Source organism: Polypterus senegalus, chromosome 18 (genome assembly GCF_016835505.1).
Source record: "Polypterus senegalus isolate Bchr_013 chromosome 18, ASM1683550v1, whole genome shotgun sequence".
Taxonomy (NCBI): Eukaryota; Metazoa; Chordata; class Cladistia; order Polypteriformes; family Polypteridae; genus Polypterus; species Polypterus senegalus.
Window position 1 is genome coordinate 52,512,946 of NC_053171.1, and position 283,177 is coordinate 52,796,122.

Genomic DNA, 283,177 nt, shown 5'->3' on the forward strand with positions numbered 1-283,177 from the left:
TCACTTAAGAAACATAGCTAAAGTTAGACCTCTTATATCACTGAAAGATGCTGAGAAATTAGTTCACGCGTTTGTTTTCAGTCGACTAGATTACTGTAACGCACTCCTCTCAGGACTACCCAAAAAAGACATAAATCGTTTGCAACGAGTGCAGAATGCAACTAGGAAAAGAAAATCTGAGCACATTTCTCCAGTTTTGATGTCGCTACACTGGTTACCTGTGTCATTCAGGATTGACTTTAACATTCTGCTTATGGTTTATAAAGCCTTAAATAATCTCGCCCCATCTTATATATCGGAATGTCTGACACCTTATATTCCAAATCGTAACCTCAGATCCTCAAATGAGTGTCTCCTTAGAATTCCAAGAACAAAACTTAAAAGTGGTGAGGCGGCCTTCTGCTGTTATGCACTTAAAATCTGGAATAGCCTGCCAATAGGAAATCGCCAGGCTAATACAGTGGAGCACTTTAAAACACTGCTGAAAACACATTACTTTAACATGGCTTTCTCATAATTTCACTGTAATCAAAATCCTGATACTCTATATCTCCAACTCATTATAATAACTATTCATGGTGGCTCTAAAATCTGTACTAACCCCTACTCTCGCTTCTGTTTCCTTTTCCGGTATCCTTTTGGTGGTGGCGCAAGCTCAAAGCACTGTGATGTTCCAACAATGATGGATAGATTAAAAGCCAGAAGTCTGTATGACTATCAACATCAAGTGATTCCAGAGGGGATTGGAAGGTCTTGTGGCCTGGAACCCCTGCAGGTTTTTTGTTTTTTTTTCTCCAACTGTCTGGAGTTTTTTTTCTGTTTTTTCTGTCCACCCTGGCCATCGGACCTTACTCCTTTTCTATGTTAACTAATGTTGTCTTATTTTAATTTCTTATTTTGTCTTTTATTTTTCTTTTCTTCAGTATGTAAAGCACTTTGAGCTACTTTTTGTATGAAAATGTGCTATATAAATAAATGTTGTTGTTGTTAGTAGGTGAACAGGAGCAGAGTGATTTAGAAGGTCACTGATGTAGTCCGGTGCAAGGCCATTTAAAGCTTTGCAGGTTATTAATAGAATTTTATACTCAATTCTGTAAGACACAGGGAGCCAGTGAAGGCGAAGCAGGATGGGTGTGATGTGCTCGCTGCTGCTGGTCCATGTAAGGACTCTTGCAGCCGAGTTTTGAATAAGCTGGAGCTGTGATATAAGATTAGAAGGGGCACCTGCCAGTAGGGAATTACAACAATTGATGCGGGATGTGATAAAAGCATGGACAAGTTTCTCAACATTAGAAAAGGAGAGGAACAAGCGAACACGAAATATGTTGCGGAGGTGAAAGTAAGAAAGTTTTTTAATGTGGTTTGTGTGTGCGGAATAAGAAAGGGAGGAATCAAAATGACACCAAGATTCCATGCATCAGAAGAATGTCTGATGAGATCACAGTCAAAAGTGACTGAAAAGGAGCTCATTTTCTTAAGTAGCTCTTTAGTGCTAATTTGCAGGAGTTCAGTTTTGTTGCAATTTAATTTTAAAGAGCTCTGCTCCATCCAGGTTTTCATTTCACTGAGGCAAGTTGTGAGCTGAGAAGACTCTAATGAAGTTGCACTTTTGACATTAAAGTACAGTTGAGTATTGTCTACACAAAAATGATAACCCAGTCCAAAGCTACGAATAATATGGCCAAGGAGAAGCATATAAATACAGAAGAGAAGAAGGCTGAGGACAGAGCCTTGAGGAAATCCTTGTGTGACTGGCGCTGAGCTGGATCTGATGTTGCCAAGACTAACAAACTCTTGACTATCAGTCATATAGGACTTGAACCACTGGAGGGCAGTGCCAAAGATACCCAGCATGTCCTCCATTCTGGACAGTAGAATGTCAAGTCTGACAGTGTCAAATGCTGCATTGAGGTCAAACAGAATTAATCCGCTGGTCTGTCCAGAGTCTGCTGCCATAAGCAAATCATTGGTTACCCGAAGAAGAGTAGTTTCACAGCTGTGCTGCACCCTGAAACCAGACTGAAAAGGTTACATCAAATTATTAGAAGTAATTGGTAAGCTGGGAGGCTATAACACGCTCAAGAACTTTTGACAGAAAAGGTAGGTGGGAAATAGACCGAAAATTGTTACGATCGTTACCATCAAGACTAGACTTTTTTAACATCAGGGTTACAAAAGCGATTTTAAAAGTGGATGGCATACGCCCAGTGTCGAGGGATGTATTGATTATTGTGGTAACTATTGGGATTATGGCATGATGGCAGGATTTAAGAAGTGTGGTGGGGATGGAGTCCAGTACACAAGTAGTTGGCCTCATCTTATAAAGCAGATCATTAACAAATACCAATGTGACTGGTGAAAATTTAGAAAAGGCACTGGATGGAGTGGGAAGACAAGGAAGGATATAAATGGAGAGGGATTTATGTTAGTTGAATTATTTAGATCTTTAATGTTATTGTGGAAAAAGTGGAGGAATTTGTCACAGACTTCAATGGAAGAGGTAATTGGGTCAGATGCAGGTTGAAGTAATTTATTAACTACACAGTACAAAACCCTTGGGTTTTCATGGCCACTTTCTATTATTCTGCCAAAATGTGTGATCTTGGCTGCAGTTAGTGCATCCCTGTAAACCCTTTGATGGTCAGAAAAAGCCTGGATGTGAACAGTGAGGCCAGTCTTACGTGACATTCTCTCAAGGTGTCGGCTAGTTGCTTTCATAGATCGTAGCTCTGAATTATACCATGGAGCTGAATGCTTAAAAAAAGGAAACGACCTTATGTTTTAAAGGAGCTCTTTTATCTAATGCTGAATGAAGTGCTGTGTTATGGTGGTCACCAAGACTATCTAGTGTTGATGGAATAGGTGAAGACAGAAAAAGATCAGAAATGAATCCAGCAAGAACAGAGGGGCAGATATTTTAAAGGTTTCAGAAAGAAATTTGACGTTTACATGTAAGAGGAGGGAGAGGTAATGAGACAGTAAAAACACTGCTTTATGGTCAGAGAGTCCGAAATCACTGCTATAAGTGTTTCCGACAGATGATCCAGATGTACAGATCAGGTCCAGTATATGACCACCAGAGTGGGTGGGAAAATCAACATGCTGCACCAAGTCAAAAAACAGTCCAGTAAGGATAGGAATTAATTTCTCAGTTTACATGTAGTAATGTTAATATGGATGTTGAAATTGCCAAGAAGAATGACTCTCTGGGAAAGTGAACTTAAGTGGGTTAATAATTTAGTCAGATCAGATACAAAAGATGCATTGTATTTCGTGGGAAGATAAACAACAATAAGTGAGACAGGACCAGATTTTGTTATTAGCTTAACTGCCAGAAACTCAAAAGACAATGGACCGTCAATGGGGATTCTGTTGATGTTTAACTTCGATCTAGCAATTACTGCGACTCCTCCGCCTTGTCTTGGGCTGCCAAGCTCCATGAAGTCAATGTATCTGGGTGCAGTCACCACCGTGACAGATGTAAAGTCATTTGGTTTTTGCCAAGTTTCTGTTAAGCAAGTCAAGGTTTGAGTCTGTAATGAATTCTGATAGCACCAGTGCTTTGCCATTAACACAAGAATTACCAGAGTCTACGAGAAAACTCATAAATCCGACCCACCTTAAATCCGTTTGCACTTCTCCGGCAGTGACCTTTGTCCTGTAAATGTGCTTATAAAGACGAGCAGCAAGCAGCCGGCTATTCCATCCCACACCGTCGCGGAATTTTCACTAAGTTTTCCAAGCTCATGCCTTGTTTGATTATCTGGGAGTGAGTGAACTGCTGGAGTTTTAGAGTGGAAGTAATAGATTGTTGCTTGGAACACATGCATTTCATGTGTGTTCCATTTCTACAGTAATCTGTGTAAACACATTGTTAAAACAGAAACTTTTTCATATTTTAGTAATAAATGTTACAAAATGTAGGCATAAACTATAGAATGTGTGAAGCCTGATTTCCAAAGATCAAATAAACACTTTCACAAAAAGTTCAAGAATGATACAACAGATTCCGTGGAATAGCAGTAAGTTTTGTTGTTTCAGAGCGCCTGCTGTGCCTCAGAGACCCGAGTTCAATTCCCCACTGGGGGAAAAGTGTTATTTTTTTTTTTTTCTTTTTAACCTCAAACGGACATAAAATTTATAAATTGGTATGCACTGTCAGTTAATGAGATCGTTATATTTTCATGTGGGATGCTACTTTTAAAATATTTTTTAACAATTAAGACAGAAATTAACATGAACAAGTGTCCTTATAGCTGTTATTTTTAAGATCTGTAACACACAGACAAACGGAGCACTGCGTAATAGACAGACAGACAGACAGGCAAAGAAGTCACTAGATATATAAATAAACAGGGAAGGCACAGTATAATAGATATATAAAAAAACAGCTAAGGGGATAGATATATAGATAAGAAGGAAAGGCACTCATAGGCAGTCAGGCAGAAGCTGCTATATAATAATAACATTACAGTAATCCCTCCTCGATCACGGAGGTTGCGTTCCAGAACATCCCCGATAGGTGAAAATCCGCGAAGTAGAAACCATATGTTTGTATGGTTAAGTTTATATATTTTAAGCCCACACTATTTATAAATATTCCCTGCACAGTTATACAGCATAATCCCTTTGTATTCTCTTAGATATTAGGTAAGACTCATTGAAATTATGTATGTAAAACACACTGTTTATATACAGTAAAACCTAAATATTATTTTAAAGATATCGAGTGTCTCCGATATCACATGTTACAGCCATTACGATAGACAGGCCACCAGCAATAAATACGTACAATGCAAGAAAAATTGTATACAGTAAATGTGTGTATAGTGACACTAAACGTACGTACATGTACTAAGTACTGTAAGAAGAAAGTTAATTATGGTTACTCACCAACAATGACACGATGACTTGTCCGATAACAATGAGTTTAATTTTACTGCACAACAAAGGAAAGCGTTACAACTCTTTTAAAGGAGCCTCTTCAGGCGACTGTGTAGCACCGCTGTTGTTGTTCTTCCGGCAGTCTTCAATCCAGACCCCTAAAGCAGATTCCATCCAGACTACTGCCTTATTACATCCACTTACATCTCGTTTTGCACCCTGGTTAAAAGGACACTGCGGCCATAGATCTTACATTCCTTTCCTACTTTTTAAATAAAAAGAATCGTAGCCTCATTGATGCTGTAATGGCGTCCTACAGTGGTGTAGCTTTTCCCTTCCTTCAGCAAATCCAAAACGTTTACCTTTTTGGCAATCGTTAACATCTTCCGTTGGCACTTGGGCACGGCCCCTGAAGCAGTAGCAGGAGCAGATCGTTTTGGAGCCTTAATGAAGGGCTTGACTATGCACAAAAATAAAACACAAAAGAGCACAAAAGTTAACTCTTTACACAGCGAAAAACGTTGATGCTGAATAAGCGAGACGAGACTTCCTGGTTAACACCGCATTCAGCACACAGGAACTTAACTGCATGCTCTGATTGGTTAGCTTCTCAGTCATCCGCCAATAGCATCCCTTGTATGAAATCAACTGGGCAAACCAACTGAGGAAGCATGTACAGGAAGTAAAAAGACCCATTGTCTGCAGAACTTGCGAAGCAGTGAAAAATCCGTGTTATATATTTAGTTATGCTTACATATAAAATCCGCGATAGAGTGAAGCCGCGAAAGTCGATATAGCGAGGGATTACTGTACTGTTATTACTATATAGATAGACAGGGAGTTCACTGTATAAAAGACAGACAGAGAAAGCACTACTAAATGAAAAACGGTAGAGCCTTTTTATTAATCAACAGATACTTTAGGAAGGTGTTGTGATGTGAGATTTTGTCTTTATTTGTAATTTAGTGTTACTTTGGTGAGAGGCATTTGTGTTTGCCCCCCTTTACAACTGAGTCTCTTTGAATTTTACGACAGAGTTGGGGGAAGGGGGTGCTTGACACAAGTGTTTCTCTGCTAGAGTCTTTCAAGCCCCCGCAAGGAAACCAGGTTGCCTAACTGGCAAACTTTAGCTCAACAAATGGTTTTGGGGGAGGGCAGGTATTAAGATGTTCTATTTCCCCATTGGTCTGAGGCTGTTTGGAATTGGCTTGTCTCAGAGGCCTTTAAGTACTTTGACACCCTATTAGCTCTAGGGAATGGACAGAACATCTATAAATTTACTTGCTTAACCTCACACTATCTCTCTCTCTTACTAACCTCTGATGATGGAGCATCTATCTTACCAAACTCTGATGAAGAAGACAACACAATGAAAAGCACAGCTCGGCAGCCATATTGAACAGGCTTGCGGCCTTTTCTGAAGAAAGCTAAGCACCAATGATGCCTTAACTAGAGACATTTTAAATAACTAAAAAGTCTGTGTGCCGCCTGAACTACACATGACCATTTAATCAGGTTGTATGGTTGCCAGTATTCAAATGTACTTTGTATATTGTTATTATTTATGAATATTATCAATAATAGATTATTTTACGTGTAACTTAACTCCTGCTTGTCTTTTTACTACACCTAATTGCCTGAGGTTAGAGATATAGAAGGGAAGGTGGGGATAAGTTATATACAGTGATCCCTTGCTGTATCGCGCTTTGACTTTCGCGGTTTTGCTCTATCGCGGATTTTATATGTAAGCATATGTAAATGTATATTGCGGATTTTTAAGCTGATTCGCTGGATTTCTACGGACAATGGGTCTTTAATTTATGGTACACGCTTCCTCAGTTTGTTTGCCCAGTTGATTTCATACAAGGGACGCTATTGGCGGATGGCTTAGAAGCTACCCAATCAGAGCACGTATTACATATTAACTAAAACTCCTCAATGCTATAAGATATGCCTCCTGCGCGGTGCTGCTCGATTGTTTGCTTCTCTCTGCCTCTATCTCACCCTCTTTGACATTCTCTGCGCCTGACGGAGGGGCTGTGAGCAGAGGTGCTGTTTGCACAGAAGCTGTTTGCCTAGTGGATACGGACGATCCTCTAAGAAATGCCGCTTTATCGAGGTGCGTCCAAAAGCACACTTATTGATTTTTTGCTTTAATCTCGCTCTCTCTCTCTCTGACGTTCTCTGCGCTTGACAGAGGAGATGTGAGCAGAGGGGCTTTTTGCACAGAGGCTGTTTGCTTAAAAGATACAGACGCTCCTGTAAAAAATGCTGAAAGGCTACCTTCGCATTGATCCCTTCATTGCCGCTGCTTTATCGCGGTGCTTGCATACTTAAAAGCGCAACAGCCCTATTGATTTTTCATTGTTTACTTTACTCTCTCTCTGACATTCTCCGCTCCTTACGCGCACTTTGAAGAGGAAGATATGTTTGCATTCTTTTAATTGTGAGAAAGAACTGTCATCTCTGTCTTGTCATGGAGCACAGTTTAAACTTTTGACTAAAGGGTGTTACTTCATGTCTAGAGGGCTCTAATAATGTTAAAAAACGTATTTAGAAGGTCGTAAACAGGTTTTCTATGCTCTAACTGCGAAAATATTAGATTTATAAATAAAGAATCCTACTTCGTGGAAATTCATTTATCTGTCTGGAGCGGATTAGCCGCGATAAACAAGGGTTTACTGTATAACTGTGCGGAGAATATTTATAAACAGTGTGGGAGAGTTTCTAAGGGCTTAAAATATATAAAAATAATCATACAAACATATGGTTTCTACTTCGCGGATTTTCACCTATCGCGGGGGGTTCTGGAACGCAACCCCCGCGATCGAGGAGGGATTACTGTACTACAATACCTTATAAACAGAAGCAAGTCTGTGAGATTAGGCATTCTGACAAAGGCTACTTATTAATAATACAAAAGGGGAAAGTAGAGCAATATATTACTCTACCAAGATAAAACAGAAGGCAAGCAGATAGTGAGAGTACATGAAGATGTGAAAATCACTAGGCAGACAGACAGATACGGAAGGCATTGTATAACAGATACAAAACTGTCAGAAAAAAAGGGCATACAGTAAATAATATACAGGCAGAGAAGACACTAGATAGGTAGATAAATAGACAGATATGAAAGGCATTATATAAGACAGATAGGAAAGGCACGATATACTAGTCAGAAAGGGGAACCAAAAAGTAATAATACTATTATTACTACAAAGACAGATAGACAGGGAATTCACTGTAAAATAGGCAGACAGCGAAGGCACTATACCAAAACGGACAGAGAACACACTAGACAGATAGATCTCAGCATTAGCAATATATTAGTTTTATTATATATATATATATATATTTTTTTTTTAAGTTCTGTAAGACACACACTGTCAGACAGATCACTGAATAATGCACAGACAGAAGATAGATGTGAAAGGCACTATATGACAGGTGCTGCAGAAAGGCAAGCAGACAGTGAGAGTACATTCACAAGTGAAAGGCACTAGATAAATGGATAGATAGGGAAGGCACTTATATAATAGGCAGACAGAGAAGGATAGAGACAGATACATAACAGTATTAGCTATATAGTAGTTTCATTTTATATACTGTATAATGTATATGTATTTTACAACTCTGAGAATTGTCGAAAAGAAATACATTAAATCACATATCAATCAACACATGCTGCATGCAGGCAAGCGGGCAGTGAGAGTGGAGATAGATATGAAAGACGTTAGATAGATTGTATACAACAGGCAAAAAATAGTGACTATTTGATAACAGTATTAGCTATAATCAATGAAAGCATGAATTAATCAACAGAAATAACCGCGATCGACATTTTAAACTTAATGATTTACTTAAGAGAAAAAAAAAAAAAAGAAAAACGCCCCAGCACGTCTATGAAAGCAGACGCTTGCAGGCAGGCAGGCAGAGCGGTGAAGGTTAAAAAGAGAAAAAAAAATCATCACTTTCTCCCCAGTGGGGAATCGAACTCTGGTCTCTGAGGCACGGCAGGCTTGCTGCACTCTGAGTCAGCAAATCTTACTGCTATGCCATGGAAGCTGTTGTATCGTTCTTGAACCTTTTGTGAAAGTGTTTATTTGATCTTTGGACTTCAGGCCTCACACATTCTATAGTTTATGCCTACATTTTGTAACATTTATTACTAAAATATGAAAAAGTTTCTGTTTTAACAATGTGTTTACACAGATTACTGTAGAAACAGAACACACATGAAATGAGTGTGTTCCAAATAATGATCTGTTATTTCCACTCTAAAACTCCACTTCACTCCCAGATAATCAATCAAGGCATGAGCTGGGAGAAGTTCATGCACGTTCTAAGTCGGTGGGGGTATGAAATAGCCGGCCGCTCGCAGCTTGTCTTTATCAGAACATTTAGAGGACAAAATACGCTGGCAGAGAGGTGCGAACGGTTTTAAGGTGGGCCGGATCTACGAGTTTTTTCGTAGACTCTGGTAATTCTAGTGTTAAGAGATCTTGAGTTAAACAATGCAACATTAGGCAATGTGGGTTCGTTGTGCACAGATCCATGACCAGAGTTTATTTTAACATATTGCAGATTTGGCACAGTGACACTCCTATTTCCAAAGGCATGAGTAGGACGGCACATTCCTAAGCAAATGCTGCCGGTGAACTTTTCATTCGTAGCTCGGCTGTGGTGGTGACCTGACCCGCGATGTAAATATTTCGGGCGCCACACAATACCATTGTATTTCAGGACATTCCAGTCTGACCATTTGCTCTGGACAAATGGTTTAATATGAAGGAGTTTGTCTGAACAGTATTTTAGCATAGTAGAGAGCGATACTTATCTGATAGTAGCAGAAAAGCAGCACAGCATAGCGGAGAAGGTGAGACGGGAGGATGGGGTGGCGTAGATGAGCGGCAAGCAGCAGAAAAAGCATAGTAGGAGATATTATAAAATGCACATGAAGATACCAAAATTTGGAGGTTCCAACATATAGCCACACACATATAACGTTTGGTATTACTGGCGGGATCGCCCAGAGCCACATCCAGCTGGGTGTAAATCTCAGATCATTTCTTAGTCATTAAGCACGTAAAGAAGTACAGTAATCGAGAGCAATTCAGTGTATAAATTATAATCAAGAAGACAGACCATCCCCGGCTCATATATCGTCATGGTGCAAAGAAATGTCCATAAGGCTCGTCCAGTGTGCTACAGAAAGATTTGGTTGTCCCCAAGTCTGCAAACCCAGTCAAGGCAAAGTCCATAAAAGTAAATCCAAATCAACACAGTTCAAGTCAGTTGCATCCATGAACTATACATACAATAAAATAAATAAAAATAAAAAATACAATACAACAAAAAATGTTGATAACAGGGAAGAGCGGCAGCAACATGCGTGCGCCAGCATCCCCTCCACAGTTGCATTCACTCACAGGGCAGCCAATTGGCTTCAAAAGTCAAATAATTAGTTTAATGGTGATCACCTGATTGTAGTATGAATCTGGAAAGTCTAGCTCATGGTATATCAATATCAAGGCCTAACCTTCACAATGAAGGCAAAAGAACACTCCAGGAAACTCCATGTCAAACACAAGGCAGGGGAGGGAGACATGGAAATATCCAAGTCATTGAATATCCCTTGGAGTCCCGTGAAATCACTCATTAAGAAATATAAAGAGTGAGGGACAGCTGTAAATCTGCCTAGAGCAGGCCATCCACAAAAACGCGGAAGATGATGAGTGAGGAAGGCTACCAGGACACCTCTGAGAACTCTGAAATAGAGACAAGCTACAGTGAATGAAACTGAACAGACTGTGAAGACGACAACTGCGTCCAGGTACTTCACCCATCACAGCCTTATGGTATAGTAGCATATGGCATCTCTCCTAGAGTTCATAAACACCCTTTGAGAAGGTTCAATGGTCTGATGAAACCAAAATGTAGCTTTTTGGCCATTAGACTAAATGGCACGTTACACTGAATATAATCACAAACCCACCAGTCCCATCGTGAATCATGAAGCATGGTGGTGGCATCATCAGGCTGTGGGGATGCTCTCTGCAGAAAGCCCTGCAAGCCTGGTGAGGGCAGAGAAGGAATGAATGCAAGAAAATCCACTAAAATCCAGGAGGACACTCATAACTTGAGAAAAACTGTATTTTCCAGCATCACAGCCATAAAGAGAAAGGAACAAAGTAATGGCTTTAAAACAAATAATAACAATTCTTCACTACTCAAAACACTTTTCATAATTAGCTTGGAGCCACTTCTGCCACCACTAATGGGTAACATCCACCTGGATGATGCAAAGGGAGACATTTTTGCGCCAGTACCCTCACTACACATAAGGGTGAAGTATTCAGAGGAAGACAGCCAATTAGAGACAGGGGATGACTAGGGGACCAGAATGACTTGGCCATAGAGAGTCAGGACCTCTGTTTTACGTGTCTCATCTGAAGGACGGCACCATATTTACAGTACAGTGTCCCTTCACTTCATTAGGGCATTGAAGATCTTAAGGATGCTAATGACGCCGCTCTTACCTAGATACGGCAGTGGCGTGATAAGATATGATCATGAATAGGGCAATGAGATCTACATTCAAAACACAGAGTAAGTGCCCCCTGCTGGCCTCACCAACACCTCTTCCAGCAGCATCCTAAGTTTAACCTGGGTGGTCTCCAATACAAGTACTGGCCGGGACTGAGGAGGCTTAGCTGCAGGTAAATTACCTCTTCTGAAGAGCAGGTAGCATGGCTGCTGGCTAACAACAATGTTAATATTCTGGAATGGTCGAGTCAGAGTCCAAAGCTCAATTTAATTTAGCATTTGTGGCTAAATTTAAACACAGGATGTTGACCCACAATCCCCATGCAACCTGACAATGCCTGAGCAGTTTAGCAAAGGGGAAAAAGTGCAGTGTTCAGATGTACAAAGCTGAGAGAGAGACTGTCAAAGATGCTGTCAATTAATTTGCATTTTATATTTATAGATCACTTTGTAGAGATCTGTTTTTACTTTGAGATTAAAGAATCTTAGTCTGTTGATCAGTGTCAAAAAAGACGAATTACATCCACTGGGATTCAATGCTGTATAAGAATAAAATGTGAAATCTTTCTATCGGGGCAAGCACTTTCTACAGACACTGCATCTGTATTTTGCTATCCTTTCTACTATTATAAAACTTTCATGAAATTTTAGAACTAATCTACTTTATTATTTGGAATGTTTTCTATTACTGTTTGTAGTATGAAATCATACAAGATCCCTTCCTATATATCATCTTGACTAAAATTCAACCCACAAGAAACACAAACTGAACACTTTTTAATATACAAAGTGCTGCACGAGAAGCATATTACAAGACACAGCAGCAGCCCAGCATCTAATGGAGCAAAGAAGAGGTAAACTGTATTTGTTCCCATTGTATCAGCATTTAAGAGGGGGTTTCGGAGGAGCAACAGCATCTTCTAGGGGTGCGTTCAGCCTCCTCTTCACAATATATACAGACTAGGAGGCTCTGCCCCCTTCTCACTTCGCTTGCAAACCCCTGGGTGAGTGCTATGCGCCAGACACTTTGCGTCTCTATCACTCTCGTTTGTGGATTTCACTTTCACCAAACAAAAACTATTTTAATTCTCGTTAATACGCTTCATCATTGGGAAAAAAACACTACTTTTCCTTGATGGCAACACGAATTAAACGATCTACAAGTCTCCAACTTATAAAGTTTAAAGCCAAACATACTTCTGTCATATCACCTATGTCCATATATTCAATCTCTTTTCACCAAGTAATAATTTCTATTTGTTAGCGCTAATGCGATCTTTACTCAGTTTTTTGAGACTGTCGAATTTTACTACTTTCATTATCTCTAACCTGCTCTGCATGTGTATCGCACCATTTTTGAACCACTTTACGATGTTCTACTTTGTCTTCTACTCTTTGTCTTTTATTTCTGACCCCCCTTGGAACTGAGAGTGCAGGAACTGTGTCTGACAATAGTATTCACACGAATGAGAAGCATTTGGACTATGGGCATGGTTGTAAATGTCTGAGAGGAGGCTTTGATCTACGGTCTCTAACAGGTTATTCTATGCTACCAGATTTCAAGGCAAAACTGTAATTTTGAAGGCCTGTGTAACCCGAAACTTTGCTCTTTCTCGAACGGCAAACATCTTATAAACATTTTAAGTCTTTATTGCCCCCCTGTTAGCTGTTATATGTAAGCGCTATAGAGACATGAAATTATTCTGTCACCCTAACCTTCCAGAATGAGAAAATCAAGCTAAATTTCCTAGGAATAAATAACCTAACCTTCTTTAATTAAGCATCTATGTGTTCAATTACATATTTTCCAGGTAGAAATCTTACCCTCCTTCACTCTCTCCATCATACATGCTATTCGTTCCCACACTAGCCGTGAAGTAAATCGAGCTGGAGCTCATAGAATCCGTGCGCTCTCTCATAACTAGATGTCTCCTTTTCCGTGCTGCCTTCTGGTTATTCTCTATGGTAGACCTATGACAAAGCAATCCAAAATTAAAATATTACAGACCCTTTCCACATACAAAGCTAAAAAGCTTTACATTTGTAAATGATTCTTAATAAGAACACCTGTTCTGTATCGAGTGGAATAAAGCAAACAACATAAAAATTGGTTCATCTCATTAAATCCTGGAAAAGCTTAATTCAGTCAAAAAAATGCAGGACACTCTAAAGGAATGAACTGATCTTTTGTATAGGATAGTGACTAAGGTCACTGAGCATAATATGAAGTACAGTGCCATAGAAAAAAACAGCTCATTTTAGTTGCCAATGTGAGCTGCAGTTTTTCTGTAGCAGTGCAAAAACAAATGTATTAATTAAATGATTACCCCACTTGACAAGAGGAAATCACAGCCATGCATACAGATACTGTAACAAGTTTTTTTTAGTGCAAGAAAATAAAGATAAGTGAATATAAATCAAGGTACGTTGTGCTCAGACTATATAATGCACTAGTGAGACCACATCTGGAGTACTGTGTGCACTTCTGGTCACCGTAGTACAAGAAAGACAGAAAAGCATTTGAAGCTGTGCAGAGGAGAGCAACCAAGTGCATCATGGGACTGAAGGACATGTCCTACTGTGACCGACTCCGAGAATTAAACCTGTTTAGTATCGAGCAGGGGACATCATGTAGGGACCTCATCTGGGTATGTTAAATCCTCAAAGGCATTAATAAAGTAAATCCAACAGAATTCTTTCAGCTTAAGGGTGAATCACATACTCAAGGAAATCGGGGGAAATTAGGGGGAAATGCATTTAAAACTGAAGCCAGGAAGTTCTTCTTTACACAAAAAGAGTTGTGGGACCCTGAAACAAACTTCTGAGACATGAAATTGGAGCAGAAACGTCAACACCCTCGAAGAAAAATCGGGATGAGATGTTGGGACAGTTTAGCTATTAACTAAACAAACGGGCTTGATGGACTGAAGGGCCTCCTCTAGTTTGTCAAATTTCATATGTTTCTATCTCTGTAATTTCTCTCTACTGTCTTCATCTTTAACATTAGAAAGTCTACTGAGAGACAAGTTTGTGAGAATCTGTAACAAGCTACTAAGACAAGGAGCTGAAGCAGAAGACTAGAGTACATTTAAGAAAGATCTACATGACATCGTGGGACAGCTTAGCCATGAGCTAAACAAATGGGCAACAAATGGACTGAATGGCTACTTCTCGTTTGTCAAATTTCCCAAGCTCTTAACAGTGAACACATACTCGAGGACACCAGTGGAAACTAAGAGGAGGAGCATTCAGGATTAACGCCAGGAATCACTTCTTCACTCAGAGTTGTGGGAACCTGGAACAAACTACCAAGTCATGGAGATGAACCAGAAACCTTGAGAACCTTTAAGAAGAATCTGAATGAGACCACTTAGCTAAGAGATAAACAAATGAGCAACAAATGGACTGAGTGGTCTCGTTTGGTTTGTCAAATCTTGTTATGTTCTTATGAAAATAGAAAAATTAATTATGAAAACAGGGAGAGTTGTGTGCAACAGGAAAGGATGTTACAGTTACATTTATGGAATGCACAGCTTCAGTTTTGAGGAGCTGGAGACAATAACCGTTACATTAGGTAAACTTCACTTACAGTATAATCAAGAAACCACTGCAGTTATTTAAGGAACGTACAACAGTAAAAGTAAAATATAATAAAAAAGGTAAAATTGTTAAATCTGTGTAATGCGGTGTGTTTGTGCTTCTTAGTACTTCACTGATCCTTCCCGATATACGTAAGAAATATCTGTAAAATTACTAAAATACTCTTTCCAGGTTCAGCTATACACAGTTTATTATAATACTAAATAACTTCTAAGTTAAGCTTTTTGTTTTCTCTAAATGGTACAAAAAAAACGGTTCTTTTACCTCACTTCTTTGATGATCTGAGAGACAACTTCTTGGAGGTTCCTCCTTATGTCGGCTACTTCCTCCCGTAGTTCAGAAACGCACTGCAGGATCAGATCAAGGCGACACCACAGCTCCTCTTGCTCAGCAGGAGCCAACATTCGGCTGTCGACATCTCTAAGTTCATACCTCACCTGAGAGGCTGGAAAACAGAGCCACAAAAGTTCACTCTTTGAAATGCTGAAAAGTTTAACAATACTATAAAAAAAGAGAGCTCAATCATGTAGTCTGGCATTACCAGCTTCTGTGGCACCCAAACATGCTAAACCGATGGACAAGACTCAAGAAAAATGACACAAAATACGGAAAACCTGCCACTACCATCTAAACAACCTATGATTTTCTTGTTTTATTGTGCGCTTACTTGACAAACACTTTTATCGAAAGGACACTTGCAGCACGTGAGATACGATTGGTTACATTTCTTGTTGTTTTTTTTCTAAATGAAGCACAAGCAAGTGAAGTGATTTGGTCATCATCGCACAGTGCCAGTGGCGGAGTCTGAACCAACAACTTCAGGGCCTGAAGTCAAAAGCCTTAACCACTTTGTCACACTACTTGCCAATACTATTAGCACACAATAAGGTCTGAAGTCCAAAACCTGAGCCATCACCCCATGATACCTGCCTAATAAAGTATGAAAATATGAAATAAAATATTCATTTACATACACTTTCAGCTATGTTATGGAGCCATTAATGATAAGCTCAAATGAAGAAATGACTTTGATCGATCGATAGATAGATACCTTTTGGGACAAATAAAGTAGTAGGTAGTATATTTGAGTGTTACAGTTTTGCAGTATAATTTAGCAGGACTGAGTTGGTGTCTACAATGAGCAAAAGGTGGAAAAGAAATGAGAGATTTTGCTCTGCTGAAAATATAAAAGGTTCCCTGCAAGGTGTAATCATTGGCAGGTACAACACTATCCATTGTTACTTACTGTTGAAGGTCCTATATGTAGTGAGGATTGGCCGATACACATTACATTCTCAAACATGGAGGAACAACTAATGCAGCCAGCAAGAAACCCACATTTTGGAGAAGAAAACAAGGCCGAGCATAAAGCCAACGAGACACAGGAATGGCTTCAGCACAACAATGTGAATGTCCTACAGTGGATGGGTCAATTCAAATCAATCGAGTATCTGGGTACAGAATTGACAAAGGGTGTCTCACAACATCTGACAGAGCTTGATCACTTTAGCGAAGATGAATGGGGAGAATGGCAGAGCTGACAGAGAGAGACCTGTGCACTCAGACTCAAGGCTGTAATGGCATGACATCCACTAGACACTAACTAGAAGGTGATGAATACTTAGTTCTGCTATTTTGTGTTTTATACTTGTAATTATCTAGAAGAAGTGAAGAATTTGTTACACTGTTATAAGGAAGATATTGTAGGTTTTGTGAGAAAACAGCAGGGGCATTACAAGCCCCTCAGTAATAAAAGCACTAAGGTGGAGAGGATGGACAGTTTAAGATATTTCGGTGTCCACATTACAGAGACCCTGACCTGGCCCGAGCACACCGACACCATGGTGAAAAGCAATGTCATTAATATCTCAGACGCCACCCAGTGAGTAAAAAACTTCTACACACCCACCATCAGAAGTATCCTGATGGTTTCAAAACCGTAAGGCTCAGCTGAAGGTGTTGTGGTGGGCTGATTGTATCACTGGGTGAGCATTTCCTAACCTCAAATTACACAATATATATTAAACATATAAAAATATATATACACAACATTAACATATATATACAAACATAATTATATAACATATATTCATTATTATGCATAGTTCGTAAATGACAAATAAAATACAATTTAATCTGAATTTGATTAATTTAGGCCACTTGGTCACCTTGACATTAAAGAATCACTTTTAACTGATCAGTGTCAAATTCTACTGTACTCAATTCTCAGGCCTATCTAATGCAATTCAGGCGACCTGACCTGATCCTGGCAGCAGTGGGCACTGAGCGCCAGTCTACTGCACAGACCATCCAGGGAGTTGAAGCACAAACCTTGACATCTTTTCAGAAGGATCTGAATGAGATATTTGGACATCTTAACAAGCGAGCGACAGATGGACTGAAAGATATTTTCTTATGTAACGAGGCTGATTTGGAAGGATCAATCAACCAGATAAGCACGTCTTTTAAGAAGTGGAACACACACATCTGCACACACTTAATCAGCAAGCCCTCGATGCTAACGGAGTTAAACACGCAGGCAAACGTCACACAGACCACCAGTCACAGCATTCCAAAACATTGTCGCATATGCCACCGTGCTGGCATACTGAACTCCACTCACCTTGGCACGCAGGTGCCCCTCCGTCCGTACTCGCGCTGGGCCCCGTGGTCTTGTCATTGACGACTCGGCGCTGAGGTGAAGGGCTGCTGCTTCTTGTCTGCTGACGTCCCGTCGTCCTTCTCCGTGTAGAGTATATGTAGTAAACGAGAAGACCCGCACCTGCCGCCGTAATGCCCACCGTTAAACCGATGACGCTACTCAGCCGGTCGCTAGGCATTTTTTTGCCAACTGACTACCTCGGGCACACGTGCGTAGCAACCCTCGGGTTTACGTCTTCCACCAAAAGCAAGATTCACGTCAGTGGCATAGAAAGGTGAGTTTCAGAATGAGTCAGCTTTACATATCAGGAGATTACACGAGCATACAGTCCTCTCACATAGCAAACGCACCTGCTGCTTCAACGTTATTCCTGCCGAAATTCTAAAGGAACCGCTACACAGACCGTCGCCTGAGTATCGTTGTGTCGCACTTTGATGACATCACGAGCGTGCGTCTGTCCGCTTAAGTCCACTATGAGACCGCGGCTACCTTTCCCCATAGTTCGTGTTTGCTTTAAGTAAAAAATATTATTTTTAATTTAACACATGGAGATATAACGTGACATATTAAAGGTATTATATTAAGAAGAATAGAAACATCATTTTTACACTGGTGTTTTTTTACAATATATTGCATTATTCAAAAAGTCATCATTTTAAAATGCATTGCTACACATACACAAAACAACTGCATTAACAATTATTTTTGGAAAACATTTCTTCTATCAGCGTTAAATTTAGATAATACTACTTTTACTAAATATGTTTTGAGAATAACTTTGTAAGATGAGTACTTCATCTGATTTATTATGAAATACCCATATAAAATCTTCCAGAAGTACATCATCGTCATTTATATCCACATAATTAAATTGCAGGATTGTTTAAATTAGATTAAACCATTTAACTGCAAGAAAAGCATTATTAGAAGCTATTCATACAGATGTGCAGGTTTGGTGGATTGGCTCCAGTGTGAATGGGTGGGTTGTGAGTGCGCCCTGAGATAGGCTGCCATCCTGTCCAGGGATTCTTCCTGCCTTACACCTGATGCTTGCTGGAATAGGCTCAGGATTCGCCATGACCCTGCTCGCGACAAAGTGGATCTACAAGATGGATGAGCATACACTTGCAAACTCATTTCACCCAAGTCAAAGTCATGAGAGAGCTGGAGTGTAAACCCTCCCTCACCCCCAGCAATGAGGGGCAGGAAGGAAACACTGAGGTGTGAGAACCGATCTAAGACACACACACACACACACACTCACTTACTTATACAGATTCCAGTGCCAATCAGCTTAACCTATGTATTCACGGACAATAGGGGGAAGAGAAGTTACTGTTAGTGTCAGTGGAACTGCCTATCTCACCCAAGCCAGGCGTGCATGCATGACTATAAATTTACAAACTCCACAAAGAGCCATAGCAAGGTTTGTGGCAACCACTTGTATATTTGGTTTCCTGGTTGCAAATTGCAAGTAAATGACAGCACTGATGTGCACAAAACTGAGTCCAAGACAGAACTGAGGCCATAAGGAAAAGGTGGCGGCTTTTAAAGGAAAAGACAGGAAGTGAAGTCAGATGGGTCGGGCTCAGAAGAGTCTTCAGCCATAGGCTAGAGCCCGGACGTGACATCAAAGGGGCCGGAGCTGACAAGGTCTTCCTTCATAGGATCAGACCTGGAACTGACGTCAACAGGGCCAGGTGGAATCTCCCGTGGATGGTCTGCAGGAAAGTGAGAAAAAGAATCAGTGCACTCTGCCACATCCCAGTCTGACTCGGAATTGCCCTTACTCAAGCCCTTTAGCTTCCTCCCATGCGCACGTGTGTGACTATATATATATATCTATACTAATAAAAGGCAAAGCCTTCACTGACTGACTGACTCACTGACTCATCACTAATTCTCCAACTTCCCGTGTAGGTAGAAGGCTGAAATTTGGCAGGTTTATTCCTTACAGCTTACTTACAAAAGTTAAGCAGGTTTCATTTCGAAATTCTACGCGTAACGGTCATAACAGTTGACAAAGTCCGCCATGTTGAACTTTCTTATTTATGGCCATAACTTCACGAAATTTGGTAGGCGGCTTCCCTGTGATAACCAAACCTAATTTACATACTTATTTCGGTGGTATGACGCCACTGTTGGCCGCCATATTGAACTTTTCAATGGTCTTTCTTACTTATGGGCCCATCTTCAAGAAATTTGGTACGCAGGTTCCCAACACTAACTGAATCCTACTTATGTACATATATACGTCCATAGCCTGCAGCTCAGTCACCATGTGAGGCGGGGGACCCAACGCCTCCCACGTTGTTGGCTGCCTGCCTATATAAGGCCGTCCGTCGCTCCGGTCTCTACATTCCCTTCCTTGCTTCGCCACGGGATTCACATCTCCCTGCTGATAACTACAGCCTTTTTATTTAATCCACGGCTTCTCCGCTGTTTTATTGTTTGTTTATTACAATTATAGTTATTGTATAGGTATTTTACACTTACTTTACATTGTTCAGGTGCCCATTTCCTTTATCATTCCAACCGTACCCGCATTAACATGTCTATCAAGGTGATCACCATCGATCAGAGAACTGTCACTTACCGAGTGGTTTCCATGCCCGGAGATGTCACCTACCTTTTCCATTCTCTGTGTTACATATTGCACGGCCATATCAGGCTCACTCTTGATACCTGGAGGAACATTGTGTCTTATGTATTGAATGACTGGGACAGGTTCAAGGTGTGGACTGATGACGGTGCAGGAGATAATTATTCTACACAGGAGCACTAGAAGAGTGAAATGCTTAAGCCCTTCACCTATGGTTCTGCATGTGAGTTGATGGCTGCCGCTGAATTGTTCGGTTGTTGCTTTCAAGTGTACTGAAATGGCCAAATATTTTACACCTTTCGACAACCGCCAATGCCTCTTAAACATCTTAGATTCACAGGTGACGATTTCAGTAGTGGACACTTTGATGTTTATGAATGTTTAAACTCTCAAAAGCTGGATGTGAAGTTATCGATGAAACCGGTTGTATGCTTACAATGCTTGACAGATGGCGAATGTCACTTCAACACAAGTCCTGCAAATACTGTCGTAATTGAAACAAACCATGAAACTCAAACCGATTATGACAGCAGCAATCCAAGCTGTGAGATTTGAAACAAGATTACTGTTCACATGGCCAACTGTAAGTTGCATGCTCAAGAGTAAGCTCAGCGCACAGCTTGGTCATATTACAACTGGAAGGCCGTACTGACAATGTGGTATACAAAGAGATCCTTAACAAATAATTATTGGTATATTTTCCCTCAGTTTAAAAAGGTTTAATTTTCTTCTTAATAAAAATTTTAAGGCAGTACTTCGCCGGTATTTTGATAGTCTATACTAATAAAAGGCAAAGCCCTCACTGACTGACTCACTCACTCACTGACTCATCACTAATTCTCCAACTTCCCGTGTAGGCAGAAGGCTGAAATTTGGTAGGCTCATTCCTTACAGCTTACTTACAAAAGTTAGGCAGGTTTCATTTTGAAATTCTACGCATAACAGTCATAACTGGAACCTACTTATGTACATATATACCGGCCATAGCCTGCAGCTCGGTCGCCATGTGAGGCAGAGTTGCGTCCCTCATCGTCACACCTCCCATGTAATTGAGTGCCTGCCCATATAAGGCTGTCCGTCAGCAACAATCCAATAGAAACACTCTGCTGCTAAATATTCACGGGTGAAGGACTGTGCCTATGCAGACGAAGATGAGATGGTCAGGGTGGTGTTTGGCACAAACTCAGCGAAACTGCGAGAGAAACTTTTAAGTGCTGGGTCTTAGCTAACATTAAATAAAGCCGTGGACATCGCACGAGATAGCACAAGCACAGCTGAGAACCTTCAATGCATGTATTCCGAGCGGCTCACGTGAACTGATTGTGAACGCAGTACGCAGACAAAAAGCAACAGCTCCAAAGAGCACTGAACAAAAACACATTACACAATTGAGAAGGTAGCAAAAGAATATGAAGCAAGTTACGCATACAAGCATATTCATAAGTGCAGCTACTGCGAAACAAGGCACACAGTGGAAAAAGGCAATGTCCAGCTAAAGGAAGACAGTGTAAAAAAACCCGTGCATGCAGTGTGTGATGTCTCAAATAAAGAGGAAAACGAGCTGTTTATTGATGCAGTAAGAAAGGAATCAATGAATGAAACCTGTTATCTTTACAGCGGTTGACAAACATGGAATGTAACTTGAACACAACACATCCTACAAATACGAACCTGATTGAAAAAAATAATGATAATCAAATCCTTGATGACAGCAAAACTCATAACAGTCACAAAACAATTACATTGACAATCATGTTACGTTATTTTTAAAATGTTCCCTTTTCTTTTTCATAACTTCTTTAACACACTACTTTTCCGCTGCAAAGCGCAGGTATTTTGCTATACAGTATATATATCTATACTAATAAAAGGCAAAGCCCTCACTCACTGACTCACTGACTCACTGACTCATCACTAATTCTCCAAGTTCCCGTGTAGGTAGAAGGCTGAAATTTGACAGGCTCATTCCTTACAGCTTCCTTACAAAAGTTGGGCAAGTTTCATTTTGAAATTCTACGCGTAATGGTCATAACTGGAAGCTATTTTTCTCCATTTACTGTAATGGAGTTGAGCTCGAAAGCCATGGGGGGCGGAGTTTCGTGTGACATCATCACTCCTCCCACGTAATCACGTGAACTGACTGTCAACGCAGCGTGTAGAAAACCAGGAAGACCTCCAAAAAGCGCTGAAGAAAACATGCATTATATAATTGAGAAGGCAGCGAAACAATAAGAAGCGAGCGAGTGACATATACAACCATATTCATGAGTGCTGCTACTTCGGAAACAAAGCACGGTGTAAACCTAAAGTTTAAATTAAGTTCAAAGACAGGCTGCCGCTGGCGTTTGTCATGCGTTTGTAATGCGGGATACAAGTTTAATGAGAGGACGCAGGATATAAACGAGAATTTTGATCACTTTGTAACTAAGTTAAAATTGCAGGTGAAGGGCTGTGCTTATGCAAATTCCGAGAGACTGTGTTTGAGGGGGATTGACAGTTAAGGCGGGTGGGGAGTCACGTCATCATCTCCCCTCCCATTCACCTCATTTCGCTCTGAGCTGAGCTCCGCAGCTAACGCACGCAGTGTTACGGAAGCGACTTTGTGACGCTGCCACCAAATACTCACAGAAAAATCCACAAGTTAATACACACTCTGTCTCTACAGTTTCTCCATACTGAATCCTCCAGGCACTACTTACAAAAGGTTACATTGACAATCGTGTTATGTTATTTTTAAAATGTTTCCTTTTCTTAGCACAAGCACAGCTGAGAAGCTTCGATGCATGTGCTCCATAACGCATTTAAAAATCACGCATTTAATCACACTTTGCAATACAAGCAAAGGGGAGCTTTTGTCAATGTATGATTTCCTGGTACACCGATTACATTGATCAGCGCATCCCGATTCATTTTACCCTTGCACCACCTTGGTTTGAGAAGAAGTATGAAAAAATATGAGGTTAACACAGAAAAACAGATCACCAATTGAAGCTTTATGAATAATCGATTCGCCATCAATAATTGTTTTGGTAAAGCCATACTCAGTGTAATCCTCCTTCCATTTTATAATTTTTCCGCCACTAGCCATGATTAAATGAACGGTAAAAAAGTAAGAGCGAAGCGAGGGTGATTTATTCAGGCAGGCAGGCGACAGCTCAATAGCTCAAATTTGGATATAAGTAGCTTCTATTTCTAAATATCTTTGTTAGGAATGGAAGTTGAATTTAGTCTTTAAATTTCTATGGTAAAGAAAAAGTTATGCAATGATGACTACATTTAACTATATAAAGTCAAAACTTGATTATATAAAGTCACTGTCGGAATATATAAAGTCAAAACCTGAGTATATAAAGACAGCGTTGGAATATTTGAATATATAAAGTAAGCTAGAATATATAAAGTCAAAACTTAAATATATAAAGTCAGCGTTGGAATATATAAAGTCAGCGCTGGAATATATAAGCGCGGGTATTTTGCTATATATATATATATAGATATAGATATAGATATAGAGAGAGATAGAAATAGAGATATATATATATATATATAGATATAGATAGATTTATAGATATATATAGATATAGATATATAGATATACATATAGATATATATATATATTGTCAGGGATGCCAGGGGCAACGACCCAGCCGGGACGCCGTGAGGGACCGGAAGAGGGTCAGAGCCCACCCTGGATCACATGGGGGCCGCCTTCCTGGTTGCTCTGGGGGCCACGGGTACAAGGCATGGAAACTCCACCCTGTAGGGGCCCGTGGTCACCGCCAGGAGGCGCCCCAATGCCTTGGGGACCTGTTACCCCAGCACTTCCACCACACCAGGAAGTGCTGGGGGGAAGACTTAGGACGGCACCCGGAAAGCTGCCGGGAGGACAGCCGGCACTTCCGCCACGCTGGGGCGTGGCCAAGGGAGGAATGCCGGGAACACCTGGGGCTTATCCGGGGACTGTATAAAAGGGGTCGTCTCCATTCATTCAGCGCTGGAGTCGGGAGGCGGAAGGACGAAGCACAGGAGAGGTGTGGAGGCGGCCCGAAGAAAGGCATTTGTGGCCAGGACTGAGAGTGTTTGGGGTTTTGTGCACTAATAGACTGAGTCTGAGTGACCATATCTGTAAATAGTTTGTGTAAATAAAACATGTGGTGGTGAAAAACAACATGTCCGCCTGTCTGTGTCCGGGTTGGCTCCACAATATATAAATATATATATATATATATATATATATATACATAGATATGAGAACAGCACTCATATAAATGACAAAACAATTACATTAACAATCATGTTCCATTATTTTTAAAATTTTTCCTTTTCTTTTTCATAACTTCTTTAACACACTACTTCTCTGTTGCGAAGCACGGGTATTTTGCTAGTGTATATATATATATATATATATATACACTGCTCACAAAAATTAAAGGAACACTTTAAAGAAACACATTAGATACATCAGATCTCAATATGAAGTTGGATATCTATACAAATAACAACAGGGCAATGTCTTAGGAACAAAAGGATGCCAAGTCTTTTAATGGAAATAAAAGTTTTCTGCCTACAGAGGGCTCAATTGTGTAGACACCCTAAAATCAGAGTGAAATGAAGATGTGGCAGGCTAGTCCATTTTTTCAAAAACTTAATTTCTGCTACTCAAAATGCTTTTCAGTATCTTGTGTGGCCCCCACGAGCTTGTATGCATGCTTGACAACATCGGGCATGCTCCTAATGAGACGACGGATGGTGTCTTGGGGCATTTCCTCCCAGATCTGTATGAGGGCATCCCTGAGCTGTTGTACAGTCTGAGGAGCAACCTGGCGGCGCCTAATGGACCGAAACATAATGTCCCACAGATGTTCTATTGGGTTTAAGTCAGGGGATCGTGAAGGCCATTCAATTGTTTTAATTCCTTCATCCTCCAGGTACTGCCTGCATACTCTTGCCACATGAGGCCGGGCATTGTCGTGCATTAGGAGGAAACCAGGACCTACTGCACCAGCGTAGGGTCTGACAATGGGTCCAAGGATTTCATCCTGATATCTAATGGCAGTCAAGATGCCATTGTCTAGCCTGTAGAGGTCTGTGAGTCACTCCATGGATATGCCTCCAAGATCATCACTGACCCACCACCAAACCAGTCATGCTAAACGATGTTACAGGCAGCATAATATTCTCCACGGCTTCTCCTGACCCTTTCACGTCTTTCACATATACTCATGGTGAACCTGCTCTCATCTGTGAAAAGCACAGGACGCCAGTGGTGGACCTGCCAATTCTGGTATTCTATGGCAAATGCCAATTGAGCTCCCGGTGCTGTGCAGTGAGCACAGGGCGCAGTAGACATTTGGGCCCTCAGGCAACCCTAATGAAGTCTGTTTCTGATTGTTTGGTCAGAGACATTCACACCAGTGGCCTGCTGGAGGTCATTTTGTAGGGCTCTGGCAGTGCTCATCTTGTTCCTCCTTGCCCAAAGGAGCAGATACTGGTTCTGCTGATGGGTTATGGACCTTCTATGGCCCTCTCCAGCTCTCCTAGAGTAACTGCTTGTCTCCTAGAATCTCCTCCATGCCCTTGAGACTGTGCAGGGAGACACAGCAAACCTTCTGGCAATGACACATATTGATGTGCCATCCTGGAGAAGTTGGACTACCTGTGCAACCTCTGTAGGGTCCAGGTATCGCCTCATGCTACCAGTAGTGACACTGACTGTAGCCAAATGCAAAACTAGTGAAGAAACAGTCAGAAAAGATGAGGAGGAAAAAATGTCAGTGGCCTCCACCTGTTAAACCATTCCTGTTTTGGGGGTCATCTCATTGTTGCCCCTCTAGTGCATCTGTTGTTAATTTCATTAACACCACAGCAGCTGAAACTGATTAACAACCCCCTCTGCTACTTAACTGACCAGATTAATATCCCATAAGTTTCATTGACTTTATGCTATACTCTGATTAAAAAGTGTTCCTTTAATTCTTTTGAGCAGTATATATATATATAGTCATGCACGCGCGAGTAGGGGACCGCGGACGGATTCGAACGCACCTGGGGACACATTTGCCGGCAGGGAATGGCGGGGTACTAACTTTCTCCCTCTGCTTCCTCATAGGAGAAAAGACCTTTCTCCACCAAAAGCCGGGTTTTGACCGCAGTACGGTACTTCCGCCCTTCCTCCGCCATCTTGTCCTGATGTCATCAATCCCATCCTCCCTCACGGTCCTTCCCAGCATTCCTCCACTTCCGGCTCCTCCCTAATAAAATGGCCGCCGACGCCATGATACGGCGTCGCGCATATGAACTGTTTAGTTTATATTTTGAACTGCTTTCTTTTGATTTATTGTGGATTGTCTACAATATACGGGGCCGGAAAACCCCAAACCTTTATGCTGTGTGCTTCTACATCTTTTACAATATACATATATATACAGTATATATATATATATATATATATATACTCTATACAGTATCTGCCACATAATGCAAAGAGTATATATATTGTAGGAGGAGAACGGGCATCCCGATGAGGAGGATGATGGCTTTATACTAGGATGGGAGGCCGGAGTGGAATATCAGATGGATTGGCTGGTGAGACAGAAAAAGAACTTTGGGCCCAGCAGGTATGATATAGTGGATGGACAAGCAGAAGTCAAGAGTCAGAAGTATTTCCATCCCCCAAACGCCAGGTGGCAGTGGTCCTAGTATGGCAGCCCAATCTATCTATTTATATATAATAGTTTATATATATAGTTTACGTATTTGTAGCTAGAGATCCACTAAGGGAGAAAACGAGTCATGTATCTTAAAATAGTTTTGTTATTCCTAAGCTTTTGACCACCTACCAGGCGTCATCATCAGAGGAGAAATAATTAGACATAAAGACTTTATGATCAATACCTTCAGAACCCCTAGACTACAAATGATGCTACATGTCCTCTCCATGAAACACAAGTATTGAGGACTTTCAGGCAAATACATTATTCAGCAGAAGTGTGTGAAGAAACACGACTGGGGTTACTTCATACCAACAGAAATACGTCTACACAATGTCTCAATGAGATGGGGACTGGGTCTGCTCTTTTATTTTTTGTCAAGTTTTTTTCTTCTTTTTTATTATTCTGTGTGTTTGAGAAGAATGCTGAGGCATAACGTAATATTCCATGAACTTCAATCAATCTATCTATAGTTCCCCAAACTCCCATCACAAAGGCTCAGGCACAAGTTCCAAAGTGAACAACAAGGTTTTACTATGTGAAATCCATACAGGGAAGCATTTCCCACACCACAACCACAACTCTCAGCAACACTGTTGTCTCTCCTCTGCTCCTCCAGGAAGCTTCGACTTCCTCCTCTCAACTCTGGCTCCCAGTACTGAGGTGGGCAGCTCCTTTATGCAAGCCCGGGAGTACTTCCAGTGTCCTTAAATTGTGGCTCAGGAGTACTTCCAGGTTAGGCTGGATCTAGACAAAGTAGCGTTCGCTAGTCCCTTCATCACCACCTGGCGAAACCCGCGGAACCCGACAGGGCTGAGCCAACAAACTACAGTTCCCACTGTGCCCTTTGGAAATCCGTAGTGGTGCCTTAACACTGGGAGGCTGCCATCTAGACCTTCATTGGCACCATGGCCAGGTAAGGATCCTAGCAGAGCTCCAGCCAGGATGCCAGTCCCCATGTGGCATCTTTCACACTATCTATCTATCTATCATCTCAATTCTTTGATATCTCAGTTTTTGAGTTTAAACCTGTTTTTTGTTTAATTTTATCTCCCAATTCTTTAACTAAATTCTCCTCTGTTTTATTCTCCTGTAATTTGTTCTTGCTCTTACCCTTTGGTTTTGCTTGTTTCAATCCACTGACTTGCAGGTTTGGACATTGCCTCATTCCTGGTTCTCTCTCAGCTTATTCATCTTCAGCAGGTTCTAACGTCTTGCTCACAATAATCATTGTACGCCTTCTTAACATTATGGGGGTGTGTGTCTAAAGTATAATACATTTTTGTTTGGGACTTACTATGTACCATGTTTTACCGTCATGTTGTGATTTCATTTTGTGCAACAACTGGCTGTTTCATTTAAATATATATTCCTTCTGCCATGTTGTCACCCATTTTTACTTTCTCGTATACAAAGTATTGGGAAAGTATTGTAATTGCCCAAAGTTTCAATGTCAAGATTTTAATGAATCTCAGCATTTTAGACTTCCTGGAGTACGAAAATACCATTTTTGGAATTATCTGTGTGTGTGTGTGTGTGTGTAACACACGGTAACTTGAGTACGCTTTCACGTAGGTCAAATTTTGCATACAAGTATTTGGTACAAAACGTAGATTTCTATCAACTTTTCAGCTATTTCTGCTAACCTGAAGTGGTACTTTACCTTTTATTCATGCAGCTGCGGAGTCTGATTTATTCAACTTTACTTTTATAATAATTGTTCAATATATTATTAATTTGATTTGATTTGTTGTTGATGATTCTTTAATGTACATAATATAAAAATATAATGATTGTCTTGTGGTTTACTCTTTAAATATCCATCCCCATATCTGAGTATACAAGAAAGTCTACTGGAGACCACTCTTGATTTTTTCTAGTGGTTGTCCAAACACTTTTTCCCTGTTACCAGACCCAGATCAATAATTATATTAAGCTTGTACGCTTCTAAATGCAGCAGGAGACACTGAAAGTCCAAATTAGAAATTAAGACATCAGTTAGCTCCCCATAATGAGCAGGACATGGGGCCAAAACACAAACTGGAGTCAGTCTTGACAATTAAAACAAAAAAGTGGCAAGCAGGGGTCTAGGGGTTCAGTCAGAAAGTAAGACTCAAATGTGTGCTTTAGAGTCTGAGGCAGGGTGTGCACTGTGGAGTGTGAAATATGAAAAATGGAAAGTCACCATGTTTCTTACTTACAGTGGATTCAGAAAGTCTTCAGACCCCTTCACTCTTATGCTGCAGCACTTCTGCTCAAATAATTTCAGTTCACTTTTTTCCCCAAAATCTGCAAAAACCAATACCTCAGAATGACAAAGTGGAAACAGAGTTTTAGAAATTTGTGCAAATCTCTCTATTATAAAAAAAATTTAAGATGTGACGAGACTAATGCCAAGAGATTTTTTCAAGTCCCACCCTCCCCTAAAACACTTCAGATTAACAGCCCACACCCACGATCCTTTCACCTCTCATTCGTGTAAATACTTTTGTCACTCACAGTTCCTGCACTCTCAGGTATTATAAATTTTTACGTTTTCCTCACTTTAAGTTCCCAATTAAAGAAGACTTATTATGTCCAAATCTTAATGAAGAATTTCATCCTGAAGGGTTATCAACAGAAGAAATGAGTACACGGGCAATCCTAGCACCGAGAAACGACAAGGTCAAACGTATTTACGCGAAAATTTGTCGATTGGTTACACGGCAAATTGGTTAAATGCGTATCAATAGACTATGCTGAAACAGTTGGTGGTGATGATGTGGAAGATGAAAACATCAACTTACAATATCCTGTAGAATATTTACAACCGTTAACACCGTCCAGTCTTCCACCAGCCGAATTACTGTTGAAAGAAGGATGTATTGTAATGTTATTACGTAATTTATGTCTAAGCGATGGGCTATGCAATAGGACAAGATTAGTTGCACTGAAAATTGGTCGAACAATTCTGACATGTAAAATTTTAACAGGCGACAAGAAAGGTAATGTAGTACATCTTCCGTGGATAACAGACACCAAAGGAGATCTTGATATGCCATTCATATTAAAACGTTTACAGTTTCCTGTTAGAACAGCTTTTGTTATGACAATTAACAAATCACAGGGACAAACATATCGAAAAAGTCAGTTTATTTATTAGAGAGAAAGAAACGATATTCACTCACGGGCATTTATACGTTGTATTGTCACAATTTAAGTCCAAACACGGAATTAAAATTCAAAGCGATATTGATGAAAAGTTAATTCCAAATATTGTTTTTACTGAAGTTTTACAGTAAAAGTGTAAAAAGTATTTGCACATTAATTTCAAAGCCAAACAGATTGAAAACGTATAATGCAACGAATACCTCTAACGCAACATGAAACATCATTTTCTTTCAATTTATTACAGTTTACTATTTTTTATTATGGCTAATTACTTGCTGTAATGTAAAATACTTAGGTCTATTATGCATATGTAACAATTCCCATGAAAATAACAGTCTGCTTAAATTGTACATCCGCATCCCATACGTGAGCAGCAGAGCCATGAAGTGGCTAGTGCGTAGCGCCCGCATGGGAGTTGGCGAGCGAAGGAAGCAGGGCGCAGAGCCCCCTAGTTTATTAAAAATTAAAATTGAAATATCCCACTGAGCTAGGTATTCAGACCTTTGTGCTTTGGCTCCAGTGCATTTCATTGTATTCACCATCATTGTAATGTTTGGAGTCCACCTGTGGTCAATTCAGCTGACTGGACACATCGACCTATAGAACCTCCCACAGGTGGGAAGAAAACAACCTGTGAGGTCAAAGGAAATGCCAGCAGAGCAATTCAAAGTCAGCACACATTTGGGGAAGGCAACAAAAAACTTCCTATAGCATTGAAGTTTCCCAAGAGCATAGTTGCCTCTGGAATTCTGAAATGGAAAAGGTTTGGAACAATCAAGACTATTTCTAGAGTTGGCCAAAATGAGCAATTCTGGGAGAAGAACCTTGGTAAGGGAAATGACTAAGCACATGATGGTCACTCTGTTTGAGAGCCACAGAACCTGTGTGGGAATGGGAGAAACTTCCAGAACACCAATCATCACTACACCACTTTATGACATAGTGGCTTTGACAGAAGCCTCTGCTAAGTTAAAGACATGTGAAAACCCACTTGCAGTTTGCAAAAAAAAAAACATCTAAAGGAATCTCAGACTGTGAGAAATGAGATTCTTTGGTCTGATGAAACCGAGATTAGTGTCACATCTGGAGGAAACCTGGCACTGCTCATTCATGCATTCATCCATTCACTTTTCAAGCAATATGCACAAAGTACTTTACAATGACAAAGCAAAAAGGAATAAAAAAGTATAATAAAAGTAAGATAAAAAATTGCAATATTTCATATAAAATTGGATCACACAAAAATGAATAAAATTAGCGAACCATTTTAGCTAAAAACAAATAAATAGTTAAAAAATATTCCGTATATACTCGCGGATAAGTTCTCCCACTTTTACAGTATAATTGCAGAAAACTCCCGCTATTGGTACTAGGGATTATGAAATGTTAAAGCCCACCTGAGAGAGTAACCATGGAGCACACGGCATTTTTTTTCTATGTGAGTGTGGCAATGTGCTGTATCAGCGTGTGCTCCTATCATTTCTCTCTCTGTCTCTCTCTCTCTATGGTGCCTACGTGACCACACAGTGATACCCAAACTATTCCAAAGCAATGTTTGCACTGTTTTGTGTTTTTTGTATCTCACACCCTCATACACCTTTATTGTAACAGCATCCCTTATCTACGTTGGAGCGTTCGATCAAAAGAAAATATGAAACTCGTATTAAATTAAAAGTCATTGAAGTGGTGAAAGAAATTGGTAACTGCACTGCTGGAACAAAATTCGAAGCGTCTGAGAAACTGATGGGAGATTGGAGTAGGCAAGAAGATGTTAAAAAAAAAAAATTCTCATTTTTGAACGGGCATATAAGTCGGGGTCTGATTTTATGATCGATTTTTTGGGTTTCAACACCCGAATTATACATGAGTATAATATATGGTAATAGAAAGATCTAAAAACAACCTAACAAGATATAAATGCCTGTCTTAACTAATATTTTCTAATTGATATTTAAATGTAATTACAGAATTAGATGTTCTAAATCAAAGGGGAAAGAGTTCCAGAGATTGGGGGCCATAACAGAGAAGACTCTATACACATTTGCGCTTAATATAGTGCGGGGAATAACATGTAAGTACTGGTCAGATAACCTCAGAGGTCCACCAGCATGTCTTCAGCGTAAGATGGAGCTTTAGAGGTTAAAAGTAGGATCTTAAACTGGATCCTACAACTAACTGGCAGCCAATGTAATGAGGCTAAGGGAGGGGTGACACGAGCAGGGGATGGAGACCTGGCGAGGAGTCCTGAAGCAGCACTTTGCACCAGTTGCAGCCCAGACAGACTGGTTTTGCTAAGAGCTGAGAGCAAGGAGTTACAAGAATCCAGATGTGAAGTGATAAAAGCATGAATTTTTTTCTCAGTGTCCCCGAAGCCCAGAATGGGTCTGACTTTACATGATGTATCCTTACATGGTGAAAGCAAGACTGAACCAGTTTTTTAACATGAATCTCAAAGGTTAAGCCAAAGTCATAATTAGCACTTCTCTTTTATCTGAATTTAGTTGAAGGAAATTAAAAGACATCCAGTTCTTTATGTCATCACCTGTGCAATACCACTTCAATGGTGAAGATGGTGGTAGCAGCATCATGCTGTGTGTTTGCTTTTCAGTGGTAGGGACTGGACCTCACAATGGGACAAATGTTCCTCTACAGACAGGACAATGACCCTAGGCAGAAAGCAAAGACAACACAGGAGTGGCTGAGGGACAACTCTGGAAATGCCCTTGAGGTGCCCAGACAGAACCCAGACTCGGGTCTAACTGAGCATCTCTGGAGACCCCTGAAAAGAGCTGTTCATTGATGGCTTTCATCCAACTTGACAGAGCTACAGAAAAAAAAGTCATAAAAATCCCCAGATCCAAGTGTGTGTAGCTTGGCATGTCAGGCCCAAGCAGACTCCAGGCTACCTAAGAGGCTTCAACTAAGTACTTAGTCAAAGGTCTGAATACTTCTGTCAATGTTTTTTTTATTTGCAAAAGCATCTAAAATCTGGTTTCCAGTTTGTCTTTCTGAGGTATTGAGTGTTGTCAAAAAGAAGGCCCTATTAAAGCCCATTGAAGCATTCATCGAGTGATGTTGGATCAGGTCAGGTCAGGATGGGGAGCATGCACTGGCACAGTGCATTTCTGCTCCCAGCACACGACAAAACAGCTCGGGATCCTGGTGGTCAACCCACCAGGCAGACGCATAGTCCAGTCCCACTCTCTGGAAAAGACCGTCTATCTGCCACTGACAGGTGTTATGTGGGGATCCCTTTGGCCTGGTACTGACGTCGGGTCCACAGAAATGAGGGTCCAATGAGCCAGATCACCTTCAGGTAATCGCAATACATGGCCGTAGTGCCGTAACTGATGCTCCCTCGCAATGCAGGTAATGGGTCTCATTCGGGACTCCGTGAACAACACAAAGTCACACCCGCGGTACCCAAGGATTCTCCAAAGAGACATAGTACTGAAGGAGTCAAGTCTTCATCTCAGGTCACTGGACAGTGTCCATGTCTCACAACCATTTAGCAAGACAGGAAGCATCAGGACTCTAAAGACTTGGACCTTCGTCTTTTTACAGAAGATATCGGGAGTGCCACACAGTTGCTTTATGTGGGTAAAAAAATCAATGCAAGTAATTCTGGTCTGAAACATAGAAAAGTCAGAAAGTCAGAATATTTCCAAAGGCACTGAAAGTATTACAAATGCACACGTGTTTTTAGAATGGCACAGCATGATGGACATGTCCGTTCATTCAACCATCCATTTTATTTTCCCAGTTTTTCCAGTGTGGAGTTGTAGCCTCTCACAGGAGCTGGAATGAATGCTGGCCAGGACACCCCCGCCGTCTAAAGCAATGCATTTCAGATGTCAGTATCACGTTACTCATTGTGTAATTAAACTGCATGCAATGATAATGTATGCACAATCACAAAAACCTTTTTGCACTGTTACTCATTTCAGGTAAAGATGCTCTGTGGAGCAGAATATTATTAAAGATCATATCACAGAGGCATGCCTTTTTTCAGCGGATATTAAAATGATGTTATATAGTCACTTTAATAAATAATATCTGAAAATAAATCAGTGTATAACAAAACCAGTACCATTCTCTGTCATACCACTGCAGCCTGGGGAAAACAAATGTTCAAAATAAGCAGGTTCTACTAGTTGGAAAATTACAAAACCCTTTCCACTTCCAACTTGCACAGGAAAATGTGGCCACTGTAAAGAACCACCCATTGTTCCACTTCATTTGAACTACATTGGTGCTGAGGTGTCGCCCACTGCACGGCTGAACTTGCGCCCCGATTTGGGTTACTGAGGTGGGTCGTTATGTGCTGGGCGTGGCAACGTGCTGTATCAGGGCAGGCTACCAGCTTCTTTCCACTTTCAGTGCTAACACTGCCTCATAATGGACAGTACATACGTATAGGCCATCGAAACCAGCTATTCCAATCTTTCTTTTTGTTTGCCAACTTGCCATCTACCAACAAAACATCAGCATCATTTATTTCTAGAACACATTTTCATATACAGGATGGAAAAAGTCTGGACACCCCCAGAAATGTTCACGTTTTTAGTAGAAATTGATACTTTTTTGTTAGCCATTATGGATGTAATAAGAAGTCAGGCAAAATGTCACCTTTAATTGGCTCACTAAGGAGATTACAATATGCAAGGCAACTCAGGCCCCTTCTTCAGGCAAGGTGTATTAGCCAATAAAAGGTGTCATTTTGCTTGACTTCTCACTACATCCAGATACCATTCAATTGATTTAAAAACACAGCCAAGACATTCCTAGAGCTGCCGAAGGCGATTACTGCCTGAAATGACTAAAAGCCCCTTTTTCAGCAGCTATTCTTTCAGTGCCCAAATGGTTAACTCTCTTAGCTTTTCTTTAGTTAGTCATGTTTACATGCTAATTGGTTATTAGAGAAACCTTTCTGCTGCTCACTTGGGTTACAAGGTACCGGCATTCCTAAAGTTCAGCTCTGGGTTCAAAAAAATGACCAAAATGAAAAAGCTGTCTCAAGAAACATGTCAGTCTATTGTGTGTTTTGCAGTATGACAATTATACCATGTCACAGATTGTCAAGAAATGAAGCATTTCATGCAAAGGTGTCTATTACTGTCTTGAGAAAAGAGGGCAAACAGGGATAGGCAAAGAACAGGAAGGCCCAAATTGGCAACTGCATAAGTGAAGACGGATATCAGAGTGTGCAATTTGAGAAGTAAAGGCCTTTCAGGCCCTATGTTGGCTTCTTCTTGAAATAGCCATCAAATACCAGTGTCACATAAAAGACTCTATGCATAATAGTCTATGAAGAGTAAAAAAAAAAGGGCTTTTAGAAGTTGTTGTTCTCCCTTGTTTTGGAATCCCAGAGTACTTTGGTGCCTGACATAAAAGCCAGAATAAAAACTGCACTGCTGTCTCCAAATCCTTTTGACTGCCGGTTTTATTCTAATTACTTATCATTGGCATTCGTCCTGAATACAGGTGGATGACATCCTCTTCATTATCATAACAGAACAAAACACAAACAGTAAGGTACAGTCCAGACATAAAAACAACCAGTAAAGTACAGTAGCACCTTTAAACGTTACGCTCAGTCCCCTTGAGTACATTCCCTTTATTCACACCTTCTACTGATTATCGAAGCACTATAGCCTTTTATAAATGGCTAACTACCTCTTCCAGTTGGACACTAAACCCTCAGGAGCTGATTTGTGTATTGATGATCCCAAACCAACTTTATATAATGCTACTCTACAGTGGCTGTGTAACAAAGAACAAAAGGCTGCCCGTGCGTACAGCGGAAACACAAAGAGGCCGGTAGTGGGCTCTGACTCAGCAGCCTTGTGCTTTCCAGCCTAGTGCCTTAACAGGGCCTGTGTGACATTACAATGGTATCGGACGGAGGTACACAGGGCAGAACACTGAGGGAAGGTGGTGAATTGCCAAGAACTGAGATGTGAGAGAAGTGAACATGGAAGAGCACCAATCATCTTCACCTTCACTCATGTTCTACCCAACGGTACGCTCAAAGTGTCTTCCATTGACCTCTTGGTCCAGGATGCATTGCTTGATCTTGGCATATGAATTCCTTCCTTTTACAGAACTGTGCTTCCTAAAAGCTGTTATGTTGTTGTCCTCCTCTGTGGATAACTGACAGGTAGGAGGACTAGACACAGTAGAGGAGCCATACCCGGACTACAGTTATGGCCAAAAGTTTTGAGAATGACACAAATATTCATTTTCATAGAGTTTGCTGCTTCAGTGTTTTTAGATCTTTCTGTCAGATATTTCTATGGTATACTGAAGTTGAATTACAAGCATTACAAGACTTTTATTGACAATACCATTAAGTTTATGCAAAGAGTTAATATTTGCAGCGTTTGCCCTTCTTTCTTTTTCAAGACCTCTGCAATTCGCCCTGGCATGATGTCAGTCCATCAACTTCTGGGCCCAATCCTGACTGATGGCAGCCCATTCTTGCATAATCAATGCTTGGAGTTTGTCAGAAATTGTGGGTTTTTGTTTGTCCACCTGCCTCTTGAGGATTGACCACAAGTTCTCGGTGGGATTAAAGGTCTGGGGAGTAACTGGCCATGACACTTGACATTAACGTCAAGATGAGTATCTACTAGTATTTTCATGCACAGCTCTAGGCTTTATAGAGAATGGTCCGAAAAAGGGAAAATATCCAGTGAGTGGCAGCTGCTTGTTGATGCCAGAGGTCAGAGGAGAATGGCCAGTCTGGTTTGAGCTAACAGAAAGGCAACAGTAACTCAAATCAGCACTTGTTACAACCGAGCTAGGCAGAAGAGCATCTCTGAACACACAACACATCGAGACCTCAGCAGGTGCCAGTCCTGTCAGCTAAAAACAGGCAACTGAGGTTGCAATTCACACGGCTCGCCAAAATTGGCCAAGAGAAGATTGGAAATACGTTGCCTGGTCTGATGACTCACTTTTTATGTTGTGAGATTAGGACGGCAGGTCAGAATTTGGCATCAACAACATGAATCCATCCTGCCTTGTACCAATGGTTCATACTGGTGCTGTACTGGTGGGTGATATTCATTTTCTTGACACACGTTGGGTCCCTTAGTACCAACTGAGCATTGTTTAAATGCAACAGCCTACCTGAGTATTGTTGCTGACCACATCCATCCCTTTATGACCGCACTGTACCCATCTGTTGATGGCTCCTTCCAACAGGATAACGCGTCATGTCTCAAAGCTCAGATCATCTCAACCTGATTTCTTGAACAAGACAATGAGTTCCCTGGACTCCAATGGCCTCCACAGTCTCCAGATCTCAATCCAATAGAGCACCTTTGTGATGTGGTGGAATGGGAGATTTGCATCATGGATGTGCAGCTGACAAATCTGCAGCAACTGCGGGATGCTATCATGTCACTCTAGACCAAAATATCCCTGAGGAATGTTTGCAGCACCTTGTTGAATCTACGCCACAAAGAATTACTGCAGTTCTGAAGGCAAAAGGGAGTCCAACCTGGTTCTAGCAAAGTGTACCTAATAAAGTGCTGGTGAGTTAATATGATCATACAGTCACACTTTCATATGTTCATAAATATGTGTATAAAACAGTCAAAAAACTGCATGCCATTGTTCTATGGCTTCTAGCAGAGAAGCTCTGTTCCCAAACGAGTCATTAACATTCTGTTAATGCTGAGAAAGTTCTACTACATGTTAGCTCAGAGGGGGTAAAAGATAATACCAGTATATAGATAACTATGTGCAACTCATACTCAATTCAAATTAAGCAAACACATGTCAATTTTAATAATGATACATTTATATAGCGCCTTTACTTTAACATTAACTTTCTAAGACGGGCTCTCACAACTAAGGCTAAGTGCATACAATGGAAACGCAAATATATTATAAGTACAGGAGCTGTAAAATAGTAATGGTTGCTACTTGCGCAGTTTCTTTGAGGTACAGCTATTCAAGAAATCTGAATCATTTTAAAAATAAAACAAAATTGTGTCCTTTACTAATATTTCATGTTGTCATGAGAAAATGTACCAGGCTTTGGACTTTGTATAGAAAACATGTATATACATGCTGATATTCACTCTTTAAGGTGTTTTTAGAACATATCAAGAAATAATGAATACCTCAGTTCAGATGAAAATATTCACCTTGAATAAAGGTATCTGCTAAATAACTAAATAAAAAAATGCATTTTAAAAAAAAAATTATTAATTTATAAAATAAAAAAACACATTAATAATCATATATATATTGCCCAGCCCTACAACTGGGTACTTCTGGGAGTAATGCGATAAACACAGACCTTCTGGCATTAAGTGTTGCTGGCTAAATTATTTATTGTAGAAACTGCAATATCATCGTTCTTTTTTAAATGTTATGGGACCCAAGAGATAAGAGGAATCAACTCTGGCCTTCACACTCATGGCCTTGCTGCAGTCTGAACCAGCTAAATGAAAATGATTCTCGTGCAGTTGCAGCTTCTAAAACTGAACTGTGTTACAATATGACCACAGGAAACGTTGTAGACTCAAGTACAAGTGTTATATATACACGGTGATTTGTTTTCAATGTCTAATATTGGGGGTCTTTTACTCTTTATGATCCTGAAATGATTTAGCAACAATGATTTAGCAACAATAAACCTGAACCCTGTGAACTCAGCCTCATTTTGTCCACTTCATGCTACTTCGATTTGACTGGTGTCGGAGACGGCTGGGGAGGCGACCCGGCCAGGATGCCCAGAAGGACCAGAGGAGAGCTTGCGCCTTCCTCAGACCATGTGGGGGCGACCTCCCTGGTACCTTTGGGGGCCACCCTGTAGGGGCCCATGGTCACCACCAGGGGGCGCCCCTATGCCTTTGGAGTCCTGGACCTCAGCACTTCCGCCACACCCAGAAGTGCTGGGGGGGAAGAAGACTGGGGACACCTGGAGTGCACGGGAGTGTCAGGAAGCACCTTTGAGCTCATCCGGGCTTACATGAAAGGGGCCGCCTCCCTCCATTCGATGGCTGGAGTTGGGTGGAAGAGGACAGAGCATCTCAGATGGGACTCTCTGCCTGGTTCAAGGCAGGGACCCCTTAAAAATTATTTTGTGGGCAGTCCGGAACAGCAGGTAAGCCCACACATGCGCCGCAGGAGCGGCACATGCACAACCCTGCAAGAGCGTTTCGCCTCAAGGACTGAAACTGGTCCGCAGGAGGGCCGGTTCCCCCTGTTGCGGGTTGACAACGGGCATTGCAGGAGTGCAGCGGGCTCCTACAGGCACGCCGTCGCTTGAGGCGCCCTGAACGGTATTGTGTCTAGTGAGGCTACGCTGAGGATGTCTCCTCGGTTAGACGGGACCTGGGAGGTACCGGAACCTGTGGGGCCCGGGCGTGTTTTGTCTTTTGCAGGCAGGGGGTGCTCGGATCCGCGTCAGTGGCAGACGCATGCTGGTCTGCGGGGCAAGATGGCCACGCACTGGAAGTCCCTCCCCATGACAGGCACACAGTTGGACAGTGTGTCTTGCGTGCCCGCCGATGATTGGTTGGAGGCAGGACCAAGGAATGTCTGTCTCGTGCCGAGGAAGGACCCAATTGAGCCGGAGGAAAGGCCCCTCAGAGGGTAGCTGGCGGATGTGCCTGACTGCCAGGTAAGGCAACCGTCGACTGACCCTTTGTGCTTGCCAGCAGCTGTCTGTGAGTCGCTATTACAGGTGATACGCATCCTCCGTAAAGAATTGAAGGAGCTGGAGGTGAAAGCGGTCGTATCCGTGATAACACTGTGACAGTGGGCGGATCGGCGTGACACTGGAGTCTTCAGCCAGATTGATGCGGTGGGGAAGGTAAGTGAAGCCATCCCCGTAAAGAATAAAGGAGGTCCCACCGAAAAGGCCCAAGAACCTTGTGAATGGAACCAAGTAGGGGGATCTCTGACAGTGGACGCAACGCTGAGTGCTGTGCACATCGCGACGGGAGAGACGGCGAGGGGGTTGGCAGGACGTGGGCAGATGTGTGCCCCAGGTCCTAGCGCCCTCCGCCCCGAGCCAGCTGCAGCCTCGCGTCGTTCTACAGGGATGCAAATGAATCAGGGGCTGTGCTTTTGCCATGGGCAGACCCAGACCGTCACGGCGTCCCAGAGTAAAAGGAGGAACCGAAGGAGGAAGGATAAGGGAGAACGAGAGGCAGCCGACTCACGTCCAGTAAATGGTCGCCCCGGAGTCGGCTGAGTCTACAGGGGTGCAAGTGGCCCCATCAAGAGGGGCATGGAACCCACAGAGTGTGTGCCAAAGAGGCAAGTTGTGGGGTGCCGATTGGAGGGGGGAGTGCTGCCTGTGCGTGGCATGGGAGGACGACTGGTGGTGGTGTCCAGCACCTGTTTTTCTGTGTGATGCAGGAATGGACCCTGGACACACAGTAGGACCCGCTTTGTTGGAGACCTGCCCTTGCTTGGACGTGCTGCTCTGCCTGATGGGTCTTTGCTGGCAATGGGGCACTGTCAGAGACTGCCAGGATGCCCAGGAGGACCGGAGGAGGCTTTGTGCCTTCCCCAGACCATGTGGGGGCGGCCACCCTGGTACCTTTGGGGGCCACTGGTACAGAGCTTTGAAGCTCCACCCTGTAGGGGCCCATGGTCACCGCCAGGGGGCGCCCCAATGCCTTTGGAGTCCTGGACCTCAGCACTTCCGCCACACACGGAAGTACTGGGGGGAAGAAGACTGGGGAAACCCGGAGTGCTTGTGGGTGCACATCCGCCACTTCTGCTACACAGGGGAGTGTCCACGCGGGAGTGTCGGGAAGCACCTGGAGCCCATCCAGGCTTGAATAAAAGGGGCCGCCTCCCTCCATTCTATGGTTGGAGTCGGGTGGAAGAGGACAGAGCTCGGAGGAGAGGAGTGGAGGTGGACCAGAGAAGAGAAAGGCATTGTGAAAGGCCAGGACTTGAGGGGTGACTGGTGCTGTGCCACTGGGATTGTGCACTTTATTATACTGTACATACTGTAAATAAATGTGTGTTGGGTCAAAACATCATGTCTGTGTCCGGGCTGTGCCCCACACTGGCTGTAACATCATTATCCTTCACTCAAAATTCATGTCCTACACCTCAACGGCAGACATTTCTTTTTTAGAAAATTTACACCTGGAGATTCAGTCATATTGCACACATATGTTGCAGCAGAATACATTGCAAAACTCAGTATGCTTTTACCAAAAAATGCACTTTGAACTTCCAAACACTATAAAAGTGTAAATGAATGTTTCAGGAACAACCAGAAAAAATTGCTATTAAAATTTACAAGTAATATTTCCAGTTTTTCTTTTTTGAAGTACTGCAGGGTTCTTTTTTCTGCTTTTACTACTTTCAAGTATCCAAAGCATATGAATCCATTATTGAAGACTCGTGACCTACTGTTATGGTGTATAAAATCTGCACATTTTGGTTTAATTTTCTATTATATTTTGGTCAAGATAAGACAACAGGTGAACTACATTCATAACAAATCAAAGCATGTCATCTTCCCTTACACCTCACTTTTATAACAGTTCTTCACAGCATAGTGTTAAAATGGTATTACAGCCTGGGAAAGGAAGACTGAGCCATGCCTCAGGCTATTGATTACTTTATGGATAGACATCTGGGACAACAATTTGGTTTACAGCATGGGAAAGGAGAACATGAGGCAATATCAAAGAACTTTATTATCTGGGAAGAGTTTGAGCAAAATTCATCCATCATATTGACAGCCAGCAAAACAGGTGCATATGTTGTGAATCCACGGCATGACATTTCATAATAAATATGCCTCATTTTGAAAGCAACGTTGGAAGAAGAAAATAAGGACGTAAGGAAGGAGGGAGGAAGAAGAACGGACGAAGAGGTCACTAGTCATCAGAAAAGCATCATGAACATTGATTGCTAAAAATCAAACGCCTTCCTGGGACATTCATCCTTGTCATCTCTACCTTTCTCGTAAGCTTTTCCTAAAGACTACATATATACAGACTTTCCTATCAGTACCTATTTTCTATTAGTCTTTGTTCCAGTGGTATTATTATTCTTGTAATAAATACTATGCTGCTTTTAACTTTCTATGCTTTGTCTTAATGTCTATAGAGTGATTGAAGTAATAAGTTAGATTTCTTTGAGCACCTGGTGCAGCCGGATTTTTACCATTATTTCTGTGCTGCGAGGTTTATTTTGGCTGTGAGTGAGGAGCTCAACTCAATAGTTGGAACAGCACAATAAAGAAGGTATTCTTGGCTGATAAATGGCCTATAGTCGAGTGCTGAGTCTTTGTATGTTTAAATGTATTCTTGTACACCAAGAGTAATATTTAGGTCTGAGATATCACTAAAACATCGTATGTTGTTCATGCCGATAATAAGTAAGTCTCTTAAAGTGCTGAGTGACAGGCTGTGCTATACCTAAAGCACTCGTGTGGTTTAAAGTGCTAAAGCAGTGCTTCCCAAACTCGGTCCTGGGGACCCACTGTGGCTGCAGGTTTTTGTTCCAACCAGCTTCTGTTTTTAATTGGACTCCTGGGCTAATTAAGTGAGCTGTTATTTCCGAAGTTCTGTGTTTTGGGAACAATATAACTTTGGTAATATATATATATATATATATATATATATATATATAAAAATGTACGGTACTTGTGTACTAAACGGCACGGACGGCAGTTCCAACCCATTCTAGTTGCTTAATTTTTGGAGTTTAAATTACTATACTGACCTACACCAACCACAAATACTAACCTTAAAGTTAGTGGGGGTGGAGAATAGTTGCTTATAGGTCCCTAATGTTAATGTCCCCTTTGGGTGCCTAATGTTAATGAAAATCCGATTTGCGTCACGATAATAGAAAAGGGTGCTAGCCGTCCGTTTAGTACACAAGTACCAAATGTGCCAAGCAGTAATATGGGAATAATGTATTTTTTTTTATTATTCACAATATTTTCATCTTGATTTTCATTCTACTTTTCCAGATGTTCTAATTGTTTAATCCATTGTTTACTAATTAGTGGGCCTGACACTAAAATAGTTTTCAGCCTTTGATTATTCAGTGTTGTTTCCCTGGATGTCTGCTCTGCTCATTTTTAATTGTCATTAATAAGATACAATGAAGGGGGAAAACTGCACAGAGAAAGGGCAAAATATAATGAAATTGACAAAAGGGTTAAGCATTTAAATCTTTAGCAAAAGCAGAAATATTTCTACATGTCTTATAAATGTAAAGATCATGCTGCTGTGCTTTTCTGAATGTAGAATGAGAGAAAACAATACCAGCTAATTAAATGAGATCAGTGCTATCAGGTGTTGTCACTAATTAGGAATCTGGTTGGAACAAAAACCTGCAGCCACAGGGGGTCCCAGGACCAAGTCTGGGAAGCACTGTTCTAGAGCGGGTGGGGGGGTTCTGAAACTCAGTCCTGAGGGACCCCGTGGCTGCAGGTTTTTAATCTCATTTAATTAGCTGGTTTTATTTATCTTTTATTCTACATTCAGAAAAGCACTGCAGCATGATTTTTACATTTATAAGAAATATTTCTCATAAATATTTCTGTTTTTGCTATGGATGTAAATGCTTAACTCTCTTTTTAAAATATTTCACCCCTTCTCTGTGCAGTTTGCTCCCTTCTTTGAATCTTAATAATGACAATTAAAAACAAGCAGAGCAGAAACCCAAGCAAACAACACTCAATCACAAGGTAGTAAATAACAGATTATACAATTAGAACAACTAGAAAAGTAGAATGACAATCAAGATGAAAAAAATGTTAAAAAGAAAAAATACATATAACTGCTTAGTACATTTTACTACTTTTTTTTTACCAAAGTTAATTTTCTAATTTGTATAATTTTCCCAAAACAGGGAATCTGGGAAACAACAGTTCACTTAATTAGCACACGAGTCCAATTAGGAAACAGGCTGGTTGGAACAAAAACCTGCAGCCACAGTGGGCCCCCAGGACCGAGTTTCAGAACCCCAATGCTAAAGTGTAATCAGTGTGTGTGTGTGTGTGTGTGTGTGTGTGTGTGTGTGTGTGTGTGTGTGTGTGTGTGGCATTCATGGGGCACTGTTGCGGTTAGGGTCTGTGAGACTGTGTGTATTCGTATAGCTGTGTATGTGTGTGTTCATCTTAAAATGCAACAGTAGACCAACCCGATAATGAACTTGACAAGAACACTTACCCTTGAGAAAACAGGTAAAGGGTAAGTAGAGGAAAATACTACGGTAATACACCTACCAATCATTGTGAATGGCAGATTATATACTTGGTAAAGAATTTATACTGTGTGTCCAAAATGCCAGTAGTTGCAGGGTTCAAAAACAAATTTGCAAACAAAAAACTGAAATACAGAAAGTGGAAAATATAGAAAGGAGAATGTGGTGTCAGCTGAAAGTTGAAACACCTCATTAATTTTGTAGGAGTAGTCTGTCTGTCAAATTGTAACAACTGAATCAGGACGCTCACAAAAGCCAATGGAGGTGCGATTTGGGGGCAGGTGTTGCTGTGATATGGTAATTCTACCATCATTGAGGAAAAAAGAGAAAAACATCGTAAGGTGTTATTGGGGTACGTAATACAGCATTATAGCTGCAAAACATCGTTCTTTCATTATAGCAATGAGCACATGAATGATTTTAAGCAGTTTTTAAAAATCTTGCAATATTGTTCAGTCCCACCAGCAGATCCAAAACAATGGGGAAGTTTAAACAGTTAGGAATAATTAGAGTTTGCACATATTTGTTGTTAATTTTCGCCGCTTGCTATGGTTTCTTCTCACAGTTCAAAGACAAGCAGGTTAGGTGCAGCTCCTTTTAAACATAACACAAAGCATCATAATATATGTTAATGACGGAAATGGTTTCCATTAAATAATGCAAAGGAAACAAACAATCACGGCATTTAAGATAAGCACCACTATTTTGCCTTTGATATGAAATAAACCAACTATGACTTTAACCACATTTAATAAAAACAACAGCATCACCTATTCTAGCACAACAGCACACAACGTGTTCTTCCTGTTTATTAAGTCTCACGGATGGGTCTGTTCGAACCAATGGTGAGCTTACTGATGATTGGTCACCTGCGAGAGGCGTGACTACATATTTGCCAATACTGGTGAGTTTTGCAATGTTTCTTGTTTTGATTGGACAAGAGGAGTGGGGGGTATCGTCCAGGAGCTTTTCCAGCAGATGTCATTGGTCGTTGGGCAGTTTTTTTTTTTTTTCCTCTTTCTCTCTTGGGTGTCACAGGGCGAAAGGCCGCTCGCCGCGTCTTAAGTCTGGAGATTTCGCATCTCCCTTGGAGACAACCGGAGCCACTAGCAAATTCCAAAGCGGAGCTGCGATGCCTTACGTTCTTATCAGCACACAGATACGCCTGGTTCGTTGCAACTCCTTCTTGTTAATGTCTCTTTTGGTCGTTTGTGTTTCCGCGATTGTGGGAAAGGAAACATTATTTATCAGGGATTTGGCAGCTGTCATTACTGTCTTGTCAGGACCTTTTTTTGGTTCAGACGTCCAGCTCTTCTTGTGCGCCGAAGGTTTATATTCGTAGTTCAAGTTCTATTTAAGTAGTTCACCTAAAAATGTTATGAACTGGCATTAGCTGCCCTAATTCGCCGCGTTCGTAAGAAAAGTAATGATTTAACTCACGAACATAATAAACAAAACAATTGCGTCACATATTTGAAATGCAGCTGAAATGTTCCAAGTCTAAATATGCTCGGTTGTAATAGAATTTTGCAGTTTTTCACCTTCTCGTTGAGATCTTTACAGGGCTAGATAGATCCCTAGACTTTTAAAAAATGTATACTGTACTTGTTTTACATGCAGGTTTAGTTGATGACAAGCTAAGGTGATGCAGAACGCATTTGCTGGTATACAGTTTACATCTTTTAATTGTTTTACCTTTTTTTATTACAGTGTTGCATATAGCAGGTATAAGACATGGACAGTATCACAATTCCATCTCAGGGCAATTACACATATCCAGTCCTAGACAGACGTATATGAGGATAATTCAGAAGTGTCCATTCAACAAACGTGAAAGAGTTTCCAGTATGGGATCAAGCTGGTGCAGACACTGGGGGCAGTGCGTACACCATGGACTCGCTTGGTTTCTGGGAGCTGTGAGGCAGCAGCGTTAACCACTGTGCAACCCTATTCATCATGAAATAAACGAATTAAAATCTTGATAAAGTAATCCATAACTAAATCATAATATAGATCAAGGGTGGGCAAAGTCAGTCCTGGAGGGCCGCAGTGGCTGCAGGTTTTTGTTCCAACCTAATTGTTTAATTTGAAAACAATTGCTGCCAATAATTTAATTCCATGGCTTGTTAGTGTTTTAACCCTGCTATGTCAGGTCATTCTCATCCTCCAGATTTTTTTTTTTCCTTTCTAAGGATATCATCCAAATGATTTTAAGTCTAAAGCAGATGAGTAATTCTCAGTCCTTTTTTCTCTTCCTTTTCCTTCCAAGTATTTAATTAAACCCAATAGTGCACAGTAAATACTCGCAGGTGTAAATGGAAACAAGCTAAATGGAGAAGTGCTGGTTTCTTTTGTCATTTGCATCTTAATGCTAATAAGGAGCAATTAAAAACCGAGACTACAGCTGTTTAAGACTAAAATAGGCATTAAGGGTTCAAAATCTTAATGAGTGAGACAATGAAAATGAAGCAGGAGTGTTACTCGGGTAATAAGTGCTTCTTATGAAGCAATTGGGTTGGAACAAAAACCTGCAGCCCTCCAGGAACGACTTTGTCCACCCCGATATAGACATAGCACTTTTTTCCTGGGGGAAGTTAGCTTTTTACAGAAGCTCAATAGAATCTGTCTGTCTGTCTGTATTAAGTGCAAAGTTGACTGACTCGCGCACTCCACAACAAAACCCCTTTTTTCTCTATTTAGTTAAAAAGCTGAAATTTGCCAGCTTCCATCAACAGTATGGAAGTAGGAATCCACCAAGAACAGACATTTTGATAAATTAATATTTAGACTTGAAGCCTTCCCCTCACAGTAGAATAAATACCCCAAAATCTAAAAAGATGCTTTGATAGATTTGCAATTTGGTGACATTATAGAAAAAAAGAAGTGTAGGGCTTTCATTTAGATAGACTGGAAAAAATCCTAGTGTCAGTGAGTCCAGTGGTGTCCTACACAATCCAAAGGCCATTGGAAACTGGAAGAAACTCTAACAAGAGATCTGGCAGAGCCAATCAGATCATTAGTTTCTGAGGGTCACTAGCTTGCATGATCACAGGTGCCTCACAGCACAAGAGCTTCAAGCACTGCTTAAAAAAAAAAAACAAGTGTCAATTTGTACTGTGAAGAAGAGACTTTGTGCTGCAGGTCTGACACGCCGAATGGCAGGAAGAAAGCCATTCATTGAAGGACAACACAGGGCCTTGAAATACCAGCTGTGGACGACTGCAGACTGGAAGAAAGTCTTATGGGTCGATGAATCCAAATTTGAAATCTCGTCGCACAGGGTGTTGAGTTGGTGACAGGATGGTCCCTCAGTGTGTGACACCAACTGTCAGTCATAGAGAAGGCAGTGTGACAGTCTGGGGGTCTTTTGCAGAGGTAGAGTTGGGAGCTTGCACAGAGTGACTGGCATTCTGAATCAAAAGGGGTACCACAGTTTGAGAGATATAGCACCAAAAGGTGCAGGCTAGTCTGATGAATCAAAAATTGGAATAACATTTTGTACAATTAATGATTCTTTCGCTAATTTTTTTACTTGCTACTCTATTTGTTCTATGCCTTGATTTCATGAAACATTAAGACATTAAACTGTGTGTATTTCCATAAAAATGGAGGTGTTCTAAAACTTTTGACCAGTAGTGTATTTTTCATCGCAGTTGTTTATATGGTAAATGTCATTAATGTTTTGTGATGAATTGTTTATTAAAAGGTAGAACAACCAAATACAAAGTTTAAACAGAAGAGAGTGAACAAATATATTGTACAGTGAATTTGCCACATTGCTTGGCACTCGCCTGCCATCACACTTAGCAGTATCACTTTCTGTGTATTTCTATAACTGTTTGTTTTCATGTGAACCTCTCCTGACTCTTCCTTAGGAAACTGGTCCCACAACAGTTGGGGATGAATATTCAGATCCAGGACTCATGAGCTATTTGGGAGCCAGAAAAACGACAATGCTAGGAAACAATTTGTAAGTAGAAAGTTGTCATTGTTTAATGTCAGCCAGCTGTTGCAGCTCAAAATCTTCAAAGGAAGATAAAATAATATTTGTTCAGCTGCTTGTTAAACCAGAATAAGGAAAAATAATTTTAAGCTTCCAAATATCATAGTTGGTTTTTCTCACTGTATTACTCTTCTGGTAAAGGAAAATCAACAACGTATTTAACCAGTAATTTACAATTAAATCTTTGGTTAGCTGTGTGACAAAAAGCTTTGTCCTGAAACCTGACTGTGTAGTGGGATGTAGAGTTTATCATTGCATTGTTACACAGAGCTAGACTGGGTTCCTGGGCATCACTCATGTACACCTATATTCACATACGCAAGTGAAGTGTTAACTTCACATGGTTATCATGTGCATACTTAGATCTGTTTATTATCTAAACTTGTTTTAGTGTTGCTGGCGCTAATATATCACACATGGTGGTACTTGGCCAGTTCAGAGTCATGAATTACCTTAATAAGCTAACCTGGGTGTAAATAAGGCATGGTAATCAAAGAAACGTCCTGACAAATAGTGAGTGTCCCACCTAGAGCTGTGAGGAGGCAATGCATACCATACCTTCAGTTTACCACAGTTTTATCAAGGGGAAAAAATAATCTAAGAATTTTAAACATAGCTACCCTGATGTACCAAAGAGTAAATTTGGTTTTCCTTCCTCACAAATTTAATATTCAGGTAATTTGTCTCCGTTAAAGTGACACTGTCTTATTCTACAGAGCACTCAAGAGTGCTTACAGCTCAAATTAGTTGTATTTTAGGTGACATTCAGTTCCATTTTTTTCCAATTTACATTTTATCTATTTAGTTTTTTATTCTTAAACAGAATACCAGTGTTGATCCATATTATGTGTCTCTATTTACCACAAACATGATCAACTTTTTAATATTATAAAAGAAAAGATTTTAATTGGCATGTGGCTTATATTTTATTATGCACTGTTTTACTCTCAAATTGTATTAAAGCCACCAGTAATAAACACAGAAAAGTAGTCTATAGGCTGCTGTCCAAACTGATGCTCCACATACCAAATGTAATGGATTAGAGGGAATTCTTTCATGAGACCTCATATAAAAAGTAACCCAGGTATGAACTGTATCATTCTGTCCTTCAGTTTTTTTTTTGTTTGTTTGCTTAGAGCTAATGTGACCCAAAATCTCGTCCATCTGGTCCTTAAATGCTTACAGAAAGTTCATGTCAGCTCCATGACTTAGTAGTGAATTAAGATTGGAATGAATAGCTGCTTCCTGGTCCTTTCTTGAATGTGCTTGAAGATGATGAATTATGCCACTGTTTTAGAAGTAAAAATATCGTAAAACTTCAGAGTAAACAAATTAGTGCCTAGGCTACAGTGTTAACTGATTTGGAACATATGTTGCACAAAAAATCAGGATATAGGAGTGAACATTAAGACTATAAATTATTGAAGTTGCAGTTTGCTCAGTCTGACCCACTCCAAGTATATTGTGGTCACAGTGCATACTGCATACAAATATTATGACACTAACAACTGACACAGGAAACCTGAAATATTCCAGCTAGAAGGCAACATGAATAAAGGCTTTGTTGTAGCATAGCACTGCTTAAAATACATTAGTCAGCTTCCATATCTGCCCCTACACTCCAAAAGAAAATAAAGAAACAAATGTTGTTTGTTCTAAGACTGTACATTTAATATGTTGGTACTTCATTTTCAGCAGGTGATAGATGGGTAATATATTACTGTACCAAAATGTGAAAAAAGCAGCTTTGAGCCACTTCAGGATTTCTTGATTCTCTGCATGTTTATGACATTGAATCTTATTGGAACATCATCCAAATTCCGTTAATAGATAATAGCCCTCAGAGCGAACAAATAACAGTTTATTTTGTACCCATTTTTTCAGACATAGTCATTCAACTTTCTGATTGCCTTTGAAAAAGTAATTTTCCCTCCAGCTCCATTTAGTTTTATTAAAAGGGTATTTCTTGCCAAATATACGCGTACTGACTTTGGCCAGCTCAACTAGTTACTTATCCAACAACCTGAATCATATCACGGTGAAGCTCTTACTGCACAGATTCTGGTGGCATGCCATGTGGAATCAGAAGATTTTGTTTTGAAGACCTTTACCGAAAGTCGCTTATGCCTCTAGCACTCTGAAAATACTCCTAAAATGGAAGGGCTTTTCAACAAACATAAATCTCATGAAAGTGGACGTTCTGCCAGAATTGCTCAGGAATGAAACATAAAATTATTCAAAGAATGGACAATATCCAGAAATCTGGAGGCCTCTCTTACTTTGGCTGAAATCAGTGTTTATAACTAAACTATCACAAAAAACAATGTGTTGATGGCATTTATGGCAGCATAAGAAAGTGGATAAGATTACTCAGTAAGAGACATCAATGTGTGTCTCTTTTTTGATGCGTTGCATTATAACATTTTTTTGAACTTTTGGTTCTATTGGATCCTGTTTGATCTACTTCAATACATACTGTGCATTTCACACCAATAATGTCATTCAAATTAGTATGTATAGTGGAGTGTTTCAGTGTGGGAATGCCCTCCTTCTTTAGGATACGTATTTCTAAAATTGACTTCAGTTTAAACAGTTTCAAAAAGGTGAAGAATTCTGTCTCAGCAGCGAGAGAGAGACTGATCTACAGTTACAACAACTGCTGGGATATTGTGATGGATGGCAGGCATGGGCTGGCATTGTGACCGGGTTAGTACATGATTCATCACCTGGCTGGGACGCCGCCATATTGAATGGCCAAGAAAAAAAGCACGTTATTTCCTGCCTTTGCCTGGAAGTTGGCAGGAGGTGGCAACCTCTGATTGAATATGCTGGTGTCCCGGCAGGGATGCATCAAAGTTTCTCACCTAGCCAGGAGGCCAGTGTAATTGAGGGATGGGGGAGATACGATGTATTCAGATCAGTGGCTCCCCCACTGATGAGGGGATTTTAAATTTGTAACACTGGTAATGTTTAGAATAGATGTTTACAATGGATTAACGTAAAAGTGTAAGAATTTACCGGTCCCCCATTACTAATGGTAAAGTAACTCCTGGCGCTAGAAAATAAGTGGCTGGCTTGCCATTCAAAGGACAGACTTGCCTTTAGTGTCTATTTGCCAATACTTAAATACAGGGTGGGCCGAAATGAAGTACCACATTTCTCAAGGTCATTGAGTGAGGTAGAGGCAGCTGAGTGGGTGGGGGTCCTTTGATAGGCGATCCCTTGTAGTTTTCAGTTGGCAACATGCCTTGGTCCAGTGCACACCCTGCTTTCGCTGTCCAAGAGGTTTTGAAAAACAATGAATCCATCATCACTATGCAAGGCCTTCCAAATGCACTTCAGCATTCCTCCTAATGGTGATGTCCCAAATCGGAATACAGTTCTTCAGGTAGTGTCTAAATTTATACAGACGGTGCAACATTGAACAGAAAATCTACAAGCTGTACAAATCTCCTCGGACTGTACGAACACCTGAAAACATCCAAGTTGTAAGGGCATTCATTTTGCAGTCTCCTACATGTGCTTCTGCTTTAGGAATTTCCAACACGTCTTTGAGGAGGATTGTGCTTGAGGAAGTTTAATTTCCATCCATACAAAATGATGGTAGTGCAGGAACTCGCTGAGAGAGACTGGCAGAGCTGTAGAGAGTTGTGCGCCAACATTCTGCAAACCATTCATAAAGATGCCATCGTCATGTGCAGCGATGAAGCACATTTCCATTTGAATGCTGGCATAAATAAGCAAAACTTTTGTTCTTGGGCTGAAACCAAACCTTGTGGACTTCATCAGAGACCCCAGTACAGTTAGTGTGTTACAGTTTAGTGCGCCATTGCAGAATTTACCATTGTAGGCCCTTACTTTTTGGAGGAGTGGGGAGCAACGGAAACCGTCACTTCAGACTTTTACTTACTGAAACGCTAGAGAAGTGGAAGAAATGGATGTGGTGGATGCCTAGTGTCAACAGGGTGGAGCAACAGCTCATACGGTGCGGAGAGCCATGCAAGTTTTGAGGGGAAGCTGATCTCCCTGCACGGCGATATCGGGTGGCCTTCACGTTCGCCTGATCTCGCTCCGTGCAATTTCTTCTCAAGTTGAAGGTCTACACACACCAATCTCAAAACCTTGAATCCTTCAAAGACGCTATTTGCCACAAAATTGCTGCTATTCCACTTGAAATGGCCGAATGAGTCATAAAAGCAGAGAGATGTTGTGTAGTTCTGTTTTATGTGCTCTGGTAAAAAGATGATGTCAGGAGCCAGAGGACATTGTGATACATGTATATAACCTAAGACTAAAGGTTGGGATGATAAAGCAATGAAGGTCAAATTTACTAGACTACAAGAATACAGAAACAGGGGAATCGAATATGCAAATCCAAAATAAAATGTAATAGATTCCCACCAACAAGGTTGCCACATGTGCAGTTTTCATGCCAAATTCTGCAATTTTTCAAAGCACTGTATGTTCAAAATAATTGATTTGGCTGTGTATAGGTTTTTGGGCTGCATTTAAAGTTAATGTGTGGCTGCCCAAACAGCAAAACTGCACCCTTCCCACCACTTACCTTGTTGATATTTGCAAAACTTTGAAGTGGAAAGGTGTTGACAGCCCAAACACTTCCCTTGGTCTTCAGCAGTGCCATTAGGTGGGTTTTCAGCTGTCACTGGACTGGAAATATTTTCAGGATCTGGCAACCCTGCCCACAAGGAGAAACAAAATAAGGCAGGAACACATGGGTTTCTGAGAAAACAAAATATTATTACAAAACATAAAAAGAAAAAAAACTGTCCTTTACACATCCACTATTCTGATCAGGTGACATTCTAATATACTAGTAGCAGGCAGTGTGGCATCATGGTTAATGCTTTAGACTTCAAATCCTGAGGCTGAGGGTTCAAATCTTGCTATTGACCCTGTGTGACCACAAGCAAGTCACCGCACCTGCTTGTACTCAAACTAGAAAAAACTAAAGAGATGTGACCTGCGGTGTCTCAAATGCTGTACATCACCTTGGATGAAAGGTTCCAGCCAAGCAATCACAATAGTACCTGAAGGACGGAGTGCATGGTTAGCAGCTGCCAGGGTCTAGACTGTGAACTCTGCATTTACTTGTAATTTACATATATACATATACTTTACATTTAATTTGCCTTCAAGAGATGCACATCGATATTTCTCAAGGCTGTGTGTGTTGTAAAAAGTGGGGCACTAGTCCAATGCAGTTGAAAAACTGTCCGAGACCGTAAACCGTAGTTTATTTTAAATTTCAGATGAAAGTGTGAAATGAGAGGACTCTGCTTTTTAGGCACACAGAGGCTAAGTGTCATACTGCACATATAAAAGTATCGGAAGGTATCTGTGTGGAGGGAGTTTGGGACATCTCTGAAGAAGGCCTCTCTAAACAGATTAGATAATAATACTGGTCATTAACACGTTTGGCCAGCTGACAATTCTGTTATATTTTTCTTCTAACAGACTCATTTTTGCACATGTGCTACACATGTGCTTTTGGGCAACATAGTATGGGCTATATTGGTACCATGCCCAGTGCTGACTAGTTCAAAAAACGTAATAGATTGTTATTTTAAAAGTTCGGTTAAAACAAAACCCGAGGACTGGGTTTGAGAGGTACTGTTGTAGGATTATATTCTTTTTTTACCTTAACACCTGTTTTACTGAACAGGCTGGTCTTTGGTTATTAATTAAAAGCGAGTCAAGAATAAAGATAACTTAGCACTGTGACTCTCCGATGACTGAGGTTGGTATCACTGGTGGGTGGTGGTCTGATACCACTTGGACCCCTAACTTTGATTGTCAGAGTAGATTCAGAAACTAATGGACAGATATGATGCTGCGTTTTAACAAATATTTTAAGCATTAAAAAGTCTTTGTACCTTGCAGATTGTTTGTCAAATTTTGCTCATTTATAAGTAGGTCTTGCTGTAAATTAATATTTTTTTGTTATGACTTTCTGCATTTACTAGTTCTCTGTATTTATTGATTGTTCTTTTCTTTTTTAGCTCGGAGTACAATGTGGACGAACCTCCTCGAATTATTCTGGATAAACTTGAGAAGATTGGTTTTAGAGTTGTGAACATGACAGGAGTGGGTCAGACTCTGGTTTGGTGTCTCCATAAAGAAGACTTCATGCCTGCGTAGTGGTTAGTGATGCGAGACTGGCATTAGTGACATGCAGTAGGTTGAAGATATCATGCGAACAATTAAGACTATACAATAAGAAGTACACATGTACAGTATATTGTGATGTGTTAGAGTAGACTCGATCATTCATTTCTACACCTTTAAACACTCTGTCATGGTCAAAGTAATTGGGGAGAGTGCTGAATGGGTACAAAGAAGGTGAAATCAGTCAGTCTAGTATACCATTTTCAGAACATTTTACAGCAGTTAAAGAAAGCAGGAGACATGATTTTGAGTAGACAGACAGCATTAAAAGACATAATTTAATTAGAGTAACTGAATACAAGATACCAACAGCACAAGTTCAGCATTTCTTGCCAAGAATAGTCAATGGTTTAACACTTGTGTTGAAATTTGGGACATTCCATACAGTTCAGCTCAAGACTGCAAATCTTCATTGTGCCAGATGTTGACTGTGTCTGAAGCCCAGAATATTGTGTTTTGTTTTTGTTTTTAATCCTAGTCTGTTGGTGTTGATTGTACTGTGCTGTCAGTTCTTACTATCAATAAACTGTTTGTGTGTTCATTGTTTTTATTGAGGGTATTTCCTGGCTTTCCCCTTGAGTTTGAGTCATTATGTGTTGATTCATATTATGCTGTCTAATTTACTGAATTCTTGAGAAGTTGTCGTAATGGTGCTTGTTGTGAAAGGCACTCTGTAAAATAAAGATTTATTTCTAACAGTAATAATGTAAAACTTGAATATGATTTATATCACCATTTTTAAGGCTGAATTAGGAACAAAATATATTTGAAATAAGTTGTGAATGTTAATATTTATGCTGTGCGTAAAGCAAAGGGAAATGAGTTATTGGGATTAATTGACACCTCTCCAATAATGTTTCATTATAAACATCAAAAACAAGTTTTAGTGTATAGTTCTAGCACTGTAAATAATCTAACTTTTTTCACCATTGGTAAATGACCCAGAATATTTTTTATGTTACTTAACCCATAGAGTTTGTAGTGATAGCAGAACAAATATTTTATTCCTACATTTTCATGCAGAAATGTGATAACACAGTTTCTGATATAATAGAGGTCTGTGGTGACCAATGGTGGCCAACAGCAATCAATATCAAAAATGACCAGCCTGCTACTCCACATCAAATCATCCAGTTATATGTCCACAACCTCCACCACACCAACTCTTTGGCTAACATTCCACTTCATGTGACATTGAGTGCACAGAGAGACGAGTACATCTACATTTTTAACAGCTAAGAAAAGCGAATGAAAACTCTACCAAGAAGAGAATTTGCCTCAAACTTGTGGTTCTCTGAGATGCTTCATCAAGCAGGAGGTCAGTTCACCTGTGCGATTTCACAAGGTACTCCTGTTGTGGATATGAATATAAAAGTAACTGAAGGAGGCACATCTTTAGTTCAAATGCTCGCTCACGTCTGAGTGCGTTCCATTTTCATTTGTGAGAGGGTCTTCCTGGGGTAGTCTATTAACAATAATTTAGTAAACTGTGTACATGTTTGAAATGTTGAGAGTATGCGACTGGATGACTTGCCGCATGGATTGTGTGTCACCAGTTATGTTAGACATCTTAATGGGCGTTTTGATCATTTGTTTGCTGTTGGTCCCCAAAGACACCATTCTGTCAGAAGCTCTGTTAGCTCTGTTTTATACGGAAATTAGATTTTTTTTTTTCTCTCAGCCAACACTAGAAACTACATTGGGTAAGGAACCTGTAAAAAAAAAAAAAATCATTTTCGGTGGAATGTTTCTTTAAAATAGACAGACAAGACAAAGAGTGTTCTGAATTATTTACTGGGTGAACCCAACAGCTCAAACATTTATAGAAAACTCCTAACCTGTTTTTGTTCTAGCATTTGTATTGTAAAGCGATTACAGGAGTGGACAGTTTAGCGGGAATAGAGATTCCTGTTGAGAAAGTGTAGGATTCATCTGACAAAACCATCACAGTACCTTATTTATTCACTACAGAAGAAACAGAGAGATGGAAAGGTTGCTTGGAGAAAGTGCAGTGTGGTAAGTAAGCCCAGTGAGCAATTGTAGTCTTGTGCAATTCCCACTAATGTAATTTTCATTTGTATTTTACATGTGTTTACTACAACTATACTGGTTTTGCACATAATACAGTTATGTCATTATATTGCATCCTAACTTGAAAGGCTTGGAGTAAAAATGTAGAGTATAAAACAAAATTCTATGTGCAGCTCTTTGCTGCGCCTTACCTCTAGCAACATATCCAGCTGTAATCTCCATTGTGTATCCCCTTCATCCATCTATTTTCTAACCAGGGAATACATTAATTGATTTATAATGTCTTCTGAGGTTACGTCCATACTATTGCGTTTTAAATTTAAAAAAAAATTGTATTTTAAAACAAGCGCTATCTGTGTCAACACTGGCATTTTCAAGACATTTACAAAAGTCTCCTCCATTCATAACTAAAATGACTGAAGACGCATATGAATATAGCTGTACACTTACACTGGAAATGTATGCTTCAGTGGAAAAACCCCTGAAGGGATGGAAACGTCACTGGTCTTGAAATTTGTTGCAAAACTGTAGTGACTGATAAATTATTTGTCATTTGTGCGTGCCAGCAGCATTCATATTGTACAAAGTGCAAATCAGATGCATACAGGTGAGCAACACAACAAGCGCCTTGGAAAACAACTTATCAATGTCCAAAATGTTGAAATATGGTTTTCTTCCATGAGGGGTGAACAGTCAGGAAATAAGACATTGTAATGTTCAGGGTCCAATCAGGGAAGGGCTATGTAATAAGCAGAAAGCAATCAGAGCACGAATAGAGTCTGCAATTTTTAAAACTCTCACCCATCAACACTGCAACGCCAAGCTGCCATTTTCAGTATACGGCTCTGCAGAGAATTCTTAAAGGTTCCCTTTTGGTGGAGTTTAAAAACACAGTGGGCAAAAGACAAAGACAAAAAATGAAAATTAAACATGATAATGTAGTTGTGTGGATGTAGCCTTATCCAAGCTATCATCGTTCAGTTCAAAGTTTTATTGTCACGTGCACAGTAAGGAAACATGTTTCCCTGTACAATGAAATTTTTTCTTTGCTGTGCACATCAAATGCCAATGGTTAACAAACCAACGTATAAATATAAACACAAATAATAAGTAGCAAATAAATAATAAGTAACAAAGGCAGTATAAAGTATAAAAACAGAAGTATAAAGTGTAATTGTGCAGGTAAGTGTGTGATGAACAAGTCAAACACAAACAACAACAACATTTATTTATATAGCACATTTTCATACAAACAGTAGCTCAAAGTGCTTTACATATTAAAGAATAGAAAAATGAAAGACATAATTATAAAAAATAAATCAACATTAACATCGAATAAGAGTAAGGTTCAATGGCCAGGGGGGACAGAAAAAACAAAAAACTCCAGACGGCTGGAGAAAAAATAAAATCTGTAGGGATTCCAGACCATGATACCGCCCAGTCCCCTCTGGGCATTCTACCTAACATAAATGAAACAGTTCTCTTTGGATTTAGGGTTCTCACGGAAGGGCTTGATGATGATGACGGTCACGTAGACTTCTTCCTTTTAATCCGTCCATCATTGTTGGAGCATCATGAAGCTTTGAGTAGGTGGAGGTGGCGCAGGCCACCACCACAAAGAAACTGGAAAAAGAAACAGAAAAGAGAGTAGGGGTCAGTACCGATTTTAGAGCCACCATGAATAGTTGTTATGATGAATTGAACATACAGAGTATCAGGATTAAGTTAAATTACGATTAAAATGAAGTTATAAAAAGGCCATGTTAAAGTAATGTGTTTTCAGCAGTGTTTTAAAGTGCTCTACTGTATCAGCCTGGCGAATTCCTATTGGCAGGCTATTCCAGATTTTAGGTGCATAGCAGCAGAAGGCCGCCTCACCACTTCTTTTAAGTTTTGTTCTTGGAATTCTAAGGAGATACTCATTTGAGGATCTGAGGTTACGATTTGGAATATAAGGTGTCAGACATTCCGATATATAAGATGGAGCAAGATTATTTAAGGCTTTATAAACCATAAGCAGAATTTTAAAGTCAATTCTGAATGACACAGGTAACCAGTGTAGTGACATTAAAACTGGAGAAATGTGTTCGGATTTTCTTTTCCTAGTTAGGATTCTAGCAGCTGCATTCTGCACTAGTTGCAAACGATTTATATATTTTTTGGGTAGTCCTGAGAGGAGTGCGTTACAGTAATCTAGTCGACTGAAAACAAATGCGTGAACTAATTTCTCAGCATCTTTCAGTGATAAAAGAGGTCTAACTTTACTTATGTTTCTTAAGTGAAAAAATGCTGTCCTAATGATCTGATTAATATGTGATTTAAAATTCAGATTACAGTCAACAATCACCCCTAAGCTTTTTACCTCCGTCTTGACTTTTAATCCTAATGTATCCAGTTTATTTCTAATAGCCTCATTGGAAAAAAAAAAAAATTCTTTTTCCGGTTTCTTTGTGGTGGCGGCCTGCGCCACCACCACCTACTCAAAGCATCATGATGCTCCAACAATGATGGACTGAAAGCCAGAAGTCTACGTGACCATCATCATCAGGTCCTTCCATGAAAATATGATGATTTATGTTAGGTAGAATGCCCAGAGGGGACTGGGCGGTCTCTTGGTCTGGAACCCCTACAGATTTTATTTTTTCTCCAGCTTTTGGAGTTTTTTTTTTTTCTGTCCACCCTGGCCATCGGACCTTACTCTTATTCTATGTTAATTAATGTTGACTTATGTTTATTTTTTATTGTGTCTTCTATTTTTCTATTCATTTTGTAAAGCACTTTGAGCTACATTTTTTTGTATGAATATGTGCTATATAAATAAATGTTGATTGATTGATTGATTGATTGTATCCATTATTGCTGATCACTAAAATTTCAGTTTTCTCTTTATTTAACTTGAGAAAATTACTATTCATCCATTCTAAAATACTAGTCAGACATTGTGTTAGTGAATCAATAGAATCGGGGTCATCAGGTGCTATTGATAAGTACAGCTGTGTGTCATCAGCATAGCTGTGGTAGCTCACGTTGTGCCCTGAGATAATCTGACCTAATGGAAGCATGTAGATTGAGAATAACAGCGGACCCAGGATAGAGCCTTGTGGAACACCATATAGAATATCATGTGTCTTCGAGTTGTAATTCCCACAACCAACAAAATATTTTCTCCCTGTCAGGTAGGATTCAAACCAATTTAAGACACTGCCAGAGAGGCCCACCCATTGACTAAGGCGATTTCTAAGAATATTGTGATCAATGGTGTCAAATGCGGCACTCAGATCTAAGAGGATGAGAACAGATAAATGGCCTCTGTCTGCATTCACCCAAGTCATTTACTACTTTAACGAGTGCAGTTTCTGTGCTGTGATTTGTTCTAAAACCTGACTGAAATTTATCAAGAATAGCAGGTTTATTTAGGTGGTCATTTAACTGCATAATGACTGCCTTCTCTAGAACTTTACTTAAGAAGGGCAAGTTAGAGATGGGTCTAAAATTTTCAAGAGCCGAGGGGTCAAGATTATGTTTATTAAGTAGGGGTTTAACTACAGCAGTCTTAAGACAGTCTGGGAAGACCCCAGTATCTAGTGACGAATTTACTATGTCAAGAACATTATCAATTAGCACGCCTGATACTTCTTTGAAAAACCTTGTTGGTATCGGGTCAAGGGCGCAGGTGGAAGGTTTTAATTGAGAGATTATTTTTTGTAAATCAGGTAAATCTATCCTAGTGAAAGAGTTTAATTTGTTTATAACAGGATGTTGGGGTTTAGGGGGATCCTTAGTGTTGGGGAGATATACTATGTTATTTCTAATATCATTAATTTTTTGATTGAAGAATACAGCGACAGCCTCACAGGTTTCACTGGAAGCACTTAGGAGGCATTCCTTTGAGCTACCTGGGTTTAGTAGGTGATCAATTGTTGAAAATAAGACTCTAGGATTATTAGCATTGTTATTTATAATCTTGGAGAAATAGCAGCGTCTCTCAGGACGGACAGTGTGATTGTATTCTGTTATTTTGACTTTTAATATTTCGTGGTGGATAGTAAGTTTAGTCTTCCTCCATTGACGCTCAGCTCTACGGCATGTTCTCTTTAAATCAGACACTCTTTGGGTCTTCCATGGTATACCAATGCTAGAAGATTTTTTCACTGTCTTTTCAGGTGCAACTATGTCAACAACAGCTCACACAGTTGTGTGAGGTAGATACAGTGCATCTAGAAAGTATTCACATCACTTTTTCCACATTTTGTTATGTTACAGCCTTATTCCAAAATGGATTGAATTCATTTTTTTCCCTCAGAATTCTACACACAACACCCCATAATGACAACGTGAAAAAAGTTTACTTGAGGTTTTTGCAAATGTATTAAAAATAAAAAAACTGAGAAATCACATGTACATAGGTATTCACAGCCTTAGTGATCTTGACCCTCCTCAGTTTGCATTTTGAGCAAATAGATCTATGGACGATGTCATCAACATTGGCCTTCACTTTGTGCTGGAGCATCTGGACTATAAAGGAACTTATGCCAGAATCCTGTTTGTAGACTTCAGCTTAGCTTTTAACACCATTGTCCCTGAGCTGTTGTTAACTAAACTTCTACAGACTGAACTGAATCCTTCCATCTGTAAATGGATTTACAGTTTTCTGACAAACTGGAAACAAAACATTTATGTGGGCTGACACCTCTCAGGCTGTCTCCATATTAGTACAGGTGCCCCTCAAGGCTATGTTCTTTCTCCACTACTTTATTCCTTGTACACCATTGACAGGAGGTCCACTGATCCTTCAGTAGAAATTAAGTTCACTGACACCACCATTATTGGTCTAATTACTAATGGCAACAAAACACATTATAGAAAAGAGGGTCTTGTGCTTTGTGTGCTACAGATAACCTAGTCGTCAATACCACCAAGACAGTGGAAATGGTCATTGACTTTTGCAAACAGTAGTTGCAACATTTCACATTAGAAATTAATGATTCTGCACTCAATACGGTGGAATCCTTCAAATATTTGGGCATAACTATCACAAACACTCTCATCTGGGGCATTAATACTACATCCATTACTAAGAAGGCTCAACTGCAGTTGTACTTTTTACCAACTAGAGAAATTAAAAATTTCCCAGCCAATCCTAGTTCAATTTTACAAAGTCATAATTAAAAGTGTAATCACATTCTCCATTGTTGTCTAGTTTAGTTCAGCAACAGCACTCTCCAAAAATAAATGACAGCATGTGGTGAGAAGATAATTGGCTGTGCTCTTCCATTTGTTGCAGACGTATATACATCTCATGTCACTAACCGTGTCATAAGGATCACCCCAGACTCATCTCACCGTGCTCATCACTTATTCCATAAACTCCCCTCTACACTTCTGGTCAAGTCAAACTAAAACTAACAGACCAACAGTTTCTTTCACAGAGCCATAGCCCTCTCAAACCAGTAACTTTGCCTGACTTCTGTGTATATTACTTGTGTGTACAGGATATATACATGCACTGTAGAATGAGGTGGCCCATGGTTATAAACTCCAGTCAGTTTTTTAGGAGTCTAATGGCCTTGGGGAAGAAAGAGTTTTTGAGCCTGGAAGTCCTGCCTGAGGGTAGAAGTGTGAACAGTTCGTGTTGGGGGTGGGTGGGGTCCCTGAGGATCGTTCTGAGTTCTGCGGACTCTGCAGTTGTAGATGCTCTGCAGAGAGGACAGTGGAGTGGAGATGATCTTGGCAGTCCACCACTTTCTGCAGGTGTTTGCGGTCCATAGTAGTAGTATTGCCGTACCACACGGCTGTTTTGTGTTTTTCTTCCCCATCTACTTCTCTAAATCAAAAGGTGCCACAGATGGCATACCACAATCTCTAACCAAAGCCTGTGAAAGTCGAAACAATGAGATTCACAGTTTGCTGCATATAAACCTCAGTGACAAACAGCTCTTGTGCAAATCACTGATTTGGAGAGTTTCATCATGGTAGTGGCTCAGTCAAAAGTTGGGAGTTTGCACCACGAAACTTTGGTGCTCAGAAGTAGTCAGTCAATGTTTTGTGTGGCAAGCTAAGGACTTTTTTTTGCATTTGAGTGTTTAATTTTATATATCTTGGAGCTTTACCTCTTTTGCATATGTATTAAGCCCGTTATTAAAAATCAGAGTTTCTGGCTGAAAAGGTCACAAATCAAATCTTGAAAGGAAAGACTGAGAAGAAATGGAGAACTTTTGCACGTTTTGAATTAATTGTTGCCACTGTCTTCTAGTTGAACTTTGTGATCTATCCTGCAGAAAGGGTTTTCTTTTTGAATATTGTACATGTTTAAATGAATTAGACCCCATTGTTGAACTTGGCGAGGCTTACATCCCAAAGGAGCCAGAATGTTCAGGGAGTTACAGTTAGAAAACGTTAAGAAACATGCAATCAGATGAAAATATGGAATGTGGTTCTTTTTTGTGCCAGTCCTCATGTTTACCACAGTGGCAAATGTGACAACCCAGGGTAACAAATTTTAAAAGAGTGTTCAGTTTCAAACAGTTCCATGAAACCTTTGTCCATCTGTCCATTAATCTAGTGTAAGACCACAAAGAGCCAGTGGATCCTATCAAGGAAAGAAGTAAATATGAATGAGGCACCAGGTCATAGCCAGGGCACATGCACTATCACCACCCAGCATGTCCCCAGAACCAGAAAAGCCACTGTGCAGTCCTTAAAATCCTTTCTTTTGCTGCAAATTGAAAACTATGCAAAGAGATGACATTTTGTGTCTTTTCCTGAGAAGTGCATCTTTTTGTTCAAGCGTTCACCATACAAAATACAGCTTACATTTTCTGCATGTTTCTCTAAGTTCTCTGCGGCTTCTTCTTGGGCATGTGACAGGAGGGTTACTTAGCTTTGTCATACAGCCAGGCAGTGTGTCTCTGCCAGCAGTCTACTCCTGCCAAAATCTTACATTTAAGCGCTGCCATTCATCACACACAGCATGAATGATATTGTGAGAGTGCCAATTGGAAGACTCGGCGATGTAGCTTTAGCCACACTTGGATCACTTGGATTTGTTGTTTTCTGCTCACAGCTCTAACTTAGTGCAAACACCATCCTCCTTAGTCATCTAGCCTGAGGCCTCAATAGCCGACTCTTACTAAGTAATTGACTTCTTTCTGTAGCTGATTTTGATTCATCAGTCCATAAGACTTTCTTCCAGTCTGCAGTCACCTACAGCTGGTATTGCAAGGCCCTGTGTTGTCCTTCAATGAATGGCTTTCTTCCTGCCACTCGCCCTGTCAGACCTGCAGCACAAAGTCTCCTCTTCACAGTAGACACTGACACTTGGTGTTTTCATGACCTGCACTGCTAAGCTGTACTTTAAGCTGTTGTGCTGTGAGGCACCTGTGATCACACAAGCTTGTGACCCTGAGAAACTTGTCTTCTGATTGGCTGGTGACTTTGGCTCTGCCAGATCTCTTCCTATCAGAGTTTCTTCTAAGGGTAATAATGCTCTGTCTCATTACATTTGTTAATTGCAGTTTTATGGCCATTATCACTGTAATGTTGTCCAAGTCGTACTTCAGAGATTGTAGTAACACAGTCCTTTTTATGACATACTGAAGGTTTTTAAGTAATCGACAGAAGTTGGGACACATGTGCAAATTGTTTGTTTCAACTTGCTAGGCTCCATTTACTTTAATTATTGCTGAACATCTGTAGGTTGTAACCTATTAGTTGTTTCTTGAAGAAAGCCCATTTGTAATATTCTTCTTAGAGAGTCGAGGCTGGGGGGCTGTCAAAAGGTGGCGGCACTTCTGTGATTTTGGGCTATACAAAAATAAATTGTATTGTACTGTATTCTGGCATTTCCTTTTTTTCAGTTTTTGCTAACCTAAAACCTCTCTAGGTTACTGCTTACCTTTTCACCATTTTAGGTCATTCATTGCATTTCATCTCATCTGATTATATTTGAAGAAAAACTGGAAAAACTTTTGAGCAGTAGTATACATGCTTTAAATATATAAAATGTGTGCTGTTGTCATAATATATTCGTTTTTTTACGTATGTTTTTAAATTTTTCCAGGGACTGGGTGCAGTAGGAAGCAAGTTTTGGTGACTGTCCTGTTTTCTTTGGTCACATGACCATGATAGCTGAAATCATTATAATACTAAAACTGATGGTTATAAATATGACTGCATGGACATTGTTTCTTCTTCCTCAGTGGATAAATGTTTTGCTAGCCTCTCTTTGTAGACAGATTATTTTCAGTTAAGTACAGCAGGCCTAGAACTAGTTATGATCGTTTTTTTTGGTTTGTGACTAATGTTAGTTTTTGACTCACATATTTTGGTACTAAGCCCATGGATTCCTCCCTACCTGTTTTGACTTTGGTTTTCAACTCCTGTGCTGCGTTTCTCAGCGCCTGGTTCTCTTGTTCTCACACTAATCCTTGGATACCTCAGATGGTCCATAAGAACTGTACATTCAGCTTTACATGAATGTGACACTTTCTTGAGGATGTCCTACTGCAAGTACTCTAATTAACAGTTTATAATAGTGTATAAACCCTCCATAATTTTCATGGCTTTGAACTTCACAGATTAATTTTGTACCATTATTTTGTTGATGTTACTTGTCTACAAATTAGTTTTTATATTGCTGTTTATTGCAATTCCATTTTATTTTGTTTTAGGACTCCTGCGTCACAATACTGGAAGTAACATGTTGTGTTATCACTGACAACATCTATGTAGTATCATCCAAAATTGGGGATACACTAAACATTAAGTTACGTTCACGCGCTATTGGGGTATTTGGAGCAGTGACACTTCACCTTCCCAATTTAGTGCGTTCAGATGACTTCCTGATCGCTTTTGATTTATTACTTGGTCTTAAGATAAAATGACATTTTCTCCATAAAAACAAATACCAAACTGAACATGTTAAATGAGCATCACTTTGCTTCAAATGCAGTTTGACCACAAACACTGCATTTCTGCCTTGCCAGGATGTCCAAAACACACGTTTATTTCTGTAATAGCATCACAATGGCTTATCCCAACAACTCTTCTTTCTCTCTCTCTCTCTCTCTCTCTCTCTCTCTCTCTCTTGGACCTCCACTGCCCTCCTCACAAGCTCTGTCTCCTTCCTCCCAACTCCAGCCCGTCTACTGGAGGGAGGCGGCCCCTTTTATAATGACCCGGAAGGGCTCCAGGTCCTCCGTCTGACGACACTTCCTGGTGTGGCAGAAGTGTCAGGAGAGCACCTGGAAGCACTCTGGGTGCCCCGGGATTTCTTCCGGCAGCAGTTCCTGGTGTGTTGAAAGTGCTGCCATCCAGGGTTCCATAACCGTCCAGGCACCCCCTGGCAGTGGCCACGTCCTCCCATAGGGATAAGCTTCCCAGCTTCGTTCCAGTGGCCCCCAAGCAGACTCAGGCGGCTGCCCTCTTGTGGCCCAGGGGAGGTATCATCCCTCTTTTGGACCGTCCAGGTGTCCTGGCTGGGTAGGGTCCCCAGCTGTCTTGCACACTGTCCCATCACCAGCTGAAGCCTGTACAGCAAAGTGGCCCTTTCCCGCGAGGGCTGGGTGTCTCTCACAGCGGGGTGCCGATATACCATTGTCCACGGTCCGGTCCTGTAAAATAAGACACATAAGGCGCAGAGACGCCTACTGGCATCTTCCATCATAGCATACAGACGTTGTCTCCATAGATGACCAGCCCCATGGCACTTGAAACATCGACAGACCCCCTGCCTTTCCGGTGCCCTCTGGACCTTAAAACAGGACGGGAACGCCCATGCCTGTGTCTCCTCAGCCAGGTTTGGGGCTGCTCTCCATCTCCGTTTCCTTCTATCCGGGCCCCACGCTCCCTCCACCCTATTAGAGGACTCGATCGGGGAAGAGTCTTCCAGGTGGTTTCCACCCTGCGACCCGTCTACGGTCAGTAGCGACTCCTCATTTTCTCCCGTTGTCGTCTCGCCATCACTCCATGGGTCGGCGTGCTTCGGCCACAGACGTGGATTCGGGCAGTCCCCTGCTAAAAAGTAAGACCGGGGACAGCAGTGTAAGCCTCGCCAAGTGTATCGCCATCATTCACGAGACTTACCTCCCGGATCCAGTCTTCTCGAGCGTGCTGTGGCCGGGTGGCCTTTTCCGCTGCTCCGTCGACCCGTGCGTCCGCAAAGACGATGCTTGGTGCAGGCATCGCTACCTTCAGGGCACGTTTGCCCTTCTTCTTCCCCATGGAGCTGACTGTCCGTTAGGCGTGGACCTCGGTGAGCGTCTTATCGAGGTGTTGGCTCAGGTAAGCGTGCTGCGGTGGATGTGCTCCTTTGTCAGCTGTGCGGTCTGCCTCCACAAAATTATTTTTAACACGGGTTCCCCACCTTTAAGCAGGTAGAGAGTCCCATCTGGAATGCCATTGTGGAAAGACAGCTCCCAGAATGTCCAAAACACACGTTTATTTCCGTTATAGCACCATAATGCCTTATCCCAACAGCTCTTCTTTCTCTCTTTCTCTTCCTCCTCGGACCTCCACTCCCCTCCTCACAAGCTCTGTTTCCTTCCTCCCAGCTCCAGCCCATCTACTGGAGGGAGGTGGCCCCTTTTATAATGACCCGGATGGACTCCAGGTGCTCCGTTTGACGACACTTCCTGGTGTGACGGAAGTGCTGCCATCCAGGGTTCCATAACCGTCTGGGCGCCCCATGGCGGTGGTCACGTCCTCCCATAGGGATGAGCTTCCCAGCTTCGTTCCAGTGGCCCCCAAAGAGACCCGGGCGGGTGCCCTCTCATGGCTCAGGGGAGGTATTGTCCCTCTCGTGGACTGTCCAGACGTCCCGGCTGTATAAGTGTTTGTATCGTGCATACAGAAGCAGGTGTAGGGTGCTTTGCGGACACTCTTTTTCTGTGAAGGAGCTCTTGGCCCAGAATCCTTTATAAAATAAAGAGCAGTTCAGTATGCAGTTGAAGTCAGATGTTTCCATACACCTCGGGTCAATTCTTTAAAACTCACCTTTATAAGCCCTCCACAGATTTTATATGAACAAGCTATAAATTTAAATTAAATTTAAAGCTAAAAATATCACTTAAGACATTTACTTTGTGCAGGATAAAAGTACTTTCTTCCAACAACATTCACAGACAGATTACTTCACTTTTAATCGTACTATATCACAATTCCAGTGGGTGACAAGTTGACAGTACATACACTTTGTTAACTGTGCCTTTAAATAGGTTGGAAAATTCCAGAAAATGATGTCAAGCCTGTAGGCAATTAAACAGTTAGCTTCTGATAGCTAAGTAGCCTAACTGAAGTCAACATGTGGATGGATGTTAAGGCCTACCATCAAACTCACTGCCTCTTTGCTTGGCATGGTGGGAAAAATCAAAAGAATTTAGCCAAGAGCCCAGAAAAAAAATGGTGGACCTCCACAAATCTGGTTAATCCTTGGGAACAATTTCCTACATCTGAAGGACTCATGTTCATCTGTACAAGCAATAACACACAAATATAAACACCAGGGAAGCAGACAGTCGCCATACCGCTCCAGAAGGAGACGCATTGCGTCTCCTAGAGAAGAATGTACTTTGGCACAAAAAGTGCAGATCAGTCCCAGAACAGCAACAAAGGCCCCTGTGAAGATGGTGGAGGAAACGGGTAGACAAGTCTCTAAATCCACAGTAAAACGAGTCCGGTATTGACATAACCTGAAAGGCTATTCAGAAAGGAAGGCGGCACTGCTCCAAAGCCACCATAAAAAAACTCAGACTGTGGATTGGAATGACACACAAGAACAAAGATCTGACCTTCTAGAGCTTCTGGAGAAATTTCCTCTGGTCTAATGAATGCAAGATTGAACTTTTTGGCCATAATGACCATGGTTATATTAGAAAGAAAAAGGGTGGGGCTTGCAAGCCAAAGAATAATATCCCAACAGTCAAGCATGGGGATGGGAGCATCATGTGGAGGTGCTTTGATGCAGGAGGGAATGTTGCCCTTCACACAATAGATGGCATCATGAGGAAGGACCATGATGTAGATACCATGAACATGATCTATGGCAGCAAAGTCACAAAAGCTCAGCTAGGAAGTTGAAGCTCAGTCGCAAATGGGTCTTCCAAATTGACAAGGACCCCAGGCAGACCTCCTAAGTGGTGGCAAAATGGCTTAAGGACAAGGTCATGGTATTGGGGTGGCCATCACAAAGCTCTGACCTCAATCCAATTGAAAATTTCTGTGCAGAACTGTAAAAGCGTGTGTGAGCAAGGAGACCTACAGACCTGTCCCAGTTAAACCAGTTCTGTCAGCAAGAATGGGCCAAAATTCCGGCAAGTTATTGTGAGAAGCTTGTTGTAGGCGACCCAAAAACGTTTGGCTTAAGTTAAATAATTTTAAAAGCAATGCAGCCAAATAACAACAAAGTGTACAGTGGTATGAAAAACTATTTGCCCCCTTCCTGATTTCTTATTCTTTTGCATGTTTGTCACACAAAATGTTTCTGATTATCAAACACATTTAACCATTAGTCAAATATAACACAAGTAAACACAAAATGCAGTTTTTAAATGATGGTTTTTATTATTTAGGGAGAAAAAAAAATCTAAACCTACATGGCCCTGTGTGAAAAAGTAATTGCCCCCTGAACCTAATAACTGGTTGGGCCACCCTTGCCAGCAATAAATGCAATCAAGCGTTTGCGATAACTTGCAATGAGTCTTTTACAGCGCTCTGGAGGAATTTTGGCCCACTCATCTTTGCGGAATTGTTGTAATTCAGCTTTATTTGAGGGTTTTCTAGCATGAACCGCCTTTTTAAGGTCATGCCATAGCATCTCAATTGGATTCAGGTCAGGACTTTGACTAGACCACTCCAAAGTCTTCATTTTGTTTTTCTTCAGCCATTCAGAGGTGGATTTGCTGGTGTGTTTTGGGTCATTGTCCTGTTGCAGCAGCCAAGATCGCTTCAGCTTGAGTTGACGAACAGATGGCCGGACATTCTCCTTCAGGATTTTTGGTAGACAGTAGAATTCATGGTTCCATCTATCACAGCAAGCCTTCCAGGTCCTGAAGCAGCAAAACAACCCCAGACCATCACACTACCACCACCATATTTTACTGTTGGTATGATGTTCTTTTCTGAAATGCTGTGTTCCTTTTACGCCAGATGTAACGGGACATTTGCCTTCCAAAAGGTTCAACTTTTGTCTCATCAGTCCACAAGGTATTTTCCCAAAAGTCTTGGAAATCATTGAGATGTTTCTTAGCAAAATTGAGACGAGCCCTAATGTTCTTTTTGCTTAACAGTGGTTTGCGTCTTGGAAATCTGCCATGCAGGCCGTTTTTGCCCAGTCTCTTTCTTATGGTGGAGTCGTGAACACTGACCTTAATTGAGGCAAGTGAAGCCTGCAGTTCTTTAGATAATTCTTTTGTGACCTCTCGGATGAGTCGTCTCTGCGCTCTTGGGGTAATTTTGGTCGGCCGGCCACTCCTGGGAAGGTTCATCACTGTTCCATGTTTTTGCCATTTGTGGATAATGGCTCTCACTGTGGTTCACTGGAGTCCCAAAGCTTTAGAAATGGCTTTATAACCTTTACCAGACTGATAGATCTCAATTACTTCTGTTCTCATTTGTTCCTAAATTTCTTTGGATCTTGGCATGATGTCTAGCTTTTGAGGTGCTTTTGGTCTACTTCTCTGTGTCAGGCAGCTCCTATTTAAGTGATTTCTTGATTGAAACAGGTGTGGCAGTAATCAGGCCTGGGGGTGGCTACGGAAATTGAACTCAGGTATGATACACCACAGTTAGGTTATTTTTTAACAAGGGGGCAATTACTTTTCACACAGGGCCATGTAGGTTTGGATTTTTTCTCCTAAATAATAAAAACCATCATTTAAAAACTGCATTTTGTGTTTACTTGTGTTATATTTGACTAATGGTTAAATGTGTTTGATGATCAGAAACATTTTGTGTGACAAATATGCAAAAGAATAAGAAATCAGGAAGGGGGCAAATAGTTTTTCACACCACTGTAGGTAAACTTGTGACCTACTGGAATTGTGATATGGTTAATTAAAAGGGAATTACTCCTAGGTCTGTGACATTGTGGGAAAAAATTACTTTTGCCCATCACAAAGTAGATATTTTAAACGATAGACCAAATTGAGTACAAAATTTGTGGGGGGCTTATAAAGTGAGTTTGGAAGAATCCACCCTAAGTGGATGTAGACTTCTGACTTCAACTGCATACTGAACTGCTCTTTATTTTATGAAAGACGCTGAGCCCAGAGCTCCTTAACAATATGCATTACAGACTTTGATCTGAATGGATGCACTGTTTGATTTCCATTATGATGATAATTGCCATTCATTGCCTGCCTAATACAATTTGGGATCACCAAAACTGGAACCTGTCCTGGCTTCACATTGATACTATGAAACAGTGCGTAAGGTGCTGTATATTGAAGAACATTGCTACGACGTGCTCTGTATGCCATCCGCCGCGAAACACATTTACTGTGTAAATTAGAGCGCAGGGTAATCAGTTATAGTCATTGCCAGCATTTCTGAATCAACTTCTTTCATTACAAGACCTTACGAGGGAACGGGACTGTGTGGAGAGCAGTAGGAGCACAGCATTAATAAACCTTAGATGGGACATCTCAGGCTGTTACAGAGCCCACTTGGCGACTAGAGGAACACACAGCTTTGAGATTATTGGATTGTGCTGCCTTGTCATATTGTCTGCTTTGAAAGGTGCTATATAGAATAAAACTTCACTGAAAAAGGTGATTCCTTTAAGTGTTTCTTATCAGTGCCTTGTGCTTGTTTTGCACTGTTGTAGGAAAATGTGGTTGGTGATTAAAAAAAAATATCATGTAAAGTAAAACAAATTCTGTTATATACATTGCATAATCTAAAGGCTGAGCCACACTTAGTCAATAATTTAGCAAAAGAAGACAAGGAAAGGAATTGATCCTCAAATAAAAAAAAAAAGTCCACTGTCTAACCAAGCTCAACCGTCTGCAACACGGGCAGAAGCACAAACTTCTCAAATGTGCATAGCAATCGTGGCGCCACATTCATCAAAATAGAGGAATATTGAAAATCCCTGAGGACAGCCTCAGAGATGTCATTCCAAAATTTCAAATGGTGCGAGGAGAAAGCAACGCTGCTGGCTTTTGGTGTCTTATCCTCTAGTGCATCACATCTGCTTGCTGAGCCAGCCAGCTGGAAAACGTACAAAAGGAGCAGTCTGGGAATAGTTCATGTGGAAAGAGCTGGGTTTAACAAAAAAAAAAAAAAAAGAAAGAAATGAAAATATAGTGCATTTGCTTTTGGAATATACTGTACCATTTTGCCAAAGCCCAGTGGATAGAAATGAGTTGGTATAGCAAAATGATGAGAGATCTGATCAGATGCAAATACAAAGTGATTGGGATTGAAGCGGCCGAGTGACGAGGTCCATAAAACGACACAAACTGCTCGCATGTGGCATGCTGTTCTGTCTCTTGGTCTGGCCACTTACTCCTCTTCTGATTTGTGAGGGTGCCAGTTAGAAAGTCTTCCACGATACATTGTTGTGGTTCAATTGCTTGGGTGAGCCTTCAGTGTATGCTGTTTCCTGCCATTTGTGCCACTTTCAGTGACGGTACTTCTAGATGATCTCGGCTTGATGCACATGTGCCTCAGTATCAGCTAGCTGATGTCTAATGTGCACACTTTCCTGGTATTTGTGACTGATTTGGCAAACACAGGCATTAAGAGCAAACAAGGGGGGGAAAAAGTGAGGACACACAAAAGGCAATCATTGTTTTTTACTGAGACAAGAAGTATAAACTAGGAACCACAATCTGAACGTCTTATTTTCAAGTGACAACTCTAAAGACCACCTCTGTAATCACATCAGACTGTGGACGAAAGGCAAAAAAGGAGACAATGTCTGTATTTTTAAAAGTTGCATTCATTACCATATTTTCACTTTTAAATGACGTCAATCTCTGTCCACATTAGCATTTTCACATTGTCTCTGAAAGTAACTCCGGCTACACTAAAATGACCAAAAACACGTGATGGATTTCTTTTTCTATACTTCACATGAGTGCAATGGCAAAAAAACAGGAGGAAGAAGAAGTGTCCTCCATGCTAGACATTTATTAGCAGTGTGATTTTACAAATGGATAACAGCAATAGCAAATATGAAAAACAGACTGTGCTGTTTGGGCCGACAGTGAGGTGAAATTGTTATGGAATATAACACATGAGTATAAGGCACGCAAAAGAACTGAGAAAATGTAATAAATAGGAACTAGTCAGGGATGGGCATGTAATAAGCATGAACCAATCAGAATGAGATTAGAGCCTGCATTTACAAACATCTCTGTTTTCACCCATTCACACTGACTGTGTTCAGAAATACACAGCTTTGGCAATCGTTTCTAAAAGTCTCTATTTTCATTTTTATCTGTATAGGTCAAATACCAAAGCAACTACATTTTCAAAATAATGCATACTTCTTGTTGGCCCAAATAAACATTCATACAACATCAATCATATTTAACAGATTTCGTTTTAACAAAATGTAAATTTCAGTATAACGAATTTTCTTTGACCAAAAATGGCCACTGAAGATAATAGTGCACTGCAAAAAAATATTTAATGCCACACATATACTTTTGCTGAGTCGTCTCTCTCTTGTTAGACCAAAAGAAACTGACAGTCTGCTTAGAAATATCTGGTGTCAGGCAGTCTCAGTGAGGATCAACGGCATCATACATAGAGCTGAATTCTGAGTCAGTGCTCCACTGAGCATCAGCGGGTAGTTGAGTCGTCTGTGGATACTGCACTGTTCCAGATTCATATCCCTTCTCAAAGTTTTCTTTGCAATGAACAAAAAAAAAAGTGAGAAACGGCATCTGTTTATGCTGAAAACAAATGCTACATCTAATGTCTCATTTTCAAATAAAATATTTTTTGAGTTTAAGAAGCACTTTTTTTACACAGGTATTGTCAAGCTTGGTGACAAAGGTTTCCAATGAAAATACAGGTACTTTATTACTGTATAGAGAAGGCAGGTACAGCCTCAAGACTTCATTCAAAATTAGAGCCATTACTTCAGCACGAAGCACAAGAGACCTGAGGGCAATTGTCCTGCTTTAGCTTTCACCTTCAGATTAGAAGAACATCAGCGGCTCAGAATCATCTCTGTGTCTGACCAGGAGAGCGTGAAGAAGAGCAGGTCAAAGCCCAGTTGTAAGAGCCAATCTTAGAAAGTTAAAGTTTTGAGTTAAACTCATATTAGTGTTTGCTTAATTTGAACAGAATATAAATTTCTTTGTATGGTCATAACTTATGGCATTGTCCTTTCCCCCTAGAAGTTAGTAAGAGATAGAACCTTCTTACTATAACTGAGAAACCGTGTATTAATAAGCTTAGTTGTGGTAAGAACAGGTCCCAGTAAAGAGGGACTTGAAAGACCCATTCTCTACTCAGAGATGGGATAAGCATACAGTTTTCTGACCGTTTTGAAATGGTTCAGAAATGTTAAGTAAATAGTAACGATTTGAGATGTAACAAGATTTAAGCTTTGAACTGAACTTTTCTTAACAGTAATTTTTTCTTTTTTTTGCTATTTTAATTTTCTCTTTTATGTGAACTGTTTTACTTTGAAACTTAACTAATATGATATTTTGTCTGCGTGTCAAGGCTTTTGTTGAATCCCATTTTTTGAGTTGAAGCCGCTGAACTTTGGTAATTTTGGGAAAACGCAGCTACACCAGTGTTAAATGTTCTAAACATCGTGCGACAAGCACGGTATGCGATAAGCTTGATACTGCAGAGGACAACCAATTACTTGGTTTACTGTGCACCAGATGTAGAAGAGCAACTACGGAGCTGTCCTTACACCTTAGCCGTTGGAGATGGTGAATCGCCAGTCACAATAGTTTATGTATTTTCCCCATATTCGTTATAGAGAAATAATTAAATGAATTTTGGTATAATGGGATTCTAAGCAAATGTATTAGTTTGGACATAGCCTTAAATAACAGAGTATGTGTTCACTTGACAATGTGCTACACAAGCTGCCCTGCACTGGTCTTTGCTCTTTCAGTTGTCTTTGTTTGTCTCCCATGCCCCTTTCCACTGGTCTTTTCATCAGCACATTTGCCACCTTAGTGCCTTTGAAATCTGGACACCTCATTGATGACCAAAAGTAAATGTTGATAATCATAAAACAGTTTAAACACAACTTTTGACGATATAGGCCATGTTTGTTCTTGTTTTTAGTAACTATAGAAACTCCAGCATTTTAATGCTTCTTCAATTTTGTGTTGATCCAACATATCATTTACTAAATCTATGAATGCAGCCACGCAGGTGTGTGACGTCTATTTGAATCTACTGTTTCCCAGCTGCTGGTCTGCGAGAATCAGACAAGGCATACAAATGATCAATAATTATTGCAGTCATACCTACTGCTGGTTGTCTGTGTTCTCCACTATATTGTTAGTGAATCTGGACACTCAAAATTTACAGGGCTGGCTGCTCTCTGATGTAGTTCTGATCTAGTGGGAATTATTCTAGCCGCTCAAAACTCCAATGGATCCCCCCAATATGCGATTCTCCCAACATTGTTTATGAATAATTTCTCATACTTCAACCAGTTTGAAAACCACTGATGTGATAAAATCCATGATTTATTTGATGAAAGAATGGTCCAAAACTCAAAACACAGAAACCAGAATCCTTAAAACAGTAGCAGAAATCACAAAAACCAATAAATACAATTGTAATGCTTGTTTTAATATAGTTTGCCCCTCTGGTCGCCATTAAAGCCATTTGTTTATGTAAACTTAATTATCTCCTTGATCCAAGAAAAAATAATTATTTTCTTGGTGATGTCCTTAAAGTAATAGGGGATAAGTAACAGATTTAAAAATGAATGTCTTTGGGTGGAGTATTCCTTTAAATACACAGGCCACTGTGACACATTAAATACAGACTGAGCTTCAGTGGATTAGATTTTGTGCATTTCCTTTCAGATACTTCTCCTCCCTTTCTTAGATGAAGTCTGAAAGTAATATTCCAACCCAAAATAATAATTTTTTCTTATATTTTACTTACCCAATGTTCTTTGTAGAGGCAGCCAAGAAGAAATTGGGAATTGCTTTCCTGCAGAATGGAGTAGCGTTGTTTGATATACTGGTACTGGAAAACTACCAAAAAACACAAATTTTAAAATGGTGCAGTACCAGCATTTTGGGTTTTTTTGGTACAAGAACTAATTGTCAACTCTTCTTTAATTCCCCCAACCTTTCCCCATTCCCTTCCCTCTCAACACTCAACATATAAATGTCCGTCTCGTACATCACATCAAATGAAACAACATGCTTCAGCATGATCGGGGCTTCACAGGGGACTGTCCTGCCTTCTCCATATTGCTTTGTTGGTTTGACGCAATTTTGACTTTGGGACATCAGACGAGCAATTGTGTGGTGGTATGGCAGATGTTTGTTGGTTATCTGTTATTTGCTTTGAATCTATTTTGGTACCAGTATTGAGGTGTGAGAGCTGGTATTAAATTTAAAATTGTAGTACCAATCCATCACCAGAAGGGAGAGAAAAAATGTTAATGACACAATAGAAGCCAAAAAGTATCCATTGCTGAACAATGACCAATAATGTAATGAACATCCATAGGGGGAAAAAAATGTCACATCACTTGTGTTGCATAATCCACATCACTTCTTCAGTAGTCTGCACAAAATGGGTAAAACGCATGCTTTTTTGATTAAATATTCTAAATGTTTGGTCACTACTGAATTCTATTATATCATAAACTTTTTTTTAATCTTTGTTCTTCATGAAAACATAGGATTAAAATGTTTCTTGGCCACCACTACATACTAGGGGTAAATTATATGCTCTTTAAAAAAAAAAACAGACTGTTTTTAGGTGGAATATTTCTTTAACTTTCTAAAAAAATCACAATTGTGAGTTTCCCTATTATTTCTTTAATAATGGTTCGTGTTCATGTAATGAAGTGTTTATTTGTTTTTGATGGTGGTGGTGGTGAGACGACACCCTCAATTCCATCCCTTGGCCGAGGGGCTGTGACTGGGTGAGAGCAGGTCACAGGAAGGCCATGCAGCTGGTAAGTTTCAGCTAAACAAATGGGATCTTGTACTTGAGGGCAGGTGTGAAAAGGCATTGTGTGCACCCATTGGTCTGAAATATGGCTGTTTGGGATTGGTTTTGAATCAGAGACCAGTCTGTACCACGACACCCTATTGGCCTAAGGATTTGGACAAAGAATGTATAAAGTTGGTCGCTTAGCCCCTCCATCTCTGTCTCACACCATGGCCATGAAGAGAAAACAATGAGGAGCACAACTCAGCAGCCATACTGAGACAGGCATGTGGCCTGTCCTGAAGAAAGCTGACTAGAAATGATGACTTGACCAGAGACATTTGAGTAAGCACAAGTCTGTGCGTTACACACCGAAACTACACATTTAGCGTTTATCAGGTTTTATGTTTGCCAATATTCACATGTACTTTGCTTATTATTAGTATTTTATGAGTATTATCAATAATACACTATTTAAAGATGTCACTTAACTCCTGCTTGTCTTTTACTCTATGTAATTGTCTGAGGTTACAGATGTAGAAGGGAAGGTGGGGAGAAGTGCTAAAGTACAATGCCTTATAAACAGGCAAGTCTGTCAGATTTGAAGTCAATACAATAAAGAGATGGATATGTAAAGACACCTGACCGGGTGTTCTCACTGCCTGAATGAGTGTTGATGCATCGCAAGCCACAACCACCAAAGTATACGCAGTAGGGCACGGACTATAAAGTCTCCAGAAGTTTGCACTCATAAACACATTGGAGGCTTTGCTAACCCCAAAGCTATGTCATACATCAGTGCTTTCTTTTCAGTCTGGAACAGCACGTTCTACAATTTATTGGGGGACTGCACATCAGGTCCAGATTTGTATTCTTGTAAACAAATTTCCAAATGACTGCTTAACATCGACTTGGAACGGTGATTTGGATTGGAGTCTGCCCTAGAGGATCAGTAAGATGCGAGCAGAAATAAAAAATTTCAATTGTCTGATTTTTACAGAAATCCTTCATTACTATGCCGCTCCAGTGTGCACATTAGCAACTCTCTGGGTGCTTACTCTGATAAGACTGGCTGGAACAGAGCCCACCCCACCAGCCCCCCTCTTAAACAGATATTAGGTTTTCACACACCACTTGGTACCAGTTGTGCACAGAGAGCTCTTTTTGGCCAATTTTACTCCTAGTAATGAGGAACTTGCAGATGGGCATTTCTACAAATCTGCCATGTGTCCATCTAAGCTGTCTTGGCATCAACAACTGGCGCAGCACGTACAGCAAGCAAAGGGAGGTGTTTGCTTCTCACTAAATTGTACTAGATTGAAGCGTATTTATTGTACTTTTTGGTTGTCCACATTGCAGGCTCATATTCAAAATCTCCCAACTCACGTCCCCTCCTGTCTTTACTCACATTCCATTTTCCATTTCCCTCATAACTTTCTAAATACCTATAAGCCTGGACCGTCTGTGTTGTGAAGTAAAGAGTTCCTAAGCAAAAGACTCCCAGAAATACTCAAAAAAATTTGGGGCGACACTGCCAAACCTCAGCTAGTCACACAACGGGCCAACACAGAATGTTTATAAAAAAAAAAAATGTACTTAAACAAAACTGCTCTGCAATAAAGAATAATAATCTCAGAGGAGCACAGAAGCAAACAAAAGCCCCAGTTCACTAACAAAGCATGGGCGAAAAAAAATGGAGCGCAAAAATCCAGTAATCACAATTAATTGAAAAGAGCAATAAACACAACACGTGCATTCACAATGAACCACAAAAGACTGGGGATGTCCCTGCCTTTATAGGACCGAGGACAGTCCCTTGACGGTCATTTGGAGGTCTTGGGGGACCACCTTCAAAACACCAGGTACATAAAAGGGAAGGTAGACGTAAAGGAATAATCAACCAATTTAAAGTAAAAAGCAGATATAAAAGAAACATCTGAACCCCAGCCTCTAGGGTGGGCAGAACTGTGGCTGAAATCTGATCAACCACAACACTAACCAGTGCCTAAATACTGTATGATGACTGGGTAGACAGGGAAAACTCTGTACAATTGATTAATTAATTAATTTAATGATCAACAGATATATAGGCAGATATGAAACACGATAGATAGATAGATAGATAGATAGATAGATCTACAAAGAAAGAAAACCTCAGAATTGACAGTCCTGGTCACAGTGAGGCACTATACAGGTGTATTGCCATTGATGTAAAGGACCCCCATTCGCTGAATAATTCAATGGCTGAAAGGCCTCATTTTACAGAGAAGATGTGCAGCATTGTTCATAATGGCACTCAGTTTTGTCTTCTTTTTCTCCTTTGCTATGACCTCCAAGGGGTCCAGAGTGCATCCCATAACTGAGCCTGCCCTTTTAAGTCAGCACTTTGATTTGATGGGCCTTTCTTGAAGTGATGTCACTGGCCCAGCACACCATACTGGTTATCACGGAGTTGTAGAAGATTTAAAGGATGTCACTTCCAACCTTAGAGTATCCCAAGAAAAAATGCCTGCTCTGCCCTTTCTTCTCTAGTTGCTTTGTGTTATGAGCCCAGTCCAACCTGTCATTGATGCGGACCCCTCAAATACCTGCAGTATTTCACCTCCTGCACATCAGGGAGTGAACATGGAGTCTCAAGTAACCAGTTTCTTGATTTTGTTGATGTTAAGATGCAGACAATTGTCTTTTCACTAAGAAATAAAGTTCTCCACTTCTCTCCTCTGTCTCATCCCTTTTTATCAACACACCCAATAAGGGCAGAATCATTGGACAGTTTCTGCAAATGACATGTCCTGCTGTTATATCTATAGTCTGAGGTGGACAGAGAGAATGAGATAGGCCTGTTCATTGTGGTGCTCCATTGTTGCTCACACAGTCCTTGAGACTCGCACACTGAAGTCTGCCCCACAGATGATCCAATTTACATTCATCCGCCTGCATATCTCTGAGTTTACCCCTTAACAGGGATGGCTGGATTATATTGAAGGCACTGGAGAAATCAAAAAACATCTTCACCACAGTACTGCCAGCTTAGCCTAGCCTTGTGGAGCAGGTAAATAATTGCATCCTCCACTCTACTAATCGAGGGGGTCCAAGTGGTCTTTTCACAATAGGACTCGCATATTAAAGGACCAGCCTCTCTCAAATATCCTCATGACGTGAGACATGAGAGCCAGTGCTTTGTAGCCATGAGATGAACAGTCGCCTGCCTTCTTTGGAAGTGGACTACGACTGTACGATTTAACCTTTGTAAAAAGCATGAAAACTCTGCAAACAGAAAACTGGCCATAGGATCAATAACTTGGAATTTTGTTAGTGACACAGGAGAGCTGCACAATGGTTATCACTGCCAGCTGAGAGCACACAAGACCAGAGTTGGGTTTTTAGACCTGCCACTATCTTTGCATGTTCCCACCATATTCATTAGGGCTTCTTTAGCCTCTTCAGTTCCAATCAGACAAGTCTTGTATTAACTGGTGACTCGAATTGTGCTCACTGTAAATGTATGTTGCCAGTGTCCTACAATGGTCTAACACCCCGTGCAGTGCTCTCCCCTGTCTCATGCCATTAAGATATGGTTAGCCACCTTGCAAACCTTATGTTGGGCCAAGACAATCACTGGATCATTCATTTTCTTATAAACTTTTACTTGATGCCTTATTAAACATTTTCCTAGTACAGCTAATTTATAGACCCATATGATGGCTGGTCTGTAAGGAGAAAACACAAGTTTCTAATTGTCCATCGTGTAATAAGTTGCTATAATAGAAAGAAAGAGAGGCTGAAAATGAGTCTTTTATATTTTATCCAGAACCATAAATGTGCCAAAACCTTCAACAATGAATACCACAGAAACCAAATGCTGAAATGTTTAACAGGGCTTTTGGCCCAAACTGCAACCCTGTTCATAAATTATTTCAGTGCAAAATGTAAACAGCCAGAATAAAATAAAATGCATGGTAAGTTTGATAGCACAGTTGGGAATTAGACTTTACACACATCACAACACTTGGAAGGACATGATTCATGTAAGGAAGCAGATGACACTTTGGCATTATCATCGGTAACAGCCAATGCTAGCTTCATAAAGTAACTCTGGACATTTCATAGGCCTATCTAAGATGTGTGCATGAAGCATCACAACCATACGACACATTCTGTATTTATGTGAATCTGACTCTAAATCAGGCCTTAAAGAGGGACAGTGAGCGCGCCCTGGGATGGACTTGTGTTCTTGTCCATGGTTGGCTTTTAGGCCAGTGCCTCTTTGCTAGGATAGGCTCAAGCAGGTACAGAAAACAGAGGAGTGATTAATTAATTTAACTCCAACATGTTCATATTCTGATCTAACCTGCACAGCACTCCATCAGAAATGTGGTGCATCCTCTACTAACTGTATGCTGTTTAGCAGGTGTGACAGATAGGGGGCACCACCAAGCCCCAAACACTGGACACAATCAACACAAATACAGTCACAGATTTTTATTATCAAACTACCTCACAGAGGTTTCCTCTAAGGTTGCAGAAGTTCAATTGCAATCCAATTCTTCTTCCTTCCTTCTCTTTCCTCTCCGTCCACCTCCCTCCCGACTTTGACTCCCCTAGAGGATGCTGGACAGCTTCCTTTAATGTTGGACCCGGGAGTGCTTCATAGCCCAATGGAAGCACTTTTAGATGAAGCGGAAGGTCCAAAAAACGGGGATCATGAATCTCCCCAGCAACCCCTGGCAGCACCCACTGGACCCAGCAGGACTGACTCATGGCACTACAACTCCCATCATGCTCTGCAGGTGTCCACATGGTTACTGAGGTCCTGGGGTGCTGCCATCTAGCAGATGAGGGATAAACATATTCCCAATTTGGAGCATCCGCTACTGCTCCTTTGCTTTGTCATTCCCATTTTAGATAATCCTGCCCAGTAGTTACACTGGCTATTAATGTATGCATTGATGATTGTTATTTTATTTGTTTAAGACACAATTGTCACACCACTTAACCAACAATGGTGTTGATCTCTTAATCTGATTCCAACTTTTTATTAATATTTGAAGACCCCTTTAACTGCAAGTTCTGAGTCAATTCTAAGTTACTGTAATATTTGAGTTCACACTGACTTACAAGTTATATAGCCTTGGAATGAAACTCAAAAGTGGCTGACTTATCTGTAACCAAAGAGATTAAGCGCCATTGAACTAGCATGTGCGTTATAATGGAACCTCAGGGGCTAAGTAGCTTTCTTAGCGTGGGTTACATGAATAACAGTTCACATACAACTTCAGAAGCTGTGTGCTACACCTTAGTGTGTGTCTCAGAATAAATAAAAATAAAAAAAAAATAAAAAATTCAGAGACTAGGTGGCTTAATGCAAGGTGTGTCACATTTAATTCAGAGTTTATCCATAAAATGAATACTCGCCAAATAGGAATATTCAATCTGTGCACCTCCGAGGCTGGGTCTCCTGCGTATGCTCACAGGAAAAACGGGTTATACCTTTTGAGCGTTAATACTCTTGATGGCAGAGACACAGACCAGACATGGTTTACAGTAATTAAAAATATTAACCAGCAAACTCAAATTTATATACAGTAACAAAAGTAATATAATTACAAAAATACAGTATGTGGTGACTAATGGCTGGGAACATAGACTTGTGTTTTGGGAGACTTCCCAAGAATCAAAAATTGAAGTTGCCCTCGGGTCCCAGCCTTCCTGTATTTTGTGCAGGCTAAGGCAAGTCACCACTGAAAACATTGCGATACAATCACGTAAACCTTTGCCGTTCAATAGTTATTAGACGGAATGAGGCAAGACTCTCCGACTTCCATTAAGAGTAGCCGACAGTAATAATGTGAAGTCTGACGTCAGATTGTTGTGCAATCAGACAATTGTTGTCCCCGAGGGAAGGCCAAAGGCTAGAGTGAAATTTGGCTTATCTTGCAAGAAAAAGCTTGCTCTCTTAAGAGACTTTCAGGGGATGATTACTTAATCATCCAGACCCCATGCTGGTTGATCTTAAGCTTTACGCAGTTGGTTTTTCCATCAGATGGAAACCAATTCTCTTACTTTTTGATGCAAAGACATTTAGTAATTATGCTTCATTTTTCCAGCGTGATGATGCATAAGATGTGCAACACACAGAGCCATCTTAACATTATCATAGACCCCCAGGCAAAATGTTACACTGGGTCCCCTTGTTTTGATAGCAGAACCATACACAGGCATTAGAAACATTGTGGGCCCCTATGCTCCTGGGGTCCCTGGCCAGTGCCCATACATTAAGAGAGCCCTAGTTACACATCTGGCTTAAGAGTTTTTCACTAACACAGAAACCCAATTCAACTCCTGTGGATACTCCATGATTTACTGATGGTGGAAGATCTCTCCCAGGTTTAATCATTCAATTCTTTCCTTGTGCCCACTGGTTAGCCTTCTTCATTGGACTCCCTAAGGATTCCAATGACTCTGCGTGTCCACAGTGTATTAGGCCTTGGGAAGACCCTTGACTCAGCTGTACCATTTCTGACTGAAACTCCAACGTGCCTGAACCTTAAATCTTTATGTAGTTCACGGCTCCTTTGATATACACAAATGCATCAATCAGCCCAGTGTGCACCTGCACGTTGTGGTTCTTTTATTATTCATAAATGGTCTCCTAGCCTAATTAACCATTTCTACCTGGGGGGCATCGCCATATTTCACAGCTGTTTGCATGTGTACACATAAAAGCTAATCACAAGCACTAATGGTGTTTTTACATACCCCTGGGTGTCTTCTTGCCCTCTCTCTTTTATTACTAAGACATATGATTTGCAAGCGTATGCCCCGAGTTGAGCAGCGCATCACAACTGAGTGAATCTGCTTTTATCAAAGATGCCACCTACGTCGAGCCACATACAGTGAAATACTTACTACCATTGGATAGCAGAGGTTCAGTCCATTGTATTGATGTGTAGTTGTCTGTGATTGGTCATTCATATTACGTCACAGCTGTGCATAGAAGACAGGAAATAAATGGCCTCTGCGACAGCTCATCCTTATGCATCGTTACGCCCAAAGTTTGAGTCAGATTCTGATCACAGTTTTGACTCTACTGACGACGACATGTTTGATGAAGGACTCGAGGCTACGCTTCATTAGTGCATTCTGCTTTTACTGTAACTTTGAGGTGTCGTAGCATGCAGTTTACAGTTCAAGCATCATACCTGGAAGCTGTCGGATTGACGTTCTCTCTATGTGACTGTTCTGAGCAGTGCTCTTCCGGTTTCATCTTATTGCTTACCCGCTCAATGTTTTTTCACGTGTGTGAATATTAAAGTGTGTAGAGCAGCTCAGTTAAGTAATTGAGTAGTTAATGTGGTAACTTTCATTCACGCAGTGGAAGCATAAGGAGTCCCCGTCCCCAAGAAAATTTGTGTGCAGTGGTCTGCCGGAAGATTTGCTAGGTTAAGCTTTGTAAAGTGTAAAGATGAGCGGTCACAGAAGCGATTTGTCTCCTGTCTTTTACACACAGCTGTGACACGTGATATGAATGACTAAGCTGCAAACATGGAGTGAGTCGCTAACATGGAGTGAGTTGCTGGGCATGTCACATTACATTGGGAGACCTGCTGCCACAGGGGGGACCCGAGGACCAAGTGCAACAAGCACTGCTGAGCCTGCCCAATGCAAATTGAGAGCTTTAAGAAGATGGAGCTGCTCCAACTGTAATTAGACACAAGATAGGAAGCAATCCTGTAAGAGGTACCTGCCCATCTTGTCAAAACACAATTCTTACTTGTGATCCTCCTCTAGAGGGAACTGCAACTGTGACCCGCCATCTTTACAGACGTACACTGGGCCATGACATGAGCCGACTCTGTCTTGCTTGTTTTTTTTTTTTACACGCATTATGTTGGACTACAATGCCAGGTGTCCCAGGTCAAAGATGCAGTAGAAAAGAAAAAGTATGGAACTGGTCGACAGAATATTCTGGAATTTGGATTTTTTATTGCAAATATTTTTTTTTTCCTAACAAATTCCATCATACAGTACATGCATACTACAGTCATGGCCAAAATTACTATTCCTGCACGCCTCCCAGAAAATTGTTGCAATTTCTGATGCTTTGGTCTTCACCTGTTTATTTGTTTTGTTTGCACATTGCTTAGATTATTCAGTGGTTGCTCCCCATCCATCTCTCATATTGTATTTCTACTGTAAATCATATTCCTTTTGCCCACATGTAAACCTTTTCACTTTTCTACATTAAACTGTATTTTCCAAGTACTGATCCTGTTCTGAAGCTTGTTCAGGTCTTTCTGCATTCTTCTAAAGCTTTAAATGGCCACTGCCCTGATTCCTTATCTGAACCTACTACTACCTGTAGATGAGGGCATGCATCATCATCTCCAGATACTGATCATTTAAAGAGGTACTCCATCCAAAAATGTTATTTATTTTTTATCTGTTACTAATCTCATGTGTTTTGTAGTTACAAACAAGAAAAAGATTTTAATCTCAAGTTTTCATGGAAAACAAAGATAAAAAAAGTTTATGCTGTTGAACTACTAGCCAAATGTGACCAATGCTCTGCAACAGTAAACAATATGAAAAACACTTATAATGCAAAAAAATAAATAAATCTCACACTTTTTTGTATTGCATAGTCCAAGTGTCAGTTATCCAGTTAACAGCTCCCAACAGATAAATCACATGAATTTTCAGCTAGACTATTGTTAAAGAAATATTGCAGGAAAAATCAGCACACATAAACAGGAAACGCAAGTTCACATGGGATTGAGTTTTTGAATTGAAGATAGGACCCCTGACCAACAAATGAGGGGGAGAGACGAATCTTCAATTCAAAAACTCACTGTAATGGTAATACGTTTTCCTGTTTATGACGTGTGCTTATTTTTCTGGAAGTATGAGGAGTGCTCAGTAATTTCTGTACTTGATTATGAAAAAAAATCTGACTCACCTCGTTAGTTTTCAATGTAACCCCTCTTGACTTCGACACATTTGGTCCACTTTGCCTCCGGTTATTCAATCCCATCAGTAATAGAAGGATTTATGTCTTGTTCCTCCAGCCAACACCCTGTGACCAGGTCATAATTATCAGGAAATCGCCATCCACTTGGGAGTTTTTTCAGGTTTCGAAAGAGAAAATAATCACTGGGGGCCCTTTCTGGACTGTGCGGTGGATGGTTATGCTCAATGAAGCCGCATTTCTTGATAGCAGCCTTCAGTTTTTGGGATTTGTGGAATGGTGCTTTGCTGTGAAGCAGCAACACACCCGATGACAGTTTCTGACTAATTCTGTTTAATGGCCACATGTAATGACTTCATTGTGGAAACGTAGGTTTCTCAAGTGTTTCACTGCTGTGGCATAATTTCCAACTGCAGAGCACCATGTGTACCCCAGAAAACTGTAGCCATGACTTTTCTTGCTGACAGCTGAAGACAAAATTTCTTGGGGTTCACAGACTCCTTATGATTCTACTCAAGGACTCTTGTTTCATTTCTGGGGTCAGGGTGGTGAACCCACATTCCATCTTCCATAACAAACCATGAGAAAAAGTCAGTGGGATTTTCTTTAAGGTGGCCCAAGTTCTTTTGACTGAATTCCTGGTGACACGCTTCCTGATCCAGTGTCAGCATTCAGTGAGGTTATGAGGTTATCAGAAATAAACTTGATGCATTAGGATTAAAAGTCAAGACGGAAGTAAAAAACTTAGGGGTAACTGTTGACTAACCTGAATTTTATATCGCATATTCATTAGACCACTAGGACAGCATTTTTTTCACTTAAGAAATATAGCAAAAGTTAGACCTCTTATATCATTGAAAGATGCTGAGAATTTAGTTCACGCGTTTGTTTTCAGTCGACTAGATTACTGTAACGCACTCCTCTCAGGACTACCCAAAAAAGACATAAATCGTTTGCAACAAGTGCAGAATGCAGCTGCTAGAATTCTAACTAGGAAAAGAAAATCCGAACACATTTCTCCAGTTTTGATGTCACTACACTGGTTACCTGTGTTATTCAGAATTAAATTCTGCTTATGGTTTATAAAGCCTTAAATAATCTCACTCCATCTTATATATCGGAATGTCTGACGCCCTATATTCCAAATCGTAACCTTAGATCCTCAAATGAGTGTCTCCTTAGAATTCCAAAAGCGAAACTTAAAAGTATTGGTGAGGCGGCCTTCTGCTGTTATGCACCTAAAATTTGGAATAGCCTGCCAATAGGAATTCGCCAGGCTAATACAGTGGAGCACTTTAAAACACTGCTGAAAACATATTACTTTAATATGGCCTTCTCATAACTTCACTTTAATTTAATCCTAATACTCTGTATGTTCAATTCATTATAATAACTATTCATGGTGGCTCTAAAATCCATACTAACCCCACTCTCTCTTCTGTTTCTTTTTCCGGTTTCTTTATGGTGGCGGCCTGCGCCACCACCATCTACTCAAAGCATCATGATGCTCCAACATTGATGGACTAAAAGCCAGAAGTCTACATGACCATCATCATCAAGTCCTTCTGTGAGAACCCTAAATACAAAGAGGACTGTTTCATTTATGTGAGGTAGAATGCCCAGAGGGGACTGGGCGATCTCATGGTCTGGAATCCCTGCAGATTATTTTTTTCTCCAGCCGTCTGGAGTTTTTTTGTTTTTTCTGTCCTCCCTGGCCATCGGACCTTACTCTTATTCTACGTTAATTAATGTTGACTTATTTTATTTTCTTACTGTGTCTTCTATTTTTCTATTCTTCATTATGTAAAGCACTTTGCGCTACATTTTTTGTATCAAAATGTGCTATATAAATAAATGTTGTTGTTGTTGTTCAGGGAACTGACCTTTGACATCCCCAAATGGGTATGGGTGACTCTGCCAGCTGAAATACTTAGTTCATGGACTATAACATTAACTTTATCAAGACAATCTTCCATAATCATGGCCTCTGCCTTTTTGGCACATTACCTGTGAAGATTCTTCCACAGTATGTTCCGTGTGGGGTGTCATCTTCAGTGGACTCCTGACCCCATTTAAACAGCTTGGTCCAAAATATCATCTTTATAGCATGAAGGTACATCATCACCATACACAACATTCAACCTCTCCTGGACTGCTGATGACTTCTTCTCTTCCTTTGAAAGGAGTTTAATGATGGAGCAATGCTCCCAGTCTGTTGTGACTCTCAAGTAGATGCGTCTGCCATCCTCTCTATCTTGGAGTGCTTGATGTAAAATGATCTCAATCCTCACGTGTGGAATGCCAAGAGATCTCTAGTGACAAGTTCAGATCTCTCACAAAAATACACGATACTATGCTAGATAAATTACTTAACACCCCTTGTTATCTATTTAACAATATTTTAGCAAAAAATGCATGTGCCAGGAAAGCAGTAGGTCCAGATGGAATATTGCCACGACTGCTGAAGGCCTGTGCACTGGAGCTGGGGAGTCCTTTACAGCGCATCTTCAACCTGAGCCTGGAACAGGGGAGAGTCCCAAGACTTTGGAAAACATCTTGCATCACCCCAGTCCCAAAGGTATCATATCCCAGTGAGCTGAATGACTTCCGGCCTGTCGCCCTGACGTCACATGTGATGAAGACCATGGAGCGGCTGCTGCTTCACCACCTGAGGCCACAGGTCTGCCATGCCCTCAGCAGTTCACATACCAGGAGAAGGTGGGAGCGGAGGATGTCATCATCTACATGCTACTCCGATCCCTCTCCCACTTGGACAGAGGCAGTGGTGTTGTAAGAATTATGTTTCTGGACTTCTCTAGCGCCTTCAACACCATCCAACCTCTGCTCCTTAGGGACAAGCTGACAGAGACGGGTGTAGATTCATACCTGGTAGCATGGATCGTGGACTGTCTTACAGACAGACCTCAGATGTGAGTCTCGGGAACTGCAGGTCTGACATTGTGGTCAGCAACACAGGAGCGCCGCAGGGGACTGTACTTTCTTTGGTCCTGTTCAGTCTATATACATCGAACTTCCAATACAACACGGAGTCCTGCCATGTGCAAAAGTTCGTTGACGACACTGCTATCGTGGGCTGCAACAGGCATGGGCAGGATGAGGAGTATAGGAACCTAATCAAGGACTTTGTTAAATGGTGCAACTCAAACCACTTAAACCTGAACACCAGCAAAACCGAGGAGCTGGTGGTGGATTTTAGGAGACCCAGACCCCTCCTGGACCCTGTGATCATCAGAGGAGACTGTGTGCAGAGGGTACAGACCTATAAATACTTGGGAGTGCAGCTGGATGATAAATTGGACTGGACTGCCAATACTGATGCTTGTGCAAGAGAGGACAGAGCCGACTATACTTCCTTAGAAGACTGGCGTCCTTCAACATCTGCAATAAGATGCTGCAGATGTTCTATCAGACGGTTGTGGTGAGTGCCCTCTTCTACGTGGTGGTGTGCTGAGGAGGCAGCATAAAGAAGGACGTCTCACGCCTGGACAAACTTGTTAAGAAGGTAGGGTCTGTTGTAGGAATAAAGCTGGACAGTTTAACATCTGTAGTAGAGCGACGGGAACTAAGCAAACTCCTGTCAATCATGTAGAATCCACTGCATCCACTAAACAGTATCGTCTCCAGACAGAGGAGCAGCCTCTGCGACAGACTGCTGTCACTTTCCTGCTCCACTGACAGACTGAGGAGATCGTTCTTCCCCCACACTATGCGACTCATCAATTCCACCCCAGGAGGTGGTCAGCTGGGGTTTGGAGGGTAAACGTTAACATTATACAAAGTTATTGTCTGTTTTAACCAGCATTTTTATGACTCTTTAATTTACTATTGTTTCTTATCAGTATGCTGCTACTGGAGTATGTGAATTTCCACCTTGGGATTAATAAAGTATCTATCTATCTTGCATGTTGTCAGCAAAGACTGGATAACAGACATGTGAATTATGTGACACAAGTAAGGTACAATTAAAAATGGACTTTCTTTTATATCATTTGTTGTTGTGGATTATGAGACACAAGCAATGTGCGACTTTTTCCTCCTCACGGACAGGTTTTATATTATTAGCATTGGTTAGCATTCAGGGATAGTGCTACTATCTGCCCATGGATGGATGGATTATTCATTTAAGGGTTACAAGGAGTCGCTTAACAATAGTGGGAGATCAAGCTCCTAGCTACAGTGCCCTAAAGCTGCATAAGAGAGCCTTTCTTAGGTATGAGCTTTGACTTCCAGGCTGAAGTCTCATAATGTTACCTTACCATAGCCTGATTGCAGGTGCTGATTAGCCTGTCACATTGCATTTGTTTTTTTTTAAAGTGACAAATCTCCATGAATGGTTACTTACCTGTCTGGTTTATCTTCTCTGTATACCGCTGTGGCATTTCGTACCACTGCTTTATTGACAAGCTTTTACTAGCATTCATGGGAAAAGGCAACAGAGAAACTGGGAGTACTGGAATTCAAGGATGAAAGGATTTCATTTTCTTATTAGACTGCCCAGCACTAACTCATACAATGTTATAAATTCACATGGGGCAGTGAGAAGCCATTCATCCTACAGAAGGCCATTAGTACTGCAATTTTGTCTGCAATAACTGACCCTGGACACTACATGGTTTTCTTGTCTTTTATTGTTAATAGGTTATTTCACAACTGTGATGTTAATGATCATGTGCTGTAATGATTGCTCCATGTTTAACCTAATTTGTAGGTTATGTTTGTAAATGATGACCTTTGCACTACAGCTGTAAACAAGTTACAGCACTCAGAGCCTGTACTTAGTGAAGAGGTCAATACAAAAATGAATTACATTTAATCAACGACGGTGTCATTTTCTATTGAAAACTGCCTGGCATGGTGGTACAGAGAAACCTCTCTGGCCTCGTGTTGGTGGCTCCTTTGCTTGTCTCCTCTGTGGTATATGTTTATGCTGCTTTATTGTAGGGACTGACCAATGCTGATCAGCGACTCTAACTTAGTCTGATGTAAATAACTATGCCATCTATTACTCATTTTGTTAACACAGAAGCAGGCTCCAGTTCTCCAATTTGGAGAATATAAACTCCGGCTACATGGCAAAGAACAAGTAAAGTCGCATTTAACAGAAACCTAATTAATAATGTATAAAATTCTTAATGAAATATGTAACTTTGGCAAGTCATGCTAAGCCTAGTCTATCTGTTGTATGAACACAATGCTTTGGCTGCAAGGCAGGTGCCAAGTTATGGCACTGGGCACTCCTGCACACTCCACATCACAACAAGGCAACTGCCAGTTGGTAATCAACATGTCCTACACATCTTTGGGTTGGGGAAAACCTTGAGTACTTACTTAAAAAGAATCCACACACAAACACAATTAGGATATGAACACAGGATTGTAAACCAGCAAATGTTCGGCACAGTGCTATTACTTAAATAAGCATCTGAATGTGGTCATAAAATGTAAGGTTATACTAGGAAAAAACAAACCAAAGGTCATTCTCCTCCAACTCTCTAACATACTCATGAGAATAAGGTGTGAAATTCTGGAAGAAAGCCTAAAAAAAAAAAAAAAAAAAAAAGAGGAAAAAGACACAGCAACACAACACAATGTCACGTGTGTGTGCACATGAGACTCAGCTGAAGGGCTCTAGTTATGATAGCTACTTACCAAACCAGGGGCTATAATGCCTTCTTCTCTTCTTACCCCTGGGGAACTTCAGTTTGATAGCCTTACTGCCATGGATGTCAATTCCATTATCCACCCTCCTGCGCTCATCTTTTCCTGCCTGGCCATTTTGATTAAATTAGTTCTATACTAAGTTTTTGGGTTAAAAGACGCATTCGCAAATTGTTGTGTGTATTTCGTATTTCTAAATACCCTTAATCATACGAGGTCACCTCTTTACAGGAAAAAAACTATCAAGTATAATCTCCAGACTCTGGCTACATCTGCACTTCTACGCTTTTGTTTAAAAATGCAGACATTAGTGTCAGTTTTTGCCCTTTTGTCCACACTACCCCAGCATTTTTAATCCTTGAAAACAGAGACTTTTTAAAGTGCTCTCCAGAACCATACATTTCTGAAAACGTCGGCACAGCATTGCATTGTGGAGGGGTTAAGCGGACATTTTTGAATCATGCTGTAGTTGTTTTGTAAAACGTCACTGTAAAACGTCACTGTACTTGCTGACTTGACTCCTAGTCTATAATCTCAGCCAATTTGCTTGCCTTATACTCATATGTTACTCTCAATAACAATTCCAAAAACAAAACAATCATTTTTTGTTTGGTTTTCATATTCGCCACTGCTGCTCTCTGTCTGTAAATCCAAGCTGTAAATGACGGCCTAGTGTGGAGGCCACTTCCTCTTTAATTTCTACCAATGCATGAATGCCCAGTATATATGAATATCTATGTCGTATGTGTTTTCAGTAGTTTTAGTATGGGCTGGAATACTTTCATTAAAACAATATGAAAAACACTAGTGTTGACAGAGATCGTTTTAAGTTAAACATGACATTTATAAATGAGAACACAGTTGTGTAGATGTGACCTGAAAGTCATGCCCTGCTCTCAATGATTGAAGCAGCTGATCCTCTTTTCTGTTGAAAAGAGAAGACATCCAGTTATCCATTAATCCAATTTAGCAGAATTCATCAGTCTAAACAATGAATAAATGTACTCAGGTACAGTTGGTGGGTAAAAACCAGGAAACATTTCTTTAACCTTCATCCTACCAACATATTTTACATACAAATCTTACCAACTGGGGTCCGAACGGACCCCATGAGATTTCTGTGATTGTTGATGAAAGTTATCGTCACTGAACCGATGTTAATGCGTGAGACGTACTGTTTATTGTTTAGAAAACAAAACTGAACTTAACAGAATATTTTTTTAAGCATTTTTACTCAAGAATTATAAAGAAATCCAACAAATGTACCTTCGCAACGACATTATGTCCAGTGTTCGTGTTACATATGAGCTAGAGATACTGTGTACGTAAAAAGCTAATGGTAGACAATGTTTGCAATGAGTTTCAAAATTCCGACACTGGAAGAAATGCACTCATTTAGTTTTTTGTGCATTCATCACAAAAGATCTCTTGTCTACTATGGCTGAGACATACAGGTCTTCTACAACTTCCACATGCCTGACGAACTTTCTTGTCAACATCTCTTGGACAAAAAGCACACCTCTTTCTTTTCCCTTCAACAATGTCCCTTTTGTTCAATTTTCGAGCATGAGGTTCGACTCCCATCATCTTCATGGCTATCCGGATTGGGGCCTGAAGCGTTGCATTTGATCTACGCTCGATTAGAGGCATAACGAGTTGCTGTCCGAGTTCTAAAAGAAATATTCTTCGCTTTCGCTTGTCTTCAGATAATTTCCAATCACCAACATCAACACAATTGCCAAAGAGTACAACAGGCCAACGATTCACTTTTCTTCTTGATGTGAACATTGTACACAAGTGGTCAAGATTATCGACGCCACTTTTAGTTGCATTGTAATGGAGGATGACTTGTGGTTTTTTCTTCTCACCCTCTACAGTTGAATCATGATGCATGCTTGACAACACGATAATTGATTTGTTTTGCTTCGGTACATATGATACTAGGGTCAGCTGATCCTTGAAACCAAAGAGTGAACTGTGATCCTCCCTGTTCTTTGCTGCTTTCATTTCATTTGGAATATCGGGTTTATTGGATCGAATTGTACCAACGAACGTCAAACCATCCTTCAAAAGTTCTTCTACTAGATGAACAGAGGTAAAGAAGTTGTCAGCAGTTACATTCCTGCCACTTCCACACCATGGTGCAACTAACTCTTTCACAACACGAGCACTTTGTCCTACATCGCGTTGTTGATCTGGTTGGCGTCCCAGATATACTTCACCCTTCAAAGGATAGCTGGTTTCTGCATCACAGCGCCACCAAATCTTGATCCCATATTTGGCTGGTTTAGAAGGAATGTACTGACGAAATGAACATCTGCCCCGGAAACCAACTAATTGTTCATCCACACATAGGTCTGTTCCAGGGATGTAGAATTTCGGCAGCTGTGCCTGAAACAACAACGGAATCACGAAATGGTGCCAATTTGTCGGTGGCTACTCTGTCTGCACGAGATGCTCTGTCATCAAATCGAATATATTTCAGGATGTCAGTGAATCTGTTTCTAGACATTGTTGCAGTGAAGACAGCTCTTCCTTCCTTTTCTGACCAGAGAGATGCAACAGGCTCATGGCGAGATTTATCCACTCCTGCTAGCAGACAAAGACCCACAAACGCTTTCATCTCCAGTCTGTCAACCTTTCTCCACTCTTTTGCCTGATCAGGATTGGTGTGGTTCCAGTCTGCGATCTTACGTCTAGCTTCCCGATTTGTTTCCAGAACTATAAGATCGAACATTTCAGGTGTAATGACAGACATAAAAGCTTCTTCAAGTGAAGAACAGGTGACAGCACTAGTTATTCCAGGCTGCTGTCTGAGTATGTCCTGAACCCTGCGTCTCCCTATATTTGGTGCATCTTTCCGCCAGACTGTACCATTTCTTCCAATTAGCACATCTGGTGCAGGGCCTGGCTCGCCTTGATCCATTCCACGTTTGATGCCGCGTGACCTTGCCGCGTTCCCGTCCATGTACTCGGCCACGGCCACGTGCACCACAAGTTCCACTCGCCTGTAAAGGACTTTCTCCTGATATAGGGATATCACTGGTTAGAACCTCGGTAGTTGGTTGACAAGATTCTGTGTCACTATGATCGGACTGTTCAGAGATGTGGTCATTTTCAAGACTAGAGTTCTCCGAATATTCCAAATCTGAGTCATCGTCATCATTGAAAATTGCCTTCAGGACATCTGCAGCACTGTATTTAGCATATATCCCACGGTTTGACATTGTAACACCTAAAATGCAGAAAAACTAGCAGTTATACAATCAGTGACTAATCCCAGAAAATGCCAAATATTTTGGGGTCCGTTCGGACCCCAGCAACAAAATAATTGCGGGCGACCCAGTAATATTCACAATATTAAAATAATATTTGATTTCGACTTACCGTTGGCGAAGCAACAAATTCCTAAAATGGCGGCTCTCAATAACGCTCCGTGTTTTTATAGCGCTAGCACAATCATGCTCGGGGTCCAATCGAACCCCAGTCGGTAGGATTAGGGTTAAACTCCTAGGTGTTAACCACAAGTGTGAATCAGACTCTAGATTCTATGCAGTCACGGTTACACCTGAGACGTGTGTTAAGTCCGAATAACACTACGGACAGTATTCTGCTGCCATCTGGTGGATGAATTAACATCATACTGCAAAAAAAAAATAAATATCATGAATATTTCTATGATTTCTGCCACTTTAAGGTAACTCATCAATATTCATGAGTGGGTGGGGCCTCCAATGAAAAACAAAGTGGCAAATTAAAAGCTGCAAAATCAGTTTTAGAGTCATCCAAAACTGAACCACTGCTCAAATCGAATGATAGTGATGGCGAGGTGAAACTGGTCATCAGACATTGGCATGGAACATATGACAAAACCTCTATGATATGCCTGGTCATATGAAGTTTCACTGTGGTGGCAAAAGGACAAAATGAATGCAGTCAAGTGCAAGGCCAAGCAAGACGTTAGCCCCCTAAGCACTGCTCACAATACGGCAACCGTCAATGGGGATTGTTACCACATTAGAGGAGAAGAGAAAGGCACAAAAAAATGAAATTCTGAGATAGGTACATTTGGACTGACAGAGCCAAACGCCTACTCTCTTTTTGCTGAGTATTTCTGATTCTTGAAAAAGCAGAATGCATGCATTTCCCGTTCAAGTGTTTTAAGAGTGTAAAAGAAGGAAAGAAAAAAAAAACCAAAAAAAAAAAAAACAGCCCAATAAATAGAAAACAAAGCATTTATTCCAAAGCTAAAACCAACTCTAGTGAGGTGACTTGCTGCAGGCTAAGTGTCAGGCTCATCTTCATCTTCCTTCTGCATCTGCTCAATAAGCTTCTTTCTCTCTTCAGCCTGTCGCATTTTCATCATCACCACACTCTCGTAATCCCGTTCACTGTACAACGAGCCCTACAAAGAACAGAGACAACAAAAATATTTACAAAATAGGCTGAAAGAATCCAGACAAAAAGAGCACGTCCATCTATACAAATAGACGGCTGAGGCTTCCAGTGTAGGTACAGGGCAGAAGACACTGGGTATGAAACTGTCTATTTACTTCCTCTTGTGGGGAAACAAAAAGGACAAAGATAGAGTTGGGGATCCTCCTCAGAGAAAACCCTTTTAATAACGTAAAACAAAAAGAAAATAAGAATATGTAACTCAAGTCACAATCAGATGGTGTCAGTAATTGTCAAGACATCGGTCTGAGCAAGAGGTCTCCATCAGTTGTGGGTGGACATCCACTTTGATCTTTGGCAGTGTTATATAATGACTATCTCAAGGGGTGAAGCTTAGCATGCTCAGAAGGAAGTGATGGTAGTGAGCTTCCTGGTGGTCTTTAAGACTGCAGGTAAACTAGAGGAGGAGTTACCGACCATGCCTTCTCTTGGAGTTAGCTTTGTTGATGTCCTGAAGGCCACCCTCATAAGTGCTTGTGTCTGACTCTTTATTCTGGGTTTCTTTTTCCCATTCATCAGTGAACATGGTGAACTTAGCACTTCTATAATTGTCCCTGCATATTTATGTTTATTGAAGTGAAAAATGAAGTGAACTGGAAACTTAGTCTTCAAGTTCTCAGGTTTGTTCTTCTCTCTCCATCCAATTAGTTTTTTGGCCCTTCTCTTTCCTTTACGCCTTTGATCTACTAAGATTCTGTTTATATCATTACTGACTATCATCTACATTTCCAAAGATAATTATTTGTGTTGAAGCACAAGGCTGTGGCTCAACCTGCAGTCTAGCATGGAAGTTGAACAGGAATGTCGAGATCTAGTGTGCAGAATTTCAACAGCCTGAAATGCAGGCAGATGGCCGGCAGTAAAACGATGTCAAGGAGATTGATTCCAGTGTACTTCATTGAAGCCTACTGTCGTGAGAATTCTGCGTTTTTATTTTTGTAACTGCATGGATAAATAGTACAAATACAGTACAATGTCAAAACTTGACCTTTTTCTGTAAAAGCTGGCAGACTTTCCCTGACATGTCTTCTGTACAAATTCCCAAAAGCTATAAAAGACTAAGATATTCACCAGAAGGAACGAGTCACTTCACACGTTTGAGTCTGTAAAGAAAAGGAAGCAATTTATTTTGTATTTCCTTTTAAGAAAAGAAAGGGATAAGCTTGCAAAGAGCTGCAATGTCAAATGGAAAAAAAAAATTCAAGGAGATACAAAATCCAGAGCTTCACTAGTTGCTGATAATTTTCATCTTTCCATAATGTGATGCCTAATTGTAGACAGAAATAGGCTTTTTTTCTTTTATTTTAAACAATATAATGACAAGCTTACAATTTTACTAAAATGAAGTACTCATCACCTGTGTGAGCAGTACAAGAGAGCAGCAAAATGCCATTCATCAACATTCATGATTGAGGAGGAGCCTCCAACAAAAAACACAATGATAAACAAAAAGCCATTAAGGCAGAACAAAAAGAAACTCAACCACTGCTCAAACTGAATGATAGTAATGACGGTGTGATCAGACATTGACATGGAAAGTGAAGCTGATGCATACAGCATTGTATGACAGAACCACCATGACATGACCGGTGAATTCTGTCATAGGAAAGAATAAGCCAGACAACTAGCCCCCTAAGCTCTGAATAAATACTGGGGTAAGAGCTTTTGTTTTGTTTTTCTCACTCCATCTTTATTTCTCTTTTTTGTTTTTTTCCTTCATTCTCTCAATAAGAATTGTTTTAACTCCGGATTGCATTTTGCTGCTGTTATTTTGTGTATCATACACTTTTCCCCTTAAATATTTACACTTGCAAACTAGGAGTTTGGGTACATCTGCTTCTCTTGTGCCTTTTTTATTATATCCTCAGTCCTGGTTGGCCCCGAATTTCTAGTAGGCCTTCAAAAAGGATCAAAAATCAAAAACAACATATTCATAATCACTGACCTTGAGTTGGTCTAAAACAATACCCCCACTTGCTTATGATTTCATTTGTCATTTTTAACTTCCTGTGGGTGGCTCTTAGAGGGCTAGGATCATCAGTAAAAAATCAAATGTGAAAAATACGATCATATTTGTGATCAGCAGCCTTAAAATAGCATAAAACGATACTCCTCATGACTATATTACAGATCCTCATTTTTTTAAAGTTTCATGAAACAGAGCTACTTTGTCCCCTCATGTTCCATTAGGTAATGATGTGGCAGACAACTTCACATCGTTCTAATCGTGTTTGCTGAAGACCTATGTTTACAGTATGGATGTTATTTAGTGCACAAACTCTGGTCAAAAAATAGCCTAAAATGTAGTGTATGTTTGGGTTTAGTGGGCCAAAAAAATATGTGTGTGTGTAGGTAGGGGATAGAACCCCAAAAAAAGCCATATCTTGCATAACTAGACATCAAGACAAGTTAAATGGTTTATCACATTTGGGGGCTTTGCATCATCATGCTCCCACAATCTCCTGGATCATGTACTACCTGACCAACATACAGCAGTTTGTAAAGCTGACGAACTGTGCATCAGAAATGGTGGTGTGTAACACTGGAGCACCTCGGGGAATTGTCCTGTCTCCCTTCCTATTTACCATTCTACACAATGAACTGCCTACACAATAGCAGCACTTGCCATCTACAGACTATTTTCAGATGACTTCTCTACCATAGACTGCATTAATAATGGAGAGGAGTCAGAGTACAGCAAAGTCATGGAGGACTTCATCTTGTGGTGCTGGGACAAGAACCTGCAACTCACCATCAGCAAGGCAAAAAAGGTGGTGGTGGTGGACATTCAGCTTGTTAAGAAGCCTCTAACACCAGCCACCATCCATGGGTAGGATGTGAAAGTAGTGCAGAACTACAAGGACCTGGGGGTTCACATAAAAAACAAACTGGACTAATCTGACAACACAGTGGCGCTGGACAAGCAGGGCCAGAGCACAGTGGACTTTCTAAGGAGACTTATGTCTTTTGATGTGTGCAGCAAACCTCTGGTCCATAGTAGCCAGTGTGGTGTTCTATGCTGCAGTTTCCCTGGGAAGCAACTGGAGCACCAAGGAAGCACAATGCCTGAACAAACTTACCAGGAAAGTTTGCTCCATCAGAGGGCAAACCTTGGGCACACCAGAAGATGCTGTGGAAAGGAGAACAGTAGCAACATTGGATGTCATCATGGAAAATACCCTCCAAGGGCACTCTCCTGAAGCACTTTTAACAACATGTTTCATTCCACCATAGTGAGCTAACAAGCACTGCTTGAAGTCGTTTCTGTATACTGCTATCAGGAAATTCAGTCTCTCCAACCAATGTACTCATTAAGTTCATTTTGAAATATCTCCTAGTATACATTTATTGATTGGCTGCATTATTTGCTCTGCAAGCCTGTTTCCTTTTTTTAAATTTCTGCTAATGTATTGCTTGGCTATGCATGCTTTTGTTGATAACTGCTACCATAATGCATGTATCATTTCAAAAATTTTTTCAAGTTATATAGAGAGTCTTTGCCGTTGGTTCCCACTTATGATGTCAAAAGTAAGAGATAAAGCAGCCGCTTTTAGAAGTTTTATGAACTTTGGATAATGGAATGGCACAAGAGTGCTTCTTACAGGCCCAGTTACTAGTTACACAAAAATGCTTTACATAGTCTCATCACTCTAATGGCAGAAGTATTTGAGCACTAAAAGCATTTTTGGAGACAAGAAATTAAAAAAAAACCAAACAGTTGTCATGTAGACAGGTGGTCCATACCATACAACCCCAATACCAAAAAAAGTTGGGACGCTGTGTAAAATGTAAATAAAAACAGAATGCAGTGATTTGCAAATCTCATAAACCCATATTTTAGTTACAATAGCAAACAGAAAACACATCAAATGTTGAAATTTGACTATCCTTCTATATAAAAGCGGTCGGGATTGTCCTTCCGTCCCGTGAGTGCTACGCAGGCGCGGAGTTTCACACGCCCGTCCATTTTGCAATGCACGATGGGATTTGTAGTTTCGTTTTTCCAGGTAAAAGATGATTTTCTACTTCAGACTGTGCAATATCTTCTTCTTCTTTCTTACTATATAAAAGCGGTCGGGATTGTCCTTCCGGCCCGCGAGTGGAAAGCGTAGCGGTATTCCGCTTATCACAGACTTACTACTTGCAGCTTGCGGTATGAAGTGACATGATGTGAGCAGAGTTCTGATGCTCACATTGTTCCCTTGCTTTTGTGCGCGATGCGCTGGAAAAATAGACAAAATTATGTCTCTGGAAATAATTAATGTTGATGGAGTACAAATGCCTCACCGCGTAGTAAATATCAGGGGGGTTCAAAAGGGCGACCTTAATATAGAAAAAAAGTTTAAATTTCATCACAAAAATAAACGAGTATTAAAGTAATACCACTCAAATGCAATATAACTAAATTAATGAGTTTGTATAAAATATCAAATTGATCTACACATTGAATTACCTTTAGAAGTGGTCAACTTAAAAGTCGGTCGCCTTAAAAGGCAGGTCAGTCTAGTTTCATGATAAATATGAGCTCATTTTGAATTTGATGGCAATAACTATGTCTAAAGAAAAGTTGGGACAGGAGCAACATGATGCTGAAAAAGTAAGTGCTACTAAAAAAAAAAGAGCTGGAGTAACATTTTGGTTAGGCTAATTTAATTAGTTTAATTGGCAAAAGGTCAGTAACATGACTGGGTATAAAATGAGCATTTTAGTGAGGCAGAGTCTCTCAGAAGTAAAGATGGGCAGAGGTTCACCGATCTACAAAATACTACATCTTCAAATTGTGGAACCATTTCAGAATAATATTCCACAATGTAAAATTGGGAAGACTTTGAATATCTCATCATCTACAGTACATATCATCATCAAAAAATTTGAGAATCTGGAGAAATCTCTGTGTGCATAGGACAAGACTGAGCATAGATATTGGATGCCGGATATTTTCAGGCCCTCAGGCAGCACTACACTGAAAACAGGCCTGATTCTGTCACTGAAGTCACAGCCTGGGCTCAGCAACACTTTCAAAAATCACTGTCTGTGAACACAGTTGGCCGTGCTATCCACAAATGCAGGTTAATCCTCCACACTAAAGAGGAGAGGGACCATCCAGCTTGTTATTAGCATTCAGTTCAAAAGTCTGCATCTCTGATGGTATGGGGGAGCATTACTGCCTATGGAATGGGCAGCTTGCACATCTGGAAAGGCACCATCAGGGCTGATAGGTTTTAGAGCAACATATGCTCCCATCCAGACAACATCTTTTTCAGGGAAGGTCTTTCATATTTCAGCAAGATAATGCTAAACTGCATACTGCATCTGTTACGACAGCATGGCTTTGTAGAAGAGGAGTTCGGGTGCTGAACTGGTCTGCCTGTAGTCCAGACCTTTCACCAGTTGAAAACATGAAACAGACAATATGACAAAGAAGAACCAGAACTGTTGAGCAACTAGAATCCTATATTGGACAAGAACGGGACAAGATTCCTCTCCCCAAATTCCAGCAGATGGTCTCCGCAATTCCCATATGTTTATGGACTGTTGCTAAAAGAAGAGGGGTTGCTAAACAGTGGTAAAAATGGTCCTGTCCCAACTTTATTGAGATGTGTTGCTGCCATCAAATTCAAAATGGCCTCACTCCTTTCTTTTATTTTTATTTCCTCACGTTCAACATTTGGTATGTTTTAGATATTCTGTTGTGAATAAAATATGGGTTTACAAGTTTTGCAAATCATGGCACTCAGTGTTTATTTACATTTTACACAGCATCCCAACTTTTTTGGAATTGGGGTAGTACTTACCTAAGCTTTAAAGACCAGTAAAAATGCTGATCAGTGGGAGGAAAGGAAGTGCGAAAGGTCATATCAGGAATCCTCTAACTTGATGTTGACACTGGCAAGCATTTACATTTTACATATTTTATCCACGGTGACTTACAACATTTATGATACAATATGTTATATTTCTTTTGTTTTTCCAATGGAGTACAGGCAGGTCAAGTGACTTGCTAGTGGTTGCACAGTGTCAGCAGCGGGATTTGAACCCACAACCTCTGTGTTGGAAGCCCTAAGTCTTAACCACTACACCACACTGCCTTCCAAGCAATGCAATAAATGAGTCATCCGGAAAGACTAAACATTTAGCAGTACCAAGTTGTTTTGGTGTTTACTGCCACGTTAGTGACATTTTCTGTACTTTCTATTTCAATAGTGATTAAGGATGTATTAAGATGTATTAAGGCCAGCTTTTCAGCCTTCATGTTTGCTTGATTATACCACCAAGGACAAATATTCAAGTCCATTTTAGTTAGCTCAATCAGGGTTAGGGACAGTAAACACTCCAAGAGAAGTCTGAAGGACCTACTGACAGAAGGTAGTGGACTGTAGTCCTGGGTGCAAGTGCACTGCAACTGTGGCCTATATATCCCCAAAGGCTGGACAAATGAGAGGTGAAATAGAGGAGTGGGTCATATAACTGTGGGTCCACATTAAAAAGAATCTGTACATTTAAAAAGGGGTTTATATGTTTTAGGAAGGGATGTTCCTAAAAACCTTTCCAAGATAAAACAACTGCTTAACGTTGTGTAGATTTTATTCAATATATACAAGTGCAGAGCCAAAGCTGTTTTGAAAGCCAGTTCGTTTGAAGCATTTTTATTCTTTTTTTTCTTTTTAAACTCTAGTGCCATTTCCTCAAAAGTCCAGTTTGTTTAAGTAGATGTAAACATGGTAATTGTACTCTGGCGTGGACCAAAACAATCATACTGAGACCCTTTTAAAAAGTGGTCTCAGTGTGGTACCATGTGAACCCTGGAGTGGTTCACATGAGGTCTGGATGTGATCCAACAAAGGACTGATCTAATTACAGGAAATACTGAGCATTAGGGGTGAAATTGTGCGTGCTCTGGCAGTCACGCAGAGTGTCTGCTGCTGGTAATTAAGGAATCTCATTCATAGCATGAGTCGAGGGTTAACATGAAGTATTACAAACAATAAAAAGGTAAAATAAATACACAAATATGTACAAATGTAACACAATCCCCATAAAATAACTCACACAACTACTAGTCAATCAGAACAAGCCTCTTGATTCAGGCTCACATCCTCTCATGTACATGATCAGACAGTAGTTGATAGAATGAAAAAAAAAAAAAAGTGCAAATTCACTTGTGAGATGTCCAGAAATGAATAGCATGTGAGTGCATGTGAGACCGATGATCAAACTCCCTAAATTTACACCATGTAAGTGACGTATGCTAGTGGGGTGTCCTGTTACTGCAATCGTAGATACTAAGCCACTAACTCTGACATATGTAGTAAATGTTAATCAAACATTCCCAAATAAACGTCATTAAGATATTTTTTCAAGAGTTAAGATAGTAGATTTAAGACTAACTAAACTAAATTGAGGTAACATTCATATTGGCTACTGGAGAGTAAATATGCAACTAGCCAAACACATCTACTGTCATTAAAGCTGAAACACATCAGTCAGTGTAGGCCCTCAACAGGGCTTGACTTCTTTTGTACACTTATCTATTTAAATGGGATGTTTTGCTCATATTTCTGTGTTTGGTATAAAAAAAAATTATGGAAAATGTGATGGTATGCAAACACAGCTGTTACTGACCATTCATGAAAAACAATGTTTCTACACAATGAAGCAAGTCCATGACATGTTCATGGGATGTTTGACATATTTGGTTTGCTTTGATCCACTAAATGGATGAACCTGCACTCCAAGATTCTGAGAGAATACTTGAACATCATGTCTTTATAACTGATGGCATATGGGGTGGGTACAGAGCTATCTAAATGACTAAAGTGGAATCGCATGAAAATGGTAATACTTCTTAATGACCACTGTCACACAAGTGAACATGGGAGACAGCTTGAGGGATTTTGTGATGGTAATTACCTGCCGGACCAGGCTGGCACCGTGTACGAATGCCTTCTCTTCTCCTTCCTTTCCAGCCACCCCATCCCTGATGTCACTTCTGTGTTTGTCCCCCTTTGACCTGCCTCTTCCTGCCACTTGAAATCAGCCACCTTATTTTAGTTCCTGTTTAGAATTCCAGCCTATTCCACATTTGCTGTGTGTTTTTGTTGTTTTGGCAAACCCAGTTACACAGGGTCACAAGGTGGTGTCCCAATTCTGTATCTTTGTTTGTGTTCTATTTTACACTGTTTAAACATTTAATGGTAGTACATACCTTTCCAAAAATGCTAATTTTGAGTCACTTTTAAATTGGCAGCATAGAAACCAAAGAGTCAACTACTTAATTACAGAGCCTGTTATGGTTTATTTGTAAAGTTCTCTTTAGCTATTGAGACACAGTTAACAAGTATCAGATACTGGGATAATGGAAGTGATTTTCCATCAACCTTAATATAGAAGACAGACAGGCCTATTTTCGTCTTATGGGCCCACAGTTTTAGTATAAATGTGATTTAGGCTCCACTGGCAGAACAAACTGCAAATCGGGGTACAATAACCAAAAAACATAAACACTTACAATCTCATTATTAGAAATAGTGTTGATGCACCCTCCTTGTTTTCAGGATTTTTCTTAGGTTGTGTCAAGTTACCTGATAAGGGGTAAACTTTGGGATGTGCAGGTGAATGAACCTGTGGTGTCCTGGGTAATGGACTGTTGGGCAGACTGCAATTTATTAGACTTGATGACTGAGTGAGCAACACTGGAGCACCACAAGGTACAGTCCAGACTGCTTTTCTCTTCACAGTTTACCTCCAACTATAAATATAACACCAGGCCATGTCACCTGCAGAAACTCTTCGATGAGTCAGCACTAATAGGGTGTATTCAGTGGCGGTTTTAGGCATGGGCGAATGGGGCGCCGGGCGCATTTTTCATGACACGTGGGGGGCGGCACACGAACTTGGAGGGAAAAAAAAAATCATCTGTGCCGCCAAGCGGTTTTCTATTATCTATGATACCTGCGCCGCCCCTGCTGCTGAAGGAGCCGCACAGAAGCTGAGCGAGCGGAGAGGAGAGGGGATGAGGTGCGGTGGGGGGTTGGGGGGGAGGAGGCGCAGAGTACAGTTCACCTCTCCCAAATGAAGCGGACAAGGAGGGGCTAAACTATGTCAGTGACACCTGACTTTCTTACAAATAACGCACATTTCATTCAAAATATTTTAAACACAGACCAATAATTGGCACATTTTTATTTATTTATTTAATGGTGTGAAATGGCTAATAAAAATAGGTAATGAAAAACGATTATGATGTGGAGGTGAATTGGCTTAGTCTTGACTTCTGGTCGTGAGTGACAGCGTTGGGGGATGATGGGAAATCTGTTGATTGCCGATTACTTAGTAAACACAGCGATGGAGAGAAAAGGCCAAAGCTGTCAGGTGCCCAATTTAGGAAAAAAAGAAAAGATGATGAGGAGAAACGGGTAAAAGATAAAGGTATGCAACAATATTCTCTCTGTATGATTAAGGTATTCATGTCATTGTGTTAATTAGTGGTATAACGTTAACTCTTACTTTGTTAGCCTTCTTGCTTATGATGCATGCTATGCTTACCTTGCTAAAAAAAAAACCACAGTAAAAGCCTAATATACAAACCATCACAGAAATTCTAATGGTTTCTATTAAATACCATTGTGAACCATTAATTTTTATCCAGTGAAACTATTACAAAATTCCTTATTGTAGTGTGTTTTGGGCACTTTTCCAATAGGATTTACCATCCCACCCATAGAATCCATCATATACCAGCAGACACTGTTATACTTACCATTAAAACCAATACAATTCCCATTATAACCATTAAATCCATTACATTTTCTGTTATTTTTGGGCAGGGTTCTATTGTTTTTTCAGCAGTGTATACAACATGAGATCTAATTAAATTTAACCACAAAATTATGCTTTGCAACAAAACTGTTGCAAGTACAGTTATTATTTATTTCCATTGTTTGTGTTGGCTACTGTAAATAGCCAGTGTAATTTACATATGTGTAGATAGTGTAAAAGACAAACATTTTCTATTTGCTATAACTCTGTTATGTGACAAAGCATATAATTTGAGGCAGTAAATTAACCAAGGAGCTAATTATTCCTCCCTTAGATTAGATTATATTGTATACATGTTAGGGCATGTTTATTTAAATTTGCAATTTTAAGAGTAATATTGTAGCCAACAGTCTTTTGATGTCAATTTCAACTGCGTCCTGTTTTAGGGGCACTTCTAAAATATTTTGGAGCATCCTCTGCCACTTGTCAGGATGAGCCACCTACTAATGAATGTGGAAGCTGTTTTGAAACAAAAAAGGCTGAGGTCCACAAAGCGCCACTTCTCATATGAATCACATGATGAGCCTTTCAGTGATGCCCTTAGGAAGTTGGAGATTGGATTCTTCAATGTTGTTCTTGATGCAGCCCTGTAAGCCATCGCGGAGAGATTTACCACATTGGAAAATGTGGAAAACAAATTTGGGGTTTTGACAAATTTCCCTAGTCTTGCAGATGAGGAGCTGGCAGAGCAGTGCAATGCACTAGGTACCACACTGCACTTCGAAGGGCATTCTGATTTGGACAGTAGAGAGCTTTTCCAGGAAATCAAGAACTTCCCTTACCTGCCATCAAAAACCATGAGCCTCCTTGAGCATATCACTTTCATGCACGATAAGGATCTATCTGAGATCTACCCCAACTTTTGGACTGCTCTCAGGATTGCACTTACCCTGCCAGTGAATGTGGCTCAAGCAGAGAGGAGCTTTTCCAAACTGAAGTTAATCAAGACATACCTGAGGTCAACCATGTCTCAGGAACGGCTCACTGGCCTTGCTGTCATAAGCATTAATCATTCAGTAGGGGAGCATATCTCATATGATGCCATTATTGATGACTTTGCATCTAGAAAGGCCAGAAATGTCAGATTTTAGTTTCAGTTTGTGTTTTCTCTTCTGCAGTGAAATAATTAAATTTTCTTTAGTGTGATTTATTCTATATTTTATTTGTATATTATTCTTAATTTAAAATATTTTTTCTTAAATAATATTGGTTTGTACAGAGTATAATTAAGTCATGAGCAGTTTATTTATTTATTTTTGCAAAAATTGGTCTGTTACGGAATGACGGAATTACTACAATAAAATGTGTGGTGTGTACAAAATGTGTAGTTTTGTCATGTTATTTTTTTGGGGGGGAATGGGGGGGCGCCGGGAGGGATTCTCGCCTGGGGAGCAATTTAATGTAGAACCGCCACTGGGTGTATTGATAAGGGGATGACACAGAGGAAAGGAGTCAGGTGGAGAACTTTGAGAACTGTCTGCAACTCACCATCCGCAAAACCAAGGAACTGCTGCACCAAAAAGACTCTATGCCTGGTCACTATTCAGGGAGTGGATGAAGAGGTGGTGCACTCCTACAGGTACTTCGGGGTCCACACCAAGGACAGATTGGACTGGTCTCAGAACTCAAAGGAACTACAGAAGAAAGGGCAGAGTAGGCTCTGTTTTCTTTGGAGACTGCAGTCCTTTAATGTGGGAAGTGCCACCCTTCACATCTTCTACAGCTCCGCGTTGGCCATTGTGGTGTGCTGGGCTAGTAACATCACTTCAAGAGAGGCCCACCGAATTAGCAAGCTAATTAAAAGGCACACTTATGTGTAGTAGTGGATAAAAGTGAAGACCAAACTGAGTGTCATTAGTAACAATGCTGCATATCCTCTCTCTGACACACTAACACAAAGGACTTTCGGCAATGAATCATTCAGCAAACGCGTGTCAAGAAACGTGACAGGGGCTCCTTTATACCAACAGGAATACTCCTCTATAATGCCTCACTGGGAGTGCGACTGCTACAGTTTTCTTTAACTCAGTCAGAAATTTTCTTTCTTTCTATATTTACTCTTTTTATTCATTCTGGTGTGTATATGAGAGGAGGTTTGTTGAATTTTACTATATATTATATTTATAAAAAAAAGTCAAAGTAAGTAAACTGATTGTTCATTCTTTCTAATCAAATTGAAAGAGTGATACCTAAACAGAATAATGACAAAAATAATGTACGAAGGTTTTTTCTGCTTATCTGACCTCAAGTACTATGGCTGTGCCAAATTTCGTATCTGTAGCCTGTCTCTGAAGTTACTACATATACAGAAGATGGATGTGACAAGGATATAGCAGGTGCTAAAAATGTGAAGCGAAGCAGCTTTTCTGAAATGTTATTACAACAACTGCATGTAATTACTCACTGCTAAAACTGTCAAAATAATGAAAAGCCCACCAAGCAAAAGTTATTGTTTTTTTTTTGTAGGAAACAAAACAACTACCTGCTTAACTAGCACATCGGAGCTGTACTCAAAAACAAAGGTCAGCAAATGGCTAATATCCTGTAACTGAAAAGGAGCAATTCCAATTCAAAGACCATGCACTCTAATAAATCTTTTCAACAGATGCATATCATGACTAGTGAGGCTAAAATCCAATTGAAGATTACACAACTGTTCCACTATCAATTTTACATAACCATGAGATTTTCACTTCTGCTAAAGTCTCTTTTTGTTTTCAGTGGGCCTCAAATACGAGGTGTGTGCGCAGTTTCCAGCATTTGTAACAGTGCTAGATTAAGGAGCTCAAACATGTTCAGACTCAAGGCCAATGTAATCTCCCGCTGAAGCTCCCTCATGGGTAATAAAAACAAACTACTGCCACATACAAAGTAATCATTCACATCTTTAAATGATTACAGCAGGAGGACAGAAAGGGTTTAACTTTACAACTAAGTGAGCTGCTTAGTGTCTAGACCTGAAAGTATATTTATAAGCACAAATCCATGCACTGATTTTCTTGAAGCTAATTGCAACAGGTTTAGGGTTTAGCCACAAAAAAAGTGGTACAATGCTGGATGCCACATGTATTATCCTAATTTCTATATTATTACTCACAGTCTCTGACAAATATGCATTAGAATTAAAAAAAAGAAGAAGTATTGCACCTAAATGGCCCAATTTAACTTTCAGCAAACATATATGCACAGACAATTACATAAAGTTTTTTCTCTCTGGGAGTTTACACATTGCCTTACTATCACCAAAGTATAAAGACCATAAAGATCTGAATCTAAACAATACGCATACAGGTGTGATTGTCCTAGGATGTGGTGTGCTAGAATACAGGTTGAGTCAAAATCATGTTAACATTTGAATGGCAAAAACAACTTATTCATAAAACATACTTCATATGTGCAAGATGATTTACAGGAATGTCTCAATCTGTTCGCCATCATGTTCAACACACAAAAAACAACCATTTCGCGGGGAATAGAGGATACCACAGTCCATATTCTGTCCTTCTAGACATTGATATCACAAACTTTCCTGCTATACATGTGCTCCTTGACATTACTCCATAACCAAAAATCACAGGGTGTCAAATCCGGGTAGTATGGAGGCTATGGCAATAAAAATAATCCATTAGTGTTAACATAATTTGGACTCACCCTGTACTCGATTTTCAAATGACAATTGCTTCACAAATATTCAAAACGGACAGTACGTTTCATATGAATTTCTGCAGCCATGCTACCTTTTAGTGTTTGCCATCGATGTTCTTGCGCAAAGTGTTCTCAGGTTATTTCCATTCTCACAAGACAGAGTTTGACATGCCATCTGAAATATTCGAGAAGCAATGCATTTATTTATTGAAATACCAAAATATATAAAGAAAATACCTGGATAATTGTCTTTGGTGTATGTTTGATACAACACAAAAATAATGGATGAGTGTATTTCCTCCCCTCAGTCGCAACCTACGGCTCAAATACTACAGGCAATAATGCATTAGACTTTTTTTCTGTCAAACATTCAACTTCTAAATACACAAATCAAAAATTAAAATTCATGGCAATGAGTGAATATATTTTGTTAGATCAGGGGTGGGCAATGTCGGTCCTGGAGAGCCACAGTGGTTGCAGGTTTTTGTTCCAACCCAGTTTCTTAATGAGAAGTCAATTATTGCTGATGGGACACTTATTGAACAAGTGACATTTTGATGCTTCATTTTAATGGTCTCACTTGTTAAGGTTCCCCACCCTTAATTGCTTATTTCAGTCTTAAACAGCTGCATTCATTGTTTTGATGGCTCCATTTTAGCAATAAGATATAAAAGACAAAGTAGCCAGCAGTTCTCAATCTAGCTTGTTTCCATTTACATTGTGTGTTCACAGTGTGTGTACACTGTGTGATTTAATAAAACACGTAATAGAAAATGTGACAGACTGAAAATGATCTGTTTTAGGCTTCAAATCTTTTGGGTGATATTCTTGGAAAGGAAAAAAATCTACAATACAAGAACCTTACATTGCAGACTAACAAGCCGTAAAATTACATAAGGTCAGGGATTGGCAAGGATTGGTTTCTAATTAAGCAATTGATTTGGAATGAAAACTTGTAGCCACTGTGGCTTTCCAGGACTGACATTGCCTACCTCTGTGTTAGACAATGCTCAAAGATTCCATTGTTAGATGGAAAAGAAATGTACCAGGTCTCCTACCCAAAAGTGGAGCAGTAAAACTGATTCGACCACAGTTGTCAAGTACTATTCTGGACAGTTTGTTTGATGACCTAGCATACAAAATCAGTTTCACAACGGGATATGCAGTATGTGTGCTTTACTTTAAAGTAACATGGCTAAAACCAAGCTTCACCGATGCAGCGATTCAGTCAACTGCTGCATCCTTTTTTTTAAATCATTAAAATCTAGCCTTAAATATCCAGAGGTATGTTAACCTTACTATCCAACAAAGAAAGTCAATCTTCAAAGAGTTAACAACACTGCCTTTCAAATCACACATCCATTTTTTTTAATCTGCTTATTCTTCTTAGGTTCTATAAAGTTTACTGTTAAGTGGTAACTCAAGGGATGTGGCAGGTGGGTGAGCCTATGGTGTCCTGCATAGTGAAATATCTGGTCGGGCAGACCACAGTTTGTGAGACTCAAGGACTGTGTGGTCAACACTGGCAATACAGGGCTTTTAGGGTGCTACAGCCTGAAAGCATCTGTTGCAAGATTTTAACCAACCTTGGACAAAAGGGTGGTCCATCAAAGTGCCCATTCGTACACACCCATGCACCTTTAATTATACTGTGGTGAATCAGAAACTACTCTTTTGAGAATTTATATGAATTCAGAGTACCTGAACACATTCAATCACAGTGAAAATGTGCAGACTCCACATTAAACAGGACACTGGCCAGGAATTAAAACCCAAGTACCCAAAACTGTAAGGCAGCCACAAGTTAGTCATGCTAGTTACGGTTATGTGAGGTCTGGGACATTCATGAATCCAGTTTCATATTTGGATTACTTTTTTTAGAATTTATAAAGGGTGAGTTTCACAATACATGAATACTGTTTAAAAAAGAGGTACACTATTATAAATTAGCAGCAGGATATGTGTGACAGTAACAATTTTCTTAAGACAATATTTACCCTGTGCTTTACAAAACATAAAACCATGAACAAAAGTAATACAATACATTTCAAAATTCAAAATAAATGAGGAATACATTAACGCAGTAGGTCAAGCCTACAATATAAAACTGAACCTCTGTCCGTCTGTTACTGCATCACGTGAAAACCCCATATCAATTTCTATAAAACTTTGCAGTTATTTCTGGTGCAGTCAAACTTAAAATGCAAGCTAATAAAAATGTAGATAAATACTTAGAAAAAATAAAAACTAAGACAAACTCACAGGAGGGTGTCATCAGATGAAATAATACAAAATGAATAGCATTTAAGTGTGTTGAAAAAGAATATGAGTTTTACATTTGCCTCTCAATAACAGTTCAGCACATCAAAAATCCAGTTACTCTTTTCTGAGTGGTCATTTCATAATAAACACAAATTGTCCTTTCCAGTTTTTGTCTAAGGCAAAAAATAATGCCAGAAATTGACCTATTTGTGATGAGAGAGATATACAGTATAGATGATGCACTGCCACAAGTACTTGGGGATCCACATTAATAACAGATTGGACTGGTTTTACACAGAAACTATATAAGAAAGGGCATTGCAGGTTTTTTTTCTTTTTTCTTAGGAGACTACGTTCTTTCAATGTAGGTAGTTACATCCTTCACATCTTTTACAACTCTCTTGGCCAGTGTGGTGTGTCTTTCCGCTGCTCCAGTTAGGGGTCGCCACAGCGGATCATCTTCTTCCATATCTTTCTGTCCTCTGCATCTTGTTCTGTTACACCCATCACATGCATGTCCCCTCTCACCACATCCATAAACCTTCTCTTAGGCCTTCCTCTGTTCCTCTTGCCTGGTAGCTCTATCCTTAGCACGCTTTTCCCATATACCAAGCATCTCTCTTCTGCACATGTCCAAACCAACGCAATCTCACTTCTCTGACTTTGTTTCCCAACCGTCTAACCTGAGCTGACCCTCTAATGCAAGGATTTTAAACCTGTGAGGCGTGGACATATGTCAAATAGGGCACAAAGTTTGATTGAAAATTCAGTGTGAAATCTTATTTATCTTTCAAAGTCACTAATTCATTATTCGACTTCAAGGGGGCAAATTCACAACAATAACCGTATCTGTTTTGCGATCTCTGGTGACCATTTGTTTGTGCGTACTGCTTCTAGCAAAGGACAAATCTGAAGAAGGCTAACAAGTTCATGGTTGAAAATGAAACAGTGGCTGACCACAATAAAAAGTAGGCAATGGAAATACTACTAATGTAACTGCAGCAACAAATATGTCAGGGTAGTGGCAACCGAATCCATCAATGAACTTGATGATGATGAGCCATCAGCATCACATGTAGCGCTAGCATAAGAACAGAGAAAGCACGCTGTCAAAAGTGCAAGCAAGCGAAGGTACATAAAACATGGATTTGCTTGTATCATAGTAACATTGTGGACGAGGTACTTGTAAATGTCAGTCTGAAACCCGTTAAATTAACATGACACTTGACAACAAAGCACCCAAACCTCAAAGATAAACCCGCTGACTTTTTTCGCTGTAAAGAATCAGGGTTGGCACGCCAAAAACAAACTATGCTCAGCCAAACCACCACACCAGTTAAAGCACAGATGGCTGCATTTGAAGTAGCATATTTGATCGCTAAAGCGAAAAAGCCATATATGATTGCAGGGACTCTAATTTGTCCAGCAGCAATGGAAATTTCTAGAACTTTGCACAAAGATAAGTTTGCCAAGTGATACTGAAAAAATTCTACTATCCGATAACACAATTAGACATTTTCTATCCTATCGTACATCAAAAGCAAGTACTGATCACGTTTACTAACAGTGGAGGACAATTTAAGACTAGCTGTGTCCAGCAAGGAACACCAAATTCATAAGATGTTGTGTCAGAAACAAGCCCAACCATACCACTGAATAAAGCAAGTGATTGGCTTAAATCACATGATAAATGTAAAGAACCTGCATTATAACGTGTATGTAGTGGATAGCCTATATTATTATGATGTGTGCATGCTGATGCATTTTTTGTGTGGTTGAGGAGACGTGGGGCTTGAGTCCAAAGTATGCATGGAGGGGGCGCATTTTCAAAAATGTTGAAAACCCCTGCTCTAATGTCTGCATTTCTAATCCTGTCCATCCTCGTCACACCCAATGCAAATCTTAGCATCTTTAACTCTTCCCCCTCCAACTCAGTCTCCAGCTTTCTGGTCAGTGCCACCATCTCCAACCCATACAAAATAGCTGGTCTCAATACCGTCCTGTCCCTTTCACTCTTGCTGATAACCGTCTGTCACAACTTACTCTCACCCTGCCTGTACTCTCTTTTTCACCTCTCTTCCACAACCCCTGTTACTCTATACTGTTGATCCCAACGATTTAAACTCATCCATCTACACCAGCTCTACTCCCTGCATCCTAACCATTTCACTGACCTCCCTCTCTTTAACTATTTGTACACATGGCCCACTGAATTAACAAGCTCATTAAAAGGGCACGCTCAGCTACGGGATACAATCTGGGCACACTGGTGGTAGTAGTGGAGGAAAGAATGAAGACAAAACTGAGTACCATTATAAACAATGCTGCAAGACCTCTCTCTGACACACTAACACTGAGGACTTTCATCTAACGAATCATTCATCAGAACAACAAGAATTTATTTCTTGTTTAGCCCAAAATCACAAAAAGAGTGCCGCAATGGGAAAGGAAATTCAGAGAGAGACCCCTTTGCCGGTTGTTTGGCTGTGCAATGGGTGTAAAAAATGGGGTAAATACAACACACAAAACAGAACACAAGTAAACCTCTTCACAGAGCTAAATCTATCATTGCCACCTCAGAAATACAATACAAAAGAACAAACTACAAAATAAAATGCAAGAATAGATTATATAATTTACAGCTGAAGTGTGTCAAGAAATGCTCTACAGGGGCTCCTTTATACCAAAAGTAATAAGAATGTATAATGCCTCACTGGGACTGCCATGTCAAAAGTCTTCTTTCTTTTGGTTTTCTGCCTTTTAAGTCACTCTGGTGTGTGTTCAGACTATAATGTGTATATGGGGATATAAATGTATTTATTTAAAGATAAAAAGATTTTCAAGGCAAAGATATTTCTTGCCACACAAAATTATGTTCTAAAGTTAGCATTTTTCTATACATTTTTAAAAATACATAGCCAGTCTGGGCATTTCATAAAGGAAGCAATGAGGCATGTGATACTTGGAAAACAAAAGCCTAAAAACTATGAGAATGCATATTTTCAAACCAAGAAAGTAATGGAGCACACTCTCGACTTGTTAGAAGTAGTAGTGGAGATTTAAAACAAAACTTGGGTGCCATTATGCACAATGCTGCATGTCCTCTCTGTGACACAATAACACTGAGGACTTTCAACCAATGAATTATTCAAAAGAAGCGTGTGAAGAAATGTGACTGGGGCTCCTTCATACTCACAGCAATAAGCCTTTATCATGCCTCGTTTTCTAGCTTCTTTTATGCAGTTTGAACTACTGGAGACTGAAGCCATTTCTAGCAGCACTGAGTGTAATGTAGGATGCAAACCTGGAGAGACATCAGACCATCGTAGTACAAAAATATGCAACAGACAAATTCTGAACGGAAATCCGCAGAGTAGTACCCAGTGTTCTCAATTTAGTGGGCCACCTAAAATGAGAAAGGTGGTCAGAGTAGGTCAACAGAGTAAGCTTATATTTAGAACTGTGCTTTTTGTAATCATGTGAAAACCATAATGAGATCATTTCAAGAGTCTAACAGTTTTAGAATGGAGTAAGCTGTGATGGCAAGTTTTTTCACAGAGGAAGTGACATTTAAAGTACTTTAAGTGAGTAATCACAGCTCAGGAGTTTTGTGGGTCTTGCAGCATTTCACAAACATCATGCAGTTAAACTATATATGTGTAATTGTAATTGTGAAGGATTTACAACTGAAAAGCTTCTAAAGGTGCTAAATAAGTTGTTTTATTACAGCAAAAAATGTAGGAAAGGAATAAAATCTAATCAACAAGAGAAAGCTGTAGCAAGCTAAGCAGCCTATATGACCCCATGACTGAACATCTGGATTGCATTTAGTGGCTGTGGTATAAGCACTCGGGATGGAACTCACCCACAGAAAGATAAAGAAAGTACTCTGCTTTGTAGCTTCAGAAGGCATGAGGTCATGGGTCTAGACGCAACTACAGCACACTGTTTGAACTGCTTATGGCTTTGGTCCAAATCCTGTACTTAGTAACAAGATAAAAGGAAGAGCATGCATTCTTATTTTGTTAAAGCATAAACTTCAGCACTATCTGTGTATTTGCTATTGTGATGCATAAATATACAGAAGTATATTAAATTACGATTCCTAAGTGATGGCTCGAAAACGAACAAGGGTTTGTTTTTTAAAATATGAAATTGCTTAACCTTTCGCTAAACAATTTACAGTTAAGAGTTTTGGTTTTAAATGCTGAATATGGCCTTTTAATTGATGCCTCCTTCAGCTTAGGGGGCACAGTTTTAGGACACGAAGTTTGGATCCTGGCCTGGTCACTGTCTACTGTAGGTAATTTTTGCACATTTCTCTTTACCCGTTTAGAATTTAACGTACTCCGGTGTTCTGACACCCAAACAGATGTAGGTTAAATTTACTGGTCATTCTAAACTGTCTCAGTGCGAATCAGTGTGGATGTCCAAACAAACGTGCCATTTAATGGACTATAGTCCTCTATAGAAGAGAGGGCTGTGTTGTGCCTGAATACTGACAGGATAATCTCTGGCTCCTGTAACTGAGTACAGGAATGACTTGATTAGGAAAATGGGCAGATAGGGTTTTGAGGTACTGTCAAATTTTATATCATCTGAAAAAGCTAAAGTTATAATAATTCATTGATTTTTCCTTACCCAGTTTTTATTTTTGAAGCTTCTGGGAAGAATGCTACAAGGCAGAAATCAGTGTTGGATGGAATGTTATTGACCCACGTAAACACGCCAAGTGACAGAACAGGAGCTGTGTGTACTTGGGAGAGTAAAGCCAAGCAACTACACAGAAAGAATACCCAATTCCACACACTCTAATGAGGGTAAGTGCCCAATATTTTTTACTGCCCATATTTATCTATTGTGTTCTTAAGAATTACTTGAATGCTTTAAAATTACCTCAGTTAACTTTTCCTTTGCCTCCTGACTCACCAGTTAAGAGAAAACCCCCAGATACAATATACCATTCATCTAACTTTGAAGTCTAACTATGCAAGACAACAAGCTTTTTGGGGTTCCCAGCTATATTTGACTTTCTAGACACAAAGATCACCATTTTTAGGCCACTTTAAAACTGTAAATAGTATGGAAGAAATGACACCTATATAATAAAGAGTAAAGCAATAGGAAAATTTAAAAAGAAAATGATCAGAAGGACTTGAAATTGTGTTAGCGACATCAACTGACCCCAGGGGTTCCCCCCTTATATGTATGGTCACAAAACTTTGAAAAAAATGTGAATATGTTATATAGACATATGGAGTGTTGTTCTGTGCTATTTTGTGCTTGCAGATCACAAATATGACAATATTTTTAATATTTGATTTTTTTATTTACCGGCACTTCTAGCTCTCTAAAAGCCAATCCACAATTTCAAAAACAAATCCTTATTGCATCTATTTTCCAAGTTTTACAGTAATTTATTTAATTTGTTTACACAAAGCATTACTTGAGAAAGGTCACATGTTGTCTTGCTGTTGGAACATCCTGTAAAGAGAAGCAGCCTTCCAGACTTTAGGGGAAAGTGAAGAGCAGAATATTGGCTTTTACATTAAAGGAAGTGGAGTCATAAATGAAGAATAGGCTACCTGAGGAGTTGTCTTGTGCATAGAGAGAATTGGTAGATGTATACATTGTCCAGATGGATTTATTATATTAATTATTATTACATTTATTGATATTGAAAGCATTACAACAAAATTAGTGTGTCTCTTCGAAGCAGTCTCACAAAGCCCAAGAACACTAAAGATTAAAAAGGCAGCTTCCTTGGAAAAGCAAGGAAAAAGGATGGCTTTATATGTCGTTCGTTTATAAAACAGTGGAGAAGCTGTGTAAAGGCTGCTTCACAAAAAAACAGCGGAGCACCTTATATGAGCAGGCAGTCAGCTAAAGAAGGGAATCAATAAATATCTATAATCGTAATAAACAAACAAAAAATAGCGTACAAGCCGCGGATTAAATAAAGGAAATGGGTACCTGAACAGTAAAGTAAGTCTTGAATAGCTACACAATAACTATAAGAATCGTAATAAACGAACAATAAAACAGTATAGAACCGTGAAGCAAGGAGAAACGACGGCCTTGTATGGCGTTCGTTTATAAAGCGGAGAAGCTGTGTGAAGGCAGCTACACAAAAAACCAGCAGAGCGCCACACTCTGAATGTATTCCTCGCATCACCGTTATACCCTCTGATCTCCCATTTTAATTCAAATGCCTCAAATTTCCAGTAAGGCTCTGCTTCGTGATGACAATTAATAAGTCTCAGGAACACACCCTACAAAACGTTGCCATTGATTTGGGGCAACATTACTTTCCTCCTGGACAAAACTATACGTTGCATTCTCAAAAGCAATCTCAGTGCACAGCTTTGTCATATTACAACCGGACTGCTGAACTGACAATGTGGTATACAAAGAGATCCTTAACAGATAGTTATTGGTATATTTTCCCTCAGTTTAAAAAGGTTTTCTTTTCTTCTTAATAAAAATTTAAAAGCAGTTCTTCGTCGCTGCAAAGCACAGGGATTTTGCTATATACAGTGTATATATATATATGTGTGTGTGTATGTATGTATGTATGTATGTATGTATGTATGTATGTATGTATGTATGTATGTATGTATGTGTATATATATATGTATATATATATATATATGTGTATATATATATATATAGATAGATATGTATACTGCTCAAAAGAATTAAAGGAACACTTTTTAATCAGAGTATAGCATAAAGTCAATGAAACTTATGGGATATTAATCTGGTCAGTTAAGTAGCAGAGGGGTTGTTAATCAGTTTCAGCTGCTGTGGTGTTAATGAAATTAACAACAGATGCACTAGAGGGGCAACAATGAAATGACCCCCAAAACAGGAATGGTTTAACAGGTGGAGGCCACTGACATTTTTCCCTCCTCATCTTTTCTGACTGTTTCTTCACTAGTTTTGCATTTGGCTACAGTCAGTGTCACTACTGGTAGCATGAGGCGATACCTGGACCCTACAGAGGTTGCACAGGTAGTCCAACTTCTCCAGGATGGCACATCAATACGTGTCATTGCCAGAAGGTTTGCTGCGTCTCCTGCACAGTCTCAAGGGCATGGAGGAGATTCTAGGAGACAAGCAGTTACTCTAGGAGAGCTGGAGAGGGCCATAGAAGGTCCATAACCCATCAGCAGGACCAGTATCTGCTCCTTTGGGCAAGGAGGAACAGGATGAGCACTGCCAGAGCCCTACAAAATGACCTCCAGCAGGCCACTGGTGTGAATGTCTCTGACCAAACAACCAGAAAGACTTCATGAGGGTGACCCAAGGGCCCCATGTCCTCTAATGGGCCCTGAGCTCACTGCCCAGCCGCATGCAGCTCGATTAGCATTAGCCATAGAATACCAGAATTGGCAGATGCACCACTGGTGCCCTGTGCTTTTTACAGATGAGAGCAGGTTCACCCTGAGCACGTGACAGAAGTGAAAGGGTCTGGAGAAGCCAGGGAGAACATTTTGCTGCCTGTAACATCATTCAGCATGAGCAGTTTGGTGGTGGGTTAATGATTGTCTGGGGAGGCATATCCATGGAGGGAGTATGCAAGCAGTTCCTGGAGGATGAAGGAATTGATACCATTGACTGGCCACCACACTTTCCTGACCTAAATCCAATAGAACACCTCTGGGACATTATGTTTTGGTCCATCCAATGCCACCAGGTTGCACCTCAGACTGTCCAGGAGCTCAGTGATGCCCTGGTCCAGATCTGGGAGGAGATCCCCCACAACACCATCTGTCATCTCATTAGAAGCATGCACCGATGTTGTCAGGCATGTATACAAGAACACAGGGGCCATACAAAGTGCTGCGTACAATTTTGAGTTGCTGCAATTAAATTTTGGCAAAATGGACTAGCCTGCCACATAATTTTTTCACTCTGATTTTTGGGGCGTCTTTGAATTCAGGGCTCCGTAGGTTGATCATTTTCATTTCCATCAAACGATGTGGCATCCTTTCGTTCCTAACACATTACCCAGTCTATATCAGTATAGATATCCAGGAGGATTTCTTTTTTCCCATTGAGATCTGATGTGTTTTCAAAGTGTTCCTTTAATTTTTTTGAGCAGTTTATATACAGTATATGTGGATATGTATATATATATATATGTGTGTGTGTATATATATATATATATGTGTGTGTGTGTGTGTGTGTGTGTATGTATGTATGTATGTGCATATATAGTGGGTACGGAAAGTATTCAGACCCCCTTCAATTTTTCACTCTTTGTTATATTGCAGCCATTTGCTAAAATCATTTAAATTATTTTTTTTTCCTCATTAATGTACACACAACACCCCATATTGACAGACAAAAAAAATAATTTTTGCAATTGTTGCAGATTTATTAAAAAAGAAAAACTGAAATATCACATGGTCCTGAGTATTCAGACCCTTTGCTCAGTATTTAGTAGAAGCACCCTTTTGAGCTAATACAGCCATGAGTCTTCTTAGGAAAGATGCAACAAGTTTTTCACACCTGGATTTGGGGATCCTCTGCCATTCCTCCTCGCAGATCCTCTCCAGTTCTGTCAGGTTGGATGGTAAACGTTGGTGGACAGCCATTTTTAGGTCTGTCCAGAGATGCTCAATTGGGTTTAAGTCAGGGCTCTGGCTGGGCCATTCAAGAACAGTCACAGAGTTGTTGTGAAGCCACTCCTTCGTTATTTTAGCTGTGTGCTTAGGGTCATTGTCTTGTTGGAAGGTAAACCTTTGGCCCAGTCGGAGGTCTTTAGCACTCTGGAGAAGGTTTTTGTCCAGGATATCCCTGTACTTGGCCGCATTCATCTTTCCCTCGATTGCAACCAGTTGTCCTGTCTCTGCAGCTGAAAAACACCCCCACAGCATGATGCTGCCACCGCCATGCTTCACTGTGGAGACTGTATTGGACAAGTGATGAGCAGTGCCTGGTTATACACACACACATATATATATATATATATACACACACACACACACATATATATCTATATATATAATTCACTAAGGCAAGACAACCATGAAAAGCACGCCGGAAGGGGCGTGGATTCACTAAGCCACCGACAAGTGAGACACCTATGACGCACTCTGGAAGGAGCCACGCCCACCAACTCCAAGACCATTGGATACGACGACAACTCGCAGGGCCATGTCCACCAACTCGGACGCGAGGACACAGAAAAAATGCCGTCATTTATATTCGTCTGTCGTAGAGGCCACATGTAGTGCAGGTCAGGTTAATGTCATGTGCATGTCATGCACCTCCGAGCTACGTTGACTGTTCATAGAGGCATGTTTCTCGCGGAGGTGAATCACCATATGCAGCGTGTGAAACGGTTTGAGAGGGGTATCCCATGAGATCCTTAAAACAATCCTTTACAACTGAGGTTAAAGCACAATGAAGTAAGCAGTCTTTAAAAGCCGACTTTTCGGTTACGACGCACGACCACGTGCACCATAGCAAACTGTTTTACACGCTACATACAGCAATTCGCATCCGTGACAAACATGCGTCTTCTTAGATGCTCCTGCACTTTGTACACACCCCCCTCCCACCTCGCTACTACCGCGGTCGGGTGTCTTGGTGGATTATATATAGAAAGGCAGCCAAAACCGCACAGAGCAATGAAAAGTCTAGAGTTCCATCTTTTCATTCACTTTCTGTTGTATCCTCAAACCGTCCCTTTTAAGACAACTGTGTCTTTCCAGAAGTGGTCAACCATCAATAAATAATTATGCGGCGTTTGTTATGCCGCGGGTTCACTATTGTGTTGTATTTTGCTCTCTTCAGAGTTCCATCTTTTCATTCGCTTACTGTTACATTCTCACACTAACCCGTTTTAGACAACCGTGTCTTTCCAGAAGTGTTTAGCATTAAATAAATAATTATGCATGACATTGAGCGTGTGTCTACCCTGCGCATATGGAGGAATATTTTGGACAAAATTAAATAAATAAATGCGCAAATAAAAGTACTGTGAAATGTGAGCATAAATAAAAAGATGTGTCATGAAATGAGTGCCTAAATAAATAAATATGTCATGAAATGAGAGCATAAATAAATAAATGTGTCACGAAATATGTTTTTTGTTACTTGTTTATTTATTTAATTTTGTCCGTAACATTCCTCCAAACCATCATGAAATACGACTTGAAATAAAACTGTTAAGAAAATATATCTGATGCAAAGGAAAACAAGAACCATTTGAGTCCAGTACAGCAAACATCCATAAAGTTCATTATTATGCTTATTACAACCCCAATCCTTTTGCAGTTGTTCGGGCAGTATACCACACAAGGTGCACTGGCCTTGAGAATAAATAAACCAGCTGAAGACAGCAATTTGACCTAGCTTATTTTCTTAAAATAACAGGGGTTGCATTTTTCTTTGAACTTAATAGGTTGACATGTTCTAAATTCATTTATTTGATAATATAAATATTTTCATACATCCTGATGAGTTTTTAAATGTTACCTTCTGGACAAAAAACATCAATCTGTCTCTGTAAAACTTTAAGCAAACTTAACCAAAAACAGAAATCATAAGTTACTTATCTTAGCTCTGGTTTTCACAAGGAAAATGCAGGTCTTAAAAACCATCTGAAAGATTCATCTCTCAAGCCATTAGGACAGAAAATAAAAGCATATTCTGGCTGGCGTCCTTTGCAGTAAATCACTTAACTATCATACATAAAACTTTAGGGGCAGCACAGTGGCAGCACTGCTGCCTTGCAATAAGGAGACCGAGGTTTGTGTCCTGGGTTCTCCCTGCGTGGTGTTTGCATGTTCTCCCCGTGCCTGCGTGGGTTTCCTCTCTCTGTCTAAAGGCATGCAGGTTAGGTGAGGTGATGACACCAAATTGGTCCTACTATATGCTTGGTGTGTGAGTGTGCGTGTGTTCACCTTGCAATGGATTGGTGACCCAGCCTTGTGCCCTATGCTAGCTTGGATGGGCTCCAGCATCTCCAAACCATGACCCATGTCTGGATTAAGCGGGTTAGATGTGTGTTTCCACTGCAGTAAGCAGTGGTAAGGGCAGCAAAGTAAAACAGCTGAAGTATCTCCAACTCACAGTGCTTGAATTCTATATTGTTTAACCCATTACAAGGTATCTGTATGTTCTCTCCTTGTTCGTTTTGCATTTCTTATTCCCACTCACAGTCCAAAGTCATACAATTAGAAATAGGCAGACAGATGCTGTTGCTGCCTGCTCTAAATGGGCATTCTCTTGTCAGTGTCATAACTGCATTAAGAAAACAAATTTGAAATTAAGTACGATAAGGATGAGTGACTGTACCATGAATATTATTTAGTAAGAGTAACAGCATCACAGCCATAAGAAACCTAGATTTTCAGTGAATTCTTTCTTAAGACCTAAACTAGTGGCACAAATATTTAACAACTGTTAAATTAAGGGTCCATTTTCATGTTAGCACAAAGGAAGTCAATCCTTTGACAGTGATTAACAAGAAATGCTAAAATACTGGACCTACTTGAAAGTAAAATTCAATAGTACTACAACAGACAAAACATAACAGGTCATTTTTCAAAATGGTGAAGGCACAGCCGGTCTGGATTACACTCCAAGGCTTACTATGAAGTATGATTATTAATCACTGATATGGGAATAAAAAGTGTCAGACAAATAGAGGCAAATCTAATCAGCATTGAACAGGAATGAAATCAGTCATGATGAGCTGTCACAATGGTTCACATACCACCCAAGTGCATTTTTTGTTGTTGTACCAAATTCAGAAATCTCCGAGTCTTGAATAAAACTGAATTTGAACCATTTTTTATGGAATAAAACGGAATAAAAAAAAAACAACTTTCAAATGACATGTTGATGTGAGTGTCTGTGTGTAAGGAAAGTAAAATCCACCATAGACACTGCAGCGTCTGTATGCTCAACAAGACACCAAGAAGAAATGATTGAGCTGGTTTGTATGTCTGCTTTTACCCCTTCAGCGCTAACTTTTACAAGTACCATAAATTTACATAGGATGTTACAGACACACAGGAAATGTATGTTTTTATTATATTATAATCTCTATGTATAATCTTCATTTGGATCTTGATCTTTGTTTGTCCACGAATGAATTAGAAGAAGAAGCACTAGATGGCAGTAGAGAGACAGCTAAAACATAGGCATTGCATTAAGAATCTCCTCCAGGCTTATACTACTGAACACTGTAGTACGCCAGTCACACCTCAAAACACAGTCATTCAAACTAAACAAATTGTTGTGCTTTAAATTAACTAAAGAGATCTTCATTTAGATCTTGATCTTTGTTTGTCCGCGAATTCCACACATGCGTAGACCACCTTCCAGTTTAGTATACGTTGTTGTTACTCACGGATGTCAACAGGCCTGGTTAGAGAATGAGATTGCCGAAGATAAAAGGTACGTGCCTACGTAACATATGAATGAAAGAAAGACAGTTGGTAAAACGAATGACAACGTAACAGTACGTTCCGGAAATTATTATTATTACGTTGTAGCCGGCGAGTGCTGCGCGTCTCACAGTTGTACCGTTGCTTGCTCACATGTCAGTGAAGTGATCCCTATTTATGCTTTAAAGAGCCTGGATACCTATGTGTCCCCCTTTTATATTCATTGCTCCGTGTATATTGCCTTACTCTTTGGATTGCCACAAAGCAACCTGCGAGATTGGAGAAAGGTTGAGAAGAAATCGTGAGAGGAAACGACAGCGTCGTGAAAACGAGACGGACTGTGAACGGACAGAAGCAGAAATGCTCCTACACCACCACATAATCACGATTCGGACAGTGATTCCGAGTAGGCCGTTACTATCGAATCAATATCCAATTGTTTTCTTTTGTAATTTTGTTTCCCTTATAAAAAATCATAATGCTGTGCGACGAAGGGCCCAGTTCACGACTGGCAGCCGCGTTTAAACAGGGAGCCCTTCACAGACAACTTTAACACGCGCAATGTAGTTGGGCGCACATGGCTAGTAATAATAATAATAGCAGCTCACTATTCAAAGCACTAAATGCACGGATGACGCAAGATTTAAACCCATTATCTTCAGATTGCTAAGTCGTAGCTTTTCCACTGCGCCATTGGCGCAGATACGAGACGGAACAGCATTACCATTGTGACAACTGGTTGAAGAAAAAAAAAAATATGCACAGACACACATGTATGCGAACATCTTTTATTTTGTACCGACTGAGTGCTGGGCTTCAGCAACATGTCAATTGAGCAATTTCTTTTTCTTTGGTTTTATTCTTGAATAAAAGCATATTTATTTTACTGCACCTTTTGTTAAAGTGTTTATTGGATATTTGGGCTTCAATCTTCACACATCCCACACTTCATGTCAACATTAATATATAAAAACATTTTCTGTCATTATTAGTATAACATGAAAACATGTTCCATTTTAGCAATGTGTTCAGCATTTCTTGCCTTGCATTTCCTCTCTCATTCTATATTTACACAGATCGTTGTAGAAACGGAACACACATGAAGTGTATGTATTTCAAATCACGGTATTTCATAACCTACGTATTTCCAATACATCATCTGATAAACACTCCAACACAGACTTCAGTTGTGAGTATGGGAGCAAGGTGATGCCTTCATCTGACTAAATGGGGGTGGGGGATGTAGCAGGCTATGTTCTGCTAATCCACACATTTGCAAAAAAAAAAAAAAAAAAAAAAAGGGATCTATTAACACAGTTATAAGGAGTTACAAGCTTCTTGGCATATGTCAGGAAAATTGGAGGAGGTAAGGGGCAATTAAAAAAGCATAAGTTTCAGGGACTCTTAATTCCCTGCACAATCAATCTGTTGGTACCAGCAGGATATGCCCTCGAACTAAAAAATATATGCGCATACCATTATGAAGTGAATCAGTAATGGAAGGTGTCACATGTGTTTGCATGAGAAAAAGCTTAAGGGCTCTGGTAATGGAAATTGCCCACTGAATCAGGAATTGGCACTGTGGTCTGATGCCTTCTCTCTTCTTCCCTCTGCAGAATGGAAGACTGACGGACACACTACCGCTGACATTACTTCCATTGTCTGCCCTCCTCAACCTGCCTTTTTCTCCCAAGTGGCAATATAACTGAAAACCGGCCATCTTTTTCACAATTCCTTTCTGAACTTGCCAAGCTAATTAAAAGGTTCAGCTCAGCTACAGGACACACTCTCTGCCAGCTGGAGGTCATAGCAAAGGAGAGGATTAAAACAAAACTGAGTGTCATTATGAACAGGGCTGCACATCCTCTCTCTGACACACTAACATTAAGGAATTTCAGGATGTGAATTATTCAGCAGAAGTGAGGCACAAAATGCTACAGGGGCTCTTTTATACCAAACAATTAAGCCTGGATAAGGCCCCGCTGGGACTGTGACAGCCAAGTCAGAAGTTTTCCTTTTCTTTCTTTTTAAAATTTTCTTCCTTTAATGTCATTCTGGTGTGAGTGGGTGTACATATATTTATTTATGTACCTATGTATGTATGTATTTATTTAAAGAACTACTGTAAAAAAAACTAAACATCCCTCAGGAACAAATAATGTTCTATCTATTTACTTATCTATTAGGAAAGACGGCTTTGAAATTCATTGCATGCTGCATTATTATGCTTTACTTCAAATATTATGGGGTCAACACTCTTTCACATTGTTTTGTCTCCCTTTTTACAAGGGTCATATAAACCTGATAAGTGAGTGCAAAGAGGAAATGTGGCCTAGTAGCTGGAGTTTCAACTTGAAACCACAAACTAAATGATTTAGTCTTTCCCTGTGACTGACAGTGAGGCCCTTGACTCGGTATTAGTGATTTTCAATGTGTACATGTAAAATAAGAGTTACATTTTTGAACCAAAACTGTAAAAAACAATTAAAAGTATAAACTTTAACACCTAATTAACTAAATGGGCAGAATAAAAAAAAAAACCTCATTTGCTCATTAAAGTGTCATGACTCATCATAATACATACTTGTTTATCATGGTGGCAGAGAGTGGCAATGTGTTACGGATTGATTGAACATGTAAGAAAGAATTTCACTGTACTTTGTCCATGTGACAATACTATTATTATTGCCACTAACATAGGTTATGAATGGATGCATGGCTAGTCCAAGCAAATTTTAATCCAAGTATCATATTCAAGTGAAAGACACCAATTTTTTGCTTTCAATTTTTATTCTACATAAACAAATTACTAAACACAGGAGGTCAAAAGCTAGGGGAAATAATATAGAAGTCATATTGTCTCAGGACCCTTGAATGTTTATCCAGATATCCTGCTGACAAGACTCTCAATTCCCACAAACAAACTTAAAAGATATTTGATCAATGTTTACTTTAAACATTAAACTTTATGTGTTGCCAAGAAAGGAATATAAAACGAATAATCTAGTCAACTGCTTTTTTGTTACTTAACTAAAACTGCAAAAATACATATGCATTACCACTGACAAAAATATAATGTTGCATCTGGATATAAGAAAGAATTTGATTTAAAGTAAAGCCTTTCAAATGGATTAAACTATTTATGTTGTTGTTAATTACTTAACATTTTACTTATAATCAGAAAGAAAACATGCCAGCATCAATCACTGACTTGTGTGCATCAACTCTTTGAAAATGAAAGCAAAGTAGAAGTTTAGTGAAATCTTCTCTGAGCCATCGGCAGTAGCAAACCATAACTGACTTAAAGAATCACAATTTTAAAAATTAAACTAAAAGATTTATGTCCGGCTTAAACAAAAATAGAGAAAGGAATAAGAGACTCTGCTGTGCAACTGTAGAACAAACCTTGTGTTTTGAATTCAGTCTGGTTATTAGGTGGTCAAATGCAGACTTTGTGTCAAACTAATTGTGATTTATGGTACTATGATGCTACTCATATTGTCACAAAGGCTTCCATTTGATAATCATGCTGAAGTTCAGCTCCAATTCTCTTAAAGTGAAGATTTTACTCTACCCTAATCTGGTATATTTTTTCTATAAAATGTATGCCACTCTTTTAAAAATCACAATTCTATCAGACTAGTAGAATTTTACACTTATACATTTTAACCCTTCCCGCCCATCTTTAATTCAAACAATTATGACCCTCACTAAGCTTCCACACAGCTATGGGTGAAGTTGGTTTGCTAGCAGTTAACATACAGAGGTTAGCGAACTTGTTTCCAAACTGATAACTTAATCACTAGATTGTACATGGAAATATTAACAACACATTTCTTTACAGAGAATCTCTGGAAATATGAAATGCTAAGATCTGTCTGACTGTTACATGAATTTCTCAGTAACAATTGTGGCTAGAACCTTGATCTTGGCCATAATCAACAGCTTATGACTTCATATGTTCTAGAAATTGATAACATTTTATAAGGGCAACCTTAGCAAAATGACATGGCGGTAAGAAAATGAAGAGCAGCATCATTTACTGTGTGTCACGTACATCAAAGAGGCCAATCACGCAACAAAAAAAATACAATCACAAGAATAAGAAAAATAAGAGCAGTGACATCCGCTGAGCATCAACTGCGGGATAAAAAAATGCAATAATGACAAAGACATGCCAACAATTGCGCAGAGAATTAACTGTTGTTTAGGTCTAGCCTTTCGATGGATCACACAACCCATTCCCATTCCCATTGAACAACACAGACAAGCAAGAAGTACTCTGGAATATAGACCAATTAAGCAAGAGTACAAACTGACTCATAGCCATGCAAGACAAATTCCAGGATACGCAATGAAAGAACGCTGCAGTGACACATTAAGAATACTGTTAATTAGTCAGAACTTCTGACCATATGAAAGAATTGCTTTTACATCCTTACATTCACATTTCTTTGAAGACCTCTACGGAGGAAAATTACATCAGTTATGTGATCAGTTTCAAGCTGTATTTTCTAATGTGCAAAACAAAAGAATGTGTTGCCCCAACCAGAAAAATTCAGCTTGCTCTAGAGCCACCAGAAGTAATAAAAAAACATCTATTGTAGAGAAGCTGAAGGAGCCAACTATTCAGAACACATAAGAAGTATCAACAGCTCCTTATCTTTTACTTTTTTTTCCCTCCTAGGATCATGGGTCTGTGTATTTCACCAATTTATAATGCAGTGTTAAATATACCAGGTGGTAGTACTTGTGCCTCATAGTACGGAGACCTGGGTTTGCTTCCTGGGTCTTCCCTGCGTGGAGTTTGCATGTTCTCCCCGTGCCTGCGTGGGTTTCCTTAGTGTGCTCCAATTTCCTCCCACAGTCCAAAGACATGCAGGTTAGGTGTATTGGCGGTTCTAAATTGTACCTAGTGTGTGCGTGCTCTGCCCAGGGATTTGTTTCTGTCTTGCACCCTGTGCTGGCTGGGATTGGCTTCAGCAGACCACCGTGACCCTGTGTTAGGATAAAGCGGGTTGGGTAATGACTGACTGACTAAATATAACAGGGCCTGAACTTTAGTTTATTTTACATTATATTGGGGCAATGTAACACAATATAGTAAAAGCAATTAATTTCTTTATAATTTATACCTCACTCATTATAATGCATGATGCAAGTAAAATGTTTTGCCAACTAACAGCTTATTAGTAATGTCATCTCTGTCTCGGGGCATAAATAGATCATGTTATTTATTTCTCAGCTAATATCATAATGTAATAAAATTAACAAAGGCCTTTTTGCTTTGAAAGAGAAGTAGGTTTGTCCAGTTTTACTAAATTAAATTAGACAAGACAGAGTGGTGGCTCTGTGGTTAAGGATCTGAGCTAGTGTCTGGAAGGTTACTGGTTCAAATCTCACTACTGCCAGATGGGATCCTACTCCATTGGGCCTTAGAGCAAGGGTCTTTCCCTGAAAACTGTTCCAGGGGTCCTGTACATTGGCTGACCCTGCAGTCTGGACCCCAAAGGTCATGTGAAAAGACCATTATCTCCCCGGAAATCAATGCCGTGTTCCAAATACCAAAAAATATAGAGAAGCTCATTTTGTCACTTCTGTAACTAGCCACCGCAATAAGAAAATGGATGGAAAGGTGAACAGACAGCTACAGCCACATCCATTACACTCAGAAGATCAATGTGAGGCCGCCATTCTTCTATTGGAAGCAGCATGTTGCAATGTAGTAAAAGTGATCAAATTCATTATAATTCCTAACTCATTTAAACAAATGCATGATGCAAATAAAAACGTTTGCCAACTCACAGCTTATTGGTCGTGCCACATCTGTCTCACAACATGTATCACGTATATAGCGACAATAATAAGAAATGTCTTTTTGCTTTGAAAGAGCAGTGGGATTTAACTAAGTTAAAGTATACCAGGAACTTTTAAGCAGGCGTGATACACACAATTAAGGGCTGAAAATTAAGCCATGTATTATTAAATAATTTTCCATGTAAGTAGTAATTAAAAAAAAAACAACATTTAGTGTGGTACAATATGATCATTAAGAAATTAAAAATAATTATTTTATAATGGAAATAATAAGAAGGAAAGTAAATGAAATGCTTCATATTGGTGTAGTGGTTTGGTGCCCTCTGCACATTTACCTTGTTTCTGCATAGCTCACTCCAGCATTCCTTCTGCAGCTCAATCATGTGCATATGTTAGGCTGGTGATTTTAACTTTATCTTCTTTGGAACAGTTCTGTATTTGAGGGTGTCTATAACTTATGACACTCAACACAGGGAGGGACCTGACGCTGCTAGTAACACATTTACATATTCATATTATTATTTTTTTTAACCTTTTTAATTTCCTTGGCATTAACCCTGAGTACGACTCAGGCTCAAAATTCTATGTTATTGCAGTAAAGGCAGAGTCAGATTCAGGGTGAAATGTAATGATCTGCTTTTTAATGCTAAGCCTGCTTTTCATACTGTTCATGGGTGGTAAGAAACTCCCCTCATGCTGGAAAACCTTTTGACTTTAAATCTAATTCTATTACTATATTAAGATATAGTAGTTAACATGTCTTTACATGGTTTACACATCTACTGAAATTCAAAATATCCCTACAATTACTCCTGTAGCTTACTAATAAGTGTACCGACTATACTTCCTTAGAAGGTTGGCGTCCTTCAACATCTGCAATAAAATGCTGTAGATGTTCTACCAGATGGTTGTGGCGAGTGCCCTCTTCTACGCAGTGGTGTGCTGAAGAGGCAGCATAAAGAAGAAGGACGCCTCACACCTGGACAAACTTGTGAGGAAGGCAGGCTCTATTGTAGGAATGAAGCTGGACAGTTTAACATCTGTGGCACAGCAACGGGCGCTGAACAGGCTCCTGTCAATCATGGAGAATCCACTGCATCCAATGAACAGGATCATCTCCAGACAGAGGAGCAGCTTCCGCGACAAACTGCTGTCACTGTCCTGCTCCACTGACAGACTGAGGAGATCGTTCCTCCCCCACACTATGCGACTCTTCAATTCCACCCCTTGGGGGTAAACGCTAACATTATTCAAAGTTATTGTCTGTTTTTACCTGCATTTTTATTTCTCTTTCATTTAATATTGTTTTACGTATCAGTATGCTGCTTCTGGATTATGTGAATTTCCCCTTGGGATTAATAAACTATCGATCTATCTATCTAATCGTCTCTTCTAAAGAGGCTGCATAGCAAGGTAATAGACTGAATAAGAGTGAAGAAAATGAAATAGATCCAGAATAATGATTACATGCTTCAGTTTACTGTATATTAAAAAATATCAACAAAATGTGCAAAACAGTGCACCAAAAATTACTCTACTGTCTCAAATATTACACTATCCAGCAGATTGAGACATACCCCTGATTTCAAGCTTATTTCAATATGTTGGTATTTAAAAGTATACTACAAGGGGTGTCTCATGAGAAGTGAGCCTACCTGGGAAAGAAGTGGTGCAGCACAATGTCATTTTAGGATTTTTCAGTGCAGTCTCCTTGATGGTGAACTCACTTCTCCCACCAGATTTCTAAAATCTGAATCCCCTTGGGGAAAAAAAATGAAACTTCTTGAATGTCACACAACAGCACCACCTCATCAATCACAGTATCATTTGTGTCAAAATGGCGGGTTTCTTCATATCAGGAAAAAAAAGTGCCATATCTTGCAAATAAGAAGGGTGGGGAAACAGTTTAAAGTTGCGTCTTTGTAAAATTTCCACTGTCATGTACACATTGTGTGGTGGACATTGTCATGATGAAAGGAGACTCAGAAGGACAACTTTCACATTGTTTTTCAGCTTTGGCAAGCTGCAGAAACATTTGCGGGGTTAAAGGTTGGCAAGAATTGCAAAGTCTGGTCTACTTTAAAAAAAATAAATAAATAAATAAATAAAATTAAGCACCTGACGTTACTCCTTCATAGGTAGTCTCACCTCCCATTAGAGACCCCTCATATTTTATGAAATATTTATTGCCTTGCTACATTAAATGAAATGTGCCACAAAGTTTGTCATAGTCAAGGCCCCCTATTGCAGATTTGTATTCAGCTTATGTACATTTAAAGTTGTAATAATGTAAAAGGGAGGTTAAAAACCAAAAACAAACTAATGAAAATACATAATTTTGCTCTTTTGGGGAAGCACCTGGCAGTGAACATGCGAGTTCAGCCACACAACAGGACAGAACAGTGGGGAATATCTAAGAGTCAGCAGAATTCTCAGAAAACAAAGTCCACAGCTGAAGAAACCGTAGTCTCATCTGCAGCTGCTTCATAATACAACATGGACATATTTTCATCTAGATTGTCACATGCAACCATTCCACTAGCAAAGGAGCATGACTTGTGTTAAGCTTGTTCCAATTTTGAATCTAATATTTTAAAGTCTCCCAAGAGACTGGAGGTTCATATAATACTTTTATTTACTATTGAAGAAATAGCTGAAACATCTGCTGTGAAATTACATTCCAAAGACAGCATTTAACTCATCTACAGACCTCCCAGGTTAGCTTCTCTACTTGATAAGTTGCTTACAATACATATAAATTACACAATTCATTCGTGAATATTTGAGGAGGAGTCATAAAGATGGCCTGTTGTAAAGTTCATGTGCTTCAAGAGCCACTTCCATATGGTTAACATGGCACAATAAATAAACATTATTTACATGAAAAGCTTTAATGCTTCTACTCAAATCATAAATTCATAATAACAGAGTTAAAGTGCCTTGAGAAAGTATTCAGACACCTTCAGTTTTTACACATTTTGTTATGCTGCAGCCTTATGCTAAAACAGTTTAAATATGATTTTTTCCATCATCAAGCAACACGTAATACCCCATAATGTCAAAGTGAAAACAGGATTTTAAGAATTTTTGCACATTGTTTAAACAAAAAATATAACTCTCACATTTACACATGTATTCAGAACCTTTGCTACAACACTTGAAATTTGACTCAGGTGAATTTCATTCTATTCATCATTATTAAGATGATTATACATGTTGTCCAACTATGGTCAATTCAATTGATTTGACTGATTCAGGAATGCACACACCTCCCTTTAACACTAGAATTACCAGAGCCTACGAAAAAACCTATAAATTCAGCCCACCTTAAATCACTTCACACCTCTCCGTCAGCGTCTTTTGTCTTCTAAATGTGTCGATAAGCCCAAGCAGAAAGCAGCTTTGCATACCACTTCCCCCCTAACTCCCCCACCTCAGAACGGGCAAGAAGTTCTCCCAGTTCCTGCCTTGATTGATCATCTGGGAGTGAGCTACCCAGAATTTTAAGGGGAAATAATTTGATGTGCGTTTTGTGTCTACAACAATCTATGTAAACACATCGTTAAAACAGAAACATTTTTCATGTTTTAGTAATAAACTAGCAAAATACCCACGCTTCGCAGCGGAGAAGTAGTGTGTTAAAGAAGTAAAGAAAAAGAAAAGGAAACATTTTGAAAATAACGTAACATGATTGTCAATGTAATTGTTTTGTCACTGTTATGAGTGTTGCTGTCATATATATATATATATATATATATATATATATATATATATGTTTTTCACACCACTGTAAATATATATTTGCCTCCTTCCTGATTTCTTATTCTTTTGCATGTTTGTCACACAAAATGTTTCTGATCATCAAACACATTTAACCATTAGTCAAATATAACACAAGTAAACACAAAATGCAGTTTTTAAATGATGGTTTTTGTTATTTAGGGAGAACAAAAATCCAAACCCTGTGTGAAAAAGTAATTGCCCCCTTGTTAAAAAATAACCTAACTGTGGTGTATCACACCTGAGTTCAATTTCCATAGCCACCCCAGGCCTGATTACTGCCACACCTGTTTCAATCAAGAAATCACTTAAATAGAAGCTGCCTGACACAGAGAAGTAGACCAAAAGCACCTCAAAAGCTAGACATCATGCCAAGATCCAAAGAAATTCAGGAACAAATGAGAACAGAAGTAATTGAGATCTATCAGTCTGGTAAAGGTTATAAAGCCAATTCTAAAGCTTTGGGACTCCAGTGAACCACAGTGACAGCCATTATCCACAAATGGCAAAAACATGGAACAGTGGTGAACCTTCCCAGGAGTGGCCGGCCGACCAAAATTACCCCAAGAGCGCAGAGACGACTCATCCGAGAGGTCACAAAGACCCCAAGACAACGTCTAAAGAACTGCAGGCCTCACTTGCCTCAATTAAGGTCAGTGTTCACGACTCCACCATAAGAAAGAGACTGGGCAAAAACGGCCTGCATGGCAGATTTCCAAGGCGCAAACCACTGTTAAGCAAAAGAACATTAGGGCTCGTCTCAATTTTGCTAAGAAACATCTCAATGATTGCCAAGACTTTTGGGAAAATACCTTGTGGACTGATGAGACAAAAGTTGAACTTTTGGAAGGCAAATGTCCGTTACATCTGGCGTAAAAGGAACACAGCATTTCAGAAAAAGAACATCATACCAACAGTAAAATATGGTGGTGGTAGTGTGATGGGGTTGTTTTGCTACTTCAGGACCTGGAAGGCTTGCTGTGATAGATGGAACCATGAATTCTACTTTCTACCAAAAAATCCTGAAGGAGAATGTCCGGCCATCTATTCGTCAACTCAAGCTGAAGCGATCTTGGGTGCTGCAACAGGACAATGACCCAAAACACACCAGCAAATCCACCTCTGAATGGCTGAAGAAAAACAAAATGAAGACTTTGGAGTGGCCTAGTCAAAATCCTGACCTGAATCCAATTGAGATGCTATGGCATGACCTTAAAAAGGCGGTTCATGCTAGAAAACCCTCAAATAAAGCTGAATCACAACAATTCTGCAAAGATGAGTGGGCCAAAATTCCTCCAGAGCTGTAAAAGACTCATTGCAAGTTATCGCAAACGCTTGATTGCAGTTATAGGTGCTAAGGGTGGCCCAACCAGTTATTAGGTTCAGGGGGCAATTACTTTTTCACACAGGGCCATGTAGGTTTGGATTTTTTTTCTCCTAAATAATAAAAACATGATTTAAAAACTGCATTTTGTGTTTACTTGTGTTATATTTGACTAATGGTTAAATGTGTTTGATGATCAGAAACATTTTGTGTGACAAACATGCAAAAGAATAAGAAATCAGGAAGGGGGCAAGTAGTTTTTCACACCACTGTGTATGTATGTATATATATATAGCAAAATACCCGCACTTCGCAGCGAAGTCATGCGTTAAAGAAGTTATGAAAAAGAAAAGGAAACATTTTAAAAATAACGTAACATGATTGTCAAAGTAATTGTTTTGTGTATTTGGCGGCAGCGTCACGAAGTTGTTTTCGTCTAGCTGCATCAGAAAATGTACCATGACGTCTGACACACCTCTTTTTTAGTGTTTTCTCACAGCTTGGATTGCTGCTGTCATAATCGGTTTGAGTTTATATATATATATATATATATATATATATATATATATACTGTATACTGTCAGGCGCCCCTTCAATGTAATAGGAACCACAGCATAGAGAGAAATGTGTGCATTACAACAGGTACACATGTCGTAAATGTAGGAAGGATGGTCCTTGGATATGTGGGAACTGTTCATATTTGAATCTGATGATTGCAAATAGCACGGAACGGAACTCTCTGTACTATTCTTTCCTCTGCATGTCTTGGACTACAAAAGAAACAGAACCATGCACCGAAAAGAGGACACTGGCAAGATCAAAAAAACGAGGCCACTGATTACAAGCGCAAGAAGGTGTGCGAATGAATATGAATAATATGTATAATGTTGCATCAGTGCCACAATGTTTTCTGAAATGTACTATACAGGTCATAAAATGAGTTATTCCAAATATCATATATACCTATGTCTGTTTTTTTTTTTGTCAGTGCGGCTTTGACATCATGGACCATAAGGTGCATACTAATTCAGCGTAAGCAGGAACACTCAATAAAACTGAAACAAAAAATCATGTGACGGTGGGATACGAAGGATGCAGATTCACCAGCATTTGTGTGTCAGCTTTTATCCCTCCAGATCAGAGAATTTCCAGTTCCATTGTCTCAAAACACCACTCACAGCTACAGTTATTTCCAGTTTCAGATAAAAAGTAACCGGTTTCGAACTCACAACCTCTGGATTGTCGGCAGTTCTAACCACAGCACCACGTAAGCTGTCGTATTGTACTTGCACCTTTTGTGAAAGTGTTTATTTGATATTTGGCCATCAGCCTTCACACATTATACAAGTAATGTTTATATTTTGTTATTTATTATTAAAACATTAAAAAGTTTATGTTTTAACAATGTGTTTACATAGATTGTTGTAGACGCAAAACACACATCAAATTATTTCCCCTTACAATTCTTGGTAGTTCACTCCCAGATAATCAATCAAGTCAGGAACTGGGAGAACTTCTTGCCCGTTCTGAGGCGGTGGGGGGATGGTATGGCAGGCTGCTTGCTGCTTGGGCTTATCAACACATTTAGAAAGACAAAAGACACTGATAGAGAGGTGCAAAGGCATTTAAGGTGGGAAGGATTTACAGGTTTTTTCGTAGGCTCTGGTAATTCTAGTGTTAAAAGGTCCCAGTTAAACAAAACCAAGCCTTGAGTCCAAAGGAATTTCCTGCAGAATTTAGATACAGGATTGTGTTGAGGTATAGATCTGGGGATGTCTTATTTGTATATAAAAAAAAAAAAAATCTCTATAGCACAGAAGGTTCCCAAGAGCAGAGTGGCTTCCATACTTCTCAAATTGAAGACTACAGTACTCATAGAGTTGGCCACCCAGCCAAACTGAACAATCAGGAGAGAAGGACCTTAGTAAGAGTGGTGACCAAGAACACAGTGGTCACTCCAGCTGAGCTCTATAGAGCCTGTACGGAGATGGGTGAATCTTGCAGGAGGACAACCACCATAATCCATAATCTGAAATTTATGGCAGAAGGGCCAAACAACACATGAAAGCCCACTTTCAGATTACAAAAAGACACTGAAGGGACTCTCCGACTAGAAAAAAGACTCTTTGGTCTGATAAAACCCAAGACTGAACTGTTTGTCTTTTTTTTAATATTATTATTATTACTGGTTTATATAGTGCCTTTCCTATGCTTAATGCGCTAGTAAGTGTCAAATTTGGAGGATACCAGGCACCGTTGGAATAGTATTACTCAGGTGGTCCCAGTATTATGCTGTGGAATTGTTTTTTTCGTGACAGGGACTAGGAGACAAAAAAGGGTTGGCAGAAAAGAGCAAAATACAGAGAAAGCCTTAATGAGAAACCTGCTCAGAGTACCATGGACCTAAGAAGTTTACCATGCAACATGACAAGGACCCTAAGCACTGTCACACACGTGCAACTAGGAAGGAGCTGAGTGGACCAAGTGGAGGTAATTACCCACCAGGCCAGGGGGTGGTGGGGTGCACTAAACCTACCTCTGTTATTTGTACAGACCAAATACGGGGAAACCTGCCTGATTTAACATCACTTCCTGTTCCGGCGCCCAGACTGATGTCACTTCTGGCCCCCAGGCTAATGTCACTTCTGGTTCATTGCTTATAAAGCCGCCATTTTTCAAAGCCTCGTCAGTTCAATCCTGGAACTCAACCTGACATTAACTTGTTTTTGTTAAACCTTTTTGCAGCTAGGGACAATATACGGGTGGCTACCCCAAACCTTTTCAGTGTATTGAGGCTTAGGGACAACTCTGGGAAATGTACCAGAGTGGCTAACTCAGATACCATACTTGGACCCAGTTGAACATTTCTGGAGAGACCTGAAAATAGCTGTTCATTGATGGTCTCCACCCAACCTGACAAAGCAGAGAAGAATGACAGAAAATCCACAAAACCAGGTGTGTGAAACCTGTTACATTAAACCCAAGACCACCTCAGGATAGAAAGGCTGCCAAAGCAGTTTCAACTAAGTACTAAAATGTAGGAATACTTGAATTAAAGGGTTATTTTATTTTTAATAAAAATGCAAAAATGTTTAAAATACTGCTTTCATATTTGTCATTTTGAAGCAATGAGTGTAGCTTGATGAGGGAAAAAATAATTTAAAACATTTTAGTACAAGACTGCAACAAAGCAAAATGTGAAAAGTGAAGGGGTCTTACGAGTTTCTGAGGGAACATGGCTGAAATTATACCATTATGTCAACAGTGTTTTAATAAGAATCTTAATGGTCTTCTAAACAAATTCAGTTTGTGCATTTGCCTTACAACTCCTCAAGTACCTCCGCTTTCCCATGTGCACATGGGTTTTTTTCTAACATCACAAAGATATGTAGATTAGGTTAGATGGTGACTTTAATCTAGCTTGATAAGAGAGAGATCATATTGTTAAAAGCCCATGTCCTGTGACTGACTCGCTTCCACTGTGGTTTAAAGTCAAACTTTAGCTCCCTGAGACACTGAATTTGGGTTAGATCAGATCAGTAAATGAATGGATACATCAACACATTCAATCTGTAACTGATGAATGAAAACTCGAAAACTACAGTCTTGTTGCTGAGATAGAAAATTTATTTGTTCCAACATTCTCAACTGTCCTGCACCACTGAAAGGTCAATTATGTCTTTGTCCATTTTGTTATGAAATATTGTCACATTTAGATTGGGGCACTGCCTTACAGTTATGGAATACTCCAGCTGTAACTTGACTTAAACTAAAGTAAGCAGTTGTCATAAATGGATGAATGGCCAATACTAAAACATTTTATATTATTATCTGCACATTTATTTACTGCACATAAAATTAATATAAAAGGTGCGCAGATATTATTTCAAAATTTTATGTGTGCACTTATTAAATATGTAGATGGTAGATCTCTAACTGTCGTACCAGCTCAAGCTTCTCAACTTACAGAGAGATCACATTCTAAGTCCCTGGAGTTAGTTTCAGCATCTGGCGATCATTTCAATGAGGCAATTGCCTTTGACAGCTGCTCAAATGACATTATACAAGACCCTTATGGCTCTTCCTACAAGTGGCTGAGCCACTGAAGGAATTTAAGTAATTTCAGGGTCTTGCTCACGAGTGAGGGAAGAAGTGAGAGATCGACAGGTGGATCACAGCAGAGTCTATAGTTGTGTGGACGTTGTACTGGTCAGTTGTGCTGAGGAAGGAGGCAAAGCTTTTGACTCATCGGTGGATTCACATTCCTACCTTCACCTTTGGCCATGCGCTTTGGGCAGTGTCTGCAAATACTAGATCATGGACTGCAGGGTATGTAGGTTTAACCTTAGAGATATGTTGAGGAGTTCAGACATTTGGGAGTAGCTCAATGCAGAGCTGGTGCTCCTCTGCATTGAAAGGAGGCAGCTGATTAGGATACCTTTGGAATGCCTACCTACGGAGGTGTTGGCATGTCCAAATGGGAGGAGACCTCAGAGTAGACACAGTACCTACTGGAGACATTATATGTCCCAGTTGGTCAGGGAATGTTTTTGTACCTGGGCACATTTGATTAGACTACTGAAATGAAAACAAATAAAAATTGCTTGTTGCAGTTCTTGGAGTGACAGTAATGTGCATCTTTGGTCCTTACTATTTCCACGTATGTTGGGGAGAGTAGCTATGACAAGCTTTCTTGGGATGTCACAAAAATCTTAGTTGAGCTCACTGTGGGCATTTTTCATTTGAGAATAAGTATGCCCTTCATCTTCTCCATGATTAAGTATTTTACTTAACTGCTCTGGCAGGCAAACGTATTCCAAACTTTTGAAAATGGCTACGATATTTTCTAATTTCAGATGTAAATAATTAATTTCATACGTAGCATAAAGCTTGGAGAGTGGCAAATAGGACTTCTCAAACTGTGTCATCTCCCATCTTAGAGGACTTAGGTTTCCATTAGACTATAAATGACCAGAGTTCTGTAAATAAGTATCATGATAAACTTGATATATCTTGTTAGACACTCTTTGATATGTTGTGAAATTAAATTTTGGCTTTAGATAGGCAGTTGTCAAAGTTTTTTTCAAATGTCAGCATTGATGGAGATAATAATGCCAAGGAGAAATAGTCTAAATATAGTTCTTGTAAATGTCTTCAAAGCTGAACTGCTGGGAGAAGTTGTAAACATTCTCTTTTTAGGAGGCCAAAGTAAATGCTCAATGTATTTATATTATAGACACGTACACACAGGATGTCTCTTTAGGCTGATTTTATTTTTTTTTTTAATATGTAAATTTGTATAAATGTCTATGTGTTGTGGAACATGGCCCGGACACAGACAGGTACACATGGTTAAATCACCCAGCACACGTGTATTAAACAACTAATGTTTACAACAGTGCACACACAACCCCCAAACTCTTTAAAAGTCCAGGCCTTACAATGCCTCTCTCTTCTCTTCAGGCCGCCTCCACTCCTCTCCACCTAGACCTTGTCTCTCGTCCTCCCGACTCCAGCCATTGAATGGAGGGAGGCGGCCCCTTTTATACACACCCGGACATGCTCCAGATGCTTCCCATTTAGCTTCCGCCAGCACTCCCCAGTGTGGCGGAAGTACCGGCTGCGCACCCAGAAGCACTCTGGGTGTCCCTGGTCTTCTTCCCCCCAGCACTTCCAGGTGTGGCAGAAGTGCTGAGGGCCAGGGCTCCTCAGGCATTGGGGCACCCCCTGGCGGTGACCACGGGCCCCTATAGGGTTGAGCTTCCAAGCTCAGTTCCTGTGGTCACCAAAGCAACCAGGGCAGTTGCCCCCATGTGGTCTGGAGGAGGCATAAGCCCTCCTCCGGTCCTCCTGGGCGTCCAGGCTGGGTACCACCCCCAGCCACATGTCACAGTGTATATATATTATACTGTACACGCAGGAGATGAATTTCACCACTCAAATAAACAGCAGATGTTTGGAGGGGGAAAAAGTTAACATTCTACCAAAGTGAAGAAGTAGATGACATGTAATGTAACAAACTGCTCAAACTTACACCAATTTAGGTTCTATGGATATACCTTTTCATTTTCTTGCTAGTTTCATATTTTCCTTAATTAACGCAATGTCTTCACCTCATTCGTTACGCTATTGCTTTTGCAAATCAACCATATTAAACCTCAACTGCCAACAGTAATGCATCGCATATGATGGGATCTAGGTAAAGAAACATCTCTTTCAAGTACTAAATAGGCAAAGGGCTAAGGGCTAAGGGCACTTTATTACGCAAAACCACGTAATGCTTATTTTGCTGTTTTTTTCAGTTCCCTTTGATTTTATGCTCATGTTGCATTTGGGAACTTCCATAAGATTTTAATTTAACACATTGTGATCAGAGTTGGGTGAACTGTTCTTTGGTAATATTACAAATTGAGAAACTCTGCTAAGATTTCTCACAGCATTAACCACAAATGAGAATTAAAAACAAAGATATACTATACTTGTTGAGGTACTGTATTACCTGAAAACTAAAATCAAAAATATGTATTTACTTTCTTCAGAATTAACATAAATGTAGTGCTGACCTCCTATAGTAATTCATTAATTGGTCATTTACTCAGTCAAAACAGAATGTAGTCAATGTGTGGTCTTGAATTGAAAGGTAATTCACTCCAAGCAGCTGCTCAGTAAAATGCAGCACATTTGCTTTGCTTTAAGTTATGACATGTAATCTATAGACATAAATTAAAAAGCAGTACATTTTTGTATTGCATTTTAAATTAGCATGAAAATTGTGTGAAGCAGTAAAAACAATCTATAATTTGGTTTTAATTATGACACAATAAAATCATGCCACAATTAAACACACCACTTGTATATGTATTGTACTCTAATGTGGTTAACATGGTGGATTGCATTTAATAATCTTCAATATATTACAACCAAATTACAACCAACACTGCATGATCATTTTTACAGGATTTTTCAGATTCAAATTTGTGCTGTGAGTTTTTATTACCAAAACAAAATAAAATAAAAAAAGACTCTTTGAAAGGAAACAAACAACACTATTTTCTGATGTGACAACAGGACTCACTAACACGTTGCAATGCTGGGACTACAAGGCACTAACCTTCAAAAAATATTCTGCAACCTGCATTTTCAGGAGAGAGAGTCGGGAGTTATTTTTTCAGCAGTGGGGCACAAGGTCAGTATCCAGTGCTAGGTGATGTAAGCAAAAAGGCACACTTGTACTGAGCCAACAAAGAAACAAAAGTCAAACTAACACACGTTTTTGGGATGACAAAAGGATTTTAACTCAGAAAAAGGCACAAAAACTGTGATCTGTCATTCACTGAAAACAGTTTTACTTTAATATGCCTTCACTGCTTTAATATGAGCAGATTTAACAAGAAGAAATGCTGAGCCGATAAGATGGAGAAAAGGATACATTCTGTGCAAACTACACGTGTACCTAAAAATGAACATGGTCTGGCATAATCTAAATCAATTTTGCACATTCATTTTTTTTTTTTAACAAATGCCCCAACTAGGTTAAACGCATGCTCTCCTTCACACGGATGTAATTTTCAATTTTAATAATGTAAATTCATCCCATTCCAAGTTCATTTCATGCCAAAACCCGACTATTTTGTGTCAATCTGGTATAACTAAGGAACTCTGAAGTTAAAAAGTAACAGAAGCATAGGTGCCTATAAATATTGTCAAGCACATGTGCATCTTCAAGGCTTTCGCAAGATAAGCAATATCACTCACTCCAAGGAGAAAAAGATCTCTCTTTTCCCCTGCAGTACTGGAGGACGATCCAATCCAGGAAACCCCAGGAAGTCCCAATCCTTCGGAATGCCTCTGTCTAAGCTATCTGTTAGTTAGCTTATGTTATACTGATCAATGTATTTTCCTAGTTACAGTATGTTAAAACCTATGCCTGTAAATTAATGCATAGTCAATGGGAGGTTCGTGTATAACACATACAAGCTAAAATGTACATGGAATAGTCTAAATACTTCTTGTCATTCTGACTAGAGACTAGTTCAGCTTATGGTCTGCCCTGCAGTTGGTAAGGCATAGAGGGTAAACAGTTTCAAACTGTACTGAACGTGCTAAAGTTTGCCTTAGAAAAGTAACACAATTTTTAGTTACAGAAAGTGAGGTGTAAAATGAAAAAGCTAAGATTGTAATGAAACAGAGAAGAAACTTTTTTCCCTTTTATTATGTGTGTGTAACAAGTTTTTTTTTGAAGTTTTACGATTTGCTCATTTAAAAATTTTCCCTAAAGCTTTTTAAAATGAACTTTATTGCATTGAGGAATTCCTCTTGTTACTTGTTTGACTCATGCTGGATCCTACCTTAACAAATCCGCAGCTAATTGATTTTAGGAACCCAGAAAAGATGTAGCTACAGCCACTACTGTATATAAGCAAGCCACCCATGGGGAGTAGATGTATATTTTTGAACCCATGTCTGAGGGTAAAGAGGCGGTTCTAAATAAGCCCTACTGTCACAAGGCAACAGCCGCCATTTTGATTTACTCATTCTCTTTATTTCCTTGTCAGTCAAAATGGGGTTTACAATGGTGTTACCCACAATTCTGCTTTGTCTGTAGTTATTACAATATGAACAATGTAATAATATTTTTAAGAAGTCTGAATAATTTCTGACATTTAAAACCAAATCAAAATAAAAATGCCACAATTATATGTTTTCATCTTATGAATTCTTTCTGGTTTGATAAATCCATTTTTTTTAATCCATTTTCAATTTATGAACAACATTGGAGAGTGAAAATCAAAGACAAAAGCAAGCAAGCCACAAGGAACATTAGCAAGAAACTTGGTTTTGCAGGAGAATGCTATTTTTTATTGAAACAAACCAATAAAAAAAAAAAAAAATAAATGTCAATAAACATGTTTAATGGAATGCAAGGTAAAAACCTCAGCTCGTTAGCCCTAGTGAGCTGAAGTTAACTGCCTCAATAAGTGAGATTTGAAACTGACAGTTAATGAGCTTTATGAATAAATGAGTTAATAAATAGTTTTCATACTTTCAAAATGTGTGTATCATAATGGAGGAATTATTAAAAGCATAAGATTACGTTTGAATAATTCAATATATATAGTAAGAGACTTAAATAAAAAATAGCAAGGGAGGAAATGATAATCGAGACAGATGCAAAGTAACAGAGTCAACACAAGCATACATAAACAAAATTACAAATAAAACATGAAGATAAACAGATGTATGCGGTATTCCAACACAAATACTAGAGATTCAAATTGATCCTTTTTAAGTCCATTGTGTATTCAAATCTCAAGTTTTTACTTTCTATATGTAATACATTATATTTACTTAACATTAAATTTTATCTGCCCAAGCTTGTATGTTGTCTAGGAACCTCTGAAACAATTTAGCTTATTCTTCATTATACACAATTCCACCTGGTTGGGAATCATCTGCAAACTTAATCAGTTAACTGATTAAATTTTTGTCAAATTGTTTATGTACATCAAAAAGAGCAGTGGCCCCAACACTGACCCCTGCTGGACACCACTTTTAACATCACTTGATTATATTATCCTCTGCTTCCTGTGTTTGAGCCCATTTTTTACCACCTAAACACCCCACCCTTAACGCCCAATTCTTTTTAGTTTGATCACTAACATTTGTTGCAGTAACTTATCAAAAGCCTTCTGAAAATCAAGAGTAACATTAAATGGTGTGTTATGTTAATAAATTCATGATTTAGCCTTTTAAGTGATGAAGTGTTGAATTTTAGAACTTCGATAAATCTTCACTGACCAATACTGAGTGACTGGATGGGCAGGGTCAACAGTATCATCAGAACTCTGCAAATGAAAGTTTCTAATTCATCTGATTTATTTATTTTTTTTTAATTCAAGTTTTTACTACTGGCATCATTATTTTGACATGAAATATCAGAGCCACATTACATGAAGAGCAAACATCTATTTTGACAATGTGGAATATGATTGCATTTATGTCCAATAAGGAGATAAACTACCTTTTTATGTTAAAATCAAGAACATTCAAGTAGTATAGAAAAACAGACCAGTTGCATGAAAACAGTTCAAGTAGCAAGGTTACGAAATGTGAAGGATATATTTCAAATTCATCTCATCTGATAAATAAAACCTTATCAGAAGGAATGATATTCAAAAAATAAATTTTAACATTGATAATGAATTGCATGATGGTACTTCTTGCAAACAAGCATTATGAAAATTAGGGTGAGAAAATACAAGAAGGGTTGAAATTATGATAACTTTTTTATGGTGTAGAAATGTGTAAACTATGTCTGAAAATTTGGAAAATGTAGGTTATTTTTATTTAAAACTAACATTAACACTTTTGACAGACTTGAATAACTGGTGCAGTGGCCGGGGGTTAAAGGGTAATCTTCTGAATAATTGTCCAATTGCTTTTTCATGCCAACACCACTAGACCAGACAAAGGTAAAGCAGAATTTCAGGTCAGAGCTACAGTAAATGCAAATGTTATAATTACTGAAAACAGGCCCTACCTTAATTGATTTTCTTCTTGTTTTACTGTATGTTAAGTACAGTTTAGAACAAGCACAACTAAAATGACAGCTCAATTCTAAGTTTAAATCTAAAGAGCAGTTGAATATACAGATTCTAAGAAGAAAAACCTTAAAAGGTTTACTGAGCTTAGACGTTGAATTTCAGCAAGTAAAGCACAAAATGTGATCGGTACATTTATTTCAAATATAAAAATTCAGTTAAATCATAATTAAGAATGAAGAGGTTGGACTGGTCTCATAACACAAATGAACTACAGTATATAAGGAAGGGTAGGGTAGACTCAGTTATGGAATACATTCGTGACCCACAGAGGTAGCAGCAAAGGAGAGAGTTAAAACAAAACACAACACCATTATGAAACAATGCTACACATTGTTCAGTGACACACTAACACAGAGGACTTTCAGTCAATAAATCATTAAGTAGAAGTCTGTCAAGAATCGTTATTGGGGCTCCTTCATACCAACAGCTATATGCCTGTATGGTGCCTCACTGGGATTGGGACTGTCAAGTCAGAAGTTTTCTTTCTTTTTAAATTTTCTTCCTTTTTAGTCATTCTGGAGTGTGTTCAAACCATAGAGTGCACATGTGTTTGTACTTATCTATCTACTTTTAACTATTAACACTAATAACACCACCTTACCTGGTTGGTTCCATGTATGAACTGTCCAGACTTTGTTGAAATAGCTTCTTCTGAAGTCACCTGTCCTTCCAGCCAAGAGATCTTTAATGGGTTATCCACTAAGCCTCTTTCATTCTTGAATGCAAGTGTCTGTTAGATAAAATTATAATGTTATTTGTTATGGTACATATCAAATATACAATCAATATAACAAGGTGGAGGGTACAAGCATGGAATCATGGTTTATCCGGTTTAAGCATTTTTTTCCTTTGTCATTTTTCCTGTTGTCCATCATGTATGTGCCCATTTTGCATTCATGAAAGTCATAGTATCAACTAGTTCTTTGGGCTGCCTATTATATCCCAGTAGCTATATGCTATAAATGAGGAATTTCTGTATCATGTTCACCAAACCAGCCCTAAGGCTGTTGTCATGTGTCAGTTAGTCTGAAATGCAAGTCTAATGGATTATGTTTGTACCATTGCCAGGATGTGGAAATCAAGACGCTTTGTGGTGGGGTCCCAGTGTGCCTCTCATTCTATTCTGCTTTCTGCTTGTCTTTCAATACATTTGGGGTATTGAAAGAAAACAAACATTTGTATGAATTAGGTGGTAATCCCTCAACCAAGTAGTCATTTCATTCATAGCCTTTCATAGTTCCTATGTCATTGAGGTATCAGATACACATTGCTATGCAGTTCAACGGGTATTGGTATATGGATTAGATTGGCATTCAAGTCACTTCTAAATGATCTTTATCACAAAAATGAGAGTGACCAAATTGTGGTTTTCTACAAGATGGCTCATAAGTTTATCTTGCTTGCACTATCTTTGGTAGTGGTAGTTTTCTGTACTTTGCCTCAGATGCCATTCATAAGGACAACATTTAGTCAATTTTGCAAACTAGAACAAAGTACAAGGTGAGACACAAAAATAACCAGACTGGGCTTGGGGCTTTCCTGGAAAACTGTCTGGAGATTGTTCAGACATGAATCATAGAACTATATCCCCTCCTACAAACCCTCTCAAACTACCTATCAGCTAGGTACATCTCTGGAGGAGAATTGAAGGAAACCAGATGTACCTGAGCACACTTTGGATTTCCAGGGCAAAGGGTCTGAATACTTATATAATTAACTGATTTCAATTTTTGATTTTTAATAAATGAACCAAACTTTCTGAAAACATGTTTTCATTTTGATGGGTATTGAATGCAGATTGAAGGGCAAAAATGGCAAATTTATCCATTTCAAACTAAGTCTACAACACAATAAAGTGTGCAGAAAGTGAAGGGGCCCTGAATACTTTCTAAATCTACTGTAATCAAGCAAAGGAACATGAAGTGACTTACTGCTGCTTTCAGTGTGGCAAACTCCACTATAGCACTGCCATTCTTCTTATTTGAGATTATAACATTGAGAACATCACCATACTAGAACAGACAGACAAACAATAGCAGGATTAACAGATCAAGAAGTAACAGTCAACTATTTACTACAGATCTCGTCATTTTCCAGAGGTAAAAAATGTTCAGTGCTATTCAATCACTGACTACAGACACGAAGAACAACGGGCCCATTTATGATTTCTAAGCTCTGCTCCTACTAACTATGAAAACATTAATTTCCCTCACAAACAGTGCCACACACCCAACATTGAACTGTCACTAATAAAGACAAAAATTGACTTTTTCTTCTTTGAAGTGCACTTCATATTCAGAGCAAAATAAATCTATCACTTGCATTATACTGGAACTATAAGCGGAGGCGAACAGCAAAATATTACATTATTGAGAACCGTGGGGTTTCCTCAATATTTCAAACACTAGAAAACAAGACCTGAAAAACTAATGATGCCTGTTAATACATTTCACAGCTTGCCAAAAATTCTAGTTTACATTGAAACAAATTGACAGCACACCAAATATATTAAAATAGGACTAATCATTCATTTGACTGTAATGGATGATCTACTACTGTTACCCTAAAATATTAAATAAATTCATCAGTGGCAACAATCTGCAGACATTTGTTACATACCTTATGTAGAAGATTAACTAGAAGGCTATAAGAATAACCACCATTGGTCTTATCATGTTTTGTACTCTTCCATTTTAGCTTTGGGGAAAAGAAATAAAGGTACATTAGCAACTACACAGTTTTACTATACACAAAATAATTGTGTTTTAATAAAACACATTTTTCAGTATGAAAACATGATAGAAAAAAAAACAAGAAAAAAGGTATGTCTTACTTGATTATTATGGTAAATAGTATTATACCGCTTTAGAAACTGACTTAATCATTGTCCTTCATAATATATCTATTGCAAAGTAAACTCTTACAGCAACATGAAGTTAAGCTTTTAAAAGTTAGTAAAATATTTACATAGATAAAACAATTATTAAAAATAAATCTTTCTTGAGCTCCAAGTACCTGCCTTCCTTCCATTTTCTAACTGCTTAATCCAGTTATGGGTCAAAAGTTACAGTAGATTACGTTATTCGTTAGATACTGTTAGCTTTTACAGTAATTCACTTAATGCTTTAAAAACATTTTTCACTGATCCATATGATGATTAGAATAAAGAAAAAACAACACATACATTCCACTTTTTTCTGCCTAGAAGAAAAAGACATTTTTTTCCACTTATTCAGAAAGGCCTTTACTAATTTAACAGGCTCATTATTTACTGATCATCATCAAGAGAGTTTTCTACACCTTCTTTGAAGCCCACCTGTGGTAACTTAAATAGACATGGACATATCTGTCCAAAGAATGTCTCATGGGAGAAAATATGTATCACAGAAAAAACCGAGTCATGAGGTTGAAGGAACGGTTGGCAGAGCTTAGCAACAGTACTGTGTCAAGGCACAAATCTGGGGAAGGGTACAAACAAATTTCTGCAGCACTGAATGTTTCCAAGAACACAGTGGCCTCCAAAAATCTTACATGGAAGAAGTTTGAAACAAACACAACTCTTCTTAGAGCTGGCCAAACCGATCAATCAGGGTAGAATGACCATAGCAAGAACCTGATGGTCACTGCTGGCTGAGTGCCGTAAAACCTGTGGGGAGATGGGAGAAACTGCCAGTAGGACAACCTCCATTGCAACACTCCTCTAATTTTGGACTTTATGGCTGAGCGAACAGATGACAAAAAGGCTCCCAAAGGACTCTCAGGCTATGAGCAATGAGATTATCTGGTCTGATGAAACAAATATTTAACTGTTTGGCCTCAGTTCTAAGCATCACATCTGGAGGGAGCCAGGTAACTCATTACCTTGGCAATACCATTCCAATAATGAAATATGGTCACTGCATCAGAGACTGACAGACCAGTCAGGCTTAAGTGAAAGCTGAATAAAGCAAAATCCAGGTCTCATAAGAACTCAATCTGGTCTGAAAGTGCACCTTCCAACAATGCAATGACCAAAAGATCAAAGCAAAGCAAAGACAACTTAAGTGCAGCTTAGAGATAACTCTGTGAATGTCCTTGAGCTGCCTAGCCAGAGCCCAGATTTGAACCCAATTAAACATTTCGGGAGTCCACCCAAGTACTGAGAAAGGGGTTTGAATACTTGTATCAATGTGATACTTCAGTTTTTTTTATTTTTAATAAAAATTGCAAAAATTGTATAAAATTTTGTTTTTGCTTTGTCGTTCCAGGATACTGAGTGTTGCTTGATAAGGGGGAAAATGAACTTAAATGACTTTAGCAGAAGGCTATAGAAAAGAAAAAACAAAACAACGTGCCAAAAATGAAAGGGTCTGAATACTTTCTGAAGGCACTGTACATGTAACATATGCTTTTTTTTTTTTTTTTTTATTAACTGTGATTTCTTACTTTCAATTTTGGCGTCACACTGCTGTCAGCTCCCATTTTGCCATGACTGCCTGAAGAAAAAAAAAAGCAAAAAAAAAAAAAGAGAGAGAGAGAATATATTACTAAAATTAAGAGAGGAATATAAATGGTGTCATTTCCTAGTTATTAATAAAATGAGATGAGGGGTTTTTTGAACAGTTGTTAGCAGTTGTCTAATAATTTTTTAAAATATTTTCTAGCACTCCAGTGTTAAGCTGTTGACCTAACCCATGATTCTGGAATTAAAAAAGCAACTCTGTTTCCAAGAAATGGGGAAAAAAGTACCTCTTGCGTGCAAACACTGAAAATTTATATGGCAATTGGTTCATTGGGGACACACTGGAATTCAAAAAGAGTCGCTATGTATTTTTTATTTTTTAAACTCAAATTAGACTTGACTGTATTATTATTAAGCTGAGTGACAAGGAACGGTATGTAGTATCATAATATTTATAGTTGGACCAAACTATAGCAAACTGAATTTTTTAGGTTAAAACCAGCTGCATTAGTCAAAATTCTAATACATTACAAAATATTGTAGTCATTAATACTAAGACTTCTATGCAGGAGGTAGTATAAAATGACATGAGAGCATTGTATATCTCGTTTTTTAAAGTATGGCACTGTGGAAGGAACAACAAAAGGACAATTAAGCAATGCTAACAACTGACATTTAGCTCACCTTTCCTCTTACAAGTAAAAGCAATTTACAATCTTGGCTAAATCAGAAAAACAGAAACTATACCAAGTTAAATTTAAGGCTAATATAGTGAGTAATGTAGTAAAGTTAGTCTTTCTGTAGATGTAATGGCCATTTTCTGGGTTGCAACATGCTTTTTAACACCATTTATTTCTAACAATGTAAAACAACATATTAACAATCAAAATACAGTGGTGTGAAAAACTATTTGCCCCCTTCCTGATTTCTTATTCTTTTGCATATTTGTCACACAAAATGTTTCTGATCATCAAACACATTTAACCATTAGTCAAATATAACACAAGTAAACACAAAATGCAGTTTTAAATGATGGTTTTATTATTTAGGGAGAAAAAATCCAAACCTACATGGCCCTGTGTGAAAAAGTAATTGCCCCCTTGTTAAAAAATAACCTAACTGTGGAGTATCACACCTGAGTTCAATTTCCATAGCCACCCCCAGGCCTGATTACTGCCACACCTGTTTCAATCAAGAAATCACTTAAATAGGAGCTGCCTGACACAGAGAAGTAGACCAAAAGCACCTCAAACGCTAGACATCATGCCAAGATCCAAAGAAATTCAGGAACAAATGAGAACAGAAGTAATTGAGATCTATCAGTCTGGTAAAGGTTATAAAACCATTTCTAAAGCTTTGGGACTCCAGCGAACCACAGTGAGAGCCATTATCCACAAATGGCAAAAACATGGAACAGTGGTGAACCTTCCCAGGAGTGGCCGGCCGACCAAAATTACCCCAAGAGCGCAGAGACGACTCATCTGAGAGGTCACAAAAGACCCCAGAACAACGTCTAAAGAACTGCAGGCCTCACTTGCCTCAATTAAGGTCAGTGTTCACGACTCCACCATAAGAAAGAGACTGGGCAAAACGGCCTGCATGGCAGATTTCCAAGACGCAAACCACTGTTAAGCAAAAAGAACATTAGGGCTCGTCTCAATTTTGCTAAGAAACATCTCAATGATTGCCAAGACTTTTGGGAAAATACCTTGTGGACTGAGGAGACAAAAGTTGAACTTTTTGGAAGGCAAATGTCCCGTTACATCTGGCGTAAAAGGAACACAGCATTTCAGAAAAAGATCATCATACCAACAGTAAAATATGGTGGTGGTAGTGTGATTGTCTGGGGTTGTTTTGCTGCTTCAGGACCAGAAAGGCTTGCTGTGATAGATGGAACCATGAATTCTACTGTCTACCAAAAAATCCTGAAGGAGAATGTCCGGCCATCTGTTCGTCAACTCAAGCTGAAGCGATCTTGGGTGCTGCAACAGGACAATGACCCAAAACACACCAGCAAATCCACCTCTGAATGGCTGAAGAAAAGCAAAATGAAGACTTTGGAGTGGCCTAGTCAAAGTCCTGACCTGAATCCAATTGAGATGCTATGGCATGACCTTAAAAAGGCGGTTCATGCTAGAAAACCCTCAAATAAAGCTGAATTACAACAATTCTGCAAAGATGAGTGGGCCAAAATTCCTCCAGAGCGCTGTAAAAGACTCATTGCAAGTTATCGCAAACGCTTGATTGCAGTTATTGCTGCTAAGGGTGGCCCAACCAGTTATTAGGTTCAGGGGGCAATTACTTTTTCACACAGGGCCATGTAGGTTTGGATTTTTTTCTCCCTAAATAATAAAAACCATCATTTAAAAACTGCATTTTGTGTTTACTTGTGTTATATTTGACTAATGGTTAAATGTGTTTGATGATCAGAAACATTTTATGTGACAAACATGCAAAAGAATAAGAAATCAGGAAGGGGGCAAATAGTTTTTCACACCACTGTAAATGTGTAGAGATCATTATGAAATACAGACAACCACTGAAATGAGAAGTGTGGTCTGCTAGCCAAGGGAGAACAACAACGTTCAGTGGAAGCTTTAACAACTATTCTATACTTCTACTGTACCCTCCACAATTACCGGCAACCTTGAGTAAGAGGAGTATAAAGGGTTACAAAAATTCACCTTTAGGTGGATTACCTAAAATCACACACTGAAAAAATGAGTGAAATCCAAACCTTAAATGGAAGCAAATTTAGTTATGAGAGGAATAAAAAAAAACTAATTTCTCATTAAGAAACCACATATGCCACAACTATTGGCACCCCTAGAAATACGAACAATGTGTAACTGAAGCATTTTTTCCATCGACATTTTATTTTTTTAAGTTGATCAGAGCGTGTAGGAAGTTCCAAGCAGTAATTGACTTCCCGAGTCACTGGGGTATAAATGTGAGGTGGCACAAAGGCCACAATTCCTTATTCAGTTATCAACTGTGAAAGATAAAAAAAAAAACCACACAAGTCAAACAAGGGAAAAGTGTGTTGTTACCTTCACATGTCAGGGAACTCACCTGAAAATGCTCATATCTATAGTCAGGGCAAGAAATAAAACTCGTCTGTAAAAGAACCCAGTTTTATTTTGCCCCAGCGCACAGTGAGGTGGATGGCAAGATAGGCTTAAAAAATAAATAAATAAAATCCACAAGGTAAATGCTAAACGGTACTGGAACTTTGTTCAATGGTGTGAAGAATGCTATACAAAAAAATACGTTGTATTGTATTGTGATCAGACAAAGACAAAACTTTTCAGGATGGTTATACTGAAAAGAATCTGATCCCAACTGTCGGGTATAGTGGAGCCTCTGTGATGTTGTGAGGATGCTTTTCCTCTAAAGGCCCTGTAAAAACCTGTTAGGGTATATGACATCATGTAATACAAGAAATACCAGAATACCATAAATTTAAATAGAGCTGCCTTGGCCAAGAAACTAAAACTGGGTCATTGTTGGATCTTCTGGCAGGACAATGATCCAAAAATATTTCTAAATCAACATAATAATGATTAAACCAACACAAAATCAATATTCTGCCATGGCCATCTCATCTCATTGAAAACCTGTGCAGGGGGCTGAAGGAGAAGAGGGCACAAAAGAGGACTTTTAAGACCCTGGATGATGTGGAGAGATTCAATAAAGAGGAATGGTCTCAAACACCTTGCTTTATATTTTATAATCTTATAACATGTTATAGGAGAAGACTCAGGGCTGTTTTACTGGAAATAATTTTTTCTCAGAGTAAATTTATTTAGTTAAATGATGAATACCTTTCATTTTTCCAGTGAGATACTAAAGTAATTCACCAAGAGGTTAATTTTTTTATAACCCTTTTAACTCATCTTTGCCATGGATGCTAATAACTGTATATAAATTTGCTTTCTGCCAAGTTTTACTCTACAAAGTACGTAAACAGGTGAAATACCATGCAGAATTTGGCAACATCAAAAATTGATGAAAGGGACCAAGATAACGAAGTCACAAGCGTGATGGGTTCTCTTATGCAATACTATAATAAAACACAGAACCTTACCGAGTGGAAAATAAAGTATCGCCCATTTGGAATTAGTAATAAAAGGAAACCATTAGCTGGTAGCAGAATGTCATACCCATTAAAATGCAGGAGAAACTGCAAAATGAACTTTAATTTTCAGAGTCAGACTGAAACATTTATCTTTTTAAACAGACACATAAATACTTGTATAGGAGGATGTTATTATACAACTGAAATAGGGAATGGAAATAAAGCCATATCTGAATTACCTATAAAAAAAAGGTGTAGTATATAAATTAAACCAGACTTGCATTCAAAGGGCTTCCTTAAATGCCAAAGCTTCATAGTACATCAGAAGCAGGAAATGGTGATTTGAATATCAAAGCAATTCTTGGTATTTTACAGATGCATACCTCTCAGGAGGTAGTAATTTGCACATCACAGATATTCACAATGTACTCTGGCTAAGTAACTGTTTAAAATACCCAAAAGCAGAAAAACTGAACACATAAATATTAATATAAAGTTTAATCCCATCATGAGTCATGAATTTACAGAAGAATCAGTTAAGGTTTTAATTACTCTGATTTGGATTAGGTGAACCAAATAATGGAATGGAAAGATGGACCCCAACTATCTCTTCTGTTTCTTTTTCCGGTTTCTTTGTGGTGGTGGCCTGCGCCACCACCACCTACTCAAAGCATCATGATGCTCCAACATTGATGGACTGAAAGCCAGAATTCTACGTGACCATCATCATCGATTCCTTCCATGAGAACCCTAACTACAAAGAGGACTGTTTGATTTATGTTAGGTAGATTGCCCAGAGGGGACTGTCCACCCTGGCCATCGGACCTTACTTATTCTATGTTAATTAATGTTGACTTATTTTTATTTTTTATTGTGTCTTCTATTTTTCTATTCTTCATTTTGTAAAGCACTTTGAGCTAAATTATTTTTGTATGAAAATGTGCTATATAAATAAATGTTGTTGTTGTTGTTATTAGTTGCTCAAATGCACGGTCATTTTATAAAATTAAAAGTAATATATATAACTGTAATAAGAGGTCTGTGATGAAGTATTTTTAAATAAATAATTGCAGCCCGGAGCGTGCAGGCTCTGATCAGCTGCAGGTTGATCGGGGTGCTTGGCTGATCGTCCACTCACATACAAATACCTCATTCACACCTCAGAGGAAGCAGAGTACCAGGGCTCCCTTGCAAGCCTGAGTAATGGCACTGGGAGTCGGAGGAGCAAGGCTTGGCGCGGCACCTTTCCCTGAAACCTGTGACAGCAGCCTGGGCCTGAGCCAGTCAAAGGGTTAACTGTACCTGTCGGTAGAATGTCTCCTCTAGCTGCAGGATTTCATTGGGGTAGGCAGAGGAGAAGTCAGTTTTAGGAAGAATGCACCAGGGCGTGTGTCTGTTTTTTTGTAGAAATGCTTCCTGCATGTGATCTTAGCCTCATTTTTAATAGAATATTTATAGGACATTTTAACCTCCCAAGTCTGTCTGATTTTATGGATTACTTATTGATGGGCGATTTGTTTTTGCACTGCACTGTTGGATACTTTGTTTTTGTTTGGTTTTAATAAAAGCACTGAACTACTTTTGCATCAAACTCTTGCTGAATGTATGTGTCCTCATGTGCCCAGATCATCTTGGTTTATGACTGTCAACGATTACGGGTTGAAGAGGTTCCTGGAAGCAAACCAGACCGTCACAATGACCTAATACAGAAAACACTTGGTCTTTTCTGCAGTGGTTGTACAGTACACCAAGAGCCACAGTGAACATGATGAAACATTAAAAAAAAAATAAATAAGGTGTGGCTTTCAAGTATTACAGCAACACACATAATGTACCTAGCCTTGCTTCTTGCTCTCTTTGTATCTGTTCCCGTATTAGTCTCTGTTGCTCCTCAAGCTGTCTTGACCCTTCCTCTTGTAACCGGGCTATCTGAGAAAGAGTGAAAGAGAAAAACAAAATTACAAAAGAAAAGAAAATTATGTTAAAGAACAGCAAATATGTCCTTTGGACAAAGTTCAAGTATAAATTCATTGTTTTGTTCACTTGACTTTCTCGTATATGTAGAGATTATATAGTAATTTTAAGAATATGTCAACTTGTGAAACAAAACATGTACCTAAATGTCGAAATATGATAACTTGTTTAACAGATAAACCTGCTTCAACAATATTACAGAATCAACTGTCAAGAAAGCATATTGAAATGTTGTCAGTAAATCCAAGATGAGGGGTAAATTCTTGAAAATCCCTAGTTCTGGGTAAAAAAAGGTACACACAAATATGACTCCCATAAAAATGTCAATCGTACGAGGCAAAAAACTTTTATTATACCAGATATGTCACAATGATCCATTTGAAATGTCGGAAGTATACTTCTGTATACTAACCATAGTTAGTTATTTGGTTAAGGGCATTGATAAATGGCAATTTGACCATCTTTTGTAAATTACCACACGTAAAGCATAAAAAAATCTGGATTGTTTCCTACTCAACTTTACTTATACCTGTTCAAGTAAAGTAGATACCACTTCCAGTTGTCCAATTATTATGAAACTTCATATTTGTGTGTTTCTTACAAAATTTCAATCATTTATCTTTTTTTATAATGCAAGTGTATAAGGCACAGAACTACATCCGGTGATCTGATTAAACTGAAATGCCAAATCTGATTGTTTCTTGTGGTCAGTAATATACCACTTCCAGTCACCTGTTCAAGGTCAAATTTAAGATCTTGCGATAAGTAATCTTCTTCTTTCAACTGCTCCCGGTTAGGGATTGCCACAGTGGATCAGAACATATGTATGGATCATATGTAATGATCATACAAATTTTAAATTCTGATGGTATGGGTTCTGCAATGGTGGCATGGGCAGCTTGCTGATCGGAAGGCAGCATCAATGCAGAAAAATATATTCAGGTTTCTAAACATATGCTCCCATGTCTGGAGTCATCTTGCAGGGAAGACTGTTTCAGATCTGAGCACATCTGCAAATATCAGCTCCATCCAGCGCTCTCTTTCGGGCCGCATTTCAACAAGATATGCAGACCACATTCGATCAATCACAACATCGGCTGCGGGAAGGATCGGTACTAAATGCCAGTCTGCAGTCCAGATCTTTCACCTATAGAGAACATTTGGCATCATAAAGAGGAAGGTCGACAAGAAGGCCCAAGACGATTGAACAGTTAGAGGCCTGTATTAGACAAGAATGGGAGAGCAATAGAACACCTCTGGGACATTATGTTTTGGTCCATCCAATGCCACCAGGTTGCACCTCAGAATGTCCAGGAGCTCAGTGATGCCCTGGTCCAGATCTGGGAGAGATCTCCCACAACACCATCTGTCATCTCATTAGAAGCATGCACCGATGTTGTCAGGCATGTATACAAGAACACAGGGGCCATACAAAGTGCTGCGTACAATTCTGAGTTGCTGCAATTAAATTTTGGCAAAATGGACTAGCCTGCCACATAATTTTTCACTCTGATTTTTGGGGCGTCTTTGAATTCAGGGCTCTGTAGGTTGATCATTTTCATTTCCATCAACGATGTGGCATCCTTTCGTTCCTAACACATTACCCAGTCTATATCAGTATAGATATCCAGGAGGATTTCTTTTTCCCCATTGAGATCTGATGTGTTTTTAAAGTGTTCCTTTAATTTTTTTGAGCAGTTTATATATATATATATATATATATATATATATATATATATATATATATATATATATATATATATATATATATATATATATATAAAATATAATATATTATATTATATAATTTTTAATGTAGGTAGATCATTTTGACCTGGTCATTTTAAAAGTAGCTCACAAAAGTGTGGGCACCCCTCACGCAGAACAAGAAACTAGAACATCAGAAGCCCAAGCCAGGATTACTCCTTCAGATTTACAATCCATTTAAGCGGTGATGCACTGACTAAAGCAACAAGATATATTGCTGGTTTTGCAGTTACTCATCTGCTTATTTAAACAAATAAACAACTTAATAAGGAAAGAAAAACTCTTGGTCCTGAAACTCTAGACAGGGATGGAGTTAGGTGGTTGTTAACTTTGGACTAGGTGCAATTATACTAAACCTTCTCCGTTATCTCTGCAGACCAGCCACAGGAAAACCTGTCTGACTCACTGCTGAAGATGTTATTTCTGGTTCTGGCGCCACTTCTGGTTCTATCACTGATGATGAGGCCAAAAGAAGGTCGCTTTCGGTTCCCCTATGTCACTTCCGGTGTTATCAGTTAAAACCACCATCTTTCCAAACCTCGAACAGTTCATGTCTGGACTCTAACAGAGACACTTTTGTCTAAAACTAAACCCATTGCAGCCAGGGATAATATATGGATGGCTGTCCCAAACCTTTTAAGTGTGTGAAGTGTGATCTTTTCACAGCATCTATGAAACAACCAACGTTATCCTTAATCATCATAAAAATAACACCACCAGTGAACCATTTGGAAGATAGCTAAAGTGTGCTGTAGTTATTTTAGGTCATTCAGTATTATTGACAGAGTGGGAAATTATGTACAAGTCACACAAGGATGATATCCAAGAACACCATCCTATCATCACAGACTATATTAACTTCTGTGTCAACACAGACCTTCGAGAGAATGGTCCTGGACTATATTAGACTTCCTGCCAAAAACCACTTGTACCTACTTAAGTTTCCTTTTGGAGCAAGATTAGATTGGAAGATGCAATTGTCCGTCTACTCCACAAGGCTGGGAAAAGCTGGCAGCACTGTGAGGATTATATTTTTGATTTCTCTAGTGCCTTCAGTACCATTCAGCCATTTCAGATAAGGGGTAGGTCTATGGAGACCTAGATAACAAAAAGCTGTCAGGCACACCACAGTTTGTGAGCCTTTAACACTTTGTTTCTGATGTGGATCTAAGCAACACTGGAGCACTACAAAGAAAAGTCCTTCCTCCTTTTCTTTTCACCCTATATCCCTTTGGACTATAAACAGAACACCAGGACATGTCACTTGCAGATGATTCTACACTAATGGAATATATTGAGAGATATGGTAGGAGTCAGGTGGAGAACTTTGAGAATTATCTGGAACTCTAATCAAAAATAAACTGCTTTTGCTTACATCAGTGACAGGCTAGACTGGTCTAGTTACACATAGAACCTACAGCGAAGGGCAGAGTGGACTCTTTTTTCTAAGGAGACTACACTTCTTCAATGTGGGTAGCAACATCCTTGACATGTTCTAAAACTCTGTGATGGCCAGTGTGTTGTGCTGTCCCATTAACATGAGTTCAAGAAAGACCCACTAATTTAACAAGTTAATTAAGAAGGCAGGCTCAGTCATGGGACACCCTCTAGATCTGTTGGCAGTAGTAGTTAAGGAAAGAATGAAGACAAAAACTGCACATTCCCCATGACACACCCACATGGTGGACTTTTAGTAAACAAATTATTCAGCAAAAGTGTGTCAAGAAACACTATCGGGGCTCCTTCACACATACTACAGGGTGGCCCACAAAAAAGTAGCCCACCTTCCTGGCGAAAAAAGGCGCCCTTCCATAAAGAAAGAAACTTGAAATGCAAAAATCTTTACTCACTCTTTACAGAAAGTGCTGAAAATGATTCTTTGTGGAATGGAATACATGTCGCTCAGCTCGTACTCACCGCTTTGCACTACGTCTAAACAGCTTTCGTGATGAGGGTAGTCAATCGGCGCGCCACTCTGGCAGGAAGGCGGGCTACTTTTTCGTGAGCCACCCTGTAGTTAAATACTCATTTGCTTATCAAAATGATATATTTGAAACACACTTACTGAATGCATCCACTGAAATATGGAACAAAAAGAAAAAAATTGGAAATGTTTTCCTTGGTTTGTGTTATTAACTCAGCTTCTGTAAAAAGCAAAATTTCTCTTCTGGGAAAATAAAGTACTGTCTATCTACAACCCCAAATCAAAAACGTTGTTACAATATGGAAAATGCAACTAAAAACAAAGTGATTCTTAAATTTACCTTGTCTCTTATTTCACTGCAGACAGTATGAACCAAAGATATTTCATATTTTGGTCAACTTCATTTCATTTGTTAATTTACATTCATTTCTGCATTTCAGGCCTGTGACACATTCCAAAAAAAGCTGGGATGTGGTAAATCAGGGCCAGTAATGGGGTAAAATAATGAAACAACAATGATTTCAAACAAGTGATGTCAACAGGCAATTGTAGTCTGATTCGATACAAAAGCGGTATCCACGAAGGCTGAATCAAAGATCTCCAGTTAGTCAACCAATGCATGAGAAAATTATTGCAATGTTTAAAAACAATGTTCCTCAAAAAAAGACTGAAAGGGATTTGCATATTTCTTTTTCTACAGTGAATAAGATCATTAACGATTCAAGGAAACTTGAGAAATTTCAGTGTGTAAAGGCAGGGTGCAAGCTAAGCGGATACCTGTGATCTACGATCCCTCAGATGGCACGGCATCAAAAACCATCACTCATCAATAGGTGATATAACCACAGGGGTGTGGAGGTTGGCAAACCTTTGTCAGGCACTACAATATGGAGTTACACTCAAAATGCAACTTCAAACTTTACTGTGGAAAAAGAAGCCCTATGTTAATTGTGTCCTGAAGCAGCATTGACTTCTCTGAGCTCCTAGGCATCTGGGATAGGCCATTACACAGTGAAAATAAGTATTGTGGTCAGATTAATCTTTTTTGGAAGAAATGCACACTGTGCGCTCTGGACCAAACTGAGGGGTATTGGGGAGGCGTATGAGTAGGCTAGTCGAGAGCTGTTTATAATAGGGAATGGGGGGCAGGGAGTTTAGGACAGGCCAGATTTAGAATTATATGTGGAGGAACAAACAATGGTGTAGAAATAAAAATGCGTAGTAATGTAAATTGTAACCCAACATTTAAATATAGAAGAAGTAACACATTAAAATGTCTTGCCTTAATGCTAGAAGTACAAAAAATGAGGCGAGTTGGAGCTGTAGGTAGCTGAACATAATTATGATATTTAAATGCTAGTCCTCTTCAGTTGATAGATTAGATCCATCTTAGTGAGGACATGTGGCTTCGCCTGGAAAGCATTAGGGAAAGAGGTCTTATTTTAGGAGTGTGTTATAAACCGTCCAATGTAGACAGTAATTTCAACACATCTTTTAGTTATAGTAAAAGGCAAGTTTACAAGGGATATTATAGTCATGGGGACTTTAATTATCCAAATATTAACTGGGATAACCTTGCAAATGGAGCAGCACAACAGCAGGAGTTTGTAGAAGTAATCAGTGACCGTTTATTAATGCAGTATGTTAAAGCACCAATACAGGGTGAAGCCTGGCTGGATTTAGTATTTTCTAATAATGAAAATAGAATTAAGGTTGTAGAACTGATTGAACTGCTAGGGTCAGGTGACCATAATTAATACAACTCTCAGTGTTATTTTTATTTATTTATTTTTAAAAAAGAGTGCAGATGTAAAGACTAAAATTGTTAAGATGAACTTTGGCAGGGCAAATTTTGAGCAGATGTAGCCAAGTCTTAGCAGAATAGACTCAGATAAGCTTTTAAGTATGGAGACAGTCGAGGAGCAGTGGAACAGGTTTTAAAATGTTTTACATGTAATGCAGGATAGGTACATACCTAAATTTGGAATTAATAGGAAATTTTTAAAAATCCACAGTGGGTTAATAAAGATTTTAAAAAGAAGCTGCAAATGAAAAAACTGCTTTATAAAGGTATATAAATCTAATACTGTAACTCTAAAGTAAATCGTAGGGCGTATGAGAACTTGAGAGTAACCATTGAATATTAGGGAGGCTAAAAGACAGTTGGAGAGGAATATAGCAGATAAGGTGAAAGATGACCCTAACAGATTCTTTCAGTATTTTAGTAGTAAAAGAACAGTTAAGGAGGAGGTGAAGTGCATCAGAAACAGTCAAAAATGGAATTAAAAGATACAAACAGTGAAAAACCGGATGCCCTAAACGTACATTTTTCTGAGGTCTTAACAAATAAAAGTGGATAACCTCCCAGCGGTAAATGGGACTACTAATGAGGTACTATTAGATTTGGAAATTGTAGAGGGAGAAGTACTGCTCAGATTAAATAGGATGAAATTAAACAAATCATCAGGAACAGATAATATTTACCCTTGAGTTCTTAAGGAATTAAGTTAGTACATATATAAACCCTTGACACATATTTTTAGGAAGTCACTGCACACTGGGGAGATTCCAAAGGACTGGAAAATGGCAAATATTATCCAGTTATATAAAAAAGTGACCGGGCAGATCCAAGCAACTGTAATCCAGTAAGCCTAATATGCATCACAGGAAATTTAATGGAAGGAATTAATAAAGATAAGATTGAGCAGCACAAGGCAAGGGACGGGAGTTATTCTGAAAAGTCAGCATGGGTTTAGAAGAGGGAGGTCATGTTTTAATAGCATGCTGGAGTTGTATAAGGAAGTAATAAAATGATATGATTAAAGTGGAGCTTAAGATATTATTTATCTAGATTTTCAGAAAGCATTTGATAAGATGCCACATGAGAGGTTGGGCATCAAACTAAAAGAAGTGGCAGTTCAGGGTGAGGTTTTCAGATGGGTGCAGAATTGGCTCAGACACAGTAAGCAGAGGGTGATGGTGTGAGGAACCTTATTAGAATTGGCTAATGTTAAGAGTGGTGTCCAGCAGGGGTCAGTGCTGGGGCGTTGCTATTTTTAATATATAAAATGATTTGGATAGGAATATAAGTAACAAGATGGTTAAGTTCGCAGATGATACCAAGATAGGTGGACTGGCGGATAATTTGGAATCCACTATATCTTTACAGAAGGACTTGGAGAACATAAAGGCTTAGAAAGATTTATGTCAGATTACATTTAATGTCAGTAAATATAAAGTATTACATGTAGGAAGTAAAAATGTTAGGTTTGAATACACAATGGGAGGTCTGAAAATCAAGAGTACACACCTTATGAGAAGGATTTAGGAGTAGTAGTGGACTCACGCTATAACTTCAGACAGTGTTCAGAAGCCATTAGAAGGCTAACAGAATGTCAGGTTATATAGCGCCTTGATGTGTGGAGTACAAGTCACTAGAGGTTCTGCTCAAGCTTTATAACACACTGGGAGGCCACATCTCTGTGTGCAGTTTTGGTCTCAGGCTTCAAAAGGACATGACATAGCAGCAGAAAAGGTCAGAGAAGGTGACTAGGCTCATTCCACAGCTACAGGGAATGAATTACAAAGAGAGATTAAAAGAGCGAAGCCTTTACAGTTTAAGCAAAAGGAGATTAAGAGGAGATATAACTGAAGTGTTCAAAATTATTATTAACAGAGACAGTTGTTTTAAAAAGAGATCTTCAAGAGCAAGAGGACACAGTTGGAAACTTGTTAAGAGTAAATTCTGCACAAACATTAGGAAGCTTTTGTTTGCACAGAGAGCCACAGACATATTGAATATGTGGCCAAGTAGTGTGGTTAACACCAGGACTTTGGGGACTTTCAAAACTAGACTCAATGTTATTTTGGAAGAATTGAGTAGATAGGACTGGCGAGCTCTGTTGGGCTGAAGGACCTGTTCTCGTTGAGAATATTCTAAAGAGTGTATGCTCAGTGGGAGTAGTGTTAATCACTCTCCCTAGTTACTTCTGCAGAAAGACTGTCATGCCAAACTGTGATGAAAAAGGCAAAACACTTTAATATTACCTTAAGTAGAAACTATTCATTGTTTTTTTATGGTACTCGTAACTTCTTAAAGTTCTTGAACTGGTGTATGACAGGGTCATCTCAATGCTTCAATGGTATATCAAGTTGTAGTGAGAAAAACGTATAGACTGTGGCTTGAATTTATTAATTTAAAATTATCATAACATTTGTCTGCAGTGCTCAAAAAATACAATACCTAATACTACAGTTCAGCTTGAAGATTTCAGTGCTTAAATGGGAATTAAGAATATGTCTGTTGTGATTAGAAAGAGTGGTCTTGCTGATGTTAAGAAAAGCAATGGATTTTTATTGTGATAATCATGGACTTTCCATAACTAATCCTATATTTAATAATATTTGACACCATTAACTAGACACTTGCTTAAAATAAACAGGTGGTGAGCTAGCTCAGGTAAATGAAATGACAGCTGAACAGACCCAAGAAGTGCATTGTGCTTGGTACCTTTCATGACAAGTTTCCACACCCACCAGCAGACACCAAACATGAGCGAAACTGCCAGATTTAAGGCTATGCACAAACAACTAAGTTATCATTTAAAATGGTACACATTAGTCTTTGTTTTTGTCTTTCTTTCACACTACCCCTGACATTTTAAACTTCCAAACAAAGAGACTTTTGAAAATGCTCTCCAGAGCTGAATATTTCTAAAAACACCAGGTCAGCATGGCAGTATGGATAAGTAAAAACAGAGATTCTTGCATACTCATGCCATTACAGTAATCCCTCCTCGATCGTGGGGTTGTGTTCCAGAACCCCCCGCGATAGATGAAAATCCGCGAAGTAGAAACCATGTTTGTATGGTTATTTTTATATATTTTAAGCCCTTATAAACTCTCCCACACTGTTAACATTATTAGAGCCCTCTAGACATGAAATAACACCCTTTAGTCAAAAGTTTAAACTGTGCTCCATGACAAGACAGAGATGACAGTTCTTTCTCACAATTAAAAGAATGCAAAATATCTTCCTCTTCAAAGAATGTGTGTCAGGAGCAGAGAATGTCAGAGAGAGAGAGAGAGAGAGAGCGCAAGAGTAAAGCAAACAATCAAAAAATCAATACGTGCTTTTGGGCTTTTAAGTATGCCGAAGCACCGCGATAAAGCAGCATTTTTATAGGGCGTCCGTATCCTCTAGGCAAACAGCCCCTCTGCTCCACCCCCTCCGTCAGGCGAGAGAATGTCTGAGAGACAGAGAAAAGCAAACAAAGCACCGAGCGGGAAGCATATCGTATATCATTGAGGAGTTTTATTTAATACGTAATACATGCTCTGATTAGGTAGTTTCTAAGCCATCTGCCAATAGCGTCCCTTGTATGAAATCAACTGGGCAAACAAACTGAGGAAGAATGTACCATAAATTAAAAGACCCATTGTCCTGAGAAATCCACGAACCAGCAAAAATCCATGATATATATTTAGATATGCTTTCATTTAAAATCCGCATGGAGTGAAGCATGAAGTCGAGCTTGATATAGCGAGGGATCACTGTATCTAACTCTGATCTTGTTCTTGCTTGTTATGTGGTTCTCCTCTGATTAGAAGGTGATGGATAGTGCTCCTTGTAGCCCTGTATAATGTCACTATAGTGGCATTAACAAGACTTCCAGTCCGTTTCCTTGTTTTCTGTTACTCTCCATATCAATTCCACCTCATAATACATCTTAATAAAACATCCTTTTATATTCGTCACAGGGTATAAATGCAAGCTGCAAATAAATGTCCAGGGTAAAGGATACTTATTCCTCCTTTTCCACTGATGCATACATGCCCTGCGTAGGCAAATGGCTATATCATGTGCATTTTCTGTTTTATTTTAGCGTGAGTGGAGACAATTTTGCAAACAATGTAAAAACTGAAGTGTGGAATGAGACTGTGTTTATTTAAAACTCTATTTTATTAGTGAGGAGAAAGCTAAAAAAAATATGGTTTCTGTGCATTAGTAGTGAAAGGGTCTCTGAATCGGACTACAAGGTAAGGGCAGACTCTGGTTCATGTTATAATCTCCCAGATAGGATTACAACAAACAATGCATTTTATGTGGAGGTGTCCAATGTGAAGGACCAATGTATTTATTAAATGTAACCTAAAACCTTTGCGAAATCCTTTCCACTACAAGTTTTTACCGTATCTTTACTAATGAATTTGTTTAGAAAAACAGTTTTCTGTTTTTTATGTTAACTATATTCTAAGATTTACTGTCCACATTATGTCTCTTTAATCACTTCAAAGAGATATCTTTTGTTTCCTATCAAGTTATGCTTTATTCGTAATTTACACCAACACTCCATTAAACTTGTAACATTTAACAAATGTAAAGCACCTTTACTTACCAGCTTTGGGGTTATCTGGGTTCTTGTCTGGATGGCATGTCAAAGCCTTTAGTCTGTATGCTCTTTTAATCTTTAGGAAGGGTTATAGTTAAGAGGGAGTGAAAGAGAGAGAAAGACAGTAAAAAGTAAGTAAAAAACATTTTAATAAAGCACAATAAAAATTAAACAATTTATCATGTAGTCAGTATATAAGAATTGTCACAACAATGTTTAACAGTGTTTGCTTTCTTGTTGAAGTATTATTTGCTGCAATACTGGAAAGAACAAGGGTTATTTTTTGGTAGCCATTTTTGTCCCCAACCTCTGAAAGTTAACAATTACCATCAAAGAGTACTATTATTAAATTAAACAAAAAAGGTAATCCTTTCCTTCATTGACCCTGCACATTCTAATTCAGAGTTGCAGTTAACAACTAGACAGAAGGCAGGTACCAACTCTGGATACTTCTTCACAGGAACAATTATGTACAGTATATACATCTAGGTCCATATGTATTTGAACAAGTTATTGTTATTTTAAAATTTTACTAAACAAATATTGGAACTGAACCTATATAATGAATGTGGACTGAAAGTGCAGGCTGGCAGCTTTAATTGAGGGTATTAACATTCAAATAGGGTTTACGAATTATAGCACTTTCTATACTACAGTGGGGGAAAAGAAGTATTTGATCCCCTGCTGAATTTGTAAGTTTGCACACTTATAAAGAAATGACCAGTCTCTAATTTTTACGGTAGTTTGACTTTAATGGAGAGAGACAGAATATCCACCAACAATCCTGAAAAAAAACACATTACATAAAAGTTATAAATTGATTTGCATGTCATTGCGTGAGATAAGTATTTGATCCCCTACAATCCAGCCAGAATTCTGGCTCCCACAGATTTGTTGTATGCATGTGGTACACAGATTACAATCAATCATTTCAATTACAGATACTCCTCATCTCAACTCGTTGGGTGTATAAAGCACACCTGTCCACAGAATAAATCTCTTCCATTCCAACCTCTCCGCCCCCATGGGCAAGACCAAAGAGCTGTCAAGGACAATCAGGGACAAGATTGTTGACCTGTACAAGGCTGGAATGGCTACAAGACCATCAGAGAAGCTTAGTGAGAAGGATTGGAAGTTGACCTGTACATAGGTGGAATGGAGCTTACAAGACATCAGAATGCTGCATGAGACAGCACAAAATACTAAAAAAACAAAAAATTTAATTTTGCCCTATTATACCAGAAAATCATAAACATTTAATACCATACCTTAATACAGCATCATGTGAACACTTCACTTTCAGCTTTAAAGCAGAGGAAATGAGTAGTCAGGCAGCAGGATGTCTGCTTCCCCCCCTTTAGGAAACAAGACCCTAGCCTGTAATTGGGTTAAAAATTATGTTTCTTTAAAATAGTTAAAGAGGACCCAAAGTCTACGGCTGAACAGGACCCCAAGGCTCCACTCTAAGAAAATATATTTGGTGAGATGCATAAACACTGCTTTTAAAGTTATATAAATAATACTTCATTCCACCAGCACCACAAATCACCATAGCAGTAAAGTCAATATTAGCACGAAGCAGGGGCCGCAGCGGACAGCAGTCTAAATAAATGTATCAGGTTAAATGAGGAGTCAGACTAAAACAAGTACACTGGGGCACTGTAAATCCGCCTTTATTAAAGGGTGCCAATTTTTCTCAAGCAATGTACTGTATATGTATAGACTGATAATCTTAAATCAAATATACTGTACAAGATCATAAAATCATAAAGAGAACACTTAAAAGTCTAAAAGCTTTGGTTTCAGGAAAGCCAGAAATGCACTTATTTTAGAAAAGGAAAATATCGCTTCTTAAAAAACTCTCTTATTCAAGTTTCAATTGTATTTATTCATTTCTGTTTCTTTTTGCTGAATCTTTGGAATCAACAAATGGTGAATTAACATCTTAATTTTATTTTAATTCACTTTGTGAACTATCTAGTAATATTAAAATAGACATCTGTAAAATTATATTATGATATTATTTCTCAAATTAAAAGGGTGCATTTATATGGGTACAACTACACAGGATATATAAAAATCTACGCGCCACCGAAATTGCAGTTTTTGCTACGGCTAAGAAATGAAACCAAAGAGATAAAATCACAATAAATTTTGTTCACTTTATTGCAAAAAGAGTACAGCCTATCCAAAGAAGGTGAAAACAAATCAGAAACTCTTCAGTGAAAAAAAGGAAAAAAAATCATACAAAATCCTGGTTTACTTAGTTGAAGCACCTTTGATTTTACTACAACACTCAGTTTTTGGGGTAAGAAATATATACTCAGTTTTAGGCGCATCTGGACCTGGTGATTTTTATTGCCTTTGCAAAAAGAATTTCAAATCTATCAAATTACATGGACATGTCTTGTGAAACTTTCTTTTAGTCACCCCACAGATTTCAGTTGGATAAAAAGGTGTGGGCAGGCTTTGGCTGGGCCATTTCCCAGAACGGTGATGCATCTTTGATGAAGCCATTGCTTTGTTCATTTTATTGTGTGCTTTGGGCGTTGCATCATATGGCCAAAAATCGACTGATACTTGGAGCTATTCTGATTCAAACACACCTTCATTAAAGCCTGGTACAGCTGAAAAAAGCAGCCCAAAACATGATGCACTCACCATGCTTCACTGTGAGTATAGCGGTGTTCTTTAGATGATGTGTTGTTCTGCCGCCAAAACCGTACATTTTACCAGAATTATGGCAGATTGTTAAACCTTGGTCTCATCGGGCCATAACACATTTCACCGGATGGCTGTGGGAGGCTGGGTATGCCTTTTTGCAAAGTTTGGCTGGGCTTGGATGTTTTCTCTTCATGAGAAAAAGTTTTCATTATTTTATCCAGCCCATAGATAGATAGATAGATATAGATAGATAGATATAGATAGATAGATAGATAATTGGTATAGATAGATAAGATAGATAGATAGATGATATATAGATAGATGAATATAGATAGATAGATAGATAGATAGATAGATAGATAGATAGAGAGGGAGGTAGGATGGAATAGATAGATAGATAGATAGATAGATAGATAGATGGGTAATTGATGAATGGTAGATTGATAGATAGACCAGATTAAGATAAGATAGATAGATAGATAGATAGATGAATGTAGATAGATATAGATAGATAGATAGAACATGTGAAGGAATATATGACTGACTGTTATCACCCTTTTAGTATTTACTGCAGGCCTCCCGATGGCTGTCTTCTTGTCTTTAAGTCAGTCTTAGAGTGATGTCCTGATCTAGGTATGAATTAACATTTGAGCTATATTTTCTCCCTTGTTTTATGACTGTCTTCACTTTCAGTAGCCATTGGAGATTTAATGCTTTGGATACTTGTTTTGTATCCATGTGCGATTATACCTTTTCAATGAAGTAGGGATCCTTTTTGTGTTTTTAGAAATATTTTGCAGGCCAAGGCATTTTGTAGTATGTTTTAACCAAGAGAATATCAGAATAATCCTTCAGGGGCGGCAATTTGGTGATAAAATCAAGAGCAGCTTTATTTGATGTCAGGTGTATACTAATGGAAATTTACAGTAAAGAAATTAAGATTAGGTTCTGAGAGAATGATCTTGATTTCATTTTGTATTATACAAAATAAAGCGATTTAAGGCAGGGGTGAGGCATTTATATCCACTGTAGATGTTGAATTGATTATTGAGGTCAAAAGTGGCTGATTAAGGACACCATAAATTCAGGTGTCTGGCACAATACTCCTAAATAAGTGAAAACTTAACTTCATTTTGAGGCTACTGCAATCCTTGGGAATTTATACTTTATAAACACTTGATATACAAGGGACTTTCTAGAAATGGGAACAAGTAGCACTAATTTATAGAGTATACTGTGGGGTTTTGACGTGAGAAAGGTTTAGTTAAGGATAATGAAAGTTTGCCTCTATAGACATTTAATACATATAAAATAATTTTGTGTATCAGTACTTGTGCATGCTAAATTACCTTTAAAGACCAACTGACAAAGCAGGCAGCATGTTCTACTGGATAAGGCATGGGACTGTAAACCACAAAGGATAAAGGTTTAGTCCCATCTTTTTGCAACTCTGACCTAATCACTTGGCTCTGTTAGCAGCTTGCAGAAGTATCTCAAAATGATTTTAACTTATATACCTGCAGTACATTTATTACCCACTGGTACGTTGAAAGTTACATTAAATTTGGTTTTGTATACAGTAATAAAAGCATTGCTTTAGAAGATGAGTTTAAGTTGAAAGAGGTTAAAATGGATGATATCTGCATCCTGTCTCCTTTCAACTTTCAGGAAAAAAATATTGGGACTGTTTCCTTACCTGGCAGCTGCATCACAGTCCAGAACTTCTAAAGCCTGGGAAAGCTGGTGAAAGAGTTCAGCTGCAAAAAAACAAAACAGACAAACGAGGCACTTATTAGACACTAGACAGAAATAAAAACTCTAGGCAATCTGACTAAATTAAAACTAAAAAAATTAAAATAGTAGCAGACATAACATTCACAAATCTATTTTTTATTACAGTGACTACATTTTTAGATATACACTGGTCAAGGTCTAATTTAATATTTTTGGGGTGCTATTATCGATTATCTTGCCATATTTTTCACTGCAAATTACAATAACATAATTGAGATAGTACAATTCTATTCACACTTTCCTTAAACACAGGGAGATTTGTTAATGACCATCAGGGCCTAATACGAATATGAGAGTAACAGAAAATTACAAACTGGCATATAAATTTTTACTTGAAATCACATGCGCCAATTAAATGGATAGGGAGAAACAGTTCCTAAACCATGATGGGAATCTAAGCCAAAAGAAATCATCCGCTTAGCAAAAGGTCCAGTGTGGTGACATTTGGCGCAATATAATATAAAAACATTACCAAATATGGATTCTTTTTAAGAGATTTTTTAAGCAAAAGATAAAATACTCTTAATGGAGAAACTAATCCTGAGACACTACTATATTTTAAGCGAGTGTAGCTTCATAAACATTAGTAAGAACTCACAAACTACAGCAACAAATTCAAAACCCTTTTGCCATTTTATTTTATTTCAGTTGTTTTACTAGGTATGGAACAAGATGATCCAGCTTTGGCAATCCTAATGGAGCAGCCAAAGAAAGAAAGAAGGAGGAGGATGCAGAAGGCACACAGCACTTCCATCTATATTGGTGCTTTTGCTGTTGACAGGGGTCACATGCTTTTAATACCCTTTTGACACAATTACTACAGGTATTTTATAGAAGGTTCGCAATGCATTTTCTAAGAGGATTAAGGAAAATGTGAATATCTCTATCTAGCCCACACGACTTTCGCAGAGTGATGACACAGTGTACTGTTACTGGCTGCATAACAACCTAGTAGCTGGCACATACTTAGGCCTAGAAAGCTCTAGAGACTTCAGAGTTTGCTTAAGTTGGCTCAAAATGTTGCTTACAGTGCAAAAGTGTGCTCTTCCTACTGTTTTAAACAAAAAGGTAGGGACAATTTGCAACTTGCAATAACATTCAGGGACAGTGTTTTTCGGTATTCAGGCACCTCAGCAGCCATTCATACTGACACTGCAGGTATTTCTTTTTATCTCTCATTTGATGCTACATTTTATGTGATAGGTTGTGTTGTACTTTCTATTTGTGTTTATTCATTGCTTTTTGCCTACCATTTTATAGGGAGACATGTAAGTAGGAATTTCATTGTACTACTTGTGGACGAAATATGAATTCAAATTTATACTTTTGTATAATGCATAATATGTATAATATAGCATCATTTTGTATATCTATACTAATAAAAGGCAAAGCCCTCACTGACTGACTGACATTTCACTCACTGACTCATGCCCTAATTCTCAAGGTTCCGTGTGGGTAGAAGGCTACCATTTGGCTTAGGCTCATTCATACATCTTGCACTTACAAAAGTTGGCAGGAGTTTCATTTTGAAATTCACGTAGTAATTCATTGGAAGCTATTTTTCTCATTTACTGTGTGGAGTTGGGCACCAGCTGTGGGGGGGCTGGGGAGGTGTGTGACATAATCGCCTCCGTATCACACTTGAACTGACGTAAGCGCCCAGTGCGTAAACCCAGGAAAGGCTTCCAAAAGCGGCTGAAGAAACATGCGTTATATCATTGAAAGGCAGCGAAACAATAAGAAGCGGCAGTGACATATGCAACCATATTCATGATTACTGCTACTTTAAACAATGCTGCAGTGTAAACCTAAAGTTTAAGTAAGTTTGTAGACAGGCTGCGGCATTTTGTCATGCCACGGGTATCCGGGATACAAGTTTAATGAGAGGGCGGGATATAAGAGTTTTGATCACTTTGTAACTAAGTTAAAATTGAATGTGAAGGGGCTGTGCTTATACAAATTCAGGGGCTGTGTTTGTGGGGGGTTGGGGTTGAGCCAGGTGGGAAGTCACATCATCACATCTCCCCTCCCATTCCTCATTTAGATCTGAGCTGAGCTCCGCTTGCTTCACTTGCCAGTATTGATGGGAAGTTAGAGGATCATTTTACCCGACTTCGGACCTTTGAGTCTGGTTCGGCAAGAATGAACAAATCTTTTTACGGGGTCAGTGATTCAGAGACTACTCTTTCCGGCTCAGACTGCATAGGGTTTAAAGCTTATGGGGCTATCATGTAATGATGAGCGACTCAAACCGAAGACTCGGCGGTGAACTAATCAATTCTGTTTCCAAGCTCCAGACTGGGTTAGTTGAAAGCTTATGGGGCTGTCACGTAATGGTCAGACGACTCAAGGCACGAGGGAATTCTGGGTGGCTTGTTAATTCTGTTTCCGAAGCTCAGACTGAGTTGGTTAAAGCTTCCATGGGGCTGTCATGTATGTGATGAGTGAGCATTTCGAAAAACTGAAACAGGTGTGATCAATTCCAATAAAACTATAGAAAGGTTGTGCAAAATCAAGGGCTGAATGAATCACTCTCACGGGGCGACTACGTTCATCCGGAATGCATTGAGATTGAACCAGGAAATGAAGGCAGATCATTCAGGCGACCCATCACTATATAGCATGATGTTACTTGGAGCGACTTTGTGGCGGCTGCGCAATACTCACAGAAAAATCCACAAGTTAATACACACACTGTCCTCTGGTTTCTCCACACTGAATCCTCAGGCACTACTTACAAAAGGTTATATTGACGAAAATGGGTGTCACGTTATTTTTAAAAATGTTTCCTTTTCTTAGCACAAGCACAGCTGAGAAACTTTTGATACATAGCATGCTCCCATAATCGTTAAAATCACACATTTAATCACACTTTGCAGCCTACGTAGAGGGCTTCCTGTCAATGCATGATTTCGTAGAACACACTGATTGCTTGATCAGGCGCTTCCCCAATTCTGTTTACCCTCCACCCCTTGGTTTTGAGAAAGAAGTGAAAAAATAGAGGTTAACACAAGAAAAACAGATCGCAGTGAAGCTTTTACTTGAGTGTGATTGGCAAAATAAATAATTGTTTTGGTAAAGCCATGCACAGTGTAATCCTCATGCAATTTTCGCCACTAGCCATGATTAAATGAGCGGTAAAAAGTAAGAGTGTGAGAGTGACTTATTCAGGCAGACGAAGCGACGTAAATGAAACAGAATTTGGATATAAGTAGGTTCTATTTGAGTGGAATTAAAGAGAAAATATCTTTGTTGGGAGGAATGGAAGTTGAATTTAGTCTTTAATTTTTCTATGAGTAAAAGAAAAAAGTTATGCAATGAGTAGCCTACGTTTAACTATATAAAAGTCAAAACTTGTATATATAGAAGTCATTCCCGAATATATAAAGTCAAACCCTTAATTATATAAGTCACTGCTCGAATGACCAAAGTCAAAACTTGGAATATATAAAGTCAGCGTCGGTATATAGCAAAGTCAAAACTTTTTGAATATATAAAGTCATTCCCAAAATATATGTAAAGTCAAACCTGAGTATATAAAGGCAGTTTGGAATATTTCTGAATATATAAAGTAGCTGGAATAATATATAAAGTCCAAGCGTCGGAATATATAAAGTCAGCTTTATATATTCTGGCGCTGACTTCCTCTATTCAAGTACTACTTTATCATTTAAGCAATGACTTTTATATTCAAGTTTTAAACTTATATATTCAGAAAAAGATTTTGACTTTATGTATACTGGCCTTTGACTTTATATATTCAGAGATTTAAACTTTATACAGTGGAATGTAAAAGTTTGGACAACCTTGTTAATAGTCATTTTTTTACTTATAAATCGTTGGTTATTCGGTAAAAATGTCAAGTTAATATAATATGGGAGACACACACAGTGATCCCAGGAGATTACGTCACGTCGAGAGATGGGCGTGCGAAGTGGAGCTCATGCTTGAGTGGTGCTATTTTCATGTGGCGTATTCTGCTGAGATATCCTGTATTTACATTTCAACCGAGAGGACGCTACAGTATATGTAAACACATATAAACATGGCCAACAAGAAGAGTCGAAAGAATGAAGACTAAAGCTACATCCAAGCTGCGATCCAGCAAGCCCTAGTTAGGATACGGCCTCTCCAGAGACAGGCCACTAGGATCAGATGAAGTACAGGCTCCTCGGGACCACGGTCGCTACATAGATGGCCCGAAGCTGAAGGCGAAAAAGGGGCGAAAGGTCGCGTCGTGAGTGCAGATGTGGACCTTTCGCCCGGTGGAGATTCCTGAAAATGGAAAAAGGCCGGGAGGAGTCCTTTATACCCGGCTACAGATTCACGCAATTAAGGACTGGAGCGGGGACGGCGCTGTGAAACCTGCGCTGCTTCATCACGGTACAAGAAGGCATTTAGGCTATCCGGGCTGAAAGATGACGCTCAGCTGAGCTCCATGAATATAAAAGAAAGCGAGAAGGAAGGCTAATGAAAATAGCGGCAAAGAGCACTTGAGAGGGCTAAGAAACAGGAATTAAAACAGAAGGAGATGAAACAGGCCAATGAATGTCTCGACAAATCAACAGAGCAAATGAAGAACCGTCGAGAGTACGGCGAAGACTGACTGGAGTTAACGAGGTAGAGGTAAGAAGCATTGAGAAAAGCTACATTTCGCTTAGGCAGCTTGCGATGGGTCGGAGCATCTTAGTGAGACATTCCACCGTCCCGGATCGAAATAGCCCGAACATCTAGCTGCCAGTGCGAGGAAAGAGCAGTAAATGTCAGTTAGGAATGTAAAAACTCGGGAGAAAAACTTGGGGGCAGGCTGGCTGCTTTAGAAGATGGGAATAGAAGGTATAATGTCAGGGTGAAGGCTTGCGGTCGAAAGTTTAACCAGTGAAATTACGCTGAACTTTTCTAAAATAGCCGAGCGACTTTAAAGCAGAATCTGAGATAGCAGCGACTTACGATATGCGAGATCCAAACACGTCAGACCCGACCAAGATCTTTTTATAGTTAGTTTTGAGCGATTGCTCATTTAGTTAAATTGATGGGAGCTCCTCAGGAAAAAAGGAAGATATTATATATGAAGATTGCCACATTGGCGTCTTCCCTGACTTCTCTCCAGCAACAGCTATCAAGCGCCCGCCTTCTATAATATTAAACAGCTGGCTCGGGAAGCCAATGTCAAATACAGCCTCCTGTATCGGCCAAAACTGAAAGTGGAATGGCAGGGTCATTTCTATGTTTTTAAGCTAGCAAGGAGGAGGCAGAAAAATGAGTTAAGAAAAGCTGATCAAGGACTATTCTGATACACTTAATTGTGAGTCATGGCGATAGTAGAAGCCTAGGATTAAACAATCTACTGTATCTGATCTATTTGTTTTTAAAATCACGGGTTTTATCAGCATATATTCTCTGCATTCTTATATTATTATTACCTTATTACTTATCATTACTTAGTATTACTAGGCTAAATGTTTATGTTTTTATTGTGCTTAATTAGATTTTCCTCCTCTTTTTTTTTCTTTTCTAATTATTTCATGTGTACCCTAAAAGTAGGGGCTGTTTCAATATCATACCCTTGGTTTTATTTATTTGCTATTACTTTGCACATTAAGACTTACATTATGCTTGTTTTGGACACATCTTTAACACACCATCACCTGGGTTTATTATCTGGGGATATCATCTTAATGCACTAAAATTGATGAAGATTAGCATGTATATATGTGTATATATATATATATATATATATATATATATGTGTATATATATGTATGTGTATATGTGTGTATATATATATATATATATATACATATATATATATATATATATATATATATATATATATATATATATATATATATATATATATATAACCTCATTTATAATAAGTGCAAAAATTCTTTTCTTCTTTTCCTCTTTTTTTAAAGACTATAGTGGCAGGTATACATCTCTAACTTTTAACCTTAAAAGCCACTGCACTTAGGGGCTTGATGTGCTTTGGGCGTTAATATGTCTCTGGGTATGTCAGAGGACTGGGACTGCAGGGGAAGTGGGTTTTAGCCTCACCTGGGAGGCAAAAAGGGAGGAGTGGGGGGTTAAGGGAAGAGAAGAGGCGAGCTTGATCTATATCTAATCTATCATCTCGAAATCTTTATAATTACCAACTATCAGCGTAATAATAAGCTGCATGGCAACAACAACTTGGGGAATAGGAAATTAGACCTAAACTATTTCACTTCCAGTTAAGACTATAATGGCAAAACTCAGAATCAGTGTCTCCGCTGATGGGACAGTTAACTTAAATGGCTGGAATGTGCAAAGGCCTGAATGAATTAAAGAGAAGAAAGTACTTTCTCACCTAACAGGTCTAAATGCTAAAATAGTATTTTTACAGGAAACCCACTTACTAAGCAAGGATCAGTCCCGGCTGCAAAAAGACTAGACTGGTCAAATGTTCCATTCTAGTTTCTGAAAAAAACTAGAGGGGTGGGAATTCTCATACATAGAACAGTACCATTTGTAGCATCAGGTGTAGTATTGGATCCTGAAGGGAGATATGTAATGGTAATGGGAGACTTATCTAACTGTAAAATGATTTTGATAAATGTTTATGCACCTAATGTTGATGATAAGGAATTTATACAAAATTTATTTGCATCCATTCCCAATCTGAACACTCATAAACTTATAATGGCTGGGGACTTTAATTGTGTTCTAAATCCACTTTTAGATAAGACTTCCTCCACAGGAGCGAACTAACACAAAAGATAATTACAAAGTTTATAACTGATCACAACTTATCAGATCCCTGGAGGTTTTTAAACCCAAATTCAAGAACATATTCTTTCTACTCACCAGTACATCATTGCTACTCAAGGATTGATTACTTCTTTATAGATAATAACTTCTTGCCTAAGATTAAATCTTGTAAATACGATGCTATTGTTATTTCAGACCATGCACCGATGATCTTGGAGCTGAAATTACTAAGCCCCATACACTCACCCGCAGATGGCGTCTCAACCCTTCTATTAGCTGAAGAGAATTGTACTGAATTTATATCCAAACAAATTGAATTCTTTCTAGAGACAAATACATCCCTGAGATCTCTGCAGGAATACTCTGGGAAACTCTTAAGGCCTTCTTAAGAGGACAGATTATCTCATATCTTTCCCACAGAAATAAATCCGAAGCGAAGAGCAGAGATAAAAAGCGAAATTACTAAAATAGATGAAGAACATGCCAGACTACCAAGCGAGACTCTACATAGGGAGGAGGCAGGCTCTACATTCGGAATTAAACCTCTTGACAACTAAAGAAACTGAACAACTAATTTACAAATCCAGTCATCATTATTATGAACATGGGGAGAAAGCTAATAAGCTTTTAGCTCAACAAATTCACAAGCAAGAAGTGCGCAGCGCAATCTCGGTAATCACTAACACGAATGGAGATAAAATCATAACACAAAAATATAATGCACACTTTTAGAGACTACTATAAATCCCTATATACTACTGAGTTTAAAGAAGACAATATACAATCTAATGCATTTCTGGATAAATTACAGATACCACAAATTGGCGCTTAGTGTGGAGGAGCTTGATAAACCTCTGTCATTATCAGAATTGCTGGATGCTATAAAGTCACTCTAAGGTGGAAAAGCAGCAGGCCCTGGCGACTACCCTGCAGAGTTTTACAAGAAATTCTCAGCTAGCTAGCTCCCTCCTATTAGCAACATTTACAGAAGCCAGAGATAACCAATCTCTTCCACAAACCTTTCGCCAAGCACTAATCACTGTCTTTCCAAAACAAAATAAGGACTTATTACAATGTGCATCATACAGACCAATTTCACTTCTGAATAACGACGTTAAAATACTCTCTAAAATCATAGCTAGAAGGATGGAGAAAGTGCTCCCTCAGTAATATCACAAGACCAAACTGGATTTATTAGGGGCCGACACTTATCTTCAAATCTTGACGCCTGTTTAATGTAATATACTCACCAACTAAATCAAACACCCCAGAAATATTATTATCATTGGATGCAGAAAAAGCATTCGACATGATTGAATGGAAATACCTTTTTACTATTTTGGAGAAGTTTGGGTTTGGCCGAACATTTGTGCATGGATTAAATTACTGTATACTAACCCAGAAGCTTCAGTTTGCATCAATAACATTTGCTCAGACTACTTTAAACTAGAGCGTGGCACAAGACAAGGATGCCCTTTGTCACCACTGCTGTTTGCAATTGCCATTGAACCACTGGCAATACATTGTCGAAATACTGATCAGATAAAGGGGATTAGCAGAGAAGGACTGGAACAGAAAATCTCATTATATGCAGATGACATGGTACTGTATATATCGGACCCAGAAAATTCTGTGCCTGCAGTCTTAGCAGCACTCACAGAATTTCAAAAGCTCTCTGGTCTCAGAATTAATCTGAATAAAAGTGTACTCTTTCCGGTGAATTCGCAAGCATATAATATTAGATTAGACACCCTTCCTTTTATCATTGCAGAACAGTTTAAATACCTCGGGGTAAACATCACAAGTAAACATAAAGCTCTTTATCAACAAAATTTCGCCGTCTGTATGGAAAAAATTAAACAAGACTTGCATAGATGGTCAACCCTTCATCTCACACTAGCTGGAAGAATTAACACTGTTAAGATGAATATTCTTCCTAAGCTCCTTTTTTTATTTCAAAACATACCAATATACATTAATAAATCGTTCTTTAAGCAATTAGATTCAACAATAACCTCATTTATTTGGAATTCTAAACATCCACGCGTCAAAAGCGACCCTACAAAGACAAAAGGCAGAAGCGGCATGGCTCTACCTAACTTCCAGTTTTATTACTGGCGCAAATATACAGTCGATAAGAACCTGGACACAAATAGAAGAACATACACAGGCATGGACCGCTTAATAGAAGTAAAATCCTGCAGTACTTCTTTGTATTCCCTGCTTGTGCTCCAATAAACACGTTATCGGCAATACACTAATAACCCAATTGTGCTCCACTCACTTAGAATCTGGAACCAATGTAGAAAGCATTTTAAGGCGGAGAAGCTTCTTTCTGTGGCACCCTGCAAAAGAACCACCTCTTTCAACCTTCACAAACATATGCAGTTTTAATATCTGGAAAAATTTGGAATTAACTTGCTTAGAGATCTTTATATAGACAACGTCTTTGCATCCTATGAACAATTACATTCCAAATTTAACATTCCAGCTACAAATTTCTTTCACTATCTTCAAATCAGGAACTTTGTTAAACAGAACCTTCCAGATTTTCCTCATCTTGCACCCTCATCCACGCTGGAAAAATTATTGCTCAATTTCAAGGAGTTAGACTCCATCTCTACAATATATAAAATCCTTTTACAATCCCTTCCTTTCAAAGATCCAAGAGGACACTGGGAAAATGACCTCTCAATTAATATATCAGAAAGGAGTGGAAAGTAGCAATGCAGAGAATTCACTCAAGCTCCATATCATAAAGCATACAATTATACAACTCAAAATTATATATCGAGCACATCTGTCTCGACTAAAACTCTCAAAATGTTTCCAGGGCATGATCCAACCTGCGAGCGTTGCAGCCAAGCCCCAGCCTCACTGGGTCACATGTTCTGGGCCTGCACCAAATTAACATTATTCTGGACAAAAATTTTTAATTACCTCTCAGACAGTCTTGGACTCACAATCCCTCCTAACCCATTAACAGCTGTGTTTGGGGTTCTTCCAGAGGGTCTTAAAGTGGAGAAAGACAAACAAATTGTGATTGCATTCACTACACTGTTGTACGCAGACTTATTCTGATAAACTGGAAGAACCCAAACTCTCCTCTTTAAGTCAGTGGGAAACTGATGTGTTATATTATTTAAAATTGGAAAAAATCAAATACTCAGTTAGAGGATCTGTATGCAGACTTTTTCAAAACATGGCAGGATCTAATCAGTAATATTTTGAAATGATTTTATAAAGCACAGAATTTGTTGATTTAGGTATTTTTACAAAGCCTTAAATTTTACCCGTTTGGCTTGCTCTCTCTCTCAAGGGTGGGGATCGATCTGTTCTTAGCATAATTCTTTTTTTTTTTTTGTAAAAACTTGATTGCTATGTATTGATTGTAATAAAATTAATAAAAAAAAAACTATAGGAAGTTGTGCAAATGCGCCACTGAATGAATCTCTCCCGAGACTTCGTTCATCCCGAGTCACATTAAAGATTCATTCAAAATGAGCGAATCATTCAAACGACCCATCACTATATAGCATAGCAGTGTTCGCAGGCGACTTTGTGGCCTTTGCCACCAAATACTCACAGAAAAATCCACAAGTTAATACACACACTGTCTCTACAGTTTCTCCACTGAATCACTACAGGCACTGCTACAAAGGTTATATTGACAATGCGTGTCCGCGTTATTTTGAAAATGTTTCCTTTTTCTTAGCAAAAGCACAGCTGAGAAGCTTTGATACATATGCTCCATAATCGCGTTAAAATGCACACATTTAATCACACTTTGCAATACAAACAAAGGGAACTTCTGTCAATGCATGATTTCATGGTACACTGATTACACTGATCAGCTTCCCAATTCATTTTACCTACACACCCCCTTGGTTTGAGAAGAGTATGAAAAATATATAGAGGTTAACACAGAAAAACAGATCACCAATTGAAGCTTTATATGAATAATGATTAAGCCATCAATAATTGTTTGGGTAAGCCATACTCCAGTGTAATCCTCCTTCCATTTTATAATTTTCAGCCACTAGCCATGATTAAATGAGCGGTAAAAGAAGTAAGAGTGGCGAGAGTGACTTATTCAGGCAGGCAGGCTGACAGCTCAACAATTTGGATATAAGTAGGAGTTCTATTTAGTCGTCAGAAATATCTTTTGTTAGGAATGGAAGTTGAATTTAGTCTTTAATTTTCTATGGTAAAGAAAAGTTATGCAATGATGACTACATTTTAACTATATAAAGTCAAAACTTGTATATATAAAGTCATTCCGAATATATAAGTCAAACCTTAATTATATAAAGTCACTGTCGGAATAAATAAGTCAAAACTTGAATATATAAAAGTCAGTAAATTTGTATATAAAAGTCAAAACTTTTTGAATATATAAAGTCATTCCCAAATATATAAAGTCAAAACCTGAGTATATAAAGGCAGTTGGAATATTTCTGAATATAAAGTAAAAGCTAGGAATATATAAAGTCAGCGTCGGAATATATAAAGTCAGCTTTATATATTCTGCGCTGACTTTATATATTCAAGTTTTCACTTTATATATTCCAGCAATGACTTTATATATTCAAGTTTTGACTTTATATATTCAGAAAAAAGTTTTGACTTTATGTATACTGACGCTGACTTTATATATTCAAGTTTTGACTTTATACAGTGGGATGCAAAAGTTTGGACAACCTTGTTAATAGTCATTATTTTCCTGTATAAATCGTTGGTTGTTACGATAAAAAATGTCAGTTAAATATATCATATAGGAGACACACACAGTGATATTTGAGAAGTGAAATGAAGTTTATTGGATTTACAGAAAGTGTGCAATAATTGTTCAAACAAAATCAGGCAGGTGCATAAATTTGGGCACCGTTGTCATTTTATTGATTCCAAAACTTTTAGAACTAATTATTGGAACTCAAATTGGCTTTGTAAGCTCAGTGACCCCTGACCTACATACACAGGTGAATCCTATAATGAGAAAGAGTATTTAAGGGGGTCAATTGTAAGTTTCCCTCCTCCTTTAATTTTCTCTGAAGAGTAGCAACATGGGGTCACAAAACAACTCTCAAATGACCTGAAGACAAAGATTGTTCACCATCATGTTTTTAGGGGAAGGATACAGAAAGCTGTCCCAGAGATTTAAGCTGTCTGTTTCCACAGTTAGGAACATATTGAGGAAATGGAAGACCACAGGCTCAGTTCAAGTTAAGGCTCGAAGTGGCAGACCAAGAAAGATTTCCAGGATAGACAGAAGCGACGAATGGTGAGAACAGTCAGAGTCAACCCACAGACCAGCACCAAAGACCTACAACATCATCTTGCAGCAGATGGAGTCACTGTGCATCGTTCAACCATTAGTGCACTTTACACAAGGAGATGCTGTATGCGAGAGTGATGCAGAGGAAGCCTTTTCTCCGCCCACAGCACAAACAGAGCCGCTTGAGGTATGCTCAAGCACATTTGGACAAGCCAGCTTCATTTTGGAATAAGGTGCTGTGGACTGATGAAACTAAAATTGAGTTATTTGGGCATAACAAGGGGCATATGCATGGAGGAAAAAGAACACAGCATTCCAAGAAAACACCTGCTACCTACAGTAAAATATGGTGGTGGTTCCATCATGCTGTGGGGCTGTGTGGCCAGTGCAGGGACTGGGAATCTTGTCAAAGTTGAGGGACGCATGGATTCCACTCAGTATCAGCAGATTCTGGAGACCAATGTCAGGAATCAGTGACAAAGCTGAAGCTGCGCCGGGGCTGGATCTTTCAACAAGACAACGACCCAAAACACTGCTCAAAATCCACTAAGGCATTCATGCAGAGGAACAAGTACAACGTTCTGGAATGGCCATCTCAGTCCCCAGACCTGAATATAATTGAAAATCTGTGGTGTGAGTTAAAGAGCTGTCCATGCTCGGAAGCCATCAAACCTGAATGAACTAGAGATGTTTTGTAAGAGGAATGGTCCAAAATACCTTCAACCACAATCCAGACTCTCATTGGAACCTACAGGAAGCGTTTAGAGGCTGTAATTTCTGCAAAAGGCGGATCTACTAAATATTGATTTAATTTCTTTTTGTGGTGCCCAAATTTATGCACCTGCCTGATTTTGTTTGAACAATTGTGCACACTTTCTGTAAATCCAATAAACTTCATTTCACTTCTCAAATATCACTGTGTGTGTCTCCTATATGATATATTTAACTGACATTTTTTATCGTAACAACCAACGATTTATACAGGAAAATAATGACTATTAACAAGGTTGCCCAAACTTTTGCATCCCACTGTATATTCTGACACCGACTTTATATATTCACAAAATCAATGTATTTGCCTGTTTGGCATCCCATAGTATATGTGTGTGTATATATGTACATATGTATATGTATGTATGTGTACAAACCGGATTCCAAAAAAGTTGGGACACTAAACAAATTGTGAATAAAAACTGAATGCAATGATGTGGAGATGGCAAATGTCAATATTTTTATTTGGAATAGAACATAGACGGCCAGATCAAGCGTTTAATCCGGTAAATGTATCATTTTAAAGGAAAAATATGTTGATTCAAAATTTCATGGTGTCAGCAAATCCCAAAAAGCTGGGACAAGTAGCAATAGAGGCTGGAAAAAAGTAAATTTGAGCATGAAGAGCTGGAGACCAATAAGCACTATGGTGAGTCCAGTGGCAACATGATTGGAATAAAAAGAGCTTCTCTCAGAGTGGCAGTGTCTCTCAAGAAGCCAAGATGGGTAGAGGATCACCAATTTCCGCAATGTTGTGCAGAAAGATAGTGGAGCAATACCCAGAAAAATTACTGAACTTGCATCTATATCATCATCAACTGTGCATAACATCATCCGAGAATTCAGAGAATCTGGAACAATCTCACAATGCGTGGGGTCAAGGCAGCGTAAAACCACTGGATGCCCGTGATCTCCGGGCCCGCCCAGCGACACTGCACCACAAACAGGAATGCGCTACTGCAAGGAAATCACAGAATGGGCTCCAGGAATACTTCCAGAAACCATTGTCAGTGAACACAATCCACTGTGCCATCCTTGCGTTTGCCAGCTGAAACTCTACGAGTACAAAGAAGAATTTCTAAGCAAGATCCACAAGCTCAGGCGTTGTCACTGGACCAGGGATCATTTAAAATGGAGTGTGGCAAAATGGAAGACTGTTCTGTGGTCAGACTAGTCGATTGAGAAGTTCTTTTGCAAATCTGGGGCGCCATGTCATCGGACCAAGAGGACAAGGACGAGCCAGAAGTTGTTATCAGCGCTTAGTTCAAGCCTGCATCTCTGATGGTATGGGGTTGCATGAGTGGGTGTGGCATGGGCAGCTTGCATGTCTGGAAAGGCACCATCAATGCAGAAAAATATATTCAGGTTCTAGAACAACATATGCTCCCATCCAAGGGCGTCATCTCTTTCAGGGGAGAGACCCTGCATTTTCAACAAGATAATGCCGGGACCACATTCTGCATCAATCACAACATCATGGCTGCGTAGGAAGGATCCGGGTACACAAGTAAGCCCAGTCTGCAGTCAGATCTTTCACCTATAGAGAACATTTGAAGCATCATAAAAAGAGAGGGATGCGACAAGAAGGCCAAGAGCGATTGAACAGTTAGAGGCCTGTATTAGACAAGAATGGGAGAGCAATAGGAACACTCTGGGGACATTTATGTTTTGGTCCATCCAATGCCACCAGGTTGCACCTCTATGTCCGGGAGCTCAGTGATGCCCTGGTCAGATCACAGGAGGAGATCTCCCACAACACCATCTGTCATCTCATTAGAAGCATGCACCCGATGTTGTCAGGCATGTATACAAGAACACAGGGGGCCATACAAAGTGCTGCGTGCAATTCTGAGTTTGCTTGCATTTAAATTTTGGCAAAAATATGGACTAGCCTGCCACATAATTTTTCACTCACAGTTGCAGGCGTCTTTGAATTCAGGGCTCTGTAGGTTGATCATTTCATTTCCATCAAGCGATGTAGCATCGCTAGTTCTAACACATTACCCAGTCTATATATCAGTATAAGATAATATCAGGAGGATTTCTTTTCCCCATTGAGATCTGATGTGGTTTTAAAGTGTTCCTTTAATTTTTGAGCAGTTTATATATATATATATATATATATATATATATATATATATATATATATATATATATATATATATATATATATATATATATATATATATAAAATATAATATATTATATATTATATAATTTTTAATGTAGGTAGATCATTTTGACCTGAGGTCATTTTAAAAAGTAGCTCACAAAAGTGTAAAGCCCCTCAGAACAAAACTAGAACATCCAGAAGCCCAAGCCAGGATTACTCCTTCAGATTTACAATCCATTTAGCGGTGATGCACTGGCTAAAAGCAACAAGATATATTAAGCTGGTTTTGCAGTTACTCATCTGCTTATTTAAACAAATAAACACTTAATAAGGAAAAGAAAAACTCTTGGTCCCTGAAAGGAAACTCTAGACAGGGATGGAGTTAGGTGGTTGTTAACTTTGGACTAGGTGCAATTATACTAAACCTCCCGTTATCTCTCACAGACCAGCCACAGGAAAACCTGTCTGACTCCACTGCTGAAGATGTTATTTTACGGACTGCAGCACTTTACCGTTCTATAGAAGTAGTAGAGGCCAAAAAGAAGGTAAACTTCCCCAGTTCTAATCTTCCGGTGTTATCAGTTAAAACACCATCTTTTCCAAACCTCGAACAGTTCATGTCTGGACTCCTAACAGAACACTTTTGTCTAAAACTAAACCGGTAGGGATAATATATGGATGGCACAGCTCCCAAGCATAACACAGAATTATTATGGGAGTGTGATCTTTTCACAGCATCTGTAGAGCAACCAAGCGTTATCCTTAATCATCATAAAAATAACACCACCAGTGAACCATTTTGGAAGATAGCTAAAAGTGTGCTGTAGTTATTTTAGGTCATTCAGTATTATTGACAGAATTAGAGTATGTACAAATTACTTACAAGGGATGATATCCAAGAACACCATCCTATCATCACAGACTATATGCTTCTGTGTCAACACAGACCGAAGAATGGTCCTGGACTATATTAGACTTCCTGCCAAAACCACTTGTACCTACTTTAAGTTTCCCTTTTGGAACCAAGATTAGATTGGAAGATGCAGTACGTAGTCTACTCCACAAGGCTGGGAAAAGCTAGTGGCAGCACTGTGAGGATTATATTTTTTTGTTTCTCCTGGTGCCTTCTAATTCATTCAGCCATTTCAGCAGATAAGGGGTAGGTCTATGGAGACCTAGATAACAAAGCTGTCAGGCACGCACAGTTTGTGAGCCTTTAACACTTTGTTTCTGATGTGGATCTAAGCAACACTGGAGCACTACGAAAAGTCCTTCCTCCTTTTCTTTTCACCTATATACCTTGGACTATAAACAGAACACCAAGGACTTGTATCACTTGCAGATGATTCTACACTAATGGAATATATTGCAGAGATATGGTAGGAGTCAGGTGGAGAACTTTGAGATTATCTGGAACTCTAATCAAAAAGGAAATAAAACTTTAGCAGCCCAGCACATCAGTATTGTGGAAGCTAGACTGAATTGCAGGGTTACACACATAGAACCTACAGGCGAGAGGCAGAGTGGACTCTTTTTTTTCTAAGGGAGACTACACTTCTTCAATGTGGGTAGCAACATCATGACATGTTCTAAAACTCTGTGATAGCCCAGTGTGTTGTGCACTGTCCCACATTAACATGAGGTTCAAAGAAGAGACCCACTAATTTAACAAGTTAATTAAGAAGGCGGAGGCTCAGTCATGGGACACCCTCTAGATCTGTTGGCAGTAGTAGTTAAGGAAAGAATGAAGACAAAAACTGCACATTCCCCCCATGACACACCCACATGGTGGACTTTTAGTAAACAAATTATTCAGCAAAAGTGTCAAGAAACTTACTATAGGGGCTCCTTCACACACATACTACAGGGTGGCCACAAAAGTGGCCCCACCTTCACCAGAAAAGGCGCCCGCCAAAAGAAAAGAAGCGATAAAATCTTTACTCACTCTTTACAGAAAGTGCTGAAAATGATTCTTTGTGGAATGGAATACATGCCAAAACCAGCTCGTACTCACACGTTTTCGTCTAAGCAACTTTTACGTGATGAGGAGTATTAGTCAATGGTAGCCACTCTGGCAGGAAGGCGGGCTACTTTTTCGTGGGCCACCCTGTAGTTAAATACTCATTTTGCTTATCAAAATGATATATTTGAAACACACTTACTGAATGCATCCACTGATATGGAACAAAAAGAAAAAAATTGGAAATATTTTCCTTGGTTTTGTGTTATTAACTCAGCTTCTGTAAAAAGCAAAATTTTCTCTTCTGGAAAATAAAGTACTGTCTATCTACAATACAAGTCAAAAACGTTATTTACAATATGGAAAATGCAACTAAAAAACAAAGTGATTCTTAAATTTACCTTGTCTCTTATTTCACTGCAGACAGTATGAACCAAGATATTTCATATTTTGGTCAACTTCATTTCATTTGTTAATTTGTTCCGTTTCTGCATTTCAGGCCTGCGGCATTCAAAAAGCTGGGATGTGGTAAATCAGAGGGCGTAGTAATGGGAGCAAAAAATAATGAAACAACAATGATTTCAAACAAGTGATGTCAACAGGCAATTGTAGTCGTGATTCATTACAGCGGTATCGAAAAGGCTGAATCAAAGATCTCAGTTAAGTCAACCCAATGCATGAGAAAATTGTTACGTATTTAAAACAATGTTCCTCAAAAAAAGACTGAAAAGGGATTTTGCATATTTCTTTTTCTACAGTGAATAAGATCATTATGATTCAAGGAAACTTGAGAGGACTTTTGGAAATTGCGGTGTGTAAAAGGCAGGGGTGCAAGCCTAGCGGATACACCTGTGATCACGATCCCTCAGATGTACGGCATCAAAACCATCACTCATGTAGGTGATATAGCCACAGGGGTGTGGAGGTTAGCAAACCTTTGTCAGGCACTACAATATGGAGTTACACTCAAAAATGCAACTTCAAACTTTACTGTGGAAAAAAGCCCTATGTTAATTGTGTCCTGGAAGCAGCATTGGCTTCTCTGAGCTCCTAGGCATCTGGGATAGGCCCATTACACAGTGAAAATAAGTATTGTGGTCAGATTAATCTTTTTTTTTTGGAAGAAATGCACACTGTCGCTCTATGGACCAAACTGAGGGGGGTATTGGGGGTATGGAGTAGGCTAGTCGAGAGCTGTTTATAATGGGGAATGGGGGCACAGGGAGTTTAGGACAGGCCAGATTTGAATATATGTGGAGGAACAAACAATGGTGTAGAAATAAAAATGCGTAGTAATGTAAATTGTAACCCAACATTTAAATATAAGAAGAAGTATTAACTTACATTTAAAAATGTCTTGCCTTAATGCTAGAAGTACAAAAAATGAAGTGAGTTGGGCTATCAGAGTAGCTGAACATAATTATGATAAATTTAAATGCTTCTAGTCCTCTTCCAGTTGATAGATTAGATCCATCTTAGTGAGGACATGTGGCTTAGCCTGGAAGCATTAGGGAAAGAGGTCTTATTTTAGGGTGTGTTATAAACCGTCCAATGTAGACAGTAATTTCAACACACATCTTTTTGAATTATAGTAAAAAGAGGCAAGTTTACAAAGAGGGACAGTATAGTCATGGGGGACTTTAAATATCCAAATATTAACTGGGATAACGCTTACAAATGGAGCAGCACAACTTGGCAGGAGTTTGTAAGTAATCAGTGACCGTTTATTAATGCAGTATGTTAAAGCACCAATACAGAATTGAAGCCTAGCTGGATTTAGTATTTTCTAATAATGAAAATAAATTAAGGTTTACATAGAACTGATTGAACTGCTAGGGTCAATTTGACCATAGTGTAATACAACTCTCAGTGTGTTATTTTTATTTATTTATTTTTAAAAAAGAGTGCAGATGTAAAGACTAAAGGATTATTTAAGATGAACTTTGGCAGGGCAAATTTTTGAGCAGATGTAGCAAGTCTTAGCAGAATAGACTCAGATAAGCTTTTAAGTATGGAGACAGTCAGGAGCAGTGGAACAGGTTTAAAATGTTTTACATGCAGTACAGGATAGGTACATACCTAAATTTGGAATTAATAGGAAATTTTTACCCCAAAAATCCACAGTGGGTTAATAAAAGATTTTTAAAAAGAAGCTGCAAATGAAAAAACTGCTTTATAAAGGTATATAAATCTAATACTGTAACTCTAAAATAAATGAAGTAGAGTATGAACTTGAGAGTAACCATTGAATATTAGGGAGGCTAAAGAACTGATTGGGAGAGGAATATAGCAGATAAGGTGAAAAGATGACCTAACAGATTCTTTCAGTATTTTTAGTAGTAAAGTGATTAAGGAGGAGGTGAAGTGCATCAGAAACAGTCAAAAATGGAATTAAAAGATACAAACAGTGAAAAGGCAGGATGCCCTAAGCATTACATTTTCTGAGGTCTTAACAAATAAAAGTGGATAACCTCCCAAGCGGTAAATGGGACTACTAATGAGGTACTATTAGATTTGGAAATTGTAGAGGAAGTACTGCTCAAGATTAAATAGGATGAAATTAAACAAATCATCAGGAACAGATAATATTTTACCCTTGAGTTCTTAAGGAATTAAGTTAGTACATATATAAACCCTTGACACATATATTTTAGGAAGTCACTGCACTGGGGAGATTCAAGGACTGGAAAATGGCAAATATTATCCAGTTATATAAAAAAGTGACGGGCAGATCAAGCAACTGTAATCCAGTAAGCCTAATATGCATCACAGGAAATTTAATGGGAAGGAATTAATAAAGGTCAGATTAGGCAAGCACAAGGCAGGGCGGGAGTTATTCTTGAAAAGTCAGCATGGGTTTAGAAGAGGGAGGTCATGTTTAATAAGCATGCTGGAGTTGTATAAGGAAGTAATAAAATGAGCTATGATTAAAGTGGAGCTTAAGATATTATTTATCTAGATTTTCAAGAAAGCATTTGATAAGATGCCACATGAGGAGGTTGGGCATCAAACTAAAAGAAATGGCAGTTCAGGGTAAGGGAGTTTTCAGATGGGTGCAGAATTGGCTCGAACACAGTAAGCAGAGGGTGATGGTGTGAGGAACCTTATTAGAATTGGCTAATGTTAGAGTGGTGGGGTGTCCTTGAGGGGTCCGGGAGTGCTGGGGCGTTGCTATTTTAATATATAAAAATGATTTGGATAGGAATATAAGTAACAAGATGGTTAAGTTACTTGAGATGATACCAAGATAAGGTGGACTGGCCGGATAATTTAGGTCACTATATCTTTACAGAAGGACTTGGAGAACATAAAGGCTTAGAAAGATTTATGTCCAGATTACATTTAATGTCAGTAAATATAAAGTATTACATGTAGGAAGTAAAATGTTAGGTTTGAATACACAAATACAGGAGGTCTGAAAATCAAAAATTACACACCTTATAAGGAAAGGATTTAGGAGTAATGAGTGGACTCGCTATAACACAGACAGTGTTCAAGTAAGAAGGGCTAACAGAATGTCAGGTTATATAAGCGCTTGATGTGTGGAGTACAAGTCACTAGAGGTTCTGCTCAAGCTTTATAACACACTGGGAGGCCACATCTCTGTGATGCAGTTTGGTCTCCAGGCCAAAAGGACATGACATAGCAGCAGAAAAGGTCAGAGAAGAGTGACTAGGCTCATTCCAGCTACAGGGAATGAATTACAAGAGAGATTAAAGAGGCGAAGCCTTTACAGTTTAAGCAAAAGGGGGTGGAAGGAGATATAACTGAAGTGTTCAAAATTGTGTGCTTAACAGAGACAGTTGTTTTAAAAAGTCTTTAAGAGCAAGGAACAGTTGGAAACTTGTTAAGAGTAATTCTGCACAAACATTAGGAAGCTTTTGTTTGCACAGAGAGAGAGCCACCAGACATATTGAATATGTGGCCAAGTAGTGTGGTTAACACCAGGACTTTGGGGACTTTCAAAAACTAGACTCAATGTTATTTTGGAAGAATTGAAAATTAGATAGGGCTGGCGAGCTCTGTTGGGCTGGAACTGTTCTGCGTTAGAATATTCTAAAAATTAATACATGCTCAGTGGGAGTAGTGTTAATCACTCTCCTAGTTACTTCTGCAGAAAGACTGTCATGTAAACTGTGATGAAAAAGGCAAAACACTTTAATATTTGCCTTGGTAAAACTATTCATTGTTTTTTTTATGGTACTTTCGTAACTGCTTAAAAGTTCTTGAACTGGTATATGACAGGGTCATCTCAATGCTTCAATATGGTATATCAAGTTGTAGTGAGAAAAAGCATTATAGACGTGGCTTGAATTTATTAATTTAAAAAATTATCATAACATTTGTCTGCAGTGCTCAAAAATACAATACCTAATACTACAGTTCAGCAGAGATTTCAGTGCTTAAATGGGAATTAAGAATATGTCTGTTGTGATTAGAAAAGTGGTCTTTGCTGATGTTAAGAAGAAAAGCAATGGTTTTATTGTGATAATCATGAACTTTCCATAACTAATCTATATTTAATAATATTTGACACCAACTAGACACTTTGCTTAAAATAAACAGGTGGTAGAGCTAGCTCAGGTAAATGAAGCCAACCAGCTGAACAGACCCAAGAAGTGCATTGTGCTTGGTGCAGCACTTTCATGACAAGTTTCCACACCCACCAGCAGACACAAACATGGCGAAACTGCCAGATTTAAAGGCTATGCACAAACAACTAAGTTATCATTTAAAATGGGTACACATTAGTCTTTGTTTTTGTCTTTCTTTCACACTACCCCTGACATTTAAACCAAACAAAGAGACTTTTTGAAAATGCTCTCAAGAGCTGAATATTTCTAAAAACACCAGGTCCAGCATGGCGAGTATGGATAAGTAAAAGCAGAATTCTGCGCATACTCATGCCATTACAGTAATCCCTCCTCGATGCTTGGGGTTGTGTTCCAGAACCCCCGGCGATAGATGAAAATCAGCAGTAGGGAAACCATGTTTGTATGGTTATTTTATATATTTTAAGCCCTTATAAACTCTCTCCCACACTGTTAACATTATTAGAGCCCTCTAGACATGAAATAACACCCTTTAGTCAAAAGTTTAAACTGTGCTCCATGACAAGACAGAGATGACAGTTCTTTCTCACAATTAAAAAGAATGCAAAAATATCTTCTCTTCCAAAGAATGTGTGTCCAGGGCAGAGTATCCAGAGAGAGAGAGAGAGAGAGAGCATAGAGAGTAAAACAAACAATCAAAAATCAATGCGTGCTTTGGGCTTAAGTATGCGAGAAGCACACAGCGATAAAGCAGCATTTTTATAGGGCGATCCGTATCCTCTAGGCAAAGCAGCCCCACTGCTCCCACACCCCCTCCGTCGAAGCAGAGAATGTCTGAGAGACAGAGAAAAGCAAACAAAGCACGGCGGGAAGCATATAAGTATATCATTGAGGAGTTTTATTTATCGTAATACATGCTCCTGATTAGGTAGTTTCTAAGCCATCTGCCAATAAGCGTCCCTTGTATGAAATCAACTGGGCAAACAAACTGAGGAAAAGAATGTACCCATAAATTAAAAGGCCATTGTCACTTGTAGAAATCCACGAACCAGCGAAAAATCCATGATATATATTTAGATATGCTTTCATTTAAAATCGATGGGTAAACATGAGATGAGCCTTGATATAAGAGGATCCCACTGTATCTAACTCTGATCTTATTTCTTGCTTGTTATGTAGTTCTCCTCTGATTAGAAGGTGATGGATAGTGCTCGCGCTAGCTGTATAATGTCACTATAGTGGCATTAACAAGACTTCAGTCCGTTTCCTTGTTTTCTGTTACTCTCTCCATATCAATTCCACACCATATTACATCTTAATAAAACATCCTTTTATATTAGATCACAGGAGTATAAATGCAAGCTGCAAATAAATGTCCAGGGTAAAGGATACTTATTCACTCTTTTTCCACTGGTACATACATACTTATAAGCTAGGCAAATGGCTATATCATGTGCATTTTCTGTTTTATTTATTTTAGCGTGAGTGGAACAATTTTGCAAACAATGTAAAGCACTGAAGTGTGGAATGAGACTGTGTTTATTTAAAAACTCTATTTTATTGAGTGAGGAGAAAGCTAAAAAATATGGTTTCTGTGCATTAGTAGTGAAAGGGTCTGAATCCGGACTACAAGGTAAGGGCAGACTCTGGTTCATGTATAATCTCCCAGATAGGATTACAACAAACAATACATTTTATGTGGAAGTGCCAGTATGAGAAGGACAATGTATTTAAATGTAACCTAAAACCTTTCTTGAAATCCTTTTCCACTACAAGTTTTTACGTATCTTTATAATGAATTTGTTTAGAAAAACAGTTTTCTGTTTTTATGTTATATATTCTAAGATTTACTGTCCACATTATGTATAACTTTGTCCTTCAAAGAGATTATCTTTTTGTTTTTCCTATCAAGTTATGCTTTATTAAGTAATTTTACATAACACTCCATTAAACTTGTAACATTTAACAAATGTAAAAGCACAGCTACTTACCAGCTTTAGGGTTATCTAGGTTCTTGTCTGGATGGCATGTCAAAGCCTTTAGTCTGTATGCTCTTTTTAATCTTTAGGAAGGGTTATAGTTAAGAGAGGGAGTGAAAGAAAGACAGTAAAAAGTAAGTAAAAACATTTTAATAAAGCACAATAAAAGAATTAAACAATTTATCATGTAGTCAGTATATAAGAATTGTCACAACAATGTTTAACAGTGTTTGCTTTCTTGTTAAGAGTATTATTTGCTGCAATACTGGAAAGAACAAGGGGTTATTTTTTGGTAGCCATTTTGTCCCCAACCTCTGAAAGTTAACAATTACCATCAAAGTACTATTATTAAATTAAACAAAAAGGTAATCCTTTCCTTCATTGACCTGCACATTCTAATTCCAGAGTTGCAGTTAACAACTAGACAAGAAGGCAAGGTACCAACTCTGGATACTTCTTCACAGGAACAATTATGTACAGTATATATACATCTAGGTCCATATGTATTTGAACAAGTTATTGTTATTTTAAAATTTTGCTAAACAAATATTGGAACTGAACCTATACTTATAATGAATGTGGACTGAAAGTGCAGGCTGGCGGCACAATTGGGGTATTGCTTTATTCAAATAGGTTTACGAATTATAGCACTTTCTATACTACAGTGGGGAAAAGTATTTGATCCTGCTGAATTTATGGTTGCACTTATAAAAGAAATGACCAGTCTCTCTCTAATTTTTCACGGTAGTTTGACTTTAATGGAGAGAGACAGAATATCCACCAGCAATCCTGAAAAAAAACACACATTACACACATAAAAGTTATAAATTGATTTGCATGTCATTGCGTGAGATAAGTATTTGATCCCTACAATCCAGCCAGAATTCTGGCTCCCACAGGTTGTTGTGTCATGTGGTACACAGATTACAATCAATCATTTCAATTACAGATACTCCTCATCTCAGCTCGTTGGGTGTATAAAGCACACCTGTCCACAGAATAAATCTCTTCCGGTGTTCAAGCCTCTCGCCCCCATGGGCAAGACCAAAGAGAGCTGTCAAAGGACAATCAGGGACAAGATTGTTGACCTGTACAAGGCTGGAATGGGCACAAGACCATCAGCAGAGGCCCCGGTGAGGGTTGAGCGTTTGGTGTGTAATATTAGGAAATGGAAGAAATATTAAATGACCATCTATTTCCCGCCGGTCAGGATAACCATGAAAGACAACTGTGATGGATGACAGCAGAATGTTTTCCTTGGTGAAAAAAAGCCTTCACAACATCTGGCCAAGAGTCAAATAACGTTGTTCAGGAGGGTGGAATGTCATTGTCAACAATCAAGAAGACTTCATGAAAATAGAGGAGATTTACCACAAAGTGCAAAACACTGGTAATCCTCAAAAGCAACAAAGCCAGATTAGACTTTGCCAAGAAAACACATATAAAGGCTTCCTAGTTCACGGAACAATATTCTTTGGGCAGATGAACCTAACATAAACATGTACCAGAATGATAGGAAGAGATAGTATGGACAAGGAAAGGCATAGTTCATGATCTGAAGCATAGCACATTGCTTTGTCTTGGTAGAAAATATATGACTCTGCTTTCCCCTTTTTGTATTATTATGTAGCCTTTGTCAAGGAATGCCTCAAATCTCACAGACTTGCCACTGTTTATAAGGTATTGTGCCATATAACCTCCCACATTCCCTTCTACATCTCTATAACCTCAGGCAATTGGAGGTATAGTAAAAGACAACGCCAGAGTTAAGTTACACTTTAAATAATGTATTATTGGTAATATTCATAAGTAAACAACAATATGCAAAGTAAATTTGAATATTACCAACCATACAACCTGATAAATGGTGATGTGTAGTTTGGTGACACTCAGACTTGTTAGGTACTTAAAATGTCTCTAATGGCTTTTCCACTGCATAATCTTGACACGACCACCGGTTCAGTTCGAAACACTTTAGGGGGTTTTTCCACTGGGAACAGTACCTGTTACCTGGTCCTTTTTAGTACCACCTCAGCCGTGGTTCCAAAGCGGCGCGAACCCGTTACCAAGCGTGGCGCAGTGCAAACTCTGCTGGTCACTGATTGGCTGGGAAAATGAGTCATTACTCGTCACTGGATATTCTTTTCTTTTAAATTTACACACGCGGAAGTTTGTGTCGATCTCTCCATCGCTGGGCGCGGTTTGTTGCATAAGTGGATGAATGTTTCTTCAGACATTTGAAAGTTCTCCAGCCACTGAGTGTTTGTAAAAGAGCGGGAGCGATCACATCCACCTCTCTGAAACACGGTTAAATGTCAAACAGATGGTCTGTTCACGGCGACTTTTAGCAAAATGTGGAAGATCTGTAATATACAGAATCAGCATTTTAATGTTACACTGGCAGTTAAGTTCATTTTATACTTTGCAACAGTGATAAAAGAGTTAGCTAGTGATGTGCTTTTTAAATGCTTACCCTTACTTGTCGTCGAGCTAAGTGTTGTCGTCTGCGTGTTGTTGTAAAAAGTTCCGCGATTGTCACAGGAACTAAAAGCGCAACAATAGCGACAACGTGAATAATCCGCTGACTCTAAAAGCGGTACTAAAAACTGCAGTTGAAAGCATAAACCGAGCGAACTGAGTCCGGGCAAGGTGAGCTGTACTGAACCGTGCTGTGCCGTACTATACAGTGGAAAAGCGCCTTAGTAAAGGCTCATTTGTAGTCAGCTTTCTTGAGAACAGGCGCATGCCTGTCTCAATATGGCTGCCGAGCTGTGCTCTTCATTGTGTTGTCCTTTTCAGTTCATGGTGTGAGATGGTCTTTCATCGAAGTTTTGAGAGTAAAGAGAGAGGGGTGAAGTAAAGCAAACAAATTTATAGGTTCTCTGTCCAACCCTAGGGCCCAATTGGATGTCAAGGTACTTAAAGGCTTCTGACACAATCCAGTTCCAAGCAGCCATGCTTCAGACCAATGGGGCAGAAAACCTTCACACCTGCCCCAAAACCATATGTTTAAAAGGTAAAGCTTGGCAGTTAGGCAGCCTGGCTTTCACCGTGGGGGAGTTGACTGAGCAGTCCTGCAGAAGAAGTTACCAAACTTTTGGTAAACACCCTAGTACTCAAACTTGTTTGAGGCACTTCCCCAACCCTGTATAAGTAAAAAATTCAAAGAGACTCATTCCCAAAGAGAAGTGGGGAGGAAGGGGTTCTTAAATCATCAAAACCATTGCTATTTATTATCTATAATTTAACACTAATATTGCATTGCTTCACCAAAATTACAAATAAGACATACAAAATATTTATCAACTTACGTATGCAAAATTTCACTTCACAACACTTTTACAATCTATCAAACACTGGCAGAACAATGGCAATGGAATTTGGGGAAACATGGCTTGAGATTGGAACTTGATCACTTATGTTCTATTACACTGTATCTGTATGAAGATATGACTGCTGACAAAAGCTACTGAATGAATTCTAAAAAGAGTAAAGGGTTAAATCATCTAGTTAGATTCAGCAAAATGCTGCAAACTGACTGACAGTATGACTCTTTAACAGAACAGATGGACAATAACCCAAAACATACAGCAAAACAACCTTAAAGCACTTTCTAGAGCAAAAAATATGGAATATTTCTTAGGCGGAGTCAATCACCTGACCGTAACCTAAATGAACAAGAATTTCACTTGCACAGAAGACAACAAACAAGCAGCAACTGAAGACAGTTGCAGTGAAGGTAAAGGCAAAAGCATCACTAGTGCAGAAAGCGGCATTTGAGTATTTTCCATGGGTTCCAGACTTCCAGGTAGTCGTGACAGTAAAAGGATTTACTTTTTAAGGAGCCCTGCGAAAATGGGGAACATGTATAGAAATGGCTTTTTAAAAATATTTTTTAACCCTGGGAATTCAATCTGAAAGTCTATACTGAAATCACATCTTGATTATTTCATTTTAAATCCACTGTGGTGAAATTGTACAGAGCAAAATTATGAAGGTTGTGGCACTGTCCAAATAACTACACAACCAACTATACATACATAAATTCAAGGACAATTTGCAGTGCCAACCAGCCAACCTTGCATTTCTTTGAGATGGGGATAAGATATAAAACATATACAACAAACACGTTAAAAGGATGTAGAATAAAGCAAACATTAAGAAACTTACCTTCAAAACATAATAAATTTTGAGACAAGATTAAAAAATCAAAATACATATACTAGGCATGTCGTATAGTATATATAGACACCACTGTTGACTACCACAAATGTTACAGTCATAGCGTGCTAGTAAACCAGTAAAATATTTTTAAACGTGACATAAGAGACTACAGGCATTCTTAAATTACACGGAAAACTGCAAACAAACAACTAAAATGACGTTATACTCAAAGAACAGAGTCTCACCAGGCAATAACATGAATGCTGTGGCTTTTACAGCACGATTTCAACACTACTACATGATTTAATATAAGCCAGACAGATGGGTAGAAATCTTTTGGTCCTGAGCGACAGCAAATTTACACATTCTCCAAAGGGATAAATCAGCAGGCAACAGCACGTAGTATTAATGTGTGGTTGGGGAGTATTGCTTTGCTGCTCCTGACCGACCAGATATTAATGAGTTAGGACTCTTAAAATTTGACACCAAAAATGGCCTCAAATGAATTCCAAGCTCATGGCGGCAAAATATTATATTGTTAACTGTAGGTTAATTAGCCAATGATAATCAGACCCTGCCTTTTAAAGATCTCAGTGAAGAATTAAATATGGAGCATCATGCTGTAAACAACACATTTACTACTTCTCTCTGATAATACTAGACCTTGATTTCCAAGGAACAGTAATGAACCAAAGTAAAAAATTTTACAAAGCCACATGGGCCGGTCTCATTGGTATTTATTTCTTCCACATATAGAGCAGAGTGCGAGATTTACATACTTGGCTGCAAAGTGGCTGATATGGGCAAGTGCATAAATTGTTTACGTGGTCTTACATTGAAATTGGAGGTTATAAAAATAGACTCCCTATAATCATTTAATGCAGAGGCTTAACGCTAACAAATAAATTAATGGACACAAAAGTGGCACAAGGCAACTACATGCAAATTGTGTTGGCCTAGTCAAAGGGAGTGTAAACATCACTCCAAGGGAAATGGTCTTTGCCCCATGACCTTTGGGTGAATTTGAGTTCAGGGTCAGCCATCATACAGCAATGTCATATCAAAGGATTAAGGGCCTTGCTCAAATTTCACTCACTGCCAGCTTAATACATTGGCTAATCAATCATTGAACTATTTTGGGTACCAGTTACCCAGTTCAAGGTCACAAGGTGCTAATGCCTGTCCCAGCTGAACCCGGGGGTTACAATATCATAAACAGAGACAAGACTTTTTTAACTTTTTAGGATGGATGTCGACTTTTGTCAGCAGGAAGGTCGAGAGCAATAAGCAACTGCAAATATGGTGACAAAACCACGCCATTACGTTTTCAACAACAACATTTATTTATATAGCACATTTCATATAAAGAATGTAGCTCAAAGTGCTTTACATAATGAAGAATAGAAAAATAGAGACACAGTAAAAAAATAAAACAAGTCAACATTAATTAACATAGGAATAAAGTAAAAGGTCCAGCGAAAGTAGCCCGAGAGGACAAAGAAAAAACAAAAACTCCAAGATGGAGAAAAAAATAAAATCTGCAAAAAGTTTAGGCCATGGGAACCGCCCAGTCTCTCTGGGCAATCTACCTAACATAAATGAAACAGTCCTCTTTGTATTTATATGGTTTTCAGACTTACTTGATGATGATGATCACATGGACTTCTGGCTTTTAGTCCACCCATCAATGCTGGAGGGGCATCATGGTGAAAGCTAGAAGTAGGTTAGTGTGTTAAACGCGAGCCGCCACCACCACAAAATCATCATGAGACCCTGAGCATCTTCGGACTTGAGCCCATGTGAGCTAGCTCGCTGGTGTCAGTACCTCCTCTATGAGCCTTTATTTCTGATCATTTTTCTTTTAAAATTTATTTTCTTGTTATTGTGTCAGGCATATACAGTAACCCTCGCTATATCGCTTCACTCTATCATGGATTTTAAATGTAAGCACATCTAAATATATATCACGGATTTTTCGCTGGTTGGGTTTCTGGGGACAATGGGTCTTTTAATTTATGCTACACGCTTCCTCAGTTTGTTTGCCCTGTTGATTTCATACAAGGGGCTATTGGCGGATGGCTTAGAAGCTACCCAATCAGAGCATGTATTACATATTAATTAAACCTCCTCAATGCTATAAGATATGGTTCCCGATGCGGTGCTCGATTGTTTGCTCGTCTCTGCCTCTATCTCACCCTCTCTGACATTCTCTCGCCTGGCGGAGGGTGTGAGCAGAGGTGCTGTTTGCACGAAGCTGTTTGCCTAGTGGATATGGAGGCACCTCTAAGAAATGCCGGCCGCTTTATCGCGGTGCTTCCAAAAGCACACTTACTGATTTTTTGATGGTTTGCTTTAATCCCTCTCTCTCTCTCTCTCTCTGACGTTCTCTAGCCTGGCGGAGGAGATGTGAGCAGAGGGCTGCTTACACAGAGGCTGTTTGCTTAGAAGATACTGGCGCTCCTCTAAAAATGTGCAGCAAACTTAAAAGCACCGTATTGATTTTTGATTGTTTGCTTTTCTTTGGCGTCTCTCTCTCTCTGAAATTCTCTGCTCCTGAAGAGAAGAAGATCTATTGCATTCTTTTAATTGTGAGAAAGAACTGTCATCTCTGTCTTGTCATGGAGCACAGTTTAAACATTTGACTAAAGGGTGTTATTTCATGTCTAAAGTGCTCTAATAATGTTAACAGTGTGGGAGAGTTTATAAGGGCTTAAAATATATAAAAATAACTACACAAACATATGGTTTCTACTTCGCGGATTTTCATCTTTTGCGGGGGGTTCTGGAGCGCAACCCTCGTGATTGAGGAGGGATTACTGTATGCCCTTTGTTGAAATGAAAGATGCAATGCATTATATCTTGGAATGAACATGCCAAGAAAGATATCTTTGAGTGAGTGCATCGTGAATGGCACTGTGGGTATTTCAGACTGCAGATGAATTCATTTCAATAGATGACACTTCAGCACTTAGATTTAAATGCTAGACCAATAGTCCAGGAAGCCAGACCTGAAGGTTCCCACCTACCATGCTACTGTTTCCAAATGATAATAATTCTTTACATTTACATAGCACTTTACTCACTACTCAGAATGCTTCAGTGAGCCACGACAGCCAACCTAATGTGTATCATCCACCTGGATGATCGACAGCAACCATTTTGCACCAGTATGTTAACACACATTAGGTATTAGGTGGTGGAGTGGTAAGACAGATAGCTAATTAGAGACATGGGATGATTAGGGGGCCAGAATGACTAGGCCAGGTTGGGCAATTTAGCCTGGACATTGGGGTAATCCCTACTCTTTATGAAGGATGCCTAGGGATCATTAATGACCACAGAGAGTCAGGAACTTGGTTTTACAGGTCATCCAAAGGCCGTGCCATATTTACACACAATGTTCATGTCACTGCACTTGGGCATTGGGATTCACACTGAGAAAACAGGGTAAGCCACGCTGCTGCTCTCACCAACACCTCTTTCAGCAGTAACCAAAGCTTTTGTAGATGGTCTCTCATTCAAGCACTTGTCGGGCCTGAACATGATTAGCTTCAGTTGGATACTGTCAAACAGTACCTGCCCCGTCCTGATTCTTCTATTTTGCAAATGTTTTACACTAAATGTTTTCAGATCCACAAAAAAGTAATATTGGATAAAGTGCACCAAGAACAACAAATATTTAATGTATGGTGTATCTAATGAATAAATGTGCAATCTGAAAAATTCATTACCTCTAGTTAAATCAACTCAACTGAAGGAATAATAAAAAAATAAGTTGATAACTTCTAGCCCTGCTCAATATAGACTTCAGTTATTTAAACCTTTACCACTGAGTTAAGTGTCCAACTTAAACGAAAAATAACCGCGGATATTTATAACTGAAAAAATGACTACACAACTGTGCGCATCAAAGCCATAACCACTCAATGGAAAACACTTGGAGGACTTGTCTCTGTTTTTGGGAGTTAAAAATGCTAGGGTAGTTGGACAAATGGTGATAAGGAGACTAATTTCTATAGCCTAAAAATAAAAAATAAAAGACTTGCATGCATCTCATACTTCAGCAAAGGTTGGTGATCAAAGAGAAATTAAAATGAAAATTTCTAGAGAAGCCAAAACAAACAGCACTACTCAAATAAAAAGACAATAAGAGAATTTAAGAAACTTTGGGGACACCAATGGAGAAATCATTGAAAATGAGATGGAAATAGCAAATGAACTGAACAAGTATTTTACCCAACTCTGAGTTCATAAATTTTAAAATAGAAAAGTCAGCTGTGCTTCAAGCCCTCAATGCACTGATGACTAATAAAAACCCCTAAGCCTGATGGGATCTTACCAATTCTACGAAAGAAATGAAAGACATCCAATATAAATCCTTATTAGGCATATTTTAGCAATCACTTCAGAAAAGTGAAGTACTGTAGGACTGGATTGCTGCAAATGTGACTCCATTGTTCAAGAAGAGAGCGAAATAGATTCTAGGAACTACAGAACAATTAATCTTACTTCTATGTCATGCTAAATTATGGAAACTATAATACAAAATTCTAGAAAGTTGATTCTGTTCATCTGGAGTTTTTCTGATATATTTCATCACTCATCCAAGTGACTTTCCTTACCTGGATTATTGAGCATGCATGAGATATAATAAGAAATAAATTAAAATATTACCTGAATGAAAATAACATTACAAATAACAGCCAGCATGGGTTTATGAGAGGAAGGTTCTGCTAAAAAATCTTTTCAAAGAATAACCGGAATAGTTGACAGACACAAAGCAATTGGTGTAATTTACCATGACTTTCAAAAGCCTTTGACTCAGTTCCACAGCAAAGATTAAATCTGAAACTAGAAGCTGCAGGCATCAAAGGTAACCTACAAAACTGGATCTCTAGTTGGTTAACGGGCATGAGACAAAGGATACAAATAAGAGGAGAATGGGGGCATCAGTAGAGACCCTCAGGGGTGTGTCCTTGGACCATTACTTTTTCTGATTTATATTAAAAGACTCTGACTCCTGTACAGCTAGTAAAGTTGCCAAATTCACAGATGATACTAGAACTGAGGAATGACAGACACTGCAAAGGCAGCAAAAAAATTCAAAATGACATTGACAAGCTTGAACTGGCTGAACACCAGGAAAATGTAGCTTAATGTAGAAAGTGCAAAGTGCAACACATGGGCAAATAACATAAAATATAAATACAAGATGGGACACATTGTCATATAGGAAACAACATCTAAAAAGGATTTAGGGGTTTATGTTGATGCTACATTTTCATTGACTATCAATGCACAGAAGCTATTAAAATGCAAATAAAATGTTAGGCTATATCATTAAAAACTGTGGAATTTAAAGTTAAAGGGATGTTATGTTCAAACTCTATAATGCATTTTTAAGACCGCATCTGGAGTACTGTGTGTAGTTCTGGTCACCATGATACAAGAAAGACATAGCAGCACTTAAAGCTGTTCAGAAGAGCAACCAAGTGCATCATGGGACTTATGGACATGTCCTACTCTGACATACTCAGAGAATTAAACATATTTAGTCTTGAGCAGGGGTGTCACAGTGGTGCAGTGGTAGCTGCTGCTTCCATAAAGGAGACCTGGGTTGCTTCCTGGGTCCTCCTGCATGGAGTCTGCATGTTCTCCCGTGTCTGCGTGGGTTTCCTCCCAAAAGTATATAGTAATTAATATTTAGTGTACTATATCACTACTGTATCTAACTTAACATAGATGGCCTGAACACAGCTTGAATTGTTATAATTATTTTGTTAATATTATTATTAGTGGCAGTTTGAGATTTTGTAATCTTCATATTTACTTCCTGCTTTTAAGCTGATGTGGATAGCGGTCTATGACTTAACCCCTATCCCATGTTAAAGAAGAATATTTTTTGAGGAAAACAATGTTTCATGTTAGAAATGAAATAAATTAGGTCTTTATTATCATACGCAGAACTAAAAACAGAATGGCTATATTCTATAGAAGACTCAACACTTAAAGTTGGCAGCCACATTGCAGTGTCTCATTTAACAAAGAGAGATGCAGGTGGATGAGCCTATGTCATCCTAGATAATGGACTACCTGTTGGGCAGACCGCAGTTTGTAAGAATCAAGAACTGTGTTTCTGGTACAGATGTGAGCAAAACCGGAGCAGCACAAGAAACAGTCTCCTTTCCATTTCACTCTGCACACCTTAGAATGTCACTTGTGGAAATTCTCAGAAGATTCTGCACTTATGGGGTGTATTGATAAAGGGTATAAGAAAGAGGAGAGAACTCTGAGAACATTAGCAATATAATCAGCAATACAAGGAACTGCTTATTGTTTTTCACTGTGCCAATGAGCCTCTATGGTTGATCAGTATTTAGGGGGTTGATGTGAAAATGGTGCATTCCTAGAAGTAATTGGGGGTCCACATCAGTGACAGGTTGGACTTAATGTGGGCTGTGACATCCTTTATGGTGATCTGCTCTCATTAATGTAGTAAACTGAGAGCAGGAATAAATCATGTACATGAATAACAAAATTCATTAACAGCTATAGAAAGAGCATCTTCTCAGGACCCGAATTTGAGACCACCAGTGTGACAGTCTGTGAGCTCCGCTGGTGTCAGTACCTCCTCTATGAGCCTTTATTTCTGATCATTTTTTCTTTTAAAATTTATTTTCTTGTTATTGTGTCAGGCATATACAGTAACCCCTCGCTATATCGCGCTTCACTCTATCATGGATTTTAAATGTAAGCACATCTAAATATATATCACGGATTTTTCGCTGGTTCGGATTTCTGGGGACAATGGGTCTTTTAATTTATGCTACACGCTTCCTCAGTTTGTTTGCCCTGTTGATTTCATACAAGGGACGCTATTGGCGGATGGCTTAGAAGCTACCCAATCAGAGCATGTATTACATATTAATTAAACCTCCTCAATGCTATAAGATATGGTTCCCGTGCGGTGCTCGATTGTTTGCTCGTCTCTGCCTCTATCTCACCCTCTCTGACATTCTCTGCCTGGCGGAGGGGTGTGAGCAGAGGTGCTGTTTGCACAGAAGCTGTTTGCCTAGTGGATATGGAGGCACCTCTAAGAAATGCCGGCCGCTTTATCGCGGTGCTTCCAAAAGCACACTTACTGATTTTTTGATGGTTTGCTTTAATCCCTCTCTCTCTCTCTCTCTCTCTGACGTTCTCTGCGCCTGACGGAGGAGATGTGAGCAGAGGGGCTGCTTGCACAGAGGCTGTTTGCTTAGAAGATACTGGCGCTCCTCTAAAAAATGTCGCAGCAAACTTAAAAGCACACGTATTGATTTTTTGATTGTTTGCTTTTCTTTCGCGCTCTCTCTCTCTCTCTGAAATTCTCTGCTCCTGAAGAGAAGAAGATCTATTTGCATTCTTTTAATTGTGAGAAAGAACTGTCATCTCTGTCTTGTCATGGAGCACAGTTTAAACATTTGACTAAAGGGTGTTATTTCATGTCTAAAGTGCTCTAATAATGTTAACAGTGTGGGAGAGTTTATAAGGGCTTAAAATATATAAAAATAACTACACAAACATATGGTTTCTACTTCGCGGATTTTCATCTTTTGGGGGTTCTGGAACAACCCTCGTGATTGAGGAGGGATTACTGTATGCCCTTTGTTGAAATGAAAGATGCAATGCATTATATCTTGGAATGAACATGCCAAGAAAGATATCTTTGAGTGAGTGCATCGTGAATGGCACTGTGGGTATTTCCGACTGCAGATGAATTCATTTCAATAGATGACACTTCAGCACTTAGATTTAAATGCTAGACCAATAGTCCAGGAAGCCAGACCTGAAGGTTCCCACCTACCATGCTACTGTTTCCAAATGATAATAATTCTTTACATTTACATAGCACTTTACTCACTACTCAGAATGCTTCAGTGAGCCACGACAGCCAACCCTAATGTGTATCATCCACCTGGATGATGCGACAGCAGCCATTTTTGCACCAGTATGTTAACACACATTAGGTATTAGGTGGTGGAGTGGTAAGACAGATAGCTAATTAGAGACATGGGATGATTAGGGGGCCAGAATGACTAGGCCAGGTTGGGCAATTTAGCCTGGACATTGGGGTAATCCCTACTCTTTATGAAGGATGCCTAGGGATCATTAATGACCACAGAGAGTCAGGAACTTGGTTTTACAGGTCATCCAAAGGCCGTGCCATATTTACAGCACAATGTTCATGTCACTGCACTTGGGCATTGGGATTCACACTGAGAAAACAGGGTAAGCCACCGCTGCTGCTCTCACCAACACCTCTTTCAGCAGTAACCAAAGCTTTTTGTAGATGGTCTCTCATTCAAGCACTTGTCGGGCCTGAACATGATTAGCTTCAGTTGGATACTGTCAAACAGTACCTGCCCCATCCTGATTCTTCTATTTTTGCAAATGTTTTACACTAAATGTTTTCAGATCCACAAAAAAGTAATATTGGATAAAGTGCACCAAGAACAACAAATATTTAATGTATGGTGTATCTAATGAATAAATGTGCAATCTGAAAAATTCATTACCTCTAGTTAAATCAACTCAACTGAAGGAATAATAAAAAAATAAGTTGATAACTTCTAGCCCTGCTCAATATAGACTTCAGTTATTTAAACCTTTACCACTGAGTTAAGTGTCCAACTTAAACGAAAAATAACCGCGGATATTTATAACTGAAAAAATGACTACACAACTGTGGCACTCAAAAGCCATAACCACTCAATGGAAAACACTTGGAGGACTTGTCTCTGTTTTTGGGAGTTAAAAATGCTAGGGTAGTTCGGACAAATGGTGATAAGGGAGACTAATTTCTATAGCCTAAAAAATAAAAAATAAAAGACTTGCATGCATCTCATACTTCAGCAAAGGTTGGTGATCAAAAGAGAAATTAAAATGAAAATTTCTAGAGAAGCCAAAACAAACAGCACTACTCAAATAAAAAGACAATAAGAGAATTTAAGAAACTTTGGGGACACCAATGGAGAAATCATTGAAAATGAGATGGAAATAGCAAATGAACTGAACAAGTATTTTACCCAACTCTGAGTTCATAAATTTTAAAATAGAAAAGTCAGCTGTGCTTCAAGCCCTCAATGCACTGATGACTAATAAAAACCCCTAAGCCTGATGGGATCTTACCAATTCTACCGAAAGAAATGAAAGACATCCAATATAAATCCTTATTAGGCATATTTTAGCAATCACTTCAGAAAAGTGAAGTACTGTAGGACTGGATTGCTGCAAATGTGACTCCATTGTTCAAGAAGAGAGACGAAATAGATTCTAGGAACTACAGAACAATTAATCTTACTTCTATGTCATGCTAAATTATGGAAACTATAATACAAAATTCTAGAAAGTTGATTCTGTTCATCTGGAGTTTTTTTCTGATATATTTCATCACTCATCCAAGTGACTTTCCTTACCTGGATTATTGAGCATGCATCGAGATATAATAAGAAATAAATTAAAATATTACCTGAATGAAAATAACATTACAAATAACAGCCAGCATGGGTTTATGAGAGGAAGGTTCTGCTAAAAAAATCTTTTTCAAAGAAGTAACCGGAATAGTTGACAGACACAAAGCAATTGGTGTAATTTACCATGACTTTCAAAAAGCCTTTGACTCAGTTCCACAGCAAAGATTAAATCTGAAACTAGAAGCTGCAGGCATCAAAGGTAACCTACAAAACTGGATCTCTAGTTGGTTAACGGGCATGAGACAAAGGATACAAATAAGAGGAGAATGGGGGCATCAGTAGAGACCCTCAGGGGTGTGTCCTTGGACCATTACTTTTTCTGATTTATATTAAAAGACTCTGACTCCTGTACAGCTAGTAAAGTTGCCAAATTCACAGATGATACTAGAACTGAGGAATGACAGACACTGCAAAGGCAGCAAAAAGAATTCAAAATGACATTGACAAGCTTCGGAACTGGGCGAACACCAGGAAAATGTAGCTTAATGTAGAAAAGTGCAAAGTGCAACACATGGGCAAATAACATAAAATATAAATACAAGATGGGACACATTGTCATATAGGAAACAACATCTAAAAAGGATTTAGGGGTTTATGTTGATGCTACATTTTCATTGACTATGCAATGCACAGAAGCTATTAAAAATGCAAATAAAATGTTAGGCTATATCATTAAAAACTGTGGAATTTAAAGTTAAAGGGATGTTATGTTCAAACTCTATAATGCATTTTTAAGACCGCATCTGGAGTACTGTGTGTAGTTCTGGTCACCATGATACAAGAAAGACATAGCAGCACTTAAAGCTGTTCAGAAGAGAGCAACCAAGTGCATCATGGGACTTATGGACATGTCCTACTCTGACATACTCAGAGAATTAAACATATTTAGTCTTGAGCAGGGGTGTCACAGTGGTGCAGTGGTAGCGCTGCTGCTTCGCAGTAAGGAGACCTGGGTTCGCTTCCTGGGTCCTCCCTGCATGGAGTCTGCATGTTCTCCCCGTGTCTGCGTGGGTTTCCTCCCACAGACAACACATGCAGGTTAGGTGCAGTGCCGATCCTAAATTGTCCCTAGTGTGTGCTTGGTGTGTGTGCCCTGTGGTGGGCTGGCCTGCCTGGGATTTGTTCCCTGCCTTGCGCCCTGTATTAGCTGGGATTGGCTCCAGTAGACCCCCGTGACCCTGGACATCAAACAGGGTTAATTATTATGTGTACTCACACTCAAAAAAATGAATCATTCAATGAACTTATATCAATAATGGCACACTTCCCCACTCAATCAAACAGTATGTATTTAACATATACAGCTGGCTTTAAGTCTGTGGTGGGCTGGCTCCCTGCCCGGGGTTTGCTTCCTGCCTTGTGCCCTGCGTTGGCTGGGATTGGCTCCAGTAGACCCCCGTGACCCTGTGTTAGGATATAGCGGATTGGATAACGGATGGATAGATGATCTTAATCTCAGATGCGGTCTCTGTCAATTTGTGCCTGTCCATACTCTTATTACCGGCTCCTGCTCTGCTCATTATGGGTTTACTGTTCTTATGGGTGGGCTACTCAAGTCTCACTGCCCCTAACCTTCACATTACATGCTTGTTTTTCTTTGTTTCCCTCAATACAGCTAGATGGGGTTTGTACACCGATTTAAGCCTAACAGCTCTGTTCTTCCTTAGCCCCTGTGATTTTCATGGTCACACCTGTCAGAACACAGTAGAATCAATTTTCTTATTTTGTTATATATTTTCAGGCCTGCAGGTGCAAAATTCTGTCTATAAATCATTTGTGCCTGAGATGGAATCAGAGATCAATATGGCTGGTAGAAAATAACAAAGCCCAGTGTTTGAGATTTTTGAATGCAATAGTGAAGGCATTCATTATAAACACATTGTCCTTGGAGCAGGATATTTTGGGTGCTGTAGAAATTTAGAGTAAAAACCCCTCACACCTTAAAATTCACCTAGTTCTCGTGAAAAACTGGCCCATTCTGGGCATTAAAAGGAAAAGAAAAAAGTGCCAACAGTCAGCGCAGATTTGTTCAGCACAAATGACAAAATTGTTCATATTCAGTACCTTGTTTTGATTATGCTTGTTTGTATCAGACAAAAACAAACCAAATAGTAAAGTGTGTTGTGTAGTGTAGTAAGCTTCCACTAACATTAAACTCATATTATATTCAAACCCGTTAAGTATACAGTTCTGTCTCACTGTGACACAAAAACTAAACTCCATAGTAGCTCTTTAACCATACTATATTACTAAAACTGAAACTAATATATATAAAAATAAAAACTAAATTAAAACTAAAAATACATGAATACAGGAAAACTAAAAACGAAAAATAATATCAGAAAAATAAAGTAATAAAAACTAATATAAAAAGGCAAAACTATAATAACCTTGGACACATATTCAGACCTTCTGATCTGACACTTGAAATTTGGCTCAAGTGTATCCCATTCTTTTGGTCATACTTGAGAAGTTTCCATACCTTGTTTGGACTCCTGACGTTGAATCAATTGATTGGATTGATTTAGAAAGGAACACACCTGTCTATAAACGGTCCCACAGCTGAGCAAAAACCAATACATGAGATCAAAGGTACTGCCAACAGAGTTTATGGACAGGATTGTGTCGAGGCACAGATCTGGGGAAGGCTATAAAAAAAATCCTGTTGCGCTGAAAGTTCCCAAGAATACAGCAGCCTCTATATAATTCTTAAATCAAATAAGTACAGAATAACCAAAAGCCTCTTAGAGCTGGCTGCTTGGCAAAACTGAGAATTGGGTGAGAAGGACTTCACTAAGAGAGGCGACTAAGAACGCTTGGGTCACTCTGGCTGAGCAGCAGAGAACAACTGTGGAGATGGGCAAAACTTCCTCAAGGACAACCTCCAATGCAGCACTCCACAATTCTGGGCTTTGTGACAAAGTGGCCAGACGACACGAAAACCTGCTTGGAGTTTGCAAAAAGGCACCTGAAGAACTCTCGGACTATGAGAAATAAGGTCTCTGATCTGAACAAACCAAGACTGAACAGTCTAGCATCAATTCCAAGCATAATGTCTGGAGGAAACCAGGCACTGCCTTTTACCTTTACAACAGAATTCTAATACTGAAACATCTGGGATTGGTAGACTACTCAGGATTTAGGGAAATCTGAATGGGGCAGAGTACAGAGGCCTGCTTAATCAAAACCTGCTCAGAGCTCTCAGAAAGGGCCAAAGGTTTTTCTAAGAGGACAATGACCCTAAGCCCAAAAGAGAGGTTAGGAGCACGCATTGATACAGTGCATTGACGTACCCACCATACAACAAATCTACTCAGGATCCAGATTAGGACCCGAGTGAAGCCATACAATGGGTGATACCTCAGCACCACACTAGTTCAGATGTAGTGGAACAGTGTGAGGTTTTTTTATGGTGGCTGGAGTGCCAATTCTTCCACCAACCCCCAAGTTTTTCCCTGCAGGTTGGAGGGCCTACATGCAGGGATGGATGCAGATTGACGTTATACCCAGGACGGAGTAATTGCAGATTAAGGGCCTTGCTCAAGGGCCTAACAGAGCAGAGACCATTTTGGCATTTTACTGGATTCGAACCCTTCCGATTGCCACAGACCCATAAGCCCAAAAGAGAGGCAACAAATGAGTGCTTTGGGGTCTACTCTGTGAACGATTTTGAGTGGCCTGGACATGAACCCAATTGAACATCTCTGTGGAGACCTAAAGATAGCTGTCCACTTATGGTCTGCATTCAACCTGACCAAGCTTGAGGGAATCTGCAGAGAAGGTGGGCAGAAAATACCCAAATCCAACTGTGGGGAACTTGTCACGTCAGACCCAAGTAGAATACAGGCTTTAACTGCTGCCAAAGTACAGAATAAAAGGTCAGAATACTTGGGTCAACGGGATATTTCAATTTTTCATTTTAATAAATTTACAAGATTTTTGTACATCTTGTTTTTACTTAGTTATTCTGAGGTAATTACTTGATGAGGAAAAACTGAAATGAAGGTTGCAACAGAACACAATGTGTAAACAGTGAAGGGGTCTAAAGAATTTCTGAAGGCTCTGTAAATCACGCTGTTACTCTACATCTACAATGTACTGCTGCAGTTTATTGATATTTTCAGTTGGCAGCAAAGCTCTAAAAACAGCTATATTGAAATACAAAGTGTGTAATCATTTTTATGCTATTCTGCATGAATTAAATGAAAAACAATGTGGAACCAATAGAACCAGATTAACATGCACTATTTCTTTTGATTCTCCATTTTTTTTTTTTTTGACACAGAAGCCTGTCTTGCTCTGCAAATCTTTCCCTTGTGTCCAACGTCTTCTCTTGGATAGAGTTTACAAGTATGGTTCGATCTGGAAATGAGATACGCAGAAAAAAATGAAAACTTACACATAAAGAACTTGCAGAGTACTAATGTTTTGAAATGCCAGTTGTTACTCAGAAATCATTTAATTAACCTAATTTACTCAGTTTATGGTCAAAGTTGTTGAAATTCTCCCTCAGTAGCTTTATGATTCATAACACTACACAGAATTAAGAAAATTATATTGGAGAAAATGTCTTTAGCTTATAACTGATAAAAAAAAAAATAACCAAGCCAAGCATCCCCAGGAATTCCCAGCAGGCACATAACCTTCACAGCCTGAACCCTGACAGCATTCAGTGAATTACTGTAACTGCTCAGCATAGCAGAAATTGAAGTTCTTGGCTTATAGCCACCTAACATGCTTTACTACATTTCCACATCTTTTTCAAATTACAGGCTTCTATGTCCATTATTACTCTTGACGACTTGCAAAATTTTAGCCCATGTGGGTGGCTGCCTGACCTTTTAGGCATCCGTCCACTATAATTAAATCCCATGAACTAATAAGCATGGCAACCAGAGCAGAGAAATGACATCTGGTGAGGATAAGAGCTTTCCTGGAAAAAAAGAATTGTGAATAGTCAGTGAGACCTGTTAGTAAAGAACAATTGTTGTTATTATTATTTATATCAACTAGCAAACTTGAGTCATTAATATGCTTTCTATCATTAACCATTATAAAACACAGAAACCTTGTCAATCAAATCAGCTCAGTAAAAAGACAGATGCCCAAAATGCCTGAAATGATGGTCATACTCAATTGCCTAAATAAAAATGCACAGCCCTGGCTCCTTGGAAGAAAAAAAAGCGAAGTGTCTAACAGTAACAACGTTTCTACACACCTTCATTGAGCATGTTTCCACAATGAAGTATTTTTTCCTAAGCTTACAAATCTGTTAACTGTTTCTTAGTTGTTCTTCAAATAAGAAAATGCTTAAAATTATAATTTTTTTTAACTCAACTTCAACTTTCAGACAGATAGCCTCACATTCTCATCAAGCACACTTTTATATGATGCACAATTCATAGCGGATTTGATGACTGCAAAACAACCCCAAACCAGCACATTTTCCACGACCATGCTTCACAGCTGGGATGAGGTTCCTCTCCTGAAATGCAGTCAAACATGTCTACTGTTATTGTGGCCACACAACTCTATCTTTAATTTATCTGTCCACAGAACTTTGTTCAAGGAGGCCTAGGGCATCATGTATAAACTGTGCATACACACAAAAATGTTGCATACGCCCGTTTCCATGCTCACATCGCGATGTATAAAAACTAAACTTGGCATAAAGCCATGTACATCTTTACACCACCTCAATCACTGGCATACGCAAGCTCTCCACTCGGTTTTGCAAATTGGCGGCACCCAGCGTCAAAGCAGTGCTATTGTTCCACTGTGGTTTTCTTTTCTTTTTTAGATCCATATCCCTGACACGGCTTTATCAAATACATTGAAATTAATCGCATATCGTTTATTAGTTTAAGGCATCTGATTGTAATTAACCTGTAACAATATAATGGTCCACAGAATGGCCCAGCTATTCCAATTACAGTGGAACCTCAGTTCACGACCATAATTCGTTCTAGAACTTTGGTCGTAAACCGAGTTGGTCGTGAACCGAAGCAGTTTCCCCCATAGGATTGTATGTAAATACAATTAATCCGTTCCAGACCGCACAAACTGTATGTAAATATGTAAAAATATGTAAAGATTAAGCACAAATATAGTTAATTACACCATAGAATCCACAGTGTAATAGTAAACTAATGTAAAAACATTGAATAACACGGACACAAAACACCCAGGCTCCCTGATAAGCTACACGAGCTGGCTCGCTTCGCGCTCTCTCTCTGTAGCACACACACCACCAAAGCCCCTCCCTCCCTACTTCAGCTACAGGAGCAGGCTGGCTCACACGCTCTCTCTCTGTGTAGCGCTTGCGCGCACTTGCACACACACACACACCCCCTATCCTCCCCCCATCCCTTCCCTGTCAGCTGCCCGCGCTCTCTCTCTCTGCGCTTGCTCGCTTGCGCTCTCTAATCTCTCTGTAGCACGTGCTCGCGCAGCATTTTTTTTTTAAAATGAGTTTTAAGCACAGCATAAAAAAAGGAACAACAATCCGAAGCGCTTGCAAAAACCAACTCACAAGCAACCAAAAAAGTAACATTGCAACAAATCACACGATGAAGTTCTCCATGTAAAAAAATTTTTAATGAGTTTTAAGCACAAGGAAAAAAGCGAACATTTGAAAAAAGAGAAATGTAACATTGCACCTAATCGCATTATGAACTAAAAAATTAACTTTTGAAAAATCCGTAATACAAAAACCACCAAGAAAACTAACCTTGCATGAGACGAGTTCTGGCATGAAGTGTTTTCCTTCAGGTGTTTTCTCTCTTGTGATTTCTTGGGTTTCTGGTGCTTTTAGCTGTTTAGCTGGTGGGAGTGAAAGCCTCATGCAGCCATTCCAAAAAGAAAGTTCTTGTGACCCTCCACATTACTGGCAGTCTGGCTTTGTTTACATTATGCTGCTTGAAAGCACGAGGGTTCTCAGATTGGTAAATGAGTAAACTGGTAAACAGTTTTTCCACCTCTTGTAATTTCTTTCTTTACTTCGATTTCAATTTTCTTCAAAACTTTCTTCTGACCACTCTTCACTTGCTTAGAAGCCACGTCTTATTGAAAACAATGAACAAGGAGCGGCTTTGCTTAAATGAAAAAGCATGGCAGCTCTCTTGCTCTCTCAGGCTGCCTGTGGTGGGGGGGAAGGTTCGCTTGCACTACTGCCTACAGATAGGCAGGCAAACACGTGCAGCAATCTCTCACCCATCCTCCCCCGCCCCCCACCATGGCACGTGTTCGCCGCTCTTGCTCTCTCTCTCTCAGCTCAGGAGGCAAGGGACACTGGCTTGTTCAGCAAACACGTGAAGCAATCTCCTCCTCCCCTCCCCAGCAGGCACGTGCTTGCTCGCTCTTGCTCTCTCTCAGCTCAGCTCAGGCAGGCAAGGGAACCTGGCTTGTTCGTATACCGAGTGTGTGGTTGTGAACCGAGGCAAAATTTTGGCAAGCTTTTTGGTCGTGAACCGAGTTGTGTGTGAACTGGGACGGTCGTGAACCGAGGTTCCACTGTACCATAGGTGTTTTAGTGTTGTTACTGTCACTGCACCACTTGAGAGTATTTACCCCATTATATTAGAGTGTGGAATCACAGCTCTACAGCAGCCAATCAGAAAGAGAATTATTGGTATACAGCATCAAGCACATGCGCTTATTTACATATGATGATCTAGATCATTTTTGAGATGAAATGCAGCAAAGTATGTTTATTGCATTATACTAATAAAATTTTAACATCATTTAAATAATCTATATCTATAATAATAAAAGGCAAAGCCCTCACTCACTCACTCACTCACTCACTCATTCTCCAACTTCCCATGTAGGTAGAAGGCTGAAATTTGGCAGGCTTATTCCTTACAGCTTACTTACAAAAGTTAAGCAGGTTTCATTTCAAAATTCTACACGTAACGGTCATAACGGTCGACAACGTCCGCCATGTTGAACTTTCTTATTTATGGCCCCATCTTCACGAAATTTGGCAGGCGGCTTCCCTGCACTAACCGAAACCAATGTACTTACTTATTTCGATGGTATGATGCCACTGTCGGCCGCCATATTGAACTTTCCAACTTCACCAATTTTCAAACTTCCCGTGTAGGTAGAAGGCTGACCCCATCTTCACGAAATTTGGTAGGTGGCTTCCCGCGCTAACTAAAACCGATGTAATGTACTTATTTGGTGGTATGGCGCCACTGTCGGCCGCCATATTGAATTTTCCAAACGTCACTAATTCTCCAACTTCCCGTAGGTAGAAGGCTGAAATTTGGCAGACCCATTCCTTACAGCTTACTTACAAAAGTTAAGCAGGTTTGATTTCGAAATTCTATGCGTAACGGTCATAACGGTCAACAACGTCTGCCATGTTGAACTTTCTTATTCATGGCCCCATCTTTCACGAAATTTGGCAGTCAGCTTCCTTGCGCTAACCGAAACCAATGTACATATTTATTTCGGTGGTTTGATGCCACTGTCAGCCGCCATATTGAACTTTCCAACGTCACTAATTCTCCAACTTCCCGTGTAGGTAGAAGGCTGAAATTTGGTACTTATTTCGGTGGTATGATGCCACTTTCGGCCGCCATATTGAACTTTTAACGGAAACTGATGTCCATACTTATTTCGTTGGTATGACACCACTGTCGGCCGCCATATTGAACTTTCCAACGTCACTAATTCTCTAACTTCCCGTGTAGGTAGAAGGCTGAAATTTGGCAGGCTCATTCCTTACAGCTTACTTACAACAATTAAGCAGGTTTCATTTCGAAGTTCTACGCGTAACGGTCATAACGGTCAACAACGTCCGCCATGTTGAACTTTCTTATTTACAGCCCCATCTTCACGAAATTTGGTAGGTGGCTTCCCTGAGCTAACCGAAACCAATGTACGTACTTATTTCGGTGGTATGACGCCACTGTCAGCCGCCATATTGAACTTTCCAACATCACTAATTCTCCAACTTCCCGTATAGATAGAAGGCTGAAATTTGGCAGGCTCATTCCTTACAGCTTACTTACAAAAGTTAAGCAGGTTTCATTTAGAAATTCTACGAGTAATGGTCGTAACCGTCAACAACGTCCGCCATGTTGAACTTTCTTATTTATGGCCCCATCTTCTCAAAATTTGGTAGGCGGCTTCCCTGCACTAACTGAAACCAATGTATGCGTACTTATTTCGGTGGTATGATGCCACTGTCGGCCGCCATATTGAACTTTTCAACAGTCTTTGTTACTTATGGGCCCATCTTCAAGAAATTTGGTACACGGGTTCCCAACGCTAACTGAATCCTACATACGTACATATATACGTCCATAGCCTGCACCTCGGTCAACATGTAAGGTGGCGTTGGTTCCCCCATCCCAACGCCTCCCACGATGTTGGCTGCCTGCCTATATAAGGCCGTCCATCGCTCCGGTCTTTACATTCCCTTCCTTACTTTGCCACGGGATTCACGTCTCCCTACTGATAACTACAGCCTTTTTGTTTAATCCACGGCTTCTCCGCTGTTTTATTGTTTGTTTATTACAATTATAGCTATTGTATAAGTATTTTACACTTACTTTACATTGCTCAGGTACCCATTTCCTTTATCATTCCAACCCCCATTACCATGTCTATCGAGATGATCACTATCAATCAAACAACTGTCACTTACTGAGTGGGTTCCATGTCCGGAGATACCACCTACCTTTTCCATTCTCTTTGTTACATATTGCACGACCATATCCGGCTCACTCTTGATTTCCGGAGGAACATTCTCTCTTATGTATTGAATGACTGGGACAGGTTCAAGGTGTGGACTGATGACGGTACGGGAGATAATTATACTACACAGGAGCACTAGAAGAGTGAAATGCTTAAGCCCTTCACCTATGGTTCTGCATGTGAGTTGATGGCTGCCGCTGAATTGTTTGGTTGTCGCTTTCAAGTGTACTGAAATGGCCAAATATTTTACACCTTTCGACAACCGCCATTGCCTCTTAAACATCTTAGATTCACAGGTGACGATTTCAGTAGTGGACACTTTGATGTTTATGAATGTTTAAACTCTCAAAAGCTGGATGTGATTTTATCAAAGAAACCGGTTTTGTGCTTACAACGCTTGACAGATGCCAAATGTCACTTCAACACAACAAATCCTGTAAATACTGTCGTAATTGAAACAAACCATGAGACTCAAACCGATTATGACAGCAGCAATCCAAGCTGTGAGATTTGAGACAAGATTACTGTTCACGTGGCCAACTGTAAGTTACATGCTCAAGAGTAAGCTCAGCGCACAGCTTGGTCATATTACAACCGGAGGGCTGAACTGACAACATGGTATACAAAGAGATCCTTAACAAATAATTATTGGCATATTTTCCCTCAGTTTAAAAAGGTTTAATTTTCTTCTTAATAAAAATTTTAATGCAGTACTTCGCCGCTGCGAAGCGCGGGTATTTTGCTAGTTGTTAATAATTAAACATGTGAGGATACAGTGTCACAATGCTAGCAAGGTAGTATTTGAGAAACTAGTACATTAATTGATTTTAAGATTAAGTTTATTTTAATGACAAAATAAACTATGTGATTAAAGTGGAAAATTCGAGACTAAAGTTGACATTTCGAGCTCCCCCCCCACTGTGTGCCTATTTTATTTTTATCTCTGTACCCTAATAAACTTTCATATGACACTCAGACGGTGGGCTACGACTCGCCTTTTCACGGTGAATTTGATATCTGACAACTTCTTTTTTTATTTTGGGCACTGTGTGACTTTGTGAAGTTGAACATTTGAGTTTCTCCACCACTCTGTCACTCAATCAACTTCCTTTTGTTGTTTATACCACTGTTTAAACCAACAAATAGCAAGTGGAGGCAAGGAAAATCATTCTATTAGCTGAAATTCTTCTGTTTTCCCCCGTGCTTTTGCCATTGTCTTTTCACAGAATTCTGAGCTTAAGGGCTATTTAAATTGATTTGCATATTCAAAGAAGCATAATTTTGAGAGGAGATGGGGTGGGATGGCGGATGCCTGCATGTGCGTTACTTTTCATGTTGAACAGGATTTATAGAGCAGAAGAATGTGGAAGTTGGTGTACACACAGATTTATGCATCTGGATTTTTTTTGTGCATAAGCACATTTTCACTTTTGTCCATACGTTTACGTTTATGTTTTAGCGTGAATTCTACGCATGGCATCATGCGTTAGACCCTTGGTCTTTGCATGGACATTTAATAGCAAACTGTAGTCTTGCTGCAATGTTCTTTAATGCCTTTTATCAAAGAATTCTCAAGCAAAGGTCTTTTCCAGGAAACTTTGCCTGCAGATCACATTTCTGCAATCTCTTTATGATTGTACATGCAAGCTCTCTGACACAATGTTTTACAAAAATTGCCTGAAGATCCTAAGGTGAAATTGTGGAGTTTCTGGAGACTTATTTTAGTATCAAACAGTCAGCTTTTGGGCTGCACTTGATGGGCCAACTAGTACTGGAGAATTCATTTGATTCATTCATTTGATTTGATTCAATTCATTCATTTGAAATCTTGGAGACTTGCAGGTGATTCTTCTTACATCGGAATGATCGATTTCAAAGAATTTGGTGATATTTTTAAATTCCTTGCCAGACTCATAGGCATTTGCAACCTTCTTTCTGAAAGGCCTTATAGAGCTCTTTTGATCTTGGCATGATGTCACTGCACACATCAATAGCAAAGAGAACACCAAATATCTGTGGTTTAAATTGGAAATGCATATTCCCTATGGAGGTTCTAAACACTGACACGTAATATGGAACACCTGATTTTAATTTGATGGAATTGAAGTGGTGATAAATAGAGGGTAGACTTACTTTTTCCATATGACAAATGTATTTTTGCTAATTTACATTATAAGAATGAATACGCCATGTCAGGCTTGTCTGTCATTTGTTCAAGTAGATCACCTTTATCTGTAGGCACTGTTTGCATGAAGATTTAATGTTTGCCTGTTCCAGCATATCACTTTCATCTGTAGGCATTATTTGTGAGAACACTACAATATGTATGTGGAAAAAATCCGCCATTTCCATGGGGTATACTTATTTTTTCACATGACTGTAAGTACTTTTTTTTTTATTTCAAGTGGCAAGGGTTTTAAGCTTTTTTTATTCACACAAATGAAATTCTACACAAAATGCTAGATTAAAACTCTAACATGAACTGCAGTTAGTTATTTCATTCTATAACAAAGCATATATTTAAAGTACAAAAGCTTTATATTGAAAGAAAAGAATTTTAGCTTTGAAGGGAAACATCAAAATCATATTTGTTTCACTTTGCTTGCTGAACGATACTTTACTGTTAACAGTTCTCCAGAGAACGATGGCAACATATGACTATAATTACCATTTAAATCAGATTTAAAAACAAACAGGTAAAAAACAGTTATGTGTTAACTTCCTAAACGGAATCCAGTTTTATCTTTACACATCATCATTTATTTTTTGGTTATTGCCTGGTTATAAGAATTTTAGATGCCTTGCTTAGATTTGGTTCGTCCATACTGCCACCAAGACATGGAGTAAACATCCAGAATTCTGGCTGGGAAATCAAATTACCATTTGCTGGGACCCATTTGAAATATGAGTAGCTTAAGCTCTGTTTTATAAAAGCCTGTGTAGTAAAATACAGTGCAGCATGACAGACATAGATGTCACCACTTCTTAATCCCAGGATCAAGCGGTCTCAATGTACTAAAGCATCCAAAACCATTGAAGAATAGTCAGTACTACTTTATTCTTGTTTATCTTTCATTATGGATTAATTAATTTCATTTTAAATGAATTTTTAAACAAATTTATTTTTACATTAGATTTTCAGCAAGGATACTTTCCACTTCAAGTTTACATGAGGTCAGACTTTTGTGGTTTTTTTTTTGTTTTTTTTTTTAAGTCATAATTATGAGAAAATGCCTCTAAGTATTATTTTCCTCTAGTGAATGCATTGTGCTTCCATAGTATACAGTATATGATTACTGTGAGGTGAAAAGAAAATACCTTTAGAGCTCATCCAAAACACAGTCACAACTCCCAGTAAAGGAGTTTATTTTTTAAAATAGTTGTCCTAAAATGTTCATATTGATTTCTATCTGAATAATCTTAGTTACAAGATCTTATTAAATGAAGAAAAAAAAAACGATCTTGACTTCAACCAATAATTCAACAAAAGCTTAATATCTGTGACGGAAACTCGGCAAACTACTTAAGAAAAAATGGATTTACAAAAAAAGATGGATGTAAAAAAATGTTTACTTTATATTACATTCAACTTTCTCCCATATCTGCTCCATTTCTTTTATCTGCTATGTTTAAGCTTGAATCAGTATTGACAATAATTAATCTGAAACTGTGGGAACGCCATATTGTAAAACTTAGGGGATTCATGGGAGACTATACTGCTGAAAACTCTGAGTTCCATTACTGCTAATCTTTGCCCGAGACTCTAAACCACTCTCGAGTTTCACATCTGAAATAATAATAAACACGCTGTCTTTGTTTGGTTTTCACACTCAGCTTGACAAGGTCCAGCATATAATTTCATACTTGCACAACAATAAATATGTACAGAAAGTCAAACACGGCCCACTCCAAGTGATTTACATTGATGTTTGCCATTTATCTTACCTGGCTTTTGGCAATGAGACTATGCACTTTGTTTCTGTGTAAGAGGGGTTATAAATCATCCCTTTTTATTGTCTCTGGTCAACTTCAAAATCAATGTTAGCTTTCCTCTTAATTAAATAAATAAACACTCAGTATTTCTGTCTTAAAGGAAATCCACCTCTGCATTTCTTTATGTATTGCATTTTGCAAATAAATTACCAGAAAAGAGGTTTGAAATAGAGTAAGCTGCCCTAATTCGGGGTGTTCATAAGAAATGTAACGATTGATTTCCTGAGACAGAAGTATATTATAAAAGCGAATAGTGGCGTCAATAATATGAAATAATAAAATGGGTTCTTCAGTTTAAATGTTTAAAGTCTAAATACTCTCACAATAATATATGTCCACAGAGGACTAGATCCCTAGTAAAATATCAAAAGCAACATCATATCAGCAATCACTGACCTTTAAATAGTCTAAAATAGGGGTCTCCAACACGTCACTCGCAACCCCTTTCAAAGTAGCTCGCCAAAGGGTTAATGAACTCTACATAAATTTGAAAACTTGATTAGTCAAATTAGGGGTGGGCATTCTTTCCAAAAAATCCTATCACAATCCTTTTAACACAAAATCACTATCCACAATCTGAATTGCAATCTATCTTTTCAATGTGGCATACACTTAAGAGAATATCCAGACTCAAACTAATCAAAACCTAAGTAACACTTTATTTTAACAAAGTTGAATTAAATTTGTCTCTCATTCACTAGCTAAGCAGAGTTAAGGGACACACCCCGAAACTGGCGAGTGAATGAGGAGAGCACATCACACACCCCACACCCAAGGCCTGTTGCATGGATCTTGAAATCGCGTAAATAAATCAGTACCGCAAGCGAACTATGATACAGTCACAAAATCAACCGGAATGTTCAAGCAAATTATAGAAAAAAAACGAATCTAAATCCATTGAGTAGTTTTCTCGTGAAAAGTGGACAGACATACAGACAGAGAGACATTGGATTTTATATATTATATATTAGTAAACCTTCAAAATAATGTGCAGTTAAAATCTGAACAGCATTCTCAGCATTTCTGGAGCTTAGCAGAGCCAGGTAACTTTCAGAGCTGCTTGGTGAAGATGCTTATAATGTCTGTTTTGTTTGGGTCTACATTGCGCTGTGAGTCTGCCTTTTCTGACATGAATGTCATGAAATCAAAGTTCAGAACAAGACCGACAGATGAACATTTAAATGACTCCATAAGAGTGAACCTAAGTGGCTGCACTCCACCATACACCTGCCTCTCCAGTTGACTCCATGCAGTTGCCAGTCATCTAACTAACTAAAAAACACATCACACATACAACTGGACATGGGAATAAAGTGAACCAGTGACATGTAACAAAATAACAAATAAAAAAGTCATATCTGTGGATTTGTAATTGCATTGTTTTGTTTTGACCAGGGCTGTGGAGTCGGAGTCGGAAAAAAGTTAACCGACTCCGACTCCTACTAAATTTAAATGGGAATTGAAAAAGTAAGTTGAAATGTCCCAAATCACAAACAGTCATAATGAACTACTTCTCTGCTGTAAGAATAAAGCCCAATGTATGCAGTGCATAATGTTACCACAAAACGAAGATGTCAAGTAACCATGAAGCATGCTTTTCATTGACTGTATGCGTCACTATATGGGATGTAATGCACAGGTAAGGTGCGGCACCGCTTTCCATTGTGTCGTGTTCCACTGTTACAGGGAACTGTGAACCTAGCCTAAAGCCCCCCATACATTTACAGATGCACTGCTGATTTTTCGGCCGTTCAACGAGTCGTCACGCGTCAAACGCCTGAAAAATCATCTGGTGTGTTCTCAGCTCCGTCGGCTCCCCTTCGCTATGCGACAGTGAAGGGGGCCGAAGGAGCCGAGAACACAGATCTCTACCCGTCTCCAGCAGAGGCTCGTTCTGCTGATCAGCTGGCCGGTGAGTGACACAATGCACTAAACTTCCGGCTGGCTGACAGAGGGGACAGCCACTGCAGCAGACAGAGGCATCACATTACTTTGGATGGCGGCGGTGGTCGAGATTTTCGCAAGCCGGATCTGCCCGTCCATGTGGACATCCGCAATCTCGCGGCCGCCAATCAATTGTGTTTGTCTTTAATCTGGCATTATAGTAGAGTGTTGGCTTCCTAGCCAGTAGTTCTGTGGTGAAATGACATGTATGTTGCCTTCCTTTCCTTCAATGGATGTAGAAAATACATTAGCATAGTATATACATACAGAGAAGTCGGAGTCGGGAGATTTAGAAACTGAGGAGTCGGAGCATTTATCTACCGACTCCACAGCCCTGGTTTTGACAGCATTCATGTTTTAATTCTATAGTGTGAGATACACTAGAAAATTCATACAGAAATACAAAATGCACTTGCAGGTGAACTACATATTTTTTATTTTTTTTTACCGTGTCCTGTTCGGCTGTGAAGCAATCAGAATTGATGTCTGAATGCTGGCGACTAGCCTTACAGTTTTTCTCTCAGGTGGAGCATTACAGCTTCTGCTGATGTCACGCCTGATACCAAAACTTTATTAGAAATATTTTCAGATGTTTTTAAGATTTGAACCGGACACGGAGACAAAAGTGAAAGAAAAAGAAGAGAGAAAAGGAGGAGATGGAGGTAAAGGGGGAAGTGGTTCGTATAGAATAAACAATAAATGAACCAGAATCTGTTTCTAGACCTGCAGAAATAGAGGGGGTAGGGGGTGACAACCACAAGACAAAAACATTGCTGCATCAACTACATGAAGATATGTAAAAGTAAAAATGTTTGGTGACAATCACACAGTAATTATTACTAAGGCATTTAGGGCCAACCACAGCCTTAGGTCATGTGCTGAAGATGTCCAAGTCATACTTATGAAAGCACCATGTGAGCACCTGTGTGCGTACACGCGCTTGTATGTGTAATGTTTCTCTATAGGAGCATCCAATAGTGAGTGTGAAGGGCCACAGACCTGCCCCCAAAAGCGTGCGGAAGATGGAGGGAGTTCCAAGCCCAGAGATCCAGAGGTCACCCCAGAGCGCAGAGACCCCAGGGAGACCGTCACCAGAGAAGCCCCAACCCCCACTCGAGAGGCGCTGAGGATCACCCTGGGGGGCCACAACCAGCAGCCGGCAGAGTCCCGGGAGATATCAACGGCAAAACCCCAGGCCCGCACGCAGCCTCTCACCCCCGAGTCGGCCGGGCCCGGAACCCAGCAGCCCGGGCCCCAAGGGCGACCCACGCCGCCGAGGACCCAACAGAGCCCAGGGACCCAGATCCCACCAGGCAGCCACCGGGAGCGGCCAGACAGACAGACAAAAAAAATATGTGGCAGGGTAGGCAAAGATGTTGTAGCATTGCCAGATGTCCCAGGAGAGGGGAGGAGTCCAAAACTCCACCTGACATATACAGTCACAAACAAACACAGCCATACACTCCCTCCCTCATGCTCTCACATACACATACAACCCAAGACTTACAAGGATGTACGCCAGACACCCATTCACACTCCCCATATACACCCTACTAACTCTGGTCCCGGTGCTGCCGTACCGAAGGCCCAACCATTCCCGGACGCCAGAGTTAGCCCCGTTCCGCTGGGGTAATAATGAGCAGGCACCGCCATCCAACGCAGAGCAAAGCAACCCACCACTCCAGACCACAGGCAGACGGCCAGCTAACTGAGAACAGAGGCGTGATAAGACCTCTAGTCTCCCTCCGCCAGCTCCAATGTAATATTGATGTGTGTTGATAAGGTGCATTTTGTGTTTGGGGGAGCGCGGGCAGTGCTAGCATCATGTGACCTACACCAGCTGATGCCAACACACAGCCCCACTTCCCCCCCAAAACCCTCCGTGACTAGGTGCAGTTTAAAATTGGAAGTGGGCACCGGCACTCAGAGTGAGGCTGAAATTTCCCCCCACCGGATGCCGTTGAGTGTGCTCACTCCCAAGGCCCTAAGTGTGCATTTGTGTGGAATGTTGTTTGTGGAAGTGTTTAATGTGCAAATAAAATTGGGGGGGTAGGCTGCCACAGGACTGCAGAAATGGGATCCATACTCGCACCCCCTGACTTACCCACACCCCAAGGCCCTATGTGCATGTTTGTGTGATGATGTGAATGAGCAGGAGGAGGGAAATGTCTGAGGATGGGGAGGAAGGGCTGAGGGGCCTGAGCCATCCAGGGAGCCAGCTCCCCTACTGGCCCCAATAGGCACCTCCGCTCCCAAAATCCACCCGGGCATGGAGGCCCCAGCCCATCTAGCCATGGCCCAAAGCAGCAGCATCACAGAGCCCCACGGAGTCCGAGGCCACCAACCCACACCACCCCAGCAGAATATTTACTCCCATCCCCACATTTACTCAACATTCAGACTAAGTAAGACATAAGACACCCAGGTAAAGTTGGATCCTCCCCCTCCCCATGGTGGAACAGAAGTCTCATCCTGAGCTCCCCCAGGGCCCGGCACTGCCCATGTTCCAGCCCTCTTCCCGGCAGCGTACATGCCAGGACCCAATCCCCAAGACCCCACCCAGATCCCCATCCGGGGACGGCCGTCCTCATACCCCAAGCCACCAGGCCCCCACCCAGAGGTGATGCAGCCACCAGGCAGCGACCCGCAGCCACCGTCAAGACCCCACACACAACTACCAGAAGTCCACCCGCCGAGGTAACCCAAGCACCACCAGAGTGGGGCAGCAGCCCCCCAGCCCAAGACCCCCCTAGTGAACCCACCCCCAGGGATCCTCCAGATACTCCAAGCTCAGACTCTCCACCACATCAACCACAGCATCCCGCAGGACATATCAATGACCCTCCATCATCGCTATGTGATGGAACCGATCAAAGGAGCCCAGAGAGATTGATTTGAAGTGGAGGCAGAGGCTGTCTCAAGTGTAATATGATCCAATAAAAGATTTCTATACTGGTTAATGCAAAGATTATCTTTGTTTTTCCAGTTTATGAGGATAGTTTTCTTAGCGATGCATATGGCAGTGAGAACCACGTGAACCAAATTTGTTTCAATCGGGACATCCTCTAGGTTCCCCAGCAAGCAAAATGAGGGGGAAGTTGGGATATCACATTTCAGACACTTTGACAGGTCTTCACATACTCTATACCAGAATCCCTGAACAGGTGGACATGACCACAGTGCGTGGATATAACTGTCAGGAATGTTGTCTGTGCAGTGTGTGCAGGTGTCAGATGGCACAAATCCCATCCTGAACATCCGATGACCTGTATAGTGTACTCTGTGTAGAATTTTGTATTGAATTAATTGTAAATTGGGGTTTCTGATCGTTTTAAAAGTTTTTAAACAAGTTTGGGACCAGAAAGTCTGATCAAAGCTAACTAATAGATCCGCCTCCCATTTGCCTATAGGAATTGCTATTGTATCATCTATTTTGGTCAATGTTTTATATACTTTAGACAGTAATTTGGGGTGTTTGAGATTACAGAAGTCTAATACCCTTGATGGTGTTTGTAATTCTACTTTATTAAGCTTAAATTTTCTTTAACTACTGATTTAATTTGGAGATATTCTAAAATCTATTCTTGTCTATCCCAAATTGGGAGACTATTCTGTTAAATGGAGTGAAATCCAATCCTTCAAATATGTGTTCCATGTATAGAATTCCTTTACTTTTCCAGTATGGGAGGTTCATCATTTTATTGTTTTGCAATATGTCAGGATTATTCCAGATGGGTGTGCGTCTGCATGGAATTAGTGAAGACTCTGTCATTTTTAGATATTCCCACCATGCTGTCAGTGAGGTACTGATATTAATACTTTTAAAGCTTTCATGCTTTCTTATTTTTGAGCTAATAAATGGTAGGTCCGAAAGCTCTATAGTATTGCAAAGTGTCTGTTCTACATCTAACCAGGACTCATCCAGCGGGTTATGTTGCAACCATCTTGGTATATATTGGAGCCTGTTGGTTAAGAAATAATGATAGAAGTTGGGTAGATCCAGCCCTCCTCTATCTTTGGTCTTCTGTAGTGTTTTTAAGCTAATTCGTGGAGGTTTATCCTTCCAAAGGAATTTAGTGATGGAGGAGTCCAGGGATCTAAACCAATCAGATGATGGCTTGTTTGGGATCATTGAAAATAAGTAATTGATTCTTGGTAAAACCATCATTTTAATTGTGGCAACCCTCCCCATAAGTGATATCGGTAAGGATTTCCATCTAGCAAGATCATCTTCCACTTTCTTTAATAGTGGGATGTAGTTTAGTTTAGTTAGATCTGCCAGCCTGGGAGAGACATGAATGCCCAGGTATGTAATATTCCCTGATTCCAATTGTGTATTAAGGGAATTGACAAAAGAGAAATTAATATTTTTTTGTGATGTTTTAATGCAAAATGTGAGTTGTGGACATCAACATTTTGTAAATGTTCAGGCAAAACAAGGTTATTCAGTTTGTTTGGGTTGAAATAAGCTATGAGAATAAATGTAAGAAAACATGAGTTTGCCTCCACTTGCCTATATTATCCAGCAGCTTTTTTTTGAAGTTATGTGAAAATGAGTAACTTTGACCTCTCATATTAGAGGGTGAACCACTGGTATCAGTTAAGGTAGCAGGCACAACTTCCAAGTCCTTTCTGATCTTTTCTGCTGAAGACAGCTATTGGTTTACTCTTTATCATAAGGGGGTATCTTCCTGCACACAACATGATCCAAAAATGTCTTAAATAAAATTAAGTTTTTTTTTTTATTTTGTGGTTGAACAGTAGTGTAACCCAGGTTCAAGGATGAAATGTTGGAACACCAACAGGGCTGTCTTGTTAGACCCTTTTAAATAGAAAATAAAATAAATGCACGATGGAAGTGCAAAACAAAAAATGCAGGCAGTTGCATTCTCTTTAACAGGTCTTCCAATCTTTTGGGTTATTAGCTCGACTCCACGGGGACACCTAACTTTATAGGAACTGGCCTGGGCCCTCATGCATGGACAGTGCGTATGCACAGAAATGTTGCGTAAGAACGTTTCCACGTTCAATTCGTGATGTATAAAACCTACACTTGGCGTAAAGCCACACACTTTTCCACGGTACCTCATGCCTTGTCGTACGCAAGTTCTCCGCTTGGTTTTGCAGACTGGCGGCACCCAGTGTCAAAGCACTGCTACTGTTCCTGTGTGGTTACCCTTTAATTTCTTAGAACCACATTTCTGACGCGGCTTTATAAATACTGTACACTGAAACTATCCGCATATTGTTTATTAGTGTAATGAATCTGATTGTAGATTACCTGTAACAATATAATGGCCCAGGGAATATTCCAAATACCATAACTGCTTTAGCGTTGTTACTCTCACTGCACCTTCTTCTTTCTTCAAAGGTTGCCACAGCAGATCATCTTTTTCCATATTACTCTCACTGCACCACTATTTATATCACTGTATCTGAGTGGGGAATCACAGCAGCAGCTGATCGGAAAGAGAATTATCGGTATACAGCATCAAGCCCACGCTGCCTCAGCCACAGCAAAACGTTTCAAAGCCTTTCCTGTACGGACCTCGCGGTTCAGAAACAGTTTCATCCCAAGAACTATAAACGCACTCAATTAATTGCTCCTTGTAGAACTGTTTGTACTTATAAGTACAATTACCCCACTGTAAACTTGCACTTCAGTTATAATATTGCACAACCTGTGCCACTTTATAAAGCACCGATTTACATATGATGACGATATCATTTTTAAGATGAAATGCAGAAAAATATGTTGATTATACACATAAAACTTTATCTTCATTTAAATAATCTGTATTGTTAATAATTAACATGTGAGGACACGGTGCCGCAGCACTAGCAAGTTCACGTATTGTCCCTGCCTTGCGCCGTATATTTACTGAGGCTGGCGCGACAGTGGAAGGATAGACGGACAGAATAATTAGACAGGTACAATGAAGATATTTCAGTGTTCCTTAAAAGTTTTAGAGAATTGTGGTTTTAAGCTTACAGATGGCTTAACGTCTATTACAGAGCTGATTGTGTGGCGATTGGGTATTTGGGGAAAGAAAAGTAAGGATAGGAATTGGAGGTTAATATGTTTGAAAGAGACAGTACTGCTACAATAAATTATTTCATCGAAGATCGCGCATCGTGTTCTCATGTTTAATAACATGCTTTCATTCCAATCATCATGAAAATGATATCACAGATACATCTCAGTATTTTAATTATTCAGACAGCTGTAATATCATGAATGTAATGGATTCTGTGTCCTGTCAAAGAAAGAGAAAGAACAGAAGCACGTAGTGATTCACACACACAGAGCACATTGAAGATCAAATACAAAACAAAGCATTTAACGTGCTACTTTAGTTACGATGGGATTTGAGAAACTAGTAAATTAAATGATTTTAAGATGAAGTTTATGATGTTCTACTTTAATGACAAAATAAACTAAGTGATTAAAGTGGAAACTTCAAGATTAAAGTTGACATTTCGTGCTTTTTTCCCCACTGTGTGCCTATTTTTTTTTCTCTGTACCCTAATAAGCTTTCATATGACACTCAGACGGTGGGTTACAACTTGCCTTTTCACGGCGACTTTGATATGCGACTTCTTTTTTATTTTATGGGTGATAGGGCTTTTTCATCTGTGGCGCCGAAGCTTTGGAATGCCCTCCCTGATTACCTGAAAGCCCCACAGTCAACCGACGTTTTTAAACGAAACCTAAAAACTAATCTCTTTAGTAAGACTTTTTGTTAAAGTATTTTTATAGACTTATTTTTCACACAAATAAAGGCAACAATGTAAGAATATGTACAAGTAAAGGCTCCAGTCCATCTAACCCATCACTTTGTACCATATCTTGGGAGAAAACTCAAAATAAAAAGGAAAACTGTTAAAACACAAAGCTTGTTCAATATCAACCAAATATTTTACACACATACAGTTTGCTGCTCAACCATACAAAAGATTTACTTAAATCTAAATCAGTTTACTGTCTGAAAATGTCAAACAGTACAATGTAGTGTTCCTTTGAAAATTATTAAAGTTCCAAATTACAGAGCAAAAATAGCCTCTTACAAAATTCTGCATAACTTGGAAACACAGCAGGCTCCTTGATACAAATGTCTCATGATTTCCTTCTCACCCATCCTGAGCAGGAAATTTGGCCTTCTGAGGAACTCTAGGGAGTTTTTAGAGAGAAAACACATCAATAACTCAGAGTGCTTTGATAAATGACCAAGCTAAACTGGAGTGTGGGGTTCAGTTTGGGCAAATGTTCGAATTGTCTTGAGCCAGTACAAATAAAATGTCTAACTCATAATCCTTAAGTATAAAATAAACTTTAAGTAAAGGAACTATACATTCCTATTTGGGGTACAATTGCATTTCCAGTCAATGTCTTCCGTTTCAAGGATTCAGTGTTTTTAAATATGCATGAACACAAATATCAAGAACACTGCAGTAATATGAATTATTTTATTCTATAAAAAACAGTGAAAATGAGGGCACAAATAGGAAATTAAATCGGATGATGTCTGAACTAAAAGACACCCTCCCAAAATTAAAGCAGGGGAAACACACATGGGCTTGACAAAATTCTTCCACAACATGTTTCTCCATGTTGGGACCAACTCTTAACTCAGCATTCTATAACCTGTCCAGGACATACCTGAAAGCCAGCAACAATTGGGCTGCTATTACACAGATTTCAAGGTGCTAAAGCAGGGCCAAAGGCTGCAAACAGCGATCCCTAAATTATACATTTCTCCATTGTTATCAGAAAATCCATCAAGACTTTCTTTTTGTTATAGATGTGGCACTGAACTTTCTCTGCTGCAATAATGTCACTGGACACTTGGACAGTAGTTGATCATCCAAACAGAGAATAAAATTAGAAAGTCCTTCATCGTAAAAGATCTGGTTAGCATGTTTCTTTTAGCTCCTTAAGTAGTTATCTTATCAAATTCTAATTTAATCTTTCATTATTATGTGTGTTGACCTCTGTGCCAACCTCTATTTGCTTTACCTCAAACTGTTAACGAAGGTCATTCAAAAACCTAAACTTTATATAACCAAAACAGTTTAAAATTCCTTACACATTTCTCTTTATGCTAATAATGCTCCTTTATTCCTGTGATCTTGCACATGTACTGTACAGCTGAAAAGATTATGATGACTGCTTATTTGACAAAACAGACTGCTTTTTTTGGCTCTGGTAACATACAATCAGCTTTGGCAGCTAGCTAATTGTTTGACTACCTGGTTATGCTGCTGAATTATCTTTGCATCTTAATAAGGTTAATAAACCTGTTCCTCACAAATGAATTTTAACTCTTGGTTTTAAAATCTTATATGCCACTGCAAAGAAATGAGAAAAATAATTTGTCTCAAGAAAGAACTTTTTTATGCGTCATCTCCTATGTCATTGATAATCTTTAGAGTATTGGTTTAAAATAATGGCCATTCTTAGACATGAAATTAGTACTTATTTTTGCTACGTCAACATGAAACTTTTCTTTCACTCTTGATCTGCTGTTTTCCAGGTTGTGCAAAGAGTTGACGTAATCCAAGTTATTTAGGCAAACCAAAACCAACCTAAAAGTCTACCCTTATATAAACACAGCTTAACATAACGAAAGGGCTGACATGAACATTCCAACATAATGTGTCTCATCAGTAAAGTGCAAAGGTATGACATGTAGCCCTAAACATATCCCATTCAGAAGACTGCCAGGAAATTGCAAGTCTTATGCTTGTAAAGCATATCCTACACCACCTTAAGGAACTTCTGTGTTTCTAGTAAGTGAATATCTCCAATTCAACAGACAGAAGGAGGTGATGCCTGAGGAACCAGGACAATTGGAAAGAGTGTCAGAAGTAAAATGACAGCGAAAGTAAGAATATTAGCAATAATGTATTATGAGCTGAATCAGTTTTCTGACCTAATTTTCCACCTTTTTGCTATTCATTTGTGTTGCATTTGAAAAATATTCAAAGCCATTATAAGCATTTCAAATCTTTTTCTGATGCTAACTTTGTATTGGTAACTATCATTTTGATCATATTGAGATGGTTTTGCTAAACAAAAGACAGGAAGTTTGTGTTGAATAAAGTAACTATATGGTCAGCATAAAGGTCACCCGGGGCATTTCCAGGGCATCCGAGTTTTCAAATTAATCTCTTTGTGTTGTAGGGATGTACGGTATAGCAGTACAGGAAAAGTACCAAAAAACCCAAGTTTTGAAGTGATATGATAATAGCATTTCGAGGTTTTTCAGAAGTAAACGTCAGCTTTCTTCTCAGTCCTTCACAACAACCCCCCTCCCTGCTATTATTACAGTTGTGGAAAAACATCCATTAGGCAGAATTCATGAAAAAAACTACACACTTTGAAACAATCAGGACTTCACGAGCACCACTACCCCCCCACCAAACCAATTATCACTTTGACACAATAAGAAATGCACGGCTATCAAGAGGGATGTGGTGTACAGTGCCACTTACCCCTTGATAATGGGGTGAGCAGTTGTGCGGCATACCAGGGTACTTTGCAGTTATCCGTTTTTTTGCTTTGTAACTGTTTTGGTACTAGTATTGATGTCCAAAAGCTAATATTGACACAGAAGTGAAAGTTTTGGCACCGATCAAACACTAATGTGCTTGGGATTGCTTATTTTTTTTTTTTTTTAATTTAGGTTCCCCAATTAAAAAGAATTACGACTTTAATTTAAAACAACCGTTTAGTGTGTATTTTTGGGTTATGAAAAAAAAATTTAGGACTGAGTTTGGGATCACACATTGGTTTGAATAATCACCATGTACAATCTTCTGGTAACCTACTATTAAATATCCTGTCGAGACAGCACAACAGCAATGCTACACCAATTTTACCTCCACAAATCTTTCTTACTGGGAGCAAATTTTATCATTTTGAAAGTGATTTCCTACAGAAAATTCTTTCCAGCCATTGTCTTGAATTTAATAAATCTTGAGCTGACTAAAGGCCAAAGTTCTGGTAAGTGATGTCATTAGCAACTTAGGAGAAACTGCCATACATATTATGATAAACTAAAATGTATAAAGTAAAATAAAGGGAACAAATAGGAGGTGCAGATGTATGAAGGTTCACATCTGCATAGTATGAAAATTTAAAATATAAAAAAAGAAGTATCAGATGACCAGGGTGCTATTAGTTGCGCATAAGCATGTCTCCGGTGTGAATCATGTTCTGTGTGGTATCAGACTGCTGGAATTTCCACGTGTCTGCAGTTGATAAGTTTAAACAAAATCTCAAATGACTTGAGAAACCATACATAACACTGAGTAATCAGAAGTCATTTCTGCATTTTCTACTACACCCTGCAGTATATAGAATGGGGTTTTTATTCACTACTGAATGCAGTTTTTGAACTGATCACTAAAATGTTGGCCACTGCTGAATTTGTTTAAAAAGTTACTTATCATAAACAGAGCCATCCAGAGGTCACAAATGTTCTCCCAATTGAGTTAATAGTGATGCTGTGGCAGTGTTGTGCCCAACTGAGGGACGTCTGAGACCCAGTATCAACATCTAAAATTTAATTTACAAAATAATGTGAATTAACTCCCAAGATCTGAAATATTAATGGTCTGCACTGACTAACAGCATAAAACCATCAAATGTACTGTATAAATGCAATGGAAATCATTTAAATTAAGGAAAAAAAATTCAAGTATTATTAACATCTAAAACACTATAGGTTAGGTTTCAGGTGCCAGTATTTCCAGTTTGGACAGGCCGTGTTTCAAAGAGGGAAAAATTAGGAAATTTAGGAATTAGCATCACACTCTGATCTTCAAAACACTGCAGGCTGGCACTTGTAGAGCATCTCTCTACTATTAATTCTTCACTCCGATGATGGATACTTCTAGCTCAAGTGACAAACTTCAAACAACCAGGCTTTGCGTTTAGTGACCTACGCTGACTCTCTACAATGAATTCAGAAAATATTCAGGCCCTTTACTTCCTCACAACTTTGGTTCTGTTGCAGCCTTGGGCTAAAATCATTTACATCTATTTTTCTCCTCACCAAGCAACACTCAATACCACAGAATGATAAAGCAAAAACGGGATTTCAGTCATTTTTGCAAAAAATAATAATAAAAATAATAAATAATAACAACACAATGACACAAATATGCAGGTCCTTTTCTCTGGTTCTAGTTAAAGCATGTCACAAGCTCTGCAGACCTAGAACTGGATTGCACACCTAGGATTTTCTGCTATTCCTCCTTCAAGCTCTGTCAGGCTGGATGGAGACCGTCAGTGGATGGCTGTTTTCAGGTCTCTTTTCTGGGTTCAGGCTCTAGCTGGCTCACTCAAGGATATTTACAGAGTTGTCCCTAAGCCACTTCAGTGTTATCTTTGCTTTGTCTTATTGGAAGTTAAACTTTCATCCCACTCTCAAGTCCAGAGGGCTTTGGAGCAGTTTTTCATTGAGGATATATCTGTAGTTTGCACTGTTCAGATTCCCTCAACCCTGTTTAGTCTTCCAGTCCCTGATGCTATCATCCCCAAGCTTCATATTTGGAAGAGTACTGCGCAGGTACTCTAGAATCTGACTGCAGTTCAATCAATTCCATTTGGATATTCTCAGGCGCATTCTCAACGTTGTAAGAAAACAGCACAAAGTTCCGTTCGTGTGAACTGAAATAACGAAAACGCTCACTGAATTCATTGCTCAGTAATTCAAGTTGGAAAAAAACTCTCCAAAAATCAAATTTTACTTTACTAAGTTTACTTCAAAGTGTATATTGTAAAATATGCTGATATACAAAAAGCCACCTGACCTACACTAATTTTACAAACTCAAAATCACAAAAATATGTTAATAAACAACTCACCAAATTCTCGCGTCCACTTCAGATCTTCAGCTGTAGTCTGCACTGTTTGTTACAATACTAGCACAAAATTACATAAAACTAGAGCAAAAAAACATGAAAATATGCGGGCTATTACTAGTCGTGATGGTCAGTTCTCCCCAGTGGCTAGTCTCAGCGGCCCAGCCAGTAGTGTAAGCTAGCAGGGGCGGCTCTAGGCTCGTGGTGGCACTGGGCAGAGAAAGAATCGGTGGCCCTTTCACCCGCCAATGTCAATATAGTATCTTATGCACGGCGGATGGCCACGTCCGTTGCAGACACTGCATTGCCGCCTCGTGCTCATGACACGCTTCTATATGCGCATGTCCATAACTTGAAAACCAAGTGGCGGCCCATGATATTCTCATTATGGCAGAACGTTATGATACTACATATAGCTTACTTTTCTGACTCTAGCGACATAAGTAAATACAGCGTACTAATTAAAAAGAAACACAATGTTTTTCGGCAACATTGCTGACAGCTGTGTCGTTATTTTCTCTGTTTTATTTTCAATATATATTGGTGTGGCGGCCCTGTGCAGGTGCACAGTTTGCACATGCCTAAGGCAACCCCTGCTGCCCGCTGCTTCAGCCTAGCTCTTCAGTTGTGACGTTGTGGCTCATTAACTTTGGTGAAGGCTCGAGGCTATACTAGCAGATGACGTTTCTGGTACCGTAATGCCATGGGAAAACGCGTTTTTGTCAGAAGACAGAAGGAAGAAAAGAAAATAAGTAACGTTGAAGATGCAGAATGATTCAATCAGAAACGATAGTAATCATTTTGTACAAGTTCAGTGCTAACTAGGATCTGTTATGCGGGCTGCACAGATTTCTGTTGCGGGCCACGTGTTTGACATGCCTGCTTTAAGTGCCTTTTCACAAATTCCAAATGAAGTTGTGTCTTTTACTGAGAAGAATCTCCTGTCTGGATGCTATGCCATAAATCCCAGATCTGTGGAGTGCTGCAATGATGGCTGTCCTGAAAGTTTCTCCATCTCCACTCAGGTGCTCTGGAGCTCAGCCAGAGAGACAATTAGGCTCTCATCCACCTCTCTTACCAAGGTCTTTCTCACAGGATTGCTCAGTTTGGCCAGCTCTAGGAAGAGCTGTGATTGTAACAGCAGTCTTACATTTAAATATTAAAAGGACAACTGTGCTCTTGAAAACTTTCAATGCTGCAGGATTTTCTTGTAGCTCTACCCAGATCTGCACTGCATCACAATCCTGCCTCTAAGCCCCGCAGGCAGTTCCTTGGACTCCACAACTTTTTGCTCAACTGTAGACCTTTCCCAAACAATCCAATTAATTCAGATGACCACAGGTTGAATTCAAACATGGTGTAGAAACAACTCGATGATAATCAACAGGATGGGATTCACCCGAGACAAATTTCAAGTGCAATAGCAAATAGCTGAGGGTCAATGTGAAAGTTTGTTTTGAATCCTGCTTTCAGATTGACATTCTGAGGTATTGACTGTTGCTTGATGAGGGGAAAAAATGAACTGAAATGATTTTAACACAATGCTGCAGATTCAAAAATTAACATCCCATGGTGGGGCATCAGTCCACTACGTGGCCCACTCATGCACACACTCACTCAGGGATAATCTGCAATCGCCAGTCTGCATAACCAGCATGTTTATAGGATGTGGGAGTACCCTTAAGAAAACCTGCACACACAGCCTGGACCAGGACACAGACCCGTCACACAGGACTTCTCATGCAGCAGTGTTACCCAGAAAGGTAACAAATACAATTCTTCATTATGAAAAATGGAAATCTTTTGCATATTTTTTTAAACACATTTACTTCAATGCACATAATTGTTTTTATAATAATAAAAGATATATCAACTAATTCAAAGAAAGAGACAAGGTAAAATGTACATTAGGGTTTAACAATCATTAAAAATTTTGACATGCAATTTAAAAATTGAAAGAGTCGATTCCATTTGACTTTTTTTGAATAGGATGGGATACAAAATGGAAGTTGTGAATGGATGTAATTTACATTTTCAATCTGGAAATTAAGTAAAAGCTTCAGGAAATTGTAAACAGTTCTTGATCAAAAGGAAACACATGGCTGTTGTAAAGAAGCACATCCATCCATACTAAGTAAGTTGGATCTTTATAAATGAGCACTTCAAAAAAATAGAACAAATGGATTATTATTTCTTAACTGCCATAGTATGACCAAACTGAACAATAACAAGAATAAAAATATGTAGTGCAAGTAAAAACCTTGACACTATTAAATAAGCAGTGATAAGATATTGAAAAAAATTAGTAGATGAACTCTCTTATGGCGTAAAAAAATAAAAGTAGAATAACAAATGTAATAATGGGTACCACAAAGGTTAAAACCCTATAACGCCATATGTATTATATTGTATACAGGTATTTCTAAGGCCTGTTCCTCAGTAACAGGATTACCATTTTCCTCAAACACCAGTTGTATACAATAATATACATGTTTTCTCCCCCTGGTGGATGATATACATCACAGGTGGCAAAGGCCACTTTTTTTTCCAAGAATCCAACATGGCTGCATGCAAGGTGGAAGTTAGCATCGTTTTCAAGTGATAAGATGCCGTAATTTTGAAACGGTTACAGTAAATGAAATGAAAAAAATGTGATTATACTTCAAAATAAGTCTTTACTAGGGTGAAACAGCTCATAATAACTTACTTTTTCATTAAATATTTTACAGAAAAACCGTCGGGAAAAGGTGTGAATCAAATATGATACTATGGGTATATAAATGTACTTCATGGGTCAGTGCATCAGTTGTTATATTAGTGCATTTCTTGATTAAATTTGTATTATATGTACAGTAATTCAAACTGCACGAAATATATTATTCAATTTAAGCTTGAATATTTCTCTCAGTATACATTTCGAGTATAATTTTATGTTTATGTCAGTTGTAAATAGTCAGTATATAATTTGTAAATGTAACAATGTAATGTTTGTATGATTATGATTTGAATATTTAGATGGCAGAGAAGTACAGTGTATTAAATATGATCATTGATGGAAACTCAAGTGACTTAGAACAGTTAGGGGAGGAAGATGACGATGGTAGTGATGAGGAATGGACTCCTAAGGGAATGGCTGGTACAGAGGGATCAGATAGTGGTGAAGAAGATGAACCTGTAGATGAAACTGACACACCAGTAACACCAAAACAGAGCACAACAAAGCAGTCAGCAAAGGGCAAAGTAAAAAAAGAATTAGTACAGATGGAGAAAAGTGCCTTTTAAAAGTCCAAGTGTTGATTTTGATAGACATGTTAAGGACGTCTCTACAGAAAGGTCAGAATGGACACCATACATGCATTTCAAGCAGTTTGTTACTGATGAAATGATTCAGGATATTGCACAACTAACTAACTTGTACAGAGTACAGAAACTGGGAACATCAGTAAATACAACACCCAAAGAAATTGAACAGGTTCTTGGCATGTACATGGGGTTGGTACAGATGCCCAATGTAAGGGCCTATTGGGAGATGGAGACAAGTGTGTGATGTGATGTCTCAAGAACGATTCCTTAAATTGCTGACACCGATTCATTTTCAAGACAACCTCAGTGTGTCTGACGACCAGAAGAAAGACAAACCGTGGAAAATCAGATCATGGTTAGAAAAGCTGCGCCAACAGTTTCTTCTCATACCTCCTAAAGAAATTCATGCAGTGGATGAAGTAATGGTGCCTTTCAAAGGATAGTCTAACCTGCGTGTTTACATGCCATCAAAACCTCATAAATGGGGGTTTAAGATGTGGGCACGTGCTGGACAAAGTGGGTTCCTGTATGATTTTGCTGTCTGCCAAGGTGCGGAAAATCCAGATAAGGAGAAATCTGATGTTGTGTTTCTGGAGATTTTATCCTGAAATTGACCTCAACCCTTCCAGCAGGACAAAATCACAAGGTTTTTGCTGACAACTATTTTATATCAGTACCTCTGGTGGATCACTTGAAAGAACGAGGACTCTACTATTTAGGGACATTTCGAATGAACAGGGTAAAGAACTGCAGTATGATGGAAGAAAATGATTTGAAGAAAAAAGGAAGAGGGTCATGGGATTTCAGAGTGAATCAGAAAAACACTATCATTGTGAGATGGTGTGACAGCAAGGCTGTGAATCTACTCTCCTCATTTGTTGGAGTTGAATCAGTGACAAATGTGAAACGCTGGGTTATCGAAAATTCAAAATGTACATAATGGTGCCAAGACCCGCTATTATGGAGACATACAACAAATGTATGGGTGGTGTTGACCTTCTTGACATGTTGTATGCTCCTTACAAGTTCTCCTTTAGATCCAGAAGATGGTATCTGTACATTTGGTAGCACACTGTCACTGTGGCAGTCATAAAGGCATGGAATCTTTACAAGAGAGACCGGAAAGAACTGGAACCTATGAAGAAACCAATGCCATTGCGAAGATTTCAAGCTTCTGTTGGGACTTCTCTCACAAGCGCAGGAAAACGCAAGATCCGGTATGGCAGACCACTGTCCTCTCCAGAACACGAGAAAAGTAACCCTGATTTAAAAGACGAGTTGTTGCTGTACCCCCTGATGTGAGAAAGGATGGCACTGACCATTTGCCAACTTGGAAAACAAGACAGAGGTGCAAGCACTGCCAAGGAAGTCACTTCTCACATTTCTACTGTGAGAAATGCAAAGTCAACCTTTGTCTAAACAAAGACAGAAACTGGTTTTTGCCATTTCATGAAACATAAACAAGTTGCCAAATATACTTTACATACAGTGTAAAGTACTAAATCGGTTTTAAAAAGTTGTTAAATGTTGTAAAACATATTTGTGTATACCAAGGTTTTTATAAAGGCACACAGTTTTTGGTTGACCTGAAAAGCCTGGTGCTGCAAATGTGATACAAATAAAAAAACATATTCCCAGGTCATATTTAAACAATTTTTTTGAACTCTCAAAAGGATCCAATAAACAGTTCAATCTGAAAAAAAACAGAATTTTCTGACTATTCATTCATATAGCAGGCTTTATAGGTTAAAGAAGATACAAAGAACTTTACTGCCCTCTGCTGGACTTAACAGCAGCTTGCATTTCATATTAAAAAGCTGGAAAAAAAGTATGGATAATCATGTGCTATAAAATAGTGTCCAGTATGAAAGGGTTATATATGAAAGAAAGAAAGATAATCATTAAAATTAGTGCACTATAATAACAGCCCATTATGGAAGGTGCTCAATGAAAGAAAGTGGCACATAACAGTTTACGGCATAAAAGACGCTACATGAAAGAATGAAAAATAAAAGATGGTGCATTGTAACACTGTCTAGTATTAAACGCAACACAAAAAAGAAAGAAATTTGATTAAGTGCTCTACAACAGTGTTCAACATGAAAAGCAAGAAAGGAAGAAAGCGAAAAATGACGTGATTACATTTTATATATAGGACAATCAAGTTCTATATTAAAGTGTTCAGAAAGAAAGAAAGAAACTTGACTAGTGATGCATTCCTGACATATTAATAAGGATTAATCTTTTATATTTTCAGTAACATTTAGTTAAAAAATACTGCACCAGTGATCCATAAAAAACATAAAATATACAAGGTCATGTCGCTTTACATGATTTTTCCAGTGATTTTAGTTGCAGACTTAATATACATAATCTTAGTGAATCAGATGAAGACAGTGGCACAGTACCATGAAGCTTATTCATCATCTAGTCTAACATACCCATTGACTCGATTCAACTAGTCCATGACTGCCCCCGGGAAAATCTAATTTTGTCTTTAGTCTAATTAGTAGTAGTTGACTTAGAGTGCCTGAGGAATGACAACCAATGAACACTCATCCGGAAATACAATGCACAGTGACAAAGAATAAGGAAAGTGGGTGCTCTGGACTCAAAAACAGAAGATAAGCTTATCAGTGTGATGTTTCATGTGTCACATACCATAATAAAAAAGAAAAAAGGACTAAGATTGCAGCTGAACTTGAAGTACGTGTTTAGCGCCAGTTCCATCAGTCAGCACGTTATGCTGGAAAATCGTCACATGACCACTAAATATGACATGCCCTGTGATTTCACTCGTATAAACGGACATGGTTCAGCAATGAAATCAGGAACTGCAGTTAGCAAGTCTGACATACCCTACAACTAGAATTTGCATAATGTGACATCAGCTTTAGGCAAATTGGCTTTTCCCACTTGCCCATTTTCAATGTACAGTAAACACAGTCTCCCTCTCTTTTTACTCTGTCACTGTTACTTATGTCATTTTTTTTCCAGTTCACCTTTAGAAAGTAAATTGAGTAGCCTCCTGCTTCCAGATTGATACACCATCAGCTCTTTTTCTAAGCAGCTTTTAGTTACAATCTGTGGGATGTGCTGAACAAACAAGTCTGGTCTATGGAAACCCCACCTCACAACTTACAGAACTTGAAAGTTCTGCTACTAATGTCTTGGTGCCAGAGAACACAAGGCAAGTTCAGAAGTTTTGTTGAATCCATGCATTGACAGGTCAGAGCTGTTTTGGTGGCACAAGGGTGACCAACACAATACTGGTCCATTGGTTTTAACGTTGTAGGCTGATTAGTGTATATATAAAGGTTCACACAAGTGCTCTGATGAGATAAGCAAAACCACCCTGGATTGAGAAAGGACGCTCTCATTAACCAAATCTTTTTTTACAACAATTATGACAAAAAGAAAAACAAGGATGCTTGGCTCCAACAGCATCATCCAGAGATGGCCACCCCACTTCCTCCCCAGACTCCATAAAAATGGGCATTTCTCCAGACAGTGACGTCAATTTGGACACTGCATCATAGAGGACAGAGCTCCATATGATGCAATGCTAAAATTTCAACTGATAACAGCCTTGATGATTTGTGCTTCTTTACTAATTTCTTTAGTTTCTTTGAGTTTATTTCAAAGGAGTAGCCTGGCTGGTGCCCCGACATTACTTTTTTGTTCCTTGGTCACAAACGTGGCATAGTCCGCAGGGTGACTGCAGTCAACCAACTTTCAGATTCATGAGGCACCACAACAAGCTGAACTTACAGAAGCAGCAGAGGCACAAGGCATGATGTGTTTTCTTTAAAGTAACATTTCCAGAATCTTGACATGAATTCTTTTACAGTGAAACACATGCATATTATTATCCAAAATGTAGCACCTGCCTAGCCTTACTAAACCTTAATAGACACAAATGCAGCAGTTTGTGAAAAACTTACAATGATCTAAATCCCTACATCACTGTAAAGCAGGGTATGAAACCCAGTTCCTGGTGGGTCACAGTGGCTACAGATCTTTGTTCCAGCCATTTTTTTAAGTTAGGAACCAATTACTGCTGCTAAAGAAATAGACTTAATTTTAAATATCTTGCTTTTTAAGACTCACTACTTAATTGCTTTTTTTGTTTTACCAGCAGCAAAACAATAATGAGATAAGGTGCAAAGTGAGACAGAAGATGGTTAGCTAGCTCTGGAATGTGAAAATCCGTTCTTGCAGATGCTGTTAATGGGAGACCAGTTCTTGAGCGTAATGATGCACATTATTTAAATCTACGGCTTCGCATTCTGACACATCTGATATTTCCAGAGAGACTGATTTTTCCTCCTTTTCTGTGAATACCATTCAAAGGCTTTGTGAACCACAACACGTCAATATTTCTCAGGCTTTGTCTATTTCATTCTCTTATGTTTTATTGAAATGGGTATTGTTAATGGGTAAAGTTAGTGGGTCATCTGTTGTCTTGCTTTGCATCTCATTATTGTTTGGCTGCTGGAAATAGCTTAGTGCTTCGAATCTCAAAAAGCAAGTCAATGAAAAATTATGCAGTGAAAGCTGTTCCATTAGCAGCAGTAATTGGTGACTGATTAGAAAGTGGCTGGAGCAATACCTAACCTCGAAGCAAACTTGGACAGCCTCACAGAAAGCTGCCGAGTTTTATTCTAAAAACACCGACACTCGTTCAGATGAGCGACCAACCACCAGCTGTTAGACTCCAAGCTGCTGGTCAGCAGAGTAAAGCTACAAGGCACTATACGTAGTTTCAAAAAGTCTGTCCTAGTTGCACACCCTTTAAATAGGACTTAAAGAGAATAACAGGATAGCGTATACTGTTACGGGAGTTATCTTCTAACAAACGCATTCACCGGAGTACGAAACACACAGGATAAAATTATTATTAGTCAAAACGTGCCTAATAATAGACGCACATCCAATAACGCCAGGTGCCAAACTCACCTCCTTGTCACTGGCGCCGATATCCACGCCTATTAAGCCGTACAGGTCTGTTTGTTGGAGTTGAGCAGCTTTAGACATACTTTTGTTGGTTAAATATTAAAATTTTTAAATAAAAAAAAAAATATTTTATCAATACGCTCCCGTAGCTGCATTCACATGAGAAAGCAGGTAAACACTACCAGTCTTCTTTGCAGTCGCGGAATTTTGACGTAACGCATTGTTGTAGTCAGCTATTCACGTGGCTCTGTGAGCGAGACCGCCTGTAGGACTACACTACCCACAATGCAACGGTTGTGAAAGCACGCGCGCACTTTTGCTGAAGACTACTGCTAATACGGCAATGCACATTTAAAAAATCTGGAGTTGTCGCCCCTAGACTTTCTCGTATAATCAAATATGGGGATGCATATTTGAGGAGTACACTTCAAGACAATGATTATGTCTTTATATTATGTACATTAAAGAACCATCAACAACAAATCAAATTAACAATATATTGAACAATTATTATAAAAGTAAAGTCGAATAAATCGGACTCTGTAGCTGCATGAATAAAAGGTAAAGTGCCATTTCCGGTTAACGGAACTAGCCCAAACGTTGATAGAAATCTACCTTTTGTGCCTGATACTTGTATGCAATATTTGTTTGACCAGAGTGAAAGCGTACTAAAATTATCGTGTTTACACACACAGACAGAATTCCAAAAATGGCATTTTCGGACTCAGGGAAGTCTAAAAAATCAAGATTTAACAAATCTCGAAATGCAATTTTTGTAGGATTACAATTCTTTACCAGTACTTCGTATACTAGAAAGTCAGGGAGATCTAAAACGCCGAGATGCATTAAAATCTCGACATCGTATCTTTGGACGATTACAATACTTTACCTATACTTAATATACGCGAAAAGTAAAAAGCAAATACCCGAAACTGAATTTCCATAAAGCTCTGGTGAGTACAGCTGCAAGCAGTCTAGTGGAATCACTGTATGTTACTCTTTATTTATTATTTAAGTCGTTCCTTCACTCTAGTAAACATGCACCGGTGAGTTCAGTGGGCAGAGTTGGGATGATTGCCCATGAAGATACCCGTGTGGACGAAGAAGGGGTTTGCCCCCAATGAGCCCACTATACAAAACTATAGGGGCTAAACCAGGACTCAGACACTTTTAAAAGTGGTTGTCAGACTTGGCAACATTAACATTTGGCTGCTGAAACTGAAACTATGGTTGCCATTTTTTATAGTCTACTTTTGGAGTAATTAAGGTGTTATAATATTATATGTCAGCTTGTTGGAACATTTACAGCATTTCAATTAGAAGTGGTATCTCATAACCTGTCTCTGCACACCCGTTCCTCATGTCACTTGGCTTGTTCACCCCTCACCTATAAGGATTGTAGCTGTAGAATTAAGTTTATCCAGGAATTTTTTATAGCCAAAGCATTTTTTAATTGGCAGTTCAGATTTACGGTAAAGTGCAAGATGATTACTTTCAAAAGACGTAATGCAAGATCCTCTGTAATACACCCTTCATTTACTTAATGTGTGCTGAATATGATGCCATCCTGTAATGTGTTTTATAGTCTTGCTTTTGTAAATGAACTGTGAAACTGAAACTAACAGAGCTGGCCTCAGTAAGCCATCCCAACAAAATGAAAAAGTTTTACTGGTTTTGGCGTAAATCTCCAGCTCACAACAGTATAGTCGTGGCCAAAAGTTTTGAGAATGACACAAGTACTGGTTTTTACAAAATTTGCTGCTTCAGTGTTTTTAGATCTTTTTGTCAGATATTTCTATGGTATACTGAAGTAGAATTATAAGCATTTCATAAGTTTCAAATGATTTAATTGACAATAACATTAAGTTTATGCAAAGTGTCAATATTTGCAGCGTTGGCCCTTCTTTCTTTTTCAGGACGTCTGCAATTCACCCTGGCATGCTGTCAATCAACTTCTAGGCCAAATCCTGATTGATGGCAGCCCATTCTTGCATCATGAATGCTTAGAGTTTGTCAGTATTGGTGGGTTTTTGTTTACCCACCTGCCTCTTGAGGATTGACCACAAGTTCTCAAAGGGATTAAGGTCTGGAGAGTTTCCTGGCCATGGCAACAAAAGGTTGATGTTTTGTTCCCCGAGCCACTTAGTTGTCACCAAACTGTTCTTGGAGAAGTTGCTTTCGCAGGATGTTTTGGTCCCATTCTTTATTCAAGGTTGTGTTCTTAGGCAAAATTGTGAGTGAGCCCACTCCCTTGGCTGAGAAGCAACCCAACACATGAATGGTATCAGGGTGCTTTACTGTAATTGTCAATAAAAGCCTTTGAAACATATGAAACTAGCCAACACGCGGCGTACCATACGCCGCATAATCAGGCCGGTTTTTTTAATAATTTTTAAGCACAGGGAGAAAATTAACATTTGAAAAATCGGTAATGTAATAAATCAGCAAGAAAAGCAACATTGTAACAATGCACGGAACGAACCAACACACAATCGTCCGTGCGGCGCTCAGTTGTGGAGGGTGGAACGGGAGGAGAGGAGAAGGACGTCCACTCGCTCCCTCCGTCATGCTAGTCTGCTCGTCCAGTATGCACTACCTGCTCATGTGCCCACCTCCAACTCGTCACTCGAGTCGTTGTCGTCTTTGTACAGTCCCGGGGCCTCATGTATAAACGGTGCGTACGCACAGAAATGTTGCGTAAGAATTTTTCCACGTTCAAATCGCGATGTATAAAACCTACACTTGGCGTAAAGCCACGCACTTTTCCACGGTACCTCATACCTTATCGTACGCAAGTTCTCCGCTCGGTTTTGCAGACTGGCGGCACCCAGCGTCAAAGCAGTGCTACTGTTCCTGTGTGGTTACACCTTATTTTCCTGACACGGCTTTATAAATACACTGAAACTAACCGCATATGGTTTACTAGTGTAATGCATCTGATTGTAATTAACTTGTAACAATATAATGGTCCAGGGAATAGTCACAGTATTCTAAATACCATAACTGCTTTAGCGTTGTTACTCTAACTGCACCTTCTTCTTTCAGCTGCTCCCATTAGGAGTTGCCACAGCGGATCATCTTTTTCCATATTACTCTCACTGCACCACTCGGAGTATTTATATCACTGTCTCTGAGTGTGAATCACAGCAGCAGCTGATCGGAAAGAGAATTATCGGTATACAGCTTCAAGTACACGCTGTCTCAGCCACTGCAAAACGTTTTAAAGACTTTCCTGTACGGACCTCGCGGTTCAGAAACAGTTTCATCCCAAGAACTATAAACACACTCAATCAATTGCTCCTTGTAGAACTGTTTGTACTTATAAGTACAATCACCCCACTGTAAACTTGCACTAGTTATAATATCGCACAACCTGAGCAACTTTATAAAGTGCGTATTTACATATGATGACAATATCATTTTTAAGGTGAAATGCAGCAAAATATGTTTATTATATTATACAGATAAAACTTTAACTTCATTTAAATAATCTATATTCTTCACTGGGAGTGTCGTGAAGGATAGAATAATTAAACATGTACTACGAAGATATTTCAATGTTCCTTAAATGTTTTGAAGAATCTGCGCTCCCCAATTCTGATTGAGTATTTGGGAAAAGAAAAGCAAGGACTGCAGTGGTGGCTACACCAATATATATTAAATATAAAACAGAAAGAGAAAATAACACAACTAAAAACGCAGCTACAAATTTCGGCAAAAGTTAAATGCTTGTGTCATGAGCACGAGGTGGCTATGCAGTGTCCGCAACGGACTTGACCATCCACCGTGCATAAACTACATTACCTACATTGGCGGGCGAAGGAGCCACCGATTCTTCCTCTGCCCAGTGCCACCACAAGCCTAGAGCTGCCCCTGAGTACTGCTGCAATAAATTATTTCATCGATGGTTGTACACAATCACTATGGCGTGAAAGCCATGTTTAATAACGTGCTTTAACTCCTATCATCATAAAAATGATATCACGTATACATCTCAGTATTTTAGTTATTAAGAGAGCTGTAATATCATGAATGTAATGGATTCTGTGTCCAGTTGGAGGAATAGAGCCGGTTTAAGAAGCAGGTAGTGATTCACACACATAGAGCACATAGAAGATCAAATACAAAACAAAGCATTTAACGTGCTACTTTAATTACGATGTCATTTGAGAAACTGGTTAATTAAACGATTTTAAGATGACTTTAGTGACAAAATAAACTACGTGATTAAAGTGGAAATGTCGAGATTGAAGTTGACATTTCGTGCTTTTTCCCCACTGTGTGCCTTTTTTTCTCTGTACCCTAATAAGCTTTCATATGACACTCAGACAGTGGGCTACAACTCGCCTTTTCACCGCGACTTTGATGTGACTTCTTTTTTATTTCTGGCACTGTGCGATTTTGTGAACGTGAGCTTTCAAGTTTCTCCAACACACTATGTCACTCGATCAACTTCCTTTTGTTGATTATACCACGGTTTATTTGAACAAATAGTATGTTTTTCCTTTGCCTCCACTTGGTATTCGCTGAAATTCTTATATTTTCCCCGTGCTTTTCCCATTGTCTTTTCACAGAAGGCTGAGCTTAAGGGCGATTTATATTCATTTGCATATTCAAAGAGGCGTAATTCTGGGAGGAGTTGGGGCATTACATAAAACGCGGGCACGAGCGTTACTTTTCACGCTGATCGAGATTTATGTAGCGGAAGAACGTGGATGTTGGAGTACGCACAGATTCCTGCATCAGGATTTTTCTGTGCATAAGCACAGTTCGGCTTTTGTGCTTACGCCATGTTATAGTGCGAGTTCTACGCATGGTGTTATACATGAGGCCCCAGATGCAGCTGTGACTCACGTAGACTTTTCATTGCTCTGTGTGGTTTTGGCTGCCTCTCTATATATAATCCACCAAGACACCCGACCACGGTAGCAGCGAGGTGGGAGGGGCGTGTGTACAAAGTGCAGGGGCATCTAAGAAGACGCATTTTTGTTGTGGATGCGAATTGATGTATGTAGCGTGTAAAACAGTTTGCTATGCTGCACGGGTCATGCATTGTAACTGAAAACTCGGTTTTTAAAGACTGCTCACTTCATTGTGTATACGACTGTAGGTGAATGAAAAGATGCAACTCTGGAGGGGGCAACATACAATACAGCGTTTTACATGCTGCATACAGCGATTCACATTCGCGTCAAATTGTTTTACACGCTGCATACAGCGATTTACATCCGTGACAAACATGCCTCTTCTTAGATAGTCCTGTCTCGTCCACCCTCGTTCTTGAAGCATACACACCGCCTGGTCATGTAGTGTCTCTGTGTGAACCGGTCAGGCACAGAGAAGGTCAGCTGCCGAGAGAGCGTCTTGACTGTTGCAGGGCCTGCATTGGTGAAGCAGGTGAAACGGTAATGAAACAGAGGCACAGGGCTTATTGTTTTTAAAGACTGCTTCCTTCATTGGGTTTTAACCAATGCACGGAATGAACCAACACACAATCGTCCGTGCAGCGCTCAGGCTCGGAGGGTGGAACAGGAGGAGAGGAGACGTCCACTCCGCTCCCTCCGTCATGCTAGTCTGGTGATTTCTCGTTCAGTATACACTGCCTGCTCATTTGCCCACCTCTAACTCGTCCCTCGAGTCGGGGTCGTCTTTGTACAGTCGAGATGCACCTGTGACTCACATAGATTTTTCATTGCTCTGTGCGGTTTTGGCTGCCTTTTTATATATAATCCACCAAGATACCCGACCACGGTGGTAGCGAGGTGGGAGGGGGGTGTGTACAAAGTGCAGGAGCATCTAAGAAGACGCATGTTTGTCGCGGATGCGAATTGCTGTATGTAGCGTGTAAAACAGTTTGCTATGGTGCACGCGGTCGTGTGTCGTAACCGAAAACTCGTTTTTTAAAGACTGCTCACTTCATTGTGTTTTAACCTCAGTTGTAAAGGAATGTTTTAAGGATCCCATGGGATACCCCACACAAACAGTTTTACACACTGGCATATGGCGATTCACCTCCGCGAGAAACATGCCTCTATTAACAGTCAACGTGGGTCGGAACTGCGTGTGACATCTACAACAGACGAATATAAATGACGCCGGTTTTTCTGCGTCGTCACATCCAAGTTGGTGGGCGTGGCTCTGTGAGTTGTCGTCGCATCCAATGGTCTTGGAGATGGTGGGCGTGGCTCCTTCCTGCACGCGCCATAGGTGTCTCACTTGTCGGCGGCTTAGTGAATCCACGCCCCTTCCGGCGTGCTTTCCATGATTGTCTTGCCTTTCCATGGGTGTCTTGCCTTAGTGAATTATATATATAGATGCTTCTAATTCTGCTTCAGTATACCATAGAAACATCTGTCAAAAACACTGAAGCAGCAGCTTTGTGAAAACCAATACATGTGTCATTCTCAATACTTTTGGCCACGACTGTACAACACCAGCATAGGAATTCCTTACACACTGCAATACATTATAATTATTTCTTTTTTTTTGTAAAACACAATGTTATATCTACTCTCTCTCTCTCTCTCTCTCCTATATATATATATATATATATATATATATATATATATATAACATTCTAAGCCTAAAAGTGCAACGATTTTATGTGACGCTTTTATGTCATGTTTTTGTCACAATTTATATCAGGCTTATTTTAAAACCTTCGTGTATATGTTTGGTATCATTCTTTTCAGAATTTGTCGAACTTTAATGTGATGTTGTTAGATTTTCAGATTCTTATTCCATTTGTAAATTATAAACTAAAATATCAAGGATTTATGTACTGCGAGACAAGACTTTGTGCCAAGAGATTCAACCACACCCGGGGTAGGAAAAAAAAGACAAAGAGTAGATGCTGTACAGGCTTTTAAATGTTCGAAGCGCCATGCGAGATGCAGATCACATGGTACAGCAGCAGCAAGCCAGCAGCTGATCAAGCAAAGAGGAGGTAAAAAAAGCTGTATTTGTTTCCCATTGTATCACCATTTACTTGAGTGTTTCGGGGGAGCAACCGCATCTCTTTGGGGTGTGTTCAGCCCCCTTCACAACACGAGTGGCAGAGACGCAAAGTGGCTGGTATGTAGTGCAGGCCAGGGGGGTTGGCGAGTGAAGCGAGCAGGGAGTAAGCCCCCTAGCCTTATATATAAACATCTACATGTGGAAGTGTGTGTGTCTGTCTGTTCCGGTAAGGTCTCCACCTCCAAGCATACACAAGGCAGGCCATCACATCAGCAAAATAAAACCTCTGAAGAAAGAGGCACTTGCTTAGCGGCTAATGCAGAAGCGAGTCAAAAATGATATCCCTTTTACTTTTCCTCCTGGTGCTAATACACTAGGAAGGTGAGCACGTTAGCCATACAAAACCTCAGAAGAAAGACAGTTGCTTTGCTGCTAATGCACAAACGATGCAAGCACATTGGCAAGACGAAACCTCCTAGGAGAGAGATACCAAGAGTTGTTCCTTTCAATTACCTGACATCGCTACATTTCAATTTATTTTCTGATGATTTCAATAGTTTCTAGGACCCTGTGCTTTTTACAGCATGGGCTTACACAGCTAGTATTTTAATAAATTAATTTTACATATAGTGCCCTCCATATCGTTTGGGAAACAAAAACATTTTTCTTGATTCCCCCTGTGCTCCACAGTTTAAAATTACAAATCCAACAGTTCAGCTGTGATTAAAGTACACATTGTAGACTTTAATTTGAGGGGATTTTCATACATTTCAGTCACAAAACCCCCCACCCCCACCATTTCAGGGCACCATAATATTTGAGACAATTGGTATCACAGGTTTTTGTGATTCCTCAGGTGTGTGTCATGGCTTCATAAGATACCTCGGCTTGCTTCTACCATTTGCAGTCTGTAGTTGCCATTGTTCTAGATGAGGACAAGAGCTGTGCCAATGAAAGCCAAAGAACCCATCATGAGGCTAAAAAAAACAAGAATAAAGCCATCAAAGACAAAAGTAAAGCATTAGAATTAACTAAATCATCTGCCTAGAATATCATGAAGAAGAAAGAACACACAGGTGAGCTCAATAATCACAAAGAGACTGGTAGGCCAAGGAAGACCTCCACTGCTGATGACAGAAGAATCCTCACTTTGGTGAAGAAAAAGCCCCAAATGCCTGTCTGACAGATCAGAAACAGTCTTCAGGAGGCAGATGTGTGTGTGTCAGAGACAACTATCAGCAGAAGACTTCATGAATGGAAATACAGAGGCTACACTGCAAGGTGCAAACCACTTGTTATTAGCCACAAAAACAAGATGGCCAGATTACACAGTTTATGAAAAAGGACTTCAAAGAGCCTGCAGAATTCTGGGAAGGTGTTGTGGACCAATGAAACAAAGATGAACATCATCACAGTGATGGCAAGAGCAAAGTGTGGAGACCAAAAGAATCCAAAGATCCAAAGCAGGCCACCTCATCTGTTAAACATAGTCCTGGGGGTGTTATGGTTTGGGCATGTATGGCTGCCACAGGTCCGGGCACAATTCTCTTCATTGATAATGGAACTGCTGATAGCAGTCTCACAATGAATTCTGAGGTGAGCATAGGGGACAGCTTAAGGGCTCTAGTGATTGTAGCTACCCACTGTTCCAAGGGTTAGTGCTGTGTTCTAATGCCTATTCTCTTCCTCCCTCTGCAGACCGGATGACAGCTGTAACATCTCCGACATCACTTTCAGTGTCCATCCACCTAGACCCAGCTTTTCCTGCCAGAAGGTCATATAACCAGAGGTGAGGCCATTTTGAATTCAGTTTACTGCAAAACTCCACTCTGTAAAGATGCTATTTTGCAATTGCTGCTTGCATTTTTTGCTTTTCAGTTATATGGGGTCACCTGCCATTGCTGTGTCCCTGAAATGGGGGACCATATAGTAAAAGTGTTGTCATTTCTATATGGTTTGACCGAAATGTATGTAAATCCCATTTGATGAAAGTCTGCAATGTGCACTTTAATCATGTCAGAATTGTTTGATATGTAATTTTAAACAGTGGAGCAGAGGGGTCAATGTCCGAAACAATATGGAGGGCATGGTATATTTGTGTCCTGTATAACAAACATCATGTGACTGAAAATATGTAACAATATAGCAAATGTCATGTGAATGAAAATATGTAACAATCCTCCACATATTTTAATGTAAAAGAAATCTAACAGTCCATGCTTCTGCATATCATCTCTGCCTCCTCACCTTCTGTTTCATATCCCTCTTCCCTAAATATTCAGCAGCATTCATCTTAGTTGTTCCTTTATTGGGTTTCTAAAATATCAATCCTTGTATGTTGTATTCAAATAAAAAGTAATAATTATTACTAGTAAAATATATTATTGCTTAAAGAATGTTATTAACATTGCAGTAATTGAAGAAACACTCAAAAAGACATGAACAAATATGTCAAAAGAACTCTGTTTTTTCTTCTATGCAATTAAAGTTGTGGTAAGGCTGCCTATATAGCAGTGTCATATAATTTCATATGTCTTGTTATATTCATAGTGCCAAACATCTCCACTTTAGTTCAATCGCACCTGACCTTTTCCTAGCACATGTCCCAGTGAGTATATCTTCCATCTTCACAGATTTTAATGTACTTCCACAAAGCAGGCATTGTAGCAGCTGTGGGTTGACATTTTCCAGCCTTTCACATTCATCTCTATAAGTGAAAGGAGACTTTTAACATCCTTAACAATGTAAAACAAATATAAAATTGCTTCTGTGCATTGTTTAGATGATAAAATTATTTTGCCAGCATATTCCCCTAAAACTTTTCAGAGGTTGCTCCCTGTAGGACAGTGTCTACCATCCTGTATTTATAACTGATGTTCCTTTTTACCACATACATGGTTTCCACCAGAGGCAGCTGTGGGAAGAGGACTCAGACATTTTAAAGAGGTTCTGCCTGACCTGGAAGTGCTTCCAGGGTGTAATTTTATGTGACTCCAGAAGTACTCCCAGATCTGGATTTAAAGGAGCCTTATCCAAGCAAGCTTAAGTTGGGTGGTAGAGAACAAGGAAGACAGTAGAGGAATTACTATATTGGATGGTACTTGTGATTCTGTGTTGAAATGAGATCCCGTGAAAGGAATTTAGTAAAATAAAATACATTTTATTTGTAATCTTGTGCACTTGTGTTTGGAGTCAGGAGTTCAGTAGCACCCACTGTCTGTCACGTCCCATAAAAAAAAGTAAAACTTACATTACTGCTGTGATCTTACAAGTGGCCAAGATGGTGTGAGGTATTTAAAACCAGTAACAATCCTTCTAGCCTACCCAGAGGAGGTGCACCAAAAGGCATTCTATCTTCTACTTAAGTGGTTGATTTTGGCCTACACCAGGCAAAAATGAGCTTCACTCTCAAGTTCAAAAACATGTTCTGTACAGTTTCAAAACACATTCAAAAAGGAAAAAGGACCACAGTTAACCCCAGCAAGAGAGAATTTATTGAATGAAAAGGAATAATACAAGAAAAGGTTAAAACAAGGAAAAAAAGAGTTGCCCAAGGCAATCATAGCAAACATTGTCTAAAGCATAATCTGTAAAGCAGTGAAGTTCAAAAGCCAAAAAAAAATCAGAAATGACAAAGAGAACAATACTCACAAACCATCAACACCTCAACGACGTCTTATTTATGGTGGTGCATTATCACTGCCTACTATAGTGGAGTGTGAAATACTGTACAAATGGCCAATTCAAATTCTCCCAACCAGACCTGCACTGGACTTCAATTGCCAGCATGCATGTATTGTTCTCTTAATTGTCAATGACAGGTGTCCCTGGCTCTTGGGGATCCACCTACAAAATACAAGGAACACAAGAGAACCAAAAAATATACATATATACTAACTAATAAACATCTAGGAAAGAAATACATAATTTGACACATCATAAATGAAAAGAACAATGTAAGAAATAATGGAAAACAATGAAAAATAATGAAAAAGCCAGTCACAGGGGATGCACAGATTAGTGTGTTTCATTGTGTTGGTCCCAAGCCCAGATAAATGGGGAAGGATATGTCAAGAAGGGCATACATTGTAAACTTTTGCCAGATCAACATATGGACAACAGTATAGATTTCCATATTGTATCGGTCAAGGCCTGGGTTAACTGCCACCAGTACTGTTAGTCACCAGGGTGCTGGTGGAAATTGGGATACTGTTGGCCGAAGAAGGAGAAGAAGAGGTGGGAGGCATGTCTGGAGGCAGGAGGAGAGGAGGAAGGTAAAGAGAGTGGAACTGAGGGTAGGAACTTTGAATGTTGGCAGTATGACTGGTAAGGGGAGAGAGTTAGCCGATATGATGGAGAGAAGGAAGGTTGATATATTGTGCGTGCAAGAGACCAGATGAAAGAGGAATAAGGCCAAGTGGATTGGAGGTGGATTCAACTTGTTCTACCATGGTATGGATGAGAGTAGAAATGGAGTAGGGGTTATTCTGAAAGAAAAGTATGTCAGGAGTGTTTTGGAGGTGAAAAGTGTCAGACAGAGTGATGATTATGAAGCTGGAAACTAAGGGTGTGAAGAAGAATGTTTTTAGTGCAAATGCCTTGCAAGTTGGGTGTGTGATGGATGAGAAAGAAGATTTCTGGAGTGAGTTGGATGAAGTGATGGACAGTGTACCCAAGGGAGAAAGAGTGGTGATTGGAGTGGATTTCAATGGACATGTTTGTGAAGGGAACAGAGGAGATGAGGAGGTGATGAGTAGGTATGATGTCAAGGAGAGGAATGAAGAAGGTCAGATGGTAGTGGATTTTGCAAAAAGGATGGACATGGCTGTGGTGAATACTTATTTTAAGAAGAGGGAAGAACATAGGGTGACGTACAAGAGTGCAGGAAGATACACACAGGTAGATTATACCCTATGCAGAAGAGTCAATCTGAAGGAGATTGGAGACTACAAAGTGGTGGCAGGGGAAAGTGTAGTTAGACAGCATAGGATGGTGGTCTGTAGGATAATGTTGGAGATCAAGAAGAGGAAGAGAATGAGAGTAGAGCCAAAGATCAAATGGTGGAAGTTGAAAAAGGAAGACTGCAAAGTTGAGTTCAGGGAGGCTGTAAGACAGGCACTGGGTGGCAGTGAAGAGTTACCAGATAGCTGGGCAACTACAGAAGAAGTAGTAAAGGTGACAAGACAAGAGGCAAGAAGGGTGCTTGATGTGACATATGGACAGAGGAAGGAGGAATAGCTAGAGGTGGAATGGGGAAGTACAGGAGAGTATACAGAGGAAGAGGTTGGCAAAAAATTGGGATAGTCAGAGAGATGCAGAAAGTAGACAAGAGTACAAGGAAATAAGGCGTAAGGTGAAGAGAGAGGTGGCAAAGGCTAAAGAAAAGGCGTATGATAAGTTGTATGAGAAGTTGGAAACTAAGGACAGAGAAAATGACTTGTACTGATTGGCTAGACAGAGAGACTGAGCTGGGAAAAATATGCAGCAGGTTACGGTGATAAAGGATAAAGATGGAAACGTACACACAAGTGAAGAGAGTGTGTTTAGCAGATGGAAAGAGGACTTTGAGAGGCTGATGAATGAAAAGAATGAGAGGGAGAGAAGGTTGGATGATGTGGCAATAGTAAATCAGGAAGTGCAACAGATTAGCAAGGAGGAAGTAAGGACAGCTATGAAGAAGATGAATGATGGAAAGGCCGTTGGTCCAGATGGCATATCTGTGGAAGCCTGGAGGTGTTTAGGAGAGATGGCAGTGGAGTTTTTAACCAGATTATTTAATGGAATCTTGGAAAGTGAGAGGATGCCTGAGGAGTGGAGAAGAAGTGTATCGGTACAGATTTTTAAGAATAAGAGGGATGTTCAGAGCTGTAGTAACTACAGGGGGATAAAATTGATGAGCCACAGCATGAAGTTATGGGAAAGATAGTGGAAGGTCGGTTAAGAAGAGAGGTGATGATTAGCAAGCAGCTGTATGGATTTATGCCAGGAAAGAACACCACAGATACTTGTTCTGAGGGTGTTGATGGAGAAGTATAGAGAAGGCCAGAAGGAGTTGCATTACATCTTTGTGGACCTGGAGAGAGCATATAACAGGGTGCCTTGAGAGGAGTTGTGGTATTGTATGAGGAAGTTGGCAGTGACAGAGAAGTATGTAAGAGTGGTACAGGATATGTATGAGGGAAGTGTGACAATGGCGAGGTTTACGGTAGGAGTGATTGATTCATTCAACATGGAAATGGGATTACATCAGGGATCGGCTCTGAGCCCTTTCTTATTTGCAATGGTAATGGACAGGTTTACAGACAAGATTAGACAGGAGTCCCAGTGGACTATGATGTTTGCTGATGATATTGTGATCTGTTGTGAGAGTAGGGATCAGGTTGTGGAGACTGTGGAGAGATGGATATATGCTCTAGAAAGGAGAGGAATGAAGATCAGTAGGAACAAGACAGAATACATGTGTGTAAATGAGAGGGAGGTCAGTGGAACGGTGAAGATACAAGGAGTAGAACTGGCGAAGGTGGATGAGTTTAAATACTTGGGATCAACAGTACAGAGTAACAGTGATTGTGGAAGCAATGTGAAAAAGTGAGTGCAGGCAGGGTGGAATGGGTGGAGAAGAGTGTCAGGAGTAATTTGTGACGATTATCAGCAAGAGTGAAAGGGAAGGTCTACAGGACGATAGTGAGACCAGTTAAGCTATATGGGTTGGAGACGGTGGCACTGACCTAAAAAACAGGAGACATAGCTAGAGGAGTTAAAGATGTTAAGATTTGCATTGGGTGTGACGAGGATGGACAGGATTATAAATTAGGACATTAAAGGGTCAGCTTAGGTTGGACGGTTTGGAGACAAAGTCAGAGAGGCAAGATTGCGTTGGTTTGAACATGTGCAGAGAAGAGATGTTGGGTATATTGGGAAAAAGATGCCAAGGATAGAGCTACCAGGCAAGGGGAAAAGAGGAAGGCCTAAGAGAAGGTTAATGGATATGGTGAGAGAGGACATGCAGGGGATGACTGTAACATAGCAGGATGCAGAGGACAGGAAGAGATGGAACAAGATGATCCGCTGTGGCAACTCTAAGGGGAGCAGCCGAAAGAAGAAGACTGAAAAATAATGAAAATTGAATAAATAAGATTAAAGAAAAGAAATGTAAACATGATCCAGGGGTTACTTGACTATAACAGCATTGGCTAACACAAAAAAAATTCAACTAACTCAAAACATCTTTTACAGAAAAGTAAATGTCAGATTCATTGGGTTCAAAGAAGCTTTAAATATACATATACATTTAAATGTCAGGGGAATACATAAAAAACTAAAGAATGAATACTGGATCATAACAACACAGGGCAAAAGCCGTTTAGCTGAAGTAGTGCAATAGCAGTATTATTTCTCAATCCCTCAAAATCCCTCTTGCTCTGTTGTTCTCAAATTAAGTTTTTATTTCCAGTCCTCCAACATCATTTACTTTGGAACTGAAATCTAATGAGGACTTAACAGATATATGAATTCAGGACTATGGCTAGTCAGTGAACAGATCTTACTTCTACATGTAATAGAATGTTCTGGAGCTGTGTGAAACATTACAGATGAAGTTTATTGTATTATGGCTCACTAAACCTGTTTTATTATCTGCTTGCTTGAGGCAAAACCACACACTGTACATATAACAAGAAACAATTTGTTAAATGTTAAAATGCCTAAAAAAACACTACTTAGACACTGTCACCTTCTGCATGATAAGCTTTAGCCAGAATTATTTGCAAGTGAAAGCACCTGTACAAAAATCCACCAGAGTGTGTATCCTTCTCCTGTCAAAGCTTGTGCTCAATATATTTTAATAAAGTGAAGATGGCTTCAAGATCTGTAAACGTGAATAAGCTGTACGCCTGTTAGCTTTCATCATTTAGACTCCTGAGTGGCTGCTGCCTGACTTAAATCTGCTGCCAAAATTAGACATGTGAATTGTTCACCAGCAGAGGGCAGGCCTAGCCTTTCCTTTGCTGATTGGAATTGTCAGCTACAGAACTATGAAAATAAGACAATTACTACCACTGTCTAAGATAAGCTCCTGTGTTTCGTCTAAATAAAATGTTTCATAGTCATCTATGGAGATTAGACCTATCTTTCTCCTCTGGATGCAGTTATCACTAAAGTTTATTCATAAATGACCTTCTCATCCTTTCAGGATTGTGCCCAGTGATTCTGAAAAACTGCAACACAACCTTCTTTCGAATGGAATTAGAAAATCTGTCTCTTCTTGATTATGTGAAATTTGTTATCTGGTAATTTCTTCTAATTGCTATTCCATAACATATTAGGAGATAACAAAATTGTGCACTTACTAGATTCATCTCTAAACCTTTAAATTAACCCAAGACAAATTTATAGTGGTGTGGTAGCATAGTGAGGCCTCACCACTCCAGGACAACAGGTTTGAATTCTGGTTGTGGTTCATTCACTGCCTGAGATAAGCGTCACTGTTCTCTTGTGACCATATGGGATTTCTCTGGGTACTCAAAGGTCGCGTGTGTGTGAGGTGTGAGGTTCAAATGGCAGCACTGATTTGCAGTGGTGGGACTGAGAATTGGTGTCCATGTGAGTGTGTCCTGTGATGGACTAATATTCTGCCCAGGCCTGGTTGTTGCCTTGTGCTTGACAACGGTAAGATAAGACTCAGGTACTGTAGCTGTGATTCTGCATTGGAAGAAGCAGTTTTGAGTAAAGAATGAACATCACAGAGCTGTAGCAGCCATGTGCAGATCTTGCACACTTGTGTACTGTACTGTAAGCATATTTCAATCCACATTTTACATTAGCAGTTAATGGTAGATGTGCCACCTCTATTCCGTCTTTACCTGCAACGGCCAAAAGGCCCATGCCCCAGTCCTCCCTGCCATCTCTCCACATGTCCATCAAAGGGTTGTCAGTAGCAGTAGCAGCATCAGCATTTGTTGTGGTGGCCGCAATCTGATGGATGTACAGTATGGAGTGATGTTTTCCAGCTTTAACAACCCAGTCAGACACACTTGTGGCAGCTGGACTGCATGGCGTAGTTCCTTGGGTGAATCAGTGCATGTGAGTCTCTGTGCACTGATGATCTCATGGAGTTCTGGGTCATAAGGCTGGATTTAAGTTGTGAGCTCACTCAGTATGCACTGAAAGTGCCGTGTTATCCAGCTGCCGGCTTACTGTCTGTGCAGGCAGGGTGGTTACAAACAAGAGGACCTCACTGGCCTATGGACAGACTGACATTCATTAAAAAGTATGCACTGAGCCTGCCTGTTGCCAACACAAAATTTGAATGTTCTGATATTTAATTCTGTTTGTTTTATCTCAGGGAGGAATTGTGGTGCTGTGGTTAACACAGCACAGATCACTATTTGGCCGTAAAAGTGGGTCCTGCATAGTTAGCAGATACTTACCTAACCTTCATAATCCACTAAAAACCATTCAGTTTCTCCATCCCCTTTGACTTCAATGTATTTTGCTGAGTTTGATTAAGGTCCTGAACATTTTTTTAAATTACTGACTCTGCTTGGGTTCAGCCCAAAATCTTAGCCTGGATAAATTTGGCCTTTGTTATTGTCAGGTCTGCAGAACTAGTCTGTACTTATTTATGTAACAATGTGTGGGAATTTGGAGAGGAACAGTCAGCATAGATGAAGTGCTACTGAATATTGCTGGACTTGACCTTTAACTTTTGTAGATAGATAGATAGATAGATAGATAGATAGATAGATAGATAGATAGATAGATAGATAGATAGATAGATAGATAGATAGATAGATAGATAGATAGATAGATAGATCTTTTTTCCTCAGGGGGCAATTAGCCTTTTTACAGAAGCTCATTATATGAATTTCCTAGAACATGAGGAAAATTTTGGCGAGAACAGTTAGTTTAGCCCAACAAGCTTGTACATCCTATTCACATGGATTGTCCAAAATAACGTCTGGAGACAAAAAATTTACACACAGTGCTCCAGATGCAGCTTCACTATTGTGCTATAAAAAAGTCTGACCTCCATTGATTTGTACACTACATCAGGATGCTATGTAAGCTAACATTCTGCTAGCTTTCTTAATGGCTTCTGAAAACTGCCTGGAAGTTGATGCTGACAAGTCCACTATGTCTTCTAATAGATTTCTGGGTTCACGATAAGTCTACTTTTTTTTTTTTTTTGAAAGCAAACAAAAATATATTTAATAGTTGTGATTTCACAAACTTTAGAAAACATACTTATTATCTACTATATTGCACAGCATCTGGGAGGATCTTTTCAAGCAGTCTTGAATTACTTGGTCATTGGCATACAGGCTTTGTGTAGTTATATCGCCTTATATTGCCTGTGTCTGGCCGAAAAAAACACAAGCGTTACCTGGTAGGTAACCATCCAAATAATCAGATTGCAATTCAGACCTATGAAAAAAGCGTGGGATACAAGTTCAAGGCACACACGTTTTTTATTTTTTTTATTTTTACCTTGTGGGCAATGCCTTCCCTGTTCCCACAAGCCCAGCACAGTCCAAAGCACCAATACAGCACAATACAATAAGTCTTTCTCTTTTCCTTCTCCTCCATTCCTCTGGCCAAGCTTCGTCTTCCTTCTCCCGACTCTGGCTCCTGGAGTAGTGGCTGCTGACTCCTTTTATAAGGCACCCGGAAGTGCTCCAGGTGCTTGATAACTCGTTTCCAGCAGCACTTCCGGGTGTGGCGGAAGAACTGCCCATAAGGCAGGGGAGGTAATGCTCTGGCCACGCTTGATCCCCCAGTCCTTTCAGTGTGGTGGCAAGGGCCCTGGCCACACACTATATATATATATATATATATATATATATATATATATATATATATATATATATATATATATATATATATATATATATATAGTGAGCACAGGTCCGAACACCATCAGACAAACACCACAACTTTACTAAAAACACGTTTATTTAAGCACAGTCCCACACAACACACAGTGCTCCCGCACCAAACACCCTTAACACGGGCCTTCCTCTCAAATGTCCATGGGCTGCCTTTCCTCTCCTCACTGGAACTTCGTCCTGCTCCCACTCCCAACTCTAGCTCCCTGATTGGAGTGAGGCAGCCCCTTTTATTTCCACCCGGATGTGCTCCAGGTGCCTGATAACGCTCTTCCAGCAGCAATTCCTGATGTGGCAGAAGTGCTGCCCTTGCACCCGGAAGCACTCCGGTTGTCCCTGGAAGGTCCTTTCTCTACCTTCCCAGGTGTGGTGGAAGTGTCAACCTCCTGGGCTCCATGACGCTTGAGGCACCCACTGGCGGTAGCCACAGGCCCCAGTGGGTTTGAGCCTCCTTGCTCCTTCCCTGTGGTCCCTTCAACATCCAGGGCGGTTGCCCCCTCGTGGCCCAGGGGACATATAGACCACCTCCTAGTCCTTCCAGGCATCCCGGCTGGGTTGGACCCCCGGCCTCCTGTGACAATATATATATATAAATATTGTATATACTGTATATTGTGGTAGGTTCAGCTCAGACACAAACAGGCAAACACAGAATGCTCCAAACACACACATTTAATTACTGGTGTGGCGGAAGTGCCGCATGAGCACCCGGAAGTACTCCGCGTGTCCCTGGAATTCCTTCCGCTAGCAGTTGTGGGTTTGGCGGAAGTGCTGATATCCAGGGCTCCACAATCCTCCGGCCGCCCTCTTGTGGCCCATGTGAGGTATAATCCATTTCCTCGTCCTTCTAGGCATTCTGGCCGGGCATTGGTCCTGGCCGTCCGCCACAATATATAAATATATATATATATATATAAATCAAGCCACAGAAAACCATAACTGTGCCATCTATTATTGAATACATCTCACCTGAACACTATACACCTTTTTAAACTAATTTTTAATATTTTAATACTTTAATATTTACTACAAAACCTAAATTTTAACAAATTACACAGTAATAGTGTGCTACTCAGCACAGTAATCACAGATCACAGTTACATTGTTGTGATCATTGCAAAATGGCTCCTAGCAAACACAGCAGTGGTGAGCTAGTATGCAGTCCAGTGGTACTGGACATATGTGGCACCTTCTGTATTTTTTGTCCACTTTGCTTCTATAAGAAGCTGTATCAGGTGATGTGGCTTGTGCTCCTTCACTCTTTGATAGTTGCTTGCCCTCTTCACCTTCATTCTCCTCCTGCTCCTCAGAGCTCTGCCCCTCTATAGTTCCCTGCCCAGAACATTCATGATCTATCAGTACTGTCACTTTGCATTGCCTCACTCTGTTGTTCTTCATTTGTCTTCCCACTGCATGCCTCTAAGTCTCTGCCTTACTTGTCCTCTACCATCAATGACAGGACTCCTAAAGTACTCATAGATAAATAGATAGTGTCACACAACTGTGCCTGGGCATCACCTTCCTGGCTTGAATGAGGTAAGCTATACCACTCTGGAATAAGTGGGGCCACTGTCACATGGTTTCTTCTCTTCTGTCTCCAGCTCAGAGAAGATGCCCTGGGGCCGAGGATTGAGCTACACTAGAGCAGAGAGAGAGAGAAAAGCCCAGACCTTGTCTTATTTATTGTTTGATTACTTATTGTTGCCTGTGTTTCTTTGTGCACTCATGCACTTGGTTATTTTATTTTTTTGAGTTTACAATTAAACTTGGTGCAACTATTTCCACAGACCCCTTTAGTTTTTTGTGCAATTACAACAGGTAGACAGATAGAACCTATGCTGATAAGCATTGCAGCATCCATCCATCCATCCATCCATTATCCAACCCTCTATATCCTAACTACAGGGTCACAGGGGTCTGCTGGAGCCAATCCCAGCCAACACAGGGCACAAGGCAGGAAACAAACCCCGGGCAGGGCACCAGCCCACCGCAGGGTGCGCACACACCCACACACCAAGCACACACTAGGGACAATTTAGAATCGCCATTGCACCTAACCTGCATGTCTTTGGACTGTGGGAGGAAACCGGAGTACCGGAGGAAACCCATGCAGACACGGGGAGAACATGCAAACTCCACACTGGGTGGACCCGGGAAGCGAACCCGGGTCTCTTAACTGCGAGGCAGCAGTGTTACCCACTGTGCCTTTGTGCCGCTCTCATTATAGCATTTCTTTCCTTATATCTGTTTCCTCTCTAAACACATAAATACCTAAATAATGGGCAATGCGGTAAAAATGAAGCTGTAATAAACATATATAGATACAAATAAATCCTGAAAGAAGCACATTTTGTTTGAGTGCTGTTTACAAATGGAACACTTAAAAGCACATGTAAAAAAACTGACATTTTACCATGTTCAGGGCCTCTAATAAAAAATGTACATTTTAGGAAAATAAAGGATAATGGCAAAATTATTTAAAACTATTTTGCCATTTTTCTGGTAGTAAATTGTTGAGGATGAAATGAATAAGGCATACCTGGGGAACAGCATCCACACTATATCATATGACCCGTGACCCTGAGGTATGTACAGTATACAAGGGTTAAAAAGAGTCCACGTTACATAACTCATATCACATATATTACTCACTCACTAGCTTCAGATTCAAACAAAGAAGTACGCTTTTCAAGTCAGGCTATGTGTCACAAGCCTAAATTAACTTGCAGTTGCTTTGTGGAGTCTTTGGCTTTTGGTCACAATTCCTGTTTCTGATTTTTTCAAGTCTGATTTGGGCAGAGCATTGTCTAACGAAAAATATAAAGTTATTCTTTGTTTTATATGGCAGCTTTTGCATTGTGCACTGTCACAACAAATACCACATCTCTGTCAATATATCTCTCCTTTATCAAAGAAAATCCTGACACGAGACAAGACTATTTCCAAGAGATTTTTTCAAGTCATGCCCTCCTCTCAACCATATTCAACCACACACACGGTCCTCTCACCTCTAATTCATGTGAATGCTTTTGACAGACACAGTTCATGCTCTCACAGCTATTATAAATGTTTACGTTTTCCTCACTTTAAGATCCCAAATAAAGAAGACTTATTATGTCCAAATCTTATTGAAGAATTTCCTCCTGAAGGGTTGTCAACCAAAGAAATGAGTATATGGGCAATCCTAGCACCGAGAAATGAAGTCAAATGAATTAACACGAAAATTGTCAATCGGTTACATGGCAAATTGGTTAAATGTGTATCAATAGACTATGCTGAAACAGTTGGTGGTGATCGTGCGGAAAATGAAAACATCAACCTACAATATCCCGAAGAATATCTACAACCGTTAACACGTCTGGTTTTCCACCGCCCGAATTACTGTTGAAAGAAGGATGTATCCAAGAAAGGTAATGTAGCACATCTTCCGCAAATAACATTAGACACCAAAGGAGATCTTGATATGCCATTCGTATTAAAATGTTTACAGTTTCCCGTTAAAATAGCTTTTACAAAGACGATTAACAAATCACAGAGACAAACATTCGAAAAAGTCGGTTTATTTATTAGAGAGAAAGAAACGATATTCACTCACGGGCAGTTATACGTTGCGTTGTCAGGATGTTAGTCCAAACACAAAATCAAAATTCAATGCGATATTGACAAAAATGTAATTCGAAAAATAGTTTTTGCTGAAGTTTTACAGTAAAAGTGTAAGTTTAAAAAGTATTTGCGTGTTAATTTCAAAGCCAAACAGAACGAAAATGTGTAATGCAATGAATACCTCTAACGCAACATGAAACATGATTTACTTTCAAATTATTATGTTTTACTATTTTTTAATATGGTTAATTACTCACTGTAATGTAAAATAGTTCTGTTATGCATACGTAACAATTCACATGAAAATAGCAATCTGTTTAAATTGTACATCTGCATCCCCATATGCGAGCGGCAGAAATGCAAAGTGGCTTTCAAGTAGTGCCAGCCAGGGGGTTGGCGAGTGAAGTGAGAGAAGCCCCCTAGTGTCTATATATAAAAAAATCTATCTGTCTGTCTGTCTGTCTGTCTGTCTGCTTTTCACAAGAGAACTACTTAACAGATTTAGATTGGGTTTTTTTCTATAATTTTCTGTAACATACTGGTTGATTTTGCAACTTCTCTCATCACGCTAAGAATCATAGTTCATTTGCAGGAGCGATATATACACACTAATATGAGACAGAGGTTGCAGGCTGAGGGGAGGGGGAAGCGTGACGTCAGGAGTAGGGAGCTGGGCAGGGCCCTCTTCACTGTCCTGTTTCACTAATACTTGGGTGTAGAAATCACAGCTGAGAGGGTCGGGTTGTGAATGCAGAGAAGAAACCTGTTTTTTCTGGAATGCAGAAACCAAAGCAGACTCCGAAACTCTTTAGATAATTCTGAAAAGGGAATTCAGGTCTCCACACCTGCCTGCCTGATAAACAGGGTCCACACATTGAAAAAATCCATTAGTAAACACCTAGTGTTACTACTCTGAGACAGCTGCACAAGTTTAATATAACAAAACATTATCAGATGAGAAATGGGGTCTTTGGTAGTACAGCACTTGTACAGGTTGGTGGTGGGGGGGGAGTGGGAATGTGAGAAAAATGCAACTGAAGCCTGGCTGAGTACTTATTCCAATGGTTTTAACAGCAGGTGGCACATAGGCTTTGTATTTCAGGGCAAGGATGGCAGCAGGACTCCAGGAAAAACACAAAGATGTGACTGGTTAGTCTAGAATGCTAATCCCCACCCACATTAGGTATGGCTTAGCATTCCTTCAGCTCTTCTCCCTCTGTCATTGCCCTCTACTGTGCTACATCAGCACCTGAAAAGAAAATCAGTGGGACTTCAAGGAAATTAGCTTTCGCCAAGGATTTGTTTCAGCTTGGTCAGCTGTTTTGCTTACTTCATGTAAATTTCAGTTTGACTAATAATGGCTTGATGATGTGTTTCACCCAGTAAACTTAGTATTACATTCCAGTGGTGTCGTTGCATGACAGGTTCTGGTACAGAGGATAATTTACCCAGTGCTGCTAGGGTTTACAGCTGTTATCGTGTCTGTTTGTTTTTAGGGTTAGGTCACTTTGCCAAAGGAGGTGTTGCTCCTGCACATTCCACTACACTACCAATGCCAGTGTGGGACTGCAGTGATGAAACATGGGACAGATTTTGGCATGTTATATTTCCTCTGCAGATTACTTTGCAATAATTGCTCAATCAGTCTTCACTTAATAAATTGCCTTTTACCGTGAACACAATTGTATGTCAATTTATACAACATACAGGGAAGTTTCAAGATAACATGTAACGTATGAAAATAGTTCAGATATCCCAGCATTGAATATATTTTTTCTTTTTTGATTATGCAGGTGTTAGCCTTGTAGCAGCTATTACGCATTTAACCAATCTGCCAATTTGACCATAAACATTTATAAGCTGAGACTGCAGGAACTGTGTCTGACAAAAGCATTCACATCAATGAGAGGTGAGAGGACCCTGGGCGTGGGCCGTTAACTGGAAATGGTTGAGAGGAGGACGGGACTTGAAAAAATCTCTTGGCAATAGTCTTGTCTCATCTCAAGGTTTTCTTTTATAATACAGAGATGTTTTTTATGGAGGACAGAAATAACAAAAGTGCCTGTAAAACAGTTTGGTGCTGAACAACACCAGACAACATCAAAAGGTCAATGAAAAAAAAAATCTCAGTAACACTTTAGTTTCGATACTGTAAAAAGTAATCTATTACTCATTTACTATAATTTAACACGATGTCAACAAAAGCTTCTTTTGGTCTTCATAACACTTACAAAACATCAGTAAAGTGTTTCTTTATCTCTGTAATGTGACCGACTGTAAATATGTCACTTTGAATTATTCATGTCTGTGCTGTGTGGCATATTGACATGCTGATAAAATTACTTGTTAATATGAAGAATTCTCAGGTCTTACACCATAATATGTAATATTAAGAGAAATGTGTCTCACTTAAGCCACCTCAGGCCACTTCAAAGTGATATATTTGTAGTCGGTCACATTGCAGAGATAAAGAAACACTCTACTGATGCTTTGTAAGTGTTCCGATGACCCAAAGAAGTTTTTGTTAGGGTCTTGTTACCTAAAAGTAAATGAGTAACAGATGCATTTTTGTAGTACCTAAATTAAAGTTTTAAAGTTTTATCTAAACCTCAAATTATTTGTGTTGCATAATCCATCACATCAAGTCGAGTGTTCACAATGTCCCAAATATATATTTTCTTTGGCTAAAATGTTGTTCAACAAACCATTCCCAGAAAATTCCTCTTAGTTAGGGTGGAAGTGCAAATGAGAATGGTCTTTTGAACTGAAGACTCACCTTTCACCTCATTTATTTGGTCGCTAAGCTGCAACGCTGCATTTCTGGGTTTTTTAACAGCAGTTTGTGAGATTGCACTGTTGAACTGACCTTCTGCTTGTTAAAGGACGTCGATTTGCACAAATATGAGGCAGACTTTCTATATAATGATGTTTTTACTTGCTTTTCTTTAACTTTTAACAGGACTTGAAATTTGGCACAGGATTAATGATATCCCGCACAAATTTAGTCATTCCTACACATTTAGATTTTAATATGCAAATATCCCGTAATCTCTCTTACTTGTTACAAGAATATTCAACATCTTTTTCAACTACTTTATAATTGTTCCTTATTTATTTATTAGGAATTGCCTAATTTTTTTCATCTGTATATATTAAAGTTAATATGTGTGTGTGTGTGTGTGTGTGTGTTGTATGTATGTATGTTCCAGCATCACTTCTAAACAGCTGGAGCGATTTTCATGAAACTTGGTAAACATGTTTTTCATTGGTTGACTAAAAATACTGTAGGGTGAAATCAACCCTAACCCACCCCCTTCTGGGTAGGGTGGGGGGGGTGATCTTGTGCTCTTGTATGCACGTTATCTTCCAGTTGACACGCGGAACAATCACCAGAGGGTGAACTGGAGGTGACTGCCAGTATTCTTTATGTCTGAGTGCCACTGTGCCCCTGTTGCTTTTGAAATTAAATAGATTTGGCCAGTTACGAGCATCAACTGGATAATAACATACAGTACATACAAGACCGCAAGACAAGCACATTAGTGAGTCTTCATTGTTTGTTAATTTATTTTTATTTTTAAAGTTGTATTTTTCTCAAGCAGTTAAAAACAAAACACTTTATTTTCCTCCTGGTATTTCAGCTAGTTGTTTATGTTTCTTAAACTCACAGAATGTCACCTACCTGTTGCAGCTGTGGAATCTGTTGATTTGATCAACAGCAATCACTGACATGGGTAGCACACACTACCCTTTGTTTAAACTGTACTTTAGAAGAAATTCAATCAAACTTTATTAAATCGAAGGCTATAAACAGGCTGAAGTATATTATGGTATGAAAACTGAATTGACTTTGATTGTTTAATGAATTTGTATTCAGTTTTGCTCCTTTTTATTTGACAAACTGAATGCCTGCCAATACAAGGCTGTGTTGTAACTAAATTTAAAGACATTCATAAACATGATATCTTTAAAATGTCTGTAGTGAACAGACTGGTTGCTGTTAAACATTATCTGAAAAGTAAAGTAAGTGACACATGCAAAATGATAACCAAAGCTCAAGGATATCTTTTAAGAAATTCAGCTGTATATATATCCATGGCTAAGGCTGCTACTTCTCTAATCTGAAAAAGGATTTTTCAGTATAAAAATGAGGACTTCCTAGGAAGCTTTTCCCTATAATGCCACAATTTAAAATCTGTAATAGTCTTTAGAAGTGTTCCCAAGTTTTGAAAACTTGTGATTTTAATCTCAAAGTAACTATATTGACAATAATAGCAGTGATTGTCCTTCTCAAGCCCACATTCTCCCATTCAGAGGAGAAGAGAGTGAGAGCCTATACTGCCAGTACGGATGCTGGAAAAGGTCTGGATTGGGTACCAGTCCATAGCAGAGTCCCCTCATGCACACACCCACACTCAGACTGGGACAGGTTAACCAAATCTTCAAGTCTCAAGGAATGTGGGAGGAAAACTAGAGTACCCATTTAAAAAAACACAGAGCATGGGGAGAACATGCAAACTCCACGCAGACAATCAGGTGCTGGCTTTGACCCGAGTACACAGGATCTGTAAAGTGGCAGTATTAATTGTGGTGTTCCTGCTGTATGCAGTAGAGGGCAGTAGGCATGGAGGAGAAAAGGGGAAGGGGGAAGAGGATCGTTGAGTTGGGGTTGAAGTTGGAGCATTAAAGAGGATTGTGATAAAGAAGACTACGTGCTGTTTGTATTATCTGAATACACAACATTAATCAGTCTGCACTAAGCAGTCTGTGCCGCATAAACTAAGAATTAAATATCTGAAATTTCTTAAATTAGCAGCATTCAAATGTACAGCCTTTGCTGAGTGCTCAACTATGTTAAAGCAACAGAACATTATACTCTGAAAGGCAAAAAAGTATAGGATGGATATTTTTCTCAGCATATTTTATTTTATATACTCTAGATTTTTTCGTGTTAGTCAACTGATGCAAATTTTCTTTGGCAAGTCTTGCTTCTTGACTAAATTTGAGTAGAGATCTCTACCTTCAAAATGAAAAATGTATTTGAAATCATTTGGCTGATAACTTTAGCTAACCAAAATTTTATGAACTACTGTAAGCATCAGAGATAAAAAAATGTCTGAAATTATAATATCAAAGTGCTTTTCACATTTAGTTTTTTTGACAAACCCCACAGAACAGTCTAAAATCTCCCCTTGTGTTAAATTTAAGGGGGGAATTCCCAGCCATCTGTTGATCTGATGTGAAGTGCCATGGTAGCCAAACTATAAGTTCTTACTTGGCAGCATGGCTACTCTTTTGCCTTCTCCTAATTAGGAGTCACCACAGCAGATCATCCATCTCCATCTATCCCTTTCTTTTACACCATTTTCTGCCACACCAACTGCCATCATGTCCTCCCTCACCACATTTCATGAAATTCCTCTTTGGCCTTCCTCTTTTGATCTTGGCGGGTGGTTCCATCCTTGACATTCTTTTTCCAATGTACTCTTTATCTCCCCTCTGCATGTGCCCCGACCATCTCAGTCTCGCTTCTCTCACTTTGTAACCAAACTGTCGTATCTGTGTTGCCCCTCTAATATACTCATTCTTAATCCTGTCTACCCTCGTTACTCCAAGTGAAAATTTTAGCATCTTCATCTCTGCCACTTCCAGCTCTGCCTCCTGTCTTTTTGTCAGTGCCACCGTCTCCTAACCATACGAGATTGCTGGTCTCACTACTTTTTTACAGACCTTCCCTTTCACTCTTGCATGTACTCTTCTATGACAAATCACTCCTGCCACTCTTCTCCACCCAGTCCACCCTGTCTGTACTCTCTTCTTCACCTCTTTGCTGCAGTCTCTGTTGCTTTAGACTTTTGAACCCAAGTATTTCAATTTGTCTACCTTCACCACCTCTTCTCCTTGCAGTCACACCCTTCCACCACCTTCCGTGCTATTCACACACATACTCTGTCTTATTCCTACTGACTTCTATTCCCCTTTTCTACAGTACATTCCTCCACCTCTCCAGGTTCGCCTCAACCTGCTGTCTAGTCTCACTACAGATCACAGTGTCACCATTTCAATCAGGAAAGGGCTCAAAGCTGATCCTTGATGTAATCCCTTTCTCACCTTGAACCAGGCTGTCATTCTAACTGCACACCTCACTAGAGTCACACTGTCCTCATACATATCCTGCACCACCCTCACATACCTTTCTGCTACTCCTGACTTCCTCATACAGTACCATAACTCCTCTCTGGGCACCCTGTCATATGCTTTCTCTAAGTCCCCAAACATGCGATTCCTCCTGACCTTCTCTGCACTTCTTCATCAAAACTCTTAAAGCAGACATCACATCTGCAGTACTCTTTTTTGGCATGAAACCATATTGCTGCTCACAGATCGTCACCTGTCCTCTCAGCATAGCACCCATCACTCTTTCCCATATCTTAATGGTGTGCCTGATCAACTTTACTTACTGCTTTATAATTAACTAGCAAAGATCTAAAGTTCAATCATAATTAGATGGAAATCCGCCACAGTCGAGTGTTTTTGGGAGAGATGATGTGTTTGGACTCAGCAAAGTGAACTTGGATAATTCTTTTCATGGTGGGTAAGAAATGTGTGACACAGTTGAGTTGCACAATGCTAATGTTGCATAGGTATAAAGACGCAATTTACAATGTGCTGCCAAAAAGCGAAGTTGTGGTCATGTTGGGCATGGTGGCGGATAATGGGATAGATCTGCAGGATTCATGAGTCAGTGAGAAGATATGATCATTTCAGGGCTGAGACTGAATTCCCACCGGAAGCAATTCATTATTGTTGGCAGTAGGAAGTCGGCAGACATCCATGCTTTTGTATTAGGGAACTTGTTAATAGATGATGTGTTTACAGGAGTTTTCAGGTTCATCTGGGTGTCATCAACATCTACCGTATATACTTGCGGATAAGTTCTCCCCTGGATAAGGGATTTGATTTTACTGTATAATTTCTGGTATTTTATAATGTCAGTCGTATAAGTCGAATGCGGAAAACTCACACTATTGATCCAAGAGATTATGATATGTTAATGCCCAACTGAGAGAGTAATCACGGAGCACACAGCCTTTTTTTTTTCTATGTATCGTGCCTACATGACCACACGGTAATACCCAAACTATTCCGCAGTGACGTTTGCACTGATTTGTGTTTTTTGTATCTCACACCCTCATACACCTTTATCGTAACAGCATCCCTTATCTTCGATGGAGCATTTGATCAGAATAAAATATGAAGGTGATTTTAAATTAAACGTTGTTGAAGTAGCGAAAGAAATTGGTAACTGCGCTGCTGAAAAAAAAATTCAATGCATTTGAGAAACTGGTTTGAGATTGGAGGAGGCAAGAAGATGTAAAAAAAAATGTGTCACATTTTTGAACGGATTTATAAATCGGGATCTGATTTTACGATAAATTTTTCGAGGTTTCAAGACCCGACTTATACGTGAGAATATATGGCAAGTGGAAAACAAGAATGGTTTTGTAACCACAGCATCACATGGATAGCTAACAGGTACTGAACATGTGAGACACAACCATCTATAGACTGCTTTTACCTCATGGTGGAAACACACAGGACTTACTGACTGGGTGTGTAAGTACCTGTTCTCTGAAACTTTCCCAGAATGATGGCAAGTGCTGGGTGTGAATGCACCACTCCCTGACTCTGCCAAGCAGTTTAAAATAATTCTACTGCTCCTGTAAAACAAAAAAATTGTGCCGAGCCCATATGTGCCTTCTATTACGAATGGGCACAGACAATTCTGTTAAACAGATTATGTAATGCTTGCCACACAAAGGGGGTAGTACTGCAGTGCCATTTCCCAAACCTGCTGGTCCTACTAATAAGCCGAATCATCGAGATATTTAAAGAGCTTTGTGAACATATTGTATTTTTATTAAGACTTTTCCATATCTTTAGTTTTTCTGTCTATTTATTTTGTGGGCCCATTCCACTTCCTCTATTACTGTGTTGGTGGGAGCTACAGCCTGTTCTAGCACCACACTACAGCCTGTTCTAGGACCACTGGATACAATGTAAAGATGAACCTGAATTAGAGCACTGGGCTTACACAAGGCTGGCTTCTTCACATTAGTAGGCCTAACCTTTATGTCTTTGGAATTCTGGATGAAATCCAATGCCAGAATGCAAACATAGGTGGTCCTAATTGTTGTGTTGTTTTATTACATCTCTTTTAAGGTGGGATATATGAAGACGCTGTCTTTGGACAACAATATTGTATAGTAATAAATTAGAAATGCGTTGTTACTGTACTTGAGTATGTTTTGAGAACATCTCTACTTTAATTGACTATAAAACATTCTGTCTACTTTTCATTTTACTTCATTACATTTTCAAACACAAATGGAAACTTTTACTATTTTTTGCTTGTCACCTTGTTGTAATATTAAAAAAGAGTACAAAAGGGCTATTCACTTACATACAATGTTTTACTCAGCCGTTTATCTAAAATACAGGCTATCCCAGTGGGAAATGATCAAAAGACAATGTCAGCAGTTTGAGGTGTTTGCTATCATCTTGCTTAATCAGCAACAAAATTCAGTCCCAAACAGATATGTAAAAGAAATGAAAGATGGGACCAATGGTCCTTTCGAGACTAATCATGCAATCGTCCTCTTCGAGTGCAGAGCTAATAATGACAATGGAAGGTGCAGGATCAGCATTGTTGCGGGGTTGGAAGAAGTACCATTATTTGTCCCAAAAATTGCCCGTTGGTCTGGCAGAAACAAATGGGGTTTAGTTAAGGATTGCATAACAGTTTTATCTTTCTCTGTAAGTTCCATGTAAGAGCCTCTTCATCAACCTGTATGTGTGACACTCCACTTTATGAAAACTTTGCCATTTTCAAATTTACTAGTCATTCCTAGTGCACCTCACCTCAGCTGAATTTTGGTGAAGCACAATCCCTGTCCAGGCTTTGTTTTTGACTTGCTTGCTGGGGTAGGTTTCCAGCTTCTCCACGATGCTCTGGATAAGCAGGTTTTGAAAATGAATGGATGGATTTAAAATGGGGAGAAGATTCTACATTTACTTGTACCAGGGACGGATCTGTCATCAGGGTGTCCTGGGAGTGTGCTGATGAGCCTTTGTTGCACCTTTAATTGTAAGTATGAAGCTTACATTTGCCAAAATCACCAAGCGGGACCACTCCACTCCACTCCACCAGAGATCAATGAAACGATTTGCTGCGTGTGCACAGAAATCGTCAAGGGGGACCAAGCTCTATCATTCAATAATAAGCAACACACACACCCCTAAACCTGCCCGTACACCTGCTTGCTCTATGAAACGACTGGGCGTCCGCATGCTGAAATGAATGGTTAAAAGTAGGATAAACTCTCTGTTAGGGAGTTCTATTCATTAAATCACCTAGGGGCCAGTGGGAGTCTTGATCCAGCTTTGACTTATACTTAGGTGTAATTAATATGAGAAATATTAAAACTTCAACTTGAGTAGTAGGCACATTTTATTGTTACTTGAGTCACTTTTCAGAAAGGTATCTCTAATGTCACTCAAGCATGGCAATTAATTACATTATACAACATTGTCTGACACAATGAAGAAGTAATAAGTCTTAAGAATGTAAAATAACACCCTCAGATTCACTTAGTCTTAGCAGCACTGGGTAAAAAGCAAAAATCAGCACCAAAGAGGATGCCAGTTCACTGCAGGGCCCACTCACTCTCAGACCCACACTCACACTAAGTCTCAGACTGCACTCTCAGCTAAAATATGCAGCACTTCTGTGGGAGAAAGGAGAAGAAAACCAGAGTATTTGGAGTTAAAACCATGGATTCTGAAGGAGAATATGTTAAGCTCACACATACACACACAAAAATGTTCACAGGATTCCAGTCCACCTACAGGATGCTGGATCCATAAAGCAGCAGTCCTAACCACTGTGCCACCTATCAAGTTAGCATCTTGATTGCCTGTTAATAGATTGTGCTAAGTCAATACATGCAGACACACAGGTTTTACACAGAAGTTCTCTTTAAACAAAAGGTCAGTCTGAGTTTAGTTATAACCAACTACAATTTAAAAAGAAAGCAGCATTGATCTGTAAGACTCAATTTTATACAGGAGCATAGAAAAACACGTTTCAGCTACTCAGTTTGTATCTTTCTTCCCACTACTTCACAGTGGGAAAGTGGTTTGACTTTCCTTCTCACACTAACTGAACCACAGCTCAGTCCACCGCTGTATTGCCCTCTGTGTGAGGCTTGTCCTTAATTTTCCTCCATTTTTGTAGCTACTCATCCCATTCACTTCCTCTTTAGCTCTTTGGCGACCCTGTTCATTTTAAACTATGGGGCCAGTCTCCCCCTCCTGTGTTAGACACCCTCCCTTGCTTTTGTTAAACTGGAACTGCAGCAGACAGTTTCAGCTGATTTCTAAACTATAGTACTTTGTTTTTCTCTCTGCATTTCTTTGCTTAAAGGAAACCCTTTTGCTGCTGGGAAAAACAATATATGGGTGGCTGCCCCAAACCTTTATAATGTCTTGGACTCATTTTTATGACAGTGGCGTAGCCGGCAGGATACAATCCCAGAAGAAACAGGGACTCGGACATGTAATGAACCAGGTAGGAAAATACCGGGGCCGAGTTTCTGGGGGGGAGTGCGTTTGGGGGTCAGGAAGGAATCAGTACAGGCTCCGCTCCTCAAATACAACCCTGGGCATATAACTTACCAAATGGAGAATGTGAAGGGGACGTACAGGCTTAGGCTGATTTCTGGGGATGAAACTAAAAGGGCTTATTATGTTCTCTCGGAGGAGAGAGCTGAGCCGCCCATTGGGACTGAGGTCCCAGATAAATATGGGCTATCCCCAGTCCAGCAGGTAAAAATAATAAAAAACTGGACACTTGATCCAGAGAGATCAGTCCAGGAGCAGGCTATGGCCCTCTGGGAGCAGGTGGCTGTGTGGCTAAGGCCGTTTGAATTAACCACCTGCCAATTAGTACAACAGGTAGCCTGTCTCCTCTTTATAAAAGGCCTACCTAAAAACTTTGCCCAGCTGGACTGGGGTGAATTCCATTCTATGGAAGAGCTTATAAAGCACTTGAAAACACCCAAGCCAGTCTTAAACTCTGGGAGAGCAGAACGGCCCTCTAGTGGATTTCCTAGACATCATGTCCCACTGAATGAGTCTCTTACACATACATCGGAGCCTTTTACTGAGTTCCCAGGCCTCCGGGCGTGCAACCTACCCGGGAGCGAGGCGGGATGTAGGAGGAAGGGGAGAGATAATTTGTGTACTCTTGCCAACCCCCTGACGTGTTCAAATACAGGATTTGTAGTCATTAATGGTTATAAACTCCTTGCCCTGTTTGATTCCGGCAGCAACATTTCCATTGTTGATTGCCGATATGTTTTACCGCGACAGAAAATTAAAAAAAGATCAGTATTAAATGTATTCACGGAGACCTCCGGATGTACGACGCCGCCCTGTGTTTTGTGAGTCAGGGAGGAACGCTAAAAAACATCCCATGGCGATCCACCCTAATCCTTCCTTCGCAGCGATTCTAGGACGGGACTGGTCAGAAAATAAATGCGGTAAACTATTGACTACTCCTGATAAAAACTTAGGCCTTGTTGTAGATGGGGATAACTCGTCTCAAGCTGTCTCCACGCTGTGTACACAGCTGGCGGAGAGAGATACGGAAGCCCATGAGGAGGACGGGGAGATTTCTGGTCCGTCGCAGGCGAATACGTCATCCACCCGCGCCTCGACGAGTCGGGAGGAATCCCCTCCCCTTGAGGTCAGACCGAACCCTCTTTCCGACATTTACTTTCAGTTTAAACAAACACCGGCTTCTTTTAAAAGGGAGCAGTGGAACGATGACTCCCTAAAATTTGCAAAAAATGCAGTAGTCCTGGTCAACGGCCAACGCACACATCAGCCCATGCCACAAGGATCTCACTTTGTAATAGAAAATGATCTATTATATCGGGTCATGGAACATGGGGCAGAGGTTCGGAAACTGTTGTTTATTCCACAAACTTACCTGCGGCAGGTTTGTGAATTAGCTCACACCCACCTCCTTGGAGGCCATTTAGGCCCCGAAAAAACTTTAGAGCGGATTAAGCTCAGATTTTATTGGCCGGGAATTAACGAGGAGGTTAGCCGTTTTTGTATTTCTTGTCCAGAATGTCAATTGTGGCAAATTCCTAAGAAGGACCATGCTCCTCTCATTCCCCTTCCCTTAATTGATGTCCCCTTTGAACGAATCGGGGTCGATATTGTAGGACCCTTGGAGCCCTCAGCCCGAGGACATAAATATATATTAGTCCTCGTGGATTATGCGACCCGATATCCAGAAGTTTTTCCCTGGTGCTCAGCTACATCTAAAGCAATCGCACGGGAACTAGTAGGAGTATTTTCACGTGTTGGTATTCCTAAAGAAGTCCTAACGGACCAAGGAACACCTTTTACCTCTGAGAATTTCAGGGGAACGTCCAAGTTACTGAAAATAAAGCACTTAAAGACTGTGGTGTATCATCCTCAAACCGACGGTCTAGTGGAGAGGTTTAATCAGACTCTCAAGCAGATGCTTCGCAAGGTGGTCAGCGGGGATGGGAGGAATTGGGATCAACTCCTCCCCCTCGTTCTCTTTGCCTATCGGGAAGTCCCATAAGCATCTACGGGGTCCTCTCCTTTTGAATTATTATACGGACGACAACCCCGAGGTATATTGGATATTTTGAAAGAAGGTTGGGAAGGAGAGGCTCTTCCCAGTACAAATATTTTGGAATATATCGCACAGTTACGAGATAGATTTGAGAAAATTCGACCTATTTTAAAAAGTCATATGGAAGAGGCACAAGCAGCACAGGCCCATTATTACGATCGTGGCACGACACTCCGAGAATTCCAGCCGGGGTATCGTGTCATGGTATTAATTCCCACCTCTCATTCTAAATTACTCACCCATTGGCAAGGCCCTTATGAAATTAAGGAGAGAAAAGGGTTGGTCGACTATCTGGTGAAACAACCTAATCGTAGACCAACTGAGCGGGATTATCATGTGAACTTGCTGAAGCCGTGGAAGGAGAGGGAGCCAGATCCCTCCTCCACTCAGCCCTGCTCATTCTTTGCTCACATAGACACCCTTAATTTTGGTGAGGAATAAACCTATAGACAAAGACAGGAGCTGGATCAGCCATCCTGTCCATTTCAGAGGTGGTGAGTGAAAAACCCGGACGGACCTCTCTGATTGCGCACGACATAGTGACTGAACCAGGGGTTATAGTCCGAGAGCGCCCCTATAGACTTTCTGAGGCAAAGAAAGCAGAAGTGGAGCTGGAAATCAAGCGGATGCTGGAACTAGGAGTGATTGAAGAAAGTTTTAGTCCCTGGTCCAGCCCAATTGTTTTGGTTAGTAAGCCTGATGGCAGTTGGAGGTTTTGCAATGACTTCCGTCGGCTTAACCAGGTCTTCCTTTTTGATGCTTATCCCATGCCTCGCGTGGATGACCTCCCCGAGAGACTTGGACAAGCTGAATTTTTGACCACACTTGACATGAAAAAAGGGTACTGGCAAATTCCTTTAACGGATTCCGCAAAGGTCAAGACCGCGTTCGGCACTTCTAGGGAAAACTGGCAGCATCGTGTTCTTCCATTCGGGTTACACGGGGCTCCTGCGACTTTCCAGCGTCTGGTGGACAAAGTGCTCCAACCTCATAATTCGTATAGTGCTGCCTATCTGGATGACGTAGTCATCTATTCCAGCACATGGAAGGAACATGTACAGCAGGTCACTGCGGTATTGCGGACACTAGGAGAACACGGGCTTGTATTAATCCCAAGAAATGTTTCCTTGAATTGAAAGAAGCTAAATATTTGGGCTACCTGGTGGGTCGGGGTACTGTGAAACCACAGTGTTCAAAAATAGATGCCATTGTTAAATGGTCCCGTCCGAAAACCAAGAGGCAGGTCCAAGCCTTTCTCGGGTTGGCCGGGTACTACCGCCGGTTTGTACCTCAGTTTTCAGAGAGAGCGGCGCCCTTGACTGATCTTACAAAGAAGAGGGCTCCTAATCATGTGGTATGGACTGACAAGGCGAACGCTGCATTTAGTGACTTAAAACAGGATCTTATGTCAGCACCAATATTAAAAGCTCCTAATTTTTCTCTCCCTTTTATTCTCCAGATGGACGCTTCGGACACAGGCCTGGGTGCAGTGCTGAGCCAAAGCGTCGATGGTGTTGAACACCCCATCATGTACCTGAGCCGGAAACTGTTGGATTGAGAGACCAGGTATGCAGCGGTGGAAAGAAAAGCCCTTGAGATCAAATGGGCGATTACGCAGTTGAGGTACCACCTCTTGGGCTGGGTGTTCACTCTAGTGACGGATCATGCTCCTTTACAGTGGTTGGCCCTTCACAAGGAGTCGAATCCACGGATCACTAGGTGGTTTCTTGACCTTCAACCTTACAAGTTTTCGCTTATTCATCGTAAGGGTTCTCTCCATTCCAACGCTGATGCTCTCTTTCGTGCCCACGACCTCTCGGTGCAGGACGCCCGACCCGATGGGTCTGGGCTGAGGGGGGGGCCTTGTCACACACGTGCGAGTAGGAGGCAGCTAAAGGGCTCAAGTAATTGTAATAAAACATCCGACCAGGGGGCGGCGGAGTGCACTGACTGTCTTTCTCAGTTCCCTACAGACCTTTCCCGGGAAATCCTGCAAGGTTCCGGCACCTCTGAAGAGTCACTTCCGAAGCCGGCCCCTTTGATGATGTCACTTCTGAAGCCGACCCCTTTGATGACGTCACTTCCGAAGCCGGCCCCATTGATGACGTCACTTCCGAAGCCGGCCCCTTTGATGACATCAGTTCCTCTCAAGACCTTTAAAGCCTCCATCTTAGGCTACTATAGCAGTTCTGTTTTGGACTCTGTGAGATGCACATCGATTCTTTGATAAAGGAAACCCTTTTGCAGCTGGGAAAAACAATATACGGGTGGCTGCCCCAAACCTTTATAATGTCTTGGACTCATTTTTATGACAGTGGCGTAGCCGGCAGGATACAGTCCCAGAAGAAACAGGGACTTGGACATGAAATGAACCAGGTAGGAAAGTACTGAGGCCGAGTTTCTGGGGGGTAGTGCGTTTGGGGGTCAGGAAGGACTCAGTACAGGCTCCGCTCCTCAAATACAACCCCGGGTCTATAACTTACCAAATGGAGAATGTGAAGGGGACATATAGGCGTAGGCTGGATTCTGGGGATGAAACAAAAAGGGCTTATTATGTTCTCTCGGAGGAGAGAGTTGAGCCGCCCATTGGGACTGAGGTCCCAGATAAATATGGGCTATCCCCAGTCCAGCAGGTAAAAATAATAAAAAACTGGACACTTGATCCAGAGAGATCAGTCCAGGAGCAGGCTATGGCCCTCTGGGAGCAGGTGGCTGTGTGGCTAAGGCCGTTTGAATTAACCACCTGCCAAATAGTACAACAGGTAGCCTGTCTCCTCTTTTTAAAGGGCCTACCTAAAAACTTTGCCCAGCCAGACTAGGGTGAATTCCATTCTATGGAAGAGCTTATAAAGCTCTTGAAAACACCCAAGCCAGTCTTAAACTCTGGGAGAGCAGAACGGCCCTCTAGTGGATTTCCTAGAGATCATGTCCTACTGAATGAGTCTCTTACACATACATCGGAGCCTGTTTCTGAGTTCCCGGGCCTCCAAGTGTGCAACCTAATGTAATATAATACATCTCCCCAATACTGAACCATTTAAACCCCGGTACTCCATTTTAAACAAATTAAATTCTTTCACCAGGATAGATTTACCTGATTTATATAAAATAATTTCTCAAATGAGACCATCCACCTGCGTCTTTGACCTAATACCAACAAGTTTTTTCAAAGAAGTATCTGGTGTGCTAATTGACAGTATTCTTGACATAGTAAATTCGTCATTAGATATGGGGGTCTTCCCAGACTGTCTTAAGACTGCTTTAGTTAAACCCCTACTCAAGAACAATAATCTTGACTCCTCTGCTTTTGAAAATTTTAGACCTATTTCTAACTTGCCTTTCTTAAGTAAAATTCTAGAGAAGGCAGTCATTATGCAGCTAAATGGCCACCTCAATAAACCTGCTATTCTTGATAAGTTTCCATCGGGTTTCAGAACAAATCACAGTACAGAAATTGCACTCGTTAAAGTAGTAAATGACTTGTGGGTAAATGCAGACAGAGGCCATTTATCTGTTCTCATCCTCTTAGATCTGAGTGCCGCATTTGATGCCATTGATCACGATAGTCTTAGGGATTTCCTTAGTTAGTGGGTGGGCCTCTCTGGCAATGTCTTAAATTAGTTTGAATCCTTCCTGGCAGGTAGAAAATTCTTTGTTAGTTGTCGTAATTATACTTCAAAGACACATGATATTCTATATGGTGTTCCACATGGCTCTATCCTGGGTCAGCTCCTCTTTTCGATTTACATGCTTCCATTAGGTTAGATTATCTCGGGGCATAACGTGAGCTACCACAGCTATGCTGATGACACAACTGTATTTATCAATAGCACTTGACGACCCAAACACTCTTGATTCACTGATATAATGTCTTAATTGTGTTTCTGAATTAGAAATAAACTTGATGCATTAGGATTAAAAGTCAATATGGAGGTAAAGAATTTAGGGGTAACTGTTGAGTGTGACCTGAATTTTAAATCGCATATTAATCAGATCACTAGGACAGCATTGTTTCACTTCAGAAATATTGGAAAAGTTAGACCTCTTATATCATTGAAAGATGCTGAGAAATTAGTTCACGCTTTCATTTTCAGTTGACTAGATTACTGTAACGCATTCCTCTCAGGACTGCCCAAAAAAGACATAAATCGATTGCAACGAGTGCAGAATGCAGCTGCTAGAATCTTAACTAGGAAAAGAAAATCCGAGCACATTTCTCCAGTTTTGATGTCACTACATTGGTTACCTGTGTCATTTTGAATTGACTTTAAAATACTGCTTATTGTTTATAAAGCCTTAAATAATCTAGCTCCATCTTATATTTCGGAATGTCTTACACCTTACACTCCAAATCGTAACCTTAGATCTTCAAATGAGTGTCTGCTTACTATTCCAAGAGCTAAACTTAAAAGAAGTGGTGAGGCACCTTCTGCTGTTATGCACCTAAAATCTGGAATAGCCTGCCAATAGGAATTTGCCAGGCTAATACAGTGGAGCACTGCTGAAAACACATTACTTTAACATGGGGTACTAACCCCTACTCTCTCTTCTGTTCTTTTTCTGGTTTTCTGTGGTGGCGACCTACACCACCACCACCTAATCAAAGCACCGTGATGTCCCTACATTGATGGATTAAAGGCCAGAAGTCCACGTGACAATTATCATCAAGTCCTTCCATGAGAACCCTGAATACAATGAGGACTGAACATTTATGTTAGGTAAAATGTCTAGAGGGGACTGGGTGGTCTCATGGCCTGGAACCCCTGCAGATTTTATTTTTTCTTCAGCCGTCTGGAGTTTATTTGTTTTTTCTGTCCTCCCTGGCCATCGGACCTTACTTTTATTCTATGTTAATTAGTGTTCTCTTATTTTAATTCTTACTTTGTCTTTTTTCTCTTTCTTCATCATGTAAAGCACTTTGAGCTACATTATTTGTATTAAAATGTGCTATATAAATAAATGTTGTTGTTGTTGTTGACACATGTATTTAGACCATTTACTATGACACTTAAAATGTGGCTCATCTGCATGCTGTTCTAATGACCATAACTGAGATGTTTGGAGGCCACCTGTGGTCATTTCAGTTGATTGCACATTACTTAGAATAAATCAAACTGAGTGACACAAGTATGCATATCTTTTGCTTGATACTTAGTTGAAGCCCCTGTGGCAGCGATTCCAGCCTGGCATCTTTATGGGTCTTATGTGAAAAACTTTACATAACTGGATTTTGGGATTTTCTGCCATTCTTCTCTGCAGATCATTCTTAGGCTCTGTCAGTGGACAGCTATTTTCAAGTCTCTCCAGAAATGTTCCATTAGGTTCAAGTAAAGACTCTGGCTGGGTAACTCAAGTGCATTCACGGAGTTGGTCCTAAGCCATTCCTGTGTTGTCTTTTCGTTTTGTAGAGATAATGTGCTAAAATTGGAAAGTCTCAAAAAAATGATAGTAAAGATTACATTAGCGTAAACAAACGGAAATTACGAAACAGTGAAAAGAGATCGAATATATGGACATAGGTGATATGACAGAAGTATGTAAATATTGTTTGGATTTAAACTTTAAGTCAGAGACTTGTAGATTGTCTAGTTTGTGTTGCCATCAGGGAAAAGTAGTGTTTCTTTCCAATGAAGATGCATATCTGCG

At 39.6% G+C, this 283,177-nt stretch overlaps 3 protein-coding genes across 5 annotated transcripts in view; 1 reads left to right on the forward strand and 2 right to left on the reverse strand.

Moving 5' to 3' along the window:
• Positions 1 to 18,110, reverse strand: part of rmdn3 (regulator of microtubule dynamics 3) — a 132,710-nt gene extending 114,600 nt beyond the window's left edge. For all 3 annotated transcript variants that reach the window (XM_039741332.1, XM_039741331.1, XM_039741333.1), the window contains exons 1-3: positions 17,654 to 18,110; positions 15,295 to 15,475; positions 13,255 to 13,401 (exon numbers count right to left, since the gene is read on the reverse strand). In XM_039741332.1, the coding sequence (XP_039597266.1) occupies positions 13,255 to 13,401; positions 15,295 to 15,475; positions 17,654 to 17,870 (545 nt within the window). In that variant the 5' untranslated portion in view covers positions 17,871 to 18,110. The remainder of the gene's footprint in view (positions 1 to 13,254; positions 13,402 to 15,294; positions 15,476 to 17,653) is intronic.
• Positions 18,111 to 45,371: 27,261 nt separating this feature from the next.
• On the forward strand, positions 45,372 to 55,106 carry gchfr (GTP cyclohydrolase I feedback regulator). The gene is made up of 3 exons (XM_039741771.1): positions 45,372 to 45,539; positions 48,247 to 48,341; positions 54,395 to 55,106. The coding sequence occupies exons 1-3, from the start codon at positions 45,504 to 45,506 to the stop codon at positions 54,531 to 54,533; spliced, it is 270 nt and encodes an 89-aa protein (XP_039597705.1). The 5' UTR covers positions 45,372 to 45,503; the 3' UTR covers positions 54,534 to 55,106.
• A 40,455-nt stretch (positions 55,107 to 95,561) lies between these two features.
• Positions 95,562 to 243,550, reverse strand: dnajc17 (DnaJ (Hsp40) homolog, subfamily C, member 17). The gene is made up of 9 exons (XM_039741188.1): positions 243,350 to 243,550; positions 166,043 to 166,112; positions 156,153 to 156,232; positions 155,815 to 155,908; positions 149,886 to 149,935; positions 148,080 to 148,157; positions 147,392 to 147,472; positions 146,062 to 146,190; positions 95,562 to 95,749 (listed from the first exon to the last, which is right to left on the reverse strand). Exons 1-9 carry the CDS (start codon positions 243,425 to 243,427, stop codon positions 95,627 to 95,629), a joined length of 783 nt encoding a protein of 260 aa, XP_039597122.1. The 5' UTR covers positions 243,428 to 243,550; the 3' UTR covers positions 95,562 to 95,626.
• Between the last annotated feature and the right edge of the window lie 39,627 nt (positions 243,551 to 283,177).

What these genes read in the sequence shown, in the direction of transcription:
- gchfr (XM_039741771.1), top strand. Translation starts at nt 45,504, where the DNA reads ATGCCTTACGTTCTTATCAGCACACAGATACGCCTG. An exon ending in TCAGCACACAGATACGCCTG is followed by an intron (nt 45,540 to 48,246) that starts GTTCGTTGCAAC and finishes ACTCTTCCTTAG; the next exon opens with GAAACTGGTCCCACAACAGT. An exon ending in ACAATGCTAGGAAACAATTT is followed by an intron (nt 48,342 to 54,394) that starts GTAAGTAGAAAG and finishes TTTCTTTTTTAG; the next exon opens with CTCGGAGTACAATGTGGACG.
- dnajc17 (XM_039741188.1), bottom strand. Translation starts at nt 243,427, where the DNA reads ATGTCTAAAGCTGCTCAACTCCAACAAACAGACCTGTACGGCTTAATA. An exon ending in CCCAGATAACCCCAAAGCTG is followed by an intron (nt 156,233 to 166,042) that starts GTAAGTAAAGGT and finishes TTTTTTACCCAG; the next exon opens with AACTAGGGATTTTCAAGAAT. An exon ending in CTTTCTTGACAGTTGATTCT is followed by an intron (nt 155,909 to 156,152) that starts GTAATATTGTTG and finishes ACTCTTTCTCAG; the next exon opens with ATAGCCCGGTTACAAGAGGA.